General features: G+C 41.5%; 7 protein-coding genes across 12 annotated transcripts in view; 2 read left to right on the top strand and 5 right to left on the bottom strand.

Moving 5' to 3' along the window:
• Positions 1 to 56,051: 56,051 nt before the first annotated feature.
• Positions 56,052 to 62,499, top strand: fgf16 (fibroblast growth factor 16). The gene is made up of 3 exons (XM_036569380.1): positions 56,052 to 56,860; positions 59,786 to 59,889; positions 62,096 to 62,499. The coding sequence occupies exons 1-3, from the start codon at positions 56,590 to 56,592 to the stop codon at positions 62,339 to 62,341; spliced, it is 621 nt and encodes a 206-aa protein (XP_036425273.1). The 5' UTR covers positions 56,052 to 56,589; the 3' UTR covers positions 62,342 to 62,499.
• A 3,470-nt stretch (positions 62,500 to 65,969) lies between these two features.
• Positions 65,970 to 135,748, bottom strand: atrx (ATRX chromatin remodeler). 4 transcript variants are annotated; one of them, XM_036569375.1, is made up of 35 exons: positions 135,573 to 135,748; positions 130,441 to 130,541; positions 130,285 to 130,334; positions 128,780 to 128,826; positions 128,127 to 128,251; positions 127,183 to 127,326; positions 124,843 to 124,952; positions 124,684 to 124,751; positions 120,236 to 122,169; positions 118,298 to 118,364; positions 111,997 to 112,148; positions 110,907 to 111,071; positions 108,785 to 108,905; positions 108,533 to 108,629; positions 108,218 to 108,406; positions 107,990 to 108,131; positions 106,064 to 106,173; positions 103,495 to 103,641; positions 102,961 to 103,138; positions 102,624 to 102,761; positions 100,563 to 100,738; positions 98,910 to 99,027; positions 95,838 to 95,968; positions 92,453 to 92,547; positions 92,223 to 92,362; positions 90,286 to 90,436; positions 90,058 to 90,158; positions 87,845 to 87,953; positions 85,573 to 85,750; positions 84,769 to 84,960; positions 75,933 to 76,082; positions 70,601 to 70,717; positions 70,046 to 70,141; positions 68,764 to 68,892; positions 65,970 to 67,330 (listed from the first exon to the last, which is right to left on the bottom strand). In XM_036569375.1, exons 1-35 carry the CDS (start codon positions 135,590 to 135,592, stop codon positions 67,106 to 67,108), a joined length of 6,213 nt encoding a protein of 2,070 aa, XP_036425268.1. In that variant the 5' UTR covers positions 135,593 to 135,748; the 3' UTR covers positions 65,970 to 67,105. The 4 variants fall into 4 exon arrangements, with proteins under 4 accessions (XP_036425268.1, XP_036425269.1, XP_036425270.1 ...); XM_036569376.1 differs by having other exon boundaries at positions 67,106 to 67,330; positions 127,210 to 127,326; XM_036569377.1 differs by lacking the exon at positions 135,573 to 135,748 and adding an exon at positions 134,103 to 134,327 and having other exon boundaries at positions 67,106 to 67,330.
• A 151-nt stretch (positions 135,749 to 135,899) lies between these two features.
• On the bottom strand, positions 135,900 to 147,423 carry nup62l (nucleoporin 62 like). Of its 2 annotated transcripts, none has more exons than XM_036569373.1 (13): positions 147,122 to 147,423; positions 144,755 to 145,139; positions 143,459 to 143,715; positions 143,254 to 143,328; positions 143,031 to 143,132; positions 141,487 to 141,597; positions 141,231 to 141,339; positions 140,917 to 141,061; positions 137,963 to 138,012; positions 137,714 to 137,848; positions 137,410 to 137,521; positions 136,945 to 137,011; positions 135,900 to 136,078 (listed from the first exon to the last, which is right to left on the bottom strand). In XM_036569373.1, exons 2-13 carry the CDS (start codon positions 145,120 to 145,122, stop codon positions 135,987 to 135,989), a joined length of 1,623 nt encoding a protein of 540 aa, XP_036425266.1. In that variant the 5' UTR covers positions 145,123 to 145,139; positions 147,122 to 147,423; the 3' UTR covers positions 135,900 to 135,986. The 2 variants fall into 2 exon arrangements, with proteins under 2 accessions (XP_036425266.1, XP_036425267.1); XM_036569374.1 differs by lacking the exon at positions 147,122 to 147,423 and adding an exon at positions 146,858 to 147,047.
• Positions 147,424 to 154,108: 6,685 nt separating this feature from the next.
• Positions 154,109 to 159,626, bottom strand: cnga2a (cyclic nucleotide gated channel subunit alpha 2a). Its single transcript, XM_036567920.1, has 6 exons — positions 159,520 to 159,626; positions 157,795 to 157,905; positions 156,770 to 156,946; positions 156,264 to 156,371; positions 155,772 to 155,878; positions 154,109 to 155,637 (listed from the first exon to the last, which is right to left on the bottom strand). Exons 1-6 carry the CDS (start codon positions 159,624 to 159,626, stop codon positions 154,217 to 154,219), a joined length of 2,031 nt encoding a protein of 676 aa, XP_036423813.1. The 3' UTR covers positions 154,109 to 154,216.
• A 10,268-nt stretch (positions 159,627 to 169,894) lies between these two features.
• pls3 (plastin 3 (T isoform)) lies at positions 169,895 to 206,855 on the bottom strand. Of its 2 annotated transcripts, none has more exons than XM_036569372.1 (16): positions 206,761 to 206,855; positions 197,141 to 197,251; positions 191,882 to 192,045; positions 190,887 to 191,016; positions 188,633 to 188,765; positions 188,450 to 188,531; positions 187,536 to 187,701; positions 186,412 to 186,554; positions 183,715 to 183,810; positions 176,943 to 177,138; positions 176,233 to 176,311; positions 175,773 to 175,890; positions 173,683 to 173,816; positions 173,437 to 173,560; positions 173,216 to 173,340; positions 169,895 to 171,143 (listed from the first exon to the last, which is right to left on the bottom strand). In XM_036569372.1, the coding sequence occupies exons 2-16, from the start codon at positions 197,199 to 197,201 to the stop codon at positions 171,011 to 171,013; spliced, it is 1,884 nt and encodes a 627-aa protein (XP_036425265.1). In that variant the 5' UTR covers positions 197,202 to 197,251; positions 206,761 to 206,855; the 3' UTR covers positions 169,895 to 171,010. The 2 variants fall into 2 exon arrangements, with proteins under 2 accessions (XP_036425265.1, XP_036425264.1); XM_036569371.1 differs by lacking the exon at positions 206,761 to 206,855 and adding an exon at positions 200,695 to 200,859.
• Positions 206,856 to 235,022: 28,167 nt separating this feature from the next.
• Positions 235,023 to 258,032, bottom strand: magt1 (magnesium transporter 1). Its single transcript, XM_036569370.1, has 10 exons — positions 257,899 to 258,032; positions 252,315 to 252,484; positions 250,193 to 250,310; positions 248,104 to 248,244; positions 244,756 to 244,896; positions 242,048 to 242,137; positions 241,808 to 241,871; positions 239,694 to 239,768; positions 238,752 to 238,842; positions 235,023 to 235,831 (listed from the first exon to the last, which is right to left on the bottom strand). The coding sequence occupies exons 1-10, from the start codon at positions 257,977 to 257,979 to the stop codon at positions 235,816 to 235,818; spliced, it is 987 nt and encodes a 328-aa protein (XP_036425263.1). The 5' UTR covers positions 257,980 to 258,032; the 3' UTR covers positions 235,023 to 235,815.
• A 2,991-nt stretch (positions 258,033 to 261,023) lies between these two features.
• thoc2 (THO complex 2) overlaps positions 261,024 to 288,358 on the top strand; it is a 104,404-nt gene continuing 77,069 nt past the window's right edge. Inside the window, exons 1-11 of the mRNA XM_036569369.1 lie at positions 261,024 to 261,129; positions 262,498 to 262,553; positions 264,137 to 264,228; positions 270,783 to 270,834; positions 275,109 to 275,179; positions 276,613 to 276,734; positions 279,029 to 279,162; positions 280,451 to 280,611; positions 282,066 to 282,158; positions 283,236 to 283,391; positions 287,796 to 287,968. Coding sequence (XP_036425262.1) covers positions 261,065 to 261,129; positions 262,498 to 262,553; positions 264,137 to 264,228; positions 270,783 to 270,834; positions 275,109 to 275,179; positions 276,613 to 276,734; positions 279,029 to 279,162; positions 280,451 to 280,611; positions 282,066 to 282,158; positions 283,236 to 283,391; positions 287,796 to 287,968 — 1,175 coding nt within the window. The 5' untranslated portion in view covers positions 261,024 to 261,064. The remainder of the gene's footprint in view (positions 261,130 to 262,497; positions 262,554 to 264,136; positions 264,229 to 270,782; positions 270,835 to 275,108; positions 275,180 to 276,612; positions 276,735 to 279,028; positions 279,163 to 280,450; positions 280,612 to 282,065; positions 282,159 to 283,235; positions 283,392 to 287,795; positions 287,969 to 288,358) is intronic.

Raw genomic sequence — 288,358 nt, 5'->3', positions numbered from 1 at the left:
GTGTTGGGGCTACATGACCCTCCAAACGGAGGATTTTGAACAATGAGCTGATGACTGAACAAAAGACAAATGTGAGAATTTTCTCTGTTAAAAATTCCGATAACCATCATATTATCTTAGTTTAATGACGTTTCAGTGTATTATGGTCGTTTTCTTCGCTAATAGCATGCTAATGTCTCGGTAGCTAGCTAGCTGACTTTCCTGTTCCACCTTAAATAGTCCAGCAGTTCTGACGCCTGTAGCGCCAGTATGTAGCTGCTGCTCCATTTAAGGTGGAGCAGGAGAATTCGAATAAGAATGGTGAATATCTGACTTCAGCTTCGTATCACTGAAGAGTTAGGGGTGGGTGATAATAAATAATTGCCCCCCCTCTTTGAAGGCATATGATCCCTAAATGTAAATAAAGCCCAGCAGTGAGGAGCTGAACTTTACCCTCCTCTGCTGTCACTGCAGACTGGCAGGGTCGCCTACAGAGCAGCACTGGTAGCTGTTAATGAAGTGATGTTTTTTTATTTTTTTTTATTTGAGGGTCCCATTTCGTAGGGCAAGATTTCAACCACTACCCCTTGTAACTCAGTTCCAAGGGGTTAGGGTGACACTCGAAAACAAGGGGTAGGGGTAAAAATAAGAAATGGGATTGGGCCTTTGAGTTGGGGAACTACCACACTGTGCTGAAAGCAGCCTTTAGCAGTGACACTGAGGTGTTTAAAAACTCTGATCCACTCAGACCAGCGCAACACACACTAACACACCACCACCACGTCGGTGTTACTGCAGTTACTGCTGAGAGTGACCCACCACCCAAATAGTACCTGCTCTGTGAGGGTCCATGGGGGTCCTGACCACTGAAGAACAGGGTAACAAAGTATCAGAGAAACAGATGGACTACAGTCTGTAACTGTAGAACTACAAAGTGCACCTATATAGTAAGTGGAGCTGATAAAATGGACAATGAGCGCAGAAACAAGGAGGTGGTCATCATGTTACGCCTGATCAATGTATAACAGAATATGTTACTTAATCTGTTTAGGACAGTGTATTCAGTATTAAGTCAGCACTGCTTTTTCAAAGTGTTCTGCCCAACCCTGGTCATTACCGAATGGTTCCAGGATCATGACAGTGAGGCCTTGGCCTCAGTGGCATGTACAGTCCCCCAAATAACTCAGTTCCAAGGGGTTAGGGTGACACTCGAAAACAAGGGGTAGGGGTAAAAATAAGAAATGGGATTGGGCCTTTGAGTTGGGGAACTACCACACTGTGCTGAAAGCAGCCTTTAAGGACTAGACTCGTGCACCCCCAGTCTAGGCAGCTCTATTATCTCCCAAAACCAAAAACAGTGAGAAAAGCACACAAACTTCACATTGTGGATCAGCAGCTTCAATTGAGGATGCTGAGAATTGTGCCAGCAATCAAACTGGCTAGAACCAGAAAAATCACAAACATCTGGTGGTAGAACTCACTACTTTGTCTCGAATGGGGCAAAGATCATATCTGGCTGATGTCAGCAAACAACAAGACTTCCGGTGGGCTTAGGAGCACCAAAACTAGAAAAAAGTTTCCTCCAGGTTGAATCCAGGTTCCTTTTACATCATGCTGATGGAAAGATCAGAAAAGGATCAGCAACATGAGATCATGTAGTCATCCTGTGTATTCAGAATACAGTTACTTTTCATATTTTTAGGAGGATACTTTTAGAATATTTACCCAGTGAATAAAATCATTTAAATTGTATTACAGTCATCAAAAGAAACACCATCAATGCTTGTTTACTAACTATTTTAGAATAAGTGTACAGCATGCAGCAAAAATGCTTGTTAGACAAGCCATAAAGTGGAACTCAGTTAAACGTTTCTTTATGAACACTATTTCTTGCTAAAGCCTGAGTAGACTGATAAATCAAGGCGATGAACCAGTTATAATGGTTATTGTGAACCCTAAATTAGCATGAATTTCAAAAAACTTCATCAGCTTTTCACACAAGTTTTAAAAGTAGATAAAGAGAACAAAATTAAAGAAATGAGATAAACATATTAGACTTGGTTTATCAATCACTTCAGATCAGATAAGACTGTGATAGATCTCTGGGGCTGTTTTACAGAAACTTCTTAAGTCTAAAATGTTATCTTATCTGTTTAGTCACCATGACAACTTTAGTTAGGACTGAATTTAGGACAGAAGCTATTAAAGGTCAGGACCCCCATGGACCCTCACAGAGCAAGTGCTATTTGGGTGGTGGATCATTCTCAGCACTGCAGTAACACTGACGTGGTGGTGGTTTGTTAGTGTGTGTTGTGCTGGTATGAGTGGATCAGACACAGCAGTGCTGCTGGAGTTTTTAAACATTGTGTCCACTCACTGTCCACTCTATTAGACACTCCTACCTTGTCAGCCCACCTTGTAGATGTAAAGTCAGAGACGATAGCTCATCTGCTGCTGCACAGTTTGTGTCGGTCATCCTCTAGTCCTTCATCAGTGGTCACAGGACGCTGCCCACAGGACACTGTTGGCTGGATATTTTTGGTTGGTGGACTATTCTCAGTCCAGCAGTGACACTGAGGTGTTTAAAAACTCCAGCAGCACTGCTGTGTCTGATCCACTCAGACCAGCGCAACACACACTAACACACCACCACCATGTCAGTGTTACTGCAGTGCTGAGAATGATCCACCACCCAAACAGTACCTGCTCTGTGAGGGTCCATGGGGGTCCTGACCACTGAAGAACAGGGTAACAAAGTATCAGAGAAACAGATGGACTACAGTCTGTAACTGTAGAACTACAAAGTGACCTATATAGTAAGTGGAGCTGATAAAATGGATAATGAGCGCAGAAACAAGGAGGTGGTCATGATGTTACGCCTGATCGGTGTATATTGTAACAGAATATGTTACTTAATCTGTTTAGGACAGTGTATTCAGTATTAAGCCAACACTGATTTTTCAACGTGTTCTGCCCAACCCTGGTCATTACTGAATGGTTCCAGAATCATGACAGTGAGGCCTTGGCCTCAGTGGCATGTACAGCCCCCAAATTTCAACTGAATTCCTGCACAAAGCATCCAGCATCCAACAGACAATGTCCAAGCGAATTTGTCCTGTTCTGAAGGCCATAGGCCAAACGCAGCACACTACTGGTACCTAATGAGTACCTAATGAATGCACTAATGAATGCATCCAGCCCATACCAATTTCGTGAGTGAAAATAATTTGAAGACTGTAGAAGATATGAGAAATGGTTGCACTGTCAAGGACAGTCCTGTAGAGTGTGGCATTAAGGGGAACCCATGAGTCAAAAGAACTTTTGCACACCTCTTGATGGCTTGATTGGCCTCACGGTCCTAGTCTGTCCCCAGTTCTCACATTTTAACAACTTGGCAGGCGGGCAAATTCAGTGCATTTGCGTACGCTTCAAAGTTAATTTGGACTCCTGCGCTCAGAAGTACTCAGATTGCCTCATTGGTGCATTAGAGTCATGTGCAATACTAAAACAGGCCGTAAAATTAAAATGCTGCCGTAACGTTTAATACATTTCTTCGGTCTTTGCTGCTGAGCACTAAGGCTTAATATTTCCTTTGAGGGGCGCCAAGCCTTTAGTCCAGCGGCCAGCTGCTTTTGAAGGACCACTGTGCACTTAAAACACGTGGTGTTACCTTGACACATGTTTGAGGATTATTATGTTTGCTCGGCTCCTTGTCTGTGGCAATCGTGTCTATACAGATTAATGCTTTATGGCAGACTAAAGAAGAGAGGAAGGAGAAAACCATTGACTGGGAAACTTTGACAAGCTAGCTTGGTAAAGCTCCAGAGAAACAGCACCTGCCCTTTCTCCTCAGTTACCATGTGGCGGTGATTGCTTCGACACCACAACAAATAAAGTGTGGGGTCAGAGCAGCAGAGCACTTTGAGAAGCCTGTCGTAGCTGACCTCCACTCCCTCGCTCTGCAAATCTTTAACCATGCGTTCTCTCTCTCTCTCTCGGCTGTTCCTGTGCCCTGCATATGTCCCCTGTGTGATCCCTGTCTCGTGGTAGTTGAATCTAAGGCAAATTGAAGGCAGGGCTCTAGCTTGAATTTCACAGCAAACCCCCAACTGCTCCATTATAACAAGGTTTCCTATAAATTCATATTCTGAAAAAAGGGGGAGAGCAAAGGAATCCATTCTTAGCTCCTCTGACTGTAACTTTATGTCTCCCATAGAGGCTTCTGACCATGGAAAGTGCTGGACCACGGCGAATCAAAACGGTTAAGACCTCGGCTAACAATGAATCCGAGCCGCTAACCCACCTGTTTCCCATGCTTGCCAGAGATATTATAAAGATATTTTTTGCTCAGAGAACTGTTTAAGATATTAAACTGCATTATTTCCACCAATTTCTCTTCTTTTTCCCCCCATTTTTTTCTGATTTTTATAGCGGTGGTTGGGGATTCGCCACAAGTTCAGCCACCAGCTAATGCCTTTTGAAAACCCATTTACAATAAAGGGCAGCCGTGCTTTCAACACCGTGCTGGCTCACTAACCAACCAGTGCTTTTCCATTTGAAGAGTTACTGCCGCGGTCTTCGTTACAGATCTGCTCCCTTGAGGGTTCTTCTGGCAGTACTATCTAATGCACATAGAACACATGTTGTGATAAACCGTATACACGACACCATCTCTGTTTTATAGCTCAGAAGTGACCGAAGGGAGCCGTTGACCCGAATATTAATAACAAACATCAGGTTTGCGACTTATATGTTCTGTTCCTCTGTTTCACGGTGTGCTGGTAAAACACTCAAACACAAGGAAAATGTGTTATAAAGCTGTTGATGAGGCTAAACTGTATAATTTGAGGAAATCTGAACAGAAAGAAGGCTTGTTGTCGAAAAAGAATGAATTAATTAAGTGTTTCTTCATTTGTTCATACCTAAAATTTGTTTATTTTACTTTTCAAAATTATCTTATCATTTCCACTAAGGAGTTCTCAGGATATCATGGAAAACGGATCAATTTTTCAAACCTTTAAAAGCTGGACACATGGCTAAAAAACTGACTTATGATTTGCTTAGAATTTGGGCTCAAAGTTCATAAAAGAAAACACAAGCTTGTTCCTGGAGATGCTCCTACAGTGCCTAACCTCGGACAAGATACTGTCACCACTCAAGGACAATGGATCCGAAGCCTGTTGCCGTCCTCGCTGACTTGTAGGGCTCTTACCTCAGTGCAACACGCTTGTATTTGTTTTACGACGCTTGGCCCAGGCTGATACGCATCCGTGCTGACCATTAAAAGCACTGTGCAGTGGAAACTCAAGGTTGTTTGCTGTCCAATCAAACGAAGGACAGTGGAGATGGGAGAGGGAAGCATGAATCTATGGAAAAGACATACAAGTCTCATTAGAGAAGGGCTTGGCATCTCATGAAATGACAGATGGGAGGGAATAACTAAATTCTCTGATTCTCTTCCTCAGTGTTTGGGGATTTACAGCTGTACTGGATCACTGGATTGCTGCTCTCTTTTCCCTTTTCTGCGTTTTCTCTGTCCTCCTGGCAACACTTTGCCTCAATCACAATGAATATTTTGAAAAGCTGAATCTGTCGCATGGCAAATATCTGCACCGACCAAGTCAAAGTTCAAGCTAACAAAAGCTAAATCCATTCCAAACAAGATAGGGTCCATATGAGCAAACTTATCACTGACCAAACTGACTGAAACTGTCCCAGTCCTCGGACGCCCCTTTCAATGTTCCCCAGCTTGAATTTTGTTCTCAGCCCTTGCTTTGATTTGCTGGTTTCTATGGCCACAATTCATTAGGAATACTTTTCTTGTCAAAACGTTTACTGGTCTATCAATGGGGGCCGGGCCCGGCGAGTGAATCAGCTGTCAAGAAGCGGAGCGGGTGGAAAGAGAGCGTCGTCGCCGCAATTAAACGCTGCTGCTCTGTAGGGCCCCCAGCACGGGATGGCGTTGACATCAAGCAGCAAAAGGGGTTGGCCGTGCACCTCCAGAGCCTGGGCTGTGGGAGGACAGGGGTTCAGTCCTGCGCCGTTCCTCAACCAGTTTGTCAGTCCTGGCACAGGGTCCGCTGTGCGGTGCCGCTGTATTCGCGCTCCAAATTGCAGTCGAGCGTCAGATATAAAGAGCCCGCGAGACCCATTCCGCCTTAGCAGGCAAGGGCCTCACTTCGCCAATGCGTCACACGCTCCGTGCCGACACTTTCATGGCTGTTTTTTTTTTTTCGATTCTCTTTCTTTTCTTTCCTTCGTTTTTTTCTACTTGCTTTACCAGTGCTTTGACCTTTGGAGAACTTTCACAATTGTTCCTTTCCCCTCAGCTCATCATCATCATCTTTTTTTTTTTTTTGGGTCCACTTTTTTCCTGCCCTCCCCCCCTCCATTATTATTCTGCCTTTCTTGTTTTGTTTTGCTGTTTCTCGTCCACGATTTCTATGGTGACAGTGCACTTCCCAGGACCGATGAAAGCCTGGGGATTAAGAAGCGTGAACAGTGATGGCTTTTTCATAAATAGGTAGGAGACTCCTGGAATAAACTGGGGGGGATGTGTGTGTGTGTGTGCGTTGGATGGGATCAGCAGATGTGACGTGAGTGGGAGAATTTCGATCATTTGGAGACGGAGAGAGAAAAAGATATTAGGACAGAAGAACGGAATGGCAAGAGCATCTTGTCTCATCAGGACCTGCCATGAGATCATCTCCTGTGGCATCGGTTTGTTTGGTTGCTCACAAAAATGCTGTTTGCACATCACTGTCATTCGAGAATAACACTACCAACATTCTGATCTCTCCTTTCCCAAACCTGCTCGCTAGAACTCATCGTGATCTGGGTAACTCTGGGAAGTGAATCCCAGGCTTCTCTAATTGATTTACCACAATCCAGGCAGCAACAAGAGCCTATTATCCTCGGAATGTCTTCACATGAGCCCCAGTCTGACTGCTCATTAATAAACTCGAGGGTACACAGCACCTAGTATCAGTGGGCTGTCGGAAACCCAGTGAAGGTGCCTTTGACGTCACAGTGCAAGAGCGTGTAGGGTGGGTTAGCGTCAGCGTTAGCTGAAAACGCCGTGAAGCTGCGAGCTCCTTCGTCAGAGCGGGGCACCAGGGGAGCGGGAGGAGAGAGTGCTTTCCACTGCAAAAACATCCTGCACAGCCAGCTGAACACACACAGGCCGTCCCCAGCAGCACCGCACCGGCCGGCCCATGAGGCTTAGCACGGTTAGCGCAGTGCTCTCACAAGCACGCTCACATGCGCTCTCTCACTCAGCCTGGAAAAGCCAGCCACTTTCACACAGTGCGCCGGTCCCAGGGTACGCACACGGTAACGCATACTGCAGGTGTGTGGGATGAGACAAAGGCATCGATCCAGGAAATGAAAAAGCTAGTCTGTTATACTATTACACTGCTCTGTGAGAGCGTAGCCAGTGTGCATGGGCTTAAGATTAGAGAGGTTTCTTGAGAGCCCTCTTTTGTCGCTATTTCTAATTTACCGCAGGACATCTAAGCACTTAGGAAGTCCTTTGCAAGGAGACTGTGCTGCTTGTGCTGAAGCATTTCCATACCAAAGAGTTGAGTTACTTGTCCTCCGTTCCTTGGCGCTGTCAGTGAGGCAGGATATCAACACCCACATGATATTTGGGACTGTCTCACCGTGTAGGGATTATTGGTACTTAAGTTTAGAGCCTTGTCAGTCTTGAGGTGCATCTTCATGCTTTGCTCAATGTACTGACAACACAAGCGTCTCATGGTAACTGAGAGAAATATTTTGCCGCCCTTACAAGCGTCAACTGTCAGCGAAGACAAAGGAAGAGAAAGGCCTAGGAGAACCTTCTGCACGGGCAACAGACATCAGATTCTATTCTAAAAAGCTAAGGAGACAGAGTAAACACTGAGTAAGCAAAGGAGATCATAACAAACTGTATCCTAGAGGAAGTGGTAAACCCCAGTTTGCACACTTTCACCACCGATGCTGCAAATTGTGCTGGCAGGATTAAGTTTTGAATTGTTTGTTCATGTTCTATCCGCTTCAATAGGACGATGCACGTGAGCACAAGTGGTTAACTATGAGCGTTTATTTCCATAACAGAGTAACAGCGTTCAGCAGGGGTAGGAAAGAGTCTACAGACCTTCAGCTGTGCCAGATGCTCTGCCACGCCAAGCAAAGTCGCTGACAGTAGCAAAGGTGTTATAGATTATTTTGTGCAAATTGTGACAAAGATATTCCCAAATGGCCACTAGAGGTAGGTAGTAGGTCCCAAATGACAAGAAGTTCCTCTGCCCACCCTGGGACACAGTGGGCCTCGCTGAAGTAGCAGGTGTATGAGCAGATTTATTCTTAACCCTTTAATGCTTAGTATCATACGTGGGCATCTCCATAACTCTTTTAATATAAGTGATAGAAAATCTTTCATAAATTTCAGTTTTTATTATGAATTCATATGAACAATTTAAAAAAAACACATTCACAAGTGAATCAGATTATCTTTAGAATTTCCTCTTTGCAAAATTTGCTGTTGTGTGAAAGATTTAGAGTGCAATTAATTTGTCTCCTCCAAAGCTAGAAAACTTTGTTGGCTAATGGATAATAATGGATTTTTTAACACTGTTGCTTTGCATTCATTTTCAAATTTTGAGTTTAAATACTAAAATGTAACTTTCTGCAACCCCGTTTCTAAAAAAAAGCAAAATGTAAATAAAAACTGAATTCAGTGATGTGCAAATCATATAGACCCAATAATTATTTTAAATTTGTACAAAAACAATATATCAAATGTTGAAACTAAAAAATTGTATTGTTTTTTGAAAAATATAAGCCTGTTTTGAATTTAATGTTAGCAACTCGTTTCATAAAAGTTGCGACAGGGGCAACAAAAGACTGGTAAAGTTGTGTAATGCTAAAAAAACACCTGGTGAAACATCTCACAACTGATTAGGTTAATTGGCACGATGAGTGACATGATTGGGTATAAAAAGAGCATCTCAGAAAGGCTTTCAGAACTAAAGATGAGGAGGGTTCACCACTCTGTGAAAGACTGCACGATCAATTCGTGCAACAATTCAAGAATAACATGTCTCAGTGTAAAGAACTTGGGGACCATGAGCATCTGTGGTACATAATATCATTAATAGATTCAGAGGATACAGAGAAATCTCTGTATGTGAGGGACAAGGCCAAAAACTAATACTGGCCGTGATCTTTGGGCCCTCAGACAGCACTGCATTAAAAACAGACATGATTCTGTAGTGGAAATCACTGCATGAGCTCAGAAACACTTCTGAAAAGCACTGTCTGTGAAAACAGTTCATCACTGCATCCACAAATGCAAGTTAAAACTCTAAAATGCAAAGAAAAAACCATAAATAAACAGGATGCAGAAACGCTGCCACCTTCTCTGGGCCTGAGCTCATGGACTGAGGGGAAGTGGAAAAGTGTCCTGTGGTCTGACGAATCAACATTTGAAATTCTTTTTTGGAAATAATGGATATCACGTCTTCTGGGCTAAAGAGGAGAACACTCAGCTTGTTATCAGCGCACAGTTCAAAAGCTGGTATTCATGATGGTACAGGGGTGCATTAGTGCACATGGCATGGGGGCACCATTACAGCTATGAAGGCACCATTAATGCTGAACAATGTAGGCAGGCTTTGGAACAACATATGCTGCCATAGAGGTGATGTCTTTTCAGGTAAAGCCTTGATTATTTCAGCAAGACAATGACAAACCACAGGAGGTATTACAACAGCATGGCTCTGTAGTAAAAGAGTCCAGGTGCTAAACTGACCTGCCTGCAGTCCAGATCTGTCACCCACTGACAACATTTGGCACATTTTGAAATGAAAAATATGACAAAGGAGACCCTGAACTGATGAGCAGCTGAAATCCAATATCAAGCAACTACAGCAATTGGTCTCCTCAGTTCCCAACACAAAGTGTTCTTAATACAAGAGGTGACGCAACACAGCGGTAAACATTTTTGATTTACTTCAAATCGATGGGATCTAACTGCTCACCATGTGGCCATGAGGGAGAGGGATGCAGCCTCACTTCCTGCTCTAAAACAAAGGGATGTGGCTAAAATAAGGCTCAGCCTATGGACTAAAAACTCTGTTTCGATAGTGATGAAAACTTTCTCTGAGTAAAGCTTTTTTTTTTTTAAATTAACCTCATGATGAATTTCTATTCTTCAACTTTAAAAGAATCATAACATTTTCTTGCACACATCTAGATGACTTTTATTTTTATTTATTTATTTATTGATTGATTGATTGCTGTGGGACTGCAGCTTGAACTAATTCAGCAGAATGGTCCATACTCACAATAGTCAGCTAGTAGGCAACTACTGTCCACCCTTGATCTGTCTGTCTGATCTCTTCCCCTCCATTTGCATTGCTTGCTTGGTCTCACAGCAGCAGTCTTATCTCAGAGAGCACAGGAGGAACAGCAGTTGTGGGATGAGAGCTGATGGGATGACAGATTGCTCTCATGTGTCCGAGTCCCATCCATTGCATCGTCTTCCTGCTTTAGCCATCGTGTGTAACGTCTGCCTTCAGTGAGAGGGAGTCATATAGCCGCTAGCGTGACCTTAGCAAGAGCGCCGCCACCCTTCCTCCCTTCTGAAATGTGTGGGAATTCCTCAAGAACTCACCCAGGAGGAAATGAGGCCTGGACCTTTTGGAGCTTCCACTGAAAACAGGAGTGGAAGGCCAAGTCCCGGACATCTGGCAGCCCTGCCTAGTAGCAGTAGGCATGGCCTGACTTGGTTCCGTAAATCAGCGCAAGAGCATAATCAGTGGTTTGGGATCAGTAGCATCACCACTGGACAAGCCTAGTTTGATATGTATGACAATTAATAATGGGCCTCTAATCCACAATTAAATGCATTTGCTATATTCCTTTAATCTCAAAATGTCTGCATAATGCAATCATTAAGATGTAAACAACATCATTCAGACTGCTTTGATGTGAAAAGCTGTTCTCACAGTGGTGGTGATGGGAACCAGACGTGTAAAGCATTTAACGCCTCCAGACACTTTCACAAAGACAAAACATGAAATGATTAATATCATCAGTTGCCTGATGGCTGAGACTTTGTTTTATGATAGTTTTGAGAGAAACATTTGGCCTAAAATATATTTTTTTAATCCATCCATGATGGAACGGTACACGTAGGGGTTGTAAAGCAAATTAGTCCCAAAAGAAAACTTTTTTTTTTGATTTACCACTATTTTACCATCAGCAACATCACTGTACTGCGAAAAAACAAGCATCTCCGGAATGGTAGGTTTACAGGAGAGAGCATGTATGTAAGATAAAAATAAAGAGATTTTATTCCAAGCAGTTTCGGAGCACTTCTGTTGATCCATTCATCATTACATTTTCACACAATGTAAAAGGCAGCTACTGTACGGAAGTCCGGAGAGGCCTTGTGCTGTTACTATAATTTTCTGGATTGTTATCTTGAGATAACAAGATAAGTACCTCGTTATCTCAAGACGACAAGATAAGTAACTCATTACTTCAAGATAACAATTTTGTTGTCTTGAGATAAGATAACATGATCTCAAGATAATAACTCTATCTTGAGACCACAACATAATTAACTCATTATCTTAAGATAACAACTTTTATTATCTTGAGATAACAAGATAAGTAACTCATTTTTTTCAAGATAATTTTATTATCTTGAGATAACAAGGTTAGTAACTTGCTTTCTCAAGATAACAAAATTATATACAACTTTATCTTGAGATCACAAGATAATTAACTCCTTATCTTAAGATAACAACTTTTGTTATCTTGAAATAACAAGATAAGTAACTTGCTTTCTCAAGATAACAAAATTATAAACAACTTTATCTTGAGATCACAACATAATTAACTCCTCATCTTAAGATAACAACTTTTGTTATGTTGAGATAATAAGATAAGTAACTTGCTTTCTCAAGATAACAAAATTATAAACAACTTTACCTTGAGATCACAACATAATTAACTCCCTATCTTAGGATAACAACTTTTGTTATCTTGAGATAACAAGATAAGTAACTTTATTTCAAGATAACAATATTATCATCTCAAAATAACAATCCAAAAAATTATAACCTCATATGTACCTCATGGCCTCTTCCGTAGCTACTGAGACCAAATGATGTAAACAAAAACAAATTTGCCAAAATTGAGATACACGTTTGTTTGTTTTTTGGACCACAGCAACGTAAAAGCTCAGCCGTATGTTGGGTTACTGGGGGTTTTCTTATACTAAATAAAAGGCTATCATTGTGTTGTAGACGTAGGAACCAGGGGTCAGAATCAGCACCCCTGTAAAGAAATCCACATTTCTCTGGAATGAACCATTTTCACATCAAACCCCTCTGAACGACTTTGTTTACATCTCAACGACTGAATTGCCATTTAAAGTCTCCTAGCAGTGATTCTGTGACCAGCAGCACTAATTTACGGTGAAAACAAACACACATGCAAATATTTGAAGAATGACCTTCTCATGGAAATACTACAAATACCTAAAGTGAACAGCGCAGAAAATTCATGTTTAATTTGTTTTGCTTCTTCGGTGCTCTGCATGATTTAGGCGTTTTGGATACGGGGTGCGGTGCTTTTTTATTTTCTTTGACAAGCAAAAAGTCAACTTTCAAGTTAGACATAATTCATAGAAATAACAACAAATTCCCATGGCAACCTAACAATAACACTCCATATTTCTCCCAATTATCAGTGTGCGTATTCTACAGTGCTAGAGACAAAAGAGTAGTAGATTTCGGAGAAACCCTGACCCCCCTTATCATAAAAGCCTTTGATATCGCCGACTTAAAGACTCGAGTTTTCCCTGAGCTTATGAAAACAAACACGAGCATTCTTTCCAAGTCAAGTCTACTGTATATTCAGGGCTGATATTTATGCCACTTGCCATCAAAAGCCATTACAATGAATTCCTGATGGAATTATTGGATTATACCTTGGAAAAGTACCACTATTAATTTGTGTTTCGAACACATTAACATGTTGCCAAGAAACCCCAGATGATCACTGTTCATGATGTGATTTGATGGCGTGTTAAGCCAGTGACATATGTAGCAGACTGTTACATGGAAGAGGCCCCAGCAAGACCCTTTAGGAAACCCTGCTCTGATCATGCACTTATTCCACCAGCTGGATTGCATAAAGCTTGATAAGACAGGAGAAAAGGCCGTATCGTCGTCTGGTGTGAAGAGGGGGAAGATCCTGATGATGAAATGTATTTTCTTTTGGTCATAATATTTGCTTATTTTTTAGGGGTCATGACACACGGTGACTTTTATACTTACGATTTATCGCAGACGAAGAACGTTGCACCTCTCTTGCATCATGTTACAGCTGGTGTATGCACAACCTCCCTATGTAACAAGTGGGGGGGGGGCTTGAAGGGAAATTCCACCATATTTAAAAAAAAAATTCAGTGTAATTAAATAATTAGAATATAAGCAAAGGTGTTCTGAGTGGTTTGATGTGAAATACTTCATTCTTGAGAAACTTACAGAGTCAGAATTGTTTATAACGGTGGTCAAGGGAACCAGACATCCAAAGCGTTTAACCTCTTTAACTCGGTGGTTCCAAAACGCCCTTCGTCGTATTCTTTACTTCATAACTTTCATATTTCATAAGCTACATTCTAAAGGTGGGGGTCATATGAGAGCTGTAACTGTCTTCTTTCCAGTCAAATACATGAGGAACATAATTTTAAAACTTATTATAAAAGAAGCTGAACGCACACATTTTTCCACAAATCTGTACCTAAAGAAAACTTTTTTTACTACTACTTTATTTTGTTATACCTTTATCTACATCACATCTAAAACTCAGAAGAAGTAGGTTGACTGTCATCACAGCCATAGTAAAGAAATCAGAGCCTCTAAATTTCTCCTGAACGATGTATTTTACATCAAAACACTCAGAACGACTTTGTTTACATCTCAACAGTTTAATGTGAACTCAGTGTCCCAGTGTATCTGATGAGCCACTGTGTTGTATGAGGAGCTGAATTGATTGTGGATTAAGGCCAAAATGTGCACTATGATATCATCCCACTAGATCATTACCTACATGTCAGTATGAGGTGTCACTCACAGCGGGCACGCCAGGGCAAATCAACTCACTGCTTCTTCAGAATCTTCCCAATTTTGGCAGCCGGTCGTGTCTGACCCATCAAAAGCATTTCGCAATGTTGTGATCTCGTCTTTTGAACCTGGAACAGCAACAGTTCCTCTGTAGCTCATCTCACATTTTCAAAGTGCACTTTTTAACCACAAACAACTGACTCATCATAAGTGCTAGATGCCGAGAGAACGCGTCAATCACCAGCGACTTCCACACCGATGTCTGGATCTGGAAGCTTCACGGGACTGAGTCTGACTGCTTGTGTACTCCATGTACAAAGAAAGAAGGCCTGACTAAGAGCAGGAAATCCTGCCTCATCATGTCTCTTCTGGACAATCTGTTTGATGACTGACTTGCATTTCAAACAACCTCCCCATTCACCAAAATAGAGGAGCTGATTCCACTTCAGTGGTATAACATTCCACCTGGAAACTGATATTTAAGCAATTACATTTGTGAGGCAACTGGGTTCATGTCTTCAACTGGATTCTGTGGAATTCTATGGAAAGGTTTAACACTTGTAACTGTGAGGGAATAAGAATGTAATCACTTGTGATTGTGAGGGAATAGGTACCATCAGAAGTGCATGGTAACAAGTTACATTTACTCAGTTACATGTGCTCAAGTATCACTTTTATTCAGCTAAATTATATATTTTGAGGAAGCTAATCTCTTTTTCCTCTCAGTTACATTTTAGTCATGAACATTGATTTACTAATACCTTTATTGTATTTCATTATGTTAGTGGCAGCATCTGTACAGCTTTGTGGTCAGTCACACCTCTGACACCTGCAAAAATAAGTTAATTTTCTTAGTAAGTGACACTGCCACAATTTGAACTTGCAATCTCTCAATGATAGAGCACAGGTTGTATCCCTGGTCTAAAAGAGAATTCCATCAATTTTTAAAACCTCTGTATAATTCGATGGTTAGGACGTAATGATAAAGTCATTCAGAGTGGTTTGATGTGAAATAGTGCACTGAAGAGATATTTATTGAGTCAGAATTGGTCCTAGTGGTGGTGACAAGAACCAAATATCCATCTTAAATCTAGTCGATATATCTAACATTTCCTATTTTGAGATGGTTGTGCACTTATTGTAAGATTATTTAGCTTATTTCTAGACATTATTTACTTGTTTTAGGTAATTTTGTTGAGTAAAATTATTTCAGATATTTTTGCTGGTTTTGAGGTCATTTCTTAAAACAAGCAAAACTATCTGCGTATATAGTGATCATTTTACTTAATAAAATTTCTTAAAACAAATAAAAATGTCCAGAAATAAGTTAAATAATCTTAAATTAAGTTTACAACAATCTCAACAGGAGAAATATTAGATTTTCTTGCCTAGATTTGAGATAATTTTACTTGACACAAGACCATTTTTTGCAGTGTAAAAGCTCTCGCTCAGAAGATGAGACATTGTTTTATGATGGTTTTGGCCTAAAAATTGTTTTTTTTAAGTTATTCATGGAGGAGAGGTACATACAGTTTGTTGTAAGACCAAGTGGACCCCAAAGAAAACATATTTTGTTTTTTAGATTTCCAATATTTTACTATTATCAACATTAAATATTGCTTCTCTCGACACAAAACCTTGTATCTCAATTTTTGTCGATTTTCAGTTTTGTCATAATTTGAAAATACCTGTTGCCGTTTACATTGTGTGTAGATTTTATGATGAACGGACCAAAAAAAATTGGCCGAAAATGACTTGGAAAAAAGTCTGGTTCCATTGACTTACATTAAAAGTAAGGTATGTTTTTTCTTCTCCTGTAAAGTTACCATTTTGGAGAGGTTTAGTTCTGACAGCAGTGATATATAAACTCAGGACATGCGTTGGTTCATTGGTGGTTTTGGAAAGTAAATAAAATGGCTACATTTGCATTGTAAGCATTGCAACCTCTGGTTCCCATCACCACCACTGTAAAGAAATCCACGTCAAGTTTCTCTGCAATAAACCATTTTACATCAAAGCAGTCTGAACAACTCTAAATTATGTAGAACCTTTTAAAAATGAGTGAAATTCCCTTTTAAGTGTATCACAGCGATACAGGCTGAACTAGTGAATCTGAACACAAAACATAGTCATAGGTAGTATAACAAAAACATGGAGAACGTATCCAAATCTAACTTTTGTCATGAGGAGTCATGTTATAACAATAAAAAACATAAAAATAAAAAAAAATTTAAAATAAGAAAAAATTAACAGAAGCTGATTTGCTGATTTGTTGATTTTCAAAGTGAAAATAAGTGAACAGACAACACACTTTGCAATTATAATGCACATTTACTGCTTATTTTGAAATTAGAATTTGATAAATTTGAAAATAATACACATAAAATATGACGTGTGCAAAAGTTGTGGCACATTTTATGTTATGTTTTTTTTTCATATGTTAAACTGAAACTGTGCACTAAAACTGGCAAAAAAGTCAAAGTTTCTTTACAAATCACCAAAACATCATGTGACTGAGGTGTTTTTGGAAAGGCTGTTATGATTTTAGACATTAATCATGCTGGTATTTATTCATATTCAAAAGGCATTTTTACTCTTGAACAAAATCCACCTGATTTAGCTACACATCATTTCCATTTGGGTAACCGAATGCACCACTTATTATCATCTCCCTTAATGTACTATTGTATTATTTAGAGGCAGTGTGAGGTATTGGAGAGATTCATAGGACTTACACTACACCACCCATATTGGTGTAATGTGGTGGGACATATTGTGCTGGAGCTGAACTGCTGTACTTTAAGAGAAACTGTTGCAACATTAAAACCTGTCTGGGTGAAATCAATAGAAAAAAGGGGATTCTAGCTTTTTTAGTCATTCAGTCTGTAAAAATGATGGCTTTGTCTTGGGAAGACTATACAAGGGAGAGCATCGTCCAAAGAAAATACGACGGCTGCAAAATAAATGAGAAGCTTGACACGCCTCGGTATTTATAATGTGCACAGAGTAATATAATGTCACCCTACGAATTTTTATGGAGCACTGCAGGATGATTCCTCTTTACATCACTGCTTTATGCTCACCATGTGCACTTTTGGTTGGAAAATGTACATGCTTGAAATAATTTACATGTTTAAACAAATGAACACACTCAAAGTTAACCTAATTATATTTACAGTGTTTTTCTCCTAAATAAAGTGGTTACCAGCTTTGTTTTGAGGGCTTTAATACATCTTGGTTTTGGCAAGATAAAACAAGTTTAAAGTGCCGAGCTCTTCCCATGATCTGGCTCCCATTCCAGTGCAGCAGGTGTTTTGGAAAAAGAGAGACACGCCATAAATCCAATAAAGGATATGTTCAGAGGCAAACAAAATGTCGTCAACCCTACCGTCCACTGAAGGCCGATTTAAAACAGAAATGCTAAAAGAATCTCTCGGACATCTGTTTCCAGTGACTAGGGCAGACAAAAGTCATGAAATCACCAGAAAAGGAAACGGCCCGCGGTCTGCTGGTTCTAATTAGCAAGCTATAGATAACCTTTGATTCAGACTCGGCCTCAAAGACAAACATTAAATTCGCACCTCTGGCTAACAGAGCTGTTTTAATGAAAGAGGATACTCCTATCAGTCCTGGACATCATCGGTTATGGGCCGCTTTTAGTCTATCTGCACATTTCGACACGGGTAACCACAAACAGTGGGGAAACATGGAGGGAGAACTCACGCAAGGCATGAACCTTCAACGCCATGAACTGATGGGCTGCCATGAGAACCGTTCAGCGCTCGCAGGGAACAGCTCACAACATCTGCTCGACCTCCCTGAACATCTCTTCAGCTACATAAAACAGGCAAACAGTGCTCCTCCTGGCTCGCTTCCCTCGAAACATGAACAGTGTGTGTGTTTGTGGCTTTACATTTGTCTCCCCCTCACAGAAGAATTAAAACTGTGCATTTTGACATTAATGTGAAGGATTTTCTAAACGTTTTACTCCGTTTTCCCATTAACTGATATGTAGCCGAGACCAGGCAACACAATTTTACTATCTGAAGTTTGCTTCTGTAGTTTAACCATAGATATACATATCTAGATGCCGCGTTGGGTCCAGCCAGGCACGTCAACAACGCCGCCATTTTGGGGAGGTCAACAACGCTGCTGGACTGCATTCAGTACCATTACAGAGCAGCAGTTTAAGAAAGATACTGTCCAAAATTACACTATTTCAGGAATATCACACTCAGAAAGTGGGACAGGATTATATAACGGAGGGAACGCAGTGATCCACACTCATGTCTGTGTGATGTTTATGTGTAGATATGGCCGTGTGGTTGGTGAAGCACAGTGAACCTGTTGATGTGATGGTTTTTCATTTAATAGTCTATTCAGGGAATCTTAACTTATACGGTTAATGCTTTGTAGGTAAATTCTAGCATTCCTTGATCCGTGTAGATATTCATAATAGATTTATGTGTATTAAGATTAGAAGTGATTCCCACATTGATGGATTTGCTGATGTGTCTGATTGTGTTTCTGATTGTTTGCGTCAGGTGCAGACTGAATACTTTCCTCCTGGACGGCTAATTAGTTATTAATCGTTATTAAAGTAATAAAAGCTACCGAGAGCAGATCCGTGCAGCCTGGATTAATCTGTGTCTGAGGATTATAACAAAACAAATGTGGTGAAAATCGGTTGAGTAAAAGGAAGTTGTGGCCGTTTTAATCGTGACTTTTTTCAGTATTTAGTGTGTTTTTTTTCTACACATCCAAAGTTCAGTCTTAGAAGTTGGTTACATTTTCTGCTTCTTACAGTCCAAGTAATCCTAAACACATTCAGTGATGTTGGGGTCTGGACTCTGAACTCTAAATGTTCTTCTTTTTGTCTATTTCTTTTTTCTCAGTGAGGTTCTTCTTGACAGCTACACATCCTTTCAAACTCTTAGTGTTGAGTTGTCTTCTCACAGTAGAATGAAGGACAGAAACTCATGGACTTTTTCAGCACTGAAGTAAGAGTGGAGCTTTATTTTATCTCGCAAAGATGAAAGCTTTAAGTACAGTTTATCTGATGGTGACAGTTCTACCAGCTCTTGTACGTATCCTGTATGTAAGCTCCTCAGAAATATCTCCAGAAAAATGAATTACATACTTGATGGCTGTTTTGACTAGTAATGAAATAAATGAAATGCGGTCTTTGACTTTTGCAACTTTCTTTATGTTAGTCTCATAGCTGTAGTGCAGGGGTCGCAACCCAACTGTTAGGAAGAGACATTTTGTCCTTTCAACAAAAATCAATCCACCCTGGGAGCCACAACATTTTATGTCCATTTTATGGAACGTTTTATCATCTTGGCTGAAAATATGGTTTAATATGTGCTAATGTCCTAGTATAGACTATAAAATATAAACTTAATGAGAATCCAGACTTACTTCGCTCTGCTTTAAGCTTTATGTTAGCTCAGCTGCTTTTCTCGCATCTCCAGCAGGAAACTTTTCCACAATGGTACAACAGTTTCTTGTAAAATGTCTCTCACTGTTGAACATTTTATGAGGCTGAAGTTGCTTCTCATTCACCAGCTTCTTGTTTGAATTTTCACATTCCACCTTAAATGGTGACTGAGGTGTCAGAATGTAACTGGTGGAACGGGAAAATTCAAATGAGAAGCTGGCGAATGAGAAGCGACTTCAGCTTCGCGACTTTTCAGTGTTTGTCAGTTTCTCGTTGCAGATTAAACGTATCAGGAAACCAGCTGGAGTGATTATAAACGCAAATAAGTCCATTCACCTCCAAATTATCGATGTTCGTCTTAAATCTTTCTCTTTGCCATTTCGTTAGCTACTAGCTAGACATGATTGTTGTCTGTGTTGCTATGGTGACCAGCAGTCTGTGCTGATCTTCAGGGTTAAGAATTAGCAGTTCTACATTAACTCCAGAGTTTAAGACCATTTACTGTTAAAACTGTGTTAGAATGATCAGGATCTAATTCTGCCGTGGAGCCGCAACAGGGCAGTAAAAGAGCCGCATGCAGCTGCGGAGCTACTTGATGCTGACCCCTGATCTAGTGCAAAGTAACAGAGCAAACTTACTAAGTACATTTGAGTCAGTAATTGTGTCATTTTTGGAAAACAATTGTGTAATTTTGATCTTTGGCTGAGCATTCTCTTTAAAACATTTAGAAACCCTTTCTGAACCCACACAGCAATCTGTCTGAAGAAATTCCACAACACGCGACACGAGGCTACAACATCTACTGTCGAAGCAGAGAGACGTAGCTGTTTAATTGGCAAGTTCATCTGTTTTCTCAGCCTGTGTGGTTTGTTAGACTACATGACGGTGAAAGAGCACTTCACTGTAGATATTACCATAACCTTCGAGGTGGTGAGAGACAGCGCTTCATATCTGAGCCTCACCGATTGACAGTTCTTTATAAACACATTCCTTTTGGTCTGAACCGTCATTTTCCACAAGGGGAAAAGAGGTCATGTTCAAAGCACATGCTTGTCTGGGTCTTCAAGAGGAATCACCAGATTGTGAAACTTTATATGTTTGACCTCATGTCAGTAGGAAATGCCTACATGTTTTTTTATTTGGCTCTTTTATTTGAAAAGCTCCAACGAGACTGCACGCTGCTGGAAATATGATAGGTCTGGTGACCACATCTTCTGCATGGATCCTGTAGAAATGTTTCACGTTTGTGCTTTCGGAATTAGCCAGACAACCAATCATGCTGGAAACTGCTTACACACACTCAACACAATTTTTCTCAACATTCATTCAACATCCTTGCAACTAATATGATTAATTCAGAAAAGGGCCAGCCACAGGTTCTCTCAGACGTCATTGAGCTACTGAGAGAGGCCCTCATCACAATCCAGTTCGAGCTCTAAAACACAGAGAAAAAAGAAGAGAAACATCTGAAATCAAACCCAAAAACCAGTCCAGAGAATAGAGAAATGAGCTTAAGGCACGGAAAGGTAACTAATGATAGCCATTAACCTCACACTGTTGTTTTTGTCTATGCTATTTTAATGGAAGTGACATCATGCTGCTGCAGTACTCCAGATTCTTTTAAGTGAGCACTTCAAAGTAACCACTGACCTCAGGATAACCTCACCTATGCAGATGCTGGTTCCGTGGCCTGGACGTACATACCTGTCCGCTTGCTCTCTCCCACTGCAGTGAGCAGGAAGACAATGGAATGATAATGAGTCCAAACATTCCTCCTGAGAACAAAGCTGGCTTAATGGCATTCTTGTTTTACGGTGTTTGCATGTTTCATGTAACAGGAAGCTTCAAGTGAATTGATGACCTGGAACTTCTGGTTCTTTCCTGGCTTTGCTGATGGCATTAGTTGTGGTGGTCTGTTAGTCTGCTCAAGTACAAAGCTTGGATTGTGACCTTTAAAAAGTTGTGCACCAGGCATCCCGAGTGGCATAACAGTCCAACTGTGGGCCTTTTTGTCAGGAGGTTGAATTTGATCCCTGCGATCCCACAATTATCCATGGAGGGAGTTCAAGAAAGGATGGTGTCTGTTAGACGTAACAGAATTGGCAGTTAGTTTTGCTCTTGACATGCTGAGCTGTCCAATGACGTTACATCAGAGAAAGTATGTGCTAGCCTTTGTCCTAGCTAGGCTTGGTAGTATCCTAGGGTTACAGTCACGTGATTTTTCTGTTGTGGTCGCCATATTTGGGACCAGATTTCTGGCTTTGCTGCTCCGCACGAACATAACTAGAGGTGAAAGATGGCTAAAATTACTGTCCTTACAAAGTCAGTAAAACAGGCTGTGATCCTAATACGGTTTCCCCACTGAACTCCTGGTCCCACCTAAACTGGTGGAAAAGCTACCAAATTTGTTTTCCTGACATTCATATTGATCTCATACTCAGCCCCTCTCCCTATTCTGGAGAGTCTCTCACAGCATTTAACAGCACAGAAGCCCACTGGGATAAACAGCCGAGAGATAAACAGTCATCCCCCTAACGGAGCTGCAGACAGCCGGTATAACTTTACTCTCTGTTTCTGATTTAAATGACGTTTGAATGGAGAAACATAAGCGTTAAATATCAGACTGAATGTCGTGGGTCAGAAAACGACGTCGTGTTTCGACAGACGTGATTCTGTAAGTTTGCTAGTTCAGTTAGTTCAGAGTTCAGCTCCAGTCCTGAAACCCCTGCACTGCATAACTGTGGGTTCCTGGTTAAAATACCTGATATTATTAGCTGATTAATCCCTTCTTGAGCTGAACGAGGTGAACAGCAGAGAGGAACACTAAACCGTACAGTGCAGCGGCTCCAAACCTGGAGTGAAAACACTAAATTAAAGATCTCGTTATTTTCGTCTTCTGTCGCGTCTTGCAGGTGAATTATTCACAGAGCATATCGTGCAGTGCAGTCACTCCCTGATTCAGTCCTCAAAATGGCTGTGACTATACAGCGTGACGTCATGTGAAACACAAGAATAGTGCAATAGGGGGAGACCTATCGATGATAACAGGCCACAATTGAACTTGAAAAACTTGAAAGCATTAACAGAACTACAGATTGGGCAATAACATTAAACATGCTCATCTTGAAACCCCCATATTCTGTTTTAGATGCTGGTCAGCAGCAAAGTAATCTGTTACGCTGATCACCAAAACCATATCGCTGTTGCTGGAACAAAACCTTGTATCTCCAAAATGGTAACTTTACAGGAGAAGAAAAAAACCTACTTTACTTTTAATGTAAGTCAATGGAACCAGACATTTTTCCAAGTCATTTTAGCTCATTTATTTTAGTCCATTCATCATGAAATTTACACACAATGTAAAGGGCAACAGGTATTTTCAAATTATGTCACAAACTGAAAAACGTCAAAAATGGAGATACGAGGTTTTCTTCCAACAACAGCGATATGTTGTGTTTTGGAGGCTGGTATATCGGTCAACCAGCATGACAACGTTGGGTGACCAGACAAACCAGCACCAGAGCAGCATAAACCAGCTTGGAAATCCAAGGAATTCCTGCTGGTCCAAGCTGTTTTTTTCAGCAAGGAAGGCAATTTTCTTCCCTCTAATTTAGTCATGTCCAGTTCCTTCTCTACCAAGCTGGGAGGGTGAATGTTAGCATGAACCTCCTTCGAAATACACTGCACCACATCTTTTCAAACTGCTGCTAATGCAACATCATTGGGCAGCTCGATACGCTTGGTGGAGAGAGCTAACAAACAATTCTGTTATGTCAGCTTACAGACACCCACGTTGGCTAGTATTGCTAAGTGTTGGAAGCCAATCTGACCCACCCAGGCAGAGCAAGACCATTTATACCCTCCCTGGCCACGGATGGCTGTGGCATCACCAGGAGTCGAGCTTGCAACGTTCTGAAGATGAGGCCAACACTCAGACAGCTGCAGCTCTCTAGAGCCAGCATGCACTGTTGATTTAAAGTGATGCAATAACAAATACAACATTTGCCTTACTGCAGTCGCCTGCATAACAGCGTAAGAGATTTAAGAGTAATATAACTTGAAGCGCCTCTGCTATCAATAATAAAGTGGCCCATGGCGCCACACTTGCTGTCAGAGCTGTGATGAAGAAAAGAGCTGGAGCTGGGTAGCACTGCAACCGTTTCCACTGCCACCCTTGGCCGGCGCTGTCTGAAGACTACGGGCACTAAATCCAGTGAGCTTTCAATGGAAGATGAGGGCATCATTTATAACCTTTTACTTTTTTTGCGAAACACGCAAGCTGACAAGAGCGTGTTCTTTGTCAAAACAGCTCCGGAGCCACTGTAAACATTCCTCTTTTTCATCCATCAGGTCAGCAGCCCTCGATGTGCGGTTGGCAGCATCTAATGCATGCTTCGCTACCCGGGCTGACGAATTTACTGCACCTCTCTGAAACAGCTGTGAAGCCACAGCTATGAGCGAATGATTTAGCAGGACGCTGACAGGGCTGGAGAACTCGAGAAGGGTGGAGAGGACTTGGAGTATCCCATTAGCGACACGTTTGCTCGCTTAGGCCGCCGCTTCCCGTGGCATCGTGGGCCGAGCCCAACTGGAAGTCTTTTGAGGAGCTGCGAGTGCAGCCGTTCATCTTCGCTGACAAACCTTGAACGGCTGCCCTTCAGATGACACGAAGGCCGCAGGAATTAGGGATTTTTCTCTCCTCTGGAGAGGATTAAATAGGTGAGCAGAAGTTCAGTTAATGTGAAGAACGAGTCTCTGTTCGCACAGCTTTCAAGAACATGTCTGTCTGTTCGGAAAACGAATGGAAATGGAATACGCAGACGAAGCTAAAGCTCATTAACCCCCTGCTAAGCTGGCGGCCCGCTGAGAGCACTGGCTGTGCTTGGCTCCTCCACTACTTTCTCTCTGTAGCTTTAGTATTTCTTTAGAACGGCGTTTCTAGGTACAGCATATGCAAAGTCAATGCTGAACAGCGTCCCGACTGCCCAACGCTGCGGAATTTCCAAACACTTCAGCGCCCCAGACGTTTGCCACATTACTGGTAACAGGTGGAAAATGGTGAAAAGCCTGAAAAGGGGGATAAAAAAATCAACAAAACCGTGACTCATTTAAACAACCCACACCATCTGAAGATGTCAAGCAGAGCCACATGAAAGGCTGCTGCCGGCGCACTACAATACACAGAAACTGATGCGTGCTCCTCCTCTCACACATGGCAAATAACATTACCAGACAGCAGACTGGAATATCCCGCCTTCTTGTACTAACCAGCCGAGGCCGCACGGAGCATTTATTGTGTTATTGTAGGGTTTGCTCATTATCATGCATGGTCAATTAGTAATCCTAAGCCTGGAAAAAGAACTGGCTTCTGCACACCAGTTGACTCACTACCACAAGGTGTGCAGCGGCTTTAATCTGAAGACAGGAGAAAAAATACGTTTGATGCCATGGTTACCATTATGGTAGCAGACAAAAGAAGACTGAGTGCCTCAGAAGAGGGCAGGTTGTTGCACGGGAGGTCTGAGGATACCTTAAAACAAGACATTACAAGACAAACACACAGTGATGAAGAATAAAAAAGGCTTGCGTAATAAAACTTGGATTGCACCGTGAAACAAAATCGAGGTAGTTAGATGAAAAAGACTAATTTCTGTAGTGGGACTTCTGCAAAAATGAGGTAAACATCTCATTTTTCAAACTTTGAGAGAAACGGTATCAGACCTGTCCACCCAAAACACTGAACCAACATTCCACACGGTCCCATGGTGCACCTTTTGTTTATGAGTTCGAGATTGGGGAGCCACTCTTATCTTCGCCCACGTATTTCTCTAAATCTTCCATGCAGCAAACAAGGGAATGAAAATGTCTCTTGGTTTCTATAAATCCATTTGGGGGTTTAACAAAGCTCGTCGTCTGTTGTTTTCCAAACCGCCCATGGTAAGGGGAGGCGACTGCTTATCGTATTACCACAGCTCTTCATATCTATCTCTATTCTACTGGAAAGGCTTAGCCACAAGTCAATCCCATCTTTCCTCGACTGGCTTTAGGCACTCTTAATTGGGTATTACATAACCCCAGCCAGCACCCTAATAGAAGGACGGACGTCGAGTGACCAGAGTTAAATTGCTTTCAGAAGGACAGAACTGCTGCCCAGAGAATGTGAAAATGACACCACCATCTTTGTGTTATCAACAAGTTTGGGAATGCATGATTGCAAACTTTGGGTTACGAGGTACCGATTAACACATCAGGTCGGAAAAATGCAATGCAATTCTGGCATTTACACTGAATTTGAAGGAAATGTCCATGAACATGAAAATATTTCCAAACTCTCCAGCCAGAGGATTGCTAAGGACACTTTATTTCCCAACGGAATCTGCTTCTAATTTCTCAAGAGACAACAGGCAGCATTCCCTGAAATGCAGTGGGACCAGACCATGAACATAACCTCCAAAAGTTTTCAGAAGTGAGCACACAGCAGCTAAGCAGTGATTTCAGAAAAAAAAAAATCTTTTATCTTCTATTTATATATCGTCGTTTTCCTTTTTTTGACATAATTCCAGCTTATTTGAACCACTCTTCAATACGACGGCCTACGTTCTACCTGCTTCTCTGTCTCTTTTCCATTACAATAGATGTTTCCCTCATATCTATGGACACTGATCTCCCTTTCCATTGGGTCATGCTGTTTGAAGTCCTCCATAAAGAGTGGAAAATACATCAGGGCTGCTGGGAATTAACAGTTGGTTCCCAAATGGAAGCCTAGATCATACGCCTGCGTTTATGTGGGACACTTGAGTTGGAGTTTCACTCTGACAGAACTGTTAGATCGTCCTTACGAGAATATGTTCCAGTTCCATGTTCCCATGTCCATTCCTTGCACTCATCAGGGGGCAGTGCCAGGATTTCACAAGTCAGCCAACTCGATGTCACAACAATAACAGTAATACCACGTTGAGAATGTCATCATTCAAATGTGTTCATTCAGTCTAAATATGGTCCTTATGTTCGGCAGCCTGGCACAGTCTGCTGTACCTGATCAAACTGCTTCACGAGTGTTGAGAGGCATTCTGTGTACCTTTTAGTCAGAAGTCTCTTCCGCCGGTTTAGATTTATGGCTACTCTATGGGCGGTAAATGGCTCTCCTCTTCAGGATGCTGTCTGTCTCACTTACTTTGCATGCAGGAATCCATGAGCATTGGCATCAACCCACTGAGGCTTCTTGACAGCGCAATCCTGGAAACGCAAACTTAAGCACTCGGCTGCTGTGGTCACAAAGCAACAGATGTCTCTGTGGACCTTTTGAAAACTGGATGCACCACATGTCACCAGGGTAGCATCTCTATTGAAAACAGTTTGGGTCTGTTCAAGGAATATTTCATCCAGTGCACTACTAGGCTTAACAATGGATAAAAGGGCAACATAGGCAACAGTTATCATGATCTCATGCACTCCTACTAACTTCTATCCATTATGAGCATCATTTGTTTTTCTTCCAGTGAAGTATTCTGTCAAGGAGACGATATATGTGTGTTTGGACTGGGCGTTTCACATGAGTTAAAGCACATATGCTGTAAACAGTACTGCACTTTAATTTATAGGCTTAAAAATGGCACATAAGAGGACTATCTCACCTCAAGGAAAGCAGGGTAATACACAAGGGTGTCTGTGCTTTGCTTTTTTCCAGACATCACTGTCTACACAAGACCACCACAAGATGTCTGTTTGGAAAAGCATGGTACACTGAGACTTAACTTGCTTTACTATTTCATCCTAAAGTATAGTAGGTGTTTAATTTGGTTGTGCCACATGACTGATATGTCTTAGGGTTACTGAGTTGGGCACTTCTGAGTGGTTATCCATGACTATTAGAGTTAGGCCTTCAAATTAGGCCATAAATGTCAAAACACGGTCACAAAAACAGGTAAAAGCACCATAATAATCCTTGTTTCTGCCCCTGTAGGGTTTCCAACACTATGTTAGCATTAAGGTAATACTGGTGTGCATTAACTTTTTTAGTCCTTTTAGATTAAACATTGACAATTGAAGCATTTAAAAGAGATTCTATATGTTTTTTGAAGCGTATAAGAGACATTCATGTACAGCATGATTCAAAAAGTTTCATCCGATTCCAAAGCTCTATTTTTTACAACCGTGAGGCGCCTAGGAACCAATCACATACCAATTGAAAGAGGGGGTCATAGAGTTTCTGACTGGCTCCCTTCAGTCTGAGAGGAGATGAGACCCCTGAGCAGAAAGCGTTCTGCGTTCTCCACTTCAATAAGAGTGAATCCGTCATAACTGTGCAGTGTGATTTTCGTGGGCAGTGAAGCTCCAACAGCTCAGAGCGTTCGTCGCTGGTTCCACAACACTGGATGATCTCCGAAATCGCACTGAAAGAGCCGTGAGTGCAGCGACACCCGACACGCTCAATCCAGTATGGATGAGTTTGACTATGGCGTTGATGTTGTCTGTACAGCTGGAGGAGGTTCATACTGAGACCTTGTACAATTACATAATAAACTTTATGCTCATTTAAACCATTTACAGTTCACTGCATTGATCTGTAATGATTTACAAGAGAAATAAATCATTTTCAAATCAGATGAATCTTTTTGAATCACACTGTATATTTTACTTTGTGTATTGCAGTTTTCAGTGACAAGTCCTGGCATAGAGCTGCTGCTGCTGTTCCCTATTTGTGACAACTAACTAAAATATGGTTATACTGCTCATGCACATAGTCAGTGACGTATCCAGGCCTAGTGTGGCTTTAACTGTGAAAACTGTAAATCAAAGTGTTATTGGTTAATTTCTCTAAACCTTTAAAATTATGTTGGCGGTTAGGCCAGAATCATACTTCATGCACGCAGGCGCTTTAAGATATGTGAACACGGTTTTGTACTTCTTCGAATTTCCAAATGTCTCACGATGCAACTCGTAGCAGAACACAGATGTAAGCTACATCCTGAGTGTTGTAGAAAGCAGCACTATGATGACCGTCAAGCCAAGCCAGCTGACAATTCACTACTGACCACAGGTTTAATTGTTGTGGCTGTTGTTGAAAGACAGTAGCAGAGCCGGTTTATGAGGAGCCTCTTCTGATTTCCCCCATTACATCAAAAACAGAACTGCAAAACCCCAGAAGGCGCCCGCAAGTGAGTTCTCAAAGAATGGGGTGAAGAGAGCTAAACGGCTAAAAACGAATAAAATAGTCTCTAATCACTCGTCCAGAACTGTCCTTTAATTTTAGACAGTAGAAGGATGTGTTTCACTAAAAAAGCAAAGAAAACTCATCTGTATGTTTCCTTTTTTCTATACAGCAAACGTATTTTGGGCAGCAGGACGCTAACATTACTGCTACTGAGTGCTGATTGGTTAGCATTACAGCTACTGAGAGCTGATTGGTTAGCATTACAGCTACTGAGAGCTGATTGGTTAGTGTTACAGCTACTGAGAGCTGATTGGTTAGTGTTACAGCTACTGAGTGCTGATTGGTTAGCATTACAGCTACTGAGTGCTGATTGGTTAGCATTACAGCTACTGAGTGCTGACTGGTTAGCATTACAGCTACTGAGTGCTGACTGGTTAGCATTACAGCTACTGAGAGCTGATTGGTTAGCATTACAGCTACTGAGTGCTGACTGGTTAGCATTACAGCTACTGAGAGCTGATTGGTTAGCATTACAGCTACTGAGTGCTGATTGGTTAGCATTACAGCTACAGAGTGCTGACTGGTTAGTATTACAGCTACTGAGAGCTGATTGGTTAGTATTACAGCTACTGAGAGCTGATTGGTTAGCATTACAGCTACAGAGTGCTGACTGGTTAGCATTACAGCTACTGAGAGCTGATTGGTTAGCATTACAGCTTCTGAGTACTGATTGGTTAGTATTACAGCCACAGTGCTGATTGGTTGGCGAGCAGAGCAGCTCATTGGCTATTCGTGCTCACAGACGTCATGATACGTGAGGCGCTGTTTTAAACTCCTATATAAGTTTAAAAGCTCAAAAATTTAATGGCAGTGTTAAAATGTTTTATGCTGTTCTCTGTTTAGAAAATGAGTGTATTCTTTTATATTAAAATGTTTAAGCATTTATAAACTATGATTTTGCTCAAATGCTCCATCTTAACCGATACATTTTGGACTCGCTCAGGAGCGCCCTCTAGTGTTTGAAAAACCCGAAAGACATTACATATTCTCTGACAGTAGTTCCCATTCTATTTTGTCCTCTATTAAGTACGGAATGTTTTAACCGACAAAGTAACATAAAAACACAGTGAGTTTGTATATAAGTTTGTCTTTTTTGTGTTCATGTTGCGTAAAGTATGTTTCTGGTCTTAATCTAATGTGTAGTACAATCAGTCCTTTTTCTAAAGTCCTAACCAAGGGAAGAGCTGGCTTGGCTGTATCTACATAGATTCCATGGGGAAAAAATCTGATTGGACAATTATGTGTTGGATGTATAAATATTTTATCCCTTTTGTATCCAACCTAAAACTTAACAATGAAGTAAGAGTTGTCCTACAGTATTTTCAGGCCCTAAGAGTTCCACAGCACGTATTGTGGGGACAATACAAGTCGATGACAATTCAGTAGAATCAAAATCACAATAATAACCTGGTGTAAAATCTTCATCACCATTAAACTGTGTTTTAGATCGGGGATACTCAGTAAGTGTGCACAAAGCTCTGCAAAGAAACTGCAGGGTTTTCTTAAAACTGGACGATGCTCCAGTGCTGAGACAAGGCCTATTTGTTGGACACTAAACACAAACATGCACACAAATGACAGTTTTCCATTACACTGCTATCAAAAGCAAATGGAGAAAACACATCTGCCTTATTTCAAAACCATCTCCAAAACTGCACAGGCAGCCCCGAAGTCTAGTGCTTCGGTCATTAAATCAGAGTCTGTCTTATCAAGATTTGTTTCTGTTATTGAAGCAGAATTACAAAAAAATGAAATGTTTTTTTCTTCTGAACAGGCCACTCAATTCAGCACTCCTTCAAAATCAAACAACAGGTGCCTTTGTCAAACTTGAGGGACGAGAGAGGGGCTCTGGAGGGGGTGTTGGGGGGCTTAGATTTCACTCTTTGAAAGTGATACGGGGTGGACTGCGTTTCTCAGGCCTCCCCCCCTCCAAATGTGGTGCTGAAGGATAGACCACCCAACTCTCAGCACTTTGAGGGAAAGCTGTTCCCCACTACCTCCATCACTCTGCTCTGAGGAAGTCATTCATTTAAGAGCTACATGCTTCCCTCTCAAGCTAGGGATGAAAACCAAAACACATGTGGAGAGTGAAAAAAGGCAAATATGACGAGAACCACAAGGGAAAATTGTGAGTTTATTTAATGCTTGTTTCTTAAGTAAAAAGGTTGTTGCTTATACATACAGTAGCATATATAGGCAACGGTTAAAGCGCGCTACCCGCTGACACTGATGAATGTGAAGGCCCAGGATGAATTGAACTCACAGGAGAGAGGATCTAGCATGAGCAGGAAGGGCTTGGACCGAGCTGAAGGGCGTTGAGTCTATTGTCTCAGCCTGAGGCCGCAGCCGGCCAAGATGCTCTCAGCCGACCGGCCTGTAAAGCGAACCTTCGTCTGTGACAAATGGCTATGGCATTTTCAACTCTGGCACAGGAGGCTCCTCAGGGAACCTTTTACGGTACGAACCGTGAACCACGCTTAGGGCAGAAACTCATTATAAAACCCCACCAAATGCATTTGAAGGCAAAAGCTTCCATTTATGTCCCACTTTTTCCACATCTAATCACAAGGCAGTTTGTGCGGGTGTTGCATGTTCATCTTCCTCATAAGCCAGGATCGGAACGGGAATAAGTAATGGTCAGTAAGATGATTCGAAGAAGCTTTCATTGTGTTTACGTAATCAGCTTCGGCTTCAGTGCTAACCAGTGCTAGCTGTGACCAGTGGTGGACGAAGTAATGTACTTGAGTTAAAGTAGAGACGCCCAAGGTAAAATATTACTCCAGTAAAAGTAGAAGTTCCTCCCTTTAGACCTCCACTTGAGGAAAAGTACAAAAGTATTGGCCTTCAAATGTACTTAAGTATCAAAAGTAAAAGCACTAAAAGATTAATTATGGCTTTAATGTCCTATTATCATTTTTGTAAGAAGACTCTTACATTAACTCATTTTAGGTGAAAATACTCCAGTGTCTCTCTTGGTAAACCAGTCTTTTAATAGAAGGTCATTAATTAGTGACGCTGATGTCTATTAAAATTATCATAAGCACAAAACACTGAAGGCAAACAGTTTCCATCAGGTAGAACTGAGTGGCTCTGAAATCACTTTTTACAAACAAGCAAAGTTTCAGTTTAAGATTTATTTACAACTTTAGTTACAAGTTTAAGTTTAATAAAAACTTTAAACTCAGATTCACAAATGAGTTTCCTTTACTAAACTGCATCTGTAGGTCTCTGTTCATAAACATAAACTAGCCAAAACTAATTTACTATAAAATGAAATAGTGTTTGTATAAATTCAGAATAAAGACACGTCAGTCACAACTGCATATGTGTACATATTTCTATATTGTGGTCTATTTACCCACAAAGTCGAGAGCGATATGTTATATCTGTTCACTAATTCTTTGATGTGTGATTGTCAGTCAGTGTTTGCATTGACCCCATCCTGCTTTACCTGCTAAAGTGACCTAAGTATAGTGTGGATATGCTTGCAGTGGGTCGGTATGACCAACAGGTCAAAACAAGTTCAAAACTAAGTGCGCGCTGTGCCCTGATTGGTGTTCTTGCTTTGCGCTTCTTTCGTTTTGACATGTTACGTTTTTATGCGAACAAAAGCCAAAAGGAACGACAGATTTCTCATAATGTAGTGGAGTAAAAAGTAAGATATTTGGATTTGAAATGTGGTGGAGTGAAAGTAAAAAGTTGCCCAAAATGGAAAAACTTCAGTAAAGTACAGATACACGAAAAACTACTTAAGTACAGTAACGAATTACATTTACTTCATTACTGTCCACTGGCTGTGACCTAGCGCTTTGGTAACCCAGTGTTCTACAGGGTGGTTCAAAAGCTGATCAGAGTGTGTAGGACTGCTCTTATTTAGTCTCAAAGACTCAGCTTTTTCTATGCATCAGCCAACGTTCACAGATGATCTAAGTGTGCTCTATTACTTATACATTACTCTGCCTGTCTAGCCACGTTGCACGACAGCTCATGATGGATGATGTCTTCACCGAACGCTGCAAGCAAGGCATACAGTGTGTAGTTGCATGCTGTGATCAAGCGCGTTTATTTGGAGGGAGAATACGGGAAACCTCTCATACAACACGTCAAAAACCAAAAACGCCTGGACGTGAAAGGTGATGCCAATAAGGAGATCCCCGCTTTGCCAGAAAGACCTGCTTACAGTGTATGTTGGCATGGCTTTGCAGGAGATACACTATGGGCTTTTTTAGATTTGGACCGAGAGCCGTTCATTTATCAGGCATAAAAATCTCATCCTGTTGGACAACCTGCTGTAACACGGTGCAGTCAGGAGAGTCCGAGTCTGCTTCGCCCGGTGAAAGGAGCACAATTCCAAAATGCTAAACATATGTCCTGTGATCAGTGAGATCAGGAAGACTGATAAACACTTACATATTGCTTTCCAAAGGAATTTAAAGCAAGAACCCTTTGGAATTATGGTCAGAGGTGGGAAGCCATCACTCTCTTGAACAGTTAAAATATTACACACAAACAATATTCCAGCTTCTAAACTGCAGTCTAATTCTGAATATGCTGGTATACAGTATCACACTCAACTCCATCCTCTGAAACCACCGTCTCAGACCAGCGTTTATTCTAGCGTCTTACTTACCTGCCTTATTACCCCACTTATCTGACTGATACCTCACTGATCCCTTTCTCTGCCACTACACACCCTTTAACTGCTGCTGCACTCAGCACTTTAACTTAAGACACATACTCTACACAATGTAAGGTTTACAGGTATGACTGTGTGTGTATGTATGTAACTGGTTAATCATGTCTCATAAAAAATATACATCTGCAAAATATTAAAATTTTGTTTAAATAGAAAATATATTTTGAAGAATAAGCTTTTTACCTGTGTTGTGTTCAAGACATATAAATAAATAAATAAATACATACATACATACATACATACATACAACGTAATAGTAAACAAATGCTCCAAAAATGCCAGGCTGCTGCCAGCTCACCACCGTGTGGGCATGTAAGACTGCGAGGTCGGAAGTCGGTTGTCAGTGCGGTCCAGCCCTACATGTTTGAACAAGAGCCTCGGAGCAGAAAACAGACTACTTTGATCTTCTCATCCGGTTTCTGAACGATGAGTAAAGTGTAGAAAACGTGGTATAAGCTGTCTGACTCTCATCTTGGAGGTCTAATTACATATTGCAGCCAAGTTAATGTTGGTTTTCATCTTATGACGGGTAGATGACGGACATATCACGTCTGATATTTACACTCAACACTAATGTTATATCTGTAACCTGCAGCTAACTGTTGGGCCGTGCCTCTGAAACTGAGGCCACACAAGCTCCTATGGCTCTAATGAGTCAACATTTGTGGACACTTTAGAGGAATTGCTCATGTGCCTTATTGTGCGCCGTGCCTGTAAAGTGAAGGGAGATACTGTGAGCCTTGTTATTAGGGGCAGTAGGTAATGTAATGCTAAGCTAACGTATCATTTTTTCCTACAGTTAAGCAGCTATTGCGCTTTTATAAATGAAGCTTATTGATACAGCAACAGGTGCAACAGGTGGCTAACGCAGGTAGGAGGTGGCATCTAGCTATGCTACAAACAGCAGTGTAATAAACCTTCACAACAAGCACCGTTAACGAATTTAGAAAAGTTAAAATAAGCTAATTGCTCTGAGTTTTGACTGGGGAGATGAGCACAAGAAGCTGTATATTGCTATCTCTGATTGGTACAGATCTGATGTCATCTGCACCAAATTTAGGCCCAGTCCCATTTCACTCCTCGCCCCGACCACTTACCCCTCCATTTTGCACATTCACAACTAGCGGTAGGGAGTCCCAATTCTTGTTGAGATAGAGGGGTGGGGTGAAGTGTTGGGGCTACATGACCCCCCAAACGGAGGTTTTTCAGAGACTCCAAACAGAGAGATATGAGAGAAAAAGAAAAACGAGCAAGATGGCTGAGCGAGCGACCAAAGAAACCCACAAATGTGAGAATTTTCTCTGTTAAAAAATTACGATAATCACTGTATTATCTTAGTTTAATGTCGTTTCAGTGTATTTTGGTCCTTTTCTTTATAACAAGCATAATAAAGTGCTAATAGAAAAGCCCAGCAGTGAGGAGCTGAACTTTACCCTCCTCTGCTGTCACTGCAGACTGACAGGGTCGCCTACAGAGCAGCGCTGGTAGCTGTTAATGAAGTGATGCTCTTTTTATTTGAGGGTCCCATTTCAGAGGGAAGATTCCAACCACTACCCTGTAACTCAGTTTCAAGGAGCGAAGTGAAAACAAAGGGTAGGGGTAAAAATAAGAAAGGGGCCGGGCCTTTATCCCACCCAACTGAAGACAGCTATTTAAAGTTATTTAAACAGAAAAGACCAACATCATTCCTTCCCCCATAAGCAGGGGCTTTAAAGATAAGTTTGTTTTAAAGGTATGTTTTTTTTGTGGTGTTAACATTGTGCCTTTGTTTTGGCTTGTTAGACAAAAAAACAGTGGATCTGTGGTCTGTCTAACAAAGCAGTTCACAACAAAGATTATAAAGTTTATAAAACCTAACAAACACAGCTGTGGTTAACTTGTTTTACAACAGCGGGTAACAGCTTTCCCTGTTAATCCAGGTTTAGATACGCAGGCTGTGATTAATCCTTGTGTGCGTTCAAATGAAAAGGTGAGGTTTATGACAAACAGCCAATCACGTGAAACATGAGAAGGAGTCGCAACAGAAGGAAAAAGAAATCATACCGCCTAAATGCGTAGTAAGTAAAGCATTCATAACAGTATAAAAGCAATGCTGGTAACACTGCCACCACAGTTAGACCCACCTAAGCTTAGCTGGGAGAGTGAGCAGTACTGCATGGTGAGACAGAGCCCTGGATCCAGAGTGCTGAGAAGGTTATCTGGATTTTGAACTGTAACTTATTAGAACCCAAAATGAGCTTCCAATCATCCACAAGCTATTAGTCAGCACACAATTGTACAGTATACCAATTCTGCGGAGGGAGATCACATTTGGTCTTATATTTAAGATGTGTTTTCCTTACAAGCTGTCAAAACCATCAGTAACATCAGTGTTTGAATTACAGAGACTTGAGCTCCCTTGAAAACTCTCTTATTCAAAGTCTGCAAAAACTGAAAATGAGCCATTATCTTATTTATAACATTATGCTACAGTTTCAGTCGTATGAGTTCTCTGTCGTGGCCGCCATATTTGGGACTATATTTCTGGCTTTGCTGCTCCACACAAACGTAACTAGAGGTGAAAAATAGCTATTACTCACATTTGGAAGAGAAAGAATGTTACCTTGACAAAGCGATAAAATAGGCTGTGGTCCTTATACAGTTTCCCCTGAACTCCTGGTCCCACTTAAACTGGCGGAGAGCTACCAAATTTGTGTTTTTCATGTATATTGATCTCATACTCAGCCCCTCTCCCTATTCTGGAGAGTCTCTCACAGTATTTAACAGCACAGAAGCCCACCGGGATAAACAGCCGAGAGATAAACAGTCGCCCCCTAACGGAGCTGCAGACCGCCGGTATAACTTTACTTTCTGTTTCTGATTTAAATGACGTTTGAACGGAGAAACATAAGCGTTAAATATCAGACTGAATGTCGTGGGTCGGAAAACGACGTCGTGTTTCGACAGACGTGATTCTGTAAGTTTTCTAGTGCAGTTAGTTCAGAGTTCAGCTCCAGTCCTGAAACCCCTGCACTGCATAACTGTGGTTTCCTGGTTAAAATACCTGATATTATTAGCTGATTAATCTCTTATTGAGCTGAACGAGGTGAACAGCAGAGAGGAACACTAAACCGTACAGTGCAGCGGCTCCAAACCTGGAGTGAAAACACTGAGTTAAAGGTCTGTGTGTCTCTCGTCTCTCGGCTTCTGTCGCGTCTTACAGGTGAATCATTCACAAAGCACAGCTAATTGAAGGCGTCGCGCAGCGCAGTCACTCCCTGATTCGGTCCTCAAAACGGCGGCGCCTATACAGTGTGACGTCACAGGAAACATACACTGACTTAATTAAGTACACCCTCTAGTCTCTACACTCATTGTCCATTTCAGCTCCACTTACTATATAGGTGCACTTTGTAGTTCTACAGTTACAGACTGTAGTCCATCTGTTTCTCTGATACTTTGTTAGCCCCCTTTTACCCTGTTCTTCAGTGGTCAGGACCCCCATGGACCCTCACAGAGCAGGTACTATTTGGGTGGTGGATCATTCTCAGCACTGCAGTGACACTGATGTAGTGGTGGTGTGTTAGTGTGTGTTGTGCTGGTACGAGTGGATCAGACACAGCAGTGCTGCTCAGTGTCACTGCTGGACTGAGAATAGTCCACCAACCAAAAATGTCCAGACAACAGCGTCCGGTGGGCAGCGTCCTGTGACCACTGATGAAGGACTAGAGGATGACCAACACAAACTGTGCAGCAGCAGATGAGCTATCGTCTCTGACTCTACATCTACAAGGTGGGCTGACAAGATAGGTGTGTCTAACAGAGTGGACAATGAGTGGACACAGTGTTTAAAAACTCACAGTGCATCTATATGATAATTGGAGCTGATAAAATGGACACTGAGTGTAGATACAAAGAGGTGAATTTAAAGTGGCCGGTCAATGTATGTCTGCAAGTGTTGCTTGTTGAGTGTAAAATGAAGGTACATGCGATTGCACACGTCCTCCCATGCGAGCTCTCGTATTTTATCTGCACAAATTCAGAAATAAATTAGCTCTTCTCACACTGGTGTTTGTCTAGATCTGTTAGGTGGTACATCATACAGGGTGATTCAAAGAGATTCATCAGATTTCAAAGCACCATATTTTTACAACCATGAGGTGCCGAGGAACCAATCACAATCCAACTGAAAGAGGGGGTCGTAGAGTTTCTGACTGTCAGTGGAAGACGGCTCCCTTCAGTCTGAGAGGAGATGAGACCCCTGAGCAGAAAGCGTTCTGCGTTCTCCACTTCAATAAGAGTGAATCCGTCATAACTGTGCAGTGTGATTTTCGTGGGCAGTGAAGCTCCAACAGCTCAGAGCGTTCGTCGTTGGTTCCACAACACTGGATGATCTCCGAATTCGCACTGAAAGAGCCGTGAGTGCAGCGACACCCGACACGCTCAATCCAGTATGGGATGAATTTGACTATGGTGTTGATGTTGTCTGTACAGCTGGAGGAGGTTCAGACTGAGACCTTGTACAATTACATAATAAACTTTATGCTCATTTAAACCATTTACAGTTTACTGCACTGATCTGTAATGGTTTACAAGAGAAATAAATCATTTTGATATCGGATGAATCTTTTTGAATCACCCTGTATTATTAGTTATCAATGGTCAGTCACATTGTTAAGATTTGGTGATGGGCTTTAAATTTCATTTCAGTATTATTATTCCACGCTGGACTCTGTGTGTATGTGTCTGTCCTGTGAAGTAGCTCGCATCTTGAGTAGTCCTTTTACTAGATACTTTCATTCTCTTACTCAAGTAGTTATTACTTAGATCACTACTTTTACTTCTACTTGAATAATTATTATTTTAAAGGAACAATTCTTGTTCTTGAGTACAGTTTTAGCTACTCTACCAGCCCCTGATTATTAGAAAGGTTTTTTGTCCTCCAGCTTGTTGAAACCATGCTAGACATTAATGTTAAGGCTGTGTTTAAGAAGTGGATTCCTCTTGATTTGTGTGCACGAAAGTTTTCTAAGCACGGCTGAACATACGTCCTGGTATGGAAACGAGACATGACTCTGAATAAATATGAGCTGCTTAATTCAAGCCACAAATTAGCAGACATTAAGGAGTTTCATTAATAGAGTACCATCTCAGCTGTACAGAATAGACGTCACGTAAATCAACTGAGACATAAATCATTTGGCATATAAAACAATGGCTTTGGTCATGGAAAGTCATGTCCACGATTAATTTCTCTCTGAGAATTTCTTCGTCAAAACGCTTACTTCACCCTACACTTTGTTCATTACAGCAAAAACATCTGGCAGACAGGTTTTTCTGTCTTTTAAAAGAAAAAAAAGAGAGAAAAAAAACATGTGGAGTAGTTTCATTCCCCTAAACAGGGAGAGGAAGGCTTGGGATTTGCCAGAACAGGCTGCAATCTACAATTACATCATGATTTGAGCCCTGGTTAGTTAGACGAAAGGTCAGGAAAACAAGAGAGACACTAATCCAGCCCTGGTTGTCAGTGACATCTCAATACTCCAATTATGACATTTCCAAAAGTGAAATTTTCTGAAAACAATCGATTTTTCCTCTGCATTGTCTTTTAAACCGTTTATCTTTAGAAATTAAACCATTTACACCCAAAGCCCAAAAAGTACAATATGGAAATCGGCCATTGATTTTTTTCTGTTTTACAAAAAAAGTTTAGTTTCAGGCCACTTTTTGGCACAGCCTGTCCAACTGATATCTGAAAAGTCGAATAATCCTTATATTTCATATTTCTAATGTTATTCAAATTTGGAATTTTGGGAAAACAAGGGAAAATCAAAAAAAAATTACAATATTTTCTCTCATAAATCACATATCGTCGCTGTCCAAAGAAAACCATGTATCTCAATTTTTGTCGATTTTCAGTTTTCTACATCGTTTCAACACACCAGCCATCCTTTACGCTGTGTTTAAATTTCATGGTGCATCAACCAATAGAAATGCTCTAAAATCACTTGGAATTAAATCTCTTTACATTGACTTACATTGAAAGGTAAGAGAGTTTTTGCTCTCTCCTGTGAAGTTACTATTTTGGAGGCACTTGTTTTTCTTTGGACAGCATTGATATCCACTAGTTACCCATGTAATATTGTAGGTTGACGTGTTCTGAATCAGTCTGTCCCATTTTTTATTCCAGCTCCTTGTAGTTTTTGTGTGAGAGCAATTTTGTTAATGTACTTTATTAGTCTTTGGCCCAATAGGATTACTTTGTTTTGTAAATTTTGCTTAGAATGTATTTTCTGTTCATCACAATTTGATAATTTCTCATGAAGTGATAAAATAGGCCAATATCTCGGGAAATAACTATCAAAATTTTAATTACGGCCTCTCTCACACACACAACACCCAAAGAGTGCTGTCTATGAGAATACAGAACCGTTTGACCCATTTCGATTCCATTTTCAGATCTGTGCTCAGTGAAGCTCTAAAAACCGCTGGAGTGAATTTACAAAAATAAAGTATAGACATTCACCCCTGTGTGGTGTTCAGGTCTGTGGGACCCATTTTCAATGTTTACCAAAAGAAAAATGATGATATTTATTATTATTTCAACCTCAGATTCTCAGTCTTTGCTCATTTTCTATGAAGAACATATAAAATAACCCATTTTCAGTGTCTTCACTCTGTTCACCCCCCACACATTTATATTACACATGTGGTGTTGGGTGAACCTGCAGGGAGTAAAAGTGTGGAGGTGCTGTGTCCTTCACTCTGTTCTCCCCCTACATGGCCTGCTGTTAGTGTGTGTGTGTGTGTGTGTGTGTGTGTGTGTGTGTGTGTGTGTGTGTGTGTGAGAGTGGACAACATGGACAGGCTGCTGACTGGCTACAGCTGCTAAAGGAGAACCCTACGCTGGACACTCGTGATATTTTAAACATCTGGTATTTTTACATAAATTATTATGGCTGTATTGATTTTAAAAACAATGTGGTGGGTCCATCAGACCACTGAGTAACACACACATCAACACCACACAAGAGATAATCTGAAAATGGAATCTATATTGATTGGATTGGTGTCTGATTATCTCATTGCATTTTTTAGCTTTTGGCCCAATAGAGTCACTATTTTTTGGTAAAGCTTTACATACTTTGTTGAGAAATGTATGTTCTGTTTTCACAACTTGTGTGTGTGTGTGTGTGTGTGTATGTGTGTGTGTGTGTGTGTGGTCATGCATAACATCCCATCAAGGAAAAACAGCCATGCTGATAACAACTAGGGCTGTATGACCTTACAAAAGACATTAGCATCACTCAGACAAGATAAAAAATGAACCCGATTGTCCCAATTCATGAAAAATGAATCCCAACTGCAAATGTTGGCGTAACATTTTAATCTGTGGTCTGTGTGGTTCTCTTTTAGGACATCCTGAGAGAGGTTTTAGGAAGGTTTAGTACTGCCATAGCACAGATCACCATAAAACTGCTAATACAGACATTAATGCAGTTGTTTTAATCTGCCCACTGAAGAGTAAACCGCACACGGAGCCCACTTCTGTCCTGAGCAGTCCATGTACCCTCTGTGGATCCTGGGCTCATGCAAAATTCCAACTAACCGTGCTCACCTTGAGGTACAAGTGAAGCACAAGTGTGCTACTCTGGTGTTTCCATCATGTTTTTAATGCCTGTTGAAGATTTGTGAACCTTTGCCAGCACCGTGATTGTGATGTTCCTTAAAGCTCAGTGAAACAGCTCCTTAACAGAACCTTCCTCCATCTGTTTAGTGGAGCGATCGCTGTGTGCAGAACAACATGTAACGCGCAACAGGACACCTGCCACAAGTGTTTGTGTCTCTGGTATAAGGAGCTGCACTCACACCGCCCAAGTTTCCCCAACTTGACAGGTTGTTAAGGGTAATCGTAAAAAGCACACGCAATATTTCAGCGCTTCTCCTCAGTGGATCTCCGTCTGCAGAAACGTGGCACCAAACGTACAAAGACTAGAACCAGAGACCTGTTAGCTGAGTAAAGCACCTTTAACACCTGAAGCATTGCATAATACATTCATGCCAAACTACAGAGCTGCACTGTGGAAGAATCTTCATTCACTTCATTAAAACCACCTCCTTGTTTCTACACTCACTGTCCATTTTATCAGCTCCACTGACCGTATAGTTTCACTCTGTAGTTCTGCAGTTACAGACTGTAGTCCATCTGTTTCTCTGATACTTTGTTACCCTGTTCTTTGGTGGTCAGGACCCCCATGGACCCTCACAGAGCAGGTACTATTTGGGTGGTGGATCATTCTCAGCACTGCAGTAACACTGACGTGGTGGTGGTGTGTTAGTGTGTGTTGCGCTGGTACGAGTGGATCAGACACAGCAGTGCTGCTGGAGTTTTTAAACACTGTGTCCACTCACTGTCCACTCTATTAGACACTCCTGCCTTGTCAGTCCACCTTGTAGATGTAAAGTCAGAGACGATAGCTCATCTGCTGCTGCACAGTTTGCGTTGGTCATCCTCTAGTCCTTCATCAGTGGTCACAGGACGCTGCCCACAGGACGCTGTTGGCTGGATATTTTTGGTTGGTGGACTATTCTCAGTCCAGCAGTGAGGTGTTTAAAAACTCCAGCAGCACTGCTGTGTCTGATCCACTCATACCAGCGCAACACACACTAACACAACACACACTAACATATCAGTGTTAAAGCAGTGCTAAGAATGATCCACCACCCAAATAGTACCTGCTCTGTGAGGGTCCATGGCGGTCCTGACCACTGAAGAACAGGGTAACAAAGTATCAGAGAAACAGATGGACTACAGTCTGTAACTGTAGAACTACAAAGTGCACCTATAAAAAAAACAAACGTGGTAATTAAAAAATGATGCCATGTTTGTATGTAAGCATGTAAAAGAATACATTTTAGACCTAAACTATTGTGAAACAGCGTCTCAGGCATCATGTAAAACTTTCTGTGAGGTCACTTTTATTGACATAAAACCCTTTGGATGTCTGGTTCCTATCACCGGTGTAGAGAAGTCTGACTCATGTTTGCTTTTCACATCAATCCACTCTGGATTACTCTGTTTACACTTTAAAGGGTCATTCTGGCCAAAGTGAACAATTTAGCCATCGCTACATCTGTTGTAAACATGTTTACTCACTGCAGTTCTCACTCTCGAGAGTGAGATTTTCCGGTTTAAAGACTAGGAAAACCCCCTTCTGATGACACATCTTGAAAGTAGGAGTAACTTTTGAAGAATTATAACTGCGTTAGAGTGGATTTTTGGAGATGGATTGTTTTAATTTTTTTGTTTTGTTTTTTTTGCTAGCTGGTAAACGCAGAAGGAAGGCAGAGAGCTAATGTTGCTGCTAGGAAGCTGGATATCTTATTGCAATAATGCTGTTTTCAAATCATCTTTACAGTGGAGAGAATGGACTCAAACAACTCATCAGATGAGGAGGACACGCTAAAAGCTACCTGGCTAACTAGGTTCCTTACCTCAGTCTGACTTCTTTTCTCTGGCTGGATGATAAAAAGGTGTCTCTTCTATTCTAGCCATCTATTCTGGCTGAATAACTGATTATTGATTTTGTACAGTGGCTGAGGTTAGAGTTACACTAAGACTAGCTAGGTTGTATTTATTTCTGTTAGTCTACAGCTCAGCGGCTCTGCCAAGTCACAATTTTCACAGGGATTTTCAGAAGCTGCATCATGTGTTTGCATGATAATGCTGGGTATTGTACTGACAGAACATTGATGAACAAAAACATGTAAATGATATAAAATCAAACGATCAAAGAGGGACGTAAAATGAGTGAGGCTGAGGGATATAATGCCACACAGCATGACAAATAGTATATTAACCTTTAGGTTTTAGGCCTGATTGCTGATTTAACAGCTCAACTGAGCAAAAAAATGTTGGAAAAATAAGTGGAATTTCTGTTTAAAAGCCAAAAAACCTTTTAAACACCCCTGACGAGTCCAAAAGGACGAGTAACATTAGAGCAAAGAGAGAGAGAAAGGTTGTTTTGACATTGCTGCACTTTGGTACATTCGGACAAGTACAATGCAGCTCTAAATTCTCAGATTCCTGAAACGGTGCAGTAATTCTTGCCTGGAACTTTAAAAAAAGAATCTATATAGTCCATCTATCAAGGCCCAACACACACATTTTTGATGTTAATAAATCCAACAGAGCGAAAGCCGTGATGTACCACCCTGCAAGTTCAATAAACACATCCAAACACACCGCCACCACATTTGAGGTAAGCAGAAACCGAAAAGCATTCCAGCCAATTTTTCATGTTTACTAAATAAACTTCGACCCTAATTATTAGTTTTTTTGCGCTCGCGAGAGATGAGACCTATAAATCAGGAGGGCGCGTTGACGTCAGATAATGAGCCAGCCCTCAGGTGAGGCATTTGTATGTGTCAACAATGGAGGAGGAAAAAAGCCTTAGTCAGGCTGTGAAGCGAAAGATGATTAAAGATGCTGAGAGAAAAGTCATCCGAGCAGAGCCGGGAGGCTGCAAACTGGCCATGGTTCAGAGTCAGCACTGTGGTCCTGTGGAATGCCTAAAAATAACGGCGACGCGAAAAGATTACTTACATCACCCTCATCTGAACTTTCCACCATAATTAACTAATGTGTCTCTATTTATCATATTCTGACAGTTCATGGTTTTAGGGCAACCTGAGAGCCGAGATTTATTTATTTAAAAAAAGGAGAGCCGGTTTGCTCCCTCTAGTGGTCAAGACGTGATGGTTACACAGCTGTAGACTCATTTCAGTGTGACCTGACATGAAGTTGAGCATGAGCTAGGAGTGCTTGGTACCCAACGTCCTTCAAACAGCACCTAGAAGAAATTTAAATTAGGGCAGTATATCGTCGCTGTCGCAACAGAACCTCGCATCTCCATTTTTCATCGTCTTTCATTTTTTCACACTTTTTTAGCTGTCAGCAATATGTCATCATAGTTAGGACAGAACCTCGTATCTCTATTGCTGTCGTCTTTTTTTTCACATAATTTGGAAACACCAGTTGTGCTTTACATTATGCAAACATTTCGTAATAAAATTGACCAAAAGAAATTCTCTGAAATAACTTGAAATAAAGTATTTTTCCATTAACTTCCAGTGAAAGCTGAGAAAGTTTTCTCCTTCCACTGGATAGTTACCATTTTGGAGATTTTGCGATGAATTACTGAAATATGTAAAGTGAAAAGACTTCATTTTGGAATTGTTATCAGTAAATGAACGTTTCCTTTGTGGCTTTTTAACATTAAACGGAAAGCTTTTAAGATCTTCACACTGACAAAAGAAACAACTGACCCAGAAGTGCATAATGAATAATGCCATACATTCTATCTCCTAGTTAGGATGTCAGCAAACTTTGGGCCAAAATATCTTCATGATGTGCTTTTAAAGTCAACCTAACATGAACATTGACCTCTTTTTTTTACCTTATTAGTTCATATCTCTGATCATATTATGCACAATTTATCATATCATTTAAAAGACAACAATTATGCTATCTTTACAACATCGTCCGAGTTTTGATTACGTCACCATGCACCAGTAGGCAGGCAAGACAATATTAACCAATAATATCATGTTTCTCCTCCCCCTCCCGCCATCCCCCACCTATTTTTGGGCAAAATGCATGACCGAGCTCAGAGACCCTCCTTGATACCATGTTTCACTCATAACTGTGTCACAGCGCAGAAAGAAAATGTGCTGTGACTTCCACTTTATGTCAATAGTTTGGAAAAGAAAACAAAGTTCAAAATGTCAGATCAATCAATATCTAGGCATGACCTACTTTGATCATCAGAGTGAAAAGCAACAGAAATTCTGAAATATTGCAAGGTGTCCCCAAACTTTTGATTAGTAGTTAGTTTAGGACACTGTAGTTCAAAAACAGAGAAAATCACTGCAGCTAAAGAACGAACAAATGTAGACATCCAACACTAACTCCAGCCAAACATCATATTCCCAGCAGCAGTATCCTCAGGAATGCGTGTACCATACGATCTCCATAAATTACAGCCGCAGGCAGGAATGTTGACGACACCGTGAGCCCATAAGTGATCATAGTAACTGGTCATTATGTCAAAAAAAACATAGGTTGAGCTGATCAGTGGTCATCAAAAGCATGTTTACCCTTAAAGGTGGAAATGACAGTTGGAGGAGGGCAATCAATGCAAATGAGCATAGCGAGTGGCTTGGTGAGCAGGAACGAGAGAAAGAGACAGACAGAAACGGAGAGAGAGAAAAAGGTTGGGAGGGGGTGACCAGCTGGATTGCCATGTAAATAGTTGTGAAGATAGGTAGGGCCTGGACCGGAGCCAAGGGCTCTACAAAGGCCTTCTAACATCTGTTTGAGACTAGATTCCTGCTCTGTGTTGGAGAAAGAATAACACTCTCGCCTCAGATGGAGTCGTTTTCTCATGATCACGCAAGACACTTCTTTACACAAGCAGCGTCCGGGTTCGAAGTGACATGATTGAATATGTCAACACCCTGACCCACTGATTACGGAGGATGAGTTAAAGATTTCTAAGCAGCGGCCTGGAAAGGAACCTTTGGAGAAGATCCAACTGATTGTTTTCCACTCCTCAAAAAACTTCTCTCTTCCACCAGTCATTCCACGAATGTTGTGCATTCCCTGGTGCGAGGAGTCTGCACACGAATGAGTTAGCAGACATGTAAAAAGCTGCTGCTAAAAACGGATCCTAATCACAGTTTTAAAAAAAATCACAGGGAATTTAAAGGACTTGGTTCCTTGAATGTTTACGGAGGCTTTCTTGGCCCCGGGGCAGGATGGTTGCACGTTATCCTACAAATCACAGAGATGACAGTTCTAATGTCTGGTTTAGACTCAGAGCTTGACATTCCCCTAGATTTCTTCAGACACAGCAGGAAATGGGGCAAACCACAAGTTAGGAGTAGAAACATCAACTTGCAAACCAAACTCTCAAGCGGCCGAGAGTGAAACGCACATAAAACGTTCAAGTGGGTTGGAGGAAAGAGTAGCTGCGGCGTTACTGGTGCAGAACTTTGGGGGGTCGCATGACACAACCCGCTCTCTCTCCCTACACATAGAGCATGTGAAACTAATTTGTATAACAAATGTTGGTTTTAGACAGCGTTCTTCACCAACTGGTGGCTCCTCAAGAGCCGGAGCGCTCCATTCGTTAGGGGCTTAAAGCAAAGCAAACAAATTAATTAACGCTATCTACATGCGGGACGGCCAAGCCAAGCAGGCCCTTGAAACGCTATACCATTACCTAAATTCGCATGCATCTGTCCGTGTCTTCACTCAGCCCTGGGTGTGCATGCCGCCCGGCCTTGACTGAGGCCGGGAGGACCACCTGTGTGAAAGGGGAGACCCTGCATGTTATGTCTCTGCAACAGAATAAAATAACACAGAATCCAGCTCTGCAAATAACTCCGTGCGGCGGATCGTTTTTCCGGGCGCAGCCCCGATACAAAGGTAAAATAAGAACAGATGATATCATACTCTGGGATTCGGGGGTGGGGGGTGGATTTGCTTTCCAATACACAGAACACACCATGGTTAGTGCTAAGTCCTTTATGCGAGGGGCCCCGCAATGTGGCATCCCTTACCAAGGCCACCCTCACTGCAGACTAGTGGCAGGTAATAGCACTGAGACGGTCACGCTAAGGACAATCACGGCTTTTTAAACGGGATGGCAATGATACAACACTGCAAGAGGTGAATACGCTGCCATTTTGCTTGTGATTAAAATCTGCGCTAATTAAAAGACAATTCCCAAAGCAGCCCTCACTGCAGACTAGTGGCAGGTAAAGGCATTGAAGTGGTCACACTAGGAATAGCCTTGCTTTTTAAATGCGATGCAAACTGGTAACGATTAAGCACAAGAAATGAATACGCCGCCAATTTTGCTTGTGATTAAAATTAAAAGACAATTCCCAAGACAACCCTCACTGCAGACTAGTGGCAGGTAATGGCACTGCAGTGCTCACACTAAGGACTAATCACGGCTTAAATTGGATGCAAACTGGACTATAGTGCTTTGGAGGTCTGGAAAGAAAACAGAATTAAATCCCGCACTTACAAATCGGAATCATTTGTCCCGCTCCCGCCCACAACCTAAACATTTTGTCCCGCTCCCGCCCGTGCAGTTTCATCAATGCAAACTGACATCCAATATCTGACATAGTCTAATCACAAATATGTTATCCTCTGCTGAAATAACACGGCAGTCGTGGTCATCAGGCTCACTGTGAGTAACTTCACCAAATGCCATTTATTCCCAGCGAACACAAGGCAGCAATTAAACCATTGTGTTTGCTGGGCAGCTGTGGCTGTTGGACTGAAGGCTCCGCCGCCTCTGTAAGCTACGAGAGTTTGTGAGCTGTTTACGTGAACTTTTTAGAATTACTTCATTCAACTGTTTTACTGTTACCACTTTACATTGTTTATATATGATTTAGTCATCGTTCTACTTTATTTAGGCTATTCGTTCATTTGCGGGATTTCTATTCCTGCGTGTTTCAGCCCGGTCCCACCTGCAGTGGGCTGGTTTCCCACCCACTCCTGCACGCAATACTCAAAATTAGTCATATGCCGCAAGATATTGTGGTGGGTCCCGTGGATCCTGCAGGAACCTGCGGGAGTGCAGACCTCTACAGCGCTTGTGATGCAAACATACAAAAAGACAATTCCCAAAACAACTAGTGGCAGAAAGTGGCATTGCAGTAGTCACACTAAGGACGTGGACTACAACCATGAAAGCCTGTAACCTGTTAATTCTGACAAATTATTCTGGCCAAGACGTAATGGCTGTAACCCTGCGAGAGATGAAAGCACTTCGATTTTTGCATGTGGTACAAGTGTGTGTCAATTCAAAGACAACTCATCAATTTCACGTACAGCTGTTTTGCAGGAGGCTTGACATATGTTTCACATGAAAAGTAGAGACATTTCTTCATAGCCTGGGCACCTCAGTTCAACCTGGTCAAAAAACGGCTGAAATTCTTGAAAACCTAATAGGTGAATGAGATATTAGCCCCAATTTACACTAATAAACTGCCGCGTCCTACTGCGGGTCTCGTAAGGAAAGAGGTGTCCAAGCACCAGCCATGCATTGTGACCATTATCGCTGTCCTTTATCCTTTAGAAACTTTCAGCATATGGGAACATTTTCTACTCCTGAATTTTTTTCTTCTCAGCACTCATAAATCCAACATGTCAACTATAAAATATAGCTGACCAGTAACAGATGTCGTTACACAGGTTTCAGAAAAGAAAAGGCCGATGCCAAGAACACAGGCTATGGATGTCTTCATGCTATTCTCAATATCGGTAAAAATGCGTTTAGTCTTCGGCCTTCCAGAGTGCGAGTACACAAAGCACGGGCAGCATAAACATGAATCCATTCTAACTCCTTCACAGGCCTCAGCTTCATTGGGCTGATTGCCTGCTGGTGTCTCATTGATGATACTGGAACAGGTTGTTGATTTATTTGGAAAACTCAAAATGTTCTATGACAGCCTCCATTTATAAGTTCTGGCATGAAACAAAGGTGCCACAGCAGCTCCTCCTGTTCAGGCTGAACTTGTGAACTTGCCAGCTGCCGAAGGAAAACAATATTTCAGGTAATGAGCACTGTCTATCAGAGATGCACCAGCTTTAATATCTAAACCGGAATCAGCTTGTCTATTTAATGAAAAGGATCGAGTTTCTGCTGTCATTTTGGTGTGTTTGGTCTAACCAATCAAACGATCACTGAGACATGAATAAGGTGAGACTCACTGGCTTCTTTGTTCACATATCAGACTTGCTCCACAGAGAAACTGTCACTAATCCCAGATTAATTCTACACTAGTGATCCAAGGCCCTGAACACACCCTACTAACTATCAGGGGAGCCTTCAGGGTCTTCTAGACTTTCAGAGAAGGCCTAATGATTTCTGGGAACCAAAAAAAATAAAACTTTTATTTAATATAATCATCACGATTGTTGCATTTAAATTTTGCAAGTGCTGTAGTAAATAAAAGGCATTCTGGTTAAAGAAAAAAGCAGTAAGATCTTGAAATGTCCAATGGAAAACTGTCCAGTCAGGATCGGATGTCCAATTTTGTTTTCCTGTGGTATCTCCATAGATACAGCTTACCTCCCCCAATGGATCAGCCACAAGCTCCCAACCCTGCTCCTGGAGGACCCCAACCCTGCACAATTTTGGGTTTTTCTGCCTTGAAACACTCAGCTAAACTCAGGAAAGCCTTGCTAATTGACTGCTTAATTGGATCAGGTGTGTTGGGAGCAAGGACACAAAAATATGCAGGGCAGGGGTTCCCTGGGACCAAGGGCTGAGAACCACTGTGTTAGGCCTTCAGGAGCAGGACTATGATGCTATTTTGAGAGAACTCATTCATGTGGCAGTTAAAAACACAGAGGATGGGAAATGGTTGCTGTAGTTTATTAACCAGCAGATGTCTATCACATTTGATAGATGCCAGCTACATAATACAGCTAATAGGCAATGTACAGGGTGATTCAAAAATAGGATTCAAAATGATTTATTTCACTTGTAAATCATTACAGATCAATGCAGTAAACTGGAAATGGTTTAAATGAGCATAAAGTTTATTATGTAATTGTACAAGGTCTCAGTATGAACCTCCTCCAGCTGTACAGACAACATCAACGCCATAGTCAAACTCATCCCATACTGGATTGAGCATGTCGGGTGTCGCTGCACTCACGGCTCTTTCAGTGCGATTTCGGAGATCATCCAGTGTTGTGGAACCAACGACGAACGCTCTGAGCTGTTGGAGCTTCACTGCCCACGAAAATCACTCTGCACAGTTATGACGGATTCACTCTTATTGAAGTGGAGAACGCAGAATGCTTTCTGCTCAGGGGTCTCATCTCCTCTCAGACTGAAGGGAGCCATCTTCCACTGACCGTCAGAAACTCTATGACCCCCTCTTACAATTGGAATGTGATTGGTTCCTAGGCGCCTCACGGTTGTAAAAATATGGCGCTTTGAAATCGGATTAATCTTTTTGAATCATCCTGTAGTTTATTATCTCGCTGGCTTTTGCCCTATTACTGGCATCTTGAACATAAACCGAAATAAAATGTGGGTTAAGTGTACATGTGTAAATTTTACATTACCATTTATAATATTTGTACAGTGATGTTTAATTAGGCCTACTTTACTCAGACGGACTATCTGCTTCTTTCTTCTGGAAGAAAGCATGGCAAACTCAGCCAATTCGTGCCGCAGCGACTGACTTTTCGTGCCTGACTTTTATCATCCGACTATCAAGCGTGTTCATGTTGTGTTCGTTGTGGGAAACTAATTTCTCTGATGGAACTGAGACCACATGAAAGCAGCGTGATTAAACACCAGCATTAATAGGAAGTCACAGAGGAATCAACCAATCACAAAAGGTCACTCTGGGCTGTTTGAGACTTTAATACATCACTGACTGTGAACACGAGCCATAACCTAACCAGACTTCACTCAGTGGTTATAAATGGAAAACACAGTCAGTGTTATGCCATAGCTCTTTAAGTCTCTGTGAAACTGCTAGACAGGTAGAATATAAGTTTGCATGCACCGGCGTTAGCACTAACACACTATTAGAAATTCAGTGAGGGCACTAACAGGAACTGGTAATGTTCTAGCAGTGTCTTTGTTTGAGTGTTCACATTTATGGCTGAACTGAAGGCCACAGTTCTACATGTGGATACAGACAACATACACAGCATAAGCAGAATACACATATAACTGCATCGAACTGTGAATATAGCACATGTCTGAATACAGTTTGATCAAGGATGGGTGAACATTGCTCTTTTATCTTGCTGTGCTCTAAAAATTTCTACCAAATGGCCAAACCAGGTGTGCAACTTGAAACTAAAAGACTGCAGGAACAAGACGAGTTGTTCTTACTCATCCAGGCATCATTGGGCAAATAAGACACATTAATTCCACTCTATGGGATGTTCTTTTTTGCCAATCTCCCAGTGTACCTAGAGGCTGGGGATTTCCTGAAATGATAAACACCTGTAACTTTTAAAATGTGTTGCTGATTAAAGCCCTTATTTTGGACTCCCCAATCTGACACTGATATGTTTCCGTAGCTGATGGCAAATTAAGTCTGCCGCTGCCTTTGTTTACATTGCATCCACAGAAAGACATGTAAGAACTCATGGCCTTCGACAGCACACTCGCCTCGCGCACAAGTCAGCGCCTGTTAAACATGCTGTGTATCAGATTAAAAGCTCCAAATCAAATCATATCGTAAATCACGGCTTTCATTCCAGATGCTGTTATTATTTCCACTTTCACATGTTCTGTTCATGGTACCGCGGACAAACAGTGCATTCCCAGGTACGTCTCAAACAGCTGACAAAGCTGAATTTACACTCCGGACGTTCCACTGTCTGGCCACTCTGAGGTCCAGCTACCTCACGGGTCCACCGTATGGGTGTACGCACTTACAGATCACAGCCCTGTTGTAATGCAGTGTGTCAGCGCCATTAATCATTGGTTAGTTTCTCAACAAAAGGACTGATGTTGACCAGATATTATTTGGGTGGTGAACCATTCCCAGCAGTGAACACACTGCACTGATTTTTACCCCAGTTAGTGTCGCTGGCAGGTTGAGAGTGGTCCTTTCTCCACGCATATCCAGCTGGTTCTTGGTTCAGAAACTGACCACTAGAGTCTCGAGGATGGTTGCCACAAACTGTGTATATAAAGACAGGCTACAGTCTCTAATGGCAGTTTTACATTAGGGTAGAAAAACCAGCTTAGACAAGCATAGCTGGTCACCAGCAAAGCCAGCATGTGTTTTTTGACAGGGATAATATGTTGTTTTGGATGCTGGTCAGCAGCAATGGATAACTAAAACTAGCACATTGACGCTGATGGACGAAAAGCTTTAACATTCAACATAAGTTAAGGTAAAAAGACTTTATTCCAAACTATTTTGGACTATTTTCTGGGCCCACTCAATCATAAAACTTTTACACAATGTAAAGGGCAGCTGGTGTTTTCAAACTATGCTGAAAAATGAAAAGTTATATACTGATCACCGCCGGGCAGCACGGTGGCGCTGTCGCCTCACAGCAAGAAGGGCCTGGGTTCGATTCCCGGGCAGGCGACCAGGGTCCTCCCTGTGTCTGCATGCGTGTGAATGTGTGTGAGTGTATATGTCTGTCTGTCTGCCATATCCTGCCTTCTGCCCAATGACAGCTGGGATAGGCTCCAGCTCCCCCCCACGACCCAGAAGGATAAGCAGTTTAGAACGTGTGTGTGTGTGTTTTTTGTGATCTGTTGTGTTTTGGATGCTGGTCAACCAGCATACCAAATCCCTTATCATGCATTTTGTGGTCAATTGTGATTTAGTAAAATACACTTGAGTAATTGTGAATGTTAATGGTGCAAACCACTAATTGGCCAAATGCAATCATCACAGACAGAGTCAGATGACCAGCATTAAAAATTAACAACAGTACAAATTAAAAACAAAAGTAAAAGGCAAACAAATGAAAACACAACTAGCTAGTCAGTCTGTGACTCGCATACAAACAAACCTCGAGAAAAAGGTAAAGCAGAAGCCTTGAAGCTCCTGTGTTGTTGCTACTGTTAGTGTTCACTGTTAATGCTAGATTCACATGAGAAATCAAGTGACCACACTAAAGAGAACGCCTACTCGGCCATGGTATGGAGAATTGTGGGTTGGTATTTGTAATCATACTGTGCTGTACTTTACTGTTTATGGACAGTCATGTGTGGAAAAACACAACAGTACATCGACAAGAGAAAGGTTTCTAATAAAGTGGCCAGGGACTGTGTAGGGTCCTACAGATGAGGTGACCGAAGCCTCGCTGGATTGTTTTAGCTTGTTAGGATTCATATCATGGAAATCCAGTTTTTCCTCACAGAAGAGTCTGATAAAAGTTTCTGAATGTATTTTTGACCACAGTCAAATTGTGAAAACTAAACCGCAAAAAAGTCCATTTTAAATTCATGATTTTAAACAGTACATTTAGATTAATCAACCTACAGTTTAGCTTCACCCATTCACACTGAAGTTCTAAGGAACGTTGCAGCCTGGGCTCCTTTTTGAATGAGGCACAATACAAGACAGTCAATCAGAGAAGAGTTTATTTACATATATCAGTCTTAAAGGCACAGTAACAAAAACAGCCTGTTTAGTTTGAAAGGATAAAAGAGGTCATACAGGAGTGAATACTGCCTGTTTTTGGTACATAACCCCACACCAACAAAAAGTACAAGAAAAATGTGGATATTGGCCTTTTATAAGCTCTGCACTGTAAAATCCCCAGAGTTGTATTATCTCTTATAGTGTTTGTGTGTCCAACTGGACTTAAAGGGGACTTTGAATGAGTTTTCAAAAATATCTGCATAATTAAATCTATTAAGAGGTAAAGAGTCATTCAGAGTGTTTTGATGTCAAACGCTCTGTTCTAGAGAAACTTGCAGAGTCAGAATTGTTCACAGTGGTGGTGATGGGAACCAGACGTCTGAGGAGTTTAATGCCTCTAAAGGCCAACTTTCACACAAAGTTATTACATCCAGTGGTTATGAATGCCGTCTCTGATGCCTGGATGCCGAGATCAGCTCGAGGCCTAAAACATTTTTTATAAAAACCTGTTCATGGTGGTACATGCATGGCAAAAAAGCCCCAAAAAAAGCTAATTTCTTCAGATTTCCCACTATTTTACCAATATCTTACATATAAGAACTCAGAAGACACGTAAATTCACTGCTCATTCTTGAACGTAAGTAAAGTGTCTATATTTGTATTGTAGATTTCTCCCCTGGTTCCTTTCACCACGACTGTAATGAAATCTTGTGTTGTAAGTTTCTCTACAATGAACAATAAATTTCAATTTACATTTCAGTATTAAAAAGACTCGGTGGAGTTCCCCTTTAACCAACACTGGGTGTTGATTCAGCCTTACAGATGTTAATTCAGCACTGTAGGCCCACTGGAGACCCAGACACTTGCGTTTGTGGTAAAGCAATGCTGTCTCTTATTTCAGGTGAGGTTTTTTTTTTTCCACATTTTATGAAATTCCGTCTGCTCCCCTCCTCCAGACATTCCCTGTACCGGTCAACTTTAATCAAATACGCCATCAGCATTATTATTTTTCCTCTTCCCTGCTTTCTTCTAAGCCTGCAGTCTAGCAGCTGCTTTAAAGCTCCACTGCTACTGCAGACACGGAGCACCTGCTTCACTCTTCAGGCGGGAGGTGGGGATTTCAGGAAAAGTTCAACCCGAGCTGAGAGTGGAGCTAAAAGCAGACTCTGTTACAGAGCTGCTCACCTCTGCAGAGCTTCAGCCAAAGGTGTGATCTGGAGGAGGGAGCGGTGAAACGGTGGAGCAGCTTTTTAGCCTAGTTTTCAGTGTTTTTAGCCTTTGCATCATTTCATGATCTCGTTTTTTCCCTTTAGCCGTCTACTACGCTCTTGCGTTTTTATTTTCGTGGTCATTTTTGCTTCACATGTCCAAAAGTTTCTTTCCATCTCGCTTCATTTCAGACATCACAGTGTTTTTTTGTAGTGTTCAGATTTTTTTGTCTGCAGATTTTTCCCCATTTTCCAGCCAGTATTTTTTTTTTTAGTCTTCATATCGGCTGTTTGTGTTTGTTTTTTTTTGTGTTTTTACATATCTAACTCGAGTTACCCTCGTCATCATTTGGGTAGTCTTTATTTCAGATAAACAGACACCCATTTTTTCCCCTTTTTGTATTCAGAAATCATGTTTGTGTTCGTTTTTTGGTAGTTTTCACACGTCTACAACCGTTTAATTAATTACTTGTCATTTTTTTTGGTCTGCAGTTTTGGGTGGTCTTCACTTAAGATTCCCACTCATTTTTTCCCTCTTGTAGTTTGTGTTTTTGCCTTTTCTTCACTTTTGATATGTTTGGTACTCTTTTCTTTTTTGGTACCCCATATTAACGTTTTTTATGAATTTATTTATTTTGGTCTGCAGTTGTGGGCAGTCTTCACTTAGAGATCCCCACGTTTTTTTTTTTGTTGTTTTTTTTTTGCTACTTTTCACATTTGTACCCCAAATTAACGTTTTTATTTATTTATTTAGGGCTGCAGTTTTTTTTCTCTAGCCTTTCCTTCAGATTTCCACCAATTCCCCCCATTTGTACTCAGATATCGTCTGTTTGTGTTCGTTTTTTTCATTTCTTCACTTTAGATATCACGTTTCTTTGCTACTTTTCACATTTCCACGACCGTTTTTTATGAATTTATTTATTATTTATTTTGGTCTGCAGTTTGGGTTTGTCTTCACTTAGGGATCTTTTCACATATGTACCCCATATTCACACTTGGCTAGTCTTCACTTCAGATTTCCACCCATTTTTCCCTCTTGTAGTTCGTGTTTTTGCGTTTTCTTCACTTCAGATCTCGCGTTTCTGTGGTAGTTTCAACAAATCCACCAGGCGTTTCTTAGGAATTTATTGTTTGTTTGTTTGTTTTGGTCTGCAGTTGTGGGCGCTCTTCACTTCGAGATCCCCCCAGTTTTGTTTTGTTTTTTTTTTCCTTTGGTACTTTTCACGTTTGTACCCACTGCGGTAGTTCTCAGTTCAGAAATCCACGTTTTTTTTTCTCCACTTCACATATCCGCCCCGTGTTTTTTCCCCTTCTCCCTCTCCGCTCCATCACGCCTCCGTTCCTCCGGTCGCTCTGCACTCCCTCACTCTCTCTCTCCCTGCTCCTGCAGCCTGTGGTCAGCCCGCAGTGCGCGAGCGGGACAGCAGAGCTGCAGCTGAGACGCGCTTCGCCTCCACTCACACACACTGATGCGTGCAGCTGAGGGGGATGCCAGCCAGGCGGGGCCCGCCTTTCACTCTCCCATTAGATAATGCTCGACCGGCGGCTATATAAGCGGCGCAGTCAGCCTCCGAAGAGCCACATTAGCGAGTGATGAATAGCGCCGGACGGCTGGGGTGACCTGAGTTTCCTGAGGCGCGGGGGGCGGGCGCTGAAGCGAGCGCGTGTCCTCGGGATATTCTGCATGGGTCTGAGTGCGCGAGCGAAGAGTCCCGAGTCCTTCAGAGTCTCCGCACTTCTCCCGGTTCTGTGAGTGAGCGAGTCGCTCCGCGGCCATGGCGGAGGTCGGCGGCGTCCTGGGCTCCATTGATCTGGATTTACAGAGCTTCCCCGCCTTCGGGAATATCCCCCTGTCGGACTCCCCGGCCGGCCTGAACGAGCGCCTGGGGCTGATCGAGGGGCGCCTGCAGCGCGGCTCCCTGCCCGACTTCGACCACCTGAAGGGCATCCTGCGCCGCAGGCAGCTGTACTGCCGCACGGGCTTCCAGCTGGAGATCTTCCCCAACGGCACGGTGCACGGGACGAGGCAGGACCACAGCAGATTCGGTGAGGCGCGCCGCCGCTCGCGCACGTTCGGGCACTTTAGGAGCGCGTTCCGTTTCGGTCAGGAGGCTAACTTTCTTATTAACATCACTTCCCTTACAGCGCACACTCTCAAAGACGGGGTTCCTTAGCAAAGACGAGGGTTCTATACGGAACCATGAACACTCAGGGCTTAGTTGGTTCTGTGCATGGTGAAAAGTTCCGCAAACTGATGGAGAACGTGTCCTATATAGTCCTATATAGCACCAAAAAGGATTCTGCTGCTACAGTGTCAAGCTTTTTGGTGCTAAACAGAACGATTTTCAAAAAGGTTCCATATAGAACCATAAACAACAAACTCTCCATCAGTCTGAAGAACATTCACCATGCAAATGGCTTCTTTGAATGTTCATGGTTCTATATTGATCCACTGTCTTTGCTAAAGAACCCTTGGAGAACCTCCTTTTACTAAGTGCTCTGCCAAAAGGTGGAGATCTTTTATGGGTTTATGGGTTAGAAACTTCAGATTTACACAGCAGGTTCAGGTTTGTACATGAAGATCTGGTTTATTTAGCTTATGGATCAGAAGAGATTTAAATGCCAGGTTTGTATGTACGAATCAAGTTTATACGTCAGGATCAACAGGTTCATAATCAGATCTGTAGTTCAGAGTCTGATCAAGACTGTATATTAGGATCTCCCGGTTTATATCTTGTTTGTAGACCAGAATATTCAGCTTTATATGTTACACATACAACATGTAAATGAAGATCAAGTGCATATGTAGGTTTTTTGATCAGAATTGTTGGGTTTTGTAGATCAGAGTCTCTGGGTCGGTTTGCCAGGCAGGTATTGAGTCTAGGCTTGGACTCACCAACCCATGAAGTCTATATCACCATCTCATTTTGCTACACCGAAACCCTCAGGTTATAAAACAGGTGGTGATACGAAGCTCTTTGAACGTAGGTTTATCAGGATAGTTGGGTTTATGTAATCAGATTTGTAGTTCAGAGTCTGATCACGTCTGTATATTTGGATCTCCTGGTTTATAGACCAGAATAGACTTATCAGGTATACCAGAATATTCAGGTTTACATGTTACACAGATGTAAATTAAGATCAAGTGTATATGTAGGGTTTTTTATCCAAATTGTTGGGTTTGTATGGTTTATAGGTTTGTAGATCAGAGTATTGGGGTCAGTTTCCCCAGACAGGGATTAAGCCTAGGCTTGGACATGTAAATTCTTCATTTATAGGAAAGTGTAGTCCAGGACTTTGTGTTATCCTGTCTGGAAAACCAACCCATTAAGTTTATATCACCATCTCATTTTGCTACACCAAAACCTTCAGGTTTATAAAATACACGTGACAATTCAAAGCTCTTTGAACGTAGGTTTATCAGGATAGTTGGGTTTATTTAATCAGATTCGTAGTTCAGAGTCTGATCACGTCTGTAATATTAGGATCTCCTGGTTTATAGACCAGAATAGATTTATTTATCAGATATACCAGAATATTCAGGTTAACATGTTATACATACAAGTAAATTAAGATCAAATGTACATGTAGGATTTTTTAATCCAAATTGTTGGGTTTGTAGGTTTTATAGGTTTGTAGATCAGAGTCTTGGGGTCAGTTTCCCAGACAGGGATTAAGCCTAGGCTTGGACTCGGCCTTCTGCATGTAAATTCTTCATTGTGTAGTCCAGGACTTTGTTATCCTGTCTGAAAAACCAACCCATTCATTTTATTTTAGGTTTGTATGTCAGGTTTATGTCTTTCACAAAAGATCACTATCTCGTTTTGCTACACCAAAATCTTCAGGTTTATAAAATACATGCAGCAATTCAAAGCTCTTCCAATGTGGGCTTATCAGGATTGTGTTGGGTTTATATATCAGGTTTGTTAAGGATGCTTGGAAGATAAACGGAGAATCATAAATTCTCCATTTATGATGCCCCACTTCCATAATAGTGGTTATAAAGGCTGAGCTCGCATTGCAGGACTGAGCCCTACCCCACTGTAAACCAGGAATGAGGCTGTGAGGAGAAGCAGGTGTCTCTATCGCTGGTCCAAAGCAAGCAACGTCAGACTGTTTCTTCTGTTCAAACGTCTTCAAAGTACCCGAGCGCACACACGCTATACTAATTATACCATTAATATAAATCATTCATAGGGTGGTTAGCATTAGGAGCGGTAAACACATGAGGTCAGGGCGCAGCCATGCGAGGCTGAGCGTTTCTGTTATCCATAGTCATCCTGCAGGTGCAGTCTTGCTTGGGGAAAGGCTGGAATAACTCTAAATTAAAGCATGACCACTGTGGAATCCAAAGAAGTTTAATGCTCGTTTTTTCAGCCAAAAACAAGCGGTTTTACTGGATTGGGTGGTCCAAGCATGTTTCTGGCACCTCCCCCCTCCACACACGCGCAAATTCAAGGCAGACATTGGTCTGATGGCTTTCATTAAAACGAAGTGCAGTTCTTGCTGCAGCATCGAGAACTGCTGTGATGTCTTCTTACGTTGGTGCCACGACACCTGATCCAGGTGCATCTCCAACGCTTCATCATTGGCGTTGTGCAGTTTATGATTTGACCAGTGCAATTTCTGACCATGAGGTGCGAATACAGGTCAGACAAGTCTAGCAAGGAGCTCAGAAGTGATTAGTGGTTCCTAACGAGGGTTTTAGACTGAAAGAAAGCAAGAAACTTCTCTTCAACTCCAGGCAAGCAGCCTAGAGCAAAGGATTCAAGAGTTTTAGACAATGTACCACCCAACACAAACATTCAAAAGAGAGAACATGATGTGATCAGCATGTCATCCATATCTGCAAGATTTACAATTTACTGTTGACCATGTCCATTTCACACCCTGTCCACGTGGCCAAGATTGTAAATACATCTTCAGTGGCAAAAGTATCTGGTAAATGTCTCATCAGTTTTTCTATGGCAGGTATCCTGGAGTTCATCAGTCTGGCCGTGGGACTGGTCAGCATAAGAGGCGTGGATGCTGGCCTTTACCTGGGAATGAATGAAAAAGGAGAGCTCTATGGGTCGGTAAGTCAAACCCATGTTGTCGGATGTCCACATGCACATTGCACCCATTATCACTCCACATTAGAACCTGTACACCAGCCAGCTGTGCCACTGTAGTGTTAAAAGGATAGCAATCCTATCTCCAGACAAAACACCAGACCAATGTTTCCACTGCTGCATAGCTCAACCATCCGTTTGACCTCAGACCTGCTAAACAGCACAGGAACAGCAACAGTGGGGGCCCCTGAGAGCCGTCTGGGTTACCTTGTTTTTGTCTTCTGAGCTTGAGGAAGACACGAGGGGGGAAAAATCCTCTGAGAAAGCACCCTAAATCCTAAATTAGAAGGACTGCCTCTTCATTTTGCTCCATAGTCATCAAAATATTTACATATTTCTTAGATACACATGAAGCGTGTAGAGTACACACACATATTGGGGATATATGGCCCGTGAGTGCTCTTGGTTTCTTGTATACTCCTGCGCAGTCACACGGGGAGAGATGCTTTACTTTGGTTGAGTGCTCAAACAGTAACATAGACCAGGATGTGCGAGGAATTAACTTACTTTTTGTGTGAGCATGTGCACAGAGCACCGTTTATAGATAGTGTTCTCAGCCCCCCCCCCACACACTGCGGCCACGACTGGGGGAGATGCATGCTATCAGGTTTCGGCGGACAATAACCCGGGGCCCTCGCCAAGCGTCTGCGGATCTTAAGAGTCAGAATAAGCTTATTACAGGCAGGGAGGGGAAAAATGACTTCACATGTAACGTGATAACATCCTATTAAAATCACAGAGCACCGCAGGCTCGGGTCAACGTGCAATCACTCTGCAGAATCAGCTGACACGCTGGCTGGAGGTGTCTGGAGATTGATGCCTGTGTTCATCAACCAGGGGCCAGTGCAAGGCAAACGTCCAGCAACTGTAAAAGAACACAAAAATGCTAATGTGGCTACCAATGAATAAAAGCTGGCCAGGTCATGTTATATGAAAACGAGGTGGGGCCAGTTAGGATCTAGCTTTCATCTATTCTTCGCAATGGTAGCATTTTTGGGTCCAACCTTGAAGGAATTCATTGGGACCCTTTTCTAGCAGTCAGAATTAGCATCTCCTATGCCAAGTCATGTGCACTGAGCTGTATTTTACTGCAAAATAGTCCACAGTTGCACAGCAGGAGTCTAGATCCCCGCTACTTAATTGACAGAAGTGTTACTGAAATAAAATCCAAGATTTTATGTGTTTGGGCGGGGACTTTGGTTGGGGTTAGACTGCTCCTTGACAGGGCCATTCCAAGTCAGAAAACAAATGATCACAGAACACTGTTATTGGACAGTGTAATTAAAAAGTCATATATTAATTATTTGCACCTCTACTGTGTTTATCCTGGCCTACCTTTGACCAACTCGCTCGGCCAAGCATTTAAATCAGTTTTTCAAGGGACTTTTAAGGCAAGCTTTATCTTAAAACCTTCAGCCATCTTAGTCAGTCTAAATGAACTGCTTTGACACCAAGACTTGAGCCCGAGCCATCGCATGACTGCTCTTTGGCAGGAAATATGATGTAGCCCCAATGTCCTCTATTGTTCTTCGCAGCATAGTCAGCCAGCAAAGGTTCACCTGCTGAACCCAGAGTGATTGCTCATTGAGGCCTGTCAGTGGTGTGCTAGTAGCAGGCCACACAGGCGCTCGCTCTGGCTGCCGTGTGTGTGCGAACCGAGCTTGTTGCGTCACAGGGGAAACAGACTTCTCCACGCAGACAGAGAGGTTAACAGGTCCGAGGAGTGATTTTGGGTGTAAACTGAAAAGCCTGCTGTAATGGCTTTCCCCTTCTCTCTGGCGCAACAAGCACCTGTCGACTGGCCTAGAATAGTTTCCACTCAGTCGCGGTAGCGATACAAGGGCGAACTGCATGCTGTGAGAAAACGCTGCCACCACCTTTTTTCACCCTCATTCTTTCCCATGGAGTTTTAGGAAGGAAGGAAGTCACAAATTAGGTTGGGAACCTGTAATGATATACACAGAGATGCTCATTACTCCCCGTAGTGACCGTAGCACAGGGTAAAGAGTAAAGTGCCGAGTAAAGGTTCATTTCTGGCACAAAAACGTGGGTGCACCTGTTATTCCGAAAGGCAAGTTTGAGAAGACAGCAAGAATTCAGAGCATCCTACTTATCTGAGCACAGAAATGACTTATCATTTTCTCTCTACTCCTCTCTGGCTTTCTTGCAGAAGAAGCTGACAGCAGAGTGTGTTTTCCGTGAGCAGTTCGAGGAGAACTGGTACAACACGTACGCCTCGACGCTCTACAAGCACGCCGACACCGGGAGGTACTACTACGTGGCCCTGAACAAGGACGGGTCGCCTCGAGAAGGCGGGAGGACTAAAAAGCATCAGAAGTTGACTCACTTCCTACCCAGGCCTGTGGAGATCGATAAGATCCCCCAGGCTTACAGGGACTTGTTCCAGCACAGGTGACCAGAGCTCCAGCCAGTGCTGCTGGAGGAGCGTTTGCGGGGGAAGGAAGTGGGGATTGGTCGTAAGGGATGGACAGCGGGAGGGCTTATGGAGACCCTCCCCTTCTTCCCTTCGCAACTGTTTAGATTTGCCTTCTGGTCCAAAGTGAGGAGTCCCTCTCCAGCAGTGACTGAGATAAACAGTACGTGTGTGTTCCTGGATGGCTTCGTTTCCTCTCCTTAATGGGTTTTAAACCACAGAGCAGAGAGGACATTCCTCCCACCGCCGCCGGTGCCAAGAGGTGTCCAAGGGAGAGGTGTTGACTTCAGGGGCCCATGACTCCTTGGTGTCACGCAACTGCTTCATCCTAAGACAGTCATGAGCACGCATTTAGTACATCTGCTAAAATTCTCAAGGAACCACTCGTGATGGAAAGTGAACCACTTATGGGGCATGCACTTCTAGAAAAAAAACTCTGGCTTCAGTTTTTGTCTTTGCAACTTTAGTAGCACTTAAATGTCTTAAACATGAAGGTGAAAAGAGTCTGCTCACGTCCACAGAGCAGGTTGAAACTCGGACACTGATGCTTTCTATTTCTGTCAGCTTGGACACAACAATCAAGCGTAGTGGTTAACTTCAAGAAGTGTCTTTGCAAGCTTACACTCACCTTCTAAATAGGCATGCAGTCAGGACTGCAAAGGGACCAGAGTGCTGACCTTATGGAGAAAAGATTAAGGGAGTACAGTACTTACCAAGAGAGCTTTGAGACCTGGTGGACAAGGATGAACATACCGTAGCATCTCAATAAGAGAACCGTAGAAGTAAGAGCTTTTCAGACAAACGTACGTTTAAGGACACTTGAGGGGTGAGAGGTACTACTAAGTAATAAAACTAGCCAGCTTATACTGAAACAATAACAACCACTGATGAAAAAGCGAAACCATAGAGGACTGCAGGGTTTTAAGGGAAAGGCCTAAAAGACCACCTAAGATGAACACACATGAGGGCAGAGTGGAAGAGACCATCTTCAGTGTGAAACACTGGGAGATAAATGAGCACTTAGCACCACTCTGTGAATCCACTCCTTGTCTTTTGAAGGTTCTGGAAAAGTCTGCCTGTTGAAAAGAAAAACAAAAAGCACTCTCTGCGAAAAACCCAGTGATGTATCTATTAAAACCAGGGAAAAGCTATGGTATATGCAGAAAGGCTGAGCAGGAGTGTTGGTTGGTTGACGAAAGGAGTGACTTGTAATGTTCAGGCTGTCAGGAACATTATTAAAAATGCAAGTGACAGGTGTAAATATGGATGAACCTATTTATAAGATGTACAATATATTTATTTTCTACATATAAAGTATAATTCTAAATCTATATATATATATAAATATATTTATTTATTGCAAAGTCTTTATTTTGTAATGAACTTGAAATTGTAAGAACTGTAAATTCTACTGAAATTATACAAAAGGGCTAATAATTCGACCTGAAAGAACGGCAATAAAATTGTCCTGCTATTTAGCGTTCATTGTGAGTGACCTTTTTTTACTTGGAAAAAAAAAAAAAAGGATTCTCTGTAATAATTAAAATCTTATATGGAGAAACACTGAGTCGATTCATTGATTGCACCGCAAGCTTCCTCGAAAAGTTCCAGCGCTGCCAGAATTTGTGGTCAGGCTCACTCAGTATGTGGTCAGGCTCGCTTCAAACACAGCGCTAATTTGGCCAACCATGGATCAGGACACAAAAAGCTTAAGACTGAAATGCTTGTGAGAAAGCACTGACCACGAACCCTCAAACAAACCAGATCTGAGCCGCGCCATTTCAGAAAATACCTTAACGTTAAGGTGCGGCGCCCTACCAGGGATGAAAGTTAAACTGACAAACGCCCGCTGCTCCAAGAGGACGCAAATTCCAGAGCGAACTACAACACTGAGTAATCAATCTCTCCGGAGATGTGGCTGATGATGTAAAGAGACTGCTCTTGGCTTAGGGAGCCTATGAGAAAGTTCTCCCCAAACAGCCTGCGGAGACATAAATCAAACCTCTGCAGCAAGTGAAACAATAAAAAGGGACTAGGTGGGTCACTGGGTGACAAAGTTGTTGAAAAGTAGACTCCTAAGACGTTTTGCTCCACGAAAACAAGAGGGAACAGTAACAAATGGGGGGAAAAGCCCCCCAAATGGACTCTGCGCATTGTTTGTCTGCACAACACAAGACTCCCATAGCGACTAGCTGGGGCCAGTCTGACGTTGTCCTAAACATGAGGTTTCAGTCCACTTACATCAGCAGCCATGGACAATCTGGATTCATAGCACAATCCAGATTTATAAACGTATTCACAGCCATACCCTAAGCCAATACTTGACAACATATTGGGCTTGGCTGTAGACAGATGATTGGTTGTTCTCGTTGTTGCCAACAGGCTTGGATAGTTTCAGCGCTAATGCATATTCATGAAGCTTGTGAACAGCGCTGGAATTGAAGGGGAAAGCAGATGAGGGGAACAGCTGCCTGGTGGCCAGAAGGGATGCAGCAAATGTAGACTAGTGACGATCTGGACAAAGTTGGGAGCAACATTTCGACAACTGCAATGTGGTTGTAACGCTTCACTCCTGGCACAAGGTTTGAACACAAGTTCATCTGTGTGGGTGAGGGAGAGAGGCTATGGTGGTTGGGGGGAAGGGGGGGGGATTCTGGCAAGGAGAAGAAATTAATGTACAGAAAAATGTCTCAAATAAAAGTCTACAGAGTGCATCTGGATATTAATCCTTCTTTATGAGGCATGACGAGCTGCTTCTCTTCTGAATTGCTGGCATTCTATAGAGAAATAGGGAATACAAAGAAGGGTAGATGGTGTACAAAACTTCCTCCAACAGAGTTAAACTACAGGGTGATTCAAAAAGATTAGTCTGATTTCAAAGTGCCATATTTTTACAACCGTGAGGCGCCTAGGAACCAATCACATTCCAATTGAAAGAGGGGGGTCATAGAGTTTCTGACTGTCAGTGGAAGATGGCTCCCTTCAGTCTGAGAGGAGATGAGACCCCTGAGCAGAAAGCGTTCTGCGTTCTCCACTTCAATAAGAGTGAATCCGTCATAACTGTGCAGAGTGATTTTCGTGGGCAGTGAAGCTCCAGCAGCTCAGAGTGTTCGTCGTTGGTTCCACAACACTGGATGATCTCCGAAATCGCACTGAAAGAGCCGTGAGTGCAGCGACACCGACATGCTCAATCCAGTATGGGGTGAGCTTGACTATGGTGTTGATGTTGTCTGTACAGCTGGAGGAGGTTCATACTGAGACCTTGTTCAATCACATAATAAACTTTATACTCATTTAAACCATTTACAGTTCACTGCATTGATCTGTAACGATTTACAAGAGAAATAAATCATTTTCAAATCAGATGAATCTTTTCGAATCACCCTGTATTTTCACCATAACCCATGGGTTAATCTGGTGACCACAGGGGCTAACTGATCTGATGACTTCTAGTGACATCAACTTACTGTCATCTGGACTGAAGCATCATGCATTAGGTGCGGTCACAAGACGAGTCTCATCACTGACTCTCTGGTGGGCCAGATGTACAAACGCTTGGAAAAACACGCTCAAAGACAAGCACACATCTAAACACAATAATGCTACTAAATGCAAATCACCCTTTTGGTCACTTTATTTAAATGTAATATTAAATACTTATTCTAGTAAATAGCAGATCAGATTAATGGCAAAACAAGTTGGTGTATTTGCTCACATGAGAACATTCTTGGGAGGGAGAAAAGTTCCTCTACATTTCTGAAATACACCCTGTGCAAACGAGGGAGCTTAGTCTCCAATTAGAAACATCTATACCGTTTTAGCATCCGAAGCAGAAATGTGCCAAAGTAGAATACATGTAGCCTGAGGGCCAGCCTAATGTGGTTAGTTAGCATTACCAGATACCTGCAGCCTAACCATTTGCAATTGTCTTTAAATTACAGAAAACACACAATCTCAGTAAGGCGAGAGCCCGGGCTAAAACGTGGAACGAAACAGATGAACAGTACTTACAACACTATGCTAAGCAACACTTTTACGACGAGAAATCGGAGGTTACAAAAGTCCAGGGGAGTCCGGCAAGCAGTTTTAACAACACAGGCATTCCATTATATGATAAGCAACAACAAGTGTAAAAGCCTAAAAGCATAATAGAAAAAGGGGGGAGGGGGTTCTGCTCAGTGTGTTTGAAAACAAATTTAGCTGATGTAAGGCCATCACTGCATCTTTTTTTTTCTCCTTTAAGGTGTTAACAGTGCCTCTGGAGCACCGGGATTCACAGCACCACTGATCATCCACTAGTAGATAGATATTAACGCTGTATCTATTAAGATAGATTCTTCTAGATCTTTTATAACATACAAATCTGTAATGAGCAACACTATGGTCCCACAGAGGTTCAGTTATTTTTTTTCTTGTCCTGTATAAAAGAAAAGAAAAAAAAAAATCAAAATAATGCACAGCCCTTATTTAAGGGGAAAAGAACAATGCAATGCTTAAAAGCATTTGGGGAAGAATATCTTAAATATGTGGAAAAAAAAAAGAAGAAAACTTGAATAACATTAAGGCTATATATACACAATTACAAACTAAACCGCCGAGACCCTTGGTAACGTCCTCCACATTTTTATTCCGACTTTTACATTAGTGCTGGACGAGGGGCAGGAGAGGGTCCAAGCAGGTTCTCATGATGTCGGCCCGTCCCGCGCTGGACAAAAAAAAAAGGTGGGCCGATGCGGAGCTGGTCGTCTACAGGCCCTTCGAGGGCCCTGGGTTCTTGCCCAGCTGGGGGGTTGGCAGGCCCTGGAGGGCACCCAGCTGCTGGTACAACCCCAACAGCTCCATCTGACTCATGCCCCCGGCGATACCGTTCTGCAAGGCCAGCTGGTTCATCAGCAGACCCTGTCTGGCCATGGCCAGCTGCTGCTCCTGGACCTTGCGGTTGGCAATCACCTTCTGCACATACATCATTAGCTGTGGACGAGACCAGAGAAAGGTGTAAAATTATTTTCTTTATCGCCATGAACTCCCCAGACAGCGACACGAAGCCAGGGTCGCCACCACCGCCGGCAGGAATAAAAGCATTTTAGTTGTAGAAAGAGGTTGTGTTGACTTAACCAGACCAGGTCCATGTGCAAAACACAGAGGCACATGGAACATTTTTGCAAAATAAGGAGTTAAACCTGAAAACTGCTGCCTTCTAGACGACTCTCCACTATTTAGATGGTTTGGTGTAGATCGTTTGTAGATACTTCACTAATTTTCAAGCAGCATTCAAATCAACAATTACTTTAATTACTTTAATCTAAAAACAATAAATCTAACAACTTTAAATCTATCTCTTAGCAAATTATAAGGCCTAGATTTTTGACTAGATTATGCATTATGATTTCTAGAAAATAGTGCTGGATGATATGACCTCAAATCAATATCACAAATAATTGAATGTTTTACATCAATTACGATTAATGAACGATTATTTTGTTGCACTGTAAATATGTTCCGCATATCTTAATGTAAATTGTCTCAACAGCCAGATCGGAATCCAAGCGGCTTTTACGTCAATCAAACTCAAATTCGTCATAATTTCGCTCTGCTGAGACTCAAACATTTGGGGTGATATTTCTGTACAAAAATTAGAAGAGACTCATCCCAAACCCTCCGTGTTTGAAGAGATTTTGAAAGAGATGTCCGAACGCAGCCGCAGGAGAACGAGGCTGCAGCGTATAGAACAGTTAAAAGTCTGAGATCGAACACATTCTGGGTGATGAGCCCAGCTGTCAGTCAATGAAGCTTCATGATGGCTCATGTGATGCTGGTGAAGATGAAGCTGATTCTCCGAGAGCGAACGGCATTCTTTAGCGGTCGTGATTGTTTACTTCTGGATGAGCCGCATGAAGCGGCGTGAAGCTCTGTTCTTTTGCGCATGCGGGTCAGTTTAGGAGCTGATCTGTTCAGACTGACATTTAAAAGATAATCTGAACAGACAAAATCAGATTTGGGCCACTTTTACTGGCTGTGTGAACGTAGCCTTAGCTTCCCTGTCACGGACTGGACATGGTGGAGTCACGTGATACATGCACGGTATTAAGTTTTAGGGGGACAGAACATGAACACAGTGGGGAAACGATTAAAAAAAAAAAACGAAATAACCAACACTGGCGTCGGTTAGAGGTTCTGAATGTCGGTTTCGATCACTTTTCGATTAATCGCTCAGCCTTACTAAAAAAAAAAAATCCATCATATAATAAAACAATTTCAAATAGTCTTTTAACCTCAAATTCACACACCAACTGGCACCAAAGCCCTTCTAAATCGAGTGAAAAGTGTAAATATAGTGGAGTGCATTTACATAATGAACAGGTGAAGACAGACACACAAAAAGAGAGAACAAGAGAGGGCTGTACCGTTTGCTGCTTGTTGAGAACGTCTCGGTACACAGACTCTCTGTGTTTAAGCTCGATCTCGAAGCTGGCCTGTCTGCCCAGAGCCATGCTCTGCACCTGGGACTCCGTCAGGTTGGGGTTCTCCTTCCACTGCCAAAGAGAAATGCACCTGTTACTCTGGGCACACCTGCAGCATGCACAACTACACTAGTCATCGCACACTATGCTTCTGGCGTATCTAAACATATAAACCATATGTACAATACGGCAGCCACATTCCCTTTGCTAGACTTATCCTTAAAAACACAGCCACACAGATGGCAGAGACACAACACACCATTTTCCACTTCTTTTAACTGATCCCAAACATTCTGAGAACAGATGATGGAGCGTATCGTAAACTGGCTGTAAAACAAGCGTTTGTTCTTCGATAAGGACGTGTTTCAAAAGGAACAACCATAGTTCTTACTATTGCTGATGTTGCATTTTCCCTGTTACATACTCCCAGGAAACACTAGCCACGTTTACATGCAGCCTAATAATCCGTTAATAATCAGACTAATAGCTGAATCGAAACAGAATACGTTCCTGTATACACCTCAGTCGGAATAGACTAGTCAGATTGAGGCCATTCGGAATACAGTTTCTATCTGACTGATCGAGGTGGGTAATCCTGTAAATAATCTGTTAAATAGAAGAATAATATCCGTGTAAACGCCTGTATCTGATTACATTCCCTATCGGAAAGTTTAAGTCCGTTCTGATCATGTTCGTCGCGTCATAGTGAAAGTTTATACCGTTCAACATGCCGGAGCAGAAACTGGTCTGCAGAGGAGACGAAGTTTCTGCTCTGGTCTTTAAAAGACGGCGGTGGGACGGACGTCCAGCTTATGTGTCTCAGAACACGACGTCTTCCTCTCGGCCTTCTTTAATAAGGACATGTGAAGGACGTTTTCCTGAGTCTGACATCATTTTAAAGCAGTTAAAAACACAAGCACTGCTCACTGCTGCTCATCTCACTCTGACTGGACTCACGTGATGCTGGTTGTCATGGTAACGTCCAGACTAATTTTGGATCGGATTACTTGTAGTGTGCATGTAATTTTCCATCAGACTGTTGAATAGAGTGAGCTAAATCTATAATCGGAACGTATTCAATCAGATTGGAGAAAATCTTTGCATGTAAACACAGCCAGTGTAGCAGTAAGTGTCCTTTGCCACTGTTTCAAGGTTTGGCTCTCCTGGCTAACTTGTTCCCTGCAGGGATGCAGTGTGCCCCCCTGTTCCCTCCCCCATCACTCACCACTTGCCCAATGATGTCCTCCAGGGACTCCCTGGGCAAAGACTTTAGAGCATTGGTGGCCTCTACCACCTTCTGTCGACCCTGGTTAATCAGCTCCTTCAACACAGAAGAGGATGAGAGAGAAAATGAGAGGAAAACAAGAAATAATGAGAAAACACAACCAGTCACTAACTCCTGATTATACACAACACTTTCCTCTATTTAAAGGAATAGTTTGGCAAAAACTCAAAATTTCCCCTTACACCAAGTGTAGTTGATCAGAAAGATAAAAAGAAAAGACAAAGTAAACAAACAAACCAAAAAAAATCTAATACCAAACACATCTTGGCTACTTAAATATGTTTAAGTGGAAAAGTGTGCAATTTTTTTTTCGCTCTACTACTTCATTAAATGTCTGCACGAACCACGTTTTCAACAAGATAACGGCAAAGGCAGCCATACGTCAACAGCAGTTGGCATATAGCTGCGCCAACTGTCACATTCCTGAAAACACGTGTCGCAATTAGCTGTGGAATTGTGGAATGCAGAAAAGTTCATGTGGCGCTTGTTACTGACCTCCAGCTGTTGGTTGCTCATGGAGGCCAAGGCGGCCACGTTGAAGGGGAAGTAGGCGTTCTGTGCTCCTATGCCCATGTGCGAGTATGCCGGCTGGTTGAAGCGCATGGAGAGACCCTGTAACATATACAAACCCCACACTATTAGGACAAGAGAAGGAGGGGGGTGTCCAGACAGGCAGTAGCAGTATCTTCATATGTGAGCATTTTCTGCAATCTGAACAGCAGGGATTCAATTCACATTTGTACAGACCTGTGGACATGCAACTTCAACTGACCAGTGCTATGTGGTTCAATCAGTTCCATGACAACCAAAGTGGATATCTGAGCAAACGTGACTACAATCTGACCATAAAAATCTGACTTGGTCAGTTGTAACATACACATAAATGCATGCTCTGTCTAAAAACTGGATTCAAGAAACATATCTGATTTGCCCCACTGAGTGAACAGAGTCCAAAATCTTTCTATCATTTGAGAAATATTGCTAAAGTTTGCCCTTTTCTATCTCTCAGCGATGCAGAGAAACTTGTTCATGCGTTTGTTACAGCAGAGTTGATCACTGTAATGATCTTCTTACTGAACTTCCTAAGAAAACAAAACATCCTTTACAACTCGTACAAAATTCATCAGCATCCTAACAAAAACAACACAGAGAGATCAGATCAGTCCCGTTTTAAAAGAGCTGCACTGCCTGGCTGTAAAGTTCTGATACTAGTTTTTAAGGCTCTAAATGACCTTAAAGCTCCACTTACATCACAGAACATCTGTCTTTATGTTCCAGCAGGTGATCTTAGGCTACGTTTACACAGCAGGTGAAAGTGGCCCAAATCCCATCTTTTTCTTGATGTGTGACACAGATTGTCTGTGTTTCAGTGTGAACAGATACACACACTGAATCTGACATTCAATTCAGATTTGAGACGCTTTTATATGTGGTACCGAAATCCGATGTATCCGATATGCAGCAATGCAACTCAGTCTGAACAGCCAGATCAGAATTCGACTTTTACGCATGACATTCATAATAATTTCATGCTGCTGAGACTCAAACATTTAGGCTGATGTTTCTGTACCAAAAAATTAGAAGAGACTTGTCGCAACCGCTCCGTGTTCGAAGAGGTTTCGAACGAAACAGCCGAACGCGGCCGGAGGAGACCGAGGTTTAAAGAGCCTTAGATCTGCAGAAACTGACGTTTTGCAAACACCTTCTGTAAAATACAGAAAACGTGGAGAGACTCTTTGTTATTCTGCTTCTAAACTGTGGAGCTCAGTTCACTTTTTATCAGACAGTCAAGCTCAGAGCTCACTTTGAAGAAGCATCTAAAAACGCAGCTCTTTAACTCAGCATTAAATTAAAACCCTACGTCTCATAGTATTTATCTTTTAATTTGATGTGTTTTTTGATCATTTTCTTATACGATTCTAAATGAATACTTATCATTTCTTGTATAACTGTTTTTATCACCTTTCTGTAAAGTACTTTGAGCTGCCATCGGCATGAACAGTGCTATATAAATAAAAACAACTTACAAAAGGGAATTAATTGAAAGTGAGTCATTCTTTTCTCTGATTTGTAACTTATGCTGAACCCTCAAAGCGCCCCTCGTTCTGACCTCATGTTCCACTTGCCTGATGTGTCTGCCCTGGACTGTGAGAAGCTGTGGCTAACAATAGCTCTCATGCCTTCCGCTGTAGCCAGCAGACGGCAATCACCGGCTTAGAATGTGCGCTGGAAAACGCAGGCGTGCGAACCTCTCACCTGCCCAGCTCCTGCTCAAGCTGTGTTTGCGTGATCGCTCTAAACAGCGCTCTCGCTCGCCAAAAGGTCAGCGGGACGGCTGTGTTTGTGCGTAAATGAGCTCCTGCAGCAGATGCGCGCCGCCGCTGCCCTGTAATCGGCCCTTTGGTGTGCGCCTCTCGTAAACACACTCCTCGACTGAGTGTCCGGTGTAGCAGACCTGGTCAGAGCAGGTGTGCTGCAGCAGCGATGGTGCTGGAGAGGTCAGCGTGGAACACAGCTGGCCCTCAGAACGAACCGTGGGACAATCTAAACCGCCTCCTTCAGTTTACCCCACGATATATATACACAGCACTGAGGGCTTTTCCCCCCTCCATTTTTCTCTTGATAGTGATGTCAAAATATGGCATTACTCATTACTTGAAAATCTCATTGCTAATTGAACTAAAACACACAAAAGGCCTGAAGCTCATCGATCAAACATAAAAGAAGATTCCCTCGTCCTTCCATGACTTCAGTCTCAGCAGAGACCAATTCTGAACTTCAAATAGTTGACAATATTAAGAACAGTGACCAATTCGCCGGATCCACCCACAGGCGCTGTGAAAAACCACTTCTGAACCAACACTAACAAACATGAATGTTTGTGTGGTGTGATATGTAGTCATGTTACCATCTCTTCATGTTTGGAGTCATTTAAACCGTTTAGCAAACATACTGTGGTTGTGGGAAGAAAACCTCGTATCCCCAAAACGGTAACTTTACAGGAGAAGGAAAAAATCTACTTTAGTTTTAATGTAAGTCAATGGAACCAGACTTTTTTCAAAGTCAGTTTGGGTTGTTTCTTTTAGGCTGTTCATTGTGAAATTCGCATACAATCTAAAGGGTAACAGGTATTTTCAAATTATGTCAAAAACTTAAAAACGTCAAAAATGGAGATGCGAGGTTTCCTTCCGACAAACAGCAATATAAAAGAAAGTAAACCATCCATTATACTCCACTAGCAAGAATCTGAGACGATAGCTCATCTGCTGCTGCACAGTTTGTGTTGGTCATCCTCTAGTCCTTCATCAGTGGTCACAGGACGCTGCCCACATGACGCTATTCTCAGTCCAGCAGTGACACTGAGGTGTTTAAAAACTCCAGCAGCACTGCTGTGTCTGATCCACTCAGACCAGCGCAACACACACTAACACACCACCACCACGTCAGTGTTACTGCAGTGCTGAGAATGATCCACCACCCAAATAGTACCTGCTCTGTGAGGGTCCATGGGGGTCCCGACCACTGAAGAACAGGGTAAAAGGGGGCTAACAAAGTATCAGAGAAACAGATGGACTACAGTCTGTAACTGTAGAACTACAAAGTGCACCTATATAGTAAGTGGAGCTGATAAAATGGACAATGAGCTTAGAAACAAGGAGGTGGTCATAATGTTACGATGATTATTACACTGACCAGGATGACTTGGCTGTAACTACAGGACGAAAGGGACATGAGTATGCAGGATCATGAGAGGGCCGGGACAGAGTGAGTGGAAAAACAGTCATTAACATGAATGACAACAGCAAGCAGGTTCCAGGATTACAATACCACTGCAAGGCCGGAGTCCAATGCAGCAACCGGTAATTCCTCTCCGAATAAACTCCATTAATTAGTCCCTGACATGTCCCTTTTGGGGAGGGCAGCACTGGCACCACCAGCCCCCACCCCTCCTCAATCTGGAGACAATGGTGAAGACAGACAGGACTGTACAACACAGTAAGACTGGAATTCATTTCACATTAAATCTCACTTGAATAAGATTTGTGAGCTGAAGGCAGAAGATGCCATTTACAGTAATGTTTAATACTGTTCAACCAACGTTTGCACCAGTGTGGAATGCGGGACGACTGGCTGAACGGACCAAATTCTGCTCTGGACGACACACTTGCCGCTCTCTCTCCCTCTATCTACGAGCCTAAGAGCGCCCCCTGCTGCTGCAGCGCCTCTCGCCAACATTTACAGTCAGGTTTCAATGATGTGGACCTGAAGATACACAAACATGGACCGCCGGTTAAACCGTAAATCTACATCATCTGAAGTGGAACCCGCTCAGAAAAAAACACCGGAACCCGAAAGGGCGCAAACAGCAGTGCCAGCGAGGTCAGCGTTAACATCATCAATCCCCAGGATCCTTAGTCAGGTAACAGTAACGTTAGCCAGGTGAAGCAGCAGCACAAAGACAAGTTTCAGACTAACTGGCTCAGAATATTTTCGTGGCTCGAAACTGTAAAATGTACAGTGCTGCGCCTTTTACCAGCCGATCTTACAATACGTCAACTTTAAGGCGCCACTCAGATGGAGTTTCTCACACAGCAGCCTTGAAAAGAAAGGTTGAGGCAGATTCGGCAAAGAATGTGATGCTAATGCTGTTGAAGTTGCGCAGTTGCAGTGTGAGGAGGAAACGAAGGGGCTTCTCAAAACGGCCTACTTTATAGCAGAAAACAAACTGGCTAATTCAAAATTTGGTTCATTCTGAAAAATGAATGAAAAATTCAGGCCCTGTTTAATATTACACATTTGGATTCTTCATGCTAGGAGATCCTTCTGTAATATCTATAACATTTTGATATTTCAAAACTAAAATTATTTACTTATCTATGATGTGTACACATTTTTTTAAATGAAACACTATTAGAGCTATGCGACAGCCATGGGGGTGTGAGAGAAGTTTTGTCTCTGATACTCAGCCAATACTTCGCCCATCAGTACACTACAGCAGTCGATTTGAAAGATACTACACACAGGATCAATAAGCTACTTTTACTGCTTTTAAAAAGTGTTTAATAAATAAAATAAATTCTATGGAAGAAAATTGTTAGATTTTGATATCAGGTCACTTCACAAATGTACTACTCAGTTTGGGAAAAAATTTAGTAAGAAAAAATTTGCAGTGATACTGTAGACCCAAAACGTTACTGAGACGTTCATGTTTAGCTCAAACTTTAACCTTTTTGGGATTTTGCATAGCATTACTTTGAAAAATAACTACTTAGCTCTTGTGTGGTGTTAATGTGTGTGTTACTCAGTGGTCTGCTGGACCCACCACATTATTGTTTTTTAAATCAATACAGCCACAACAATTTATGTAAAAATACCAGATGTTTAAAATATCACGAGTGGCCAGTGTAGGGTTCTTCTTTAGCAGCTGTAGCCAGTCAGCAGCCCGTCCATGTTGTCCACCCTCACACACACACAAACACACACACCAAAGGCAGGCCATGTAGAAGGAGAACAGAGTGAAGGACACAGCACCTCCACACTTTTACTCCCCGCAGGTTCAGCCCAACACCACGTGTGTAATATAAATGTGTGGGGGGTGAACAGAGTGAAGACACTGAAATTGGGTTATTTTATATGTTCTTCACAGAAAATGAGCAAAGACCAAGAATCTGAGGTTGAAATAATAATAAATCACATGTTTTCTTTTGGTAAACGTTGAAAAAGGGTCCCACAGACCTGAACACCACACAAAGGGTTAAAGATGCATTAGTGACGAGCATATACTTGTTAAACAGTGCTATGTAATGGGCACAAGTTAAAGAAATACCTTTTTCTCGGCTTCATATTCAGCCCAGGCAGCCTTACGTTCCTCCTCGCTCAAAGCCTCCTCCTCTTTGTGGTCCAGCAGAGAATCGTGCTCGTGGTAACACACAATCTGGTCTTTAAAGCTGTGAAGCAGCTCAGCCAGAACAGGGTCCTGTTGAGAAAAAGCAGATGGGTCAGCACTTAGATCAGGGGTCACTCCAATAAACACATACGTACATGTGCACACACCTAGATCGAGATGATCTAACGTGTTCCTCAGACAAAAATCGCTTCCCACTATTACTCTTGATTAGGTTAAGGCCCAATCCCATTTCACCGCTCGCCCCTACCACTTAGCCCTACCCCGTTGTTTTGTGTGCTCTCGTTTAGGGGTAGGGAGTCCCAGTTCTTGTTGAGATAGAGGGGTAGGGTGAAGTGTTAGAGCTACATGACCCCCCAAACGGAGGTTTTTCAGAGACTCCAAACAGTGTTATAAGAAAAAAAGAGAAACTGACAAGATGGAGCACAAGAGACCAAAGAAACCCACAAACGTGAATATTTTCTCCATTAAAAATTACAATAACGATTGTATTATCGTAGCTTAATGTTGTTTCAGTGTATTATGGTCCTTTTCTTCTAAACAACAGTGCCCGAACACTATGTCTCAGTAGCCAGCTAGCTACATTTCCCGTTCCACCTTGAATGGTGGTGCCACAACTTAACTGCTGCGCCATTTAAGGTGGAATGAGAAAATTTGAAAGAGAAGCTGGTGAATATCTGACTTCAGCTTCATATCACTGAAGAATTAGGGGTGGGTGATAATAAATAATTGCCCCCCTCTTTGAAGGCATATGATGCCCTAAATGTAACTAAAGCCCAGCAGTGAGGAGCTGAACTTTACCCTCCTCTGCTGTCACTGCAGACTGGCAGGGTCGCCTACAGAGCAGCGCTGGTAGCTGTTAATGAAGTGATGCTCTTTTTATTTGAGGGTCCCATTTCAGAGGGAAGATTTCAACCACTATCCCTTATAACTTAGTTTCAAGGGGTTAGGGTGACACTCGAAAACAAGGGGTAGGGGTAAAAATAAGAAGCAGGATTGGGCCTAAGTCCACCCAGGTTAATCAGGGGTAAACAAGTCCTCTTCAGAACTAGTTTACTAATAATAATAATAATAATAATAATAATGAACTCGAATACAAGGCTGGTTTATTTGAAAAGAGTCAAAAACTCCAATCGGGTGGAGGGGCGGCGGCGGCGGCGGGGTTGGGGGGGGCAAAACCTTAATCCGATGAGAAATGACAAATAGCAATTTAGCAGCTGGTTTGCGGCACAGAGCTCGAACACTACACAGCCGACAGACGAACACTCAGAAGTGGACATGTTTAAAATGAATTCTGAGCCTTTCACGCAACTCGGGTTTCCAAGACAACACTGTTATTGAAAACAATACCTGAGTAAAACTGAATTCTCAGCCAGCCCTTTCACACAAACATGGTTTAAATTACTCTCTGCCGCAAATGTTTGCTTTTCTTTGTCTTGCCTTTGCTTTGCATTAAATGGACCCTTGCTATCTGGAAACAGCACCGCCGCACTGTCTTACTCTCACTCACACGGTCTGTGCAGCAACTGTCCGATCATTCAGCCTCTGATTGAGGAGTGACAATGATTTGACTGCTACCAAATTGATCACGCATGTCACCAAAGTTAGAAAAGAAAACAGTGTTTGAAAATTACAGATTGATTGCAAGATTTCTATGGAAAAGGCTCAAATAAACAGAAAATCAACCAGTGAAACGAGATCCTCGGCCGAAAAGGGAATCGAGAATAAACCAGATCTGCGTCTATTTATAGAAATATAAAACATAAGAGATAACGTGGCACAGACAGGTAAGAATAACACTGCCATGCTTTCCGCATTACGCCAGAGGAGAGTAATGGACTGCAGGGCTACAGATCCCTCCGCATCAAGAAATTTGGCTAAGTGGGCTTGATAGCTGGAAAATAAAAACATGTGGCAAAAGCAAGTACAATCACGGCAGGCCCGGCCCATCTCCTCCACGGCCAAAAAGTCATGGCTGCGCATGCAGTCGAGCCCAAGCTGCTAATTAAAACATGGCCCAACACTGCCGTCTGAGGCAGCCCCATCCTCGCTGCACCACCAAGGCTAAGAGAGATATTGCTCAGATGTCCTGAAGAAACAGAGAGTCTGTTATTTACATTATTCAGTGTTCACAGAAAAGGAAGATTTTCCCCTTTGAAAAAGTAAAAGGATGGGGGGATTTGGTGGAGGGGGTGGGTCAGAGAGCAAAGGCAATTTGATGATTAAGCTGTTGCTTACATCTCCACTGAACACATTTCAAACACTGCCTGCTATAATTTCTATCCCACAGGCGGAGCAGAAACCCTGGGCGCTGGCTTAACTGAACACTGTCCAATGCAACGCTGAGCCGGTAAATGGGTCACAGAGCCAGGGGGTGGTCGAATGACAGCAGCGCTGTCCGGGGGAGCAGAGAATGCTGGGATTCCTGATTAATCTCTAGGTTGGAGCTCCCCGGGTGGTCCAGTCTGTCTTTGCAACCTGCCCGACATGTGCACCTCAGGCAGAGCCACTAATGATCGCAACAAGAACGCCTGTATTGTCACGCTGCTCGAACCGTGAGCTCTCGCATTGTATAATGATGGCTTAAGAGAAATGCAATCATTTTAGAAAAAAGTGGGGGGAGGCAGAGTGGGCAAAAACTTAAAAGAAAGTTGTTTTTTTTCCTGGACAGGGGGGTCTGAGGGAAATGAAGGAGGTCCCACAGGAACTCCAAAAAGGGGGAAGGGAGAATTTTTGGCTTTTGATCATGGTTTCGAGGTACTTAAGGCAGCGAGATCCAGGGCTGAGGATGGTCCCAGGTGAATGGTCTCCCTGATGATAATGCAGCACACTGAGTTTAAACACTGAGCTCTTTGAGTCAGCCTGATATTCCTTGGCAAATTTCAGGCCGTCTTAAACGCTTCGGTGAAGGCAAAGCTTCCTGAAATATCTGATGGCTCCTTCCAGACATGGTCTTCCTACATGTTCCATGCCAAAAGCTGTAGATGGCAACCTATTCGAGCCAGAGAACACTCAATCCTCCAAAACTCAAAAAAAGAAACGTAAGTCTGGCTATTACTGAGTTGTGCTGCCCTTTTCTTCACACTGCAATAAGCCTGTATTCTCTTTCAATTAGACAGTTTTATTGAACAAAGGAAAGCTAAAGGAATTATGGGGCACCACTCATGGTTTAGAACCAGAGCTTACAAGGAACACACTGGGCAGTTTCGTTCATGTGTTTGCATTCATTCATGGGATGTCCTTCGCACAGATATTGTGACCAGCCTCTTAGGTTTGTGCTAAAAGTCACCAGCCCAGAACTGCATCTATTCACCATTACAGAACGTTATAGACATTATTTAATAACATGGTTTAAAAGAGCGACTTATTACAGAACCAAAAAATGGCTCATCAGTTCTGCAAATTTCAGATTCACTCTTTGAACTACTGGTGATTTTTCTTTATTTTTGACTGTTTCTTCATATTAAACAGTGTTTTAAATGGTTTTAATTTGGCAGCATAGAATAGACAGCATAGAATGTTATCGCATATTTGGCTCGTGCCTGCAACCAAATCACAGCCGTGATGTTATTGGCGATAACACACGACCTTGAGTGTTCTATTGCTTTAATACAACAGTTAAATAAATAAAGTAAAGAATAAATAAACTGGGCCGTGAACGCAGCGTTTAATATGTTAGCAATTCCTTCCACCAAATTTTAGTTCCTTAACGAGCAGTTTGTTGCTACGTCAGAGTAACGAACTCCGCCCACTCGCTGCACAGCCGGCAGTTCGTCCGCCAGCTCCTTACACTAAATTCCCAAACTGTCGTCACCACTGAGCAGCTTTTCAGTCGGCAGCTGAGACAGAAGAACAGCTGAACAACCTGGAATCAGCCAGAAATGAACCCAACACCATTCGCCAAACGTGTAGTCTGATCTTCAGAGTCTGACCAAATCAGACTGAGCCATAAAACTGCCGCAATATCAAGTTTAGCTCAGTTTTGTCAGTTTTTGCCAGATCAGTATTAATGTTGTTTTGTTCCAGCCAGTCTGTAAAGCATCTTACAGCCCATTTAGTTTGGCGAATGGTATTGGGTTCATTTCTGACTGATTCCAGGTTGTTCAGCTGTTCTTCTGTCACAGCTGCCGACTGAAAAGCTGCTCAGTGGTGATGACAGTGGTTTGGAAATTTAGTGTCGTCTCATCTTCAGAGTCTGACCAAATCGGCTGTCGGTCAAATGTGATCTTAAAAGTGTCCATTTTCTGCAAAGTAAGAAGTAAAAACGTTCAAATGGCTTGAGCGTCTCCTACAGCTGTCACAGTCGTTGCTTAGCTCAGCGGAGTGATACGGTTAGACGGTTAGAAGGCTTCTCAACCAATCAGCTTGCGTGGCTGGAACTAATTGTTGTATAATAGACAGCATTGAACAGACAGCAGAGCCAGGGCTCTTAAATTAAACAGAATGATGTGGCCCCTCATCATTGCTGAAACAAGAAGAACTGGAATAAATCAGCCAGAAAGACTTGTTCAGGCTGCATATATTTATGACTTGGCAAGCAAAGCAATCACACTTAAGATGAGATCACAAATGAACTCTGACGGTGCTTAAAATGCGAACTCAGCAAAACTTCAAAGTACCAGCACTGTAGCAACACTTGGCTCTCAAGCATATTGCTTAATATTTACTTCAAATAAGTACATTTACAGGTATTTCAGCCCATTTCCTGCCTCCTGAGGTTTCTGATCACACCACTCTGCATCAAAAAGCACAGCCATGTTCACTCACTCGGTTTCATTTCTTTCATTACAGGCACTATAAACTTCTGTAGTTTGCTCTTTAGCAGGATGGAGTAATGAAATAAAGTGGAAGCATGAAGGAGCAAGAGAGGCAGTGAAACAGTAGGACTGAGGTGATTACGGCAAAGGCAGGTTTGCCTTTGCATATGAAACATCAGGGAGTCCGAGTTCCATTAATAAATAAAACACACACACATGAAAAAGCCCACAATCTTTTTGGTGGCTTATATGAACATCAATCCTAATAGAGAGATAATTATATAAGCAAAAAACCAAAAATTCTCAGCTGAAAGATTTAAAAGACGACACTGAAGAGTTTCAAGAAAAACTACTCAACATGAGAACTTGAAACGATGTGCAAGTCTACATTGATATGTGAGCCCGCCCCTAAAGAGGCAGATTTCACCAGGTCTGCTTTTGACATGCAGGTGCACAAACCATAGCAACCAAGGGGTCCAGGGCAGGAGCACCGGTGGTGGAATGCGAGGGCTTGAGATATTTGTAATACCTAACCTTAGCCAGTCAAAACTGACTCTACAGCTGCATGCAAATTATACACATGACCTTACTGCCCTATTATAAACAGTCTCCTTCAAACAGAGCACTTCACAGCCGGCACAGCGCCGGATGTCAGCCTGCCATCAGAGCAACCTTCACCATCATCAAGCCCATGAAACTGCTCTTGCCCAGGGAAGGACCAGGGGCCGTCTTAAGAAAAACCTGCGAGGGTTCTCAAGACAAACACTAAGAACTTCATAAGAATTTTCTCAAGTTCAATTCTTGAAAAAAAAATTAAGAAGATCTCAAATATTCTTTTAAGATTTAATTAAGATTTAATAAGCATTTAATCATAAAATTGCATTTTACCATGTACCAGATATACAGTGGGAGATACATCAGAAAGTGCATTAACTGTTTTGTCCTTTATTTAATGTTCACATTACCAGGCTGAAGTAACACAAATCTGATTTTTTGCCCTAATGTGACTCAGATCTGATGTTTTTAAGGCTGTGTAGACACAAATCTGATCTTTTCAAATCCGACCTGAGCCACTTTCATATGTGCTCCGGAATTCATGTGTTTTTCTTCCACTGCGCCATCATTCAGCGTTACCATGGCAGCAGCGCCGAACAGAAGTTAAAGCCTGTAACTGATGGAAAAGCAGCTCATCTCACCTTTTTCTCCTTCGTCTCGCTCTAATAATGAAGCTGAGAGCTGATCAGAGTTAATTATCTTCTCAGCGAAGCTCGTTCTGCTCGTTAGTTTGATGAACGTGATTCATTCATGTGACGTTACTGAGTTACTCATGAGGGTCATTTCAGGACGCCGGTTCGTTCACATTGATGACAGATTTTAATCGCTTACCCAAACGAGTGTGAACCATCATGTCAGAGAGATCAGATTTGAGCAAAACATCGGTTTTGAGCGTAGCTTAAAAGAAAAACATCAAACCAAGCATTCAAAAAAAAAAAAGCAAATAAAAACTGGAGGTGATGGAGGAAGAAACAGCCACCAGAAAAAAAAAATCATTGGAAAATATGCTAACTGTGGGAGAACGGATCTCCGTGATAATTTCAGACGTTGACCTTGTCAACTTGTCAAGACGAGTGTGAATCGGTCAAAGTTTTTTTTCTTAAGAATGATGTTAAAAAAACATGTAAGAAGATTTTCCTTCTTAAGACACTTTCGTGAATCCGGCCCCTGGTCCTCTATGGCATCATCTGGCAAACCTTTGAGGTGAGAAGCTCTAACAAGCACTGTGGGTCACACACTATTTGCCTTTCATCCAGGCTGGAACTAAAATTGAAAATAAAAATAGGGGGTAGGGGGTGGACCTTAGTTAAGACACATCTGGGGAGGCTTATTAAGGTGGGTTCCTGCACCTAATTATCTTCAGCGAAACCTGTTCCTTTGCTCAATGAGGCCCTAGTCGCCCGGGAATTTAGAACAGTAGCAAATTACTACTTTCCCACCAATGAAGCACCGGGAGGACGGGCAAAGCCCCACCCTACCCTGTCACTCAGCTCAGCCCTGGAGCCCTTGTCCATATAGGGCCTCCGCACGGCCTGAGGCTGGTCTGGACCCCAAGCTGGGTGGCTCTCGTCTGGGCCTCGGCGCTCTTCTTTGTCATTAAGGTGGAAGTTCGCTAGCTTCCTTTGTCTCCAATTAGTTTCTCTGAAGAGTGCAAGGACATCCTAAAGGGGTTCTGAATAATGACCATTCATCAGGTTGAAAAAAGAGAAGAGGGGAAGAGAAGTTTTACAGCGCTCCTTTGAAAACTTCAGAGACAAAGCGGTGAATCAGCTTTAACAGATGGCCTTCATGATGGTAGGCTTGTTTGGGTGAGGGGAAGGGAGGCCAGAGCTGCTTCAGGCCACAAATTCAGAGGTAGAGGGCTGGCTGGGGAGGATGTGTGTACTAGAAGGAGGGGGTGACAAGACTTCCCAGAAATACCAAGGGCAGTGAAGGGGGGGGGAGTAAAGGTATCAACCTGTACCCCACAATCTACTCAAATCAATGCCCAATATGAGCGTCCACCTCCACAAAATTTAACCAGTTAAAGAGGCTCTTTCTTTAGCTCATGAAGTTGTAGAATGCAGACACCCACAAGCCCATATTACCCAGGGTAAGGAGAAGAAAGACGAGTCTGCCAAGTTTAAAAATATTTCCTCTGTTCCATAAACTTGGCTGGGGCACAGTGAGAAATAGAGATATGACTAAAGGCTTTGAGGGATGACTGACTCATCTTCATACTATTGCAGACGGCAGATTCCATCCATAACAGCTGACTTGGTGCATTCTGGCACACATATGGCCAAATGTGGTAATCTCTGGAGAGGCTGGGTTCCAGTTTATTTTATTTATTTAATAAAATGGTTGTTCAAAATCACCAGTCGCAGAACTGAGACATCAAAGGTAACAGCAACTGAGAGCTCTAGAAACTTTTTCATAACTGCAACAACTGGGCAGTGGTTTCAGTGGGCGGCTGCATTAACTCTGTGGAACCACCAGTTGTTCCAAAACGCACTTCATCATATTGTTTACCTCGTAACTTTCATATTTCATAAGCTTCATTCAAAAGGTGGGTGTCATATGAAAGCTGTAACTGTCTTCTTTTCAGTCAAATAGATGGGTAATGTAATTTTAAAACTTTATAGCAAAAGAAGCTGAACTATTTTTTTTCGACTGAAAGTTGACCAAGTTTTCCACAAATCTGAGCTATAAACTGTGTCTTCAGTGATATGTCTTTCAGCAGTAACTTGTAAGCATATGGTATGTTTATGATCATAAAACACATTTTCTGTTAAATTGAGGGGAGCATTTACATTTATTTCATGCAGTTATTGAATAATTTGGGCATGTAAATTCAGATGGAAAAACTGAAATACACCTAGGAGCATAAGATTGAATATAAACCCTCTGAACTAAAAAGTAAACAGATTTCTGTAAAGCTGTGTGCATTTTGGACACATTTTGGTGGATCTGCACTGGATTCCTTTGCCTCCAATTAGAGTCTCCACCACAGTCAGTTCTGCAATATAAACGCTTTTGGGTAAATAAGAGTAAACAGAGGCATCTCTGTGCAGCTGCTTGCTGTTGTGTGCGGCTGGACACCCCATCTAAGGCCAGTAAAAACTCCAGGGGCTCTCTCCTGTGACAGCGCACCTGTGCCAAGCACTAGCAGGGAAAAAAATAAAAGATGGAGCTGCTTCGTGTCGCCCCTCCCCGTTACCCCCACCCCTCAAAGCACAATAAATGCTCTGGAACCAAGCCACATGAGTAAACAGAGTTTATCAGCCCCTGTAAAGTTCAAAGGAAGCATGTACCCACAACACGGGTTATGGAGCATTCAACTTATGTGACTTGATAATAAGAAAAAGATACATGTTCAAATGATTGCAGGTGCTAGTTCTCCAGCATCCTGAGCACACAATGTTGTTGGCAGTGCGCATAGGAAATTCCTAAATCTTGCGACTTACCTTGGGCAACATGGGTGTGGCCCTCTTGCTTTTCTTCTCCGAGGGGTCATCCAGCTGGTCTGGCTCAAAGGTGTAGAGTTCAGTCAGTTCATTCATGGTGAAGTGGCGCTCGATCTGCTGTTGGTCCACTACTCGGAAAGACAAGGACTGTTTGGTCACCTGCCGGTCGTAAATCTTCTCCTCCATGGTTCCCTACGGAAAAAAACAGACACCGTTAAGGCATGAAGATCCAGAAAAATGCAGCAAGGGTTCTCAAACAGTGCTGCACCTCAGAGAAAGCATCTGTAAATCAACTTCACTGACTAATTACGAAAAACCAGCACAGTTAATGCAGAGAGAATGCCTTGCTGATATCTTGCTGCTATGTTCTAAAGCATACTACAGTAGTTTGGCATTCCTCACCTGAGCCAAAACCCAGTAGACAAACACAGTCTTCACCTGGCCAAAGCGGTACACCCTGAAAACGCTCTGAATGTTGCTCTGTGCCCAGCAGTCTAAGCGCCAATCCTCAGGGTCAACGGGTGAATTAGCAGTTCTACATTAACTCCAGTGTTTAAGACCATTTATTCGGTGTTAGAACGATCAGCAGAGCTTTACTTTACTGCAGAGGAGGATTTTATTCATACCTACAAATCTAATTCTGCCGTGGAGCCGCAACAGGGCAGTAATGCCTTGCTGATATCTTGCTGCGATCTTTTCAAGCATGTCACTTTGAAGAGATTAAGGACAAGGCATCCAAAAATGTGTCCATAGATCATTTACAACTGAAGAACAACAAGGAAACTGTAGTGCCGCATTCCTCACCTGAGCCAAAAACCTGTAGACAAACACCGTCTTCACCTGGCCAAAGCGGTACACCCTGAAAATGCTCTGAATGTCATAGGATGGGTTCCACGAGGCATCGAAGATAATGACCCTGTTTGCTGCCACCAGGTTGATCCCCAGAGATCCAGCTCTTGTGGAGATGAGGAACAGACGACCCCTGCAGGGAACAGGAAGGGTTGTGATTATGGCGCACGGGGCAAGGAAATGACTTTCACTGTGTCAGTATGGCTCCTCTCTCAAAGATCTATCGCACTGGTTATCAGTAACCGCACCGCACCCAACCCCACATTTTTAAACAACTGATCAAAGACTTTAGTTGATGAAGTCCTTCATGATTTCAGTTGGCTATAGGAACTGATATACCACTATAACAAACTCGTAGCTCATTTGGATAAAAATGAGTTGATCATCATTCAAAAGATTCATGGGTTAGGTCAGGGGTCGCATCCCAAATGTAAAGAACAGCCATTTTGTCCTTTCAACAAATGTCAAACCACCTTGGGAGCCACAACATTTTACATCTACTTTACCATCTTGGCTGTAAATATGTCTTAGTATGTGCTGATGTGCCAGTGTAGACTAAAAAATATAAACAAAAACGTTGCCCTGCTTCACTTTTCTCGCATCTCCAGCAGGAAACCTTTCCGCAAAAGTAACAGTTTCTTGTAAAATGTCTCTCAACGTTAGACTTTTTATGAGGATGAAGTCAGCTTCTCATTCAACTTTTCACGTTCCTCCTTAAACGGTGATTAAGGCGCCAGAATGTAACTGCTGCACCATTTAAGGTGGAACGGGACAATTCGAACAAGAAGCTGGCGAATGAAAAACTGACTTCAGCCTCGTGACGTTTTAGTGTTTGTCAGCTTCTCGCTGCAGATTAAACGTATCAGGAAACCAGCTGGAGTGATTATAAACGCAAATAAGTTCATTCATCTCCAAATTATCAATGTTCATTTTAAATCACTCTTTTTGCTGTTTCGTTAGCTACTAGCTAGGTGAGACTGTTTTCTATGTTGCTCTGTGCCAGGCAGACTAAGCGTCAATCCTCACGGTCAAAGGGTGATTTAGCAGTTCTACATTAACTCCAGCGTTTAAGACCATTTAACTGTGTTGAACGATCAGCAGAGCTTTATTTTAGTGTAATGGAGGATTTTATTTTTTTTTTACCTACAAAGCTAATTCTGCCATAGAGCCACAACAGGGCAGTAAATGAGCCCTAAGCTCACGTAGTAGGACTGTTCCTGGAAAATGTTTTTGCTGTAAGAATAAAACCTTCAGATAAAATCTCCTCACGTTAACTTACATGGAAAGTTAAGAATGTTTTTTTTCTCCTCTCCTTTGAAAGTTAAGATTGTGGAGATACAAGGTTTTGTTCCAACAGTGACATTGTCTGTGTTTACAGGCAAAGATTTTTGCCAATCTGACTGAATACATTCTGATTACAGATTAAGACTGAGGTGTTTATTCTCACACTACTCAACAATCTGGAAAATTGCTGTTTACATGAACACCTCAAGTAATCCAATCCAAATTACGCTCGTGTGCATCACGTGAGTCCAGTCAGAGTGAGATGAGCAGCAGTGAGCAGCGCTTGTGTTTGTAATTACTTTAAAATGATGTCAGACTCAGGAAAACGTCCTTCACATGTCCTTATTAAAGGAGGCCGAGAGGAAGACGTCGTGTTCTGAGACACATAAGCTGGACGTCCGTCCCACCGCCGTCTTTTAAAGATCAGAGCAGAAACTTCGTCTCCTCTGCAGACCAGTTTCTGCTCCGCCATGTTGAACGGTATAAACTTTCACTATGACGCGACGAACATGATCAGAACGGACTTAAACTTTCCGATAGGGAATGTAATCAGATACAGGCGTTTACACGGATATTATTCTTCTATTTAACGGTTATTTACAGGATTACCCACCTCGTTTAATTGGATAGAAACTGTATTCTGAATGGCGTCAATCTGACTAGTCTGTTCTGACTGAGTTGTATACATGGACGTATTCTATTCCGATTGAGCTGTTATTAACGGATTATTAGGCTGCATGTAAACATGGCTAACATGTTTCTTTGGCAACTGCATCATCTAAATGGCTAACGCAGTGACTAAATACATTGATCCTGACATAAATCATTGCTCTCACGGCTTGGGACGATCACACTGATTGGCATTCCTATGATGCACTGGCAATAAGACGACTGATTTTTTAGCTAAAGAGCAAATGAGACGTGTAGATGAAACACTGTTTACCGAACGTTGCTGGTGTCATTGAACTCTTCAGCCCACTTCTTCCTGGTCATGGCATTAGTGGAGCCATCCAGGCGGTAGTAGTCGATGTTTCTGAACCACTTGCCTTCGCCTTCAAGAAAGAAGAATATTACTGCCGGTCAGAATCACTGCTTTATATAAGCATCACATAAAACAACAACGCAGCCACTCGGGCTGTTTATTTCGTAGAGTTTCTCACAGAAAACACGCTCCAGTCATAACACGACCAGTTGTGTTGGGAGGAGCGTGATAATCCCAGTTGGGCCAGCTGTGTTCATGTGCTTAGGGAAAGTATGCACATAGATAGGTGGCTGAGTGGAGGGTACTTGTGTTCAGCTTAATATTGTTGCCTCCTTCCACCCCTGTGTGTGTGTGTGTGTTCATAACTAACATTTCAGTATGTTTCCAATTACTCCTCTGTGATCTTTTCATTACAAATTGCAAAGCCTTAAGCAAACATTTTTCATGGAATAAAAAAAGCAAGTCAAGGTCTAATCATTTTCAAAATGAAAGCAAAAACAGCTGCTGAAGTTTAATTAGGAACATGACCTTATGCCAGAGGCTCTGTGTCTATGTGTGTAGGGGTGTGTGTGAGAGAGCTTTTAACTTAGATCTGTGTCAGATGTGCATGTAAGTATAAGATGTGCTTCTAAATTTCACCAGGCTCCTTTTAACTCATGGCCATCAAACGTAAGAGGCTATGAGGTACGAGAGATAATGTTCATTTGACCAGCGTTCCGGGACATGACCAAACAGGGTCTGGGGAAAAAACCCAGGATGTTTTTCTACTGTGAATGTTTCATTCAGGGCACATTTAAGTACTAATCTAACCAGATATTTCCCATAAACACACAATGGGATACACATAGCACACAGCTCACTGCCAAGCAGCTTGGCAAGGGAGCAGCGTGCCAATGAGAATATGTCCCATTAAAGACACGGCAGGTTTAACCGGACACCTTTTGTGCGACGTAAGGCTAGGAAACTGCATAAGCAGCAGTTCTAGCACAGTGACGACTGCATAAACAGTAATTTGTACGAGGAGTTCATGGTTCTTGCTACTGAAAGACCCACAGAGAGGTTTACGGAGCATAAAAATACATGCTGCGCAATGATTCTTCAGTATATCCCACTTCACATAAAAATGAAATCATAGACACCCAGCAGCTCTGCTATGTTTCTGTGGCGGAGAAACCAGCCAAGTCATAAATATGCAGCATGACTTCAGCATGAAATTTATAGTTATCTGAGATAAAGGAGAAGTCATTATATACACTGATCAGGCATAACATTATGACCACCTCCTTGTTTCTTTGCTCATCGTCCATTTTATCAGCTCCACTTACTATATAGGTGCACTTTGTAGTTCTACAGTTACAGACTGTAGTCCATCTGTTTCTCTGACACTTTGTTAGCCCCCTTTTACCCTGTTCTTCAGTGGTCAGGACCCCCATGGACCCTCACAGAGCAGGTACTGTTTGGGTGGTGGATCATTCTCAGCACTGAGCTAACACTGACATGGTGGTGGTGTGTTAGTGTGTGTTGCGCTGGTCTGAGTGGATCAGACACAGCAGTGCTGCTGGAGTTTTTAAAACACCTCAGTGTCACTGCTGGACTGAGAATAGTCCACCAACCAAAAATATCCAGCCAACAGCGTCCTGTGGGCAGCGTCCTGTGACCACTGATGAAGGGCTAGAGGATGACCAACACAAACTGTGCAGCAGCAGATGAGCTATCGTCTCTGACTTTACATCTACAAGGCGGACTGACAAGGTAGGAGTGTCTAATAGAGTGGACAGTGAGTGGACACAGTGTTTAAAAACTCCAGCAGCACTGCTGTGTCTGATCCACTCAGACCAGCGCAACACACACTAACACACCACCACCATGTCAGTGTTAGCTCAGTGCTGAGAATGATCCACCACCCAAATAGTACCTGCTCTGTGAGGGTCCATGGGGGTCCTGACCACTGAAGAACAGGGTAAAAGGGGGCTAACAAAGTATCAGAGAAACAGATGGACTACAGTCTGTAACTGTAGAACTACAAAGTGCACCTATATAGTAAGTGGAGCTGATAAAATGGACAATGAGCGTAGAAACAAGGAAGTGGTCATGATGTTATGCCTGATGGGTGTAAACTTCGACAAAACAAAGGGGAAGCTATGGACCCTACCTGAGCAGAACCAATGGCCTACCTTTGTATGGAGATGTTTTCCCCTCTTCTTTGGCTCTGCCTGCTAACTCTAGGAAATCCTCGATGAGGTCCAGCGAAATCAGCGACTGACTGAACACCAAACTGAAAATACAACGCCCAACAGTGAAGTTTCATATAACGATCATGACTACATTGAAGTCAAGTTGAAGAGGATAATTACTTTTCTTGGACTAGTTGGCTTAAAGTCCTTAAACTAAGGTGAACTTACACTTTATCTTCCACTTCTTCAGCCATGCGCAAGATTTCAAACAGGAGAACCATCTTTCCAGAGTGTTCCAGGACCTCAGAGTCCGCTTCGCTCACAAACTCCTTGTACCAGTCAGGAGATGGGCTGCCAGGGCCTGAGTTGCTGGGACGAACTACCGGAAAGATACAAGAACACAGAGTGTGAGGTAAAGTGTGACTGGATAAAAGGGAACATTTACAATAACACTTTATTAATCATCTAGAAAGGACCACTCTAAATAAAGTCTTGACAGATTATCAGTAACATCAACATCATCAGTGAAGTAACAGTAGTGAAGCATCTGAATACACTGAAGTAAATATCTTGTAGATGTTCTGTTCATACATTACTTACATTTATTAGATGTATTGTAAATACGGTACTTCCATTACACAAAACCTACCTAACCCTGGCCTTCATCCTAACCCAAAACCTAATCCTAATATCTTCGCTGTCCTAAGAAATCCATGTATCTTCATTTTTGTCGATTTTTTTCTACATCATTTCAACACACCAGCCGTCCTTTACATTGTGTGAAAAATTCATGATGAATGGACCAATAGAAATGCTCTAAAACCACTTGGAATAAAATCTCTTTACATTAACTTCCATTAAAAGGTAAGAGTGTTTTTGCCTTCTCCTGTAAAGTTATTATTTTGGAGATACTTGTTTTTCTTTGGACAGAGACTGTATGTTTTTGACATGTTACTGAGAGTCCAGAGTGTTTCATGTAAAAGGACCACGCAAAGTAAAGTGTCACCACATTTTCCCACTTTGCCTGAACGCTTGAGCTTGAACAGGATTGATTTTGGGCTCGTTTGAGGAAGGAGCTCATTTCAGCAGACTTGTTTTCACATTTACCTATTTTTTCTTGTAAATGTTCCTTTGGTACAAAGGATTGGTTACTGCTGAGTGTGTGAAAGGCCCTCTTGCAGGAGAACTAGGGATGTAACGACACACATTTTCAGGTTCAATATGATTTTGATTTGGAGGTCAAGATTTGAGTTCTGACTATTTTACGTTAATGTCTTACAATTTACAAGCAACATCCGAAAAAAGCCCTGCAATATGAGCATGGGTGTATGTGTGCCATAAAGCCCTCCTCTCCTCCAGCCACCCAAAATCACTAAAGCTGAAAACGGCCTTTATTTTTGACCAAATGTACAAAAATTTATGAAGCATTTTTTATATTTATTAAGTATGAAAATGCTCTAAAACAAAAACTTAAACACTAAAACCCAGAGGTGGGAACAAGTCACTACGTTGCAAGTAAGTCTCAAGTCTAGACACTCAAGTCCCAAGTCAAGAGAGTCGAGTCAGTACAGGCGAGTCTTAAGCCAAGTCCCAAGTCAATAGTCCTAATCTTCGAGTCCTAAACAAGTCAATATGCAGTTTTCAGCTAAATTAAAGCCATAACACTGAACAAAGGTAACGGTAATACGGCCTTTTAACGACGGTAGGAATAGGCTTGAAGTGATAGCCCAACTACAAGCTAGAAAACTGCAAAGGGTGAACAAATGTATGAGCTTATAACACCATCTTTATCATTCGCGCAGCAAACCTAGAGAGACGAACTCAGTAGCGTCTGTAGATCTTTGTTGTGACCGGAGAGAATTCCCAGTATGTAGGTCTGATGAACAGCTCCACAACACAAACGCTGTATGAATGGCTGTGGTGTGGGGGCTGTAGCAGTCACTGCCACCAGCACTCAGAGAGAGGCACAGAGGACTATCTGGCTTACACGATGGAGCGATACTGGACTGACTTTGGAGCGAGCGAAAACATTGATGCTCTGACTTCGTCACTCTGCTCTCATTCCGCACCGCTCGCATGCTCTGGCTCCAATTAATAAAGGTTTAAAGCAAAAAAAATAAACCCACTGTAAGACCCCCAGACGCTGCAGGTAAAATCAAACCCACCCTCTTCCACGGGCTCAGCCCTATTCCGTCCTTCTGGGTTTCCTCCCCGGGAGCTGGTGTTCCACTCCTTAATCACCTCCACGTCGTCACTGTCAGACTTGTCCGAACTCTGACTTTTGCCTCGTCCCCTTTTCTTCTTCCTGCAAGGGATTTGAGGAACATCACAATGGTCAGAATGCAGTGGACAAAGTGTTCACGCAAAGAGAGGTGAAAATATGAGACTTGCTGACTTTTTGGGCTTCTCATCCTCGGAAGTCAGGCTCATAGACGACTCCTCCGTTTCGGATGCAATGAATTCCTCCATACTGTCTTCATCAAAGTAACCCTGTTGGCAACAAACAATACTTCAGAGTATTAGAAATATTAAATTAATTCACCAGAAAAATCACATTACAGTAACAAAAAAACACAACTGTGATGTTACTGAAAGTTATTTACTTAGAAAACACTGTTTTATGACTAGTGCATTTAATCATATGATGACAGACTTGCAGTTCTTGAGAAAAGGTGAACATAATGTAATAATAACGTAATAAGTTCAATTTAAATAGCGCCTTTCTCAAACCCAAGAACGCTTTATAAAAGATCAGAAAATAACAAAACACATGATCAACAATAAATAAAACAACACACACACACACACCTCTACATTTCCAACAGCTAGCAAGGGGGATAACAGTGTACAATGTAAAGGACTTTTATTTTATTTTTATGTTTTATTTGGTTGAATACTGTGGTAGTATGTTTACTTAATAGTGTCCAATAGCCTTTAAAGGAATCATCAAAACACATTTTCAGGCACAATATAATTTTTGATTTTAATAGATTGAAGTCAATTTTGGATATTTTGGGTACTAAAACGTCCTGATTCTGCAGAGCTCTAATTATCTACCAAACAACAACAACAACAACAACAACAACAACAACAACAACACTTATTTCTATAGCGCTTTTTACAATTAGTGTTGTCTCAAAGCAGCTTTACAGAAAAGCAGTTTATGGAAGGAAAGCAGTTTATAGCAGGAAGTGTTATCAAAAGAATAAAAAGAAAATAAAAGAAAAATAAAAAGGAGTCCATGTACAGATGTAAGGAACTAAATCCAGGTCCAAGCCCCCCATGAGCGAGCCAGAGGCGACAGTGGTGAGGAGAAACTCCCTAGGAGTAAGAGGAAGAACCCTCGAGAGGAACCCAGGCTCGAGGGAGGAACCCATCCTCCTCTGGTCGACCCCGGATGAAGAGAGAATGACAGAGCTAACAAGATTTTATGATTTTATGACAAGATACAACAAAGAAGCTTAGAGCTTGAACATCTTTCAGAAATATGCTGATTAATCCAGGAGGAAATAATGTAAAGTTAGACTCACAGGGTCTCTTTCTAATATTATTATGTCTAATATTAATCCAAAGGGCTGGTGTGTTTAATTGCTTTGTCTCAGTCTTCAGCAACTGATCATGTGAGCTTCTGCTTTAATGGAATCAAAACCCACAGCCCTGTCGGATAAGACTGGACACCCCTGTACTACACAGACTGGTGCGGCTCGGACAGAACATTCTCAATGCCTGCTGCGCCAACCGCAGCCCCTAAAACTTAAGGGTGTTCAGGAACAAAAGTCCAGTCATTCGAGACGGGGTGCGTGCCATCTTGCCAGCTTTAGTTTGACGGGACGCACACAGATGCCTAGGTTTGATCACTGACCGTGATCTTTCCATGAAAGAAACCAAATGAGACCCTCAGCAGAGATCAAGGAGCATACTGAAGACAGTCTTTAAACTTCAATACACTATTTCAAATGTTTTTTCTTTTTTAATGAAACAGTTGTGCCTTTAAATCAAAGATTCACGAATGTGAAGTAGAAATGGCATGTCAATGGGTCCCGTTATCAGGCTATCATTAGAAAATGCTGGACTGGACATCTGAGTGAAACAAAGAATTAATCTGATCCAATCCTGTAACCAGTCTAGCATGAAATAGCACACATTTAGTCATGTTGGCTGTTGTTAGTGGTTATTTTTTGGTGTGGGGTGGTAAAATGTTGTGTAGCTTGAGCAGGAAAAATACTGGATATGTTACGGCCAAAACTCAAAACTCATCAGTACTGAAGAAAAAAAAACAAAAAACACACTGTACCACTTCAAAATTGGGTCGTTCTCCGTTTGGAGTGAGAATTCAGGTGGACATATTTTTGATTTCATCCCAAAACTAAAAATCATATATGGAAAAAGCGGAGCTTCATTCCAAACACTGGTGTTGTATGAATATGGTGTAACACCAGTGACTGTTACTCCAGTGACATTCTGGTTAAAACTTAGGATTCTGTAAATTGGCTGACTCACTGGTGGTCAGGTGAGCTTGTGCAACTATTTAAAATCAGTAAATCAGTAAAATTTTAATTACGCAGGCATTAAAGCACATAACTTCGTATCACTGGTGTTTTGTGCTGCCTGATAAACAAAATTATTATTAACTAAAGGAATACAGTGAAAGAGTGTGGACCCATCTTGCGTCTTGAGATGCTTCCTCTCTGATGAGCCTCGACCCAAAGAAGCAGTTTAATAGAGCTGAAAATACGGTATTAAAATGTAAAATAAGAGTCCTGATAACAGCAGTGACCAAAATCTCTGTGACAAATGAATTTTTTTTTAATAAAATGCATATTTCTTAATGTGGTATAACACTAATGATATAAACAGTAAACATGAATCTGTTTTATTCAAATTCCTAAGTTAAAAATATTGTTTTATATAAAAAACTGTTTCTCAAAAGTTGAAAATTGGTTTTGTGATGAGCTGTTTTACAGATGCAGAGCGACTACAAAACAGGATAAAACAGAAAAATAAGAGAAATCCTAAAGGAAAAGTATTCATTATTGTATTTATTCTTACATTAACTGTGTAAATGTATATACTGACTTTTGGAGCTGTGCCTAATATTTTATGCATCTTTTTTAACCCCTGCAACCTTTGTGGCATCGTTTTCCACTCTAAATTGTGAACGACCCAACTGAAGGAATATAAGGTTGCTGTCGGAAGAAAACCTCGTATCTCCATTTTTGTCGTTTTTCAGTTTTTGACAATTTGAAAATGCCTGTTGCCATTTACTTTGTGTGTAAATTTTATGATGAATGGACCAGAATGAATGACCCAAAATGACTTGGAAAAAGGTCTGGCTCCATTGACTTACATTAAAAGTAAAGTAGGTTTTCTCTTTCCCCTGTAACGTTACCCTTTTGGAGATATGAGGTTTTCTTCTGACAACAGCGACATGCTTATAACATACAACAAGAGATAAAAGGCTGTTTCTATTGATTTTTAATAAAAAAATGCAACTAAACTATTTTTTCCTGAATTGAATGAACATTTGTGATTTCATTATTGAGCAAAATGATCATGAGTCATGATCATGCAGCAGCAGCCGAAAATACAAGGTAGCTCTGAATCAAACTTGCCCTGTAGTTACATCATTCGTCTGTACTTTCCCGTTACCAGTCTGTGTGCAGAATGACTGGATATGCGCAGAAAGTGATGACTGCGGGAGAAACTCCGGCGTTTGTTTTAAGTGTGGTTGAACGGAAAGAGGTCTGTAGCTCACCAGTTGCATGTCTTTATGCCTTTACCTTGTTTTCCTTACTGATATAGTCCAGCTGGAGACACCAAGGATGGGTCCAGATTCTGCTGAGCATCTGGAAATCCTGGAAGAGTTTCGTCCCTGCGCGGCTTCTTCCCCCCTCCAAGGCAGAACCGACACCTGCTCGGAAAGAACCGGTTTAGTGCCTGCGAAGCCTCTCCCACACCATGCCACAGTTATGACCGCACACCACAGGCCTGAACAAACTAACAAGAGCCTCGAGAGCAACTTAACTGCGAATGGAGCAATTTTAATCAAACGCAAGGCCGACTTCTAAAGACGACCGAATGATTATGGGCTGTGAGGCTGTCAACCTGTATTAGGGTTGGGAGGCCATTCACTAAATTATGTCTCAGTGTAAATTATGTACGGTAGAGACCCCACGGACACCCGTCATTACACATTTTACTAGAACTTGGGTTTTAATTATCATACAGACAATTACAAAGCAAGCTTGAAATTAGCTCTGGTTTCTTCCCAGCACAGCAACAGAAAAACAAGCCTTTCATCCAAGTAACATTTTGCTAGATAACAAATACCTTCTCGTCAAAGAAATCCAAGATTGTTTTGATTTGACCAATATTTGAAGTGTTTAGTGTTTTCTAAATGGGCAGAACATTTAGGAGAAACTGGGCTACTGAGCTAAAACATCTTTATTTGATTCAGCTGTAGGAGACGCTCAAGCCGTTTGAACGTTGGACACTTAAGATCATATCTGACCGACAGCCGATTTGGTCAGACTCTGAAGATGAGATGACACTAAATTCCCAAACTGTCATCACCACTGAGCAGCTTTTCAGTCGGCAGCTGTGACAGAAGAACAGCTAAACAACCTGGAATCAGCCAGAAATGAACCCAACACCATTCGCCAAACTAAATGGGCTGTAAGATGCTTTACAGACTGGCTGGAACAAAACAACATTAATACTGATCTGGCAGAAACTGACAAAACTGAGCTGAACTTGATATTGCGGCAGTTTTATGGCTCAGTCTGATTTGGTCAGACTCTGAAGATCAGACTACACGTTTGGCGAATGGTGTTGGGTTCATTTCTGGCTGATTCCAGGTTGTTTAGCTGTTCTTCTGTCACAGCTGCCGACTGAAAAGCTGCCCAGTGGTGATGACAGTTTGGGAATTTAGTGTAGGGAGCTGGAGAACGAACTGCCGGCTGTGCATTGAGTGGGCGGAGCTTAAAAATATTAAACGCCACGTTCACGGCCCAGTTTATTAATTTATTACTTTATTTATTAAACTGTTGTATAAAAGCAATAGAACACTCGAGGAGCGTGTTATCACCAATAGATCATCACAGCCGTGATGTTATTTCAAGATAACACACTGCCTCTGTGTTCTATTGCTTAAAATAAAATTACATACATATCTGTACTTTAGTGACAGAGAACAATTTTCTTTAATCAAATCACAACAAACATTACAGAAATTTACAACACAACAACCTGAGCTAAAGCAAAGACAGCAGACTTGACTTAGTTCTAACAATTCGATAGCAGTGGATTAGTTTAACATAAAAAGCTCCTTAATAATTCAAAGGTTATACAAGCTAGATTTGGCTTCTATTCTGGATCTTATTTAACCACAATTTTACCAACATGTCTGCTGCATTTTAGAAAGCTCTCATACTTATGATTACAAATCCACAGAGCACCAAAAATTAGCCAGCAGATTTTTTGTTTATAGTACCACAGAACAGAAATTCCAAGTTTTATTACTCAAACTAGACAAACGCAACTACTGCTGAACAAAAAGACCAAAGGAATTTAATAAAAACAGTAGTTAACATTATTCCCAGTTCCTTTGTTCCTTCTCGCAGACCTGCATTCACCCAGCCACACCAGCTAATAAATTCCATGGAACTAGCTTCCTAAACGACTGCTAAAGGTCTGAATGCACAAATTTTACATCTCCACAAAGCTAACATCTCCAGGCCATCTTCCATACACGGTAAACCACTTCTGTTAAATAACAGCCCTCATGAGTCGCAGGTTCACCTCAGAAATGGTTTACGACCCTTATGAGTACACAGGTCAGGTTAAGAGTCAAGGCTTTTACGGAAATGTGACTTTTCTGTGGTTTTGGGCCTCACCTCATCATAAAAAAATGTTTTGACTAAGGTTTCTGCCTGTTCTACCACCGTTCCTTGACTACGCACACAAATCCTCCCCCACGGGTTGCGTGCCTACCTTGCATACCTACCTTTAACTGAGCAAGTAATAATTTGTTTGTGTACAAGCGTCTACCTCCCTCAAACTGAACATTTTCGGAATATTTATACAAATACCGAGATAATACCCTGAAGAGAGATGGTCTTGGCCAAAGTTACGGAGCCATAAAAGACTCAAAATGACACTCGGCTAATCCATACTGACATGAAGATATTTCAAGTTTTTCTCTCTACTGAAAAAGGAAATCTAGTCAAAGCATGGATCTCCAGTCAAAGCAAGCTTTTCCATAAAACTCCAGGTCAAACTTTCTGGGAGTCGGCTAAGCACTGGGGACAAAGAGCTGGGGGTGGGGAGGCAGAGCCTGACCAGTGGTCTTTTCCTGAGTGTGGACAGCAACCTGTGGGCCGGCACCCAGCCTCAGTAGCATAGCAGGCTCAGTGGAAAGCTGGCCTAATGAGCCTCCGACTGGAAAAATCTCCCAAAGCTCTTCATTAGAAAAAGGACGTGGGAATTTGCTCAGATAGGCCTGCGGCTCTACGCCAGCTGCCACTCAATCTCCCAGCTGCAGATCCGCTTTAGAACAAGCGCCATCTAAGCCATAACATGACTAAACCACTTATTTCAACAGTATGCCAGGGTGAAAGGGGGGGGGGTGCTTCTCTTTAGTGGCTGAAAACTTCAGCCTGTCATCTCCAAAATCCTAATTTGGGCTTTAAGCTTTGGGTATCAGTGTCTCTTAAAAAAAGCCCTTGGGCAAAGCTACTATACAACCTTATAAGCTGCTGAGGTTTGCTTGACAACGTAAAACGTGAGGTAATGTTTGGGGAATGACAACGGAAACACATCCCACTGTAATCCAGTATGAAAAAGACCTTCACCTGTAAAGTGCTCCAGATAGTATCTGTAGAGTTTGCACTGCACAGGAGTCATCCGTACCGCTAAGACGTACTCGTGTTTAGGGGGCAGGAATTTGGTCAAGGCAGTGTAGTCTCTCCTCTGTAAGGGAACACAAAAATAAGTAAGCATCGAAAATAAGGAGATGGGGGGTGGGTGTAGGTGGGGGGGTGCACACAAGGCCTCAGTGCAGAAGAGAGTAACAGTATTCAATCTGAAGCAAATGTGGAATTTGGCTGCAATCATGCAATCGCAAGACAAACTTACATTATTTGGAATAAACAACAGGGAAAGGCACAGATGCACATTTAGCAGGGTCAACAAATCAGAGACACAAACAACCAGCTGTTGGGTCCGACACCATTACTCACACTCAATTACTGAAAAGAGTATGCATGAATAAATTAATGTTGTTGTTGTTACTATTATCATTAAAGCGAACCTTTAATACACAGCAGTAACAGACCCTTTTCACAAGAAACGGAAGTGTGTAAATGCTGGTAAAACAAGTTCTGCTATTGCCTTACAGACATTTATCAACCTCAGACATACAGGCGCTCGTATCACTTCAGCCACCACAGAAAGGTGTGTCACTTTGTCTTTGTCATAGCTGCCAAGATTGAAATTAGAGGATGAGTCCAGAACTGTTGGAGAACCAAACACGCAACAATGCGGGAGTCCAAACTAAATAAAGGATATAAATGATTCGTGGAAAAACTATAAACTATAGTTACAAATAACTATAACTAAAACGGCAGATTAGCCATGTTAGCTGGGGAAACAGCTCATTAATGATAAGCTAGTTAAAGTGGCAAAAAGCTAAACACGCGCACATTCCAGCAGGGGGAGCACGGGGTCATCAGGGTCCGTAACGCCACTGTAGACGGTTCCTTGTTTGCATTTATGATCACTCAGCTGGTTTCCAGATACGTTTAATCTGAAACGAGAAACTGACAAACACTAAAAAGTCGCGAGGCTGTAGTAGCTTCTTATTCGAATTTTCCCGTTCCACCTTAAATGGTGCAGCTGTTACATTCTGGCAGCTCAGGCACCATTTAAGGTGGAACCTCCGGCACCAGTAAACGAACATCTACTCTCCGCTGAGCACTCGCTCTCTCAGATACTGGTTATTTTTGAGGGAGAAAATGAAAACTGTTCCTCTGAAAGCGGCTGCAGCAGCAACTTTAAAGCACAAACTGCACTCAGTGTAACGTTAACTTGTTAGTCAGCAGCGCTGAAATAAAGACACAGGGGTTCTTTTACTCCGAATGACAGTTTATTCCTTTATTAACTGCACAAACTCGTTTTCCTCTGCTCATCGTCAGCTGACTGACCACTGAAACTGAGATGAGGCTGTTTTCGCTTCAAGCTCTGAGCTGTACACACTCAACTCATGATTGTTGCTATTGTAATTGCTTTAGCGGAAGCGGCGTCACCTGCAACGAGAACTTCCAGCAGAAAAAATGCGAAATTTGAAACAGGCCTATTAACTAAGTAAATTGAATTAAAATGTTTAAAGACTACACGTGGCTTGTTAAGTCTAGACCCACACAACTCTGATTACTTAATTAAATCTTCAAAATAATGGTTAGGTTGCTTCATTACTACTGCAATCACAAGAAGAGACGCAGACTTACTTGGACGCATCCAGCTAACATCTCATAAAGGATGTGGGCACGTTTCTTCATGATGCGCACGTCGACCAGCGTGGAGTCCGCGCACTGGCCGTTCTGGATGGGGTTGATGAAGCGATTCCTGAACTCCTTCACTGAGCCCAGCAAGTTCTCCTTGATGAAGTTTACCATGCAGTGGTCTGATTAAGGAAACAAGGTCAGAAGAGATTTGAGCAACATCAGTTGAACTCCAGCCCAAAAGGTCCAAAATACCAGATGGTCTAGTGCTTTTAATACTTCTGTTACACCTCTATATAGGGGTTGACCAAATATGCTTTCAGAGCCAATACCAATACCGATTATTAGCAATTAGGGATAGTGATAACCGATATCTGGGGCCAATATTCATTTACCATAAATTTGATGATTGTAGTGTGAAAATTTACAAGAATGCAACTCTTACTCACAACTTGCATGAAACAAAATTCAGAATATTATGCCAAATAAAGTGCTTTGAGCTTTAGACAGTACAAGCTGCAAAAAATCTAACTTAAAACATTTTTAATTTATCTTTAAATAGATAAAAATAAATGCACAGCCTTCAACGATGTATGTTAGTGACTTTTGTAAGAAACATGAAGCTCAAAAACTTTCAATTCAAAACATTACAAATACATTATATTTACTTTACTTATCTTTTTCACATAAAAAAAATACGAAGTATGAGTCACTGACAGTGTTGAAAGGGGCGGAGTTTGCTTTTTCAGTGTATGGGCTCAAGCGACAAAGTCTAGATACAGCCTAAAAACTGTAACTAACCAACACTGAGGGTATATGAATGATAATGTTTATTTCACTTTGTTGTTCAACCAAAAGCTGCATGCACTGCTTCATTCCCACCCGTATCTCTCACATAAACGAAAAGCATGTCTGATTGGATTTACTTGACAGGGGCGGGACATAGGCTACGTTCACATTACCAGGCTGAAGTGGCACAAATCCGATTTTTTGCCCTAATGTGACTCAGATCTGACGTTTTCAGGGCTGTGTGGACACAAATCTGATCTTTTCAAATCAGGCCTGAGCCACTTTCATATGTGGTCCTAGATCGGATACGTATCCGATTCGTGGCCGTGCGACCTTAATGCGATGCTCAGATCTGAATTTTTCTCCACTGCGCCATCATTCAGCGTTACCATGGCAGCAGCGCCGAACAGAAGTTAAAGCCTGTAAACGGTGGAAAAGCAGCTCATCTCACCTTTTTCTCCTTCGTCTCGCTCTAATAATGAAGCTGAGAGCTGATCAGAGTTAATTATCTTCTCAGCGAAGCTCGTTCTGCTCGTTAGTTTGTGCTGATGATGAACGTGATTCATTCACGTGACGTTACTGAGTAGGATGAGCTCATGAGGGTCATTTCAGGACACCAGTTGGTCACATTAATGACAGACTTGAGTCACTTACCCAAACGAGTGTGAACCATCATGCCAGAGAGATCGGATCTGAGCAAAAAATCGGATTTGAGCAATGAGGCTTGTAATGTGAACGTAGCCATAGAGACAGAAGTGCTGGTTGGTTGAACTCAGTGCATTATTCACATTTCAAGCAATCCAATAATGCTGTGGGTGGGTCATCGGGCCAAACTACAAAAGAGTTTTTTTTGTTTTTTTTTTTAAATAAATATAGATAATGGTTCAAATGCATTGCTTTCGATGATGCCAAATAATCATAAATTATGATAACATTCATTACGCAAGCAAAAAACTGTTTTGTGTATTGTTTTTGTTTGTATACATCCACTGTGTAAACAGTCCCTCTAATCACATTTATGTATTCAATGATTTTACGGTTTTTGTTGTTTTGTTTGTATGTTTTTAAATCAAGGCCAAATATTCAAATCATGGTAAAATTTGACATCCTGAGGCACTGTAACAAACAAACTGTTATCAGGACCTTGAAGACACATTAAGGCTACTATTCTACAAGACATCAGTTGTTCATTTCAACCAAAGCAAATATTTACAGACATTCAGGACAGAACGATGTTTCTAACGAGCACAACAGCCGTGAGAAAAGGCCGCCACTCACACTCGATCAGGTTGTTCTGAAGCGGCGTCCCCGTCAGCACCACTCTTCGTCGAGTCTTAATGGAGTTCATGGCTTTAGACACGGCCGAGGCTTCGTTCTTCAATACGTGACCCTCGTCACAAATAACAAAGTCTGGACCTGCAATGATGCGTTGCAAAAAAACAGGGGGAAAGTCTGGATCATGTTACAAAAACCCATGAAACTCATTTTGGAACATCAACACAATCTTTGCAGTGGTGTTCCTGCACAGAATTAGCAACCATAAAAAACTACAGTCTGGTTTGTCTCCAGGAAACATGGCTGCTTCCAGCACTTTTCCTCAGAGATCATACTTTACCTGGATCAACGAGCGTTTTCTGGAATGCTTCTTTCAGCTTTTTGCTCTTGATGTTGCGGCCCTGCGTGAGATTACGGTACATTTCGTAGCCGATGATCATGACGCCGCCGTCCTCCTGCCATCGCTGCAGCGCGTAGGCTCGTTCCTGAGGCCTCTTCACTGTGGCTAATTCGGTCACCTGACATGCAAAACGCACTGTGAGCACAAAGCAACAGCGTCCTCATCCTGAGTCTGCTAACATAATGAAGGAATGCCACGGTTGTTACTTTAGCAAATCCTATTTTCTGAGGAAAAGCCCAATTTGGCTGTCCACAATGCTACGACATTGACAAATGCAGAGATCAGTTAAAATGGAAGACAGACACACTTAATTGAACAGTGAAGCGCTTAATAAAAAGGTCTTGGAGGGGAAGGGTTTCCCATATTAAGCACCTCATGTATACACACTTCATCTTGAGATACAGAGGGAACCCACTGTGCAGGTAATGAGAAATAAAGAGAAGGTCTATGCATGATACAATACCAAATCTCTACCTCTAATCTCTCTTCGTCCTTCAAGCCCTCCTGCCACTTCTCAAACTCATTGAGCCAGTTGAGGACCGTGTTGAGGGGGCACACCACCAGAGCTGTGCAGAAGTTGAGTCTCTCACAGAGAAGCATGGTGTGGAGGAATGTCACCACCTGCAGGACAAGAGAAGAACAGCAGCATGGTGGTCAAAAGGGCTGGCCCACTGGTCCACATCAGAACAGCCCATCAGCACCACTGTTTAATGAGCTGACAACCGAGGCAGAGCTCAGCCATCATTTACAGCTAAAACGAAAATAATCCACCTTTACAGTAAAATAAAGCTCTGCTGATCGTTCAACACAGTTTAACAATAAATGGTCTTAAACTCTGGAGTTAATGTAGAACTGCTAATTCACCCTTTAACCCTGAAGATCAGCGCAGCCTAGCTAGTAGCTAACGAAACGGCAAAGAGAGAGATTTAACTTGGAGACGAATGGACTTATTTGCATTTATAGCCACTCCAGCTGGTTTTCTGATACGTTTAATCTGCAATGAGAAACTGACAAACACTAAAAAGTCATGAAGCTAACATCAGCTTCTCATTCACCAGCTTCTTGTTCGAATTTCCACGTTCCCCCATTTAAGGTGGAACTGGAAAAATCAAACAAGAAGCTGGTGAATGAGAAGCGACTTCAGCCTTGTAAAAAGTCAAACCTTAAGAGACATTTTACAAGAAACTGTTCTACTTTTGTGGTTTCCTGCTGGAGATGCGAGAAAAGCAGCTATAGCTGAGCTAAAGCTTAAAGCAAAGCCAGTCTGTGTTTTTGCTTGTATTATATTTTTTAGCCTACACTAGTACATTAACACATACTGGGACAGATTTACAGCCAAGATGGTGAAACGTTACTTCAATAAAATGGACATGAAATGTCGTGGCTCCCAAGGTGGTTAGATTTCTGCTGAAACTTGACAAAATGGCTCTTCTTAACATTTGCGTTGACGACCCCTGCGCTAGACTAACTACATTATATGCTATTAGTAAACCAGAAACAATGAAAAGACAAAATAAAATGCTGGGACTAGGGGTGGGGAAAAATGATCAATTATTCTTCCCTATGAAAGACTGTATATCTATACACAGCATATCAAACAGACTTTACACAGGCTCAGTGTTACTATTTTCACAGCTATCACTAAATAAAGTCACCCGCAAACCAGCTGGCAAGAGGAAAACAAATGCAGAATCTCATAATGCACCTACGTTTAAAATCAAATTTAATGTGTAGGAAGTCAAAGGCCCTAATCTGATTAATACAATGGTTCTAGGTCTAGATACCCAACAGACTTCAAGTTAAATACTTAAAGTATTCACTATAAAACAATCTACAGAGTAAAGAATGACGTCTGAATGTCTGTTACAATCTTCAAATGTTCTTATTTGGCTAGAGCTGACATAAGTAGAATTAACACCAGTGCAGCATGTAAGTGAACATACACTACTGTTAGCCTGTCACTGACATACCGCAGGGCAGAGGCAGGAAATAGCAAAAGTATAGCAGTGCTACTTAAAAATGCAACTTACAAAAGTATAAAAAGGCAACTTATAAAAAGTAAAGGTTTCAACATTAAACACTGACATATATGCAAGTGTTCCTGCATATCGCTGTTGTCAGAAGAAAAACCTCATATCTCCAAAATGGTAAAATCTTTACTTTTATTGTATGTCAATGAGATTCGAATATCTTCTAAGTCATTTCGGGCCGTTTCTTTTGGTCCATTCTTGATGAAATTTACACACAATGTAAAGGCCAACAGGCATCAAATTATGTCAAAAACTGAAAAAACAACAAAAATGGAGATAGTTTTTCAAACAACTCTGAAATAATGTAACCTGTTTTGAGTTACTAGTTTAAACCTGTTAAATAGTGAAACAAAGGCATAATCATGCTGTGTGTGATTTACATTCGAATTCAACTAAGCTAATGCTTGTTAAGAAGATGGATAAACAGAGGAAAAAAATAGGCTACAGAGAGACGCATCAAGATGCATGAAGAATTGCTTTAAAATGACATCTTGGCACACTTAAACAAAGTCTAATGGACCTGTGAAGCGCCTACAGATTCCAACCCCTAGCTGGCACATCATTCACTGAGGAGAAAAAACTTCATCACACCCTCCACTACTAAACCACTTAGCTCTAATGAAAACTAATCAGCTAATCTGAGAGGCACCTCCGTTACTTAAGCTGAATTCAAAATCCGTCTAATGTAGTGACCGAGTCTTGTTTGCCGCAAATTTCCCTTCATGCCACTTTTTTTGCTGCTTTTTTGTCTCCTTTCTCCTGCAGCTAACAAAATACCTGTTCATTACCCTTTATGGCTACTCGAATATCACAATTAATCCCCAATAAAGAGTGAACAAAGAAAATCACGGTTGCACTGTTCCCATATGGTGGTAAAGGTCTACAGTATAAAATCAATAACAGTATAATAACAAAGAAAAACACCAGTATATTTTGTAGGAGAAGCACTAGTTTGAACAGCTTTACAACACAGTAATTAATATCCTCCACAACAGAACAACATGCAGCTTTACCTGAAGGGTTTTGCCCAGACCCATGCAGTGGGCAAGGATGCAGCCAGAGCCAGAGGACTTCTGAACCTTTTTCACAGATTCACAGCAGCAATCCCATATGAACTGTACACCTGTAGAGCAACACAAAAACAGCACATTGAGACATTTTCTATATCTATCTATCTATCTATATATATATATATGCAGACACATACGCACACACACATACATATATACACACACACACACACACACACACACACACACACACACACACACGTGTGTGTAAAAAGAACATAGGCCTAATATTCACATTTTAGAATTGTTCCTAACTAATAACTAGCCTTGGGCTACATTTACATCACAAGCCTCATTGCTCAAATCCGATTTTTGCTCAAATCCGATCTCTCTGACATGATGGTTCACACTCGTTTGGGTAAGTGACTCAAATCTGTCATTATTGTGACGAACCGGCGTCCTGAAATGACCCTCATGAACACATCCTACTCAGTAACGTCACGTGAATGAATCACGTTCATCATCAGCACAAACTAACGAGCAGAACGAGCTTCGCTGAAGATAATTAACTCTGATCAGCTCTCAGCTTCATTATTAGAGCGAGACGAAGGAGAAAAAGGTGAGATGAGCTGCTTTTCCACCATTTACAGGCTTTACATGAATTCCGATCTGAGCGTCACATTAAGCTTGAATAGCCGCGAATCGGATACGTATCCGATCTAGGAGCACATATGAAAGTGGCTCAGGTTGGATTTGAAAAGATCAGATCTGAGTCACATTAGGGCAAAAAAATCTGATTTGTGACACTTCAACCTGGTTTTATATATATATATATATATATATATATATATATATATATATAGAGAGAGAGAGAGAGAGAGAGAGAGAGAGAGAGCCAGTGACTAGTTAGGAACAGACCTAATATTCACATTTTAGTATTATGTTCTCTTCCATCTTACATTTTACTCAAATAAACGAAGAACTATGGAATAGTGAGATCAACATTAGCCTGTTACATAAAGGCTTAACACGGAAAAAAAAAATAAAAATCTGTGTCTTTCGATTTGATCATTCACTTCATTTTTTCTTTCTTCTTTCTTTTTAACACAACTTTCCAGTTTCTGAATGTAATTTAGAAATCCTGAACTGCGACACATGCCCACAGAATCTGGTCAAAAGTTCATTAAAAGACATCTACTCATTACCATTTGTTTACCATGGAACATCCTAATTAAAAATAAAGGAATTTAATCCATTTATATACACTGCTGCTGAGAGCATCAAGACTGAAGTTTTATCACAGGTAGAAAACAGTCAAAAAGACCTTAAAAACTATAATAAATGAATAAAAAATATTCAGTAATTGAGCCTTAATTAAGCAGAGAGGTTCTTCAACATCCCAAAAGAAAAAGACTTGCTGGACTGTATAGCTCTTGATAACGAGTGGCTGATTTGCAAAAATTACACCAATATTCTATCGTCTGCAAATCCCTCCTAAAGAGAACCAATTATGCTGCAAACTAAGCACCCACATCAAATTTGAACACGTTTCAACTCATTTTCGAACAACTGAACTAACAATCGCAGAAAACTGCAAAAATACTGATGAACAGTGTGAAAGAGAGCCTGATGGCAGGAACTGAATGACAGACAATGGGGGTTATCACCAGGTAGCATGTCACTCTTAAACAGAGCAAATGTATCCCCATCAAAACTGAATATATCCTACTTTTCGCACTTGCTGAGTGACATACGAGCCTGTTAGAGATCTGCATGGTCTCAAACTGATGCCAAACATTTAGCCGCACTGCCAAGCTTGACAGCAGTGCAGCCAGCAGCTCATAAAGATGTACAAGCACGATTTGTTTCCATGCCCACTGATTTTCAGGCAACAGGACAGAAAAGACACTATACTGCATCTTGACTTACCATCGACTTGGTGAGGCTTCAGCTTGGTTACTAGGTTCCTGTGGACCTGGACAAGTGGCTCCTTGGTCTCCTCATCTTCATCAAGCACCAGCTTTGTAGTAATGGGGCAAGTGACCTGCGATGACTCCTCCACCACGATGGTCTAAAGGAGTGAGAACCCATCAGTCTGAAACACGGTCTACAACACAACCCAAACAAACTTCGCTAGCTCATCGTGTGCCTACGCACCTCCCGGAGCTTTTCTCTCAGTTGCTCCCTCTCAGCAATGCGCTTCCTCCTCTCCTCTTCCTCTTTCAAGGCGTTCTGGGTCTCCGAGCGCAGCTTGTCATCCTTGAGGATCTTGCGGATCTTCTTGCGCCCCTTGGGAGTGCCCTTATCATCTCCCTCACCGTCTTCTTCCTCTCCTTCGCCTCCGCTCTGCAGAGAAAACCCGAGACGACACACTGAAACAACACTAGACAAACCCAAGATCGAACCACGCTGAACCATGACTGAACTGACCAACTGTAGAGCCCTGCATGCCGGCAACCACATGAACAGTACCTTGTCACTGGAGGAAGAGTCCTGAACCTTAATGCGTCGTCGCTTTTTTTTCTTTTCCTTCTGGTAACTCCTGTCTTTGTCAGCTTTTTTGGAAGACCTACAAGATGGGCCAGAGTGCATTCATCATTCTTTCATTACATCAAATAAATAAATAAATCTGACTGTGGGAACTTCCAATTAAACAACTCAAACTAAGGACTGCCAAAGTGGGTTCATGTGGAACTTCATGCACTACAGTTCTAAAGTTCTCACCGCGTTCTCCGCTTGTTTTTGCTGTCATCTTCATCTTCACTCACTGCGGCACTCAGCGCTGATTCGCTATCAGAATTTGAGCCCGACTGTTTGAAGTCCGAATCAGAGTCATCGCTGCCCACTGCACAAAGCAAAGTACAGACTGACCAATACGAACTACATAAAGCAGCATCAGCTCAAATTTTTGCACAAGTCAACTATAAATTAACCCCTGTGTGGTGTTCAGGTCTGTGGGACCCTTTTTCAATGTTTACCAAAAGAAAAAAAATGTGATTTATTATTATTTCAGCCTCAGATTCTTGGTCTTTGCTCATTTTCTGTGAAGAACATATAAAATAACCCATTTTCAGTGTCTTCACTCTGTTCACCCCCCACATATTTATATTACATGTGGTGTTGGGCTGAACCCACGGGGAGTAAAAGTGTGGAGGTGCTGTGTCCTTCACTCTGTTCTCCTCCTACATGGCCTGCTGTTAGTGTGTGTGTGTGTGTGTGAGGGTGGACAACATGGTCAGGCTGCTGACTGGCTACAGCTGCCAAAGGAGAACCCTACGCTGGACACTTGTGATATTTTAAACATCTAGTATTTTTACATAAATTATTATGGCTGCATCGATTTAAAAAACAATAATGGTGGATCCACCAGACCACTGAGTAACACATCAACACCACGCAAGGATTAAGTATACATGCATAAACTGTCATTATACAATGGCTGGCTTACCATATAGATTAGCAGGCAGCCTGTCCAGTAATTTATATGGTAGAAACCTAGCCCACTGATGACATCAACAATTCTTCGTATTTTCCCCAGCAAACAGAAATGGAGCAGTACAACCACAACAGCACCTTTTATTTTTATTAATTATGTCATCTTGCAGCTAAAATGTGCACCATCAATTCACATCTAGTTTTTTAAAAACATCAGATATGTACAAACATATGTTACAACTGGTAAAATGAAATTAATGAAATTAAGTTTTTGCAGCATTTCAGCATCGCTACTTAGGCTACGTTTACAGAGCAGGTAAAAGTGGCCCAAATCTGATTTTCTCACCAAATCCGATTCTTTATGTTTCGCTGTTCACATTATCTTTTAAATGTGATCTGTATGAGACATCAGTCTGAACAGATCAGCTCCTAAACTGACCCACATGCACTAAAGAACAGAGCGTCACGCTGCTTCACGGCTCATCCAGAGGTGAACAATCACGACTGCCAACGAACGCCAGTCGCTCCCGGAGGATCAGCTTCATCTTCACCAGCCTCACAGGAGCCATCATGAAGCTGCACTGACTGACAGCTGGGCTCATCACCCAGAATGTGTTCGAGCCGTAAAAAGGGCGCGGTCACTTCTTTGGTTCGCGTCCTCGGATTCTTTAAACTTTGCTTTCTGACTTTTAACTGTTCTTTGACGCTGCAGCCTCGTTCTCCTGCGGCCGCGCTCGGACATTTCTTTCAAAATCTCTTCAAACATGGAGTGGTGATACTGCGATAAGTCTTCTAATTTTTTTTTGGTACAGAAACATCAGGCTGAATGTTTATGAGCCTCAGCAGCACAAAATTATACCGAATGTCGAGTTGGATTGACGTAAAAGTCACATGAATTCCGATCTGGCTATTCAGACTGAGTTGCAGTGCTGCACATCAGATACGCATCAGATTTCAGTACCACATATGAAAGCGTCTCAAACTGGAACTGAAAATGTCAGATTCAGTCTGTTTTTGCTGTTCACGCTGACACACGGATAACACATCTGTGTCACACACGAAGAAAACGATTGGATTTGGACCACTTTTACCTGCTGTGTGAACAAAGCTTTTGTGTCTGCCCAGATTCTACCACTAGTCAGGCCTACATAAGCCTCCTGCAGCTGCTGTTGTGGTAGAACAAGTTGAAATACAGTAAGCCTGTGGCATGTGGAGCACAATATAGTATGAATGTTTTATTTTGCAGTGTTTATAGCTAGAATCCATTAGCACGCTGCTCGTGAATAGACTCAAAGGCTCAAAAACAGACTCAAAGTGTAAAATTGGTGTCTGTCTTCATGTGAAACTATTAATTTCGTGCCTTTTTAAAAAAATTAACGCAAGGGCAGCCTTTGACTTCGTAAACACTGACCTTTCCGTCTTCCTTTCCTTTTCACTTCTTTCTTACTCTTGGCTGGTTTTTCATCATCAGACTCGCCCTCGCTGAGCGTCAGCTTCTTGCGAAGCAAACTGTGCCTCCGTCCACCTTTCTTCACATCCACGTCTGAACCAGAGTCTGAGGTTTCCTCCTCTTCCTCTGTATGGAGAGATAAAAAAAACAGACGTTATCAACACGCAATCACCACATCTGTACATGAAGTCATAATCACGTTGAAAAAGCACACGTTCAAACAATATGTGTAAGGTGTGGACACCGCCGACACAGATGTTCTACTGTAGTCTATGTAACCTCTCTAGAAAAGCACTGAAGATAGAATGGGCTTCCTATTACTGCACTTGAGTTCAGAAGAAATGCTGGATGAGCAAGTGTCTAAACACCTTTGGACACAGTGTATATAAAATATCATGACTGCTCAGATTGGATTAAGATGTTCACATTACCAGGTTGAAGTAACACAAATCCGATTTTTTGCCCTAATGTGACTCAGATCTGATGTTTTCAGAGCTGTGTGGACACAAATCTCATCTTTTCAAATCTGACCTGAGCCACTTTCATATGTGGTCCTAGATCAGATACGTATCCGATTTGTGGCCGTGCGACCTTAATGTGACGCTCAGATCGGAATTCATGTGCTTTTTTCCACTGCGCCATCATTCAGCGTTACCATGGCAGCAGCGCCGAACAGAAGTTAAAGCCTGTAAACGGAAAAGCAGCTCATCTCACCTTTTTCTCCTTTGTCTCGCTCTAATAATGAAGCTGAGAGCTTCTCAGCGAAGCTCGTTCTGCTCGTTAGTTTGAGCTGATGATTCACGTGATACATTCTCGTGACGTTACTGAGTAGGATGAGCTCATGAGGGTCATTTCAGGACGCCGGTTCGTCACATTAATGACAGATTTGAATCACTTACCTAAACGAGTGTGAACCATCGTGTCAGAGATCGGATTTGAGCAAAAATCGGATTTGAGCAACGAGGCTTGTAATGTGAACGTAGCCTTAGAGAACCAGCCATTGAGATGACAGTTTGAAGGGCATAGAGATTTACAAATTGAGGTTCCTGACCTTTCTCTTCATCCTCCTGATCTTCATCATCATCCTTTACTTTCGATGAAGACTTTTCATCCTCTTTTTTGCCATCTTCATCTTCGGAGGAGGTGGCATCGCCAGATGAGTAATTTGCTTTGATCTGGGCTAACAGCATCTTCTTTGCAATTCTTTGGGGGCAAAGAGAGAGAGAACGGGATTAGACTAGACGAGCAAACTGTGTTTCAGTGCAGTAAACATTCAGATAACAACTTGACTGCTGCTGTTAATGAGACGGGGGGGGGAGAGAACACTGGTAATATTCCATATTCATCAATCACTCAAGCACATTGTTTAGTTATGAATGCCTCTTAATGGCAATCAATTCATCCATATATAAACTAAACCCTTGGGTTCACTACATGACTTTTAAAGTCTGAACAGGTTATAACAGACTGGGCGTCTCACACTGTCGGACTGGTTTTTTGGGCAACTGAAATATTGGGGATCCACAATAAACGATCAGACACTACTCAACTTTTAAGCTGTTACTGAACCAAACAGAACTCGCTGAATCACGAACTCTCATTACTAGGAGACGCAAATAAACAAACGTGGAGCTGCTGCTGTTTTCTCTGTCGTTTGTGCTGACAGAGCAAAGAAGCAGCAGATAAACATGTTTAAGTGGACCATGGATTTTAAAAATGTGATCAGTTGGTATTTTTAGAGTTTTTAATGTGCATAAACTCGATTGTGACTTAAACTCAGCTCATTAAAAAGCTTCGCTCCACACGTGAGAGACTTTTCTCCATTTTTCTTTGTTTATTTCCTGTATTTTCTTCTTTCGCACTCACAGTTTTCAATGGCTGTTGCAGGAGTCTGTTCAGATTGAGTCGTTGACCAGTTTACACTTGATTTCACTCAGAGTCGAGTTCAGAAATCAAACGTTTGATAAACTGACTGGTCTGAAATGCGATCGGGAGGCCAAAAATCTGAGTCCGCGCCTCTCAAACACGACTCGACTCTCTCTCCAACTGTCGACTGACCTAAAAATCTAGACTAGAGCTGACCAGGTCAAACTCAGAGAATCAGGGCTAAAATCGGGGTAAAAGTCACGTAGTGTAACCCCGGCTTAAAAATAGCTTTTTCCTCAGTAAACAAATAAACTCAAGCAGAACAGTTTTGCAAATAACCGATTCAATATTTTCACAATCTGGCAGTTTAATGTGTTTAACTGCTTAAAAGAACACGCCCACTACAAGTTGCCTACAAAAGATGCTTTGTTTTTAATCTACACTACATGGCGCTGCTGTGCACGGCACAGAAAAGCATGTCTACTGATTATAGATTATGCAAGCATTCTATCAAGATTTAACGCTTTAATCAATATTAACACAAACAAAAAACAACAGATTGAATGCCCAATGTTTCTTAACCACTTCTTAATTCTGGAGATTAAAATTTCAGCAATTCTGAACGCCACTGACAAAATTACTAATAATTAACAAACATGTGAGAAGTGGACTAACTTGTCAAAGCACAGTTATCCAAATATTACGCTACAAGCTTCAAAGAAAAATAATGCGTTTACTTATGAAACCTGTGAAGTCTGAATAACGTTGCACTCCTTGAAAAAGTCAAGGACAATCCTTGATGCAGCAGCGTGAAATACAAAAGCCTGATTACAATCTGACATCTAGAATAAAAGCTTTCCACATTCTGTCCTTCAGTTCTTCAAAGGCTCACTCAAATTTCTTTTCAACCTGTTACTCCCGGAGACATTCGTAACATGGATCAGAACTGCAGTAAGGTTGGAATGAACGTCAGAGTCACTACCATCCCACTACACCAGGAGTCGCACCCAAATGTTAAGACGAGCCAATTTTTTTTCCCCTTCAACAAAAATCAAACCACCTTGAGAGCCACAACGTTTTGTCCATTTTAATATCTTGGCGGTAAATACGTCATAGTATGTGTTCAAGTAATAGTATAGGCTAAAAATATAATATAAACAAAAACTCAGACTTTGCTCTGCTTTAAGCTTTAGCTCAGCTACAGCCGCTTTTCTCGCATCTCCAGCAGGAAACTTTTCCTCAAAGGTAGAATAGATTCTTGTAAAATATCTCAACATTCAACTTCTTGCGAGGCTGAAGTCGCTTCTCATTCACCAGCTTCTTTGTTAGTTCGATTCCGTTCCACCTTAAATGTTGCCTGAGGCGCCAGAATGTAACTGCTGCACCATTTAAGGTGGAACGGGAGAATTTGAAAGAGAAACTGACTTCAGCTTCACAGCTTCAGTTTCTCGCTGCAGAATAAATGTATCAGGAAACCAGCTGAAGTGCTTATAAATGCAAATAAGTCAGCTGAGCTCCAAATTAATGTTCGTCTTAAATTTTTCTCTTTGCCTTTTCATTAGCTAATAAGTCAGCTAGCGAGATTCTTGTCTGCGTTGCTGTGGTGATCAGTCTGTGCGCCAACCTTCAGGATTAAAGGGTGAACTAGCAGTTATAAGCTACATTAACTCCAGTGTTTAACACCATTTATTGTTAGAACGATAAGCAGATCTTCATTTTACTGCAAAGGAGGATTATTTTATCTTTACCTAATCCAATTCTGCTGTGGAGCCGCAACGGGGCAGTACGAGAGCCACATGTTGCCGACCCCTGCACTAATGCCATAAAGGATATCGTTTAACTCAGGGGTGCACCACTCAGGTCCTGGAGGGCCGGTGTCCAGCACAGTTTGGTGATTTACCTGCTCCAACACACCTGATTACATTTATCTGTTAATTGCCAGGTTAAGTGGGTATGTTTGAGCTGGGAAACCTCCAAACTGTGCCCTCCAGGACCGGAGTTGTGCACCTCTGGTTTATTTCTTTGAGGTTGGTGCAGTGCAAGAATAAATGGATTCCACCTTCCTAACCTATGGTCCAATTTGTCCACCGTCCAACACGTACCCCAGACATTAGGCTAGAGTCTTTTTCTAGGCACAGATCATTAAGCCAGTCTTCTGTTCGGTTCCTCATTCTCGTTTGCTCCATTAGCCATTGGAATGTCGATAGTATCCCATGTAACCTAAACAGCATCCCACTGAAAGAGAACAGCGCAAACACAAGACGGCCATCTAAGCTTTGAACTCTGGAACCAACAGAACTTCCAGTGCCCTCTACTTAAATCAAAGATTCCGACGTGCCTTTTTCCATGGCTCACATCTTTCAGCAGCATACGGTTCCAATAAAACCAGCTGAGCCTTCAGCTCCTCTGCTAGTGGATGGAATATGGCTCAGGTCCAGAGTCAGGCCTGATGGTACAAACTACTTTTCCCTTGTTTTACTAATGACTCACTTGCTCTGTGGTTTGTGCACGATCTCTCATCTCATATCATTAATGCAACATGAAGTGACAGGCGAGTCTTGGTGTCTTGGACTGCCTCAAGTAGTTTGAGTGATGTGTGGCTTTACCATTCTTAATAATGCTCAAGTATCTACAGGATTGGGAATTATTAATCTTTTGTAAATATGCTGATAAACATGACCGAAAGGTGTTACTTTATAGTTTTATGCAGCACCAACAGTTAAACATGTTGAGCTTAAAGTACTACTACAGCCAACCTGTAAAACATGTTTGTTACATCTGCTGTAAACATGCCTACACATGTCTGATGGTGGTGAAATAATAGTCTTGAGAGTGACATTTTCCGATTTTTGGTTTAAAGACTAAGAAAACTCCCTTCTGATGCATCTTGAAGGTGGGAGGAACCAGTTTGAGGACAGGTTGTTTGAAATGTTTGAGAACATTTTGAAACATTATGAATATCCAAAATATGATATCTGTACTTATTAGTGTCTGCATGAGCAGCGCATCTGTGGGAGTATTTGCATAACGCATGCTGGCTATTGTGGTGAGAGAACACTGGCTGTGTTTACTGGCAAAGATTTTCTCCAATCCGATTGAATCCATTCCGATTATAGATTAAGACTGAGGTGTTTTTATGCTCACTCTACTCAACAATCTGATGAAAATCTTCATTTACATGCTCACTACAAATAATCCGATCCAAAATGACGCGCATGCGCAAAGAACCGCTTAGAGTAAACGTTACCATGACAGCAAACATCACGTTTAGTCAGAGTGAGATGAGCAGCAGTGAGCAGTGCTTGTGTTTTTAACTGCTTTAAAATGATGTCAGACTCAGGAAAACGTCCTTCACATGTCCTTATTAAAGAAGGCCGAGAGGAAGACGTCGTGTTCTGAGACACATAAGCTGGACGTCCGTCCCACCGCCGTCTTTTAAAGATCAGAGCATAAACTTCGTCTCCTCTGCAGACCAGTTTCTGCTCCGCCATGTTGAACGGTATAAACTCTCACTATGACGCGACAAACATGATCAGAACGGACTTAAACTTTCTGATGGGGAATATAATCAGATACAGGCGTTTACACGGATATTATTCTTCTATTTAACGGATTATTTACAGGATTACCCACCTCGATCAGTCGGACAGAAACTGTATTGCGAATGGCCTCAATTGGACTAGTCTATTCCCATTCAGCTATAAGTTGGATTATTAGGCTGCATGTAAACGTGGCTACTAATAGACAAAAAACAAAAAAAGATAGGAAAACGAATTCTGTAAAACCAATATAGTCCAACATGACAATATATTAACAGCCAGGGTTTAGGTTGGAGTGCCCCTCTATTAGTGCCTTTGATAGAAACTCTCCAGTGTGCAAAACCAAAATTTCCGTTGCAATGAAAGAGAGCTGGATAGCGTGAACCTACGCATCTTGTAAATACTCACAGGAGAAAAGGTACTAATAATGTCATGCAAACCTGTTTTACTTCTAGGGGTGTAACAATTAACAAATTTTATAATATGGTAAGTATTGTCTTTTTTGCATCAGAATATAATATGTTCTCAGTACAGAATTAAAAAAGAGGCTTATATAACTCGTATTTTTTGTATGTATGTATTTTTTGGTAATCCCCAAATGTTATCAATTTCCACTGTTTCTAAAAGACAACAGTGCTTGTTGAAGGAATAATTGCACAAGTCATTTTCTTAGTAAACATAAACAGAAGTGCAATATCTACATAAAAGTAAACAAAACATGTAAGATGAAAGTGCTGATCCATTTAGATGGAACAGAAAATTCAAACAGGAAGGTGGCCAGCTTTCGCATCTTCATCACTACTATAACTGACATTTGGGTGATGTCTTCACAAAAGAGTCAGCATATCTGAGGCGCTAACAAGAGAATTTGATCCTCGCATTAAGCAATAGACACATTGATCTACCACTCTTTGGCCAACATTATTGTACTTGATTGAGAAACCTCACTGCGGATAATTATTTATGTTCATGATTATCACTTTTAGGAATATAATGAACTGTGTTAAACAGAACTACGGGTCATTCTACAGAAACGTCCACTTTTCTATCTCTCCATAGGAGTCACTGGTGTTACTGATCCTCATTGGTGTTCCACATAATAAAGGAACACCAGAGACAATTTAATGAAAAATGCATTTTCCCAAATGGCTGCTACAGAGCATCAAACCACATGTTGTCAGTCATGGAATACCCACTAAAATTAGCTCATCTCATGACATGAACATTGTCGTGTATTGTGACAATACAACCCTAATAACTCTCGATAACTTGTGGTCTATGTGAACATCAGCAATTTGTTTTATCCCATCATGCTTTACAATACATAAAGTCAAAGCTGATTTAAGAACAGATACAGTAACATTTATTTACTCATAAAACAGAAATCAGAGGTGGTCTATTATTGGTCTAATCCCAATATTTCACTCATCTTATTCATGGCGTGGACAGAATTCTGAGTCACAGTCATGTGTTTATAAACAATGCTATAAAATGAGAAATTTAATTATTTGCGGCACAGCATGCTTTTACATCTAACCTCTTTCTTGTGACTGATTAAAGAAGAAGAAAACACAAAAAAAACAAAAACAATAGTCCAGAAAGGCAACAGCTCAGTTACAGTGCACACAAACAATAATACTCCAAGCAGCGTCAGAGAACATAAAACACAAACAAAGAGGTTTAATCTGGACCAAGTTTAAGGAAACGTGTAAAGACAACAAGATCTGTATTTGTACAGAGCAAATTTAATAGTTTTTATAATAAACGTTACTTGTTCTGTATGTTTGTGTTTTTCATATTTTTAATACTGAGGATTTAAAACCATTTATGAATAATATTTTGGCGAAGAATGACCGGCCCTCGGGTATTCTGATAAGGTCCATTCTGCCCCCCCTTGAAAAAAGTTTGGGCACCTCTGCAATAGGATGACTAGAGAAGACTTCATACCTATTCTCAGGGTCATCGTCATCATCAACCATCGAAGAGGGCTCCTCTTTGGTTTCAGCTTCATCTCCTGGTCAAGGAATAATGACAAAGATTATCACTGTAATTTCCTTAAGGCAGACTATTAGAATAACTCTTTAAATACTGCGCAAATTGCAGCAAAGGCGCTACTGGCATCAGAAATCCGAAAGCCCAGTACAGACAGACCAACCCTTGACTGACTCAAGGAAGGAACAACTTTACTTAAATACTGTACTTAAATAACTACGAAGAATTTTACTCTCAATTTTGGACAACAGTCGTTCTATACACAACATGCTGGACTATCAGGACCATATTTTTAAAGAAAAATACTACAAAGACAACATATCAAATGTTGAAATTGAAAAAATCGTATTTTTCATTTCATAATGTGCCAAATGTTATCAGTAGTGACAGGTCTGGACTGCAGACAGGTCAGTTTAGCACCTGGACTCTTAATATGGAGCAATGCTGTTGTAATACATGCAGAATGTGGTTTGGCATCGTCTTACTGAAATAATCAAGGCCTTCCCTGAAAAAGACGTCGTCTGGATGGCAGCATATGTTGCCAAAACATGTATATATCGTTCAGCATTAATGGTGCCTTCACAGATCATGTCACCCATGCCATGTGCACTAATGCCCCCCTATACCATCATGAATACTGGCTTTTGAACTGTGCACTGATAACAAGCTGAGTGGTCTTTAGCCCAGAGGACACAGTGTCCATGATTTCCAAAAAGAATTTTTAAATGTTGATACGTCGGACCACAGGGCACTTTTCCACTTCCCCTCAGTCCATTTTAAATGAGCTCGGGCCCAGAGAAGGTGGCAGCGTTTCTGGATCCTGTTTATGTACAGTTTCTTCTTTGCATTTTAGAGTTTTAACTTGCATTTGTGGATGCAGTGATGAACTGTGTTCACAGACAGTGTTTTTCAGAAGTGTTTCTGAGCCCATGCAGTGATTTCCTCTACAGAATCATGTCTGTTTTTAATGCAGTGCCGCCTGAGGGCCCAAAGATCACGGCCAGAAAATACTGTTTTTTGGCCTTGTCCCTAACATACAGAGATTTCTCCAGATTCTCTGAATCTCTTAATGATATTATGCACCGTAGATGATGAAAAACAAAAGTTCTTTGCTGTTTTACATTGAAAAATTTGTTGCACTATTTGATGGTGCAGTCTTTCACAGAGTGGTGAACCCCTCCTCATCTTTACTTCTGAAAGACTCCGCCTCTCTGAGATACTCTTTCTATAACCAGTGAACCCAATCAACTACCAGGTGTTTTTTTTAAGCAGTTTCAACATTTAATATGTTGTCTTTGTACTATTTTCAATGAAATATACGGTTTAAATGATTAACACATCATTGCATTTTGTTTTTAATTACATTTTGCACAGCGTCCCAATGTTTTTGGAAATAGGGTTGTGTATACATTAGTATTCCCCCCCATATGTATGGTTTTATGTATGTATATGCTATCTAGTATGTCTCTGTGCAGTTTCCTTTATAATATATTTATGTAAATTTTGCATGTCGGAGTTAGAGAAACGCAGTCTTGTTCAGCTGTGCACTCCTTGATGTATAGTGTGAACAACAAAGTTCACTTTGACTCAAATCAGTTCTTAGACCCCGTTGGACCACATCTTTTTGCTTGATTTCAACTCCCAACACGAAGTACTACAGAAAAATATGGACTGTCTCAGGGTCCTGCAGGACCAGTTTGAGGCTGGTTTACTGGACAATTTAGGGATAGTAATCAGAGTTCCATCAACCCCGAAAACATAAATCCCAGCCTTTTTTGCAATTTCTCAGCTTATTCTCTGCACAGAAAATGCAGCACCTGTCCACAGTTAGACATTTACAGCAGCGAGACAATCTAAATAAATCTACATCTTTAAGATTTTTAGTCCACTCACCTGATGACTGGTGGAAAGCATCAATCCCAGCCACAACAGACTCAAGAATAGGTTTCATCTTTTGCTGATCTCCACTTTCCTCTCCAGAGTCTGCAGCCTGCCCCTCCTCTTCATCATCTTCATCATCATCATCAGAGGACGAATCTTTGGTGGTATTCCCTTTAGCTCTCTGAGAGCGCCTTACTCGCTCAAATGACCTCTTAGGGCCTTTCTTTACCACCTTCTTGCTCTCGTCCTCCTGCTTTTTGGCTCCTTTGGACGGTTTCTTATTAGTGTAAAGCTTGCTCAGACGCTTGATCTCCTTCTCAAGGTCCGAGTCGTGATTTGAGGAGTCCGATTCTTTACCTTTCTTTTTTTTAGTGACTTTTTTCTTGGCTTTGGAGGACTTTGCTCCTTGATCGGAATCTGAAGAGCTTACGTTGAGCTTGCGCTTTGCTGTCGTCCTCGCAGGAAACCGGGAAGATGACCTTTTGTTTTCGTCAGCACCGCCAACCGAAGGCTTCCCGTTGTGCTCTGCCTCCTGTTCGTCTGAACTGGCCCCCATGCCTTCAGTCCGGCGAAGGACCTCAGGGATTTCGTCAGAGTCTGAGTCAAGAGGACTGGAGGCCGGAAGCTCTAGACCGTTATCGTTTTTATCTTTTTTACCTTTTGATTCATCAGACTTACTCTTGTCCTTTCCCTCAGATGACTTGCGCAGCGGAGTAGTCTTCATTCTAGGCGATCGTCTGCTGTCTGGACCTTCGTCCGGGGACACAGCACCATCTCTCTCCTTGGACTTCGTTGCGTCTTCTCTTTCATCTCTCTTGATGGTAATTTTAAGCGGAACAGGCGTCAGCTTTACAAACAGTTTCTTACCCAAACTTTCAGAACGTTTACCAGGTTCTTCTGACTCCTCATTTGACAAGGACGCATTATCTACCTTACCGTCGTCGGCATCAGCGGTACTGCTCTCGCCCTCTTGTTTCACGCAATCTGCCAGACTCTCAACCATCTCAAAGAGCTCTTCGGGGACGGACGGTGGAATAGACACAATGTCTTTGTCAAGAGAGGTTTCACCAGCTGATGTAGAGCCATCATCACAGTCAGGTTCAACGTCACATTTGACAACCGATTCTTTGGCTTCACTTTCTTTTGACTTGTCCGCTGTATTCCCTACTGAGGGATCTGGACCTTCCTTCATTTTTACATCTGCTGAGACAGCGTCTTCACCACCCACATGATCCCCCGGAACCACTGGACTGTAGTCCATAGTGCTATCTAGTACCTCCTCCTTTTCACTAACCTGGTCAGCATGTTGCGAGTCGGGGACTGCATTATCTAGAGTCTGGCTGTCAGCAGACCCATGTGCCTCTCCATTCTGGACCTCCAGGTCTCGGAATTCTACCTCCAACGACTCTTCCAAAGCTCCGTGGACCTTTTTCAGGTCAGCCAGAACAGATTTGAATGCTTTCAAGTGCCGGTACCTGACAACACTGTCCCCACACTGGACTGACCCCTGCTGAATGAACTGTACAAACGTGGTGTTCAAGCCATTCGTCGTCTCAATCAGTTTTTTTGTCTTTTTGACAAGTTCCTTAGGAACCGCCAACATTTTGTAGGAAAAAGTAAGAGTCCCTGCTCCATCGGAATTAACATCCTTTCCGTTTACAGCCGTAGTTTGACTTTTCCCGTGCTTGTGCTTTGAATTATCGCGTTTTGCTTTGTCATTGTCTCCCTTGGGCTTTTTCTTGCTTTCTAGATTTTGCAGAACCTTCTCGCACGCTGCAACAATGTCCCGAAGAGGCTCTGGATGGCACACGTAGCAATACCACTTGCTATCTTCGTTCATGATTCCAGATAGCTCCTTTCTCCCAAGATTACGCTGAATGCATTTTTTGCAAAAGGCATTGCTGCAGTAGTCACAACAAATGAGGTTGCCTCCCTCTGCACACCACCTGAAGGATGAATTTACACACATGATGTTACACAAAATTGCCTGCGATCATCAATATCATCATAGTTACTCAGCAAAGTTGCAAAGACTATAATTACACAGAATTAAGAAGTTCTTTTCCAAATTGCACTTAGGCAAATATGCTTTTTAAATTTTCAAAAATAAAGTATTTCAGTACCACTACAGTTTTCTACATCAATCTGTCTGAAAGAGGACACAGGGCTGCAATTCATTTTCATCGTTATACATCCAGCAGAGGGCAGCATTAATCTGTACTGCCTTTTGGAGCAGGTTAAAGTGGCCCAAACCTGATTTTCTCACCAAATCTGATTTTTTTGTTTGGCTGTTCACATTATCCCTTAAAATGTGATCTGTATGCGACATCAGTCTGAACAGATGACACTCCCAAACTGACCCGCATGCGTGAAAGAAGAATGCTTCACAATCTTCCCAGTTCTTTGCCAATTCTTCACATAAGATGACTTCACTGATACTCGTGAACATTAGCAGGTTTGCTCACTGAAATTACATCCATGGCTGGTCACTGTGCTACACTGGCTACGTTCATACAGCAGGACTTTCTCACCAAATCTTTTTGTTTGGCTGTTCACAGTATCTTTTAAATGCGATCTGTGTGCGAAATCAGTCTGAACAGATCAGCTCCTAAACTGACCCACATGAGCAAAAGATCAGAGCGTCACGCTGCTTCACGGCTCATCCAGAGGTAAACAATCACAACTGCCAACGAACGCCAGTCGCTCCCGGAGGATCAGCTTCATCTTCACCAGCATCACAGGAGCCATCATGAAGCTGCACTGACTGACAGCTGGGTTCATCTCCCAGAATGTGTTCGAGCTCACTGTAAAAAGGGCGCGGTCACTTCTTTGGTTCGCGTCCTCGGATTCTTTAAACTCTGCTTTCAGACTTTTAACTGTTCTTTGACGCTGCAGCCTCGTTCTCCTGCGGCCGCGCTCGGACATTTCTTTCAAAATCTCTTCAAACACGGAGGGTTCTGGATGAGTCTCTTCTATTTTTTTAGTACAGAAAAATCAGAAAAGTAGCATTAATTCCGATCTGGCTGTTCAGAATGAATCGCACTGCCACGGATCGGACACATATTAGATTTCAGTGCCACATATGAAAGTGTCTTTAAATATGAACTGAAAATGTCAGATTCAGTGTGTTTATCTGTTCACACAGACACACATCTGTGTCACATATGAGGAAAATGATCGGACTTGGGCCACTTTTACCTGCTGTGTAAACGTAGCCTAGAATAAAAAAAAACAAAAAAAAAACTCCTATATAACCCTGATCTAGTGAGCAAGTGATATGCTTAAAGCAGCGGTTCTCCACCCCAGTCTCAGGGTCTCGCTGCCTTGTACTGTTCTTTTTTTTAATTTGGAAATGTATTCCTTGCCACAGTGCATCTTCAGCTCATGAAGGTGTTGATCAGAAGCTGATGAGGTGGCTCAGATGTGCTTTAAAAGGAGGATTTTAAGCACTGCAGGGCAGTGGTGCCTAAAGTTGACTGGACTATGAAGATCTGAGGCCTAAACTAATGTATTTTCAAATTTCAGAAAAGCAAAAGGTCCCACGCACACGCCTTGGCAAAGATGTTGCTCTACAATCATGCACTGATTCATGAACTACTCAAGCTGTGTTCCAATTCAGGGGCTGCATCTTTTGGAGGCTGCATTTGAAGACCGATTGAGTCACTAGGCTGTCTCATTTCAAAGACTCCTTCATATGAGGCGGAAAAATGTGTGCTTCTTTTTCATGGCAACGAAGGACCCAATGTGTTGATCCTCCCCCAGCCAATATATCCCGAAGTTCACTGCAAGCTGGCAAGGATTCGAGAACGGGCGGCATCAGTAGAGGCGCGAACAACGGCTGAAGAGACACTTTTAAATATAAGTACTGGGTTTAAACTGAGATGAAGACCTAGCGACAATCAATCAATCAATAAATAAATAAATAAATAAATATAGTCATCAGTAGCTGGTAGTGAAGCATTTCCTGCTCCAATAAATGAAAAAAATAAAACAAAAAATCAAAGTTTCTGGCTCCGTCTTTAAAGAACTTCAAAAGAACTCGACAGGTGCGTTTCGTGACACACCGGTGAGGGCGGGAACAGCGGTGCTGTGACGCTAAAAGAAAATCCGCCGTAGAGGAGAGCGTCTCATGTTGGTTCAGCATTTGCGGGTCTAATCAGCCTTCGTAGACCGCGTCCTCTGAAGGATGCAGCCCCTGAATTGGGACACACTCGCAGTGTTGTGGCGTCATCTTCAAAACAGCCCTTTCCATAGTCATTTAACCAAAAGGACTGAGGCTTTATTAATAAGTAAAAGCCATTGGTAATAATGTAACAAAGCATTTGCTTTTTAATAAAGTATATGTTTGACCGGCTGAGGTATATTAAGGTATTTAACTAAACCAAAAACAAAAAAAAGTCTGCGCAACCCCTTAACGTGGGATAAACAAAAAAATAAAAATAAAACATCACACTACCAACCTGCACTGTTCATCCATTCCATCATCATCCTTACTGATGTCATCACTCATGTAATACTTAAAACATGACTGGAAGGAAAAAAGAAAATGCAATGGTCACTTTACACTAAACGGGAAGAGTGATGATACATGTCTGCTTGAAATAAGCTCTTTGATCTACCTTGCAGATAAGAACTTTGAGAGCAGGATGTTGAAAGACAGAATCCCTCTGAAAATGATTGACCTGCTTTCCACACGCAGTGCAGTTCACAATCTCCTGAAGGTGTTCATCTGGACAAAGGACAAAAACAAAAATCTCACAATGCTACGTTGTGGGCCAGGAAAGCAAAACGCTAAAATGATCAAAAATAATCTTTTTATATAAATAATGTTCATTTGAAATATATTATTCTGTTCTTCAGCTCAGTATTGGGCATTAGCTTTGAGCAGTTTCTACTTCGGCACGGTAAGTAGGAACCTTTTCTTTGCCAAAAGGTCAGGAAGAAGGAGTCTGTCATTCAGAAGTAATTGCACAAATCACCATGATGGAAAAGCAGCAGTCTATTTTCAGTGCTGAAATTATGAATAGAAAAAAAGGCCTTTAAAGCAGATTATGATTCAGATTTTTACGTATACTTATTTTTCAGGTGACCCTTGTGTTTCAGGATTATAGCTGGAATATCTGGTTAGCAAAGTGCCATTCGATTCGTCTTCTTTTTTTTTTAAGCTAAGTCAAAGAATGTGTGCTCACTTTTTAAGTTACTGTTTTGTCCCACTAAATGTCTCTTAGGCATTCTGGTAAAATGTGCTGTTTGCAGCTGTCAGTACAGCCAAGTGAAGACAAAATCATGGTAAGAACAGCAATGTTACAATCATAAATAGCACAGAGCTTCAGCAGACAGGAGAATGTGGCTTCATAATGACTCCTTGAAAAAGCCCAGTTGGTATAGTTGAAATCTGCACCCATAAAATGCAGCCAAATGATGAACTGCTAGACGAACATCACTGTTCGCTCCTCACAGACTCGCTTTAACTGGTTACACCGATCAGGCATCACATTATGACCACCTCCTTGTTTCTATGCTCACTGTCCATTTTATCAGCTCCACTTACTGTATAGGTGCACTTTGTAGTTCTACAGTTACAGACTGTAGTCCATCTGTTTCTCTGATACTTTGTTAGCCCCCTTTTACCCTGTTCTTCAGTGGTCAGGACCCCCATGGACCCCCACAGAGCAGGTACTATTTGGGTGGTGGATCATTCTCAGCACTGCAGTAACACTGACGTGGTGGTGGTGTGTTAGTGTGTGTTGTGCTGGTACAAGTGGATCAGACACAGCAGTGCTGCTGGAGTTTTTAAACACTCTGTCCATTCACTGTCCACTCTATCTCCTACCTTGTCAGTCCACCTTGTAGCCGTAAAGTCAGAGACGATAGCTCATCTGCTGCTGCACAGTTTGTGTTGGTCATCCTCTAGTCCTTCATCAGTGGTCACAGGACGCCGTTGGCTGGATATTTTTGGTTGGTGGACTATTCTCAGTCCAGCAGTGACACTGAGGTGTTTAAAAACTCCAGCAGCACTGCTGTGTCTGATCCACTCGTACCAGCACAACACACACTAACACACCACCACCACGTCAGTGTTACTGCAGTGCTGAGAATGATCCACCCAAACAGAACCTGCTCTGTGAGGGTCCATGGGGGTCCTGACCACTGAAGAACAGGGTAAAAGGGGGCTAACAAAGTATCAGAGAAACAGATGGACTACAGTCTGTAACTGTAGAACTACAAAGTGCACCTATATAGTAAGTGGAGCTGATAAAATGGACAATGAGCGTAGAAACAAGGACATAATGTTATGCCTGATCGTTGTATACATTACATTCTATTTATAACTGAATTCTGCCCTCACTAGTGGGTTGAGCAGGTAGCAGAAAGTTAACCAACAGACTTCAAGCCTTTAACTAAAGCGTTATTTAAAAATTGAGACATAAAGTAAACAACGTCATTTAAATACCTGTCTAACAACCTAAAAATGCCTGTATACTAACATTGCTAGATACCATGGTGATACAAGACGCATTATCGAAGCGCTGTACATCAAATCACTTATCATGAATAATTAGCGTGGATTTAAATAGGATCAGGTTGACAAATCAATTACAAGCATCGGCACACGAGTACTCAAGCATTCCGACATTAAAGATTATTTACATTTTTATTTATTCCCACATATCTATCATGTTAGGATGTAAGGATTCAAAGTATTGTCTGTTTACGTTTCCATAAGTAACTCAAAGCATCATGGGGTGCAAGAACAAGGTGGATACCTACTTATTTTATTTTACTTAAATAAATAATTTAGTACATCACACCAGAATAACCCTTATGTTGTCTTCATGTTTGAAAACGCTGCTTAACCCTCAGTCAAAAAATGTTTCTGTGCATTTACCCCAGCGCTGGGTTCTTTGTAGGACAATGAAAATAAAAAAATAAATAAATAAACATAACATATACACAACCTGTGATTTTCCTCCTTGCGGACTCACCAGGATGCCTCCGTGGGGTCTCATCTTTAACTTTACCCCCTCTGTTACGGAACTCTGGGCCTCTGAAGTCATCTTTCCCTTCGTTATTGACAGGTTCTGGCTTCACTACCACTGTGTCTGCACAAATGAAGCAAAGCAGTGAAGGCCACACGGGCCAGAACACACTGGCTACGTATACATGCAACGATTTTTGCCAATCTGATTGAATACATTCCGCTTATAGATTAAGACTGAGGTGTTTTATCTCACTCTACTCAACAATCTGATGAAAATTCGTTTACATGCTCACTACAATAAATCCGATCTTAAATGACGCACATGTAGAGAACTGCTTAGTGTAGACGTTACCATGACAACCAGCATCACGTGAGTCCAGTCAGAGTGAGATGAGCAGCAGTGAGCAGCGCTTGTGTTTTTAACTGCTTTAAAATGATGTCAGACTCAGGAAAACGTCCTTCACATGTCCTTATTAAAGAAGGCCGAGAGGAAGACGTCGTGTTCTGAGACACATAAGCTGGACGTCCGTCCCACCGCCGTCTTTTAAAGACCAGAGCAGAAACTTCGTCTCCTCTGCAGACCAGTTTCTGCTCCGCCATGTTGAACGGTATAAACTCTCACTATGACGTGACGAACATGATCAGAACGGACTTAAACTTTCTGATGGGGAATGTAATCAGATACAGGCGTTTACATGGATATTATTCTTCTATTAAACTGATTATTTACAGGATTACCCACCTCGATCAGTCAGACAGAAACTGTATTCTGAATGGCCTCAATCGGACTAGACTACTCCGACTGAGGTGTTTACATGAACGTATTCTATTCCGATTGAGCTGTTAGTCAGACTATTAACGGATTATCAGGCTGCATGTAAACGTGGTTGATGTAAAAGCAACCAATGCAAGAGGACTTACCTTCTGGTAACCCATCCATGTCAAAGGTGCTGTCATTATTGTCATCTGCAGGGCAAGCCTGTTCACCCTCACTTGCAGATTCTGGCTCATGTACCTCCACATGCTTAGTCACAACAGCAGGTTTCCTAAAATTTCCAGTGAAAGAAGGAGGAGCAGGGCACTTAAAGTACAATAAGGAAAAATGTCTGGACAACAAACAAGCACCCACATGATCTCACATTTCATATGGACTGCAGACTGGCCATGCAAAATTAAATAGGCGAGAGGCCCAAAATAGCTGTTTTGTTACCTATGAATTAAACATTTGTTTCGTTCTCCAGGCCTAAATTGTGGTTCCTAAAGCGCAGCAAATGTAATAATCACCTTACTTTTGAGATGTCAAGAGAAATGACAAATAAATAAATACTAGTATCTGAAAACAGAGGTTCTAAGAGACTTCGCACCTATTTAAAACAATGTCTAGCAGACTTAATTACACTTTGTTACAATAGCATATAACACTTGTCATAAACAGATAATATAATAAAACAACTTTCATCACTTTGTGTCCTTAAAACCTGCAAAATGACATTACAAAGCCTTTAATTCCATCTAGGCACAGTGTAATTCATTAGAGATACAGCTGTCCTATATCTAGCTCAAATAAAACTCACCTCTTTGAGCGAGAAGTGGCCTTCATAACTTCAGTGGAGCAGCCCGGCTGCGGACATACACAAAAATATCCTGTAAGACTAGGGCTATATAATCAGTACGAATACTAAAGAACAGTAGAAAAGTAGTCCTTTACTAGTTTAGCCTCCCATAGAGCTTCAAGTCTAGAGTAGCACAGTATTTCATTAGAGGAACAGTGTAAATATGAGTGGACGGTCCTCCTACACTGTTAGAAATAAAGGTTCTGTTCAGGTACATTTGTCGTTCATCAAGGTACAAACAGTGTAAATGTTCCCTCAAAGCTCCAACAGTGGTTTTAAGGTCTGATTGTGAACCTTAAATAAGTTTCTCCAGGTGAAAAGTTCGTATTTGTACCTTTTCATAACCGAATGTTTTAAACAGAACAGTAAAATAAAAGCCTGGAGGCGAGACGGGGTGTGTGGAGTCAGTACAGCTTAGAACATATCATTTCAGTGGATTATGGTTCAGTTATGTTCCCTGACTAAAGGGACTGAGATGGAGCCTTGAGGGTTCCACCCCAGTGACAGTTTAGTACCTTTATTTTTATTACAGCATCAATGCAAAACCAAAAATGTGGGAAACGGCACTGAGGACACATTTACAATAGAAGGTCAATGTTTCTCTCTTACTGCAAAACAGCTGAAGCAATGTTTTTTGCATTAAATTAACTAGTTTTATTTGAACTAAATACTTTTAATTAACAATCTTTTATTTTAAACAATTTGAGTTGAATAAAACTAGTTCAATTGCTTGTTACCACATGAAGTAATCCTTTTAGGCTGAACCAACGAACCATTTTTTACAGTGTGGGGCATCTTAAATATTTAACAGAAGCTCTCTATTAATACTCATTCATTTCAGGTTGTCTGATTAAAAAAATAGCTACTTATGAACTATTTTCCAAACTGTTTTGCCCCTTGCTCCCTGCTAAAGGTGATCTAAATATTACAGCCAATAATATATGATAAAATAAAAAACTAAAATGAAAGAGACGAAGCTTCTTCTATGAAATAAAAATGAAGTGCAACCAAAAATAAACTGCTTTTTAAAAAAAGACAGGCTTATTACAGTCTGTCGTTAGTGTCATGTTTCAGTTTAGAAGCTTATTAGATCTCATCTTATTTATTTTACACGCGTAAAACGATGGTTTACTTGGTCACAGTGCAGCCATATGATGCACCAAAACTGAGCCGCTGAATTTCTTACCTTAAATCTGCTGCCCTGTAAAGCGAAGTGGGCGAAACTACAACAAACACTGATTTTTCTTCACCTTGATACTAATTTTGCATTATATCTACTACAAAAAGATCAAGGCTTATTCACTCCCAGTTAGCAGCACACAAGAAGCCCATCCCTAATAAACCATATTAAAATACTGGTGTCGTTTTGCCCCAGTATTATTCACAATCTACGGCTGGGGAGACTCATTATGCCTCACACTGTAACAGAACAGCCTACAGAATAAAGCAGTCAGCTAAATAAGTACCTTGTCCATTATTTGATCATTGATGTTTGAGTCACTGGATGCCATTTTACCTGTAAGTGAAGACAGAATAAATCTAAAACTAACATCTACAGGAATGTCGAATTTCACAAAAAACTAAGTGACACAATATGAACGGTGAAATTAAGGAGCTCTTACCACTGGAGATTTCATTAACTTGGGATGTAGCACTTTCTTCCTCTGGAGAATAATCCAGGAACTCATGAAGTTTAGTCACAAGTGTGTTCAACTTGCTGGATCTGGGAAGATTTGCAAGGTTTAAATTATAAAATGTAAACTTCCACATGTCAGAAATGCCCAAAAGATGCCAGAATTAATCCAAGAAGACTGCATATCTAAAGCAGCATAACAGTCAAGATACACCCCCCGCCATGGACCCTCACAGAGCAGGTACTATTTGGGTGGTGGATCATTCTCAGCACTGCAGTAACACTGATGTGGTGGTGGTGTGTTAGTGTGTGTTGTGCTGGTATGAGTGGATCAGACACAGCAGTGCTGCTGGAGGTTTTAAACGCCTCAGTGTCACTGCTGGACTGAGAATAGTCCACCAACCAAAAATATCCAGCCAACAGCGTCCTGTGGGCAGCGTCCTGTGACCACTGGTGAAGGACTAGAGGATGACCAACACAAACTGTGCAGCAGCAGATGAGCTATCGTCTCTGACTTTACATCTACAAGGTGGACTGACAAGGTACGAGCGGACAGTGAGTGGACAGTGTTTAAAAACTCCAGCAGCACTGCTGTGGCTGATCCACTCAGACCAGCGCAACACACACTAACACACCACCACCACGTCAGTGTTACTGCAGTGCTGAGAATGATCCACCACCCAAATAGTACCTGCTCTGTGAGGGTCCATGGGGGTCCTGACCACTGAAGAACAGGGTAAAAGGGGGCTACAAAGTATCAGAGAAACAGATGGACTACAGTCTGTAACTGTAGAACTACAAAGTGCACCTATATAGTAAGTGGAGCTGATAAAATGGACAATGGGTGTAGAAACAAGGAGGTGGTCATGATGTTATGCCTGTTCGGTGTATTTCCCACGCAGTGAAAGATCACCTCGCTCAACAACATCAGCATCAGCCAAAGCAGATTCAACATAGCTTAAATTATGTAAACGTCTCCAGCGTCTCCATTATTTGACAGGCGGCTGCTGTTAATTTGCATCCCTACAGATTTACGCTGAACGTTCCTTTGCACAAAAATTAATTAATCTGAACTAAAGGCAGGTTTGTGTTTGCCAACTCAAGTCCCGGGGTCCACATGCACCTCACTATGTCATCACATAACAATCAGATTATCAATCAAATACAAAACCGTGTAATACAGGTGGACTACTGGACTGGAGTTTGAAAACACCGCCATAGGCTAAATTAACCACTTATGCTCGTAGGTATGTTTCAGTGTTTCCATCTGAATTTACATGCCCGAATCTTAAGGCAAATTATTCGGTAACTGCATGAAATAAATGTAAATTTATTTATCTTTTGTAAAAGTTCCCCTCAAATGAACAGAAAATGTGTTTTATGATCATAAACATATTGCTATATGCTTACCATTTACTGCTGAAAGCCAAAAATCTTAGACGCTCTTCGTATTTTTTCATAAAAATAATGTTTACAGAGCAGATCACTGAAGAGACGCCATCTGTTTATAGTTTATAGCCCAGATCTGTGGAAAAATGGGTCGACTTTCAGCAGAAAAAAAAAAGTTCAGCTTCTTTTATTATAAGGGTTTAAAATTACATCACCCATCTATTTGACTGGAAAGAAGGCAGTTACAGCCTCATACGACCCCCACCTTTAGAATGTAGCTTATAAAATATGAAAGTTATGAAGAACATGAAGTGCGTTTTGGAACCACCGGTGGTCTCAAGGAGTTAAAAAGGTTAAACGACATGTATTTAGATGCTCCCAAAAATGTGCACTGTTCAGACTCACCTTTAAGCACATTCACTACAATAACACTGGCACTGGACCAAAATCTTATTATATTGGAAATGCAATATTATTTGCATTATTAAAAAGTTCACTGCAAAATTACAATCAACACCGACAGCCAGGACTCTGGGTTAAACATGAGCTATTTCAACCGAAGTATAAATAAAAAGCATATTTAAATTAAATGTATCTAGCTAGAGATGCCGACATGCGATATTTTTCATGTACATATCTGATGCTTCATTTGAATACATTCTACAAATTCAGCATGCAGAAACTGGGACTACAACTACCTGGATTAGCAGGTAGAGAATAATCTGCATATCAATAAGAGTCTGATATTGTTGAACCACACGACAATCCTTAAAGCCATCTAATCTCTGGCGATTAGACAAAATTTAAGCATGCTGCTGAACAGCATTGCCTAAAATATTTTTATTGGACTTCTGAAATATTAGAATAAATAAATAAATAAATAAATAAATAAATAAATATTACAGCTTTAGCTACTGCTTTTACACCAGCATTTCAGCACTTGAGTAGGTAGGCACACTTTAGTATTTCAAATTATTTTTTTTTATTTATTTTTTTTTTTTTACTTACTCCACCTTATGGGTGTGCGATATGGCAAAAATATATCGCAATACTTTGACATTTTCATAATACACGATATGCATCATATTTCGTTTAGAAACAGAACCTGTAGTGCCACATATTCAAAATATTACAACAATGACAGTCATTATTTGTACTATTATAGCATTTTCTACATTATACTACAGAATCTCTTTTAATAATAATTATAAAAAAATAAACCTACAACTATAATTCTCTTCCCTGCTTTACAAACTGCACTAAATCCATTTAAACAGGCCTAATTTTGCTCACCTCGTAATGACACACTTGGTCAGTGTGCTTTAAGCACTGACGACCCACACGATATACTCAGCAAAGTGTATCGTGTCGATTTATCACGACATCGGTACAGTATCGTCACGCTGCCGACCCCTACGGCTCCTTTCACTCACCTGACTCCACTCAGCAGTTCATTTCCAGACCATTAGTGAGATTAAAGCTGGTTTACAACAGCAGGAAGGCATTCATAAAACGGCAGAGAGGAACAGAGCTGTACTGATATGAGTAGCCGGGACGCCGCAGGTCGTCCTTGTTTGTTTATTGACATTTTGCGTCATCACGAGGTAACTTAGCGAGCAAACTAATGACTGAGCGCGTCTCCAATGACAGCTCTAACTATCAGCCTGCCGGTCAGCTCGCATGCGGACCAAAACAAGGGCTTTATCTGGCACCTTTTGAGCCTGCACGGCCTGGTACACCGGGCTACACTGACCTTCTGGTAAAAGGTGCAAAAACCACCATCCCGCACGGCCGCGGCGCGCGGAGGAACGCTGTGAGGAGGGCTAAGCTAATGCAGCTAACCGATTCTCGGCCAGAACCGTCATAAAGGCTCGTTCAAACAAAAACAACGTTTCCTCGTCAGTTTAAAAAACAAACAGGGCTGATGAAAGTCGAGCTTTTGTAGCTGTAAAGCCTGAGGTACCGTTACATCCTCAGGGCTGCGCAGAGAAAAAGGCCTTTGTGTTGTTTTTTTTCTGTTTCTTTCCCGCGAAAATGTCGCGGTCAGGTCAGTTCATGACGAATTAATCCGCGTTAATTCTGCTCATAACAGAGACACGAGCTGCCGCGACGGCGAGCGGTGCTGCGGAGCCGGAGCCGGTAAACTCTGCCGTTCATACCGGCAGTTACTGTTAGCGCACTTTGCTAACGCTGCGCGGAGTGATGGAGGGGCTGTGGAGTCTCGAGCCCCGCGCGCGCGCACACTCTCACTCACACACCTACCTGCAAACATCCGCGGTTACTCATTACGTGCGAAAACGGCTTAATTCTCCGTCCGTCAGCCGCAGGAAAGGTCGCTGTCGGGTTTATAACCCCGCGGCTCGGCTCGTCCTAACCGGGCTCATGCTGATTAATCTCGAGCAGCGAAGACAAAGCAAGAGCGCCATCTTGCCGGATGGCTCGAGTCGGCGTTAAAATGGCGCATCCTGCCCAAATCCGAGCGACAGCCTCGCTGGGTGGTACTAGAGCGCCCGGCGGCTATGAATGGGCATATTTCAGATTCGGAGAAGAGGAGGAGGAGGAGGAAGAGGCAGGGTGGCTGTGGTGGTGGGGGGGCACGATGAAATGCATGGATGCGTTTGTTAACCTGTGCGAGAATAACTCGCATATTCGCTGTGGTAATGAAACCAGGCGGCCCGGAGTTTAAGGGGAATTCCAGCGAATTTTTAAAAATTCTGCATTGTTTACATTTTTAAATACTTAACTCAGCCGTTCAGAGCGGTTGGAGGTGAAACGCACCGTTCTACATGAACTTATAAGTCAGAGTTGTTCAGTGGTGGTGATAGGAACCAGACGTCTGTGCAGTTTTATTCCTCTAAAAATAAAGGTTTTGCATGAATATGGTTATGAATACGTTGCCTGAAGTCTGAGACATTTTTTGTAGTTTTTGGGAGAAGGATTTGGCTTAAAATATTTTTGTCAATTCAGGGCTACCTGCAGGGTCTTGTAAGGCAAAACAGGCCCCAAAGAAGACTTATTTTTCCACTATTTTACTATAAAGTTTTTATTTATTTTTTTACATACAAACACTCAGAAAACACGTGTAAGTGTTCACTGATGGCTTCAGGTACTAAATAAAATGCCTATATTTGTGTGGTGCACAAGGGGACCCCTGGTTCCTATCACCACCACTGCAAAGAAATGTGAGCCGGTAAGTTTCTCCACAATGAGCCATTCGCATAAAACAGCTCAATGACTGTTTACATCTCAACGAAATTACTAAGAAGTGTTAAAGTTGGTGGAATTCCCTTCAGATTTCCAGGTTTCTGAAGGCTGGCGTTGCCACGGTGGAGTCCTTTACGGCCTTCCCACATTACATGCGGTGCAACTTTATATGCATTTCAGAAGCACAGCGAGGTCTAAAAGGTAGCAGCTTTGCATTTTAGGGACATAAAAAGTTCAGTCTTCGTACCAAACCGACACGGGGACACAAATAAGAAGGGAGTGAGTCTGAAGAGGCAGACAGACGGACAGTGCTGGCGGTAATGATCCAATGCAGCTGCGTAGAGGCTTCATAAAGGGCTCATAACACTATTCTCGTCACGTTTCACCAAATTACAACACGAATTCACATCTAAACAGGTATGAAATGAATACCTGTGCACAGACACATCGTGCCGGTTACTGTGTCGTGTTAAGGTAACGGTGGTCTTATAAACAAACAATCGGAACACCTCCCTGCTGGACACCTACCTGTAGTTCTTGCTGGTCATTTCTTTAACGTCTGGACCACGCAGGACGTCGGCATACTCGGAGTAAAGTTAATACTTTAATGTTTTGTCGCTGAAGGTAGGAGAGAAAAAGTGAAATGCCCACTTAAATCAGACAAAGCGAGGCGCCATCTTTCCCCGCAGCAACAGAGGCGCTGATTGGCGTATCTTGTTCGACCCGGGAGCGCGAGCTGATTGGCTGAGACGGATCAAAGAGGAAAGGCATTCCTCACTTCATCCTTCTGCTCCTTTCCTTCTTTTTGGACCCGTTTAGTTGATGATTAGGTGAAGCAAAGGTACACCCATATGGTGGGTAGGTGTAAAAAGTAAACCTCTTTATTGCAACAAAAACAATATTCATTTACACGACATGAGCACTTTTAACTTTTCTGTGGGATCACTGGAAGTTCAGGCGAAAGCTCTTCTCCTGCTCTTTGCTGCGGCTCTCGCACAACTTGGACACCTCTTCCACACGCCTTTGGAGTAGAACTGTACATTGAAAATAGTCATTAGGAACAGAAGGTTTGATAACAAACAACGCAAATGCATGGATGAAGGCCCAGTCCCATTTATTTTCACCCCTACACCTTGTTTTCGGGTGTCTCCCTCCCCTTTGGAACTGAGTTACAAGACAGTGGTTGAAATCTTCCCTCTGAAATGGGACCCTCAAATAAAAAGAGCATCACTTCATTAACAGCTACCAGCGCTGCTCTGTAGGAGACCCTGCCAGTCTGCAGTGACAGCAGAGGAGGGTAAAGTTCAGCTCCTCACTGCTGGGCTTTAGTTACATTTAGGGAATCATATGATCTTCAAAGAGGGGGGCAATTATTTATTATCACCCACCCCTAATTCTTCAGTGATATGAAGCTGAAGTCAGATATTCACCAGATTCTTATTCAAATTCTCCTGTTCCACCTTAAATGGCGCAACAGTTACATTCTGGCGCTTAAGGCGTCAGAACTGCTGGACTATTCAAGGTTGAACGGGAAATTTACTACTATTTACTACTATTACTATTAACTACTATTATTTTTTATGCTTGTTATGAAGAAAACGACCATAATACACTGAAATGACATTAAATTAAGATAATACAGTGGTTATTGTAACTTTTTAACGGAGAAAACTCACATTTATGGTTTTGTTTGGTCACTTGTGCAGCCATTGTGCTGGTTTTCCCCTCGTAACTCTCTGTTTGGAGGGTCATGTAGCCCTAACACTTCGACCTCCCCCTCTATCTCAACAAGAATCAGGACACCCTACCCCTAGACATGAACGTGCAAAACGGGATATGGCTGGGTGGTAGGGGCGAGGGGTGAAACGGGATTGGGTCGAAGTCATAAAGAGATACTAACCAGAGTTTTGCTCAACCCACTGGAGGGAGTCCATGTGCGCATTGAGGATCTTGCAGATCTGCTGGAGCTGAAATGGAAACATTTCAGAGTGAGATTTGTGTGTATTTAAGAAGGATGCATGATGATCTCAGTATCTGGCTCATCATTGGTATCGGCACATATTTGCTCAAAAATTAGACATCGGACAGATGTTTAGATTTGAGCAATATTTCAAATCTATATTTGACGTATTTATTGCACTCCGGAGGAGCAGAATGTTTAGGCCACACTGTTATTAGGACATCAAAGTGTGAAAACTGTGTGTGGGGTTATACAGGATATATGGTCTGCATAATAAAAGGTTTCCTTCACCAAATGTCTTCTACAAAATTCCAGCAGACATAAAATAATGCCTACATGTATATATTAACTGAAACATGAAGTTTGTTGACAGCACTGTGGTCCTCAGGATGAAGATTTACATACCGGGTCACTTGTGTCTGCCGGCCCATTGGATGTATTAAGGTGCTCGATGATCTCCTTTAGATCTTGGGACATTCTCTTCAGCTGAGCATCAACATTTTCTGCCAACTTATACCTTTAGAGAGACAATTATTAAAAAAAGTAGCACAAACACCACATAGAAAAGACAAAAACGTTCAAAATAGAGTGGAGGAAAGATACGTTACACATATCCAACACAAACAACAAACATGTACACAACATAGTTCTTTATATTTGCTTTCAAATGCACTTTGATAAAGCATCTGCAGGTGAACTAATCACTTACGTTCTCTCTCGCTCCTCATCAGCATTCTGCATATAAATGGTTCCACTCTGCTCCTTCACAGATTCCTCCAAAGGAGCCAGAAGATCCTCCAGCTCTTTCTGCTGGGACAGGATAAAGTCCAACTCCTGATCCAGCCTGAGGTAAAGACAGATTAAGTACAGGAGATAATCAGACAAATCTCTAATGAGTCATTGTAACTTTTATATGCATTAAAATGATCAAATTTGCAACCCAGCTCCCAAATCTCACCTTCTTTGGTCCAGCTTAACTTTCTCCATGTCCTTGTGAAGAGCTGTAATCTAAGAAAAATGGGTGAATTAACCTTAAACATATGCCGAAAAACAACACATCAGCCATGTAATGGTCATCGGTAAACCTCAAACATAACGTTGTACAGATTTGTTAAATGGTGTACTGCTAAAGGGGAACTCCACCCCAATTTTCTGAGTTTCTGCATAATTAAATCAGTAAGATGTAAACAAAGTCGTTCAGAGTGGTTTGGTGTGAAATGTGCCATTCTAGAAAAACATGCAGTGTAGGGTTGTGTATTCTGACAAATTTTGACATTCAAGTGTCTGCAAGAGTTAATAAAAGACCGTTAACCACAAGGAAGAGGAAAATACAAAACAAAACAAAAAGATCACAATAAACTGTACATTGGCTGGAATAATCTACATATTTATGTAATTTACTTATTTCTGTACTGCACATTATTTTTATTGTTTTATTATTTATCTTTATTTTCTGTTTATGCATCTGTAAACAGTGCACAGCAATACTTCTCTCCTGTTCATTTTGGTCTTGTTTTGCTCTTTACTGTGCACTTACTGTGTATTTTCCCTTTGGGATTAATAAAGTGATCTAATAATCTATCTAAACGAGCAAAACCATAACATTGTACAGTCCTGTTAAAACATAAAAGCGAAGTGTCGCTGAACTATTAGTGGGTATATTTTCTCCATCTTCTTGTGCTGAAATGGAACAAGTACCCAAACCGTGACTTCATTATTCAATTATTGTCTCCTCATACAGTGAACCAAGTACTCGAGTACCCACACACACACACACACACACACACACACACAGTCCTATTAGAGTCAGAACTGTTCACAGCAGTGGTCATGTTTAAAATGTTTAATATCTCTAAAATGCTACCTCACAGAGTTATTAAATGAAATGGTAACGAATGTGCTACCTGGAGCCTGGGCCACTGTTTTATGATAGCTTCGCAACAAGGTTTTGGTCTAAAGTAAGGGTGCAACAATTATTCGACTTAGTCGATTAAATCAACAATCAAATTAGTTGGCAACTAATTTAATAGCTGATTAGTTGATGACGTCATTACGCGTCTTTCTGGCGCGCACTAGGAATGTTTTGACACGATAGATTACTGGAGAGTTGACAAAAGCGCGATGGCAGCCTCAGGAACAAAATCCTCAGAGATGTGGGAGCTAAACTCAGAAAAAAGGTGGTCAGATGTGCTATTTGGAAAGCCGAGCTTAGCTGGCACAGGAGCACATCCTCCAGGTTGGAGCATCTGAAGAGGAAACTCATCGGCTCACTGGGTGAAGATTCATCTCAGTAAAATACGCCCTGTCCCAAACTGGGTAGCAGCTCACTATAAAGTGTGTTAACATAGCGCATATACCATTAGAAGTGCACTCATTAGTGTAGTATGTGAAGTTCAGAAGTGTGTGGTTTGGGATGCGGCGATAGCTGTGCTAGCGAGCTGGTTCACTAATGTTAATGTTAAATTCTGCACTACTTCATGTTCTGAGCTGAGCTGCAACATTTACTATTTCCAAATGCTGCTCTCTGGTATCGTTAATGGAGTTGGAACAGAGAAGCAAGTAACTATTATTCACAGTGACGCTGTTCACTTTCCAGACGTTTACAGTTTTAAACACTGCGTCGTCTTAATGTCGAGGCCACCAGTGCGTTCAAATTTGGCACCACTCGCAAGCAGTTTTACAGGGTAGTTCTCAGCGGATTTACAGGGCAGCTGGACGAAGGGTTACCATTGAAATGAAATGCTAACACAAAATCATTCATTTAACTGTTCATAGAGAACAAGTTTGCAAACATTCGCCACTTTCCCATCCGCTCCATCGGAGTGCATCTTCCCTGCAGTGGGGAGTATCTGCTCTCAGAGGAGAGCGAGACTCTCACAGGAGCATAGAGAGATGCTGACTTTTCTCCCTTTCAAAACATGTGATTGTGGAATTTAATTGCAACAGAGTGTAGACAGACAGATTTACTTGATTAAAGGAAAAATGATTCACTTTTGTTATTTTATTGCTGCTACTTTGCACATCCTAGGTTTTAAATTTTGACAGGAAAAAGATTTAGGAGTCTTGCTTTATATTTTGTATTAGAAGAAAAGTTCATTAAAACAATGAATTTTTATCTTTACTGTCTTTATTGTTAGTTAGCAAATGCATAAAACAAAAAAAAGTTACATTTCAAAGCTGCCAGCTACATAAGTGTTATTTGGAAATGTAGCAATTCACAATCTGAATAATCGACTATTCGTTTCAGTAATCGAACGATTATTCGACTATCAAATTAGTTGTTTGTTGCAGCCCTAGTCTAAAGCATATTTTTTTAAAACACACTCATGGCAGAAAGATACATTTATGGTGTCATGGCAAAATAGTACTTAAAAAAAACTTTTTTCCAAAGATTTACCACTGCGATACCATCAACAACACATAAAAACTCAGACAAGTATAGTTTCATTGGTCATTTGTATATTTTTAGCTGTTTATATGCCTGTAGATAGTTTTTTTTAAATATATTCTTCTTTAATATTGTATCACCCTTATTATTATTATTATTATTATAACTGTGCTGTGTGACTGATACTGGCTGCTAAGTTTCCTTCGGGATCAATAAAGTACCCGTCCACCTACCCGTCTACTTACCTATTTATTTTGAATGGTTAACAAAATGGCTAAATTTGGGTTCCCATCACCATCACTGCAAAGAAATCTCTACTGGTACATTTCTCTGAAATGCACCATTTCATATCAAACCACTGTGAATGACCTTCGACCGTTTTCATATAACCAACTGAATTATGTCGAAATTTTGAAAAATCACTGGAATTCTCCTCTTAGTTTAGCACTTTCTTTTGCTAAATTAATGTGACGATTATTTTAGCAAAAACACTTTTCCAGGTGTATGACAAATGTTTCAGCTACCTTTTCTCCATTCTCCACCAACATCCGGTCCCAGGCATTGACCTGAGTGGCCTGCTGAAGGAAGTGTCTCTCCTGGTCCTCCAACTCAGAGCTCCACTTATTGATCAGGGCCTCTAGCTGGGCATATGACATCACTGGTGCAGCACTGAATATAATATTAAAATGCAATTAGTTTAAGAGTAAACAGCAAATGCAATTATCAGGTTGTTGGCTATGCAAAATTAAACTCTCTACAAATTAAACTGTTAAAATGACGGCTGCATCACTCATCACATATTTCATGATGTTCCTCAAGCACTAGCATTACACAATACCTGGCTGTGACGACAGCAGTGGAGGTGGCTGTAGAGGTGGCTGGTGCAGCAGAGGCAGCAGGTTTCAGGCCCAGTGAAAAGCCTGTAGTAGCTGCTGTGGTGGCGGCAACTATGGAGAAAAGACGTTTCAAAAAATAAAGGATTCATCATTTCTTGCTAAACCAGTACATAAGCTTATTACTTTCTTTGGCCTTTCTTGCAGACTAAATACCCTGCACCGATCAAAGAGGTGCTGCCATTTCACCAAAAATGTTACCTGTTGTCGCCACACTGGTGGGGGCTGTTCCTAATGGTTTGAGGGTCAAGCCTGTGGGGGCACTAGCTGCAGAAGTTGCTGCTGGGGCTGCTGCTGCTGTCGATGCGCCCACTGGTGGACGAGAACACAACAAATCGTAATGCATCTTCACTCCATTCTTCGAAAACATTCAAGATGTTTGCAGATGTATTATACAGGTGCAACGATTATTCGACTTAGTCGACTAAAACCGACAACCAAATTAGCTGGCAACTAATTTAATAGTCGATTGGTTGGTGATGTCACTACGTGTCTTTCTTGCGCTTATTAGGAATATTTTAACATTACTAATAGCGCAATGTCAGTTTCAAGAACAAAATCCTTAAAAGTGTGGGAGCTAAACTCAGAAAAAAAGTCCTGACGTCTGAAGAAGAAACTATTCGGCTCACTGGATTAAGAAGATTCAGCTTGGTAAGATACGCCTCGTCCCAAACCTCATACTAGCTCACTAAATAATGTGTAAGAATGGCACATATACCATTAGAAGTGCACTACCTAGTGTATGTGAAGTACAGAAGTGTGTGGTTTGGGACGCGGCAATAGCTGTGCTAGAGAGGTAGTTAGCTAATGTTATTGTTAAAAGCCATCCAACTTGGCTAATGTTCTGAGCTGAGCTGTAACATTTTCTATTTCAAAATGCTGCTCTCTGGAATCGTTAATGGAGTTGGAACAGAGAAGCAAGTAACTATTATTCACAGCGACTCTGTTCACTTTTCATAAACCATTTACAATTTTAAACACTGCATCGTTGCGTTCAAATTCGGTGAACACAGAACAGCGTTTCCAGTTTTCTGTTCTCCGTGAACACACAGGGCAGCTGGACGAAGGGTTACCGTCGAAATGAAACTTCACACAAAATCATTCATTTAATTGTTCATAGAGAACTTTGCCACAAACATTCACAACTTTTCCATCTGCTCCATCAGAGCAAATCCTCCCTGCAATGCTCTCAGAGGAGAGCGAGACTCTCACAGCAGCACACAGAGATACTGACTTTCCTCCGTTTCAATAAAGACCTGTGACTGTAGAATTTAGTTGCAGCAGAGTGTAGACAGAGCACAGAGCACAGTTTAAATTTAGAATTTAAATTTAGACTGATGTTTTTATTTACTTGATTGAAGGAAAACTGATTTGGTTTTGTTATATTTTACTGCTGCTACTTTACACATCCTTGGTTCTAAATTTTGACAGGAAAAAAAAAAATTAACTCTGTATTTATCTTTTGTATTTGTCATGAAAACAGTGATTTTTAAGGTATTAATAAGGTATTCATCTTTATTATCTTCATTGTTAGTTAGCAAATGCATAAAACAAAAAAAGCTCAATTTAAAAGCTGCCAGCTTTGAAAAGTGATTCATAATCCGAATAATCGATTATTCGTTTCAGTAATTGATAGATTATTCGACTATCAAATTAGTCGTTTGTTGCAGCCCTATTGTATTATGAAAACATAAACCATTGCTATAAACTGGGGCAAATAAATGTCATCCAGAATACGAGCTTACAGGTGAAGCCTATGGCTGGTGCTGAGGCTATGGGGGTGGCAAACAGTGAGGATCCTGCAGGGGCCAGACTAGCAGCCGCGGGAGCAGCAGGAGCCGGGGTGGCTGGAGAAACAAGAAAGTAAACAAGAAAATTAACACAACCACTCCTAAGCCTCTTCCTTGCTCCCCAACTTAGTGCTATTATAACAGTGAATAGAACTTAAAATTTAGTTTTTACACATACCTGCAGGTTTGATCCCAAAGCTGATGCCCGCCGCAGAGCCAGTGGAGGCTGGTACAGCACTTCCCAGTGTGAGACCTTTCCAGCATAAAACCAACAATTCAAATAGCCGGCATCACCATGAATGTATATAATTTACAAAATAAGCTAATTACACTATTAAAAAATCATAGATGTATGGTCCAGAGCTGTAACCGGACATACTCACTTGTAGTTTGCCCACCCAGTGACAGGGCAGGAGTGGTCTGCACTGTGGTAGCTGCAGTGGGCTGAACTTTGGCCATCCCAAAGCTGAAGCCACCCGTAGACTGCTGGGTTGCAGCCGGGGTCTGGGTAGGGAGAGTACCGAGCGCGAAGCCGCCTGTGCCACTAGAAGAGGACGGCGCTAGACTCCCCAGGGCCACTCCAGCAGTGGCAGGCTGAGAGGCCGCAGGCAGGCTGAAGCCTAGTTTTGGCGCGGACGCTCTGGAAAGAAAAACAGATTGAAAACTCCTTTAAACCACAAGAATACACCGATCAGGCATAACATTATGACCACCTCCTTGTTTCTACGCTCATTGTCCATTTTATCAGCTCCACTTACTATATAGGTGCACTTTGTAGTTCTACAGTTACAGACTGTAGTCCATCTGTTTCTCTGATACTTTGTTAGCCCCCTTTTACCCTGTTCTTCAGTGGTCAGGACCCTCATGGACCCTCACAGAGCAGGTACTATTTGGGTTGTGGATCATTCTCAGCACTGCAGTAACACTGACGTGGTGGTGGTGTGTTAGTGTGTGTTGCGCTGGTCTGAGTGGATCAGACACAGCAGTGCTGCTGGAGTGTTTAAACACCTCAGTGTCACTGCTGGACTGAGAATAGTCCACCAACCAAAAATATCCAGCCAACAGCGTCCTGTGGGCAGCGTCCTGTGACCACTGATGAAGCACTAGAGGATGACCAACACAAACTGTGCAGCAGCAGATGAGCTATCGTCTCTGACTTTACATCTACAAGGTGGACTGACAAAGTAGGAGTGTCTAATAGAGTGGACAGTGAGTGGACACTAAGGTGTTTAAAAACTCCAGCAGCACTGCTGTGTCTGATCCACTCAGACCAGCACAACACACACTAACACACCACCACCACCTCAGTGTTACTGCAGTGCTGAAAATGATCCACCACCCAAATAGTACCTGCTCTGTGAGGGTCCATGGGGGTCCTGACCACTGAAGAACAGGGTAAAAGGGGGCTAACAAAGTATCAGAGAAACAGATGGACTACAGTCTGTAACTGTAGAACTACAAAGTGCACCTATATAGTAAGTGGAGTTGATAAACTGGACAATGAGTGTAGAAACAAGGAGGTGCTCATAATGTCATGCCTGACCGGTGTACGATAATTATGTCTCAAAATTTGCCACTACAAAGAACCTCAGTCTTAGTTATGGTCTTAATTATTAGGGGATAAGCAACAACTGCCAGTTCTGTTATCTGTTCACTAATATCTATCAGAAAAGAATTACCCAAAAGAAAATCCTCCACCACCAGTGCTGCTTTGTGGTGTGGTGCCAAAGGTAAATCCACCTTGCGAGCCTCCATTATTTGTAGTGGGCTGTGCGAGCAGTCCTGCTATTTGGGACGTGCCAGCTGGGGCCTGAGGCTGCAACTGAGGCTGCAACTGAGGCTGCAACTGAGGCTGCAACTGAGGCTGCAACTGAGGCTGAGTTTGAGGTTGAGGTTGAGGTTGACTAGGGGTTCCAAAGGTGAAGCCCCCTCCAGCAGGCGTACTGGTCTGCAGTCCAAAACCTGCAGCAGCAGGAGCTGAGGCGGTAGTTTTAGGGGCTCCGAAGGTAAAACCACCACCGCTTGGTTGTCCAAAGCTGAATGACATCTTCCTCGGTTAGGACACTGAAATATGAGGTAAAAAACAGAAGAGTCAGTTTATCAGAGCCAGATTAAATCTACAGATTTTTCTAAATCTCTCTGCTTAATCAAATGGTTAACATGTACATGAAGTCGTTCAGAGTGATTTGAGTTGAAATGCTCCTCTATAAAGAAACTTCCTAAATCAGAATTGTTCACAGTTGTAGTGATAGGAACCAGACATCTGAGTGTTTAATGCCTCTAAAAGGTGGTTATGAACACCTGGTCCATGGGTTCTGTAGTAGGGATTTGGCCTAAAACATAATTTAAAAAGCCACTTATGGTGGAGGGATGTAGGTATGGTGTTGTGAGGCAAAATAGGCCCTAAAGACAACTTATTTTTTTACAGCTTCACCACTATGTTGCCATTATCAATAAAACATACAATGATCAGAGCACACATGTTGGCTCACCGGTGCTTTTATACAGTAAATAAAACAGCACTTTCTGCATTGACCCCTGGTTCCTATCACTAACACTGTAGAAAATAAATAAATAAATAAATAATCCAAGTTGGCAAGTTTCTCTACATTGAATCATTTCACATCAAACCACTATGAATGAACTGAATTATACAGAAATAATAATAAATCGGTGGAATTCCCCTTTATGTCTAAATCCAGACTAAATGGATTTTTTAATATATTGAAACACCATTGACACTGCAGTTTAGGCTACACTAGGCTTAATCCATGTCTATGAAACCTGACTAGCACCTGACCTTATCTGGGCAGTTCTCTCTCTTTATTTTCATTCTAGAAAGCCAATTAGCCCAGCCCAGCACTGGGCGATATGGCAAAGATAGCATCAAGAACTCCGCATGATACATAATATGCCATAAAATTTATTTTTTCCTGACATCTGATAATTTACAACAGAAAAAAAAGAACCAGAAGTGCCACATTTAGAAAAAACATAATCAAAAACAAATCAATACAGCGATTTGTATGCAACATTTAACATACTGCACTGCAGTAATTCAAATTAAGAGCACTTATTATGGTCTCTTTGTAATGAAATATGCAGCTGTTCAGTATTATTTAAGTACTGACGATGACCACGATATACACAAAGAAGCATATTGAGACGTAACGTATCACGATAACTATAAATATCGTCATATTGCCCAGCCCTGTGTGACTGTTTTTGGCTTAGCGTTACAGACCATATATATCATAGGTTTTGTAAAATAACGCTAACGTTAAATATTGTGGTGACGTTGCCTGCTGTAAGCATGAAAACTTGCTAAATTTGCAAGCTAACTATACATTATACTTTTAAATAGCGTGTGTAGGTTAAACTACCGAACTGCACCACCAATGTAGACAAACCCTTAACTTATATCTGAGCTTATTACAGCTTATAACAACATCAGAACCTCACGGCAAAACATAATCATTCAGGGCGCTCCAACAGTTTGTCCTACTGAGCATGCGCACATCATTACCACAGCGTAGCATCTTCAAGTTTTAAACGTTTTATTGTATTTTTAATGTAAATTCAGTACAGACTCGGCTCAATATTACTACTCACACCTTGATTAGGTGATTTAGGCGATCAAAATATCTAAATTATTCGTTTAACGCTGGTAACGATTTCTGATAAGGAGATTTAAGGCTATCAAATTATGCTACCTGTACATTTCAGTGCTGTTAGCTTAGCATTTTCTGATGGGGGAATTTTAGGACATCAAAATATCCTACCTAGTTTTATGTGGAGCCTAAAAATACGTGGTTCGGTAAGACATTTCGAGAAGGTAGCACGATCAAAACACCGGCTTCCCAGCCAAGACTTCGCTACGCTGCCTAACTCATGCGTGCTAACGTTGTCATGCTAGCTACCGAGGCTAACGTTAACATTCCCGCTAATCCGAAGCGCCCCGCCTGATCCTAAACAAGCCTGTATATGAATTACGCTACAAGAACAAAGTCCACTATGTTGGGAAAAACCTCAGTAAATGAAATTACCTCAAAACAAACAGAGAAAATCTGTTTCCATTCCTTAAAGAAGCTGGGCGCGGAAAAACAAGCCCGTCACCGCGGCGTCGGCTTTCGGCTGAGGACCTCGAGGCCGCGTCTCAAATGCGTACTCACTCCCTACTGAGTGCACTAGACACACTGACCGCGCAATGGTGGCTCGTCACTTAAATAGTCCACTTAGTATCCAAAACAGAGTCGTTGGGGACCCAGCCGGAGATAGTACTGCTATCAGGCCCGCTTAAAAGTAAAGCATGGCTCTGCGGGGAAGCCGCCTTGTGATGCAGTGAGCGGTTATACAGGCTGTCCCAAACAAATTGACATCATTTGAGATGTGAATATCTACGGAGCCCCGGAGGGGACGGAGGTAAAAAAAATTCGAGCGAACGTTTTGCAGTTCGTACGCACGTTTTCTTTTATTCGTGGTCACGATTTCCTTACTTCGTGGGGTTTTTTTTCAATTCGTGATCACGATTTTCTAATTCGTTCTCTCGTTTTCTTTTAATCTTTGTCATGTTTCGTTTTTAACTGAACGCACGTTGTTTATTTTTTTTTATTCGTGAGCAAAATCAATGTAGTAGCTACAGGTCGTGTTATCTGTCCTGTGCTGGAGTAACTGACAGCTCCCCGAGACTGTCTGACGGGTACTGATGAGTTAGATTGATGAGATGATGGACAGAGATGCTCATCAGGTCATCATGATGCACTGTTTCTGCTCCTCGACAAGCTGCGGTGTTAGGGACCATCACACAATTACAGGAAGAAATGATCGGCGTTAGAGACCATCACACAATCACAGGAAGAAATGATCAGCGTTAGAGACCATCACACAATCAGAGGAAGAAATGATTAGCGTTAGAGACCATCACACAATTACAGGAAGAAATGATCAGCGTCAATTTGTGTCAATAAACTCAAATTGAACACACAGAAACATTCATGTGGGATGAGGTTAAATGGCGAGAGAGCTTAATAGATCTATGGATCAGATGTAGATATATTAATGTGAGGATGTTGAAACGCTGATCATTTCGTCTTGTAATTGTGTGATGGACCCTAACACCGCAATTTGACTGGGAGCAGAAACACCGTGGGCCGTTCGCTGTGAAGAGGAGCTGCAGTTTCCTCATAACCTCCCAAATCAAAATCAGACCTGATAAGCATCTCTGTCCATCATCTCATCAGTCTAACTCATCAAAACCCATCAGACGGTCTCAGGGAGCTGTTATCAGAACACAAACAACAAGCGTTCAGTTAAAAATAAAACATGACCACGGTTAAAAGAAAACGAGAGAACGAATTAGAAAATCGTGATCACGAATAAAAGAAAACGTTTGCTCGATTTAATTTTTTTTTTTACCTCCATCCCCTCTGGGGCTCCGTAAATATCTGAGTAACTACATGTTGTAGACAAACAAAATGAAATATATTCATGTTGAACAATACAAGATTTATTTATCAAAATTCGAACAAGAAATTCAGAAGGATGTAGATTTTATAACTGATTTCACAGCTTCACAAATGTAGTATCTTCCGATACTGGTGGTCATCCAGATCCCTCTGTCCTGCACAGACAGCCTTCCTCTTTTTTGTGCCATGTCCAAATCTGCTTTCCAGTTGGTGCAATTTTATTGAATTTTCTGGAAAATGCTGCTGCACACTCTTGTTTGACTGCGAGCTGAGGGAGAATTGGTTATTAGACTATGAAATGATGTCATTTTTTGGGGACACCCTGTGTTACTCCATCAGAAAACTGGTTGGACACAACATATATTACCAAAAATGTTGATTTTGACTGCGCACAGGGGAAAACATGTATATCGCCCTCAGAGCAGCATTTGACCCTTAAATAAGAAGAGACAACATAGAAGAAAACGTGGGCTATTAAATTGATCTATACACTAAAGGGGAAGTCCACCGAAGTTTGCATAATACTCGCTGAGATGTAAAGTTAAAAACAGAATCACTCAGGAAGCAGGAGTGTCGAAAATAGCCGTTTTATTTACTGTCCAAAACGACAACTGACCCTATAATCCTTTCTCCTATATTTTCCAGTAATTTGCACTAGGAGGAGGTAATAACTCGATTTTTGGGACTTTTAGTTTTGAGGTTTATGGAGAAATGCCTTTTAAACAATATAAGACTGGCTATTTAAGATCGGTACAAATTTGTTTGGGGGCTAAAAAGTTACGTCCCAGCTAGCAAATAAGTTCTGGCCCAGATCTGGCGTGATTCCGCCAGTTTTCCCGGCCCAGATCTGTCTTGCTATGTGGGGTAGATGTAAAGTAATGACAATTGTTAGATTACTTTTCCCTAGAAGTAATAAATGATCCCATTACAGTTTAAGAGAAGGAGTAAATTTGAAGAGAATATGTTTTGAGTAACCCCCCCACCCACTGGTCAGTGATGGGTCAGCTTCTTTTTTTAGAGCATAACCATAGTTTTGTGTTCTTGGAGTAGATTGTGTGTCTAGCTAAACACGTTGGCAGGCTAATGTGATGTACTGACAACTGTGTCCCCCTCACTTTTGAAACGGCTGCTTCTCCCCAGGTGTTATTTACCAAAGGTTGCAGAGGAGAGTTGCGTGCGGCCTGGCGGTCTTGCCTTGTCTTGTTTGTTTACCTTCGCTGGACTACATTTTTTCCCACCCACATTCTGCGAACACCCACACCTACTCTGCCTCCGATGACATTGGCTCTGACTCTGATCCTGCAAGAGAAACAAGCAAACAGGTCTATGGAAACAAGCCCAAAAGAAGCGACTTGACTCTAAAAAGGGCCCAAAACCTCATACACACACACATATATATGATTTTTTGGGCCCTTTTTAATGCCAAGTTGCTTCTGAATGCCAAAGGGAAAGGCCTCGGTATCTATTTCTTCAATCTCCTGAGCTGAGGAGGCGAAAAAGACGAGGAGTCTGCCAAACCTGAGGTCACTTTCGCTTATTCTACTAACCCTAGCACAGCAAAATGATTATTAATAACAGTCAGAGCCAATCGGCCTTGTACTCTCACTGCTGTGTAGGGCTCCACAAGTTATGTGAGGGCCCCGTCTCCTCCTCATGTCAAAGATGACAGGATAAACCGAAACTATCCATCTGGTCATGAAAAAAACACAGATAGAATTGTGGTGTTTACGAACTGCAACTCGGAAAGATAACCATGTCGCGTGTAAACATCTTCATATGCACAAGAAACTCGCGCTTTGCAGCAGCGGCCTCTGTGGAGTCCAGTCCAGGCAGTTATATGGACGTGACGGCTCACTCCTCACAGACACACATCATTTTAAAACAAGACAGTGATTATCTAGCCACTCAGTCAAGGTTCAGTTATGACTGATGGAAAATGGAAAGCAATGGATTGACTATTGATAGAATATTGAGACTGAAATGTTGGTTAGCTGGGCATACTGGGAAACATGGATGCACGTTGTGGAGGAGGGGGCGTGGCCGAGCGTCACATGCAGGACGGAGAGCCAGTCATGTCGAACCAGCAGGCTGAGCAGAGCTGAGCTAAGCTGAGCTGAGCGCAAAACAATCAGAAAACACTGCAAAGTCCCAGCGAGTGTGTTCTTTTATTTTGCATGTGGGCTGAAAAGCAGATTGTGTGTATATGTGTCTATCTGTCTGCCCTGTGATGGACTGGCGGCCATCCTCCCTTCCACCCAATGACTGCTGGGATAGGCTCCAGCTCCCCCCACGACCCAGAAGGATAAGCGGCTTAGGAGGTGTGAGTGTGCATGTACCTCATTCAGGTCTGTATAGGTCTGCTTATATTTAGAGCGACAGATAAAGCAAACTGCTTAAGGAGGGGGGATGTCAGGTGTGACTGTGTGACAGTTGCTAATGGTTTACATGGCTCAGGTCAGGTAGGAGGGCCCCCTTGCAGAATTTTGCTTAGGACCCCAGGGAGGTCAGGACCACAGTTGTTCTAAAGTGTCGTGGTAGAGAAATATGAAAATGTCGACTCCTGATATGTTGGGCTTTGTGACAAATAACACAGACCAGTTCCTCAGTTATAAAAAATCACACTTATGGTTTGTTAACCTGGCATTGGGCTGACGCAGAGTGGCCCGTCCTCATTTTCTGATGTTTCTTTATCTATACAATGTTCTCATTGTATTCGGAAACAGTGACACCAGTATTGGCCATATGTTTTTGCTGTTTACAAAAATTAATGTCAGTGAAAAGATCATGTAGTGTTGATCATAATACAATTTTATATCCCTCAATTCCTCAACCTGTAGTTGGAAATTAAGAGGATCCATCGAAGGCCAGTCAGATGAGAAGATTTTTACAGCTTAAAACAAAACAAATTGATTCATCTCTCATTATTTCCTTGAGTCCTTGTAAATCTGAGTTTACTAAAAAGTGATGTATCACTAAAAATAGATGAGGGCTGAAGGAGCAGATCTGATAGAGGTTAGTGATCAAGAAGAAAGTGAGGCAGAGTTGTTTCAGCTTTCAGTTAAAATAATACTGAATTTAATTGAACTCAACTTGTCACTATGACCATGAAACTATGTCACCTAGCTCATAAACATGCCTGCAGAGCAAAGTCACACTCTTTCTGATTGCAGCAACAGAGAACTGATGTGTGTTTGAATAATAAAGCGTGATTCAAATTATTGATCTGATTTTAAAGCAACATATTTTTACGACCGTGAGGCGCCTAGGAACCAATCACATACCAATTAAAAGAGGGGGTCATAGAGTTTCTGACTGTCAGTGGAAGATGGCTCCTTCAGTCTGAGGGGAGATGAGACCCCTGAGCAGAAAGCGTTCTGCGTTCTCCACTTCAATAAGAGTGAATCCGTCATAACTGTGCAGTGTGATTTTCGTGGGCAGTGAAGCTCCAACAGCTCAGAGCGTTTGGCGTTGGTTCCACAACACTGGATGATCTCCGAAATCGCACTGAAAGAGCCGTGAGTGCAGCGACACCCGACACGCTCAATCCAGTATGGGATGAGTTTGACTATGGCGTTGATGTTGTCTGTACAGCTGGAGGAGGTTCATACTGAGACCTTGTACAATTACATAATAAACTTTATGCTCATTTAAGCCATTTACAGTTTACTGCATTGATCTGTAACGATTTACAAGTGAAATAAATCATTTTGAAATCGGATGAATCTTTTTGAATCACCCTGTAGATTTAGGACCTTTCAGCCTATGTAAGAGAGCAGAGAGCACTGCTTGACTTCAGTACCTTTTCTTGATCTGTGTCTGTTGTAAGTGGATGCGTACAAACTATGAACAATCAGGTCTGCTGTGTGCCAGTTTGACTAAATAGCCGTGTTTTGGTACTTTTTTTGGCTGTTACTTCTCAAAAAGTTCATGATGAACAGATATTTTGGGGCCATTAATATAGACCAGATCCCCAGACCCCCTAGTACAGGCTTAACCCCCCCATCCATAAACCTTTTTAGAGATATGAATGCTTCAGATTTCTGGTTCTTATCAGAACCACTGGGAACAATTCTGGCAAGTTTCTCTAAAATGGCTTTTCACATCAAACCACACTTTATATAACCTTTTAATTATACAGAAATTTAGAAAATTCTTCCTTTAAAGATTATGTAATAGCCAGTACTTAGTCATTAACGTGCCAGTCCAGCAGGTGGTGCTGCTGTTGAAATGATGATATGATGATGATGATAAATAATTAAGTCCGTGTGATATTTACCCTGTTTAATAAAAACACAAAGACAGTTTTAGAGTTTTGTCTGCTTGTCAGACTGACCTTTTATCGTTCCTAAAAAAATAATAATGCTTTGCAGGAACCCTGATAGCAAGAGGATAGTGGACCACTGTCGACCCGCTGATGGCAAAGCTGGTGGTCCACTGGCATTTTGCTCAGCGTTTTCGTGGCGGCCCACCGGTAGTTAAGCAGAGTAATAGACAAAATTCCACTTATCATCACTCATTTTCTGCTCACAGTCCAGTTTACTGATTTTTCCTTCCTTTTTTCAGTTATACTTTGTAAATTAGTTTAGTAAACAATGTCAATCTAACACAGCGTCATCAACAACATTGTCTATAAAAAGTTTTATATTAGTACTAGTCATTATTTTTTCTCTCCCTGTTGTTTGTGATATTTGTCTTAGATTATTTTCTAAAATAAAAGTCTCTGTGCATTTAAAATCTGTTTGAGGAGATTAAAAGCTTGTTGCTTGTATACAGGACAGTAATCTGGGGGGTCCAAGGGTGAACCAGCAATGACATGTAGTCGACCTTATCAAGCCAGCGGACCGATATGTGCTCACTATCTGGGAATACACTGCAGTGTTTATATGAAATAAATTGACAGCTCATATTATGTCCTGCATCTCGCCTGCAGTAAAGTCTGCAGAAATACGATCTCATGACGGCTACACAAAAAATTCAAAGAACATTCGAGCCCCAGTGCTATTATGTTCAACCACAAAAACAAACTAGTATGTTAGAGCGTACTCAGGGTCAAATTTATACCGTTCGAAAGCTACAAACCTTATATGCAAATATATACAGTCTTTCAATGCTTTAAAGGGCCCAAATTCTACACTTTTTTGTACTTTATCGTGTCCTTTAAGGTCCAAAGATAACATTTTTGTCTTTTTATGTTCCAAACACAGTCAGAATTCATTTTACATGACTGTTTTCCAATCTCTGTTTATCTCTCGGAATTAAACTGTTCTTGTTTACTGTGCCTTTAAGACTGTTTTATGTAAATGATCTCTGTTCTGATAGGCGGTCCTGCATAAGGGCCTCAGAAAGGCAGTTGACACAGAAACTGGGTGGGGCTAGGCTGAATAGGAAGATATTTGTAAGCCTGCTGGTTTCTGTGATCTTACAAATGCAATTCAGAATGTTTTTTACAGCTTAATGTCCATGTATGGACTGTATAGACTGGAGACTGAATGATACATTTAGAAACTATATTTACATCCTATAACTAAGCTCTCTATATAAACTCATTTAAAAAAGCAAGGAAATGTGTTTTTTTTTCGAAGATATGGGCCCTTGCATCTTAACCTAAAACAAATATTGCATCTTCATTATTGTCCACAATGATCATTAAGACCCTGGGGTAAGAATCAGTTCCGTTCACAGCTGAATGTTGACCTCACTGTGAGTGCCATCACCATCGATAGTGCTCTCATTGCCATCGGACAGAAATCCGCTTCCAGAGCGCTGCATCCTGCTCTCCAGCGAGGTCAGCCTCTGCTTGAGCCGCTGTTGCGTGGCCGAGTATTCTCCCATCAGCCGGGCGAAGCGGGTCTGCAGCGTATCCAGGGACGCCTCCAGACGTTCCACTTTCTCCTCCATCTGTTCCCCCGTAAGCCCTCCTGCCCTCAGATCTTCAAGCAGGCCCTCCTTCCTGAGGATCTCCCGTCCCCTCTCCTCCAGCACCTTCTTGGCGTCAGGGTATTCCATCACAGCTTCCATCAAGTCGTCCTTGGACAGGCAGAAGAGGTCCGAGTAGCCGATGCTTCGGATGTTGGCTGTGCGGCGGTTGCCCATTTTGCTGCCCTTGATGTTGAGGATGCTGATCTCACCGAAGCAGCTGCCAGACGTCAAGAGGGCAAACTGCGTCACCCCGTCATCAGCCACCACGGCCAACCGACCCTCCTTGATGATGTACATCTCCTTACCGATGTCACCTTTCCGACAAATGTAGTCACCAGGGCTGAAGACCTGAGGCCGCAGCTTGAGAACGAGCTCCACCAAGAGGCCGGCTTCACAGTCCTGGAAGATCCGCACCTTCTTCAGAGTCTCCAGGTGCACGTTGATCGCGATTTCCGCCCGCAGCTTGTTGGGAAGGTTCTTGAGCACCTCTTGCTCGTCAATGGCTTTCTTGTTGGTCCACAGGTAGTCGAACCATTTAATGACCCGAGCCTCCAGCTCTTTGCTGACCTTGCGGAACTGCATGTAGTGCTTGATGGCATCAATGCGGGCCTGGAACTCGGCACGTGTGGCGTTCATGTTGGATATCATGGATCCTACATTGCCAACGATGGTGGCAAAGATAAGCACGCCAACTAGGAAGTCAAAGATCACAAAGAGGTACTCCTCGTCACGCACCGGCGCGGGCATTTCCCCTATCGTGGTGAGCGTGAGGGTGGACCAGTAGAGACAGTAGACGTATTCTCTTGTCAGGGTGCCAAACTCCGGGTCAGACATGTTGGGGTAGACCCACTGGTCCGAGCCGAAGCCGAGAGACTTTGAGATGGCGAAGTAGATGCAGGCATTCCAGTGGATGATGACCAGGATGTAGAGCACCAGGTTGCTGATGCGAAATGTGTTGGGGTAGCTTGTGCGAGTTTCTGTGCGGTCGAAGAATTCGAACATTCGGGAGAAACGCATCAGGCGATTGAAGCGCAGCTCCGGCACATGGATGCCAGTAGCAATGTAGGCCAAGTCTGTGGGGAGGATGGACAGGAGGTCTAACTTAAACTGGAGGGTACGGATGTAAGTATCTCTTAACTTTTTGAGGTCCTTCACCAGAAGACCCTGCTCCAGGAAACCTGCATTGTGGAAATCAGACATGTAAGTTGGTAGGAATTAAAACCTTTCCAAACGCAGTGGTGTACTCTGCAAAATGATATTTCAACCTGCACAATTTTTCCCAGATGTATGATTGTTGACCAAGGCTTCTGACCTGTTCTCAGTCTCACACAGGTGTCCAGTATGTAGACGAGATCAGAGAGGTAATCCAGAACCAGCCACACAATGTAGTTGTTGGTTTGAAGCTCATCAAAGCAGGCCCTGTTTTTGAAATATGAATGGCTAGATTGTGAGCCTGCAGCAGGAAATGCCCCCTTGCGCTTGGCACAGTCTCAGATATTTACATAAATCATCATTAAAATGAGAGTCCCAAATTAGACCTGCTTGCTTTATTAGGTTTGAAGCTCTTAAATCGGTTGTTTTTAATGAAGCAAACAGCTCATCCAGACCAGGCCCACCTGCCTCATCAGCTAGTTTTGGTCTGGATAAGAAACTCGAATGGTTTTAAACGGTTGAATGGTTCAAAGTTCTTATAATTTTACCAAAACCGATGTAATCAGCTTTCTGTAAGGAAAAAGTCTGTCTTTTTTAAAGCAGTAGAATAGACTTCTGCCAAAAATGTAAGAAAGAGAATGGGGCTCTTTACCTGGCCACCAGGAGGCACCAGTTGTACAGTACAGCTGTGGCAATGACAAGCAGCCAGTGGTAGTACAAGTCATCTGCTGGCGCAAGGATGAACGCATCTGACTTCTTCCTATTGATGAATTCGCAAAGATCTTTGAATGTTTTGCATAGTAAAAGTTCTTCACAGCAAGTCTGAACTCTTAAGTTAAGCCAACTCTGATTTATTGATAACAGTAATAATAGGGAGTCAAGTGCTGCACTCAAAAATGACCAGGGAACCAACATGTGTCTTTGTTGATGAACGAAATGTTAATAATGGTAAAACAGCAGTTTGGATTTGGCCACTATTTTGCAGTACAACACCCTGCATACCTTTTTACTATTAATGGATTAAAAAAAAATACACTTGGAGCCGAAACCTCATCTGAAAACTACTGTGAAACAGACGTTACAGATAGATAGATAGATAGATAGATAGATAGATCCCTCTTTATTTCATAGGTGATGGAAGAGGACAGAGGGCCTTACTTTGTTTTGTTGCCGCTGTCCGAGTTGTGCTGGTCCGGCCTGTTGCTGCTGATGCGGCTAGGAGCCATGCGAAGCTCGGGCCCACGGAAACGCTCCAGGAAAGAGTCTGGCCTCTCCTCCTCTTCCTGGAGACTCTTATGGGCCCATTCCCGGAGTGTCACCACCATACTCACCAACCTGGAGTACACGAGAGCTTCACTCTAAACACATTTTATTATGGTGTATTTTATTCTGCACTGTGTTTTTACAGGTAGGTTTGTTCCCACATCAGTTTTTTTTCAGTTCACATATTAACACATTAAATACTGCTTCAGTACCAAGCTGAGCTACACCAAGCTGCTACTGTTAAAGGGGAATTCCACAAAATCCAAAATCGCTCCATGGTTAAGTGGTTAAAATATAAACAAAGAAATTCAGGTTTGACATGAAATCCTATGCTCTAGAGAAATTGTCAGATTTGTTTAGAGTGGTGGTGATAGGAACCAGACGTCTGAAGCACTTAATATCTTTAAAAGCTACCACACAATCACATGATATGGTTACAGATGTGTTGCCGGATGCCTGAGGCATTGTTTCACAATAGTTTTGAGATAAAGGTTTGGACTAAAACTTGAAAAATGTCCAAAAATCCATTCATGACAAAAAGATTCATGCTTTGTATGGCAAAATATTACCCCAAAACAACTTTATTTTCAGATTTACTAGTATTTTATCATTATCAACATTACATATAAAAACTCGGAGGATACATGTAGGTTCACTGCTGATTGTGGACAGTAATTAGAATGGATATACTGGTGTTGTAGACATTTAACCCTCTGGTTCCTATCACCACCAGTGTGAAGATGTCTGTCAGTTTCTCTACGATTAACGATTTCATATCAGACCACTCTGATGTGATTTCATCTCAACAACTGAAGTATGAAGAGATTCTGATAAATCAGTAGAAATTCCCTTTAAATAGGTTCCACTCAGACACTGAAGGTAACTGAATGAATAGCCATCCCTTTGAGAACAGCGCTTACCGTGATAGGGCTCCTCTTCCACGGAAGGAGTTCCGGGAGTTCAGGCCACGAGGCTCAAGCGTGGCGACCCGCTGCAGTTCCGAAGATGTGTCGTCACATATAGACGGCCCACTTCGGCACACACAAGCCACGGTTAGTACACAACAGCATGATGTTCAATAGTTTCAGAACATGCAGCATACAGGGAGCTTAAATTCTACTCCGGAATGGGGAACTGTTTGGTCTAATCTTAGCAGAACGTCAAAAAATCTAGCACTTCAACTTATTCATTTCAAGGTTATTCATAGAGCATAAATCACACCATACAGAAGATTTAAAATGAAGCTCCAAACTACCCATTATTGTCATTTATACAACAGTCAGTTCCGGCCACACAAGCTGATTGGTTGAGAGGCGTTCTAACTGTGCTGTTATTTCACCATAACACAGTTTTTTTCACAAACACTGTATCACTCCGCTGAGACACCGTTGCTAAGCAACGATTTTTAGGAGACGCTCAAAACATTTGAACATTTTTACTTCATACTTTGCCACAAACAGAAAATGGATCACATTTGACCGGCAGCCGATTTGGTCAGACTCTGAAGATGAGACGACACTAAATTCCCAATGAACCCAACACCATTCGCCAAACTAAATGGGCTGTAAGATGCTTTACAGACTGGCTGGAGCAAAACAACATTAATATTGATCTGGCAAAAAATGACAAAACTGAGCTGAACTTGATATTGCAGCAGTTTTATGGCTCAGTCTGATTTGGTCAGACTCTAAAGATCAGACTACACGTTTGGCGAATGGTGTTGGGTTCATTTCTGGCTGATTCCAGGTTGTTTAGCTGTTCTTCTGTCACAGCTGCCAACTGAAAAGCTGCTCAGTGGTGATGACAGTTTGGGAATTTAGTGTGAGGAGCTGGAGAACGAACTGCCGGCTGTGCAGCGAGTGGGCGGAGCTCGTTACTCTGACGTAGCAACAAGCTGCTCGTTAAGGAACTATAATTTGGTGAAGGATCTGCGAACATTAAAACATATTAAACGCCGCGTTCACGGCCCAGTTTATTAATTTATTACTTTATTTATTTAACTGTCGTATTAAAGCAGTAGAACACTCGAGGAGTGTGTTATCACCAATAACATCACGGCTGTGATGATCTACGGCGACCAAATCACAGCCGTGATGTTATTTCAACACACTCCCTCTCGGGTTCTATTGCTTAAATATGTACTAACACTGCCCCTGGTACATTTTTACATATGTTCTGGGAATGTCCCTTTTTTGAAAAAGTCTGGAAATATGTAAATTCAGTGATGTCTGATTTCCTGGAAATTGAATATAATTGTGACCCATGTTTGTGTCTCCTGAATGACAACTCCAATATGGGGTCAAAGGTCTGTTGTTTTCTGGATTTACTGCTGCTAAAAAGACAATCCTACAAAACCGAGTCACACCTGGAATCATTTTGGGCTGTTAATTTACTTAACATGGCAAAACTCGAATGTACTGCTGTGCGACCTGACCATGCTGAGCCCATGACCGCTGAAACGTTACGTATTTTGGATTTTCTGCAAGGTTTGCATTGAACTCAGACACTTCCTCCTCTATTTAATTTTGCCTGTGAGGATGATTGTACCTATGATCTCTCTCACTGTATTTTTTATTACTGCTCCCCTTGTTGTTTATTATCTTGTGAAACAATAAAAATTCTTGCAGCAGAGGTGTCAGTCTTACCGGCTCAGCGTGCTGTCTGCTCTCTCAGAGTCCTCCTCCATTGAGGTCTTGACTGAGAGCCTGTGGGCTGTGAGATCTGTGCTCTCCTCCAGCACCTGGCCTGTCATGCTGTAACACAGTTTGTAGTTTAACACTCTCAAAAATCAAGGCGATAAAAAGGATTCTTTTCATGATACCATAGAAGAACCACCTTTAATGGAAGATTCTTTAGAAACAAACCACACCTTTGTGGGTCAAGTCCCTCCAATGGGAGAGGAATCCTCAAATTGGTATAGAACCTTTACATCAGTAGTCGCCAACCTTCCTCCTGGAGATCGGCTGCCCTCTAGAGTTTAGTTGCAACCTGCATGTACAACCCTAATTCCAAAAAAGTTGGGACGCTGTGTAAAATGTAAATAAATGTAAATAAAAACAGAATGCAATGATTTGCAAATCTCATAGACCCATATTTTATTCACAGTAGAACATAGAACACATATCAGATGGAGAAAGTGAGACATTTTACCATTTCATGAAAAACATTAACTCATTTAGAACTTAATGGCAACAACGCATCTCAAAAAAGTTGAGGGGCAACAAAAGGCTGGAAAAGTAAGTGGTACTAAAACCACCAAAAGAGCTGGAGGAGCAATTGGCAACTAACTCACATGACTGGGTATAAAAGGGCATTTTAGAGAGGCAGAGTCTCTCAGAAGCAAAGATGGGCAGAGGTTCACCAATCTGCAAAAAACTGGGTCTAAAAATTGTGGAACACTTTCAGAAAAATGTTCCTCAACATAAAATTGCAAAGACTTTGGACATTCCACCATCTACAGTACATAATATCATCAAAAGATTCAGAGAATCTGGAGAAATCCCTGCACGCAAGGCACAAGGCCGACGGTCAATTTTGGATGCTCATGATCTTCGGGCCCTCAGGCGGCACTGCATTAAAATCAGGCATGATTCTGTACTGGAAATCACTGCAGGGGCTCAGAAACACTTCCAGAAATCACTGTCTGTGAACACAGTTTGCTGTGCAATCCACAAATGCAAGTTAAAGCTTTATCATGCAAAGAAGAAGCCGTATGTCAACACGATCCAGAAACACTGCCGTCTTCTCTGGGCCAAAGCTCATTTAAGATGGACTGAGGCAAAATGGAAAACTGTACTGTGGTCAGATGAATCAAAATTTGAAATTCTTATTGGAAACCACAGACAGGGATGCTACACAAATGTCCCAACTTTTTTGAGATGTGTTGCTGCCATCAAGTTCTAAGTGAGTTAATATTTTTCATGAAATGGTAAAATGTCTCACTTTCTCCATCTGATACGTGTTCTACGTTCTGTTGTGAATAAAATATGGGTCTATCAGATTTGCATTTGTTTATTTAGATTTTACACAGCATCCCAACTTTTTTGGAATTGGGGTTGTAATATGTTGCCCCTTCCCCTGCCTAACACTAATGCATCTGATACATCCAATCAAGGATTTCTAAAGAAGGTATTTAGCTGGACTGTGGTTGGAAAGAAATCTCCTGCCCTGAAGGGCAAAACTAGGGTTGGTGATTTTTTAGTTTTTTGCCTTACATTATATGAATGATCTTTAAACTTTTTAAAAAGTTCTTCACACTCACAAAAGTGTGGTTCTTCTGTAGTATTGCTCAAAGTACCTGCAAAGAGTAGTAATACTTTTCAAAGCCTAAAATATTGGTGCTAAAATCTAAAGCCTTTGTATTGGTTTGAAGAACCAGATGAGGAGTTCAAGATGTTGCCCTGGCCTACAAATTCCCCAGATCTCAATCCGATAGAGCATCTGTGGAATCTGCTGGAACAAGAAGTCTGACCTCGCAACTTACAGGAGTTTAAAGGATCTGCTGCTAACATACCACAAGGCACCTTCAGAGGTCTTATAGAGTCCCAGCCTCGGTGGGTCGGAGCTGTTTTGGCTGCATGTAGAGGATCAACAGCATATTAAGCGTAATGGTCATAATGTTTTGGCTCATTCGTTTGTGTTCCTCATCCTCAAGCCCTTCATTAGTGGTCAGTTTCTGACCTCAGAGTGCCTCTTGGCTGGACCTTTTTGGGTGGTGGACCACTCTCAACCTAGCAGTGACACTGATGTGAGTGAAAACCCCTGCAATCCGACTGTGCCATCCCTAAGGTTGTTGATGCTGCTTCATCATTTGAGAATGCAGTTCTGCTGCTCCTCAGCCCAATGCAGGGGGGCTTATACCCCTCTAGCCGACACTTGGCAGTCAACAAAACAGGTGATTTAACCAGGTGTGCCCTAACTTCTGCAAACATATGAACATAATCTTCAACAAAACATCTGTATTCCTTACAATTCCATATAAAATGTGCAAACTTCATGGTCTACATTCAATAGAGGCAGTCATAGTCAAAGCTTTGTGTCTGAAATACTCGTCTTTGCTCCACCAGACCAAATTCACAACTTCTACCATCTCAAAACTACGGAAATGAAGCGTTCCATTCAGTGTTTTACATTTATATGATGAAACTCATTGTAAATTCAGCCAATAAACAGTAATTGTGCATTATAATGTGCAGAATTGTGGTCTCTGTACAGGATGTGTGTTTTTATTTCAACAAAATAAGTAATATAACATTTTATGTTCATAATCTTCTCCTCAGCCCAATGCAGGGGGGCTTACACCCTTCTAGCCGACACTTGGCATTGGGCATGGTGACGTTAAGCTCATGTGCAGCTACTCCAGACCATCCTATTCTGTTGCCAATGCTTCAATGAAGATTGTACCAGCTGTGACAGCATCGGGTGCCCCTTAATGTAACTGAAATTACTAGATAATATTAGTATTAATAATACTAAAGGGGTGCCTGGATACTTCGGATATAGTATAGATTATGATGTAGTGTATGGTAACCGCATATGCACATTGTGCTGTTAACATATATGTGGTTGTCCCAAACGCTGCAGTTGTGACTACAGGACATCATGTGTATGAGGTCAAGAAGGGCGACCAGTCCAGAGCAAATCCTTCAGAGAAGTTGCTGTCACCGTGGAGATATCCTTGGCGCCCATAGCAACAACATGTAACATAGTAGTGATTAATTCCCCACTATTTGAGTCGATAAGTGCCGGAGGCAGTGAAGTGGCTCATGACAGCTTCTTCTGTAAGCTCTTATACAACCATAGAACATGAGAAGAGACACAGGCTGACCAGAGGAGACGCACCAAACCCAAAGGACTGGGTTTTTACCTCATTTGAAGCTGATTTACCTGCTCGCCAGCAGCCCTGAGCTGATTAGTGTATTTGTCGTAGTAATCCAGTTAGTTTTACACTGAGCTTCACACGAGGTTTGCACCAAATACATTCAGATTAAAGGATTGAAATGGAAAGTAATCATTTGCCTGATTTTAAAGACGATTACAGGGACCAATCCAGCTTAAAACATCACATTTTACATGAAATATGTGACTACCGTATGATAAGATTAGAGCACGCTCTACGTACACTGTGAAGCAAAGTGGAGCAGCAGCAAGACAGAAGGAACATCAACTGATATGTTGCTGCCGGAATAAACCCTCATGTCCATTTTTGCCTTTTTTAATATTATTTGCCAGCTGCCCTTTACATGGTGTGAAAATATGATGAATGGACCAACAGAAATGGTGCAAAATGACTTGGAATAATTTCTTTATGCATTAACTTTCTTCTTTGCCCTGTGAAGTTACCACTTCAGTCCTGGTAGTGAAGTTAGATTGTCAAATGCAAAAGTTTGAAAAGCATCTCGAATGACATTTTGTTGATTTTCTGGATATAAAATACGCATTTTATGTCTATTTTTTCCCAATATGTTCAATTCAATATGTTAAATTTGTATGGAGAAGCTCATTTTAAATTCAGCCAATAAACAGTAAATGTGTATTAAAATGTGCAGTCAACAAAACAGGTGATTTAACCAGGTGTGCCCTAACTTCTGCAAACATATGTACATAATCTTCAAGAAAACATCTGTATTCCTTATAATACCATATAAAATGTGCAAACTTCATAGTCTACATTCAATAGAGGCAGTCATAGTCAAACCTTTGTGTCTGAAATACTCGTCTTTGCTCCACCAGCTTCAATTCACAATTTCTGCCATCTCAAAACTACAGAAATGAAGCGTTCCATTCAGTGTTTTATATTTATATGATGAAACTCATCGTAAATTCAGCCAATAAACAGTAATTGTGCATTAAAATGTGCAGAATTGTGGTCTCTGTACAGGATGTGTACTTATTTCTACATCAACAAAACAAGTAATTTAACATTTTATGTACATAAACTTCAGATACATGAAGAAAACTTTTATATTCCTTATAAAACCAAACCATAAAATGGGCAAACACTGTAGTCTACATTCTGCAATAGAGGCAGTCGTGGTTAAAAACTTTGTACTGAGTTACTCACTTGTCTTTGCTCCACTGGAGGTTTGTCTTCTTCCCAAAACTATTCTTCTTTCATGGAAATGAAGCGTTCCATGTTTATAGCATCCAAGTATCTTCTCTGCTAAGGGAACTCTCCCTGAAAGCTTTCAAAGTGTCTGCTGTGCTCTTTCACCTCTGAGCGCATCACACTTCTACGAGGCAGAGGCAGAGGCAGAGGTACGCCAGTCACGACCGGAATGAATACGCATCAAATCAGGACACCGGAGAGCGAGAGAGGCGCTGAGAGAGGCAGAGTGGGGAGGGGAGGTGGAGAATGGAGGGATGAGAGGAGAGATGGTACCATATGGCACTTCAGGCATCACACACTCCTCTCCGTCCTCTCTGCACATCACACTCCGGGAACCAGAGCGAAGCTAAATGACATTTTGTCCACCTTCTGTTGGTATCAGCTCACAGAGCAGAGCATGGAGGAAAAGGGATCACGCTGGACGGACGGCTGTCCTTTTGTTTGGTGAAGCTCATTGTAATTCAGACAGGCCCTCGTCTCTTTGAAGTGTGCTGATTGCACAGAGTGTCACGCTTTTCCATGTGGATGATGCTTGATTGCGTGAGGATTATAGGACCTCCACTTGCTGCAGGATCTCTAAATCATAACGTTTTTGATGCAGAATTGAAAAAATGCAAAATGAACGTGCAAAACAAATCATATTTAGGTAATAGACAGTTCATGGTTTCAACTGAAAATCATTCATCAAAAAGATTTTCTTGTGGAGTCCCTCAAGGTTCAGTTTTAGGGCCTTCGCTTTTCTCTTTGTTCATGCTACCTCTAGGTGATGCCATTAGGAAACACAATAAAAATTTTCATAGCTATGCTGACGACACCCAGTTATGCATTTCCATTCCTTCTGATGATCAAGACTCTGTAGACAGACTGACCAGCTGTGTGTCAGATATTTCTCAGTCGATGTCACAAAATTTTCTACTATTAAATCATGAAAAAACTCAAATACTGATCGTTGGTACAGAAACTCAGAGAAAAATGCTTTATGAGTAACTTGGTTTTTTAGCTTCATAGACCAAACCTGCAGTACAAAACCTGGGTGTGATCTTAGACTCTGAGCTCTGTTTGATCTGCATGTAAACAGAGTCACTAAAGTAGCTTTGATCATTTGAGAAAATCACTAAAGTTCAGCCTTTTCTCTCTCAGAGCGACGCAGAGAAACTTGTTCATGCATTTGTTACAGCAGAGTTGATCACTGTAATGGTCTTCTTACTGGACTTCCTAAGAAAACTATACATCCTTTACAACTCGTACAAAATACAGCAGCATCCTAACAAAAACAACACAGAGAGATCAGATCAGTCCCATTTTAAAAGAGCTGCACTGCCTGTATTGTTCAGGATAGATTTTAAAGCTCTGCTACTAGTTTTTAAGGCTCTAAATGACCTTAAAGCACCACTTACATCACAGAGTGTCTGTTTATGATCTTAGATCTGCAGATACTGACCTACAAACACCTTCAGTAAAACACAGAAAACAGAGAGACTCTTTCAGTTATTCTGCTTCTAAACTGTGGAGCTCAGTTCAGCTTTTATTAGACAGTCGAGCTCAGAGCTCACTTTTAATAAACATCTGAAAACGCAGCTCTTTAACTCAGCGCTTCATTAAAACTCTACGTCTCGTGGTTTTTATCTTCTAATCTGACCTGTGTCATTTTCTTATGAATCTAAATTAATACTTATAATTTCTTTTTTTATCACCTGTCTGTAAAGCACTTTGAACTGCCACCGGCATGAAAAGTGCTACAGAAATAAAAATTATTATTATTGTTATTACGAATTATTAAAAAAAGTATAAATAAGGGCCGGTGGGCCACACAATATCTTCCAAGGGTCTCTCTTTTGTTGAAAACAGTGTGGTTAAATCTGATAAATCTAAAAATCTATTTTTTGTTCTTCGTAGTTCAGGTGTTCTGTTTTATAACGTCACTATTTTGGGTAAGACTTTACTGAAGGGCAGCATTCAGACGGCATTCAAACTCCTGCATAAGCCTTTCATCCTTTCATGATAACTGACAAAAACCCCTATAGACACGTACAGTCATGTGAAGAAGTAAGTGCACCTCATCAAGTGTTTTTTTTAACATATGTGGCCAGTTAAACAGCATGTATAGATAAATGTTATGTAATAAATCAAAAAACGATGGAAATTTGACTTTGCAGTTGGTCATTTACCAAAAAAATGAACTGAGATGTAAATACATACCTGGCTTCACTAACTGCTCCTGCCCCCTTTTCTTATAGCATGATGTCATAACTTTATGTTATAGTTACAGTTATATGAACTGTATGTTCATTTAACTCTATGTCTGCCAGTTTCTGAGCTCTACTGGGTGAAATCTTTGCCGCTCCTCCATGTAGAACTCTTTCAACTTCTCTTTTTGCCGGTATTCTTTGGCCACACCACCACCACCCTTTAACATGGACATCAATTTCTCTTTTTCATTTCACTATTAACATCACAACTCATCGTTTATTAATATTAATACAGATAGATAGTGACGTGGTACCACAACCACCCAACCCACCACCCACCACACCTGAAGAAAAGACAGAGATAAAGGCTGAGAGACAAGACGGAAAAAAAAATTCAACAATAGACAAACTGGACAAGACGGGACACACAAACAAGAACATTTAACAAAACAATAAACAAGTTTTTCACACTATAAATATGATGTGGGTAGTTATCAAATACTACGTAATAATTTTTCTTGAAGAGTTTGGAACGATAAACCAGCTCTCAATATACCGTAAAAATTGTGAGCAGGTTTCCTTGAATGGTTTTGCATTATTTTAAAAATTTGCTGTAAGTCTTTCCAAGTTGCAGTGATCCATAAGCAGGTTAGGCCAATACTTTATTAAAATTTTGGTTCTGTCCTTCCAAGTCAGCAGCATAGCTTTTTTGAAAGTGGTAAGTTATATTAATTTTAAGGATTTTTCTCAACTGTTCAGTGCTTGAGGTTTTTCTTGCACGTACAGCCTGTTTCAGATCCCCCCACAGCATTTCATGGGGACTCGGATCTGAGCTTTGACGAGGCCCTTCCGCAAAACCTCCTTTTCCTGCTTTTAAAATGTTCCATGGTAGATTTACTTGTATGTTTGGGATCATTATCCTCTGGCCTCTCCACACTCTCTGGTATGAAAGAGCGCTCGCAAGCACCGAAAGAGAATTCAGAGTTGATTGTCATCCTTCATATAATTGAAATAAAACAAAGATGTGTCTTATTAAATTACATCACCTTTAACTATCAACACTGTTTGAATGAAGACTGGATGTCCAAACTTTCAATAAGGTGCTCTTATTTCTTCACATGACTGAATAAAGACACATGACGTGTTATTCCACTTGCTGAGCTCTGTATCAGACATTTCTGACACATAAAATGTCAAAAATAAGATACTGAATCATATTGAAACTGAAAATCGTTAAACCTCTAGTAAATCATCCTTTCACTGCAGGCCCAGTCATTAACTCAGGCCCTTGTGTGATTATGGAGGATTATAAACCCCTTTGGGTAGAGCTGCAATGCAAACCCTCTTGTTCTCTACTCATCAAGCTCTTTGTTAAGGCCTGGCATGACAGAGTGGTGAGAGCTCTTTCTCAAGTGGGTAGAAGAAGATGACGATCAATATCAGTGCAACAGCGGCAGGCTTGCTCCTCTGAATCCTTCTCAATCCTGCATACTCTGTGATGGTTATGATTGGGAAAGCGGACGGAGAGGCATCCATCCACTGAAAGTGTCTGACCAGAAGCTTTGATGTTGAAATGCTGCCGATAACAGGAGCAGAAAGAAGTTGAAGGAAGCACAAGATTTTCAGAGTAGCAGAGAAAGAAAGGTCTAAGGAGGAGAACCAGTAAGCAAAAAGAGAGCATGTAGCTAATGTCTCCTTGATCGGGTGCCCACTGCTCGCCAGCCTTCTGGACCGTTTTGACCACCATGGAGCTTCACGCTGTACAAAGCTGTGCAAACCTCACCTGCATGAACTGACCCTCCTGCTGCTGCTGTATAAACTCAGACTATCTAATTAACCATTGCTCCGCCTTTTGTATTCTAATATTTTATACTAATGCTGTTTGCTATCCGGTGTCGACCAGAGGAGGATGGGTTCCTCTTTTGAGTCTTGGTTCCTCTCAGTGTTTCTTCCTCTTTGCTCTTAGGGAGTTTTTCCTTGCCACTGTCGCCATTGGCGACGCTCATGGGGGTTTGGACCCGGATTTTTCTGTAAAGCTGCTTTGTGACAGCACCTGTTATAAAAAGCTCTGTATAAATAAACTTTGACTTGACTTGACCATGCATTTCTAGGTGAATTCCTTTTTTTTATGCCGAGTTGTCAAATCACAAACCTCAAAACTCTCTTATCCCAAGATTTCTTACATTATTGTCACCATCTGAAGTATAAATTGTTTTAGTCTACTTTAACACTTCCTTTTACTTTCAAAACAGATGCATTAGAAACAATAGTTTACTTTTGTGTGCCCAGTTAAGAACAACCCTTGTGTTATGTAACTCCAAAGAACCATGAGCAGTTCTACACCTAAGATCATCATGCTTATGACTACAAAATACAGGGTGATTCGAAAAAATTCATCCTATTTCAAAATGATTTATTTCACTTGTAAATCATTACAGATCAATGCAGTAAACTGTAAATGGTTTAAATGAGCATAAAGTTTATTATGTAATTGTACAAGGTCTCAGTATGAACCTCCTCCAGCTGTACAGACAACATCAACACCATAGTCAAACTCATCCATACTGGATTGAGCATGTCGGGTGTCGCTGCACTCACGGCTCTTTCAGTGCGATTTCGGAGATCATCCAGTGTTGTGGAACCAACGACGAACGCTCTGAGCTGTTGGAGCTTCACTGCCCACGAAAATCACACTGCACAGTTATGACGGATTCACTCTTATTGAAGTGGAGAACGCAGAACGCTTTCTGATCAGGGGTCTCATCTCCTCTCAGACTGAAGGGAGCCATCTTCCACTGACGGTCAGAAACTCTATGACCCTCTCTTTCAATTGGATTGTGATTGGTTCCTCGATGCCTCACAGTTGTAAAAATGTGGCGCTTTGAAATCTGATCAATCTTTTTGATTCACCCTGTACTTTAAATTGTGAGTAAACCTTTAGTTTATGTTTTAATATCTAGTTTATAAAGTTTCAACAATCAGTCAACAATATATAAGTCATTATTAAACAACAGTTAACCAGTGTGTCCCAGTGGACAGAGAGCATCAGAAGAGCCCGACACTGGACACTTTAAATCAGCCTAAAAACGTTCCAGTTTGAGCAGCTTTCAGCTCAGCTTAAACACTGTTAGTGTTTCTAGCCCCCTTTTCCTCTGTAATAAAACTTTATCCTAATCTAGCTTTTTATTTGATTCTTTAACTATATTTAACCAATTTAATTTATTTAATTTAAAATTTTAATGATTTTCTCTTTTAAATCTATTGTTTTAACCATGTTTTAATTTCTATTCTCTTTTACCTTAGTGTTTTTTTTAAACAGCTGTTTTCTCATTTGTAAAGCACTTTGAATGACAGCAGCGTATGAAATGTGTGTGTGTGTATGTGTGTGTGTGTATATTATATATATATTTGTATATATATTTATATATATATATATATATATATATATATATATATATGTACACATATCCTATCCCCACGTCCTATACAGTCTTGGAAAAAAGTCTGGTTCCATTGACTTACATTAAAGTATGTTTTTTTCCTTCTCCTGTAAAGTTACCATTTTGGAGATACGAGGTTTCCTCCGACATCTATAAAATAGATGAATAATAGATTAATAGATTTATCTGCAACCTAATTTCTGAAAAGAGTGATTCCAAACCTCTGCCTGGTAGCGCACGTTCACTGAAACACTGCTACTACAAAGAAGAGAGGAGATAAAGGTGGAATACTATGAACAGGTTTATTTGCAGAATGCAGCTCTGTTACAGACACGTTCATGATCTTTTGGTCTCTGTCTTCTGTCCACAGTCAACATGCTCCATTAAGGCTAGGCAGTTCCAGTTTTATTTCCCCCACAATAACAACATTTTTGGTCATCGTCCCCCAACAGAAACAAGTATGACTCTGAAAATGTGACGGCGCTCCACACAAAGCTCCTTTTGTTTTTAATATTCCCGTTTTTCTCCGTCCTTTTTACCGACTACACGGCATGAATTAATTAAAGCTTTTGTCATCTTCCCAGGAGTGTATTGTTTTAAATAACAATAAAAAAAGAACTTGTTCATGCATAGTTCGTTTTGTCTGGTTCATCCTTTTTTTTTCTGTAAAAAGCAAGTTCGAGTATACATGTACATAAGACACATAGTAAAATGAGTTCGTAGCTACGGAATGTATTAAAGCTTCTACCTGCGAAAGGATGTGTACGTGTTTCTTGTTGTTTTTGGTAAACTCTACTTACGTATAAAACGCTAAGAAAATAAGCATCCGATTCAACAGCGTTATAAAGAGGCCACAGAGTTTTCGGTACTGCATTATAGGCAATACTGCGCCGAGTAAGGCCCGTCTCCACGATCGCACACAACTCTCAGAGCAGACAAGTTGAGATGTACACTTTAACACTCAGTCACTCGCGCACATTCCTCCACGATCAAATATGCAAATAAAAATATACACTGCACAGTCTGACATGGCTTGGGTCCAACGCGGATATGTTTTAGTCGCCTTGCATCAATAAGATAGGAAGTGGTTTGGGTTTGTACCTTTGCAGAATCTGTGGGAATCTTTATTTATTTTTTTACCTAGTCTGGTCTACAAAAAACAATCCAACCCCCCTGCTTTGCTAAACCTCCCTCTCCCCCTTACCTCACTGTCCCAGTCCTGCCAAACAAAACATGATTCTTTAGCATCTGTTGTTTCTTTGCGTTTCTTTTTTTCCTATTTTTTTTTACTATTATGGCCAATTCATTCAACCAGAAGCCTTTCAACCAGCAAAACGGCTTGTAGGTCAGACGTCGGCTTTTGATTGGCTACGGGGGTCCCGTTTGTTTGTTTTGTCTTTTACGCCCTCTTCATGCCTCGGCCCATCAGGCAGGCGAACACAGTCATGACCATTTTGGGCTTGACCTCTACCAGGTCGTCGGGCAGGGCGTACACGCGGGCACCGATCTTCCTGGCCATGGATACAGCATATCTGGAAAACAGAGGACAAAGCGTGAGCAGATTATACCTTCTTTCATTTGTTTTGGGTACCTTCAGTTTATTTCCACACTGTTTTAACAGCCCTCGCCAGCTTAGCTTAGAAAGGTGAAGCACCTACAGTTCAGCTCAAAATTATTCACGCCCATGCCAAATTATGATTTATAGTGACTGCTGACCCGTTATAGAAGTTATGGAGAATAAACTAAACGGACTCCCACAGGAAAGCAGGAGCACACACCAACTGTACAGTGTGTTATCACCCTCAACCGGCCCAAACAACCCCCCCCTTTATGTACCTGTGATGGAGAGGGACAGAAAAGTACAGGATATTCTAAAGATGACCTAAAAGGATCAGGCATTAGAGACAGATACACACCACAATCCCAACTACACCACCCCACCCTGATTATAAATGCAATAAAACGATCAGAAGCCATATAAATACTGATTAAATGCTGTTTAATTAAACAAAACTACTATACTAACCTTTTTTATTCATCTATTTCATTTTGTTCTGTTGTCTGTCACACGTACGAGCAAAATGCTCTATAAACAGTTTATTATTACTGTCATTATTATTAAAAAAACACAAGAGGTCATTTGCAGATCAAGATAAGGATAAGATGACAAAAAGTGGACTTGTCAACAGAAACAAGTTTGCCATCACAAAATTCTGGCTTATGAGTTTATAAAAGCAGGTCCACTTCTAAACACAAAACCTACAGATTTAATATATTATATATATTATATATATTATACCTTTTACTGTACATTGGGGTTGTTTGTAATTTTTGAGCCGGTTTCGATTCCGATTCCAGGTTATGAAAAATCGATTCCAAGACTTGATTATACACAATCTCAATTCCAGGAACCAAGACATAGAGAAGGATATCTATATTAATTATATTTGAAAGTGGTAAGAAATTTGTAGAGGCTTGCAAGTTAAATGAACTCTGCTGACTAGGCTGCCCTAATTATCCCAGGGTTTCAGTCCTTCAGTGTGATTTTTCTGTTGTGGCTGCCATATTTGGGACCGAATTTCTGGCTTCGCTGCTCCGCATGAACATAACTAGAGGTGAAAGGTGGCTAAAATTACTCTCCTTACTTTGGAAGAGAAAAAAACGTTGCCTCAACAAAGTCGATAAAACAGGCTGTGATCCTTATACAGTTTACCCCTGAACTCCTGATCCCACTGAAACTGGTGGAAAAGCTACCAAATTTGTTTTCCTGACATTCATATTGATCTCATACTCAGCCCCTCTCCCTATTCTGGAGAGTCTCTCACAGCATTTAAAGCAAAGAAGCCCACCGGCTCTTCACGTCAGGGTGGGTAAAGGATCCCATGGTGTTGCATAAAGAGGAGAAAACACTCTGATCATAGGAGGGTAACGACACCAGCTAATTAACACAGATGTGATCAATGCTGGCCTTTAGATAACTTCAGCTGATGTTAACAGAGAGAGATAAACAGTCGCCCCCTAACGGAGCTGCAGACCGCCGGTATAACTTCACTTTCTGTTTCTGATTTAAATGACGTTTGAATGGAGAAACATAAGCGTTAAATATCAGACTGAATGTCGTGGGTCGGAAAACGACGTCGTGTTTCGACAGACGTGATTCTGTAAGTTTGCTGGTGCAGTTAGTTCAGAGTTCAGCTCCAGTCCTGAAACCCCTGCACTGCATAACTGTGGTTTCCTGGTTAAAATACCTGATATTATTAGCTGATTAATCCCTTCTTGAGCTGAACGAGGTGAACAGCAGAGAGAAACACTAAACTATACAGTGCAGCGGCTCCAAACCTGGAGTGAAAACACTGAATTAAAGCTCTGTGTGTCTCTCGGCTTCTGTCGCGTCTTACAGGTGAATCATTCACAAAGCACAGCTAATTGAAGGCGTCGTCCAGCGCAGTCACTCCCTGATTCGGTCCTGAAAGTGGCAGCGACTATACAGTGTGACATCATGCAAAACACATTTATTTAAAGCAAAAAGGGTGACTATCTAGACAGAGCAGAAAATCTCATACTGTGTGCACACGGGTGCAGGCAAACTTCTCAGTGGACTTACTTGGCATTCTCCAGCTTGTCCTGCTCGGACAGACTTCCGGTCTTTACTAGATCATAGTGGATGCTGCCTGGCTGGATGGCATCGATGAGGTCCAGCACTGGCAAACTGGAACTGATCTCTTTGTCCTATAAGCCCAAGATCACAACCACATTCAGTCACTGTGCTACAAAGCTTTCAGCATTTAGAACCAAGCTGGAATACCGGCTGAAGAGATCCCGTACCTTGAAGCTTGAAATTTTGGTCGATTTTCCTGCCCCTGACAACGTTTTATTGACCCAGTTGACGATGATGTCATCGTTCACCTTCTGTCCATCTCCCAGGTCCTCAAGTACATTCAGAGTATATCTAGAATATGCAAATAAACACAAGATGAGCCCAAGAGTACAACAACATTCAAGATTCAACAACAAACAAGGCAATATCTAAGAACGATGCTCTTAAAACCTCAATGCAAATCATCCACATACCTCCTCATCAGCTGCCAAACCAGAGCCAGGGTCAGTGTAGGGTTGCCGTCATTAAGGTCCTGACCTCCAATACCCACCAGTGAGAATTTGGCAGTTGTCTTTCCAAGTTCCACAGCATAGTTACAGTTCTCCAGCTGCACTCAGAGGCACAAACACAGATGTTATCTTAAAAAGACCATTGAGCCAGTTTTAGTCTAAAACCTAGATTTTACAGTTTCAAAAATCTGCAATCTTTTTTCCCCTCAAAGCATTTTTGATTAAGGAATTATACCAGAAATTCCCAGTGGGGGCTTGAACAGAACAGTAAAGTAGACTGGGCTTGGGGCCTCAAGTATGGAAGGCAAATCCAGCCAAAAAAGGAATTAAAAAACAATAAGATGTAAATGCAAATCTCTTTTTGCCATTTCCTAAAATATAACCTGTAGCCCCAACCAGGGTTAATTAACATATATTTGCATGTTGGACAACTTGAAAACGAAAAATCAAAGTGGGAAATGAAAAGTAAAATCACCAGCAGGTGGCGCCAATGGTCATTTACATTTGCCTTTTTATTCTGACACTTACAGCATGTCTACGCCGGAGACTGAATCACAAACTGTCACTTTGCTGTTGATTTATCGATTTTGCATTTTGTCAAATAAGCAGCCAATTGCTATGAAAAATAAATAAAACTGCATTGTGATTCTAGTTTTGACATGTATTACGCATTTCATGAAGAAAAGGAAAAGCCAAAGTGAAGCTCGGATTTTCTTTTCTGTACTAGCTTTTCCATTTTAGATACAGCCATGAATACCAGAATAATGACTAAAATGAAAAGACAAACAGCTGTTTTACATTTATATTTAGTTTTGTCATAGATGCCTCGTGCTTATGTGAAAATGAAATTGCAAATGTAGGGATTTCATTTAATTTTGGCAGGATATCTGCGCAGATGTTTGGAAAAAGAAATGGCAAAAAGAGGTTTGCAGTTACATTTTATTGTTTTAATTTTATTTTCTTTGTTTGCCAGATTTGCCTCCCAAAGATCTGGGTCACAGATATTCTGTGCTCTTTTGGCCTCACAAAATGTGTTAAACGGTAATGATAACACACAAAATGTGACTTCTATACTGTTGACTGATTGTTGGAACTTTATCAAGTAGATATTTCAACATAAACCAAAGGTTTACTAACAATTTAAAGCATTTTGGGAACAACAAGAAGTTATGAGATTGTAAAAAAGAACTATTAATTAACAAATTATTATTATCCATTCATAGCAATTTCTTGTCACTATTACTACGGATATATACAAAGGTTTGGGCACCCCTGTTCAAATTATGTTTTGTTGATGTGCAACAAATGTGCAGAAGTATGTTATTAGTAGGGGATTTATTTTGACAATTACTGTTTATTTGCCGAATTTCACATAATGGGAAAAAACCAACATAAATGTTGTTATATTGATTATTTTTGTCAAAAAAGACTCGTGCTTATGTGAAAAAAAATTAAAGTCCAAATGTAGGTATTTCATTTCATCTCATTTTCAATTTTGGCGGGATATTTGCACAGATGTTCGGAAAAAGAAACGGCAAAAAGAGGTTTGCATTTACATCTTATTGTTTTAATTTTAATTTCTTTTTTGGCTGGATGCGCCTCCCACACTGAAGTGCTGCGTTTTGGATTCTCTGGTATAAACAGTGTGTGGATTATTATATATAACTGTATAAGAGACATAAACTACCCAGACGGCACAGACGTTTGGGTGACTTCCTGCTGTTTTAGTACGATGCCCTCTGTGACTCAAATGACCCCTCGCACATCAGGGTGAGGAGACAACAAGGATCAGATTTTCGATAGGAAATACAGGCTGACCTCACTGAGCTAATTAGCCAACTAAGCAAACTTTGTAAAGTAAAACGTTTTCTCAAAAACTCCAAGTAAAATTTAATGCACACCCATTTTATAAATAACTTTTAAATAAATTTTGTCTGGCTTAAGCTTCAGGTTTGGGATGGGAACCTTGGTGCATGACCCTGTTTTTTTGTTATTGTTAGCTATGTAGTCCATGTGCTGTGTAGATGAGTGACATTACAAATATAATAAGGTACCTTTTTCATGTTGGCTCCAATTTTTGGGTAAGGGGGCTTATTGACTTTGTTGTTCCAGTCAACCGGAACCTTGATCCGCTCATAGAGCTGCAGGATGACCAGGGCATCTTGGAGATCACTGTGAGGGAAACACAGGAGTGAGCATGTGCACTGAAACTTGTATACTGTATATTATATGATATATAGCTGTTGTCGGAGCAAAACCTCGTATCTCCAGAATGGTAACTTTACAGGAGAAGGAAAAAACCCACACTACTTTTAATGTAAGTCAATGGAACCAGACTTTTTTTTCCCACCAGTCGTTTTGGGCCGTTTCTTTTAGTCCATTCGTCATGAAATTTATATACAATGTAAAGGGTAAAAATGGAAATACGAGGTTTTCTTCCAACAACGCCAATATAATGCAGAACATAAGAGGCATCTGCAAACATACAGGGATAAGGAATGAACAGTGTTTTACCCGTATAGGTGGTTCACGTGAGGATTAACACCCAGCGAATTCATCCAGTTCCGGAATGTTCTCTCCTCTCTGGTTTCTCCTAAAAAGAGCAGGAAAAAAATTAAAGCACAGCTGAACTGACAGCTTAATTTACAACAGTGTTTGAACTCCATGATGCAAAACACATGAATTTTCGCCATGTATAAGTGAACTGAGTTTGTATAGCTGTGCCTAAATAAAAGAAGTGAAGGACTGAATAATAAACATACATTCAACACTGAAATTTCCATAGACAAAGTTTCCAAGCCAAATACATTTGAATAAGAGACGACAGAAGAGGCTTTTTTGAGAACATCACTGTTCAACCACTAGAGGGCACCAAGACACACCCGAGTACAACAGTGCTCTGTTTTTGCCAGGAAATGACCCAACAGGTACCTCCCTTTACTTCTAAGAGTTTTGAAGCATACCAGTACAAAAGAGAAACCCACCCTCCCGCCCACCACGTCTACTAAGGTCTATATTTAGATGGCTTTGAAATGTGTATTTTCATGCACCTTTCAGTCTTGTTTAAAGTTTAAAGTACTATACATAGACAGACTAGACTCTGCTCAGCTGGGAAAATATCCATGCACCCCTACAGGATGGTATTTTCATAGAACTGGCAGTGGAGAAGGGGAAGCGAGGGAGGGGCTGGTTTTGCTGGACTGGAATGGGGTCAGTGTACCCACCCTCCAGCAGGCCCCAGTCGATGTCCTGGTTCTCAGGTTTGGTCAGTGCTGGGTACTTGTTGAAAAGGTTGGCCACGAACGCCAGGTTGAGCTTGGGGTTGCCGGACACCACATCGGCCGAAGTGACGAACTGTCTGCAGCCCAGCCTGTCGGCCTGCACCAGCATCGCCTCGGCTCTTTTCAGATCATCTTTCTCCTGCGAAACACATGAAAACTGGTCAAAGGATGCCGAAGAGTCCTGGCTATAATTACAGCGTCTAAATCTTACTAATCTGTTCCCCTTATACAAAACCCAAATTTGACTAAGCCTCAGTTAAAAGAGCTTTGTGAGGGCTGTAGCTCACTATCATTCAACCCTGATCTATTGCTCTGTTGTCATATCGCGGTTAACCTTTTTAACTATGTGGAATCACCGGTGGATCCAAAACGCACTTCGTCATATACTTTACTTTATAACTTTCGCATTTCATAAGCTTCATTCTAAAGGTGGGGGTCGTATGAGAGCTGTAACTGTCTTCTATCCAGTCAAATAGATGGGTGATGTAATTTTAAAACTTTATAATAAAAGAAGCTGAACTCAATTTTTTTTCTACTGAAATTCGACCCATTTTTCCACAAATCTGAGCTACAAACTGGATCTCAGATGGCGTCTCTTCAGTGATCTGCTCTGTAAAAATAACTTTTTATAAAAAAACAAAGAGCCACAGTAAATTGTAAGCATAGAGCATTATGTTTATGATCATAAAACACATTTTCTGTTAATTAAAGGGGAATTTTTACCAATTTATTTCATGCAGTTACTGAATAATTTGCCTTACGGTTTGGGCAAATATACCAACGAGCGCAAGAGGTTAAAGACAATTACAAAGAGGAAGAGGGGGGTAAACATTTGAGTGAAAAATGTAAACAGTGAGTGGAACTGCATTACAGATACTTCATCAGGGAGCTTTGCCGTACACATCATAACATGGTGATTATGATTATTTACGATAACTGCAGTGTCCAACACATTGCTTCTCCTCCCCCATTTGAAATGGTTCAAGCATTCAACACAGTTTAACAAATCTAAGCTAAAACCGGGATAAAACTGAATAAAACAAGCAAAATAAAAAGCGAACAGAACTAGGAGGGGGGCTGTGAATGTGTCTGCAACGAGGAAAAGCGACAGTATGATATAATCAGCTTCAGATAACAGTGTACACAGGATGAAACGGAAGTGCACGCTTTCAAAAGGGACTATTCATAACACACATGCACAAACAAAGCGCGCGTGAGGAAAAGGCCTTGCCTTTCAGGCATGTTGATTGCAGAGTGACCCTGAAAGTGACCCGAGAACAACGGCAGCTTAAATTCAGCCTGAAAAGACTACTTTCTCCCCTCGGCTGTCCGGCCACAGCCGTTTCCCCCAGCGTGACCCAGTCCCCCACTGGCTTCTCCTGGCTTCACGAGGGGTTAAGTGCATGCACATGGCAGTGTGGATATCTGAGTCACTCAATTTGTCTCCATAAATCACCACAGCGTCTGCTCGAGCCCTGCTGGGAATTCTGCGACGTTACACCAAATAGAACGATAAACGGTTCAGGCTGAGGCCGTGTGGACGAAACTTGCACAACCGACCTCTCCTGAGACAGGAAGACGGGGGAGGAGGAGGAGTGGCTCCATGATAGGGAGTTAGGCATAGGCAGTGTTAACAGATGTGGTGACTGTCAGCCAGTCTTTTATAGAAATGGACGCAAGTGTCAGTTTGTCTCAACGTGGACGCGATGAATGGAAAATCAAATGTGCTAATTTTTCTTCCCACCACAAATAGTCAATCGGCCAAGACAAGTTTGGCCCCAGATGTTTCTTTCTTTAGTTTTACATCTGTGAAATTTCTGTATAATTCAACTGGTGGGATGTAAACAGAGTCACTGACTTAGATTTCAAAAGTCAGAGTTACTAAATAAAGCTGCAAAGTTACTGTCTCAGATTTGTTTACAGCGGTGGTGATAGGAACTGAAGATGTCTACAACACAAACGCAGCCATTTATTTACTACGCAAACCCACCAGAGAGCCAACACGTGTTTTTACATTGTAAAAATAGTGATAATAGTTTTCTTTGGGAACTATTTTGCTTTACAACGCCCTGTGTGTGCCTCTCTGTCATGATCAGAGTGAACAATACATTTTTCAACCTAAAACTCTCTCGCAAAACAACGCATCCAGCATCAGGCAGTGTATTAGTGACCACTTTATGTAATAACTTTTTGTGACTTCAGACTAGGGCTGGGCGATTAATCGAAAAGTAATCAAAACCGACATTCAGAACCTCTAACCAACGCAATCCTGCCCATGTCGGTTATTTAGATTTTTTAAATTCTGTTAATCCTCTCCACTCTGTGTGTTCATGTACTGTCCCCTTAAAAACTTACTACCACGCGTGTGTCGTCACGTGACTCCGCCACGTCCAGTCTGTGACATGGAAGCTAAGGCTACGTTCACACAGCAGGTAAAAGTGGCCCAAATCTGATTTTCTCACCAAACCCGATTTTTTGTTTGGCTGTTTACATTATCTATTAAATGTGATCTGTATGAGACATCAGTCTGAACAGATCAGCTCCTAAACTGACCCACATGAGCAAAAGAACAGAGCGTCACGCTGCTTCACGGCTCATCCAGAGGTAAACAATCACGACTGCTAACGAACACCAGTCGCTCCCGGAGGATCAGCTTCATCTTCAACAGCATCACAGGAGCCATCATGAAGCTTCACTGACTGACAGCTGGGCTCATCACCCAGAATGTGTTCAGCTCGCCGTAAAAAGGGCGCGGTCACTTCTTTGGTTCGCGTCCTCGGATTCTTTAAACTTTGCTTTCAGACTTTTTAACTGTTCTTTGATGCTGCAGCCTCGTTCGGCCACTTTAGAAATCTCTGAGGTGTTTTTGATGAGTCTCTTCTAATTTTTGTACAGAAATATTACCCCGAATGTTTATGAGTCTCAGCAGCGCGAAATTATGACGAATGTCAAATTAGATTGACGTAAAAGTGAATTGCAATGTGGCTGTTGAGACGATTTATATTAAGATATGCAGAACATATTTACAGTACAGACCTTGTCGGTGAACTATAAGGGGAAAAAAACAAAAAACCAAAAAAAAAAAACAAAAACAATTGTTCATTAATTGTAATTGAGGAAAAACATTCAATTAATGGTGATATAGATTTGACGCCATATTGCCCAGCACTACTTCAGACATCGGTTCTTACCACCACCACCACTGTGAGCAATTCTGACTGCAAGTTTCTCTAGAAAAGAGTTTATCAAACCACTCTGCATGACTTTGTCCACATCTTAACCATTTAATCATGCAGCAATGAAAAAAATGAATGGAATTCCCCTTTTAAGTAATCTCAAAAAGACATGCTTATGTAGTGTCTGACACCGTATGACATACAGTGTCTATATAAATAAACAAGTTTAGGAATGCAGTTTGCACAATGATAATTGGTGAGGCACAGGCTTTCATTACTTGCTTAATATATCAGCCTTGGAGCTCGAGTATGAAACTAAAGCAGCACACTTCATACAGCAAACACGTCTTGGCTGATTAATTCCATTTGAAATTCCATTTTAAATTAATTAATGTCATTAAAGGGAATTCTGTGCAAATCTGATTATTTCTGACCTATTCTTTTAGTGGGGATGTGGATGGCGAGCCTGCAGTACACTAAAGTCTTGCCATTCTGTCTCCATTCTGTGGTTTGCTTGCCACTTTATTGGATTGTTTTACATGCAGTGTAGAGTCTGGCTGCAGACATGCACTCTCCGCTGGACGTGCACCGCCAGCCTATTGATGATGTCAGTGCTGCTCTGCCACCACAGTGTTTTTGTCAGTTTTATGAGGAAAAACAGCGAAACACGAACTGCTGGGCAACAAGAGCTACACTGAATGTATATTAACGTTGTCATACTGATAATAAGGTTATTAAATATGGAAACTTTCAAAATAAAACCTACCATGACGATCAGACATGAATGTCGGGTTTATTCGCAGAAAAAAAAAAAACAAAAGGCTACTGAAACTCATGAAATCCAAGCTGAAGACGATTAGAAAGTTGTCAGACAACGTTATCATAATTCTGAAGAATTACGTTTCAGCGCCGCGCCAATGTAGAGAGCACCAAGCAGACGACGCTGTGGGCACCATAGTATGTTGTCACAACATAACTGTGTTTGCAGGGCCGTTAGGAATAAAACCTGATGGTTTTGCTGAATTGGCTTGATGGTTGCCGCCGTTACAGGCCATTAGGAAACGATCAAATGTATGTGGAATCAGCCCCAAAACACCTGATTAAACAATCAGAATACTTTCAACTGTGATATCAACCCATCAGGAAAACACAGAGTACCATTAGCGACTACTGGAAACCTCCAGTTTCACATTATTCACTTTATTGTGCCAAGTTTAGTCTCGCACATCACTCCAGCAGCACTTTTAAAGGAGTTAAAGAGACGTTAGGTTTAACAGTAAAAGTAAAAGAATACAAGTAAGGAAAATTACTCAGAGCGGTTTGATGCGAAAACCTTCGTTCAAAGGAAACTTGTTGTGTCAGAAATGTTCTCAGTGTTGGTGATAGGAACCAGACGTCTGAGGAGTTTAATATCTCTAAAAAATTCTTCCTAACTCAAAGCCCTTGCATAAATTATAAATAAATACTCTTCCTGAAACCGATACGTTGTTGTTCAACAGTTTTGAGATTAGGTTTCGGTCTAAAGCGTAGTTTTGAAAGAGACACAGTGTGGAGTGGTACATGCAGAGCGTTGAAAGGCAAAATAGAAAAGATTTTTTTTTCCCCAGATTTACCACCTTTTTGTCATTCATCATATCAACATCACATTTAAAATCACAATATACGAGTAAAATAGTTATATTTGAGCTGTATGCACCACAAACCCTTGTTCCTATAATCACCATTGTGTAGAAAGTTTCTCTACAAATGCACTTTTTCACTCTTAAATTACTTGATTTACATCTCAGAAATGTAAGTATGCAAACATTTTCAAAAATGGGTGGAATTCTCCTTTAAGGACATATCCATTCAGTAAACAGAGTGATTCAAAAAGATTCATCCGATTTCAAAGCGCCATATATTTTTACAACCGTGAGGCGCTGAGGAACCAATCACATACCAATTGAAAGAGGGGGTCATAGAGTTTCTGACTGGGTTCCTTCAGTCTGAGAGGAGATGAGACCCCTGAGCAGAAAGCGTTCTGCGTTCTCCACTTCAATAAGAGTGAATCAGTCATAACTGTGCAGTGTGATTTTCGTGGGCAGTGAAGCTCCAACAGCTCAGAGCGTTCGGCGTTGGGTCCACAACACTGGATGATCTCCGAAATCGCACTGAAAGAGCCGTGAGTGCAGCGACACCCGACATGCTCAATCCAGTATGGATGAGTTTGACTATGGTGTTGATGTTGTCTGTACAGCTGGAGGAGGTTCATACTGAGACCTTGTACAATCACATAATAAACTTTATGCTCATTTAAACCATTTACAGTTTACTGCATTGATCTGTAACGATTTACAAGTGAAATAAAAAAAACATTTTGAAATAGGATGAATCTTTTTGAATCACCCTGTATTAAGAAAGTGCATCCAGCAGGTGTGTAATTTTGTCAATAAATGCCTCCATGATTGCCGTTTGTGTTGTGTGTAGGCGTAAGCATTTCCAGGCACATACCTGAGCGTCTGAGAGTCTTTCTTACGCTAAGCTACAGTGCCATTAACTCCCCTCTCCGCTTACTGCTGAGCTAAGACTCAACGTAAACACTTGTGCTGAAGCTGGAGCGGCATGCCAAGCGCTCCCGATAACGTCTTGAGCATCTGCCAGAGCCTTACAGGAAACCCTGACGAAGTCTTACACATCTGACAGGAGGGATATCACTCCACTTTGGGACCACACACACCACTGACTCAGCTAAAACTGTTAGTAGGAGTTATGAACAACAAAAAGTGGGCATTTTGACATGTTCTCTGGATGAGTGGTGGCATCGATCAAACTTAGAAGTGAAGAGGATGTGATCTAGGAGCAGTTTTTTGTGTTTTATGCTATGTGCTATGGATCAACCCCAGTGAACTACTTTTTAAAGCCTTGGTGTGTCGCAAATCTGTCTGGTAGCAAATCTGCTTTCTGGTAGTTTTTTTTATTTTGTTTGTTTGTTTTTATGGTTTCGTCGGCTGTTTTTATGGTTATGTTAAATAAAAAGTAACTGCACATTTTATAGGTTAATTAACAAAAAGATGATCTGCCCAAATAAACAGTTCTACAGTGAATGCCCAGCCAATGTATCTGCCCATTAGGACCACCACAGAGGGGAGAAGGAAAAGGATTTCTCTGCTTATAAACTTCTACCAGGTCATGATGGGAAATAATCCCAAAAATCTAGTTGCAGTCTTGCAAATAGTGACCCTGCAAAATCCCAGGCTTTGCAAAACAGTCTGTGACTGAAAACTCAGTGACCTTGTCTTTAGATGTGAGAGGGTGTCAGACTTCAGTCCTTTCAAAGTCTTCTAGTGCACGGCTATCATTACTCTTTGAATTAGGTCTGTAAGGAACAGACACATCAGGCAGCCCAACGGGATGAAACCAGGTGTTTCTGGAAAGTCCATTACAACCCCCACATGCGTAAAGGAATTTTGAGGCAAAACATTTTTCACTTCCGTTTCTCTCCCTCGTGCAAATACACGATCTAATCTGCCCCAGCGAAACACAAGAACTCAAGGACTCACGTTGAAGCCTGCCATGTTGATGTCAATGCGCTCCTCGTTCTCTTTAAGGCCTTTGGGTGCAATTTGGTTCAGGAGGTGGAAATAAGCTCTGGAGTCCTGCAAGAATCCAACAGAATGGGGGAAAAACATGAAGCGAACATGAAACATGAAGTTGCAACTTTTCACATATACAAGGCATTAAGATTAATGAACGAAAATTAATGATGAGAGAACACAAAGAAAAATGAGAAAACCATGATAAACTCATGAGAACGCTTGGAACTCCTGAGCAAGTTCATATTCAGTGATAATAGAGATGCAGAAAGAAAAATGATGAGTCACGCTAAAGTGAAAAACTTGGCTGAACATTTGGAAAAAAGTACCTTCACAGAGTTTGAGAAGTCTGAAAGCTAAAGCACAGGGAAAGACAGACAGTTGGTAAGAGAGAGAGAGAGTGAGAGCACCACACAAGAACACAGTTCATTTCTTCTATGGCGTAGAAAACAAAATCTAAAAATATATAATTGATTTTAGGGATAGATACACCAATCAGGCATAACATGATGACCACCTCCTTGTTTCTACGCTCATTGTCCATTTTATCAGCTCCACTTACTATATAGGTGCACTTTGTAGTTCTACAGTTACAGACTGTAGTCCATCTGTTTCTCTGATACTTTGTTAGCCCCCTTTTACCCTGTTCTTCAGTGGTCAGGACCCCCATGGACCCTCACAGAGCAGGTACTATTTATACTACTTTCTCAGCACTGCAGTAACACTGATGTGGTGGTGGTGTGTTAGTGTGTGTTGCGCTGGTCTGAGTGGATCAGACACAGCAGTGCTGCTGGAGTTTTTAAACACCTCAGTGTCACTGCTGGACTGAGAATAGTCCACCAACCAAAAATATCCAGCCAACAGCGTCCTGTGGGCAGCGTCCTGTGACCACTGATGAAGGACTAGAGGATGACCAACACAAACTGTGCAGCAGCAGATGAGCTATCGTCTCTGACTTTACATCTACAAGGTGGACTGACAAGGCAGGAGTGTCGAATAGAGTGGACAGTGAGTGGACACAGTGTTTAAAAACTCCAGCAGCACTGCTGTGTCTGATCCACTCAGACCAGCGCAACACACACTAACACACCACCACCACGTCAGTGTTAGCTCAGCGCTGAGAATGACCCACCACCCAAACAGTACCTGCTCTGTGAGGGTCCATGGGGGTCCTGACCACTGAAGAACAGGGTAAAAGGGGGCTAACAAAGTATCAGAGAAACAGATGGACTACAGTCTGTAACTGTAGAACTACAAAGTGCACCTATATAGTAAGTGGAGCTGATAAAATGGACAATGAGCGTAGAAACAAGGAGGTGGTCATAATGTTATGCCTGATCAGTGCATCTTGCATAGTAGTCTACTCGCAATTAAAAAAAAAGGACTATGACTGTATTTTGCACTGGGATAATTATCGCCCACACTACTCTTTCAAGACAACACATCATTTGGTGATCAGACTGTCTATTATTACATCTGGCAATTTCCATACCAGCAAAAAGCACCGAGGAAGTGCCAAAGACTAGAGAAAATCACTGACATCTCTGCAGATACAAGCTGTAATGCACCTATTTAAAATGTATGACAGCTGTTTTCTTTCAGGCACATTAGACTATACATTAGTAAGTCTCCCATTAAGAACTTCTCCATCTCATAATTTCAGCCACCACAGGAGATCGTTAGATGAGACACAGAGCTATAAATATCAGTGGATAGTTATTGGAGAAAAAAAAAAGAGAAAGGAGAAAGGGAGAAGGAAAGATGGAGAAAGAGAAAGAGGAAGAGACAAAGTGAGAGCACTAAATCTCATCTCTGGCACTGTGTGTGTTGAGGGCTGCCTGAAAACCGAACACTGCTCGACCTCTTTGGCCTCATTAAGACCAATCTTAAGATTGGTCCATAGTTCACACTGCTGTCACAGCACGTGAGGTCAAGCCAAGAGGCTGTTCATCAGGCATCAGTATGAGACGGTACTTTACATTTTCCTCAGGAAGATCTGACGAAGCAAATCAGGAAAATGTGAGTATATAGGGAGATTTAACGAAACACTTCGCTGTTGTCGGAAGAAAACCTCATACCTCCCAAATAACTTAACAGAAAAAAGAAAAAACCTACTTTACTTTTAATGCAAGTCAATGCAACCAGACATTTTTCAAAGTCATTTTAGGTCGTTTCTTTTAGTCCATTCATCATGAAATTTACAAACAATGTAAAGAGCAACTGGCATTTTCAAATTATGTCAAAAACTGAAAAACGACAAAAATGGAGATACAGGGTTTTCTTCCAAAAACAGCGACTTCTTAAACAAAAATACACAAATGAGTGGAGCATCTAAATAGTAACAAATACAGACAACAGATAAACATCTAAGTTATAAATTACATGTTTGAAAATAGCCCAAGAATATTACTTTGGACCAAAATAAAGTGTATACTTAACTGAGTATTATAAATTAGTAATAATATCACCATTCCAAAGCAGCTGAATGGCCACTAGACTTTATATACCTTTATGCATGAAATATATAAACCTATTTCTTCTATTTCTATTCATTTCAAGCTCATTTGAGCCAATGGAGGCTGAGTATGGATGGAGAATCATTAGGACAGCAGTGCAGATCAGTGGTACAGCGTAAGAACAACTCAGTCACTCAACCCTCCTCACCTTGATGTCGGAGCTGAAGTTGTTTATCTTGTGCCAGCCGGCGTTTTCCAGGTGGTAGTTGGCCCAGCGTAGGAGCAGCTCCTCTGGGGACAGCTTCATCAGATCCTCCAGGGTCTCACCCTCCCGCAGCAATGCCGCCAGCGCTGAGAAAACACACACCGAAGTGTCAGCACACATCTCTATACTCACATCACAAAGGGCAAACAAACACCTACAGACACACAAACACCTACAAATGTACACATTTCAGCTAGCCGAACTGTGTAAAAACAAAACTGGGGATGTTTTCTGCAACACTGAACACCTGGATAACCTTTAGCTGTACAGAATACAGTTTTAAAGCCCACACTCTCTGAAAAACTGTCACTGGGGCAGTTCCCCTCCTGTCACTGGGGTGGAACCCTCAAGGCTCCATCTCAGTACCTTTAGTCAGGGAACATAACTGAACCATAATCCACTGAAATGATATGTTCTAAGCTGTACTGACTCCACACACCCCGTCTCGTCTCCAGGCTTTTATTTTACTGTTCTGTTTAAAACATTCGGTTATGAAAAGGTACAAATACGAACTTTTCACCTGGAAAAACTTATTTAAGGTTCACAATCAGACCTTAAAACCACTGTTGTTGTTTTTTTTTTCATAATACCTGAAATGTAATCTAACAGACAGTATTGTGTCAGCTATTCTGGAAATTATAAAACTGAAGATGATTTTGTACGCGATTTCGTACCTAATCTTTATCTATTCTCTCTGCTTCGAATCTTGCCATATCCCTGGCGAGTTCACCGCAGGACTGCACACAGCACGCATTACTGCACATGCATCACTCAACTGACAGTAAAGCAACGCAAGCGCAAAGCCCTGCAAATTCCTACGCTGCAAATTAGAGAGTGAGCAAACTCGTTAGTCCGCTCCTGAGTCCAGCCCTCAGGGCTCTCACAGCCTGCCCTGCTGATCAAATTCTTCCCAACATTTATTAAATCACCAGCAAGGAGAGGCACTATCTGTATGTGTGAATTCCTGGCCGATGCCATCAGCCTCGGGCCTCTGAATAGTGCCAGTGTTGAGACCGAGCGCCTGACAGTGAGCGGGTCGCCGAGGGAAGAGATGGGGGGAGACTTACCCTCGTTTCTACTCAGCTCAATGTCGGCAAACAGGCCGATCTTGATGATCTGCCACAGCAGGCCCAGCACCAGGTGAGGTTTGCCTTCCCGCAGGTCCATAGCGCCGATGTTGACCACATGACAACCAATGGCTGATGCAGAGTTCAGGGCCAGATTGAGGTTTTCCTGCAGTGAGGGGGGGGGGTTAGGATATGAAGGGTTTCATTGCAAAATGCATAATAAGAACATTTTGGACTTTTTCTTATGATGTATGTGGTGGGGAGAGCGCGTTTATTAATGCTTCATAATGATTATAATTACCACTTTTTTCAAGAATTAAAAACGTTTTCCATTGACCTGATTTCCCCCAAAACTCTTTATATCCAACATGGTTACAAATGGATATACAGGTTTTTGGAATAAAACTCCTCACATACTGCCAAAAATCTTCTAATCTACTTTCAGATGATAAACTGGAAGGAAACCTTTGGATAAATGTAGGTATAAGTATATGTAGGTTTATTTTTTTCCCAGGTATTTTAGATATTTCACTGAATACTTAGTCCCAGAATACTCCAAGTACTTTGGTCAGTGCAAGAAGGTATTAAATGTTAATATACTCTAATTTATTTGCAACAACTTCTTGTCATGTTGTTGGGTTAGAAATAATCACCTTTCTATCCAGCTTCCACATTTTAGAATCATCTTTAGCAGCTTTTACTATCCTGGATTTTATACCTTCCTACTAATTCTCTGAAACCTGTAACTAGCATAAAAAGTTATATTTGTACCTGCAAGACCAAGATTTTAAAAGAGGTACTTCCTAATTTTATTGTTAAACAAAAGGAATAAAAAATAAATGAATAAAATAAAAATAAATAAATGAAATTAAAAAACAGTCACTCTTAAAAACACTGAGTGGAGGAAAGCAAACCTGTGTTGTGAACGGCGTGAGCTTCTTCTTGTTTATTGTCCTCTCATCGATCGTATCAGGCACTGACAGGTTGATCATTTTACTGGTGGCAGAAAAGACACCCAAGTTTAGAAGTGTACTTCCATAAAGAGAGACTTCGTGAGAATCAAACTGAACGATACTCCGTGGTCTAACAGGACTCACCACAGCACAATTCCATCGCCTACAGCTTTGAAGAGGTCATCCGTGTTGGGGTTCATGGGCAGAACATGTTTGCAGTCGGGGTCTTTTTCCAGCGCTGTGTTGATCCAGTTCACAAAGGCAAACCTCTCCTCCTCTGGATCGCAGAAGAAATAAGAAGACACACAAGAGGGCATTTGCATGAGCTGAGCGCACTCGATTCCTCTCCTCCATCTCAGCCAACCTCATATGCTGCTTAGATGTTTTGAGACGCCAGATAAGAGAGAGTCTTATGTGCTGATGATGACAGCTAATCTAAATTTGGCTTTCATGGTCACCCAATACCAGAACATTGTGTCATACTGAGTAGGAACGAACGGTTTGGAGGACAAAAAATGGCTGCTTGGTTTAGTGAAAGGTGTAAGAAATTACAGCGTTATTCTGCCCCAAAATGTGAACCATGGCGCTCAACAGATTAATAATAATAATAATAATAATAAAGAAAGTAAAGGGTGAAAAAGGGTGAGCTATATGTGGCAAAAATATCACTCAAACCACCAATGGAGGTGTTCACACTCTCAGTGATAAAGGTACTAAACCGTCACTGGGGCAGTTCCCCTCTTGTCACTGGGGTGGAACCCTCGAGGGTCCATCTCAGTACCTTTAGTCAGGGAACATAACTGAACCATAATCCACTGAAATGATATGTTCTAAGCTGTACTGACTCCACACACCCCGTCTCGTCTCCAGGCTTTTATTTTACTGTTCTGTTTAAAACATTCAGTTATGAAAAGGTACAAATACGAACTTTTCACCTGGGAAAACTTATTTAAGGATCACAATCAGACCTTAAAACCACTGTTGTACCTTTGAGGGAACATTTACACTGAACCTTTATTTCTAACAGGGTAGGGACACATGACCAATCTGTAGTGTGAACTAGAGGTGGGCAGTATGACAATATTTTAAATGTTATTGTGATAAAAGACCTCACGATACACTTTTCTGAGCATATTGTGGATATTTTCGGTACTTAAAGAACAGCGGACAACTGCAGGTTTCATTACAAACAGAACATAATTAGTCTTGTTTAATAGGATTTAGCTCAGCTCAGTGTGTGAAATGATTGTCCTCAGTTTTTAAAAGTGGCACAACTGACAGTGTGTATGCTCCAACTTACCAACCCTCAGCTAACGTAAATATCATGATGCAAATTGTGTGTCAGGAAAATTTCTTGAAGTACGGTATTTGTGCTATATCGCCCACCCCTAGTCTGCACGTTAAAGTGCCTTGATGCACCCCTGACAGCAAGAGAGAACGACCTAATCAACTGTGACACTTAAGCAAAGATGAAATCAGCTGCACGGCTTCTTGCCTCGCCTCCTCTACCATTTAATTAGTTGTGTTAGCATATTGTCTGGATGCTTCTAACAGTCGTCACATGTACACAAACAAGGACTCACAGCACGTTTTTATCTGAAAACAAAGACAAGAGCCTGACCTAGTAGCTACATTTGCACAGCAGCCTTCCTCCAGTCACGAAATCCAATACTAAATGGTCACTGGAGATGCCACTTACCCCTCTACTGCTCGCATTATGAGAGCAATTAAAAAAAAATACTCAATTCACTTTTCTTGCATAAAATCAACCTGATTATTAAATCCAAAAACATTTTTAAATAATAACGTGTGCACGGGTCCTTTTGGGGTATGTTGCCCTGAGCCAACATCGTGCGACAATGGGAAGAAATGATCTAGAGCCGTGTTCCTTGAAGTGGCAAGAATCTGGCTTGTGGCTGGTCAAATCCATTCCACTGCCCTACAATGTTGCTTCTAGGCAACAAACACACTCCTGCAAATTCTCATAACAGATCAATGATACTGAATGTTAAAAAAGAGGTTTAAAAGTGTCCACTAAGAGAGAGTATGACCAAAAACATGCTTTTTATTGACTTGCTCGAACTCTTCCCTTTATTATTAACCTTGTTATTGTCGTTAAATATATGTAATGTTAGTGTTAAGTGAGGAAAATGGGTTTGTTGCTTAGAGGCAACGTCGTGCAATAGAGGGTTAATCAGATTACTTGAAATACTAGGTATGAACAGGGCTTTCCACATCTCTTTTAATGAAAAATGGGGTCGGTGGTGCTCAGAAAAGTTTATTATGACAATCTATTTAGACGTTTGAGGTTCAGTCTGACTGAAAGCAAATGCTATCAATTCTGTTTTATTGCAATAAAAGCTCTTCCATTGATTTTGGGGATCATTTTTCTTGGTACCTGAGTAGGAGTGCTGTGTGCCTGCACTGGACAGCTCAGACGTGCCCCCAATAGCCAGGATGCCCTCTTTCCTGTTGATGGCTTTGCGGAAGCTCTTGGCAATGTCGCTGCTTTTGAGCTCCTGGAAGATCTACACAGACGCAGAGGGGAGGGTTAGGATGTCACACGACAACACTGAAGAGCCTGTAACAGTGAGCATGTCAAACATGCCATGAAAGCAGATGCACATGTTCCATTTGCCACACCCAAGCAATCAGACAGGGCTCGTTCAGTTCCAAGTGGAACAAGCGGTGAAACCAAGCTGCCAGCAGCTGCGTTACAGTGCCCCCTCCCCACCCTGTGGACCGCCGCAGAAGCCAAACAAATACCGGTCCATTGACAGAGGAGAGTCTGCATTTAGTTAGGAGTGTTGACAGTGACCGGGGAAGGGCATTGTCCCCAACACAAGCTGGACAGGCACAGTGAGACACATTCATTTGTCCTTGGGAATTTTGCACCATGCTAACAATGACTCAGAGGAGAGCTACGCTTTTTCCATCTTTAGTCATGGCAGGCAAGGAAGCCCTTCCTATAATACTGAACTAATGATTAGGAGGAAATAAATGGGGGAAAAAATCCTGAATATGTAAGCCAAGAGCACTGCTTTCACTCCCTACTGCTGGTGGCTATTTACGGTTGAATCAGATAGATCTGGTTTTGGCTTAAAGCATCTGCTGAATCTGCTAATCTAGGATTTAGCGCAATAAATCTCCGTCGCCCTCTCTCGCTCTCTCTCTCTCTGTGTGTGGGACCATATGCTCACATCCAGAAAAAAACAGAACAACATCATTAAACAAATTTACTAGAAATAACTAACAGCATTAAGCAAACTCAACAGAAACAACATTCGTGCTCCACAGAGACGATCGTTATTAATGCAGACAGCAGGAAAATTTCTCCAAATCAATCACAAAAGAAAAACCACAAAAAAAAAGAAGTCTGTTGAAATGACTTACTGAGAGAAACTCATCAAAGCTGATCCTATTGTCCTTGTCTTTATCACCCTCCGTCATCAACTTCTGGATGATTTCGCGGACTTTGTATCCCGGCAGAGGCAGATTGGCCTCCTTGAACAGGTCGTGGAGCTCATAGTCACTGATGTAGCCATTGTTGTCTAGATCTGCAAACAGAGAGAGACAGAAAACACAATGTTTTACTGCACCATTTAGCATGTCACATGGCCTGGCATATCCAGCGTCATCTGAAGTACAGCCATGGCTATGACTCTGCCCAGCTGAGTCTGTTTATTATATTTATTATATTATTATAAAAGCAGTAACAAAAGGTGGGAACAGCTACTTAGATTTAAATTCTTTTTAACAATGAAGGACGCTTGTGCATAATCCGAATGAGTTTATTCACCAGGAGCACCCAATAAGGACATGGAGGAGTAAGAAGTGGGGAGCTTATCTGACCCAGAGGTGCACTTCACATAAGCTTTAATTAAGCATGAGACCCTGGATGATTTAAAAGGTTTCTTTCCACCTACTGTGCCCACTCAGTGCTCCTTGAATACTAATGTCCTACAGCAAGGTGACCTAAGGAGCACATACATGAGCCACGTGGCAAACAGCAATACAGCACCTTGAGTTTAACGCCCAGAACGTTTATAGAAGATTAGTGTGACGTAGCCAAAAGTGTGGTAGTCCTCGGTAGGACTGTCCTATGAAGACAAAGGAGATGTTCTTATGTAGTACGATAAACTACATATACAAATACACAGATCAGGCATAACATGATGACCACCTCCTTGTTTCTACACTCATTGTCCATTTTATCAGCTCCACTTACTATATAGGTGCACTTTGTAGTTCTACAGTTACAGACTGTAGTCCATCTGTTTCTCTGATACTTTGTTAGCCCCCTTTTACCCTGTTCTTCAGTGGGCAGGACCCCCATGGACCCTCACAGAGCAGGTACTGTTTGGGTGGTGGATCATTCTCAGCACTGCGGTAACACTGACGTGGTGGTGGTGTGTTAGTGTGTGTTGTGCTGGTACGAGTGGATCAAACACAGCAGTGCTGTCATTGGACAGCTGAACGCGCTCGGAGGAAAGCGCCAACCGCCAGATCTGTTACGTCAGCTAACAGACGCCTGCTCTGACTAGCATGGCGCTGAGTGATGGGGGGATAAGGGGGCCATCCTACCCACCCAGAGAGAGAGGCCAATTGTGCTCTCTTGGACTCCCAGACAGGGACGGCTGTAGCATCACCAGGGATCGAACTCGCAGCGCTTAGACGGTTCCGCCACTCAGGAGCCCCGCCTATTTCTTTTTGTTGTTACCTCTCGATTAAATAAGTCCAAAGCTCTTTCGGTCTAAAACTTTTCTTCTTTTAGCACGACAACTAAACGGCGCAAACACTGGGTACATCCCATTCTACAAAAAGACAACATGGGGAGTCCCACCGCCTCTAATAAGAGCAGAAGCTGCATAACAAGCAATTTTGCAAGTCAGTGGGGGAATTTGAGGCTCTGCTTCTGTTTGTGGCTCCTCTCATCAAAAAGGAGTGAATGAACTGAATACAGGTTCTGAAATTAAGTAAGAGAAATATTGGCTGATCGCCAATCGCATATTTGGGCTGAAAAATCGGCCGATACCAATACACAGTCAATCGATCGTTCCATCTCAGCAACCACTTGGGATACCATAACAATGGCCTAGTCCAGGGGTCGGCAACAAGAGTCTCTTTTAAAATAAAATAATCCTCCTTTACAGTAAAATAAAGCTCTGCTGATCGTTCAACACAGTTTAACAATAAATGGTCTTAAACGCTGGAGTTAATGTAGAACTGCTAATTCACCCTTTAACCCTGAAGATCAGCACAGACTGCTGGTCACCATAGCAACACAGTAGCTAGTAGCTAACGAAACGGCAAAGAGAGAGATTTAAGACTAACATCAATAATTTGGAGACAAATGGACTTATTTGCATTTATAATCACTCCAGCTGGTTTCCTGATACGTTGAATCTGCAACGAGAAACTGACAAACACTAAAACGTTGTGAAGATGAAGTCAGTTTCTCGTTCAAATTTTCCCGTTCCACCTTAAAGGCGGCAAAATTTAACTGCAGCACCATTTAAGGTGGAATGGGAAGATTTGAACAACAAGCTGGCGAATAAGAAGCTGACTTCAGCCTTGTAAAAAAAAAATAATAATAATAATAATAATAACATCGAGAGACATTTTACAAGAGACTATTCTACTTTTGAGGAAAAGTTTCCTGCCAGAGATGAGAGAAAAGCAATAAAAGCTGAGCTAAAGCTTAAAGCAGAGCAAATTAAGTCTGCATTTTTGCTGAAATTCTTTAGCTTGTACTAGTACATCAGCACATACTGAGACACATTTACAGCCAAGCTGGTAAAACGGACATAAAATGTGGTTTGATTTTTGTTGAAAGGACAAAATGTCTAACATTTGGGTTGCGACCCCTGGCCTAGTAACACCTTAGCAACTACCTGGGTCTTCACAGCAGTGGCTTTGTCAAGCAAATTAAAGTGTGTTCATAAACTTTCCCCATTCTAGTATTAATTTGCAACATGTCCATCAGTTATTTATATACAGTTACGTTCAAAGAAGTTTATTCTATAAACTTGGTTGAGACTGTTCCAGTAAGGTCAGGCGCACTTCACTGCTGAAATCTTTCCGTTCTTCAGACGTTTCCATTTGTGTCCAAAATTAGCCTTCGACCTCAATCAAACTGCTCCATTCAGACTGAACGACTGAGACACAATGAGAGGAAAGGAGAAGAAAACAATCTGAAATAATCAAGGTCATCAAGGTCTTATCATGCGCGAGATTTCATCACATTCCATGAGAACCCATGCGCAAGATTTCACCCCCCCCCTCCCCCAGCACTTTGACTGAATGACATCATCGTGGTGAGGGAGAGACTCTAAAGCAAATATCATGGTGACAGGTGACTTGGCTTAAGGCTAGATGACATGTGAAAGAATTATCTCTTGGCATTAACAGCAGAAACAAGACGGTTTGTGTACGGTCCACAGCGGAAGGCTGGCCAAGAGCTAATAAAATTGTAGTAGCATTAATCGATTGAGCTGGAAACGGCGCACCAGCCTGCTGGAAGGCCATTCTGAGCTTGAGCTGAAACACAACACCACAGTCATAGAGATCAAACATCACTGTTGATCTATAATCATCTTCTACCTTTCATGTCCTGAATAAGACATAATGCTTTGTAAAAACTGTGTGAAATGTGCTGACTTACAAGACCATCACACTGCAGCAGCAATGATTAATCAAAGCCACATAACAGCTAATAAACATAATCGCTTTCACTGTTCGGATTTTTTATGATCTATTGGCATTAATATGGAGTTGGTTCCCCTTTGCAGCTCTGACAGCTTCCACTCTTCTGGGAAGCTTCTACAAGATGTTGGAGAGTGTTTGTGGGAATTTCTGCTCGTTCATCCAGAACATTTGTGAGGTCAAACACTGATGTTGGACGAGAGGGCCTGGCTCACAATCTCCATTCTAGTTCATCCCAAAGATGTTGGATGGGGTTGAGGTCAGGGCTCTGTGAGGGCCAGTCAAGTTCTTCCACACCAAACTCGCCCAGTCAGGCCTTTATGGAGCTGCTTTGTACACTGGGGCTCAGTCATGCTGGAACAGGAAAGGTTCTTCCCCAAACTGTTCCCACAAAGTTGGAAGTGTACAATTGTCCAAAATGTCTTGGTGCTGAGTCATTAAGATTCCCCTTCACTGGAACTAAGGGTTCTAGACCAACCCCTGAAAAACAGCCCCATATCATCATCCCTCCTCCACCAAACTGTACAGCTGGCACAGTGCAGTCAGGCAGGTAACGTTCTCCTGGCATTCGCCAAACCCAGACTCATGTTTCCACTGCTCCAGAGTCCAGTGGCGTCGCTTTATACCACTCCATCGATTGGCATCGTGCTTGGTGATGTAAGCCACTAGCTTCCACTAACACATACAACCCACCCTTTTTTGACTCTCTTCGACACTTCTTTAAAATGAGTAAACAGAAATTTTGCTGTGTCTGATCCACTCGTACCAGCACAACACACACTAACACACCACCACCACGTCAGTGTTACTGCAGTGCTGAGAATGATCCACCACCCAAATAGTACCTGCTCTGTGAGGGTCCATGGGGGTCCTGGTCCTGACTGTAACTGTAGAACTACAAAGTGCACCTATATAGTAAGTGGAGCTGATAAAATGGACAATGAGCGCAGAAACAAGGAGGTGGTCATCATGTTATGCCTGATCGGTGCAACTGCCATTACTGGAGCTAGCTTTGGCACAGTGTTCCTCAGCAGCTCTCAAAAGCCATCACTCTCTCCTGGAGAAAGTAAACAAAGTAGTTGTTTTCTCCAAACAATTGTTCATTAGCTGGTTAGTTATTAGCTAATTACTTGCATCCCTAATTTGAATGACTACTGTGTTTCTTTAGACTCTTTAGCTCTCAGTCAACAGAAAGTATTTGACATAATAATTGCCAAGTAAATATTATTCAAGCAGACAGTAAAAACCTTTACCCACAACCAAAACCAGTCATTGCTGCCAAGTGAACAGAGGCATAACAAAGCAGGATGTATAGCTGCTGTCTAAGCCTTTTCTTTTGACCAATCAGAATCACTCTATTGTGTGGGGTAGCATCTGAACAGGATACATGAGACTACCAGGCTACGAAGCTTTGGAAGCTATAATGCTGCTGTCTGTTGCTGGATTCTGCATTTGCTCTCAACACTCAGTACAGGCTGTGCAGCTCAGAATGTAATGGCAACTGACCCATTATCTGGCCCATATATGCAGCTAGCTAGGGCTAACAGCTGCTCTGCAAGCTGCATGCAGAAACGCAAGCCCAGGCCCATAAACATAGACGCTGCTGACACACCCACCAAGATAATCACAACTGTCTGTCTGAGTCTCAAAACGAAACCTCATTTTATTATGCTTATTAACTTTCGGCCTCAACCTTAGTGGATGGATAATATAACACAAAAGAGAGATAAGGCTTTATAAAATATTAAAATGACTCTATATCACACTTTAAATGATTTTATAAGCATTTAAACAAACCTTATTCTGTGAACTGTTTAACAGAAAAACATTTCACACTATAATTATCAATGCGGTGTTTTGGAAACATAAACGAAAGTAAAGTCTTGTGCTGCTTCCTTCACAGTGAAGCTCGACTGCCCAAACTAGTAAAACAGGAGGACGACTTACCGACTTTCCCAAAGGCTTCACGCAGCTCTTCAAGCTCCTCCTTAGATATCTTAGCCGCCATCTCCCTGGAGAACAACCTGTACCTTTCTCAGTCCAACAGTGTGCCTTTATCTGTAACAGAGAGGAAAGCCAGGAGAGTAAAGATGCTGTTTACATGCATGATAATAGTAGTTTTCCTGTATTTGTCTACAAATCGGACACTTTCTGCGTCTTTAAAGACCCGTGCTGGGGTCAGGTGCGAAGTAACGCACATCACCATACAATAGATCAGGGATCTGCCAGAGAATACAGTAAGGTCAATTTGCATGGCATGCAAAGGAATGTCAAGCATGCAAAACAGATCACTGCATGTGTCCTGACTACAAGACAAGGGGAGGAAAAAAAACACCATAAGCCCTTTTTTACGTGTCTCGGAAGTCATAAATTTTTGTTACGTACTATTAATTCAAATGACTCATTCACCCGGTTTAAAACGCCTGCGGCACAGAACGTTTGCTTTCTTTCATCCTGACGTCCTTTACTCGCTACTTAGGATCTATGAACGATGAAATGACTCAGAGGTTAATTTTAACAAGCACAACAGTTAAGTAAACACAAATGATCACGAACGTAAATATTATGAAAGACTTCTCAATGGTTATCTGATAAATTCAGAGCCGAAGCCAAAGTCTATTCAGGTCGCAGGGCTGCAGTTTGCATACTTTGGTCACGCCAGGTTGGCGCTAAACCAAGGTCTGTCCACCAGATGAGCCCTGTACTGATTAGGGAGTCCATCAGTTGTTGCTGTGTGAATTTCTGCAGGACTACTGATGGTTCAAACACTAAGTACCTCCTCCACATCTTGTGCAAGTGCAAAAAAGGCCTTGCACAATAGCAGCAACAACATTTGGGCATCAATCTTAATTACAGCGTCCAGTTCTTTTGGCTACGTTCACACAGCAGGTAAAAGTGGCCCAAATCTGATTTTCTCATCAAAGCCGATTTTTTTGTTTGGCTGTTCACAATGTATTTTAAATGTGGTCTGTATGCAACGTCGGTCTGAACAGATCAGCTCGACCCGCATGTGCAAAAGAACCAGCTTCACATGGTGCGCCTATCTAGAGATGAACAATCATGACTTCCATCGAACGTCAGCCGATCCCGGAGGGTTCAGTTTCACCTTCGCCAGCTTCACAGGAGCCATCATGAAGCTTCACTGACTGACAGCTGGGCTCATCGACCCGAATGTGTTCGAGCTCGCCGTTAAAAGTGCACGTTATTCGGACACGGTCACTTCTTTGGTTCGCGTCCTCGGATTCTTTAAACTTTGCTTTCGGACTTTTAACTGTTCTATACGCTGCAGCCTCGTTCTCCTGCGGCCGCGTTCGTCCATTCCTTTCAAAATCTCTTCAAACACGGAGGGTTTCGGATGAATCTCTTCTAATTTTTTGGAACAGAAACATCAGCCTAAATGTTCATCCTCTTTAACTTCTTGGAACCACCGGTGGTTCCAAAACGCACTTCATCATATTCTTCACTTCACAACTTTCATATTTTATAAGCTTCATTCTAAAGGTTGGGGTCGTATGAGAGCTGTAACTGTCTTCTTTCCGGTCCAATAGATGGGTGATGCAATTTTAAAACTTTATTATAAAAGAAGCTGAAATTACAACCTTTTTTCTACTGAAAGTCGACCCATTTTTCCACAAATCTGCGCTATAAACTGGATCTCAGATGGCGTCTCTTCAGTGATCTGCTCTGTAAAAATAACTTTTATAAAAAAAAGGCAAACAGCTTCTAACATTTTTGGCTTTCAGCAGTAAATTGTAAGCAGATAGCGTTATGTTTATGATCTTAAAACACAATTTTTTACAAAAAAAATAAACAAATAAATAAAAAAGACATTTCTTTAATGGGCATGTAAATTCAGATGGAAAAACCGAAATATACCTACAAGCATAAGTGGTTATGAGGTCAAACAGCGCGAAATAATGATGAAGGTTGAGTTGGATTGACGTAAAAGTTGCATGAGTTCCGATCTGGCTGTTCAGACTGAGTCGAATTGCCGCAGGTCGGATGTGGATCGGATTTAAGTACCACATATGGAAGCATCTCAAATCGGAACTGAAAATGTCTGATTCTGTGTGTTTGCTGTTCACATTGACACACATCTGTGTCAGACATGAAGAAAAAGATCAGAATTGGGCCACTTTGACCTGCTGAGTGAACAAAGCCTTAGATACCACAATTATGCAGGCTTTTCAAACGCAACGCCAGATAATCTACTTTATTAGGCTACTTCAATTATCTCTTGGCAGTGATTTTGCTGTTACATTCCATCCAAGACTGAACTGGAATTAGATTTAAACTAGAGACCAGAACGACTGATCCCAGATCTGCGGTTAGAGCCTAAATGTGGTCGAGCCAAGCAGTTTCAGACTGTGGATCAAAGTCTAACTTGTCTAGCATCCCTGGGATGACTAATGATATGGCAATGGTGGAACGCCAGAGATGGGCTGGGTTGGAGTCACTCCTCACCGGTTTATGTCAACACCCATGCAAACGTCCATGCTCTCCTCGCTAGGTAAAACTGGACAGTGCCTGGAATAAAAACTTTCCATTAGGTAGGACAGTTTTGTCTTGTATTCTCCATCTCAAGGTCCGCATTTGATCTCACCACTCAACTATTTAGAAGGCCAACATCTTAGAAGCTCCACATGTGATAATGGGGAGGAGGGAGCTCCACCCAAAGCCCTGCTGCCGTCCCACAACATCAACAGCCACATCCTAGAGCTGCAGAGACCTTCTGCTACCGCTCCAGACTGCTACGATCAAGCCATCAAACCGGATTACCCGCAAAAGAGAGCTCAATCCTCAAAACCAGCCAGCTACAAGTCCAATTTGACCGAGGTTTGTTTAAGAGGCAGAACCTGCATCGCCCTACTGTCTTATTCACATAACACACACCTTGGAGCACAAAACACAATTTACCTGGACTACTGGAGCCATTAAACACCATGCATTATTGAACAGACAGCAAAAGCGCTCTTCCCCGAGAGCGAAGCTGGCAGTTTATGCTGTGCTCGCTCAACATTAAGCAGGTCTACCAACCTAAAAGCTGCAAAAACAGAGTGTGTGTGTGTGTGTGTGTGTGTGTGTGTGTGTGTGTGTGTGTGTGTGTGTGTGTGTGTGTGTGTGTGTGTTCGGGGGGGGAGCAATGAAAAAGTCTCAGTCGTGTATGGAATTCAATCCCTTCCTCTTCTCTCTACTTCAGAACGTCTCCCTTCCCTTCCGACTGCATCCAAAGGCCGACAAATCCAAAAAAGAAAACAACTCGACGTTCTACAGGCTCTACTGTGGTCAGCAAGCTGACTAGCTGGCAGTCGCGAGCAGGAGAGAGAGACGGACAGACAGACGGGGAGAGCTAGAGAGACAGAGACTACGCTTTCCTTCCCCCGGCTTGACGCCGAAACACGAGAGCAGAAGGGCTGGAGGCAGAAAGGAGCGAGAGGGCGCAAAAGAAGATGAAAGAAAGACGGAAAGGGAGCAAAGAAAGAGAAAGAGAGGGGCCTGACCTGTGCTGAGAGTCGGCTTCTCAGCGGCAAGAAGCAGAGGCAGTGCTCTCTCCACACCCTTCAAGCCTAATGTGGAGCGCCAGCATTCCTGTCTGCCTCACAAAGACTTCAGGCAGCAAGTCACTACACTTCCTGCCAGGCTGTGGGAGCTGCCTCCTGTGACTGGAGCACTGCGTATGCGTGCTGGGGAGGGGTGGGGATGGGGAGGGTGTGTTAAAGCAAAGGCTGAGAGCAGGAGAGACAGAGAGAGAGAGAGAGAGAGAGAGTAAGTGAGAAAAGGGCATCTGTTTTTTTGTTTTTCTTCTTTTTTTTTTGCCCCTTTCTCTCTTCCAGATGTTTTGGGCGACGAGCACCAGGAATAACGAGCGAGGGAGCGAGACTGACTGCATACCTCACAATATAAACTAGCCTAAATCTGGGTTTGGACTGAAATGTGTGTTTATCTGTTGGGATGGTAAGCAGTATGAACTAAAAAGGACTGCTGACTTAATTTAAAATGCAAATAAACTTGGAAAGGAAAGTTAGGAATGGGGATGTGGTTGTTGTTGCAGGCCACAATGAACCAGCATACCAACTAAACATCCAAACCTCTTTGGATCAAAAGAACATGCTCCTCTTTTAGATCTTCAGAACCTCGCGCAGCGAATTCCACAGGCATTACACGAACACAGAACATATGCCATCGTCATCATCTCTGCTATTTCACCAACGGTAAACCCATTTCCAAAAACAGGGGGAGACGGGGAGGGGGGGGCTGTGTACTGGTGCCGAACAATGACCCTGCTTTGTTCAGGAAACGTTCAACGTGAGAAACCTAACGCAGCGCTAAAGGAACCGAGTGGGGGCTCACTGATGCGGAGATAAGCCCTCCCACTAGCACTTATTTTAAATACACCTTAATTATTATGATTTAAAGTGCTGCCAGCACCCCAAGCAGAATGTTACGAGACTGACATTCCTTAAGCTCAGGTTACAACACGAGACTGATCACTTGTTCGACAAGCCCCATCTTGCGGATCAGGAACAAAGCCCATCGCGCACCGGAGCGGAACAACGCTTTGCGAAAGATATGGAAGCTTCGGGCCGAGCGCTGCGTCAGTGTGGAATCCCAGGGCTGCGAGAACACAAGTCAGATTCAGCAGGCCAGGCCACGCTCCCTGCACCGCTGCCATTCAGGACTTGCAAGCACTTGCTGCCTGCGGAACAGTTGTGGGGATCGCATGTGATCACGCTTTAGAGCAAACACCACGACAGGTGTTCACTTTCACCCCCAGCCCCATAAACTCAGCATGGAGGAGCCCAGAGGGCCAAGAGACAACTGTTTAGGCCCTGCACATGCCTCATTACCAGGAGAAGCCACCGGGCCTTTGCTGGCAAGGCACCAGAGGACATCAGCGGCCTTGTTATTGTGTTATTAGGAGAGATAAGATTTTGATGCAAAGGAAAACAAACAATGCCGAAATGCGAAACACTTGAGAGACAGTCTAAATAAAATGGTGTCTCAGCGACTCAGAGACTTTGGCCCACGTATCCAGATATTTCTGAAAACAGGTTTTTCTCCATTTTCAAAAAATAAATAAATAAGATAAAATCTTTGTCCAACCCAAGAGCGTTTCTCAAAACACCTCTCCTTCCATATGGCAACACAGAAGAGACCTGAAGGGGTGAATAATTTCTCACAAATTTGATTTCTTTCCAATTCCATTTCTTATTTTTACCCCTACCCCTTGTTTTCGAGTGTCGCCCTAACCCCTCGGAACTGAGCAGTCATTGAAATCTTCCCTCTGAAATGGGACCCTCAAATAAAAAGAGCATCACTTCATTAACAGCTACCAGCGCTGCTCTGTAGGCGACCCTGCCAGTCTGCAGTGACAGCAGAGGAGGGTAAAGTTCAGCTCCTCACTGCTGGGCTTTAGATACATTTAGGGCATCATATGATCTTCAAAGAGGGGGGCAATTATTTATTATCACCCACCCCTAATTCTTCAGTGATATGAAGCTGAAGTCAGATATTCACCAGCTTCTTGTTCAAATCTTCCCATTCCACCTTAAATGGTGCAGCAGTTACATTCTGGCGCTTCAGGCATCAGAACTGCTGGACTATTTAAGGTGGAACGGGAAAGTTAGCTAGCTAGCTACTGAAACATCAGCATGCTATTAACGATTCTTTTGCTTGTTATGAAGAAAACGACCAAAATACACTGAAACGACATTAAACTAAGTTAATATAGTGGTTATTGTAATTTTTTAAAAGGAGAAAATTCTCACATTTGTGGGTTTCTTTGCTCTCTTGTTCTCCATCGTGCCGGTTTTTCTTTTTCTCTCATAACTCTCTGTTTGGAGTCTCTGAAAAACCTCCATTTGGAGGGTCATGTAGCCCCAACACTTCACCCCACCCCTCTATCTCAACAAGAATCGGGACACCCTACCCCTAGACGTGAACACGCAAAACAGAGGGCTAAGGGCTCAGTGGTCGGGGCGAGGGGTGAAATCCGACTGGGCCTTGATATCACAAGCATCAAGAAGAACGTTGGGAGTGTATGGTGTAAATATGTTGAGCACAAAGCTGAAGAAGAAATTTTTTTGCTGTTTTTGTGCGAACAGGAGGCCAAAATGCAGAGAAAAAACCCTCTGTTTTCAAAAATATCACGTTTACGTTTGGACAGGCCTTCATACGCCTGTGCAGCTTCTAAAGTACCAGCAATAAATCGGGGTCAGATGTAGTTCAGTTTTTATGGCCAAAATCCAGCACTACACAGAAAGCCTAGACATCAGGCCACATATAAAGAGCAAGATAGAGATTGGAGTCATCAAAACAAGCTCAAAAACTATTACAACAAAGGAGAAAATTCTTTGGGCTGACACACAGTCACACCTAGCTTTCCCAATCCACTGGAATACATTCCCTCGAGCAGACACAACTCAAAAGGCCTCATTTGCTGTGGAATGCTTGAGCAGGAAGGCCAAAGCAGGAACTTGTTTGGTCTTGCGTCTCCACTAGCGCATCATAGATCATACGATTATGAAATAAACCAGCAAAGTATTTTAAAAACCACATAAACACACTCTTAATATATAACGTGAGAGCAGGGTAGATGTGATTTAGTGAAAGAGATACAGAAACACAAGTAGGGCATTTAAAGTGAATCTCAGCAGCAGGCAGACTGTGCTGTCTTGTGAAATGGCCAAGTTTCACCACCACTCAGCCTCAGGAGTTAACACAGAGGGGGGCTACAAGGTCATTAATACCAATTTTATATACACCGGTCAGGCGTAACATTATGAGCACCTCCTTGTTTCTACGCTCATTGTCCATTTTATCAGCTCCACTTACTATATAGGTGCACTTTGTAGTTCTACAGTTACAGACTGTAGTCCATCTGTTTCTCTGACACTTTGTTAGCCCCCTTTTACCCTGTTCTTCAGTGGTCAGGACCCCCATGGACCCTCACAGAGCAGGTACTGTTTGGGTAGTGGGTCATTCTCAGCACTGCAGTAACACTGACGTGGTGGTGGTGTGTTAGTGTGTGTTGCGCTGGTCTGAGTGGATCAGACACAGCAGTGCTGCTGGAGTTTTTAAACACCTCAGTGTCACTGCTGGACTGAGAATAGTCCACCAACCAAAAATATCCAGACAACAGCGTCCTGTGGGCAGCGTCCTATGACCACTGATGAAGGACTAGAGGATGACCAACACAAACTGTGCAGCAGCAGATGAGCTATCGTCTCTGACTTTACATCTACAAGGTGGACTGACAAGGTAGGAGTGTCTAATAGAGTGGACAGTGAGTGGACACAGTGTTTAAAAACTCCAGCAGCACTGCTGTGTCTGATCCACTCAGACCAGCACAACACACACTAACACACCACCACCACGTCAGTGTTACTGCAGTGCTGAGAATGATCCACCACCCAAATAGTACCTGCTCTGTGAGGGTCCATGGGGTCCTGACCACTGAAGAACAGGGTAAAAGGGGGCTACAAAGTATCAGAGAAACAGATGGACTACAGTCTGTAACTGTAGAACTACAAAGTGCACCTATACAGTAAGTGGAGCTGATAAAATGGACAATGAGCATAGAAACAAGGAGGTGGTCATAATGATATGCCTGATCTGTGTAAAGCAATAAAAAAAATAAGTAAAATTAAGTTAAAAGTAAATAAAATAGCCATCTTTAACGAACAGAGGTCACGAATGTGTCACGAATACTTGAACTGGAAAAGGAATTCATTCCTAACGTGTCATCTTCCTGGTGAAATAATACAGGTGTGCAATCTATTCAAAGCACATATTCCTCATGTGGTCAAACCATAAGAGATAGTTTCCAAGTTAAAAAATCCGGGTTTCAAGGTGAGATGAACATTTTTGCTTTGAGTCCTACATTTTTGTGCCAGTACTAGACAACTGAATATTTCTGGAACGTTTGCATCCTGAGTTTCATATTTGAAAACATAATCATATCCAGGTGATAAGATGTTGGAACTGTTTAGGAAGAAACGGTCAACAGCTGTGAGAAATCATAGACTAGCAATTTATTAACACTCAAAAAGCAGGTCAAAACATTGCAGGCGTCCAGATCCTTTACTCGCTGTAGTGGGCAGGGCACAAACGGGCAGGTATACAAAGGGTTTGGCGCTTGCTATTGAAGAGACTTCGCTGTTGTAGGTGGTGACTCAAGGCGGACTGGATGAGTAACTGCCTCAGACCAGTGGCTTTTATGAGGGGAAAATGTGGCACAGTTGGTTCTGGGGTGGCTGAGCCAGCGACAGTCTTTGCGACTTCCCAAATCTGAGCCGACAAGGCTCAGGCTAGACTGTATCAGACACGCCAGTGGTGGAAAATAACACTTAACTGTCTAACCACGAGGAATACAAAGGGCACAGTGTGCACAAAGCGCACACACACACACACACACACACACACACACACACACACACACACACAACTATAAAATAACACCAGTAAAACTAGCGCCTAAAATGATTGCCGTCAACTGCTACAAACACAAGGCTAAGGAAACTACAGTGACTGACCAGGCATAACATTATAGTCCATCTGTTTCTCTGCATACTTTGTTAGCCCCCTTTTACCCTGTTCTTCAGTGGTCAGGACCCCCATGGACCCTCACAGAGCAGGTACTATTTGGGTGGTGGATCATTCTCAGCACTGCAGTAACACTGCTGGAGTTTTTAAACACTGCGTCCACTCACTGTCCACTCTATTAGATACTCCTACCTTGTCAGTCCACCTTGTAGATGTAAAGTCAGAGACGATAGCTCATCTGCTGCTGCACAGTTTGTGTTGGTCATCCTCTAGTCCTTCATCAGTAGTCACAGGACGCTGCCCACAGGACGCTGTTGTCTGGATATTTTTGGTTGGTGGACTATTCTCAGTCCAGCAGTGACACTGAGGTGTTTAAAAACTCCAGCAGCACTGCTGTGTCTGATCCACTCAGACCAGCGCAACACACACTAACACACCACCACCGCGTCAGTGTTACCGCAGTGTAGCTTAGTGACATCAAATTGATGCGCAGTAGCTTTAGCTCGCATGTAGCAATATTAGTATTATAGCTCTTTAACGACCTCGTAATTCGGAGGATCCACTGATATTCGGGAGAAAAATGTACAAACAACAAAACGTATCAGGTTCTGAACATTTTTATTGAACACAGGGGGCGATAGAGGTACGTTTTTGAAAACCCTATTCATTCTGGCCATACAGAAATGGAGCTCAGACCCAGAGTTCCTAATATGGGCATAACGAGGACTACACAATGACGCACGACTACAGTGGACTATAACAGAAGCAGCTTCGTTCAATGCTTTATAAATTCCTACACAACTAGCTAATTTTGGCCTCAAACACTATCAGCATTCCTGAAGGACACCTTTTTTTTTTTTTTAGAACAGCCTCCCACACATATTGTTTACTTTGTTTACCACACATACGTTCACCACCCCCAATATGAGCCCAGAACATAAAACATGAACCCACAGAAGCCAAAAGAACAGCAGCTTAACTGAGTAGAACCCGTTATTGTGATTTTATTGGAGCTAACTTACTCGTTCTGCCCTGCTGTCCGTTGCCCTGCTGGCGTCCCCGCTCCCTCACTCACACCCCTGCACCTCCTCCAGCGGGAAAAATCAGCGCCCAGGCCCCGCCCACTCGCACTCTCATTGGTCCAAATGTGCGAACGCCTCGACGGAGTCTTCCATATGATTGGTTCGAGTTTCTGTCGTTCATCTCACAAATCTTCCAGCGCCTCTACGCCCACTTTACATAATGTTTACATGGGCAGTTAAAGGTGACCATAGATATACATCCCTAGATGCAGCGTTGGGTCCAGCCAGGCACGTCAACGGCGCTGCCATTTTAGGGAGGTCAACATCGCTGCTGGACTGCATTCAGTACCGTTACAGAGCGGCAGTTTAAGAAAGATACTGTCCAAAATTACACTATTTCAGGAATATCACACTCAGAAAGTGGGACAGGATTATATAACGCAGGGAACGCAGTGATCCACACTCATGTCTGTGTGATGTTTATGTGTAGATATGGTCGTGTGGTTGGTGAAGCACAGAGAACCTGTTGATGTGACTGTTTTTATATTACGCTTATTTCATGTAATAGTCTATTCAGGATCTTAACTTTATGTAGCAGCTATTTATTTACAATGTTGGTTAAAGCTGTGTATATAGCATTCCTTAATCCGCGTAGATATTCATATTATTATTAGATATTCATTTTTACTGAACACAGGGGGCGATAGAGGCGATTTTTCAAAAACCCTATTAATTCTGGCCATAGAGAAATGGAGCTCAGACCCAGAGTTCCTAATATGGGCATAACGAGGACTACACAATGGCGCACGACTACAGTGGACTATAACAGAAGCAGCTTCGTTCAATGCTTTATAAATTCCTACACAGCTGACAAAAACAGCAGCAACGCAGCTTTTTCTGCTGATGGATCAAGGTTGTAATTTTGCACCATCACAATAAGCCTGTCTTAAAAAAAAGAAATCAAAAAGCTAATTTTGGCCTCAAACACTATCAGCATTCCTGAAGGACACCTTTTTTGTTTTTTTTTTAGAACAGCCTCCCACACATATTGTTTTCTTTCCTCCTAGCGCAATGTGCAATCTGGCCAAACAACATCCTGACCACATGGTCCTCCACAACGACAGTGATAACTACAACCCAGTTCTGGCAGCGCGATAACATTTCTGCTGCTCACCAAGGACGAGGTTCTTTGTGAGAACACAAGATTGATACTTAGAAAGCTAAAAGGACAGATGGCTGCGGAACCACAGTGCTGGTAAACAAGACAATAGGCACAGGCCGGTTGCTCAGAGCCCAAACCTTGACACCACTTACACATGCAAGAAGTGTTATGACCACACAGCAATTACAGTCGCGAGCACTTCCAAGCAGAGCAGTCGTGCTAAAAAACTTGCTGAAGCAACACGGTGGAACATCTCCAGGATGACCGCAGCAGTAGTGCTTCAGTGGTGGTCGAAGTCCACTGGACTTTGGCCCAGTCCCATTCCACCCTTTGCCCCTACCACTAAGTCCATTTCACACGTTAATGTTTAGGGGTAGGGTGTCCCAATTTTTATTGAGATGGAGGGGTCGGGGCGTTAGGGCTGCATGGCCCTCCAAACGGAAGGTTTACAGAGTCACAGAGTTTTATGAGAAAGGAGAAAAACAAAAATGGCTGCACAAACGACCAAAAAAAACACAAATGTGAGTATTTTTTCCATTAAAATTACAATAATCATTGTTTTATCTTAGTTTATTGTCGTTTCAGTGTATTTTGGTCGTTTTCTTCATAACAAGCATAAAAATCTCTAATAGTATGCTAATGTCTCGGTAGCTAGCTAGCTAACTTTCCCGTTCCACCTTAAATAGTCCAGCAGTTCTGACGCCTGAAGCGCTAGAATCTAACTGCTGCTCCATTTAAGGTGGAACTGGGAAAGTTGAACAAGAAGCTGGTGAATATCTGACTTCAGCTTCATATCACTGAAGAATTAGGGGTGGGTGATAATAAATAATTGCCCCCCTCTTTGAAGGCATATGATGCCCTAAATGTATCTAAAGCCCAGCAGTGAGGAGCTGAACTTTACCCTCCTCTGCTGTCACTACAGACTGGCAGGGTCGCCTACAGAGCAGCGCTGGTAGCTGTTAATGAAGTGATGCTCTTTTTATTTGTGGTTTGTCTCATTTCGCAGGGAAGATTTCAAGCACTACTCCCTTGTAACTCAGTTCTAAGGGGCAAGGAGACAACAAAGGGTAGGGGCAAAAATAAGAAATGGGACTGGGCCTTTGCCTGAAGGTACTGCAGGGTTAAACCTTAGTGACGTCACCCTACACGGTGTCTGGTCGCTTTGTCTTCTTCTTAGATCCGCCTTTAAAAACAGCCTGTTCATCATACTGCTGTGGGTTGCAGTCCAAAGAAAAGCCAAAACCAGACATTCCTATCTAGCCGAGGAATCCGAGAGGGGAACAGCCTTGCTTTTAGGGGCCATGTCTAAAGCGTTGAGCAACTTATGAGCCCAACACAGAGGCCTGCTTCTTTTCTGTACGAGGCTAGTTTCCCCAGTGGAAGCACGAACATAATCCAACATTTTTACCCAAGCAGAAGGGAAGTAGGTCTTTAGGCTCACAGCCAAAGAATTTCAGAGCTGACTATTATCTCATACCATTGAAGGTGCATGACTAACATCTACAACAGGGGGGTAAGTGAGTAACTGCTTCAGACACAATAGACAGACAAATATAGTAACTTAGGCGAGAACAAGAAGCGCTTCCCCTTGATTCATAGCTGAAGCACTTGAGTTTACATCTGCTCATCAATGGAGCAAACGCCTTGAAATGACAACTTCACATAACAAGAGACACTAAATCTACTTCTCAGTGATGTCACCTGCAAAGACAGGACGTCATCGTGTAGCAATTCGGGATTCATTACGCTGTATTAGACAAGGCCATCAGAGAACCGACTGCAGCCCGGCTTTATTACTAAGCCCTTATTGGTGTCTGTGAGTATAAACGTCCAGCTTCACTGAAAATGAACTGAACATAAAAGTGCCTCAGGAGCCACGACTGAAAACATCAGCTACACCAATCAGGCATAACATTATGACCACCTCCTTGTTTCTTCGCTCATTGTCCATTTTATCAGCTCCACTTACTATATAGGTGCACTTTGTAGTTCTACAGTTACAGACTGTAGTCCATCTGTTTCTCTGATACTTTGTTTACCCTGTTCTTCAGTGGTCAGGACCCCCACGGACCCTCACAGAGCAGGTACTATTTGGGTGGTGGATCATTCTCAGCACTGCAGTAACACTGACGTGGTGGTGGTGTGTTAGTGTGTGTTGCACTGGTCTGAGTGGATCAGACACAGCAGTGCTGCAGGAGTTTTTAAACACCTCAGTGTCACTGCTGGACGGAGAATAGTCCACCAACCAAAAATATCCAGCCAACAGCGTCCTGTGGGCAGCGTCCTGTGACCACTGATGAAGGACTAGAGGATGACCAACACAAACTGTGCAGCAGCAGATGAGCTATCGTCTCTGACTTTACATCTACAAGGTGGACTGACAAGGTAGGAGTGTCTAATAGAGTGGACAGTGAGTGGACACAGTGTTTAAAACTCCAGCAGCACTGCTGTCTGATCCACTCAGACCAGCACAACACACACTAACACACCACCACCACGTCAGTGTTACTGCAGTGCTGAGAATGATCCACCACACAAATAGTACCTGCTCTGTGAGGGTCCATGGGGGTCCTGACCACTGAAGAACAGGGTAAAAGGGGGCTAACAAAGTATCAGAGAAACAGATGGACTACAGTCTGTAACTGTAGAACTACAAAGTGCACCTATAGAAACAACACCGGCATAATGTTTATGTATAATTAATACAAAACAATTAATTGCGATAAAAACTCTACAAGTTACGAAAAAATCCGAAAGTTTTCCAGCGAAAATCCGAACTGAGTGAAAACTGGGAAATCTGGGAAATGTTGTTGCTAACAACTTTAGCACCACAGCGCGTACTTTAATCAGTCTGCCGTCCCAAATACGCCAAAAATGATGTTCACCACCCCCAATATGAGCCCAGAACGTAAAACACGAACCCACAGAACCCAAAAGAACAGCAGCTTAACTGAGTAGAACCCGTTATTGTGATTTTATTGGAGCTAACTTACTCGTTCTGCCCTGCTGTCCGTTGCCCTGCTGGCGTCCCCGCTCCCTCACTCACACCCCTGCACCTCCTCCAGCGGGAAAAATCAGCGCCCAGGCCACGCCCACTCGCACTCTCATTGGTCCAAATGTGCGAACGCTTCGGCGGAGTCTTCCATATGATTGGTTCGAGTTTCTGTCGTTCATCTCACAAATCTTCCAGCGCCTCTACGCCCACTTTACATAATGTTTACATGGGCAGTTACAGGTGACCATAGATATACACGCCTAGATGCAGCGTTGGGTCCAGCCAGGCACGTCAACGGCGCTGCCATTTTAGGGCGGTCAGCATCGCTGCTGGACTGCATTCAGTACCGTTACAGAGCGGCAGTTTAAGAAAGATACTGTCCAAAATTACACTATTTCAGGAATATCACACTCAGAAAGTGGGATAGGATTATATAACGCAGGGAACGCAGTGATCCACACTCATGTCTGTGTGATGTTTATGTGTAGATATGGTCGTGTGGTTGGTGAAGCACTGAGAACCTGTTGATGTGATTGTTTTATATTACGCTTATTTCATGTAATAATCTATTCAGGATCTTAACTTTATGTAGTAGCTATTTATTTACAATGTTGGTTAAAGCTTTGTGTATAGCATTCCTTAATCCGTGTAGATATTCATAATAGATTAACGTTAGCACCTTCTTACACGAGGCTGAAGTTAGATTCTTATTTGCCAGCTTCTTGTTTGAATTTTCCCGTTCCACCTTAAATGGTGCATCAACCAGCACCTTGTTCGAAGTTTCCCGTCCCACCTTAAATACAGCATCAACCAGCATCTTGTTCGAATTTTCCCGTTCCACCTTAAATGGTGCAGCTTCAAGCACCAGAAAGTGACTGCTGTGCCATTTAAGGTGGAACGGCAAGACTCTAATAAGAAGCTGGCGAACAGGAAGCTGATTTTAGCTTTGTTCCTCTGTGTATTAAGATTAGAAGTGATTCACACATTGATGAATTTGCTGATGTGTCTGACTGTGTTTCTCGCGTTAAACCGGTTTTACGGCTAATTATCACGATCAGTTATTAAAGTAATAAAAGCTACCGAGAGCAGATCCGAGCAGCCTGGATTAATTTGTGTCTGAGGATTATAACTAAGCAGATTTGGTGAAAATCGGTTGAGTAATAAGGAAGTTGTGGCTGATTTATTCCTGAGACTCTTCGTCTCTCAATACAGGTGAGTTTGTTCACAAGCGGATCTTGACCTCTCCAACATGGCGGACGCGCAGACGTATCGCCTTACCTAGAGAATAACAGGCAACGCGGCATCCAGGTATGGTTATCTATGCAGGTGACTCACAAAATCGTTTACCTCAGAAATAGCTCCATTGTTTTTACGTGCTACTGAAGAATTAAACGTGTTGTACAGTATAGTATTTTAGATATTATTCGTAACCTAGAGGGACATAAAATTGTGATTTTATGAAACGTAAGTTCACTTTTACACCCAAATTTAACTTCTACATTCTTCTAGTGATTCACTTCCATAGACGTACTCTTGCAGCAAGCTGCTTATCTAAATATAGGCCTGGGGTTCCTAGTTATTCCACTAATATGCACCAGCCATGTTCTTTTTCTGACCGTGGTGCTGTGCTGGCTTGTAATTAAGGGTTCATTTCCCAAGACTGGAAGAAACAGCTATCAAGGTGTGGGACGAGGGCTGTCCTCAAAGCTCTAATCAGGACTTGCCCAAGCAGAGATGCAGGCTGTCTCTGGGTTCCTAAACAGACACGATGAGCGTGGTTGTGGTTGTCGTAGTGCTGTTGTGCCTGTGTTATGATTATAATATGAAAACCCAGACTGTGGAGTGTCTATGAAGGTTTTTTAGTCATCCCTGTTAAGAAATTGTCTTGGAATAGTGAGTTGTTGTGACAGGACTGGATAATCTGAACTGTGTTTTTAAGACTGTATGACAAATCCAGTTGCCCTGAATAGTATTATTATAAAACCAGCCAATTTGCCACACAGTTTTCATCAGATTGTGTTTGATTACATTAGATTTTTCTGCAAATATAGTTTCCAGTACCCTTAGATTTGTTTAGACAGTGTGTTCAGCTACTTTAGTTTTTTCCTGATAAGCTGTTCAGTTACATTAGAGTTTTTTCCTGATATTGTGTCCAGTTATGTTAGTTTTTTCCTGACATTGTGTCCAGTTAGAAGGTTGTAGTGAGTGTTGAAAAGCAGGACAGTGCTCTGGTTATGTGTTGCTGTACTTTGCGAATAATTTACGAATTATAAAATGATGTTTTTCAGCCAAAGCATTTCAAACACACTTTTATTTGTTGTTCAATGTTAAAGGGACCACACGTCTACTCAGTGTCCTGCTCTTACCTTCCTTGCTTTTAACAGGTAAGCCAAGGCTACACTTAGCGAAGCGCTGTGGTAAACGCTTCCTCTCAACCCATCAATCCTCCCCTTCCAACATTCATTATCTCACTGACTTGAGTTTTGGGAAAGCAACTGTTTGGATTAAAAAATCCAGCCCTGAACAAAAGGCAGTATTTCATATGGTCAACTTCCCTTTTCACCTACTGCTTCTGTAGCAGGATGGCATGTTTGCTTAGTCTGAGCTGGTCGTTGAGCCTGACAGACTGAACCGTTCCCAGGAACTACGGTTTAAAACAAACTGTGCTGTTTTTGGTTCGTTCTCATGAGTCCTTTATTACCCAAAATTGCATCATATTTGGTGCTCCTTAATTAAATTATGGGTGGTCCCTCCACTCTGCTGTGTAAATGACATCAGTTGCTATTCAGGGACAGCAGCAGATGAACGATAAGGTTTGTTGGTCCGTGAGTCATTTAGATGTATGCTAAGAGTCAAAGGTTTGGACCTACTAATAAAGAATAATAATAATAGTTAAGTCAAAACCATGAAATTACACAGGGAAATATGCAGTAATCAAAAAAGGGTTAAATAAATTGAACTATTTTCTATTTTAGATTATTATTATTGCTGCCCCTCCCAAAACAAATGAAATCTGCTTTCTTATATACGTACATATATATATATATATGTATATGACAGCTGGGATAGGCTCCAGCACCCCACCGCGACCCAGAAGAATAAGCAGTTTAGATGATGTATGTATGTATGTATGTATGTATATATATGTACATGTACATGTACTGTGGGCAGTATGCATGAATAATTCGTTGTTGTTGGATCAAAACCTCGTATCTCCAAAATGGTAACTTTACAGGAGAAGGAAAAAACCTACTTTACTTTTAATGTAAGTCAATGGAACCAGAAGTCATTTTGGGTCATTTCTTTTAGTCCATTCATCATGAAATTTACATACAGTGGACATATGGGGTTTTCTACCGACAACCACGATATATATGTATATGTATAGAGAGAGAGAGAGAGAGAGAATCAGTGTTGGTCTAAGAAACATATTTTGTTTGTATTTCAGCATAAGCCTTTAGTACTGTTTTCATTCCCTAATCATATATTATATATTATTTCAGCTTTCTCTTCTCTTGGCAGTACACCAGATCACGGTGCTTCATTTCAAGGCTTATATGTGTTAAGCATGTCACGATAAGAATGCTGAAGTAGGAGCTACTCCTACTGCCTGGTTTCGCACACACATTTATCCCAGGTATTAGGACAAAAAAGGGAGAAAATGATTCCAGGCTGGCATGTCTAACATTCCTCTGCAAATCTGTAGATATTATGGGAGAGATGTACACATTACACCATTATTCCATTATCAATCAGATGAAATTCCAAATAAGTCGATTTTGTCTGCAAAATAGTTAGGTGAAAAGAAAACAACGTCGACGGCCTTCCCCTTACTCCCCGCCTTAAAAGACCTCTGAAACTGTGTCATCATTCTGTAGTCGGCATTATGTCCGTATTTGGTCTCAGTTGATTTTCTCGATGACAAACATGAATGCCGTCATTGCTACAGTTGTTCCAAGTCCAATACGTTTCGCCGTGTGGACACTTTTGTGCTGAACGTTGCCAAATCCTCTGAATTATGAGGTCATTAAGGAGCTGAAATGTGAATATTGCGATATACAAGCTAACACTGCTAAACACTGAACTGACACAATAAGACTGGCAACCTCACCAAAATACCCCACACAAACCAGCAGGCTTGTGTTAATGTGTAGGTAAGAGGCTTTAGGCTACATCTTAAGCAGCTGCTGTTCGTATACAATAGAGTTTTAGTTTAATAGTAGATTTACTTTTATGGGACAACAGCATTCGCTTGCTTACAGCACACACCGATCAGGCATAGCATTCTGACCACCTCCTTGTTTCTGCGCTCATTGTCCATTTTATCAGCTCCACTTACTATATAGGTGCACTTTGTAGTTCTACAGTTACAGACTGTAGTCCATCTGTTTCTCTGATACTTTGTTAGCCCCCTTTTACCCTGTTCTTCAGTGGTCAGGACCCCCATGGACCCCCACGGACCCCCACAGAGCAGGTACTATTTGGGTGGTGGATCATTCGCAGCACTCAGTAACACTGACATGGTGGTGGTGTGTTAGTGTGTGTTGTGCTGGTACGAGTGGATCAGACACAGCAGTGCTGCTGGAGTGTCCACTCACTGTCTACTCTATTAGACACTCCTACCTTGTCAGTCCACCTTGTAGATGTAAAGTCAGAGACGATAGCTCATCTGCTGCTGCACAGTTTGTGTTGGTCATCCTCTAGTCCTTCATCAGTGGTCACAGGACGCTGCCCACAGGACGCTGTTGGCTGGATATTTTTGGTTGGTGGACTATTCTCAGTCCAGCAGTGACACTGAGGTGTTTAAAACTCCAGCAGCACTGCTGTGTCTGATCCACTCAGACCAGCGCAACACACACTAACACACCAGCACCACGTCAGTGTTACTGCAGTGCTGAGAATGACCCACCACCCAAATAGTACGTGCTCTGTGGGGGTCCATGGGGGTCCTGACCACTGAAGAACAGGGTAAAAGGGGGCTAACAAAGTATCAGAGAAACAGATGGACTACAGTCTGTATAATGTTATTATATTATCAGGCATAACATTATATCATAATGTTATGCCTGATCGGTGTATATGTAGCATTATTTGTATTGTGATTGCTAAATGGCCTATTTCAGTGGATCTAGTGGGGAATCAAACCCCGGTCTGCTGTGTGGAGTGTGACAGTGTTTCTGACACTGTATGACATCCTGTTATCTATAAAAACAGGCTAAAGTACAGATCCAGGACATGCTAGATAGCAGTATGTCATACAATGTCAGTGTTTTTCAAGAGCTCTTTAGTAAAGATAATAGTTCTATTTAGAACATGAACACTTTCGCAGGCGTAAAGGGTTCTTTGCATGGTGAAATGGTTCTTCAGATTGATGGAGAATGTTGTATATGTTTCTATATAGAACCTTTTTGAAAAGGCTTCTACACTGTTAGAAATAAAGGTTCTGTTCAGGTACATTTTCCGTTCATCAAGGTACAAACAGTGTAAATGTTCCCTCAAAGCTCCAACAGTGGTTTTAAGGTCTGATTGTGAACCTTAAATAAGTGTTTCCAGGTGAAAAGTTCGTATTTGTACCTTTTCATAACCGAATGTTTTAAACAGCACAGTAAAATAAAAGCCTGGAGACGAGACGGGGTGTGTGGAGTCAGTACAGCTTAGAACATCATTTCAGTGGATTATGGTTCAGTTATGTTCCCTGACTAAAGGTACTGAGATGGAGCCTTGAGGGTTCCACCCCAGTGACAGGAGGGGAACTGCCCCAGAGACAGTTTAGTACCTTTATTTCTGAGAGTGTATACAGCACCAGAAAGGGTGCTGTATACACTGCTACTGTTATGTCAAGCTTGTTATTATTTTGCAATAATCATTCAACATCTTGAGACAATAAGCCATTATTCTGACGTAATAAAATTCTTGAGAAGTCATTGTTTTGGGTTGAAAAGTCATGCTGCTGTCAGAAACAGAGAATAGAAGAAACAGGTGATATTCTTCTGCTCTGGCTGGAAGGAATGGGCTTCTTAATTGATAAACTCTTCTGGGTTGTTTTATGAGAGGCTAAAAAAATACATTCAAGATATAAGCTTACAAGTTAAACTTATAAACTCAGGCTCACGCATAGGGGTGGAGGGAAAAATCGATTCTTAGATACATCGCGATGCGGACATGAACGATTCTGAATCGATGTCAAAAATGTCAAAAATCTATTTTCTACATTTTAATCTATAACGTAATGTTGACGGAACGCAAAAGGCGGAACTGGAAGTGGGTAAGTGCAGCGCCCGGGCAGTCTGTGGCAGCACATAACAAAAACACCACTGGATGAGCGAGAAATCCGACCGGCTCCCTCTGCATTAAAGCCAGGTTAGGTCAGGAGTCACAACACAAATGAGAAGAAGAGCCATTTTGTCCTTTCAACAAAAATCAAACCACTTTGGGAGCCGCAACGTTTAATGTCCAGTATGCCTCAGTGTGTATTAATGTCCTAGTATAGGATAAGAAATATAAATGAAAACGCAGACTTTACGTTTAAGCTTTAGCTATAGCCGTTTTCCTCCCATCTCCACCAGAAAACTCTTCCTCAAAAGTTGAATAGTTTCTTGTAAAATGTCTCTCAACGGTCGACTGTTTTATGAGGCTGAAGTCGCTTCTTATTCTACAGCTTCTTGTTCTAATTTTCCTGTTCTGTCTTAAATTCTGACTGAGGTGCTGAACGTAAATGCGGCACCATTTAAGGTGGAACAGTCAAATTGTCTTTTAAGCCTGTGTTTGTTTGCCCATCTAATCAAAGTTGCTTCATCGTTCAGGCACCTATGCTTGTATCTAGGGATGCACCATATGGGAATTATGGGCTGATGCCAATATCCAATATTTTTAAGGTACATATCTGCAGATAACATCAACAGTTCTGAAGTGTAGAACTTGGGGGTACATCTAGATGGACTAGCATTACAGGGAAGTGTAACTTAGAAGGTAAAAATGAGATAAAAATTAATAAAATGCAGATATTTTAGCACAGTATCTCACCATGGACTGGACATTCTGCTCTTCTGGAGTAAAATAAATACGTCATCAAATATCAGTTTGAAATATCTGCCCTGTCAAATCTTCACAGTTCCAATATTTATTTTAAGTAAATTTGCTCCCATATGATACCATATGATTCCAATGTCATCCTGCATCTCTACACACTTAAAAAAGATGGTTCTTCAATGGTTCTTTAGTTAAGAAAATGGTTCTATATAGAACCATGAACACTCAAAGAACCATTTGCATAATTAAAGGGTTCTTTGCATTGCGAAAGCATTCTTCAGATTGATGGAGAATGGTTCTGTATAGAACACTTGTGAAAAGGGTTCTATATAGCACCATAAAGGGTTCTTCTATTGTTACACTTTTGAAAACGGATGGTTCTTCAAGGGTTCTTTAGTAAAGAAAATGGTTCTACACAGAACCATGAACACTCAAAGAACCCACTGCACGATTAAAGGGTTCTTTGCATTGTGAAAGTGTTCTTCAGATTGATAAAGAATGGTTCTATTTAGAGCTGAAAACGGTTCTTCTATTGTTACAATGTCATGCCTGTAACAGTAGAAGAACGCTTTTTGTAAGTGTTCTATATAGAACCATATAAAACCAACTCTCCACCAATTTGAAGAACACTTTCACAAGGCAAAGAACCCTTTAATCATGCAACGGGTTCGGAAAGAGTTCATGATTCTACGTGGAACCTTTTTCTTTACTAAAGAACCCTTGAAGAACCATCTTTTCTAAGTGTGTACAGTTATATAGAACCATCCACAACACATTTTCCATCACTCTGAAGAACGCTTTCACCATGCAAAGCATCCTTTAAGCATGCAAGAGGTTCTCCGGGTGTTCATGGTTCTAAATAGAGCCATTTTCTTTACTACAGAGCCCTTGAGGAACCATCTTTTTAAAGAGTGTACTTGTATTGTAACTCCGGTACAGTATGTCTGAGAGGAGGGTTTGACTGGTTCTTTAGGTTCCTCTCAGTGTTTCTTCTTCATGTTTTTGGGGAGTTTTTCCTGCCACCGTTGATCTCGTTTGGCTCACTGAGCATCTGGATCTGGATTTCTGTAAAGCTACGTTGGGACAATGTAGAAAGGATTACATAAATGCAGTTGACCTGAACACACAGTGTGCTGTGAATGTTGTCCTTCCTGAATAATTGTGCTTTGCCAGCTGCAGGCATTTCCTACTTGATAGGTGACAAAAGCTGGCAGTTGCTGAGCGAGAACAATGGAAAAACTCTTACACTAAACACCTGCTGTGTCTGTTAATTGTGCGAAATGAAAGTTAGTGTCATGGTGCACCACAACTGTGTTTTCTGTGTTTCTGTTGACCACAAGATTTTAATCCAGCGTCTTGAATGCTGGGTCGGCCTCTCAGGCACAGTTTTAGAATGGCTTAAATCATATTTAGGTAATAGTTAGTTCATGGTTTCACTTGGAAATCATTCATCAAAAAGACTTGGCATTTCTTGTGGAGTCCCTCAAGGTTCAGTCATGGGGCCTTCGCTTTTTTCTTTGTACATGCTACCTCTAGGTGATGTCATTAGGAAGCATAGTATGCATTTTCATAGCTATGCTGACGACACCCAGTTATGCATTTCCATTCCCTCTGATGATCAAGACTCTGTAGACAGACTGACCAGCTGTGTGTCAGATATTTCTCAGTGGATGTCGCAAAATTTTCTACAGTTAAATCAGGAAAAAACTCAAATTCTGCAAAACTCAATTACGCAGAGAAACTTGTTCATGTGTTTGTTACAGCAGAGTTGATCACTGTAATGGTCTTCTTCCTGGACTTCCTAAGAAAACTATACATCCTTTACAACTCGTACAAAACGCAGCAGCATCCTAACAAAAACAACACAGAGAGATCAGATCAGTCCTGTTTTAAAAGAGCTGCACTGCCTGTATCGTTCAGGATAGAGTTTAAAGCTCTGCTACTAGTTTTTAAGGCTCTAAATGACCTTAAATCACCACTTACATCACAGAATGTCTGTTTATGATCTTCGATCTGCAGATACTGACCTACAAACACCTTCTGTAAAACACAGAAAACGTGGAGAGACTCTTTCAGTTATTCTGCTTCTAAACTGTGGAGCTCAGTTCAGCTTTTATTAGACAGTCGAGCTCAGAGCTCACTTTTAATAAACATCTGAAAACACAGCTCTTTAACTCAGCGCTTCATTAAAACTCTACGTCTCATGGTTTTTATCTTTTAATTTGATCTGTCATTTTCTATTATGATTCTAAATTAATACTCATGCAACTGTGCAGACATCAGAGACCACCCTTCATATATTTAACTTCCAGTCACAATGGCCATTAAGTGCAAGTTATTCATTTTTCAGGAGATATTTTGGAAGAGATTAGATATAAAATAATCCAACTGCAGAAGGAAGAGGAAAGTCAAAGGAAAAACAAGAAGTTTCCAAAACTTTCCAAAAAGTTTGAAAGATATAGAGAAAATGGGACTCCTAACAACTGTGTCTGAGATCTGGTAGACCACGAAAACTGCCCCCATCAGATAAACAGCACTTAAGTCTTTCATCTCTGAGAGAGAGGAGAAAATCAAGCTGCTTCAGATCTGAAAACATCCACAGGTGTTTCTGTCCATCCTTCCACTGTGAGAAGACGACTCAGCGCTGTGGGTCTGAAAGGATGTGTAGCTGATCAAGAAGAACCTCACTGAGAAAAGGAGACGGACACATCAAACAAAGAAGCTGAACAATGGACTGACCACCCCAGAGTCCAGACGTCAACACTACTGAATGTGTCTGGTATTACTTAGATTGTGAGAAGCTGAAAATGCAACTAACTAAGACAGAACTTTGGAGGTGTGAAGCTGAGTCTTTGGCTCATTTCTTATTTTTACTCCTACCGCTTGTTTTCGAGCGTCTCCTTAGCCCTTGGAACTGAGTAATGGGGTAGTGGTTGAAATCTTCCTCTACAAAATTGGATCCTCAAATAAAAAGAGCATCACTTCATTAACAGCTACCAGCACTGCTCTGTAGGCGACCCTGCCAGTCTGCAGTGACAGCAGAGGAGGGTAAAGTTCAGCTCCTCCCTGCTGGGCTTTAGTTACATTTAGGGAATCATATGATCTTCAAAGAACAGTAGAACTGACTTCTTGTTTGATTTTCCTGTTACGCTTTAAATGGTCCATTTAAGGTGGAATGGGAAATTTAGCTAGCTAGCTACCAAAAGACCAAAATACACTGAAACAACATTAAACTGAGTATCTCCGCCATCTTGCCGGTTTTTCAGGTTGTTCTCATAACTCTGAGCGCGTTTTCATGCACTTAATAATCCAGTAACTGCAGAAAATCAATTTTGTCAGTAATCCGATCAACATGTTTACATGCTCTTGAGTAATCAGATAAGGGGGAAACTCTGGGTGTACATGAGTCAGACAGTGATCAGATTTTTGCTGCGCTACCAGCCAATAAACTCACAGGAGAAGACACGACGCAAACGTAACATTAAATTTGAACTTCATGCTGCAGCTTTTTATAAAATATCGCGATGCTTTACCTGAAAATATGAACTTACATCATCTAGAAGATGAAGAATATTTAAATCCTTTATTTCATGTTTGGTTTCAGCATCGCTCCAACAGTGTTTTGTTGCATCTCGCAACATCCACCGTCTGATCTCACGCATTCACAGACTGAGAAATCCGAAAGAAATCAGAGTAAGAGTTTACAGGCACTGAGAAATCTGATTACTGAGCTAAAATCCAGCTCTCTTTATTGGATTTCTTAATCGGATTTCTAGATCGGAGTATGGTGTTTACATGACCATTTGAATAATCAGACAACTGCAGAAATCTGATTATGATTAGATTATTGAGTGCATGTATACACATTCATTGTGTTTGGAGTCTCTGAAAAACCTCCATTAGGAGGGCCATGTAGCCCTAACACTCCACCCTACCCCTCTATCTCAACAAGAACCGGGACACCCTACCCCTGGGGGTGAACTCTCAAAAAGGAGGGGTAGGGCTAAGTGGTAGGGGCGAGGGGCGAAATGGGATTGGGCCTTCGTCTGGGTGCTGAACAAAGGATAACTTGTACTAGAACAGAACTGAAATGTAGTTACTGATAATACTTCCTAATGAAAATGGGATATTAATGTTAGTTGACCTTTATTTTATTAGATTAGCAAATTCCCCAAATCCAGCTGTCAAGCTACAACTCATTGAACTACTTGTAGTGTCTTCAAAAAGTACATTTAAGGTCTCTAATTACATTTATCTCAGCGTTTTCTGTTAAAGCTTAACCACTTCTGCTGATCGGCATTGTTAAAGTAGCCTCTGTAACACCGCGAGAGGCCCACGTTCTTCCTTTTCCTCAACGCTCATGCTGACCAAACCATAAGAGGTTGGTTGATGTGGGCTTGTGATGACATAATGCCTCATAAAACTATAAACATCTCATCCGCAGGGAGCGAAATCAAATAAACGGCTTTAACAGTCCGTCAGCTCACACAGAGGCTGGAGATATATATCTGTTTTGCAGTGGAGAAGCTGTAGGTACAGTATGTTCAAACTGAGGTCATTTGCAGTTCATTGAGGTCAAACACCTGTAGTGCATTTGCATTTGAGGAAAAATCCACCTCCACATTTTCCTTACCATGTTATAAAAAACCGTCAGTGGTTATTACTGTAATGTAATTGTGCATCATAAGTATATTCATCTTGTTTATTCCAAATACACGTCAGTGAAAAGACTAATCTGGACGTTTCTTTGGCTCATAACTGCAGAGCAATCAATACATGTGTGTTAATAGGCTTTAATAGGTGTGCAAACTGACTCACCACAGAAATCACTGTTTAATACTACACCAGGCTGTTAATATGGAGATAAGAAAAGTCCGATTCAGATTTTACTGCAGCAAATCGTTCGCTGATCACTTTGCTCCTTGCCCCAGCGCTCTAGATTGCGTATCATTCGCAAGATTCCTGTGCGGGGTGGAGGATTCCTCTGGCCGTGTTCTATCTGTTCAGTCAATGTCATTGACATGGCATTGTTGTAAAGCCGCTGCAGCACCTCTGATAACAGACACTGACTCAAAGCAGCGTTAAAGGAATCCCGGTGCAGAGTCATAATGATCCAAGAGCTTTAGAGAGAGGAACCGAGACTCAGCGGTGAAGCCCATCCTCCTGATAGGGCAGTTATGCTACAAGTAGGACAGGTTTAAAGGTTTAAAGTGGCTTTTAGGCCCAGTACAATCTCAGAAATAAAGGTACTAAACCGTCACTGGGTCAGTTCCCCTCTTGTCTCTGGGGTGGAACCCTCAAGGGTTCGTCTCAGTACCTTTAGTCAGGGAACATAACTGAACCATAATCCACTGAAATGATATGTTCTAAGCTGTACTGACTCCACACACCCCGTCTCGTCTCCAGGCTTTTATTTTACTGTTCTGTTTAAAACATTCGGTTATGAAAAGGTACAAATACGAACTTCTCTTTTTTCTTTTTTCTTTTTTTTTGACAGTGACACAATCTCAAGGTAATTGTAAGGGATTATACAGTTGCTTGCAAAATTTCGAACCCCTGGTCAAATGACATTTTGTTAAAGTGAGGGAGCAAACTTAAACATGCAAGTTTTAGTGTGCAATTTTTACTTATTTTGGGGAAAAATATGAGATACAACATAAAAAATGTGCCATAACTTTTTCACAGGCCACATTTAATGTTTTATTTTTATCCCCAAAATGTTAAATTCAGCAAATAAACAGTAATTGTGCATTAAACAGTGTGAAAGTGTGTTCTCTGTACAGGATTTGTGCTCCTTTTGACCTATTTCACTTATTTTCACAAGGGCGCCCAAACATTTGCATAATTTGCATCAAGAAACAGGCTAGGAGTTCATGGAGTAGCTGGCAGCCATGAAGCTCATTCATCATAGTAGAAGCTGCAGAGAGGTATAAAGGTGGACAGTTCACTGAAACCTCTGGAGCACTCAGGTTCTGTAAGATCTGTACGGCTGTGGTTCTCCAGTGTATCTGGAACAGTGAAGTCAAAGCCACAAAATTACAGGCATCCCATCTTTTACAGTGAACACACTGCATTCTGTGCCATTTCGCTCCATTGAGCTTTTGGATAAACTGAGCAGCATGTAGGCCCTGAAAGCAGCGGATACTACTTTGCATGCAGTAATGATACAAATAGATGACCATGCGATATCTGGTCCTTTCACACGCAGGTCCACGAATGCAAGAGACTGCTGTAAACCTAATACCTCTGAAAAGAAAACTCTATAAGATAATAAAGATGTAAACAAAGCCATTCAGAGTGGTTTGATGTGAAATGCTCCATTGTAGAAAAACTTACAGTCAGAATTGTCCACAGTGGTGGTGATAGGAACCAGACGTCCACCTCTAAAAGCTCCGTCACAGACAGTTATTACATTACATGGTTATGAATTCGCTGCCTGATGCCGGAGACACTGTTTCACAATAGCTTTGAGATTAAATTTTGGCCTCTTTTTCCAATTACAATCAGGTTGGAAAAGGACTTACAAGGCAAAATAGTCCCCTAAGAAAACATATTTTTACAGATTTACCACTATTTAATTCTCATCAACATGATTATGATGAAATAGTGGCTGATTGAATGGCAGTAAAAGGTCGGACAACACATGAAGGTTCAGTGCTCATTTGGGATTTTAAATAAAATGGTTATATTTGTGCTGTAGGCACAAAAACATGGGTTTTGATTTTTGTTTTGTTTTTTACATCATGTGAATCATCCAATCACATTCTAATTTATAATATGTGGGAGCAATTTTTTGGCAAAAAAACGTCATTCTGGTCCTTCTGGAAGTCCTGAATACGTCACTGACTGTGAATAGGAGTGAAAGCCTAACCAGTGCGTTTCAGTCAGATGTTAAAAATGGAAAACAGTTGCGGCTCTATGCCAGGACGCTTTACTAAAAATACAGGTAAAATGTGGGTAAATATATGTTGATACATTTTTTACAAGCTTCTAATACCTGCATGTAATCTAGAATAGCCAAGAAAGGTTCATGGGAATAGTCAAAATGCCATACACTCTCAGAAATAAAGGTGCTAAACTGTCACTGCGGCAGTTCCCCTCCTGTCACTGGGGTGGAACCCTCAAGGGTCCATCTCAGTACCTTCAGTCAGGGAACATAACTGAACCATAATCCACTGAAATGATATGTTCTAAGCTGTACTGACTCCACACACCCCGTCTCGTCTCCAGGCTTTTATTTTACTGTTCTGTTTAAAACATTCGGTTATGAAAAGGTACAAATACGAACTTTTCACCTGGAAAAACTTATTTAAGGTTCACAATCAGACCTTAAAACCACTGTTGTACCTTTGAGGGAACATTTACACTGTTTGTTCCTTGATGAACGAAAAATGTACCTGAACAGAACCTTTATTTCTAACAGTGCAGGGTTGGTGATCAGTGATGTAAAGGGTTTGTAGAGAACATACAAGATCCAAAAAGATTGTTGTATAACTTCATACCACATATTTTTGCATGATCTTTACTACTTTGCTAGGAGAAAAATGGTAAGAATGCGGTTACGTAAAGCGTCGGTATGCTCCAGTGATCGTCTTATCGAAAGATGCGCCAAAGTGCCTCTACTTAAAAATCTGATAAACCTGGACTAACGTGTCAACTACATTCACCTCATATACAGCACATTCTTCCTGGTCTGGTCTTATAACAGTGACTTGGTTAGCGCTACAGGAGGAAACACACAAAAGCCCAGCGCAAACCACCAAGCGCATGTTGCAGGATAGTTTTCCCAGCAACTAAATGCCAGGTGCTGAGGGCAGTCAGGTGAAGACGCAGGCTGAAATGTTATCCTTCCACATAGCGAGGTGAACCTGAGGGGCAACTTCACCACATTCACTACAGCTGCATGTTTAGTTGGGGTGGTGCTCATTTGTTTTTTTAATAGTTCAGAGTCTATTCAGAGAGAAGAAACGAACCACCTAGTGACATTCAGACCGGAGTGAGGAATTCTGAGTCACCAGACAGCGTGTCGTTTTTTCGGCTTTGGGCAAAAAGGGGAATACCACAGATTTTTTAAGCATTCTGCATAATTAAACCATCAAGATGTAAGCAAAGACATTCCAAGTGGTTTGATGTAAAATGCTCCATGCTAGAGAAGCTTACTGAGTCAGAACTGGTTCCAGTGGTGGTGATAGGAACCAGACGTCCAAAGTGTTTAATGCCTCCTCAAGCTACCTCACAGAAAGTTATGATTAAGTTATATGTTATATTATGCGATCAGGCGTAACATTCTGACCACCTCCTTGTTTCTATGCTCATTGTCCATTTTATCAGCTCCACTTACTATATAGGTGTACTTTGTAGTTCTACAGTTACAGACTGTAGTCCATCTGTTTCTCTGATACTTTGTTAGCCCCCTTTTACCCTGTTCTTCAGTGGTCAGGACCCCCATGGACCCTCACAGAGCAGGTACTATTTGGGTGGTGGGTCATTCTCAGCACTGCAGTAACACTGACATGGTGGTGGTGTGTTAGCGTGTGTTGTGCTGGTATGAGTGGATCAGACACAGCAGTGCTGCTGGAGTTTTTAAACACTGTGTCCACTCACTGTCCACTCTATTAGACACTCCTACCTTGCCAGTCCACCTTGTAGATGTAAAGTCAGAGACGATAGCTCATCTGCTGCTGCACAGTTTGTGTTGGTCATCCTCTAGTCCTTCATCAGTGGTCACAGGACGCTGCCCACAGGACGCTGCCCACAGGACGCTGTTGTCTGGATATTTTTGGTTGGTGGACTATTCTCAGTCCAGCAGTGACACTGAGGTGTTTAAAAACTCCAGCAGCACTGCTGTGTCTGATCCACTCAGACCAGCACAACACACACTAACATACCACCACCACATCAGTGATACTGCAGTGCTGAGAATGACCCACCACCCAAACAGTACCTGCTCTGTGGGGGTCCATGGGGGTCTGACTGAAGCAGTATTTAATGTGTTAATATGTAGCCTTTCAATGCGTCATAAAATGCACCATAATACAACCCAGTTCCAACAAAGTTGGGACGCTGTGTAAAATGTAAATAAATGTAAATAAAAACAGAATGCAATGATTTTCAAATCTCACAGACCCATATTTTATTCACAGTAGAACAAAGAACACATATCAGATGTTTAAAGTGAGACATTTTACCATTTCATGAAAAACATTAACTCATTTAGAACTTGACGGCAGCAACACGTCTCAGAAAAGCTGGGACAGTGCCGTGTCTACCATTGTGTAGCATCCCCTCTTCTTTAACAACAGTCTGTAAACATCTGGGAAGTGAGGAGACCGACTGCTGGAGTTTTGGGAGAGGAATGTTGTCCCATTCTTGTCTGATGTAGGATTCTAGCTGCTCACCAGTTCTGGGGCTTCTTTGCCGGATTTTTCCTTTCATCATCGCCCGATTGTTTGATATTGATGAAAGGTCTGGACTGCAGGCAGTCAGTTCAGCACCTGGACTCTTCTTCTGTGAAGTCATGCTGTTGTGATGGATGCAGTGTGTGGTTTAGCATCGTCTTGCTGAAATATGCAAGGCCTTCCCTGAAAGAGACGCTGTCTGGATGGGAGGATATCTTGTTCTAAAACATCTATATACTGTTCAGCATTTCCAGATGTGAGATGTGTATCCACCATATATTTGTATATTGTTTATGCTGGGGACTATAAGGCTAAATAGTCCAGAAAGACAACTTTTTACCACTATTTTATCATTACGAGCTTCTGAAAACTCAGAGGACGCTTGTATCTAAGTATGCACTGTTTCACATCAAACCAGCTTCATGACAAGTCCATCCAAAAATCCTAAGCTTCAGGAGCTGTGCGGTTTGATGTGCTGTTTCAATCCGAAACTCGTGAATCTTCCTTGGATTGAGTTTCAAAACACAACAACCGTGAGATATCGCTGCCGTCTGAAGAAAACCTTGTATCTCCATTTTTGTCATTTTTCAGTTTTTGACATAATTTGAAAATGCCTGTTTCTCTTTACATTGTTTCTTGATGAATGGACCAAAAGAAACGACCCAAAATGACTTGGAAAAAAGTCTGGTTCCATTGACTTACATTAAAAGTAAAGTAGGTTTTTTCCTTCTCCTGTAAAGTTACCATTTTGGAGATACGAGGTTTTGATATGTCCGTGTTCCTCACCAAAATAAAACAGACTGTAAATAAACAGACTGTCATACATTCTCAGAGCAACAGTCTAGTTTTGGTTTCAGAAGTGGGCGGGATGCGATGGAGCTGCTGACAGAATGGATTACGCTCTCAACAAATCTTCCTCGGCTCGATGGTTTTGAATGTTTCAAACAAAGTTCTGTGCTTCTTCATCTTCAACATGATGGTATGTATTTAGTGTTTTGTCAGAACTCCTAGCACAACCACGGAAATGGGTGTTGCATCACCAAAGAAGTGGGTGAAGCTTATCCATGGACTACAGTGGAAATGTAGGACAAAAGCTCCATTTTAAAGTGTACCTATGCGTAGAACCTCAGGCAGACAATGCAAATGTCAGCGGCCAGCTAGTAAGCAGGGTGTGAGGCCGTCCTTAATCCAAAGTAAATGGACCTGCTTTTATTTTTATCGTCCCAGCCTTATATCCACGGCCCAGCATGTTTCCACCCTCCTATTACGGATGGCTGAGAGTGGGGCGTGTGTTCGGCGTGCGTTCTGTGTCACGTTTGGGTGCGTCTTTGGAGTGAGGGAGTGACATCACTGGCTGATCTTCAAGTGTGCACAAAGGCCTGTGACCGCCTTCTCAACAGGAAGAACAGGTACTGTGTGAAAGCTGACTGCACTTCACTTACAGTCAGTCTGATTGCTTTTGCTGCACATAGAAAAAGGAAAAACACTGATCTGAACTATGAAGTTTTAAGATTCCAAAGTTTGACTGGAACCACTATATTTTTATGATAATTAATGCTTTACTATGTCAATAAGGAAAAAGCAGACAATAGTGTCAACGGAATCACATATGAGCGCGCTTTGTAGTGTATATAGAAAATAATCGTGTTTGATAGAAATAAAATTAAAGTGATCTTGTGTAAGGAACTTTTTCCTTGTTCGGACAGCGACGGTGGAGAAGCTTACGCATAGAAAAAGCTGGCTGTTTTAAGCAATATATCGATGTTGTCAGAAGAAAACCTCATATCTCCAAAATGGTAACTTTACAGGAGAAGGAAAAAACCTGCTTTACTTTTAATGTAAGTCAATGGAACCAGAATTTTTTCCAAGTCATTTTGGGCCGTTTCTTTTGGTCCATTCTTCATGAAATTTACACACAATGTAAAGAGCAACAGGCATTTTCAAATTATGTCAAAAACTGAAAAACAACAAAAATGGAGAGGTTTTCCTCTGACAACAGCGATACACTTTTTGGCTGCTGTTTAATTTCATATGTGTTAATTCATATAAATGATGCTTTCACAGAGTTGATGTCATCATTGTAAAACGTGGAAAATAGTATAAATTAGGGAAAAATCTTTTAGATGTGTCAAAACTTGAAAATCTGCTTAAAGAACCTGAACATCAGGTGGACTGATTTGCAGCTGGAGAAAGTGTCGGATGTCGGTTAAGAGCATGTTTTTGTTCATAAAAAAAACAAACGAACTGGATTCTAATGAGCACCACTGGTCTGACCACAGCATGCAGTTTCACCAAAGGCCCCTTTGGCTGTTTTTCTTCCTCTCGAAAGCCGCCGGCACGTCTCTTGCGGGCATGAAAACAAGCGCCTATCAGGAGGTTTCAGCCCTACCTAAGGGAAAAGTGGATGATTATGTCATGCAGGAAAATAGCTGGCTGTGAACACTACCATAAAAAGCGCTTTGCCTCAAATCTCAACAGCGGAAAAGCCCTGACCGCCTTGAGGGAGGAGCTTAGAGTGAGCTCCCTTGACAGGTAGCGGGTGGGGGGTGGGGGGGGGGATGAGGATGTGGTAGACAAGGGACTTCTATCTGAAATCAGGGAGCCTTTCAGATCAGCCCTTTCATACGTGAAACTAAGGTGAAGCCTGTTTTCCTTCCTTTCTGTCCGAGTCCCGTCCACGACCATGTAGGTTACAGCTCAGCATTAACATGAGAACAAACACAAACAACATCTGGGCGGGACATCTGGCCTCGAGTTACTCTTTTTGATGAGGCTACCATATTTTGGTAAGAAATTGGGACCTAAATTTAGCCGTGTGGTTGGCATCTGGAGAGAGAGAGAGAGAGAGAGAGAGAGAGAGAGAGAGAGAGAGAGAGAGAGAGACAGAGAGAGAGAGACAGAGAGAGAGAGAGAGAGAGAAAGAGAGAGGGAGAGAGAGAAAGAGAGAGAGAGAGAGAAGGAGAGAGAGAGAGAGAAAGAGAGAGAGAGGAAGAGAGAGAAAGAGAGAGAGAGACAGAGAGAGATAGAGAGAAAGAAAGAGAGAGAGAGAGACAGAGAGAGACAGAGAGAGAGAGAGAGAGACAGAGAGAGAGAGAGAGACAGAGAGAGAGAGAGAGAAAGAGAGAGGGAGAGAGAGAAAGAGAGAGAGAGAGAGAAGGAGAGAGAGAGAGAGAAAGAGAGAGAGAGGAAGAGAGAGAGAGAGAGAGAGAGAGAGAGAGAGCTGCACATCCCCTGTGCCGCCCTGCAAGGAACAATGCGAGCCTTCTGCAGGGGGAACACCCGCTACCGCCTGCTACTCAGCCTTTTGCCTTATATGGTCGCAAAGGCAGCTTCTGGTGTGATTGGCCCGTGGACATCCCAAAGATTTACAGCAGCAAATAACCTCACAGCACCTGTTCCAGCATGTAAATGAAGGGAACAGGCAGGACAATGCAGCGCTAAGAAGGCTGTCGCCCTGAGTGTAATCCCATTCTTTTGCCATCACTGAGCAAATCCAATATACATGGAAGAAACACCAGAGATGAGAGTTTAAAGTGACTTAAATATATTAAATCTAAAATTTTACAACACTTATCCAACGCTGTGCTACCCTGTAACCTGTAGAACACACTGTGAACTTATTCGGGTTACTATGTGAATCATCATCACTGAGCAATTTTAGAGGGAAATTCCACTTATTCGTCAAAACGTCTGCACAATTAAATGGTTCAGACGTAAACAGAGTCATTCAGAGTGGTTAAATGTGAAACTGACTGAATTAGAACTGTTCACAGTGGTGGTGATAGGAACCAGATGTGATAACGTCTCTAAAAGCAACCTCAGGGATTACGATTTACCAGCATTTTATCATCATCAACATTACATAATAAAATTAGAAGACATTGTGAGTTCACTGATTGTTTTGGATAGCAAATAAAATAGCTGTAACTTCAGGCTAGCAAATCTATGCCTGCACACATAGATGGTCATCTTGTACATCTTCTATCGATACCTTGCATAATCTGGAATATGTACATATCAGTATTCTCCCCCCTGTGTGCCTGCATCTCACTGATCTACCTCAGACTGACTAATTGCACATAGGGAAATGTGTAAAACTGTACATTGGAAATGCAATAGTGGTGGATATTTATGTGTATGTGGCGTATATGTGTATATATTCAGCCTAACATGTCACTGGACAGTGAGTGGACACAGTGTTTAAAAGCTCCAGCTGCACTGCTGTGTCTGATCCACTCGTACCAGCACAACACACACTAACACACCACCACCACGTCAGTGTTACTGCAGTGCTGAGAATGATCCACCACCCAAATAGTACCTGCTCTGTGAGGGTCCATGGGGGTCCTGACCACTGAAGAACAGGGTAAACAAAGTATCGGAGAAACAGATGGACTACAGTCTGTAACTGTAGAACTACAAAGTGCACCTATATAGTAAGTGGAGCTGATAAAATGGACAATGAGCATAGAAACGAGGAGGTGGTCATAATGTTAGGCCTGATCGGTGTACATCTATATATATATATAGATATAACAGTCTTACTTGTAATAACACCCCAATTTTTTAACCCTTCAGGCCATTAAGAAGGATTATCGTTAAACAATTTACAAAAAGCTTTTATTAAGATGTCAGCTGTCTACTAAGGAGGTCACAGGTACTCAGTTACACAGCAACTTGATTAATTGATTGACTGATTAATTAATTCATTGATTTCCTCTTTAACTCCTTGGAACCATCGATGGATCCAAAACGCACTTTGTCATATTCTTTACTTCATAACTTTCATATTTCATAAGTTTCATTCTAAAGGTGGGGGTCGTATGAGAGCTGTAACTGTCTTCTTTCCAGTCACAAAGCTGGGTTAATATAGTTTTAAACCCTTATAATAAAAGAAGCTGAACTCTCAATTTTTTTTTTCTACTGAAAGTCGACCCATTTTTCCACAAATCTGGGCTATAAACTATAAACAGACGGCGTCTCTTCAGTGATCTGCTCTGTAAACATTATTTTTATAAAAAAATACAAAGAGCGTCTTATGATCTACAATATGTGTTGATCATAAAACACATGTTCTGTTAATTTGAGGGGAGCTTTTACAAAGAGAGATTTGACAGTTATTTCATGCAGTTACTGAATAATTTGCCTTATGATTTGGGCCTGTAAATTCAAATGGAATAACCAAAATATACCTACGAGCATAACAGGTTAAAACAGCTTCTTAATTAAAGGGATGCTGATTATCGCCTTTTATTAAACTTAAATCTTGTTAATGTGGAATTTGTTTCTAGGTTTGTGACACGTTCCTTGAGTAGGACGCTATGATATAATGCCCATTTCCAGTCTATCCCACCAGACATGGCGACAGGCTGTGGTTCAGGAACTGGAACTGGTATTTTTATCACAGTATAACTGGGTGAAAGGTGACTATTCAGGAACCTTCAAGGTCTCGGCCTGACTGAGAGCCGCTCTCGCTGACGTCATTAAGATGCACATGATTGAATCTCACCAACAACACTGTGTTCAGTTTGGTTTCTGAGCCCATCCAAGTCTGCATTATAACAGTTTTGACTTATAACGAACCAGAAATTGCACTAATTTACTAATAATTCGCTTAACGGTTTAGCTGTTTGGACCAAGTCTGTGTTGGACTGGGAAGACCCTTGCAGGTGACCTCACCCCGACCACACCCTCTCTCAAAGCTTAGAGGTGTAGATGCTCTTCTGTCTTAGTTGAGCTGTTGCATGTTAGGCTGTGCGTTGGTGTGAATGTGTTGAGGTCATTCTTCTCTATTTTTATCCATTATTTTAACCACGTTTCCTTTTAAGGTTCCTGCAACCCTGAAACATATCTTACTTATTAAATTTTAGAATCTATTCTACTTTTGGAATTTATCGTCTTCTGTTTTCAGCGTTTGGGGCAGATCAGGGTGTTTCCTGCCTTCTGGATAGCCTCCAGCAACCCCGCAACCCATGTGTTTTAGTTATGCTGCGGTAAATTACCCAACACTAATGATCAGTAATTCTGTTTTTGAGCGCTTCCTTGGTTCCTCATTATTCGGTCCAACTTTATTGTTTGGCTTAAAAATAAGAATTCAAACATATTGCTAATAAAATGAATAGGAGCAGCCCTACAGTGAACCATTTCCTCTTAAATTTCTAATTTGTGTGTTTGAATAAAAGTTTCCACATGTATTAAATAAAAAATATCAGCTGGCTATAAATGCTGAATCATAAGTTCCAATATCCAGACGTTTCTGGGCAATGGAGAATGGCTTTATACGAGGCCACTTCTGCCCCCTAGTGTCCAAAACTTGCTTTAGCATTCCTCATCTATGAAGGACCACATTTGCCAAAACGAAAAATAAAATTAAAATGACTCAGTAAATTAATGTATGAATTAGAATTTCAAAGAATAATAAAATAAATAAAATAATAAAATAAATAATAATAATAAAAAATATAAAAAATAAAATAAAATCATAAAAAATCATTTATTAATAAATAAAACTTTACATAAATTTACTTGTCTATTTAGTAATTTCCCCTTCTCACTGATTTTTGTATTTTTTGTTTTTTTATTAACTTTTTTCTTTTTTTATTCATTTATTTCCATAACTATTCACTTCTATATTTATTTCAATATTTATTTTGTTTTTGTATTTCCTTGTCCTTATGATAATAAAGGGGCTGTCAATTAATGATGTCATGGTGTCTTAATATTCCTATTGGTTAACCAATATCAGATTCTGTAGATCGATTGTTCATGTTTTGCTCTATCAGCGGTAACTAAGGACCAGACAGTACAGTAACGGCTGCTTACAGACAGCAGACAGTCAGAGATCTGAGAGTCTCGGCTGATCTGGCTGAAAATGCAGGTCTGGATTATTGACTCTTCGTTGGAGGCTGTGGGGACAGTTTGGTGCATTTAGCTGATCTGCTGATTCAGAGGTCGACCCTGTAGTGTTCAGAGCTTTGGAGGAGGCGGTTCATCGTCTTTTACAGCAAAACTCAGATCACTCAGACATTCGGACGCCCGTCTCACAGACGGCCTGTGGAGCCATCGAGAGTTATTTATCGGCAGGTTTGTCTGTTCGTGACACTGCAGCTCTTTATGGAGTGAACGAGCAGTTTAATCAGCTCTTCTCCTCCTGGGCTTGATTACTAAGCCTGAACGTGAAAAACACGCCCCCTCATTATCATATGAAGGAAGAAATACAGAATTAAATAAATTAATTATTGGAAAAAAGTAAATAAATCAATTAATGAAAAAAATAAATAAATGAATGAACACACGAATCAATAAATAAAGCGAACAATTGTTAAAAAATAGACACAGAAAAAAAGGCATTAATAAAAAAATTTATAATATAAAAAAAAAAAATCAATTGAGAAATATATAACTACCGCGACCCAGAAGGATAAGCGGTTTAGATGATGGATGGATGGAGAAATATATAACTGCAGAAAAGGAAATGTGCACACTTACAATCAAAATAAGTCATATGTACTATATTTAGTTATTTTTGTTTATTGATTAATTTACTGAGCCATTTATTTTTTTTAGATTTCTGTAATCATCAGTTCTAGAAATCAAACCAAAGGGCCGTCAGGCAAAACGATCCCAGCTACTGACTGACCGAAAACATTTAGAAAAGCAACCACGCAAAAACGAGCCCAACAGGCAATTAAGGCACTTTTAATGGAAAAAAGCATCACCTGAGGCATTAACACAGAGCAGCACCTGGAGTTTCAGCATAGTCGTAAGTCACTTCGTGTCACACTGACCACAAGCAAGTTTACCACAAGCACTGCAGCCCAAAGATCATCATAAAATCATAAACGCCACTTTAAAGACTGTCCAACGGTTAAGATGATCTTAACACTGATACTTTAGGTAAACTTGAGCCTGGGCCAGTCTGTTCATCTCCCCCCAGTCTTTACCTCAGAGAAACGCATCTGCACTGATCAATGTGGACTGCATCGTTTGGACTTTGGAACACTCAGTATGTACATCTGTCTGGAGGTAGAATGGAAAACACTCTGCTTGCCCTCACGCGTCTTCCAAACTGGAGCCAATCAGCCAAACGCAAAAACTGTACTGCATATCGTACCTTTAACTGTAACAGTGCATTCACCAGCAAGCAATGCAACACGGGACGCGTTCCATTTACCCTGTCAGTTAACAGAACTTTGTCTCGAGCCTTCGGAGGAACAGAATCAGTTCTCACAATGTCTTGTTAAAAACTTTAAAAAGTAAATGAACATCTGTTGGAAATATTTTCACAAATTTAAATAAAAAAACAAAACAAAAAAACAAAAACAACAAAGAAAAAACAAGAAATCAAAAGGTTCCTACACCAATCATTACTGTGAACCCTTAAGGCACTTTGAACTGTAGAAGCTTCGGCTTAAAATTTGGTTCTTGATAAGTTAATCTTCAAAGGACTGCAGTGTTCTCCAGGTGGGCGTTTAACTCATCAAGAAGCTGCAAAAGAAGAAGGCAGTTAATCGAATGAGCACCACTAAATTCAACTCCTCTTCCTCACTGCAAAATACACCGTATGACCAAAGTATGTGGACACCTGACCATCACATCCCATTCAAAAACAATGGCCATTAATACGGAGCTGCCCCCCCCCTTAATTGTGGCCTCTACTCCTCTGGGAAGGCTTTCCACAAGATGTTGGTGTGTTTTTGGTCCATCGATTCAAAAGATCATTTATGAGGTCAGGCACTGATGCTGGACGAGAAGGCCTGGCTTTTCTTAAATCTAGCCAATATATATAAGGCTTTGTTCTCTCAGCAGGTAAAAGTGGCTCAAATCTGATCTTTTTCTTCATGTGTGACACAGATGTGTGTCTGTGTGTCAGCGTGAACAGATAAACACACTGACTCTGACATTCTCAATTCCGATTTGAGACGCTTTCATACGTGGTACTGAAATCCGATACATATCCAATTTGCAGCAATGCGAATAAGTTTGAACAGCCAGATCGGAATTCATGCGACTTTTATGTCAGTCCAGCTCCACATGCGTCATCATTTCACGCTGCTGAGACTATAAAAATCTAGGCTGATGTTTCTGTACCAAAAAATTAGCAGAGACTTATTGCAGCTGCTCTGTGTTCAAAGAGATTTAGAAAGAATCGGCTGAAGGAGAGCGAGGCTGCAGCGTCAAGAAAAAGTCTGGAATGAAAGGTTAAAGAATCTGAGGACACGAACCAAAGAAGTGGCCGAATAACGTGCTTTTTTTACAGCTCATCTGTTCAGACTGATGTCGCATACAGATCACATTTAAAAGACAATCTGAACAGCCAAAAAAAAAGATTTGGTGAGAAAATCAGATCAACATCGCTGCTGGACTGCATTCAGTACCATTACAGAGTGGCAGGTCAAGAAAGATGCTGTCCAAAATTACACTATTTCAAGATTATTACTCTCAGAACGCTTTCTGAGTGCAATGTTACTGAAATAGGATAGGATTATATAAATAGGATAAAATTTAAGAACCTGTTGATGTGATTGTTTTTCCTCTGGTTTTATATTAAGCTTATTTTATTTAATAGTTTATTCAGAGGATCTGAACTTTATGTAGTAGTTATTTATTTACAGTGATGGTTAAAGCTTTGTAGGTAAGTTATAGCATTAATTAATCCGTGTAGATATTCATAATAGACTAATGTTAGCACCTTCTTACATGAAGCTGAAGTCAGATTCATATTCGCCAGCTTCTTGTTCGAGTTTTCCCGTTCCACCTTAAATGGTGCAGCACTTACTTTCTGGTGTCTGAAGCTGCACCATTTAAGGTGGAACGGGAAAACTCGAACAAGAAGCTGGCGAATAGGAAGCCAACTTCAGCTTCATCCCTCTTACTGTGTTTTGGGGGTTTATTTTATGTTTATGTGTATTAAGATTAGAAGTGATTCCCTCATTGATGGATTTGCTGATGTGTCTGATTGTTTTTCTCACGCTAAACTCAGTTTTTAATGTCAGGTACAGACTGAATAGTTTCCTGCTGGTCCGGACGGATAATTATCACGATCAGTTATTAAAGTAATAAAAGCTACCGAGAGCAGATCCGAGCAGCCCAGATTAATCTGTGTCTGAGGATTATAACTAAACCAATGTGGTGAAAATGACGGAAGATTTTTGAGGGAGGCTGAACACTAACCACCCTCCATTGCTGCTCTGGGAAACTGCGCTGGCGTTAATTTGATAACACTACTATTTACAGTCAGATGCAATGATGCAGTGACTGTGAGAGAGGTCTATATTGCTTGTTTCAAGCATATTTCTCACAACAAGCAAAATTATTTGGCAATATAGTGAAATCACTCGACTTACTAAAATCACTTAAATAAAATATGTCTAGAAATAAGTTACATAATCTTATTATAAGCTACCAACTCTCTCAATATTAGATATAAATATATTAGATATGTTGACTAGATTTAGGATAATTTATAATTTCGCTTGAGAAGATACCATTTTTTGCAGTGTAGATGCTTCCATTTCACAACAATAGCACTTACAGATCTAGCATTTCAGGAACTGACCTGTGGCAAAGGTGGCATCCTATGACAGTGTCACAGTTAAGGTCAGTGAGCTCTTCAGAATGACCCTCTGTACTACCAATGTTTGTCTATGGAGGCTGCACGGCTATGTGCTTGAGTTTATGCACCTGTTAGCAATGGGTGTGGGTTTCATTATTTTATTATTTATTTGTTTATTTATTTATTATTCATATTCTTGTTGTTATTTTAATTATGCTTATATATTTATTATTATTTGTCATTTTAATTAATTTTTAGTTTCCTTTTTCATCTTATTCTACTTTTATTTTATTTTGATCTGATTTTATTAACTATTACATTTTAGCTAGGTTTTAATTAGTTTTATATTATGTATTGTATTTTTATGTATTTTATTATTAATGTTTAATTTTTTTATACTTACCAGATATGAATATTTTTTTTATTAAATGTACTTTTATTACTTGATATGTTCTTACACATTATCAATCCCTTGTTCTGTATCAACTCAGCAACACTGTAAATGAGGGTCACCCTCAATGTTCTCCGAGACTAAATAAAGGTTGATTGATTGATTGATTGAAACACATGAACTCAAAATAGCAGGTGTCCACATACTTTTGGCCATTTGGTAAGCATTAGACACTTGCATTCAAAGTCAATCAAGTCTTTCAAACCTAAGAAAGGTCAGGTTTTAAAATGATTTTTTAAAATGCCTAGGAAAATGTGCTGCTGTCTAGATCCACTAGTATCTGAACTAGGTGGCTGAAAATGATCACTGGAAAAAGGTAGTGAGGCATACTGGTTTGGGTAAAACGGGGCTCTGCACTGAAAAAAGATCTTTCATAAGACATATTATTATTTATTCTCTACCTGTAAGGGTATCCGTGGTATTTGGCCCTGAAGATGGACAACAACCAGCTGAAGAAGAGCATCACCAGTCCGATTCCAGCGACACACATGACTAGAATGAGACACAGTCACAATAAAGCAGTTATTTAAATGAATGGAAGTCAAAACGGCATGAGAGCTAGTTAGCATGGTATCGGGTTGAATAATGGTATCTAGGAAATGCAGGAAATGACTGTAATAACACGGTTGATAAATGCTAACATGCTAAAATGATAACACGATAGGTACCTGTTAGTTTTAAAGGAACCAATTAAAGGAACAGTTCAGCTAAATGTGCTAATGTGCTAACAAACGGAAGCTTTCTTGGCCAAACGCTTCCTTAGAACCACTTTCTATCTTGGTAATAAAATGTTTTTAACCTCTTTAACTCCTTGAGACCACCGGTGGGTCCAAAATGCACTTTGTCATATTCTTCATAACTTTCATATTTCATAAGCTACATTCTAAAGGTGGGGGTCGTATGAGAGCTGTAACTGTCTTCTTTCCAGTCAAATAGATGGGTGATGTAATTTTAAACCCTTATAATAAAAGAAGCTGAACTCTCAGTTTTTTTTCTACTGAAAGTCGACCCATTTTTCCACAAATCTGGGCTATAAACTATAAACAGATGGCGTCTCTTCAGTGATCTGCTCTGTAAAAATTATTTTTATAAAATAATACAAAGAGCGTCTCAGATTTTTGGCTTTCAGCAGTAAATTGTAAGCATATAGCAATATGTGTGATGATAAAACATGTTCTGTTTATTTGAGGGGAGCTTTCACAAAAAAAACAAATAAATTTATTTCATGCAGTTACTGAATAATTTGCCTTACGATTTGGTCATGTAAATTCAGATGGACAAACCAAAATATACCCTGGTCAATAAGAGGTTAATTACTAAATGACAATAATACGACGACATACTTTTCCTTTTCCCAATGTCCATGTCAGAAGTTGCCGCCTCATGTAGAAGCACCATTCCTAAAGTAACGGCTGCATCTGAATCATAAGGTTAAGGCACTGGATATTATTATATAGTATTAACAACTTCAAAATACTGGATGCGATATGCTCCCTCAGAGAACGCCCTTTAACCCAAGTTTGAGTTCCAAAAATGCTTTCCTGCTTAACCAATCAGTGTTTGCTTCACATGCAGCACTGAAGAGTCGCACAGCGATTTTGGAGATGTCTGTATCTGCTCCTCTGTGAGCTACGGTTAAGCAACAGAACCCGAGAGGGAGTGTTGTCGCGAAATGACATCACAGCTGTGATTTGGTCGCCATAGATCATCACAGCCGTGATGTTATTGGCGATAACACACTCCTCGAGTGTTCTATTGCTTTTAAACAACAGTTAAATAAATAAAGTAATAAATTAATAAACTGGGCCGTGAACGCGGCGTTTAATATGTTTTAATGTTCGCAGTTCCTTCACCAAATTATAGTTCCTTAACAAGCAGCTTGTTGCTACGTCAGAGTAATGAACTCCGCCCACTCGCTGCTCAGTCTGCTGTAAGCCTCGCCTTCTGAAGTACAGACTGAGCCTTAAAACTGCCGCAATATCAGGTTCAGCTCAGTTTTGTCAGTTTTCGCCAGATCAGTGTTAATGTTGTTTTGTTCCAGCCAGTCTGTAAAGCATCTTACAGCCCATTTAGTTTGGCGAATGGTGTTGGGTTCATTTCTGGCTGATTCCAGGTTGTTTAGCTGTTCTTCTGTCACAGCTGCCGACTGAAAAGCTGCTCAGTGGTGATGACAGTTTGGGAATTTAGTGTCGTCTCATCTTCAGAGTGTGACCAAATCGGCTGTCGGTCAAATGTGATCTTAAAAGTGTCCATTTTCTGTTTGTGCAAAGTAAGTAAAAACGTTCAAATGTCTCCTACAGCTGTCAAAGTCGTTGCTTAGCAACGGCGTCTCAGCGGAGTGATGGTGTTTGTGAAAAAAACGTGATGTTATGGTGAAATAACAGCACAGTTAGAACGCTTCTCAACCAATCAGCTTCGTGTCCGGAACTCAGTGTTGTATAATTACCTATAATTGCCTTCTCTGCACCGATACACAAACATAAATCACCCTTAAAGGGTCATTCCAGCCTAAAACTACAGTTTAATGTGTTCTGTTATGTAATATTCTAATATTCCGTAGTGCTGTGGCCCCTCAGCTTCACCGGTTTGACAGAATATCTATATGTTCCTCAGTGTTTTCTCAGTAGAAACCCCAGCAGGCATTATGCAAAAACATCTTAAAACCATTGGAAACAACTGTGATGTCAACCAATTCTGACTGTTAGCTTATAGCCCAGTGGCTTGGCTAACAAATACAACCAAGCTAGTATTAAAGTAACTCTTCACACCGAACGTGTTTCTCCAGGAATTTGTGCAGATGTGATTCTATTCAGCACAAAATGGACACCAGAGACAAGTTTTTATATCCTTTCATCCAGAGAAAAGAAGCCAAACTGAGGCAAAGTACCTAGTTAGTCAGGTAGCTACCTTGCTAAGTTTAGCTGTTAGCTTGTTGTCCTCCTCATCTGACAAGCCAATTCTGTTTTTTTGAGTAATATATTCTACACCACGTAATGATGTTTTGAAAACAGCGACTACATTTATACAGCTGTAACAAGAAATCTGGGTTCCTAGCATTAAAGTTAGCCATCAGCCTTATTTCCGTATTCACCAGCTTATGGGGGGGGTATTCAAGACAGCCCACCCCCAAAAAACGTGTGGAGGTGCTGTGTCCTTCACTCTGTTCTCCTCCTACATGGCCTGCTGTTAGTGTGTGTCTGTGTGTGTGTGAGGTTGGACAACATGGACAGGCTGCTGACTGGCTACAGCTGCTAAAGGAGAACCCTACACTGACCACCTGTGATATTTTAAACATCTGGTATTTTTACATAAATTGTTATGACTGTATTGATTTAAAAAACAATGGATCCACCAGACCACTGAGTAACACACATCAACACCACACAAGAGTTAAATCATAGTGGTTCAAGAGATGCAAATGATTCGTGGTGGTCAGCTGTCTTAATGTGAAGGATACTGAACAGGAGAACGATGTGCGTCTCTGCCACAAACTGAGCTTGGCTGCTGCCATGGATGTAGCTCTGAAACACAGAACAAGGAAAATGAACAAGTTGCTAATGAAGTGCATGTTAGTTAAATGTGTAAATAAGTAAATTAAACGTGATATTTTATCACCAGAATGCTAACAATGTTGGTCCCTACTAGTTACCCAATGTTACTGATCGTGGCATGTTAGGTGTAAGTAATGGGAACTAACCACTTGGCCAGTGTTGGGGTTCTTGTGAGCATATGGGGGTCCTCGAATATGGTTCCACATCTGGCCTGACGTCATGATCAAAACAAAACACTGAAGAAAAAGAAAGAAACAAGAAAAAAGTGTAACAGTTTAATCAACTTAATGTCAAGAACATCAAAATATAATGTCTGTGTTGCATTATAACGACACGAAAAAGTCTCACTGAACCTTTTAGGCTCTGTTCACACAGCAGGTAAAAGTGGCCCAAATCTGATTTTCTTACCAAATCTGATTATTTCTTTGGCTGTTCACATTATCTTTTAAATGTGATCTGTATGGGTCATCAGTCTGAACAGATCAGCTCCTAAACTGACCCACATGTGCCGAAGATCAGAGCATCACGCTGCTTCATGGCTCATCCAGAGGTAAACAATCACGACTGCTAACGAACGCCAGTCGCTCCCGAAGGATCAGCTTCATCTTCACCAGCATCACAGGAGCCATCATGAAGCTTCACTGACTGACAGCTGGGCTCATCACCCAGAATGTGTTCGAGCCGTAAAAAGGGCGCGGTCACTTCTTTGGTTTGCGTCCTCGGATTCTTTAAACTCTGCTTTCAGACTTTTAACTGTTCTTTGACGCTGCAGCCTCGTTCTCCTGCAGCCGCATTCAGACATTTCTTTCAAAATCTCTTCGAATACAGAGCAGCTGCGATAAGTCTCTTCTAATTTTTTGGTACAGAAACATCAGCCTAAATGTTTACGAGTCTCAGCAGCGCGAAATTATGACGAATGTTGAGTTGGATTGACGTAAAAGTCACACAAATTCCGATCTGGTTGTTCAGACTGAATCGCACTGCAGCAGATCGGATACGTATCGGATTTAAGTACCACATATGAAAGCATCTCAAATCAGAATTGAAAATGTCAGATTCAGTGTTTTTGCCGTTCACACTGACACACCGACACACATCTGTGTCACACATGAAGAAGAAGATCAGATTTGGGCCACTTTTACCTGCTGAGAGAACAAAGCCTAAGTGTATTTTCAATCCTACGTTACTGACCACTTTGTATTATTTGTATTTCATTACAGGCCAAAAACTGTACATCCACACAATAACCTGGACACCCGCCCAGATTACTGCTTTTTAAAAACTCATTAGATCGATCATACCTCATGTTTAGAAATGGATTATAAATCATACCTCACTATTCAAAGTACCCCTGTTTGTTTATCACGCCGAGTGATCTGTTGACACATTCCGTGAGGATCACCAAACTGAACATTTAAATGCATGGCTGGCTCACCTTCTTCATGCAAATCGATTTGCATACTAGAAACAAATGCCTTTTGGCCTTTGCTACTTTTAATATGTATGTTTGGTTGATATCAAGTTTCTCGTTTTATTCAATGCTTAGAAGAGTCAGAAATAACTGTGTACGCATGAAGTGTCCAGACTTCTAAGAGCCGAAACGCTACGACCACTCACAGACAAATAACGTTGATTATCTCTTAATGACGGTGCCTGTCAAGGTCTGGATTATATTAGATAGTAAGTGAATAGTGATTATATATTTTTGTATTTAAGTACTATTAAGATTTTCACTCACCTTCGCACCTGTGTAAATATGATGCGACGATAAACGTGATTTGATGTGACAACCGCCAAATCGTTATGGCCATAACAGAAAATGGGTAGTCATTGGCTGGAGGTTAGGGAACCAGCCTTGTGACCGGAAGGTCGCTGGTTCGATCCCCTGAGCCGACAGTACGTGACTGAAGCGCCCTTGAGTAAGACACCTAACCCCCAACTGCTCCCCGGGTGCTGTGGATAGGGCTGCCCACCGCTCCGGGCAAGTGAGCTCAACGCCCCCTAGTGTGTGTGTTCACTAGTGTGTATGTGGTGTTTCACTGCACAGATGGGTTAAATGCGGAGGTGAATTTCCCCGTTGTGGGACTAATAAAGGATAACTTATTTATGAACTTAGAAAATGGCAAGGCTTGTGGGGTGCTACTGGTCAGCAGGGGTGAGTACCTAGTGACAGAGGTCCAAGGATGGAGGGGCCAAGAACAAGTGACAAGGTGTCGGGTCTGAAGGTTCATCTATGTGCTAGGGCAACAAAGACTATCCTATGTTTATGTGTATTAAGATTAGAAGTGATTCACTCATTGATGGATTTGCTGATGTGTCTGATTGTGTTTCTCGCGCTAAACTTGGTTTTTATCGTCAGGTGCAGACTGAATACTTTCCTGCTGGTCCGGACGGCTAATTATCACGATCAGTTATTAGAGTAATAAAAGCCACCGAGAGCAGATCCGAGCAGTCTGGATTAATCTGTGTCTGAGGATTATAACTAAACAAATGTGGTGAAAATTGGTTGAGTAATAAGGAAGTTGTGGCCGATTTAATCCTGAGACTCTTCGTCTCTCAACACAAGTGAATCTGTTCACAAGCGGATCTCGACCTCTCCAACATGGCGGATGAGCAGACGTATTGCCTCAGAAAGAGAACAACAGACAACGCGGCATCCAGGTATGGATATCTATGGCGACATACCTATCCATTATAAGCTCAAGTGAATAGAACAAATTGTTTTACAGGTCATTTCTGTATTTCTGTTTCGTGTGAAAAGGGCCTGTTTAATCAAACTAATCAAATCAAACCTTGAGATCCATTTTCACCCCAACTGAAACTTCATTTACTCATAAACACAGTGAGTACTGACCAGAGCAGAGAAAGCCCAGACGTTCTTGTTGTAGAGGAACTCCAGATTATTGCGGCGGAGGTAGGCCAAACTTCCAATCAGGGCGAGAAGCAAGCCCAGCATCAACGGTCCAGCATAGTTAGGTGGTCTTATCACTCGGATCTGTTTGGGACAAACACAAAAAACAGTTTCCTTCTAAGCCTCCATGTATATAAAGATGACAGAAGCAAATGTTTCCAGAGAAGATAACGTCCACACCAAAAAGCCTCCTCTCTATCATTTAAAAGGCCCATATCTATGGCAGGCCGTTTTAGCCTTAATCCTTTTTTTCTTTTTTCTCAGTAAATTCAATTTACACATGTGAAAATTCGATTCTTACTAGTAAAAACTAGTTTTCACATGTAGAAATTTAATTCTAGATATGAAAAATTTAATTTTTACTAGTGAAAATGTATTTTTTGATAACAAGAATTTAATTCCTACTAATAAAAATACTAGTTTTTATATCAAGATTTTAATTCTGACTAGCAAAAATTGAATTTTACATGTGAAATTTAAGTTATTACTAGTAAATATCAGATTTTCACACGCAAAAAATTACTAGTAAAAATTGAATTCTTGATATCAAGAATTATATTTCTACACACGAAAATTCTTAGTAGTAAAAATTTTTCCCCCATTAAAATGAATGGGGGAACGCATGAAACATCACTAGTAAAAACACAATTTTGACCAGTAAGAATTAAATTTTTACTAGTGGAAATTACATTTTCACCTGTGTCAATTGAATTCCTGACATCAAGAAAAAAAAAAATTAAAGGCTAAAATGATTGCCATACATATCCTATCCCATAATCCCCCCCCCTTACCGTCATAACATTTTTGAGGTTTGTACCAGCAACGTAATTCATTTTCCAGTCCAGGCTTATAACATTACAGTGAATAAGTAAGGCTAAACTGCTGTAGGCTAAACAGGTGGATATATGTAAATGTGATGTAAATGTGATGATTTCCATGACACCACAAAACAAAAAAACCTATGAATTCAAAAGGTTCCCATATATAGGCATATAGGAGTAAACAGCATCAACAATGTTTATATACACTACATCAAACTCTTATTTAAAAAAAAAAGCAAGGAAAACTGTTTTTCCTTGATAAGGGCACTAAATCTCTCCGAAAGACTCATTTGTTCTCCCTTTAATCCCTGTTGCTCTCGTCACTGAATGTAAATATGTATCTAACTGTCATTTGTTGTTAAACGTGTTGCATCTTGTTTAGTAGAGGCAACACATATAAACACATTATGTTTAGTATGTTTATGTTATGATTATCATTGCCCATAGGCAAGACGCTACATAAACGAAAGTGACAATGATGAAGGCACTATTGCCCGAACAATACAGTCATATATAAAAGTTTGGGCACCCCTGGTGACATGTCTGGTCATAAAGTATTACACATGCTCTACAGAGAACACACTTCTATATATTTTAATGCATAATTACTGCTTCTTAGCTGAATTTAACTTCAAACGTTTTGGCCTGTACATATATGTACGTGTCTATGTATATATATATATATATGTATGTGTATATGTATATATATATATATATATATACACGTATGTGTATATGTATATACATATATACACACACACATATATATATATATATATATATATATATATATATATATATATATATATATATATATGTGTGTGTGTGTGTATGCACATATACATATATATATACACATTTATATATATATACATATATATATATATATACATACATACACACACTTATATGTATCTCTCTAATATGTTAAACCAGAGACATTATTAAGGAGTAAACAGGTTACTTGTTGAAATATGAATGGGAAAGCTTGTAATGCTTAACATGGCATCTGTTTGCAGAGAAAGTCCCATCCTTGTATAAAAAGATCCAATCAGCGTGCTCGTTAAGGCCGGGTTACACTACATGACTTTTACCCTGATTTTAGCCCTGATTCTCTAAGTCTGAGCTGGTCAGCTCTAGTCTGCAGATTTTTGGGTCAGTCAGAGTCGACAGCTGGAGAGAGAGTCGAGTCGTGTGTGAGCGGCGCAGATATTTGGCCTCCTGATCGCGTTTCAGAACAGTCGGAGTTTATCAAACGTTTGATTTCTAAATCCAACTGCAATGAAATCTAGTGTAAACTGGTCAACGACTCAATCTGAATGGATTCCTGCAACAGCCAATGAAAACTGAGAGCACGAAAGAAGAAAACCAAGGAAATAGACAAAGAAAAATGGAGAAAAGTCTCTCACAAGTGGAGCGAAGCTTTTTAATGAGCAGAGTTTGGGGCACAAACGAGTTTATGTACACTACAAACTCTAAAAATACCAACTGATCACATTTTTTAAATCCATGATCCACTTAAACATGTTTATCTGCTGCTTCTTCACTGTTTCAGCGCCAACGGCAGAGAAAACAGCAGCAGCACCACGTTTGTTTATTTGCGTCTCCTAGTAACAGGAGAATGCGAGAGTTCGCAAGAGTTTGCGAGAGTTCGTGTGAGTTCAGTGAGCTCCGTTCGGTTCAGCAACAGCTGAAAAGTTGAGTAGTGTTTGATCCCTAATCATTTAGTGTGGATCCCTAATATTTCAGTCACCCAAATAAATCTGCAAAAACCAGTCGGACAGTGGGAGACGCCCAGTCTGTTATAATCTGTTCAGACTTTAAAAGTCGTGTAGTGAACCCAAGGCTTCAGCTGCTACGGGGAAAAGCCCCGCTTGTTTTTGAGATCTGCACAAGTGGAGTAGCATGTTTATTGTGAATTATTTGAGCCAAATGCTACAAACCATTTATGAAGTTTTTGTCACATTTTACCAGCGATTTCAAACACGTGTTTGAAACAGTGATGTGGCCTTCAGTTTCCGTTTTTTGGTCTCTTCCCATTCAAAGAGATAGGAACCTGATCTTACGGCTGGAAATAACTGCCCGGCGGTGTTGCCAAGACAGCCAGAGTGAACAGACTTTCCTACAAGGACTCTGATTGAACTCAACAAATATCTAAAAATTGTGCACTAAACTTTACAGAAAATGCCATATTTTTAGTTCTCTGTAGACAATGTTTTAACTCACATCGACAAAACATTTAATTTGACTGACGCGTTCAAACTTTGACATAAGACTGAACATTTAAGCTAATGCTAATAATAACAGAAATAACAATAACAATAATAATATGTTTCGTAGTTATGTTATAATGCTGAAATGTGAATTTCCTAATTTGACGCCACTGAATTATGATTACACCTTTAATTAAAAATGCTGTATTTTCATATTTTTGAGAACAAAAGGACTGAGTTGTTGCATGGAGCCTTACATGGACGTCAGTTCTGTCGGCCACCCATCGAGCGATCTGCTCAGCTGCGAAGCCTCGGACTTGCAGCTCGTAGGTGTCCGCCCGCTTTGGCTTCCCTTTGGGTGGGAAGTTGATGAACGTAGGGGCCGAGTTCATGTTGAGCTGTGGAAGAGATTTCAATAAGCCAAGACCTAGAACTGATTCTCTCATCCTTACTTAAACTATGGGCTGCTGACAATATTTCCCAAGAATAAACCAATAGGTTGTTTGTAATATGATTTTGGCCAAAAACAGAGGTAAATGCAGGGTATTAAAAGGCAAAATATTCACAGTTTAACCTACCATTACCGACCAATTACATATAAACTCAAAAGACACGTATAGGTGGTCAATTAAAAAAGTAAATGAAATTGTGATGATGACCCCAGCACTCGCAGGTTTCTCTACAATAAACCATCAAACAACTCTGAATGAATTTGCTAACATCTTAACGACTTTATTATGCAGAAAGTTGGAAAAATTGGTGGAACTGCTTTTAAACAACAAATGTATTTCAGCGTTACTAAAAATGTACACGTAACATGTAACTGAAGCAATGTACAAAGTATTAAAAGTAGTGGGGTCAAAGTTAATGCGTTAATAACACATTAACAAGATCAATTATTAACTCATTTCCCTAGGTCAGGGGTCGGCAACACACGGCTCCAGAGCCACACGTGGCTCTTTTACTGCCCTGTTTCATCTCCACAGCTGAATCAGATTAGTAGGTAAAAATAAAATAATCCTCCTTTACAGTAAAATAAAGCTCTGCTGATCGTTCAACACAGTTTAACAATAAATGGTCTTAAACTCTGGAGTTAATGTAGAACTGCTAATTCACCCTTTAACCCTGAAGATCAGCGCAGACTGCTGGTCACCATAGCAACACAGACAACAATCTCACCTAGCTAGTAGCTAACGAAACGGCAAAGAGAGAGATTTAAGATGAACATTGATAATTTAGAGATGAATGGACTTATTTGCATTTATTATCACTTCTGCTGGTTTCCTGATACGTTTAATCTGCAACGAGAAACTGAAACACTAAAAAGTTGCGAAGCTGAAGTCAGTTTCTCTTTCGCCAGCTTCTCGTTCGAATTTTACGTTCCACCTTAAATGATGCACCAGTTAGCTACATAGTAAGCAACATTCTTGCACCTCAGGCACCATTTAAGGTGGAACAGGAAAATTCTAACAAGAACCTGGCGAATGAGAACTTCAGCCTCGTAAAAAGTCCAACATTGAGAGACACTTTAAAAGAAACTGTTCTACTTTTATGGAAAAGTTTCCTGCTGGAGATGCGAGAAAAGCGGCTATAGCTGAGCTAAAGCTTAAAGTAGAGCAAAGTAAGTCTGTGTTTTCGTTTCTATTATATTTTTAGCCTGTACTAGTAAATTAGCACATACTGAGGCAGATTTACAGCCAAGATGGTGAAACGTTACTTCAACAAAATGGACACGCAATGTTGTGGCTCCCAAGATGGTCAGATTTTTGTTGAAACTTGACAAAATGGCTCTTCTTAACATTTGGGTTGCCGACCCCTGCCCTAAGTTGATCCTTCGAACTATCCATAGTTCCAACCTGAAGTCCAGCTGCTTGTGTGCTGTGGCTATAACTCTGTGACTGTAACTCCCTCTTTAAATACAGCTTTTAAATGGCAGGTTCCACTGATAGCACTCTTGATAAAACTAGCTAATCTCATACTGTGAATTTGTTTATCACTGAGGTGCACTGAGTCTGAACTATTATTCACAACAAAACACAGCACTAATGCAGCAATTTCGGCAATATTAGTAATTCACCCTCTTTTCATGGTCACCCCACATTCACGATCAAGTTGAATTATTCAATAATAATAAACACATTTTGATGTTTTGTCCATGCATATAACTGTAAAAAAATGTGCTGCTTTTAAAACAGAAAAAAATCTTTCAAGATCAAATTAGAGCAAATAAGAGAAACTCGATTAACCACACAAACTAATGTGATTAATCCCGATTAATTAATTTTGTGGTTTAGCAGCCCTAATTAAGGGTAACCTAAAACGGCATAGAATAAAAAGTATGCTTACCATTTGAAAAACGTCAGAACCCTCGTCGAAATCCACCATTGCAAAGAAAACCTTGTTGGTAAATGCGCTGGAATACCGCCATGAATTGGCGAGGATCTGGTACTCTTCATCCGCCTGTCTGAATGGACAGTCAAGCGAAAACCATGAAGGGACACGGCCAGTCGAAGCGCCCTGTCATACATTTTTCTAGTTTTTTACGTTTTCCTTGAAGTTCTCTTACGACACTTGTGCTCGTTCATGTACCAAAAAACAGTGATGCCATGATTTTTACACAAACACTCTGCTGTGACTCGTTCACTGCTAGCTTGAGTCGTTTGTTAATTAGCACGGCGGCAAACACCAGGCTTACGTCGCAAGGTATCAGGTGGGATCGGATGTTGGTATTGGTGCTTTTTTATAAGTACAGGAGTAAATGAGGCGCAGTATTGGGCTGATACCCAATCAGTATCGATGTATCCTTACATAAAAGAAAAATAAACATTTCCATTGAAGGGATGAAGATCCAATTTAATTATTTTTTTTAAATATAGAATATTCTTCTTAAGATTAGATTCTTTACGCATAGGAATAATAGGTCATTGGCCTGGTCTCTCTGTGAGGCTTTTCTTTTCTGAGGTATTTCTTGAGAAGGACGCTGTGACATGACAGAAGGACCGCCCACCTTCAATCTATCCCACCAGACGTGGGATAGATTGGAGAAACTGGCTTTTGAACTGTGCACTGATAACAAGCTGAGTGGTCTTTAGTCTGGAGGACACAGTGTCCATGATTTCCAAAAAGAATTTCAAATGTTAATTCGGACCACAGGACACTTTTCCACTTCCTCTCAGTCCATTTTAAATGAGCTCAGGCCCAGAGAAGGTGGCAGCGTTTCTGGATCCTGTTTATATTTGGTTTCTTCTTTGCATTTTAGAGTTTTAACTTGCATTTGTGGATGCAGTGATGAACTGTTTTCACAGACAGTGGTTTTCAGAAGTGTTTCTGAGCCCCTGCAGTGATTTCCTCTACAGAATCATGTCTGTTTTATTTCTCGTGCAGTCTTTCACAGAGTGGTGAACCCTCCTCACCTTTACTTCTGAAAGACTCCGCCTCTCTGAGATGCTTTTTTATACCCAATCATGTTACTGACCTGTTGCCAATTAACCAGCAGGTGTTTTTAGCATTACACAATTTTACCAGCCTATTGTTGCCCCCGTCCCAACTTTTTTGGAATGTGTTGTTGGCATCAAATTCAAAATGGGCAAATTTTTTTTTAAAAACAATGAAATTTCTCTGTTTCAACTCTTGATTTGTTGTCTTTGTACTACTGTCAATTAAATAGGGGGTTTAAATGATTTGCACATCAATGTATTTTGTTTTTATTTACATTTTGCACAGCATCCCAACTTTTTTGGAAATGGGGTTGTATTTTCATGCTTTATTAGCATGTATAGGACAAATATATACTATACATCCAAACGTTTTTAGACACCTGCTCATCCAACACTTCTATCTCCAATCTATCCCACCAGACGTGGTGGTGGGCTGTGGTTCTGGAGCTGGAACTGGGTTTTTCCATCCCCTTCGAGGTCTCAGGCCTGACTGAGAGCGACTCTTGCTGACGTCATTAAGATGCACACGAGGGACACTACATGCATTGACTGAATCTCACCAATGACACTGTGTTTAGTTTGTTTCTGAGCCCATCCAAGTCTGACGAATCAGCAACTGTATAGGTAGGATGTCTAATTTACATATACTTTTCATAAAGCTAAAAATGTTTTAACCTCGTCTCTTAGTGTGGGCTGACACCTGCAGGTGACTTTCTTTAAGCTTTTGTCTCAGTTTTGAGGTTGTGTGTTTGTGTGAACGTGATAATCTGCTAAGATTATTCTTCTTTGTTTTTATCTTTTAAATATGACTTCTTTTTTGAGCTTCTATAATCCTGGGAAACATTTTTCTTATTAAATTTTATAACCTATTTGACGGTGAAATCTAACGTGGTCTTCTCTTTTTAGTTTTTGGGGTATGTCGCATCACAGAAATTCTAAAAGAGTGTTTTTATGCATTTTTGGGTAAATTACCCAACACCATAATATGGGCCCTTTAACTATAACGTACAACAGCTTCTGTAGCAACTTACCTGCACACAGCACACTGCCTCTGAGGCTGCAGGGCGGTGAACATGACGATCACGGAGTAGTTGCGTGGGGGCGCTCGAACAAAGCGCCTGAACTTCTCACCGTTCAGTCTGATCACGGCTCGCTTGCCTGCCCACTCCATCATCTGCCCAACCTTTTCAGAGAGGAGCGTCTGGGGAGAAACGCAGCAAAACCTGAATCACAACTTCTCTTTCTTCATGTTTTGGGTGGACGGACACTACACAGTACAAATATAGGTTGCTGCCATATGTACAACCCCATTTCCAAAAAAGTTGGGATGCTGTTCAGAATGTAAATAGAAATAGAATGCAATTATATGCAAATCATGTGAACCATATTTTTAAAGGAAAATACTACAAAGACAACAAATCAAATGTTGAAACTTTATGTTTAAAATTGAAATTTTATTGTTTATTGAAAAAAATGTATGCTCATTTTGAATTTGATGCCAACAACACGTTCCAAAAAAGTTGGGACGGGGGCCTGTTTACCACTGAGTTTCATCACCTCTTCTTTTAACAACACTCTGTAAGCGTTTGGGAACTGAGGAGACACTGCTGTAGTTTAGAAAGTGAAATGTTTTCCTGTTCTTGTTTGATACAGGATTTCAGCTGATCACCAGTTCAGGGTCTCATTTGTTGTATTTTTCATTTCATACTGCAGCAAATGTTTCCAGTGGTGACCGGTCTGGACTGCAGGCAGGCCAGTTTAGCATCCGGACTCTTTTAATACAGAGCAATGCTGCTGCAATACATGCAGAATGTGGTTTGACACTGTCTTGCTGAAATAATCAAGGCATTCCCTGAAAAAGACGTCGTCTGGATGGCAGCATATGTTGCCAAAACCTGTATATATCATTCAGCATTAATGGTGCCTTCACAGATGTGCACGTCACTATACCATCATGAATATTGGCTTTTGAACTGTGCACTGATAAGAAGCTGAGAGGTCTTTAGTCTGGAGGACACAGCGTCCATGATTTCCAAAAAGAATATCAAATGTTAATTCGGACCACAGGACACTTTTCCACTTCCTCTCAGTCCATTTTAAATGAGCTCAAGCCCAGAGAAGGTGGCAGCGTTTCTGGATCCTGTTTATATTTGGTTTCTTCTTTGCATTTTAGAGTTTTAACTTGTATTTGTGGATGCAGTGATGAACTGTTTTCACAGACAGTGGTTTTCAGAAGTGTTTCTGAGCCCCTGCAGTGATTTCCTCTACAGAATCATGTCTGTTTTTTTTTCTCGTGCAGTCTTTCACAGAGTGGTGAACCCCTCCTCATCTTTACTTCTGAAAGACTCCGCCTCTCTGAGATGCTTTCTTATACCCAATCATGTTACTGACCTGTTGCCAATTAACCAGCAGGTGTTTTTAGCATTACACAATTTTACCAGCCTTGTTGCCCCTGTCCCAACTTTTTTGGAATGTGTTGTTGGCATCAAATTCAAAATGGGCAAATTTTTTTTTAAAAACAATGAAATTTCTCTGTTTCAACTCTTGATTTGCTGTCTTTGTACTACTGTCAATTAAATAGGGGGTTTAAATGATTTGCACATCAATGCATTTTGTTTTTATTTACATTTTGCACAGCGTCCCAACTTTTTTGGAAATGGGGTTGTACTTTCATGCTTTATTAGCACGTATAGGACAAATATATACTATACATCCAAAAGTTTTTAGACACCTGCTCATCCAACATTTCAAGGATATTAACAGGGAGTTTTTCCCCACTTTGCAGCAGTAATAGCTTCTACTTCTGGGAAAGCTTTACACTAAATGTTGGAACACTGCTGTGAGGATTTGATTGCATTTAGGTACTAGAACATTAGTGAGGTCAAATACTGATACTTGACAATTAGTTCTGGATCATAAAAAGCACATCAACTCATCCCAATGTGATCTATGCTGGGGAACTTTATACTCCTCAAGCCAAAGCTTGGCACTGGACATGGTGACCACTGGTGACCACTGGTGACTACAGGCTCATGTGCGCTTCTCCAAAGCATCCCAAACTACTGCAAATGCTTTTCTATGGAGATTATCCAAGCTGTTCATGTGTAATTGCAATGGTGCACCTAAAAGCTTAATTCGCTTATTAGAAGGCATGTCTAAACATTTTTGGAAGGGTGTATCTACCTATGATATCAAATATAGGAACATGTAGGGGGCGCAATATCTAATGGGTCTGGAATTGAGCTAAAAAAAAAGGCAGTTAATTAGACTACTGTTATTATGGCATTATTTAGAGCAGATAACACACTAATACTGCTGTTTATCCTACGTTTCTCTCTCAGTCTAGATCAGGTGAGTCAAACTTAACTACTAAAAGAGCCAAATTAAAAATTCTCAACAAATCTGTGGGTCAGAGAACGATCTTTTCTCATCGCTGCCACTTTCTGTTGTCTCTGATGTTTATCCAACTCTCCATATTAGTTGCAGTGTTTCGTCTTGTATTGGCGCCTAACGTTGTATTCTTCTATTACAGCCACACTGCCTCCGGAAAGAGACGGGCAAGTCTATCCTTATTGAAAGCAAAAAGGAATTCGAGTTCCTACCAGTCTTGAAATCACCTTTGTTCACTGTCTGCTTTTCTTTGGGTTTATTTTCAGCCAACTAGCTGATTTTTTTAGTTAGTTAGATGTTTATACTGGTTGGATTGCTATAATGCAGCTAGATTAATTGGTGATATTATTGGTGTGGTGGAATTTTGGTGTAACTGCTGTCCCATAGACTGTTGCTGGGGGGGTAGCCCACACATCATGTTCTAAAAAACGGGTTAATATTAATAGAAAATTAAAATAATTATATAATAAACAGGCTGGATAGGATTGGCCTTGTGTTTGACACATGGGGTCAAGATGACCACAGAAACCAAACCCATGTCTTTACCCAGATGTTCTCAAACTGGTCCACAGGGCAGTGTGTTGTCAGTTGGGATACAGCACAAGCATGGACCACCTGGGGGTACCTGCGGACTGGTTTGAGAACCCGTTCTACAAGCTTTACAGCAGGGGTGCCCAATCCTGGCCCTGGAAATCAAGCACTCTGCAGTTTTTGGCTCCAGCCCTAATCTAACACACGTGATCCAGGTAATGAAGGCCTTCAGGGGCACCTGAACCTTAGAGCCAGGTGTCCAAATATTCTAGGGTGGTAGTTCTCCAGGACTAGAACTGGGCACCTCTGCTTTACAGGCTCCAGTAAAAGGAGCCCAAGCAGCTCTGTCTGATGGGATCATGGCTGAAGAGACCCATCCACTCCACTAACTGAACAAAACAATGAACACTGACCTAAGACTTTAATCTGTTATCCAGTATTTGTCATATTTAGATTCATGGTTGGGTTGGCAACATTTATTTGTTTATTTTTTATTGTATTTTTTTCCAGGAGAGACATTCAAAAGCATGCAATGACAACATTCCATGCACGTGTTAATTTCCAATTATATGTTCTTTCACACACCTTGTGACCTATACCTCTCCGTCTTTTTTATTCTTTAAATGCCCTCCCCCCCTTCGTTCTGACATTCTATAAAAGATAACAAATAACTATATACATTAAAACCTGAGAAGACGCCTGGGCGTAAAAAATAAAAGGGTCAGGTAAGAAGAAGAAGGGAAAGGAGGGAGTACTTACTCTCTACAAACTCTGGTCTTACATTCTTACTTCATATAATTGACCCATTTTAGCCATAATTTTACAAATTTTGTCATCTTCAGTCTAATAGAAAAGGTCATTTTTTCCTTTAGATATATTTCATTGACCAGGTTTATCCAGTCATCCAGTGGGGGGGTGGGGTGTTCAGGACACAGCCGCTTCCTTGTTACAACTTTTTTACTTGCAATTAATAGAATATCCCATAAATATTCGTCAAAAAGTTCATCAAATTTACAGGGAAATTCTAAACTAAATATATTTTTCAGTACTTTGTGCAACTTCTGTCCAAAAATGTCCTAATATTGAGCATTCCCAAATCACATGCCAGTGCCTGGCTTCCTACACATCCTCCAACATCCCTGATTTTCCACAGGTTTTGGCTTCGGGGTAGTAAAAAATCGAGTAACACACTTCCACACAAATTCTCTCCAAACATGGGGTTGGCAGCATTTAATATTATTTCATTTTTCAGTTAGATGCTGAATATGAAGTGTCCATAGTAATTTCCAGTGGTGGACAGTAATGAAGTAAATGTAATTCGTTACTGTACTTAAGTAGTTTTTCGTGTATCTGTACTTTACTGAAGCATCTCCATTTTGGACCAGTTTTTACTTTCACTCCACTACAATTCAACTTCAAATATCTTAATTTTCTCTCCCCTCATTATGAGAAATCTGTCGTTCCTTTTGGTTTATGTGTGTATAAAAACGTAACATGTCAAAACAAAAGAAGCACAAAGCAAGAACACCAATCAGGGCACAGCGGTCACTTTGTTCTGAGCTTGTTTTGACCTGTTGGTCATACCGACCCAGTGCAGCACACGGTTCAACATCAGTGCAGCAGCGTAAAACTTTGGGATGAACTAACCTAACTTTGTGTAAATAGACCACAATATAGAAATATGTACACATATGCAGTTGTGACTGACGTGTCTTTTTTCTGAATTTATACAAACAATATTTCATTTTATAGTAAATTAGTTTAGGCTGGTTTATGTTTATGAACAGAGACCTACAGATGCAGTTTAGTAAAGGAAACTCATTTGTGAATCTGAGTTTAAAGTTTTTATTAAACTTAAACTTGTAACTAAAGTTGCAAATAAGTCTTAAACTGAAACTTTGCTTGTTTGTAAAAGTGATTTCAGAGCCACTCAGTTCTACCTGATGGAAACTGTTTGCCTTCAGTGTTTTGTGCTGATGATAATTTTAATAGACATCAGCATCACTAATTAATGACTCTATTAAAAGACTGGTTTACCAAGAGAGACACTGGAGTATTTTCACCTAAAATGAGTTAATGAAGTGAGTCTCGTTATAAAAATGATAATAGGACATTAAAGCCATAATTAATCTATTAGTACTTTTACTTTTGATACTTAAGTACATTTGAAGCTGAATACTTTAGTACTTTTACTCAAGTGGAGGTCTAAAGGGAGGAACTTCTACTTTTACTGGAGTAATATTTTACCTTGGGTGTCTCTACTTTAACTCAAGTACATGGTTTGTGTTCTTCGTCCACCTCTGCTAATTTTGTTGTCGGTTTCCAGGCTGTCAGAATGAAAACCAGGAAAACTAAACATGCCTTATTTTCCATTGACGGTCTGCTGATTAACTAACCTACCTACCTCAAACCCAGGCTAGGCTACATTAGCCTACCAGCTTAAAAACAGCCGGATTTAAAGGATTTAAATCCCTCATATTTGTCTGATATTTATGAGCGACGTTATTAGGAATATGACGCTGTATATCCGAATATTATCTTAGACCGAACAGCAGCATCTCCGACTACCTGGGCTGGGTTACATTAGCTTAGCTTAGCATAGCTGCCCCTCTCCGGCTCGGCCAGGTAACTAGATTAACAGCAGGTCTGCGCGCACGCGGACAGGACTCGGACAGGACTCGAAAACTCACTGACCTCCTTCTTCTTCTGCGCGTCTGATGGCGCTCCATAAAACAACGCGGCCAGAGAAACGGCTACTAAAAGTTTAGGAAGCATTTCTGAGCAGAGGCGACTGAGCGGCGACTGCGGGGCAGGAAACTCTCTGTAACTTTCCTATTGGCTGTCTGGGCTTCTGCTGATGGTTGGGGATACATTTCAAAATAAAAGTCCTGTGTGTCTTCACTCTGATTTTTCCAACCAATGATAGAGGTCATTCGGTGAGAGTGGCCTGATGTGAAATGGTGCGCCTACACTTCTCTCCTGAATGTTTATTTGTAATGCTAACAATGACCAAAATGGTGCTAAATCTGGGAAAAAATACACACAAACACACACACCGCTTATCCTTCTGGGTCGCGGTGGGGTGATGGAGCCTATCCCAGCTGTCATTGGGCTGAAAGCTGGATACACCCTGGACAGGTCGCCAGTCCATGTGTGTGTCCGTGATCTATATATGTATATATATATATATGTATGTGTATATATATACATATATATGTATATATACACACTATATTGCCAAAAGTATTCGCTCGTCTGCCTTCACACGCATATGAACTTGAGTGACATCCCATTCTTAATCCATAGGGTTTAATATGATGTCGGCCCACCCTTTGCAGCTATAACAGCTTCAACTCTTCTGGGAAGGCTTTCCACAACGTTTATATATATAAATATATATACATACATACATCATCTACACCGCTTATCCTTCTGGGTCGCGGTGGGGTGCTGGAGCCTAGCCCAGCTGTCATTGGGCAGAAGGCAGGATACACCCTGGACAGATCGCCAGTCCATGTGTGTATATACATATATGTATACATTACATTGCCAAAAGTATTCACTCGTCTGCCTTCACACTCATATGAACTTGAGTGACATCCCATTCTTAGTCCATAGGGTTTAATATGACTGGTGCACAGTCATGTTGGAACAGGAAGGGGCCGTCCCCAAACTGTTCCCACAAAGTTGGGAGCAGTAAATTGTAAGCATATAGCAATATGTGTATGATCATAAAATACATGTTCTGCTAATTTGAGGGGAGCTTTTACAAAAAATAAATAAATAAATAAAATAAAAAAATGTACAGTTATTTCATGCAGTTACTGAATAATTTGCCTTATAATTTGGTCATGTAAATTCAGATGGACTAACCAAAATATACAGGTTCAAATATATTTCCAGTCAGGATTTTTTACAAGAGAATTCCAATATGTAACTGCATAAGAAATGGAAGTGACATCTCTTTGAAACAGCCGGCAAATATCCCTGTTGTGTTTTTTTCAGTAGCTTTTTCGTGTATCTGTACTTTACTGAAGTTTTTCCATTTTGGACCACTTTTCACTTTCACTCCACTACATTTCAAAGTCAAATATCTCACTTTTTACTCCACTACATTATGAGAAATCTGTCGTTCCTTTTGGTTTATGTGTGTATAAAAATGTAACACGTCAAAACGAAAGAAGTGCAAAGCAAAACACCAATCAGGGCACAGCGGTCACTTTGTTTTGAGCTTGTTTTGACCTGTTGGTCATACCGACCCAGTGCAGCACACGGTTCAACATCAGTGCAGCACCGTAAAATTTTGGGAGAGTATATTCAACATAAATGATGATCTAACCTAACTTTGTGTAAATAGACCACAATATAGAAATATGTACTCATATGCAGTTGAGACTGACGTGTCTTTATTCTGAATTTATACAAACACTTTCATTTTATAGTAAATTAGTTTTGGCTAGTTTATGTTTATGAACAGAGACCTACAGATGCAGTTTAGTAAAGGAAACTCATTTGTGAATCTGAGTTTAAAGTTTTTATTAAACTTAAACTTGTAACTAAAGTTGTAAATAAATCTTAAACTGAAACTTTGCTTGTTTGTAAAAGTGATTTCAGAGCCACTCAGTTCTACCTGATGGAAACTGTTCGCCTTCAGTGTTTTGTGCTTATGATAATTTTAATAGACATCAGCGTCACTAATTAATGACTCTATTAAAAGACTGGTTTACCAAGAGCGACACTGGAGTATTTTCACCTAAACTGAGTTAATGAAGAGAGTCTTGTTACAAAAACGATAATAGGACATTAAAGTCATAATTAATCTTTTAGTACTTTCACTTTTGATCTTAAGTACATTTGAGGGCAAATACTTTTGTACTTTTACTCAAGTGGAGGTCTAAAGGGAGGAACTTCTACTTTTACTGGAGTAATATTTTACCTTGGGTGTCTCTACTTTAACTCAAGTACATGGTTTGTGTACTTCGTCCACCACTGGAGCCTCGCTGGTGACATCGTAAATAAAAATGTGTGTAAATAAAAATAATGTGTGGCCACGACTTAGTAAAGCGTGGGAACGAGATCCTAATGCATGGCCACGACTTGGTAAGCCGTGATTTCGTTCCCACGCCTTACTACGTCATGGCCACAACTTAATCATCTCATTCCCACGCCTTACTAAGTCATGGCCACGCATTAGGATCTTGTTCCCACGCATTAATAAGGTGTAGCCACACATAATTTTTATTTATACGGGATGTCACCAGCGGGGCTCCGTAGGATATGTTTCCCCCGCTGGTGACATCCTGTATAAATAAAAATAATGTGTGGGAATGAGATGATTAAGTCATGGCCACGACTTACCAAAGCATGGGAATGAGATCCTAATGCGTGGCCACGACTTAATCATCTCATTCCCACGCCTTACTAAGTCGTGGCCATGCATTAGGATCTCGTTCCCACGCGTTAATAAGGCGTGTAAAATAATAACCACATTATTTTTATTTATAGAGGATGTCACCAACGGGGCTCCGTATTAACACGTGGGAACGAGATCCTAATCCGTGGCTACGACTTAGTAAGGCGTGGAAATGAGATCACGGCTTACTAAGTCGTGGCCACGACATAATCATTTCATTCCCACGCCTTACTAAGTCGTGGCCACGCATTATTATTATTTACACAGGATGTCACCAGCGGGGCTCCGTACATATCTGACCAATAAAAGCATCTTTTGGATTTAGGAGAGCTGTTTAGCCTAACCGCCCCATCCTCCGGCATCCCGGCATGCCCGCTCTTATACTGCTCCGCTGACCCGGCTCTGTGCCGCTCAACATCCGGGCGGAGCGCGGTTGTGGTGGGGAAGATGGCGGCGTCGGTCCTCCCTACTGACTGGATCAAAAACTGGGAAAAATCCGGCAAAAATGATTTGTGAGTCTGATTTTTTTAACCAGCCAGGCCGAAACAGGTTTCGTCCCGCGTTTGTTCTCTTTTCAGAGATTATCAGGCGTCGCTGCTCAGTCGATCTCGGGGCAGCGGTGCTTTCTTCATTGTCACCCCGGGGTTTTTCTCCGGTTCGCCCGCTGCCGAGTCCGTTAGCATTAGCCAGCAGGCTAACTGGCGCTACATTAACCACACTACATGTAAACGGCCGGCTCGTTAGCTGGAGCCAGCTCTACGGTGTGTACGAGGTTATAGACGCTGTAATTAACGAGCACAACTCGAATTAGTGCCACAGCGGTGACGTTAGCGGCGCCGGCGGCGGTCGGCGGCTACCTAACCTTAGCCGTGTTAGCCGAACGGAGTTGCCGCTAACGGCGGCTAAGCTGCGGCAGTTCTCGGACAGAGAGAGCAGGTTGTGGTGGTAACGTTACGTTGTGGTCTTCAGCCGCTTCTAAAACCCGTAAATCCATCGACTTCAGTGTTTATTCGCAGCTTGGCTGGCTGGTTGTGTGAGATCGCTGTGTTTACTGATGACCGACGGTCCCTAATGAAACTAACCCACCTCAGAAACACAAACAGCCGATCAAACTTAGAAAGAGTTCGTCGACAATAAAGCAGAGTGCTAACCTAAGCCGGGTGATAAGACGGAGTAGCAAAAATACATTTTCATCAGCAGAATCCATTGATTTTAAAGATTTATTTTTCTATATCTTTTTAAACGTCGAACTGTTTTTTGCCATTTCATAACGCGGTTAGCGCCAAGCTAAGCTAACCAGCTAACCCAGCTCTGTGTTCTAGTTCGGAAGATGGCAGTTTGTTCCCCGCCAACAGGTTCAGCAGGGCGCGTTAATTAGCCGCTGATAGCCAGTCTTAGTCCTATTTCACTGGCTGATCCTGGATCTGTAATGTTTTGTGGATTGTTAGTTGCTCTGAATTCAGATATCCGTCCTGTACAGAAAATGGCAACAACTCTTCGGCCTTTGGGTGTTGGTGGAACGCGTGGAAGATCGCTTGCCAGCGCCTTTTCTCAACGAAAATGATCAATAAACTAAGTTTGAAGATGGTGAAGGAAGTGTGGCTCGAACCCAGGACTAGTTGTTGGGCTCCTCTAAGTTTTAAGTCACTCAGAAACATCTAACCTGTTATACAGGCATTAAATAGCACCACCACAGCACGTTTTGGCGGCACTGACAATGTGGGAACTCTATTTCACGTTCCACAAGCATATGAAGGAGTTATTATTTCCTGTAAATATTGGTGTTGACTAACATCTGTATGCATACAGTGCTTTGAAATCATGTGTTTTTAATGATACAAGTCCTGCTTATATATGTATGTCCTGTGTTTGGCTTCTAGCTTGCAGCTGTGTCAGGATCTGGCAGGGAAGCCCAGCAGTGAAGTGTTCCTTAAAGGTGAGTTTGAGATTGAGACTGAGTTTAATATGAGATCTGGGCTCTTATTCGTGAAGCTTCTCAGAACAGGAGGATCAGATTCTCCTCTTATTTGCTGACAGGGACAGATCCTAGATCAGCGCATCTGCTCTGAGAAGCTTTATGAATATGAGCCCTGACAACTGCTGACACTTTAATTTTAGGCGTTTATTATATGAGTGTATTAAAACTAATTTTAGTTTCAGTTGAGTTGTAAAATGTGTTAATGTGAATTTGATGGCATTAGAGGTCTGGGGAGCAGCCTCTCCACGTCTACAGCGTGTCTTAAATTACATAATAGTATTGCCTTAAGTTACTCGAAGGAGTGATATGGGCTGATGCTGATATCCGATGCTTTTTCAAGTACATATCTTCCAGTGCTGATACAAAAACATTCATATGAAGTTTTAGATATAAAGATTGGGTATATGAGATGCAGAGAAATGACATGTATTTCTTGGGGGAATAAGACCACACATTTTAGCGTAAATACATCTTCAGTTTGAAAAGCGCTGTTACTGATCAGCCTGTTAGGTCTGCTCTTTAGCTGTAGTAGACTGTACTGTTAAAATTTAGATTTGGTAGGGTGATCATTTTTCCTGTTCTTTAGCTCTGTGCGTTTGTTTTCATCAACGCACAGGCATAACATTCTGACCACCTCCTTGTTTCTATGCTCATTGTCCATTTTATCAGCTCCACTTACTATATAGGTGCACTTTGTAGTTCTACAGTTACAGAATGTAGTCCATCTGTTTCTCTGATACTTTGTTAGCCCCCTTTTACCCTGTTCTTCGGTGGTCAGGACCCCCATGGACCCTCACAGAGCAGGTACTATTTGGGTGGTGGATCAGTAACACTGACGTGGTGGTGGTGTGTTAGTGTGTGTTGTGCTGGTACGAGTGGATCAGACACAGCAGTGCTGCTGGAGTTTTAAACACTGTGTCCACTCACTGTCCACTCTATTAGACACTCCTGACTTGTCAGTCCACCTTGTAGATGTAAAGTCAGAGACGATAGCTCATCTGCTGCTGCACAGTTTGTGTTGGTCATCCTCTAGTCCTACATCAGTGCCCACAGGACGCTGTTGGCTGGATATTTTTGGTTGGTGGACTATTCTCAGTCCAGCAGCGACACTGAGGTGCTTAAAAACTCCAGGAGCACTGCTGTGTCTGATCCACTCAGACCAGCACAACACACACTAACACACCACCACCACGTCAGTGTTACTGATCCACCACCCAAATAGTACCTGCTCTGTGAGGGTCCATGGGGGTCCTGACCACTGAAGAACAGGGTAAAAGGGGGCTAACAAAGTATCAGAGAAACAGATGGACTACAGTCTGTAACTGTAGAACTACAAAGTGCACCTATATAGTAAGTGGAGCTGATAAAATGGACAATGAGCGCAGAAACAAGGAGGTGGTCAGAATGTTACGCCTGATCGGTGTATCTAGAGAACTTTTAGTGGTATAAACAGTGTCAAAAGTAGTTTAAAATTAGGGATGATGCACATTGTCGTCTTATGATCTTTTTTTGAGGGTAATCTTGTCTTTTTCATTCCGTAGATCTCCAGTCAGCCTTGTACGAGCTTTGCTGGCATGTCGTCCAGGGCAGTCTCAAGGTTGACGTGGCTGCCAGCCTCCTGGCTGATGTTATGGTGAGTGGCAGCGCTGCCCAGCTCTCCACAGCTCAGTGCTGTAATCTCTGATTGCATTATTAAAGTTTGAGTGGAGGATGACTCGCACACCTGGGACCAGGGTTGGTTCAGAAATGAAAACGGTGCTGATTGTGACAAAGTATAGATGGCAACCTTGGCGAAGCTGATTAAGTGGATAAATGTTTGCATTAAGGAAGGTTATGTGGTTTTTCAGGGGAAGTGCTGTTATCACAGGCAAAAATCACAAACCGTGAGTTCTTTGTGTTGAGTGTCTAGTGTGATGTACTTCAAGGTGGCCAATTTAGTACTCTTGTCACTAAAGACAGCCTTCAGCAGAGTTCTAGCCATGATAGAAAGCTTGGTCCAACATCGCGCAGCACGATTGTTCCTGCATTCCATGACCAGTGTTGTGCCAGTTCACATGCAAAATGAACCAGTTCAAAGTTCAGTTCATACTGACGAAGATGAACTCGTTCATGTTCATAGTTCATTTTTAAAATTCAGAGTTCCAGAAATGAACTAGTTCATGTTCATTTGTTTTTTTTCCTGTTATCTTTTTCAATAGAACCTCTTTCTACCCATCCATCACCAGCCCAAAGTCATTGCTACTCATAATCTAAATGAATTATTCTCTACCACAGCCTTTAAGTCAGTAATGCTCTGATTAAATGCACTGTTCAACATTTTCCGCAAGCTACTTGCTTTCTTGACGTCTGATTGGCTGCAAGCCAGTCACCAATGTGATGAAAGATGGCTTTTCGACCTTAGCGTTACTCAGAGGCTGCAGATCTCCCACAGTGTAGCTAGTCCAGTACAATCTTGTCCACTTGTTGGGAAACGAGGACAGCAGGTCCTTTACGAAATGCTGCGAGCTTCAATCGGGTGGGCAAACTTTGTGGTTGTTGCATCGTAGTCATTAATGATTTATTGTGCTCATTATTAAGTCGCATGTCTTCCACACGACTGCTTCGATGTTTCAACTCGATGTAGATGTGGCTGATGTCCGAACTTGTTTTTTCAGACCAGGTGGGCACATGTGGGCTCAAACAAACCGACATCTGCAGTTACGTCTCTACCACTAACACCAGACATGCTTGGCTGTGTTTATTGAAGCGTCATGCGGCGTACCGTAAAACGTTCTCGTTTGTGTTCACGTTCATTATTTGTGAAGTGATTCGTTCACTGAAACTGTCCATGACCATTCAGGGTTCAACAGTAACTATTGCCTGAATGCCCGGGGCGAGTAAAACGTGATGTTGGGACAGCAGCACGAAAAATCTCTTGCTCGATGAGGCAAGTTCACGTTGGGGTCGGGGCCGCAGTCTGTTAACAGAACAACGTAACTGGCTCCAAACTTAATTCACCTGAATATTTAACCCCTCGCCACAAAAAATTGGTCTTATCCGTTCGTGCGTCCAGTTAAAACCAAAGATTTTATTTGTTGACAAATGACGTCAGAGTGAAGCGCGAATACGAAGCAAAGCGAGTCTGCAGCGTCACTCACTCATGGAAAACTCAGTTCTCATGGGTCGATTCTGACCCCTCTGTTCCTGAGATGTTCTGTAAAGTTTGTAGGGAAAATCCTAACAAGGCAGATAAAGGTGGTTCTTTTTTGTCGGAACTACAACTTTTGGAAAACAGTCGCTTGAGTGTCACAAGACTCTGTCACACTGCGTGATAGCAGCGGAAAAACGACGGATGAGCAGTGAAGCAGATTCCAGGTTGACCTGGAAGTTGGTCACAGCAACATATCATACGGTTAAAAGAGAGACTCTTGACCGACTACCCACATGAGAACTTGGTAGCCAGTATTGAACCGACCCGGCTTGCAGAAGGTAATATTTGCTAACTTGCGCGTGCAAATTCTAACGTTAAGATCATTGATAACTTTAATTTGAATTTATTTATAATAAAATAGAAATACGAATCAGTGGTAGGAATTTGAGCAGTTTTGTTTCAAGAATAAATAACCTTAACGAAGTATACTAGTTCATGTGTGCATATTTATAACACCTTTAAATACAAAGATTTGTTTGGGACAGTAGGAATTTGGTTGGGACAGTGAATTTTCAGGTCACTTGCCCGAGAAAAGTTAACATTTTCCATCTGAATTTTACATGCCCAAACCGTAAGGCCAGTTATTCAGTAACTGCATGAAATAAATGTAAATTGTTGGGTTTTTTTTTTTGTAAAAGTTCCCCTCAAATTAGCAGAACATGTTTTATGATCATACACAACACTATGCTTACAATTTACTGCTGAAAGCCAAAAATCTTAGATGCTCTTTGTATTTTTTTAATTATTTTTTTTTTTACAGTGCAGATCACTGAAGAGACGCCGTCTGAGATCCTGTTTACGGCTCAGATTTGTGGAAAAATGGGTCGACTTTCAGTAGAAAAAAAATTGAGAGTTCAGCTTCCTTTATTATATGGGTTTAAAATTACATCACCCATCTATTAGACTGGAAAGAAGACAGTTACAGCTCCCATATGACCCCCACCTTCTGAATGAAGCTTGTGAAATATGGAAGTTATGAAGTAAAGAATATGAAGAAAAAAAAAAACATACGTACAGTGGCTCCAAAAACTGTTCTGACATTTTTGCTGTACAAATTGTAGTTTAAACAGACCATTTCAACGTTGTGCTTTACTTTTTTTGAGCAGAGTTTTTGTTCAAAATGCAGCTGTTCTGATTCAGATTCGGTCTCTTTGCCGGCTTCTGCAGGTTTCCCTCCAGAAAGCCTTTGTGCACTACTGAGTTCTTGATCCCATCAGTGAATACAAGCTCACCGCCACCATTGTAAGAAAAACAGCCCCAGACGTAAAAGTTTCCACCCCTGTGCTTTACTGTAGCCTTACAGGGGTTTGTTTGAGTTCTTTTCTGGGTTTTTGCCACACAAAGAGTCCCATCAGTTTGATGTTGTGCTTCAGGTGTTTTTCTCTGAGCAAGTTATTCAAATAACTTTTTTGAAGTGTTGAAAAACTGTTGTAGGAATAACCCCGACAGGATGTCGTTTTCTTGCATTGCAGGTCTTTCGCCAGAAAATCTTTATCGTATAATCTGACTTTCAGCACAGTGAGCGTAACTGATTTTGCAGCAGGCTTTAGTCTGAGGCGTTGTGGTGTGTTTATGTTGGAGAGCTGCATGTCTATGATAAAAATAAGGGCTGTGTTGAGTTTTTTGCAGGAAATGTTTTAAACTTGGGTAAAAGCATATATTACAATTTAATTTTGTTTTTTTTTACTTGTACAGGTACAATATAGAACATAACATTGCTTTTAGGGCTGAACGATTTGGGGGAAATATTGCGATTTCTCTGATTCATATTGTTACTGTGATTTAAATTGTGATTATTTTCTATAAATCAAGGTGCAGGCCTGTTTTCTTGGCCAGAACGACCAGGATATTCACTTTTTTTCTGGCCTGGGGCTTGAACCCTGAGTATAGTGTGCCAGACTGCCAGTACATTGTGGTTGTGATGTCACAACACATCATTTTGAAAATTGCCCTCTCTTAAATTCCCATTTTGAATGAGCAATGGTTAATCTTTCAGCCCTAATTGCTATGTATGCAACAATAGAGTAATAATTCCAAAGCATCTAAAGTAAAATATAAAATATTCACAAGATCGCTGTTCCATCACTGTGTGAGGCGAAGCTGGAAGAAAAGACAACTTTTACTATGCAGTTTGTAACTTGTTCTTAAGGATGCTATGGGTTGATATGCTGAGCAGTTCTCTCAAACCACAGTAATTTGTATGTGTGAGTTTAATATTTTGATCTAATCGGTCGACGTCTGTAACTTTGGAAACGATGGAAGCGGCCTCACTTAGGCTGCACCTGTGTACACAATCTTGTACATTCATGACTAATTGTGTGTCCATTGAGAATAAACCTATTTCTCATAGTCCCAGTGACAAAGGCTGCGTTCTCACAGCAGGTAAAAGTGGCCCAAATCTGATTTTCTCACCAAGTCTGAATCTTTTTATGTTTGGCTGTTCACATTATCTTTTAAATGTGATCTGCAACATCAGTCTGAACAGATCAGCTCCTAAACTGACCCACATGCGCAAAAGAACAGCGTCACGCTGCTTCACGGCTCATCCAGAGGTAAACAATCACGACCGCCAACGATCAGCTTCATCTTTACCAGCATCACAGGAGCCATCATGAAGGGAGACTGACAGCTGGGCTCATCACCCAGGATGTGTCCAAGCCGTAAAAAGGGCGCGGCCACTTCTTTGGTTTGCGTCCTCGGATTCTTTAAACTTTGCTTTCAGACTTTTAACTGTTCTTTGACGCTGCAGCCTCGTTCTCCTGCGGCCGCGTTCAGACTTTTATTTTAAAATCTCTTCAAACACTGAAGGTTGTGATGAGTCTCTTCTAGTTTTTGGAACAGAAACATCAGCCTAAATGTTTTTGAGCCTCAGCAGCACAAATCATAACGAATGTTGAGTTGGATTGACGTAAAAGCTGCATGAATTCCGATCTGGCTGTTCAGACTGAATCGCACTGCTGCGTATCGGATACGTATCAGATTTCAGTACCACACATGAAAGTGTGTTTATCTGTTCACGCTGACACACAGACACACATCTGTGTCACACATGAAGAAGAAGATCAGATTTGGGCCACTTTTACCTGCTGAGTGAACAAAGCCAAAGAGACATGTCTGTGTATTTGTTCACCTGTGGAGGTAAAGCCTTTTTTCATTCAGTGATACAAAGAAATTCCCCTGCGCTCGAGTAGCAAAAGACATTTTTCAACAAGTGAAACCCTTCAGTGAAGTAAATTGGGTTCTTTTTCAACTATTTGTTTTGAACGCGCTGCAGAAAGCTGTCAAACTGAGGGGAAGATGTGAAATCAGATGTCTTGTAGGTGTTGCGCTCACTTTTTAAACTTTCAGATCAGACCTTGACTGTGTGTTCCTTCAGTACCAGCTTCTTTCATCTGTGGTGCGTGGAGGCAAAAGTACTCTGCAGATTGGTTTTGCTGCTGTTGTGACACTTTATCAGGAATGATGAAACTACTGTTCTAAGCACACCTGAAGCCTGCAACTGATGGATTACCCCTTCACTCTGCTTTGGGAGAGTGCAGTCCTTTTGGACTCTTGTATTAGTCTAAAGTCTGCCAACCATTAGAAATGCACCTCTATTTGAACTATTATCCTGCCACTATTTAAAACGAGCAGGTGGCCTGGGGGGACTCCCAGCTGGATTTCTCAGTTAGCTGGATAGGTTAAACCAGGGTGGAATTTCACAGTAAGCAGTTAGCCAGATAATTAAGCCCAAAGTTGATGAGTACACTGCAGCAGATGACGGCAGACGACATATTCCGCAAAAATTCGCGTCTGAACTGTGAGGAATTTGCCTGAGACAGGTTTTGCGAAGCGGAGAAGGAGCCGAGTGGATCTCTATGTTCAACACCACATCACACATCCCTAAACAGATCTGCACTCACTGCGCTTTATTTTGGAGAAAAAGTACACCAGGTTTAGCTTGTCCTACTCAGTTCATGTAAACATTAGCGAGTGGCCTGAACACCATAACCACCTCAGAGACACAGCATCGTATTTTTACGTTACAGTTACTGATCACTGAGCTACAGTGGAGAGGAGAGTTTCTCAAGGTTTTTAACCTCTTATGCTTGAAGGTATATTTCGGATTTTCCTTCTGAATTTAAAGGCCCAAATCATAAGGCAAATTATTCAGTAACTGCATGAAATAAATGTAATTTTGTAAAAGCTCCATTAAAATTAACAGAAAATGTGTTTTATGATCATAAATGTATTGCTCTATGCTAACAATTTACTGCTGACAGCCAAAAATCTTAGATGCTCTTTGTATTTTTTTTATAAAATTATTACAGAGCAGATCACTGAAGAGACGCCGTCTGAGATCCAGTTTATAGCTCAGATTTGTGGAAAAATGGGTCGACTTTCAGTTTTAAAAAAATTGAGTTCAGCTTGTTTTATTATAAAGTTTAAAACTACATCACCCATCTATTTAACTGTAAAGAAGACAGTTATAGCTCTCATATGACCCCCACCTTTTGAATGAAGCTTATAAAATATGGAAGTTATGAAGTGAAGTGCGTTTTGGAACCACCGGTGGTTCCAAGGAGTTAAAAATGTTAGTCAAACCTCTCTGACGACCATCTCCAGTATTGTAAACACACCAGTGAATGAATATTTGTCTTGGAGCATTTTTAGTCACAAGTCTGAGTAAATGTGTCCTGTACAGGCCGTTTTCGCTCTACAGCTCAGTTTTACTCTCTCTTTTTTGATTGGTTACCTCGTTAAAAGTGACACATGACGAGCGGAGCTTTTCAGCTGAAGTTGAACATTTTTAAACTTAGTTGAGTGGAAACTCAGGTGAGGCTGTTCAGTTGAATTATTGGTGTATTAGAAACACAGCAGTGATTTCGGGCAGTATCAGCCGTTGTTTACAGTGCGGCCGGAAGCCGGTTAAAGCTACTATTTGCTCATCTGCATTAAAGAACACGGAAGTGTGAAAATGGTCCATTAATGTACCAATTATTATGTTTGTGTTTCAGGAGCTGCGAGAAGATATGCCATCCATTTTAGCTGATGTTTTCTGTGTACTAGGTAAGTGGTGACCAAAATATGTTGATAATCATTTAAAGTTAACCTAAAATCAAATCTGACCTTTTTTTTACCTCATTAATTCATGTGGTCATATTAAGTTTGATTCATCATATCATTTAAAAGCGTTGGCCCTACTATCAGGAGACTGAGTGCTTGATCCCCAGTGATGCTGCAGCCACTAGCTGCTATGACTACATGGCACAATTGGCCTCGCTCTCCCTGGGTGGATAGGATGGCCCTCTCATCATGCAGCTCAGAGCTGGCCTTCACCCTCCTGGTGCTGGTAGATGTAGCTAGTGGGTGGAATTAGACAAAAATTGGGGAAAAGCCCAAGAAAACTTACTTCACCGTGCACCAGTGGGAGCAGAACTGATAATGTTTTACCATTGTTTTATATGAAACAACATATATTTTCGTTAGTATATTTGCACAATGCAGGCATATTACGAGTACTTCTATATGTAAACATTCACTGTCATTCACACGTCTGTGGTGTTTGTAAGCATATTGTAAATTCCATATCTCATAACTTACCCTAATATCTCTCATACCATTTAAGAGTTCAGAATCCTTGTTTCCAATAACATTTAAATCAATTTTGTTGAATGTACTTGTATAAAAATTGATAATTTTATGATCTTTATTTCTCAAGTACCAAATGTACAAGGAATTTCTCTTGAAGATGTCAACCTAAAAAAAAAATCTAAAAGGGGTGCAACCATTATTCAACTTAGTCGATTAAAATCGACATCCAGATTAGTTGGCAGCTAATTTAATAGTCGATTAGTTGGTGACGTCATTACGCATCTTTCTTGCGCTCATTAGGAACATTTTGACATTATCGATCACTGGAGGGTTACAGAAGTGCGATGGCAGCCTCAGGAACAAAATCCTCAGAGGTGTGGGAGCTAAACTCAGAAAAAAGGTGGTCAGTTGTGCTATTTGGAAAGCCGAGTTTAGCTGGCGTGGGAGCTCATCCTCCAGGTTGAAGCATCTGAAGAGGAAACTCGTCAGCTCACTGGGTGAAGATTCATCTCAGTAAAATACGCCCTGTCCCAAACTGGGTAGCAGCTCACTAAAAAGTGTGTAAAAATAGCTCAGATACCATTAGAAGTGCACTCATTAGTGTAGTATGTGAAGTGTGTGGTTTGGGACGCAGCAATAGCTGTGTTAACGAGTTGGTTAGATAATGTTGAAAGCCGTCCTACTTCATGTTATGAGCTGTAACATTTTCTGTTTTGAAAATACCAATTATTCGTTTCGGTAATCGATAGATTATTTGACTATCAAATTAGTTGTTTGTTGCAGCCCTAAAATCTAATAAAAATATAGATCGAAAACGTTGTATAGATATACAGAACTCAAACAGTCAGAGTGATATAAAAGACGTCAAATGGGAATTGAGTAGAGTTACAATCAAGAACTGAGGTACATAAAGAACAGAAGAAGATGGGCAATGAATATATATGTATGTATATGTGTATATTTGCAATAATATTCTGCTACTCTAATAAGATGCTGCTGCTCTACAACAGTTTCAGCTGATTTGTAGACGTCTGTTAAAAATAAATGCATTGCAGTGTCCAGAATGAACAGAGCTCTAAATAACTAATACATAACTGTAATAATGTAATAACTGCTGTATAACATCAACAGTGAAGTTATAATGAGATTAACATAACATTTGAAAAGTGGTAATTAGCTTTTGAGGAGGATAACCTGTCAAGGATTTATTGTAAATAGGAAATTATAGTTTATCATGCATTTAATGTTCATTAAATTTTCTGATGTTACCAAAAAAAAAAAAAATAATTCTAAACTATAAAATTAACTTCAAATATTGAATTGAACATCTTTGGCTACGTTCACATTACCAGGTTGAAGTGGCACAAATCCGATTTTTGCCAAACAGCCAAGCAAAAAAATTGGATTTGGTGAGAAAATCAGATTTGGGCCACTTTTACCTGCTGTGGGAATGCAGCCTTAGCTTCCATGTCACGGACTGGATGTGGCGGAGTCATGTGATACACGTGCGGTAGTAAGTTTTTAAGGGGACAGTGCATGAACACACAGAGTGGGGAAAGGATTAGCAGAATTTTTAAAAAATGTTCATTACTTTCCGATTAATTGTCCAGCCCCACGTGGCAGGCGGCCTCAGGGTGGTAAATATTCCTTATTCGCAGTCTGAGTCAGGACTCAAGTGCAGCACTCACTGTAAGCATGTATGCTTTGTGTCTGCAAATCTCCTGGCTTACGTTCATCATTCCTGGTCTGGTTTCTGTCAAAACATAAACGAGCCCTTGGGCTGCTTTGATCTCAGAGGATCTTCCGCTGAATGTAAATACGTGTTCTGTGATTTGCTTTGTTTTGGTGAGCTGTGTAGATAATAGCTTGACTGAAACATCTTTGAGGATTAAGGTTCGTCTTATGAGGGCCTTGTGTTGATGAGATTGCTGCCAATAAAGCACAGATAATTAGTGGCTTGTCTTATGATATAGCAGACCTCTGACATGAAGAAAACTGTGGTGTATTTGTTCTTGGTCGCATGCCAGACTCTGTAGGAGGCGTACAGGCTGAAGTGGCGGAGTTTAATTTGAGCACCAAATGCCACCATGGATAAAATAACAAACTTGTAAAAATTTATCCAGACCAAATCTTGAGCATGCGGAAAGCATTATAGCACCTTTTTTCTAGAAAGAGATCTGATGGAAAAATACAGAGTAAGAGGTAATTACAGGGCCTGAAATTCGCTTTTCAGAATGGAGGAATTCCTTCCTTAAATAGGCATGTTCACATGCAGCCTAATAATCCGTTAATAATCCGACTAACAGCTCAATCGGAATAGAATACGTCCACGTAAACACCTCAGTCGGAATAGACTAGTCAGATTGACGCCTTTTGGAATATAGTTCCTATCCGACTGATCGAGGTGGGTAATCCTGTAAATAATCTGTCAAATAGAAGAATAATATCCGAGTAAACGCCTGTATCTGATTACATTCCCGATCAGAAAGTTTAAGTCCGTTCTGATCATGTTCGTCGCGTCATAGTGAGAGTTTATACCGTTCAACATGGCGGAGCAGAAACTGGTCTGCAGAGGAGACGAAGTTTATGCTCTGATCTTTAAAAGACGGCGGTGGGACGGATGTCCAGCTTACGTGTCTCAGAACACGACGTCTTCCTCTCGGCCTTCTCTCGGTCCATGTTTGCCTGCCTGTAAATGTTAGCGAGAGGTGCTGCCGCAGCAGAGGGCTCTCATAGGCTCGTAGATGGAGGGAGATAGAGCGCCAAGTGTGTCGTCCAGAGCGGACATCAGTCTGTTCAGCCAGTCATTCTGCATTCCACACTGGTGCAATGCTGGAGAGTTCCACTCCTGAAGCTGCAGTGTTTAATTTTGACTTTAGGAGCTTCTGCTGTTTGAGGTTTAGAAATGTCAATTTAGATCTGGCGGTTTTATTTAACATTTCAGTTTTCAGCTGAAAATCATACCAGTCTGTAAAGCACTTGTAATCTAAAACTCAAAACATCAGTTCCTATTTGAGGTGAGGTTATCATTCAAGTGGTGGAGCATTTTTAATAGGCCCAATAGGGCAAATTATTCCTGTAGATTGATTTTATTTATTTATTTATTTTGGTTTCTGGCCTTTCCACTCCCCCCTCCCCAAACTCATGTTAAACTTATGTTAAACTTGGCTAATAAATAGAAATTGTGCACTAAAATTGTTGTTGCCTGTAGAGAATGTGTTGGCATATTTTCAGAAAATCAACAAAACATGTAATTTGACTGAGACTGTTCAAATCTTACAGCTGTAGACCTACTAAAAAAGTGTTCTGCTAAAAATGGTGTTCAGGACCGCTTTTCAAGAGGATGATTGCACAGCAGTGATGTATCACATCGAAATCGTGCATCTCCAAGCGATAAGACACGCATGGGCATGAAAAGTGGTAGATGGTGCCGATTTCTGAGAGCTACTAAGCTACATTGAGCCAGAACTAGTCCTTATGGCATTTTGTATATCACTGTAGTCTGAAGAAAACCTCGTATCTCCAAAATGATAACTTTTTACAGGAGAAGGAAAAAACATACTTTACTTTTAATGTAAGTCAATGGAACCAGAATTTTTTCCCCAAGTCATTTTGGGTCATTTCTTTTAGTCCATTCATCAGAGAATGTACACACAATGGGTAACAGGTATTTTCAAATTATGTCAAAACTGAAAAACGTCAAAAATGGAGATACTTGATCCGCTGTCATTTTCCTCTTATATCTACAGATATTGAGACTGGATGTTTGGAGGAAAAACACAAGCGTGACCACTTCACCCAGCTGGTGGGAGCGTGTTTGGTAAGTACGGCTCATGCTGTCGCTGCCTTCACTGCAGTGCAGTACTGAATGCATTGCTGCGTGCACATCACCAGCCGTCGCCACTGAGTGGCAGTGTTGCCCTATCAAATAATGACACCCTCTGCATCTTTTCACCCTCGCCAAGCCCTGCAAAATGCAACAGCAGCTGGGAGCTGGCCCTTTCTGGTAAATAATTTTCTTTGCGGCGCATACGTAAGCTTGCGGCACAATTCCCCCTACTCTGAAGATTAGCTGCATTAGGGTATTGAGTGACCTAAATTCTGTCCTCCAGTGGAGAATTAAACTCTGCTCACAAAGGCCATTTTCCTCCCCAGAAAATACCGGCTCCTCCTGGGAGCTCAGACCATTGCATTATAATTAGATGTGAAATAGTTGAGCGAAGGAAAGTTGCACATTCAGGCTGGGCTTGGAGAGGCTTTTGAGCGAAGCCCTGAGCCGGAGCTCGTTTTCCGTCTTCGTTCTGCTGCAGAGCACAATGGGTTTGAGAGGTAGACAGTTTGTAGTGGAGGGCTGGGTAATTTCTGCTCTTAGGTGAATGAGTCATAAATCCGTCACTCTTTAAAAAGGTCCGCAAATCTCTGTGGGCTTTATATGCAAACAGAACCTGTAATATTATTGGTGCTTTAGTCATATTTCTTACGTCTTTAGCGAGTACAGATCGCAGCAGTGTTAAATGAAACGCTGCTCTAAGGCCCCTTTTTAAGTTAAGTGCACTGTTTTAGTGGCGTCTGTGCAAAATTCTCCACTTCAATAAGAGTGAATCCGTCATAACTGTCCAGTGTGATTTTCGTGGGCAGTGAAGCTCCAACAGCTCAGAGCGTTCGTCGTTGGTTCCACAACACTGGATGATCTCCGAGAGTGCAGCGACACCCGACATGCTCAATCCAGTATGGGATGAGTTTGACTATGGTGTTGATGTTGTCTGTACAGCTGGAGGAGGTTCATACTGAGACCTTGTACAATTACATAATAAACTTTATGCTCATTTAAACCATTTACAGTTCACTGCATTGATCTGTAATGATTTACAAGAGAAATAAATCATTTTGAAATCAGATGAATCTTTTTGAATCACCCTGTAGATTAAGACTGAGGTGTTTATTCTCACTCTACTCAACAATTTGATGGAAAATCTCTGTTTACATTCTCACTAAAAGTAATCAGATCCAAAATGATGCACATGTTTAGAGAACTGCTTAGTGTAGACGTTACCATGACAACCAACATCACGTAAGTCCAGTCAGAGTGAGATGAGCAGCAGTGAGCAGCGCTTGTGTTTTTAATGACTTTAAAATGATGTCAGACTCAGGGAAACGTACTTCACATGTGCTTATTAAAGAAGGGTACCAAGCATGCCAAGCCCGGTTGTATAGCCCACCTATAAGGCTATTATTTGTCTGCTTTTGCTGCAGTTCTGTGTTCCTGATGCTGTGCTGAAAGAGAGGCTCGACCCGGAGACCTTGGAGTCCCTTGGCCTGATCAAACAAGCCCTGCAGTTCAACCAGAAGATCGTCAAAATTAAGACCAAGCTATTGTGAGTTCCTTTTTTCTGACAAGTGTTATCTAAACATGACGTTCAGTCAAACGTTGAACTTGTTGCACTTCTCACTAGAGCTGGGCGATATGGCCCAAAATATCACGATAAACAGAAATTCATATCAGTCAATATCGATATGTATCGCGATAAATGTCGAATCATTATTTCATGTAAGTTTGAAGGCTGATTTTTGCTCCTGAGTGGTTAATTGTGGTCTTAACCTATACTTTATGGTCAGAGCATGAGAAACGCTCACCAAACAGTGGAACACTTCACAAATCTGTCATGGGACAGTGGGAGAAAGTTTCTGATTAGCTGTTTTTACCAGCTGGAAAAACACAGCCGCGGTTTTTATAATGTTTATATTTTAAGAAAGAAAACCGCTTATTTTAGCTGTCTGGTGACGAGTGCTCGGCTATCTGGTTATAATTTTTAATCTGTTTAGTTTCTCAGCAACGTCAGCTTAGTACAAACAGCAAACATTAGCTGGTTCGGTAGGTCAGTGATGGATCACACCGCCTTACTGCCATCATCCCACCACATCCATGTCAGAGCATATCACAGTATTCCAACGCCAGCTAGCCAGCGACTGGGATTCTCTATAGTAGTCTGAGTAGTGACTATAGTAGTTATAATAGTTTGTCCTCCTTTTTAGGTACGTTTAAACTGAAATCTGTGTTTTTGTCGTGTTTGATCTACAGTAACGTCAGTTCGCTGTGTTGTGTGAGTGACGGAGCTGCTTCAGGTTAGCCAGCTGCTAAAAACAGCTAGCCTGGGAAGCTAGCATTCTCCCACCCTCCAATGACACACATAGGGCATCCTCAGTTTACTGTTGTTTAAATCAGGACTGTAATTTACATGAACCACTCCTTTCTTTCACTTTCGTTGCTTGGGAATGCACTAATACTAAAATATGACTGAGCGCTGTAACAGTGCTGTAGCTGTGAGGAGCAGAAGTGATTTAACGCTGCTAAAGCTGTTAGGATGTTAGTAAAGAGGTGAGTTCACTGTAGAACAGTACAGTTACGCCACTGACCTCGTCACTCACACTCGGTCACAGGAGAGCAGATCACCAGTCGCTCCAGATTCAGACAGTGGACATGGTGAGTTTTAGAAAATTAAAGCATGATACTGATGCTGTAGGCCTCGTGCCAAACAAATATTTTAATCTTCAATTAATATTAGCCTGTTTCACAGTGTGCTGCACTACAGTCCCCAGCATGCACTGCAACGTAAAGCGCTGCGACTCTCCTACCCCAACGGCAGCCTATGGGACAGAAGTTACACCTCAATTCTACACAATTCTGCGCAATTCCACACCAGGTCATATCACCAAAATGCATTTCAGCTGCAGTTCAACCAACATAAACACTTCACATTAGTTCAACAGCTCGGAAACTGAGCCCAAGTCTTAATGAACTTGCAGCAAAGAAAGGATGTCAGGTGTCTAGTTCAAGCAAATAGGTAGGTTTACATTTAAACCCATGTGATATTTCAAGGTCTGCTACAAATGTCTGTATTTTACAGTTGAAGCTTTTGCATATTTTGAATAAACAGTGACCAGTTTGGGTTACAGCACAACATTAACTAAAAATGAAATAAAAACGTTTTTCTCCGGCCCACAGATTTAAAGAGGTTTTGTAATACGGCCCTCTTACTGGTTGAGTTTGACGCCCCTGCTGTAGGCCGTTGTCCTGACCCCTCTACCTTTTTGAGTTACCTTCGAGTTTGCCAGGCATTTTAACTTTCCTCTTTATTGTGCTCACTTCGTCTACCGCGTTTGTCTTGTTTCATTTTCCAAAGTGCTGCCTCCCGCATGAGCGTCAAGAAACCGCCGCAACTCTGTAATTTGTCTGCCACCTCATTTTCTTTTAAATGGAAAGCACTGCACTGGGCTCCCCTGACAATGATTAATTTCGTGTCTTTGTGCGGGTCTGTCTTTAAGAGTTCTTAGCAAGTTTGGAGAGCCCTGCTTACCTCTCTTCTGGGGCTGTGCTCGTCACCCCCTCCTCACCCACTCAAACCGTTAACTGCGCAGAAGTGCGTCGGGGGAGGATTAATTTGTTTTATGTCCTCTGTGACTTGGCTATGTTGACAAATCCTCCAGAACACCGTTAGCTTTTGCCCCTGCCTTCTCCATTCCTACCCACAGACATGCTGACAGTTCCTTTACAATGCAGGCCTGTCTAAGAGGAGCCGGCAGAGCTGTGTGATTTGAGCTTATTGCTTTTGTCGCCTGCTGAAGCACCTCAGCACTGAACAGTGTAATCTTTTCATCTTCCCTCTTGCAGTTACAAACAGCAGAAGTTCAACTTGTTACGGGAGGAGAACGAAGGTTACGCCAAGCTGGTGACTGAGCTGGGCCAGGACCTCACAGGCAACGTCACCAGCCATCTCGTCCTGGAGAGCATCAAATCTTTAATAGGTACGCCGTGCTCTGCGGACCCTCATTATATCCCACTCGACCCATATGCTCTACTTCATTTTCATTGCCTTGTAATATCTTGAGGAGCCCATGTATATTCTGTGACACTGATTGGTAATAACTTCTTCACTTGACTATAATGGGGGCCTGACCTTGAGTAATTACAAAATCATAATCGCAAGCAATCTGACTAGATGAGCATTGATCACTACGGTAATTACTCTTTCAGAACGTGGTAATAAAATTACTTCCGCTTTATTTAATTAATGCTAAAGTTTTGAAATCTTAAGTCTGTCAGAAACAGATTTGGTTGATTTTGGAAAAACTTCCATGAAAACTTTGTGGTGAAAAGAGTATTATATCAAAACTGATCATTTTAATGGCCTCATGTAATGGCAAATTTATATGTAATTATTCCTTTTTTTGGTGTTTAACAAGGTCTGTATACTACATCAATGTGCAGTTTGCTCCACAGTCTGAACAGTCCTTATATGAAAACACACTGAATCTGACAATTCCAATTTGAGACGCTTTCATATGTGGTACTGAAATCTGATACGTATCTGATCTGCGGCAGTGCGACTCAGTCTGAACAGCCAGATAGGAATTCGTCAATCCAGCTCCACATTCGTCATACTTTTGAGCTGCTGAGACTCGTAAACATTTAGGCTGATGTTTCTGTACCAAAAAATTAGAGACTCATCCAGACCCTCCGTGTTTTGAAGAGATTTTGAAAGAAATGTCCGAACGCGGCCGCAGGAGAACGAGGCTGCAGCGTCAAAGAACAGTTAAATCCGAGGACACGAACCAAAGAAGTGACCGCGCCCTTTTTACGGCTCGAACACATTCTGGGTGATGAGCCCAGCTGTCAGTCAGTGAAGCTTCATGATGGCTCCTGTGATGCTGGTGAAGATGAAGCTGATCCTCCGGGAGTGACTGGTGTTCGTTGGCGGTCGTGATTGTTTACCTCTGGATGAGCCGTGAAGCAGCGTGACGCTCTGTTCTTCTGCACATGTGGGTCAGTTTAGGAGCTGATCTGTTCAGACTGATGATGCATGCAGATCACATTTAAAAGACATTGAGAACAGCCAAACAAATAATCAGATTTGGTGAGAAAATCAGATTTGGACCACTTTTACTTGCTGTGTTGACATGGGGCCAAATTGTTATGGTATACCAGGGACACGCTGGTGTCTTCACCGTTAGCCATCTCAGGATTCTGGTTTGAAATTGTCCTTATTGATGTACATGGCCTGCCCGCACAAAAGTAAACTGTCCCATTGTGCAGGATGCTTCAACTTGGACCCAAACCGGGTGCTGGACATCATCCTGGAGGTGTACGAATGCCGTTCAGACCAGGACGAGTTCTTCATACCTCTGATCAAGTCCTACATGTGCGAGCACCAGACCCTGTGCCACATCCTGGGCTTCAAGTTCAAGTTCCATCAGGTGAGTTTCACTTTTTACAGGGCCGGGTTTACCATAACTGCCGCCTCTAGTCCTACACGCTTATCCATGCCTCCTTTGCCCCTTACAGTCAGAATGATTGTATTGAAGTGTTGTAATAACAATCTAAGTGCCCCCTTTCAGACAGACAGGCAATTTGTATACGTCTGTATGCTGGCAGAGCCTGTCAGACCCATGGTGCTTTAAACACAAATGAAGGGTTCGTTTGCCAGGCTGCAATAACCATGACAGCGTCAGAAAGTTGACATGCCTCGTCCATATGTTTCATCTGTCAACCTTTTTGTTGATTTGCTTTTTTCCTGCAAATATTGACACAATCAGCAGTGATTCAGGAAGATTCGGTTTAGTGAAAGCTCTACTTTAAGTGGCAGGAAATATTATGATTAAGGTCAGCATCAGACGCAGCTTTTAAAAATGATTTGCAGCCTTTCTGAACGAATGTCGCGCATCGCTTTGCCTGCAAGATGTGGTTGGTTTGTCATTCCACTCTGAAGTATTGAGCTCTGCTTCCTATTTGTCAGAGTTTCTTTGCTTTCCTTATGAAGTTATAGCTGTACGAGGAAACAGTCAAGTATCTTGTCGCTCTGCTGACTTGTACAGTCTTGTGATTCATATCAAGTTCAATCATATTAATCAAAGATGAAAGAGTGCTTTAGTCAGAGCTGATGTGAAGCCTATTCATCAGTTTTGTCCCTCGGCTTCTAGAGCTGAAAATTTTCATATTTTACAGAGGCCTTCATCGTAATCAATTTGCTGGAAGTTTTGAATATTCAGTAAATTTGATACTTTCCAACGTTTGGGGCGAAAACTAGTGTTTAATGGGCTTATTTGTTGTTTTATGTAATATCCTGTAGCGCAGCATTATGTCCCTCAGCGTCGTTGGATTGAAAGAATTCGTGATTTATAGTATGTTTATGTTTATGTTCATCAGTGACAGGGTGTCCAGGCCTGGGCGTCTTATGCCGGCTGTACGCCAAACGAGTTTTAAGGAGATTTCACTGTCGCAGACAAAATTCCAATATCGGAATAAAATCAAGGGTCTTGCTGGACTCGTGTCATCTCGATCGTTTAGTGTGAGGAGGTCAGGATGGCCATCTTAAGTCTTGACTCATCCAAATTGTGACAGGGAGAGAGAGAGAGAGAGAGAGAGACTGCACAAGAGCCTGAAATTTCTGTCAAAAAAGGCAAATCTGCTCCACTTTAAAACAGTCATATTAACTTACAAGGTAAACTTTCTTTCAAAAGCATAAATAAAGGGAATAATAATAAATAAAATAAATTAATATAATTTGATATTATTTATGCAATTAAAATGTTTGGTAGTTGAGATCCCAAAACATGTATACCTGTGTTTGGATGTATGCGTATGTATTTTGTGTTGTGGAGTTCAGTTGCGTGTTTATTTATTTATTAATAAATTTTTTTTTGTCCCCCAGGAACCTAATGGAGAAACGCCATCGTCTTTGTACCACATTGCCGCAGCCCTCCTCCAGCACAATCTCATTGCTCTGGAAGACCTCTATGTACATGTGAGTACTGCTCTGTTTTCAGTTGGTTAAAAAGAACAGCGAAGCCTGATCCACTCGCACCAGCGCAGCACAGACTAACACACCACCACCACGTCAGTGTTACTGCAGTGCTGAATGACCCACCACCCAAATAGTACCTGCTCTGTGAGGGTCCATGGGGGTCCTGACCACTGAAGAACAGGGTAAAAGGGGGCTAACAAAGTATCAGAGAAACAGATGGACTACAGTCTGTAACTGTAGAACTACAAAGTGCACCTATATAGTAAGTGGAGCTGATAAAATGGACAGTGAGCGTAGAAACAAGGAGGTGGTCAGAATGTTATGACTGATCTGTGTATATCTTATTACTGTACATCTGTACTTTGGAAATAGTGCAGTTTTTTGTATTTAACTTGCTCTACGCACCTAAGATTTTCACTCACCTTTGCACCTGTGTAAATGTGACGTGGCGAATATCATTTGATTTGAGTTCGCTTCAAGAAAACTAGTTATATTGAGGGTTTTTTTTTTTTTATATTGAATATTAATACTAATAATAACTAATACTCTGTGAAAGTTATGAACTAGTGTCCATCTTCTGGTACGGTAGGAAAACCAGTAAACCAGCAAGCACAATATTTGAGGAGAACTTTCTGTACTTAATTTTTCATTGTATTTCAGGGATTCTGAGGAAAGTAGGATGTGTATAGATCAGTGTTGCCCAAACGTTTTGTATATTGGTGGGCGGAATGTAATGTCTGGGGTGGGCTAAAGGCCAGAAAGGTAGATCAGTATACAAGTAAAGGAGGTAGGTGGGATTCAAGTTATGAGTGGATTTATGTTTATTCATTTTTCTATAATTAATGTTAGGCTTGTTTTCCCTACAGTGACAGTGCAGTCAGCATCGATTGTGTAAAGACACATTTTTGTCATTATATTTACTTTAACTTTAGATTGTGTGCTTTATTACTTAAAGTATTATAGTATATAGTGGTATAAAATATGTTCTCTCATTGGGTGAGGGGTTGGGGGGTTAAAGCTGCTGTGGGCACCTCTTTTATAGACTGTCAATTGACTTTTCCATCTCTGCTTTCCCAGCTGCTTCCCGTAGACTCTACCATCGTGGAGGAGCACAAGAGGGAGATCCTGGAGGCCAAGCAGATCGCCCGCAAGCTCACTATGGTGGTGGTGCCCTCGGAGAAGACCGACGACAAGGAGAAGGACAAAGAGAAGGAGGAGGAAAAGAGCGAAAAGGTATGAACTCAAACTGTCACTTAATTTTAGCCAGGACTGACCCGATTACGCAAGTATAATGTGTTCTTTACATTGGTATAATTTCTCTGATTGATTAGTATTTGTCTTTTCTTAAGCCACAAAAACTGCAGCCTTAAACTTCAATACAATTCATTGGCAAATGTGATTAGATAAAACAGATGTTGCTATATGATGAAAATGTTTAAATAAATAACAATTAAATAGCCTCAAACTGCATCGCTTTCCGCATGGCCGTTAGTGCTAGAAGAGCAAAGGCTACGTTCCTCGTAGCTTAGATCTTTTTTCTTTTCTTTTTTTCTGCTCAAATCCGATTTCTCTGACATGGTTTACACTCATTTAAGTAAGTGATTTAAATCTGTCGTTAATGTGAACCAACCGGCGTCCTGAAATGACCCGTATGAGCACATCCTACTCAGTAACGTCACGTGAATGAATCACAGGCATCATCAGCACAAACTAACGAGCAGAACGAGCTTCGCTGAGAAGATAATTAACTCTGATCAGCTCTCAGCTTCATTATTAGAGCGAGACGAAGGTGAAAAGGGTCAAATGTGTTGCTTTTCCACCGTTTACAGGCTTTAACTTCTGTTTGGCGCTGCTGCCATAGTAACACTGTATGATGGCGCACGCTCACTCGCTGCTCAGTCTGCTGTAACCCTCGCCTTCTGAAGTACAGACTGAGCCATAAAACTGCCGCAATATCAAGTTCAGCTCAGTTTTGTCAGTTTTTCCAGATCAGTATTAACGTTGTTTTGTTCCAGCCAGTCTGTAAAGCATCTTACAGCCCGTTTAGTTTGGCGAATGGTGTTGGGTTCATTTCTGGCTGATTCCAGGTTGTTTAGCTGTTCTTCTGTCACAGCTGCCGACTGAAAAGCTGCTCAGTGGTGACGACAGTTTGGGAATTTAGTGTCGTCTCATCTTCAGAGTCTGACCAAATCGGCTGTCGGTCAAATGTGATCTTAAAAGTGTCCATTTTCTGTTTGTGGCAAAGTAAGAAGTAAAAACGTTCAAATGTCTTGAGCGTCTCCTACAGCTGTCAAAGTCGTTGCTTAGCAACAGCGTCTCAGCGGAGTGATGCAGCGTTTTTCAGCTCGCGTAGCCGGAACTAACTGTTGTATAATACCCCATATGAGTTTGTGTGACCAGTGTGATCCCCTGTATGGGAGGTTTTAGTGGTAACAAATCTACCACATGTCCTGAAGACACCAGTCAGGGGATCACATACTACTACTACTACTACTACTATTAATATTGGTAGTATAATAATTTTGTAGGTAGTTTGACCAGAGGAGGATGGGTCCCCCCTTGTGATCCTTGGTTCCTCCTAAGGTTTCTTCCTCAGCTCTGAGGGAGTTTTTCCTTGCCACTGTCGCCCCTGGCTTGCTCACCTGGAGGATTTACATTTCATGTTAAAACTTTGTCCTTAATGGATTTCTGTGAAGCTGCTTTGTGACATCAGTTGTAAAAAGCACTATACAAATAAATTTGACTTGACTTGACCAGTCCAGCTTCGCGATTTTGAGTGCCTAACTACTCCCTTAATTAAATGGCACTTCAGGCAGGTAGTCTGAAGGCACCGGTTACTCTGCTCTTCACATTCCTCTGCTTGAGCTTCATCAGTCAAACCTGCACAGCTCCGACTGATGGCAGGACGGTGCATGCAGATTTTTGAGCAGTCCCATCGGTGCTGCCCGGTACCTTGTCACACAGCAGAGACAAGGCCGACATGTGCTTAAACTCCCATTAACACATGCGCGGTCTCGGAGCGCCTGAAGGGCCCACGCAGTGTGTAGCGTGAGCATTATGTTTAATAAGCAGTGAAGGAACGGGCCCGAGTCGTGTAATCAGTGTCTGCGGCAAATTTGAACCGGCTCTTTGCTGAAGCTAATTGGTGTTCTGTGGTGGGTCGAGGCCATTTCCACTCTTGTCCCCGCGCCCCGGGGCTGTGTAGTGTGTTTAGAATAGATTGGCCTTTTGCCTCACAGGAATTGATGAATAATGGCTTCGATCGAGTTTATTTAGCTGCGATTCCCTCGTGCCGAAGTAGGCTCGCTACTGTATGAGAGTGTGGGTGCATGTACTATGTGTTTGAGCTTGGGAGAGTAAGAGGATCCTGTTTAGGCTTAGTATTAAAATGCGTCCCGTATCTGGATGTTGCCTGTATATGTGTTTAAAAGACAGGTGTAATCCTGTGTGTGATTTGGAGTGTGTTTGGATCTAGTTTTCCCAGGGTAGTCAAGCATTGTGATTAAATCCGTGTTTAATCTAAAACGATGGAGCCAGCTCTGCTCATAACTTACGTATTCTAAGCGGTGCTGTACGATGCACCAATATTGCTGCACTGAGAATTTAACCCTGTATGAACACAACGATCAGTCACGTTATCGATAGACCTTTAGGTCCATTCAGATATTTAAATGCTCAAAAGTTGTACTCAGATATATTCATATTATTTGTGAGCTGTTCTAACTGTGGTGTGCAATATCTAAAGTTTCCCCACTGCCTAAGCAGTCGCAAGTGTAAATCTAGGGTAATTAAGTTCTAGTGTCCATATTAGTTATAGTCCAGGTATTTCCACCAGAGAGCAAATCTGATGTTGTTGAATTACTTTGGAGAAAATGATCTGCATATTTCACAAAATTAACTTTAAAAAGTTAAACCTTTGCGCAAGAGCAACATGTTATGACACAATTTTTTCTACGAAGAAAACTGTTAGAAAAAAAGAAAAATCAGAGATAGTTAACAAAAAACACAAGCGCAGTGAATTCTGGGTAGTCCTGCGCCCAGTGCTGCGATAGCTGTGTTCCAAAGCTGAGGGAAGCTGCATTTCTTGGCCTCTCTGTCATAGCAGCTCGTTCCAAAGTGAAGAACCCTTCGTATACAGCCTGGAAATGCAGCCTACGGTCCGAGTGATTTCAAGGACACATCAGATGTCTCCTTCCAGGCCTCTGGTTACCCACTGTTCTCTGAGCACGACCGACGCTAAGGGAAAAAAAAAAATTTATTCACGTCCTTGGATTCATCTTCGTTACCTTATAAAGGGTAAAATCACTTATTAATTAAAGCATTCGTCAGTAGGTCGTATATTGTCCGTATGTCGTATTGTATTTAGAAGTATTTGTATATGTAGTTTATTGTACTACATAAGATAATCTCCATTTCTATGAAATGAAAAAGCAACAAATTCAATGCAGTGGCTCCGTTTTCTCTCGCCAGTTCCCTCACGAGTTTGGCGCCGCTCTGGTGGCGTCACCACGTGGCCTCGTTAGGACTGATCCATTTGTGTGACCAATAGACTACTAGGGAGGTGTCTTCATATGACAATCCTACCGAGGACCCTCTCTACTTAGACTGCAGCCTCAGCTTTGGACGCAGTTAATGTTTGTATTTAACCGTATTTAACCTTTTTAACTCTGCGGAACCACCGGTGGTTCCAAAAATGAAGTTCTTTATATTCTTTACTTAATAACTTTGATATTTCATAAGCTGCATTCAAAAGGTGGGGGTCGTATGAGAGCTGTAACTGTCTTCTTTCCAGGAAATAGATGAGTAATGTAATTTTAAAACTTATAATAAAAGAAGCTGAACTCACATTACATTTACATTTTTTTCTACCATTTTTCCACAAATCTGAGCTATAAACTGGATCTCAGATGGTGTCTCTTCACTGAAAAATTATTTTTATAAAAAAATACAAAGAGCATCTAAGATTTTTGGCTTTCAGCAGTAAATTGTAATCATATGGTATTATGTTTATGATCATTAAACGCATTTTCTGTTAATTTGAGGAGACCTTTTACAAAAAAAATAACTTTTTATATTTATTTCATGCACAAATAATTTGCCTTAAGATGTGGGAATGTAAATTCAGATGGAAAAAAACAAAATATGCTCTGGAGAATAAGAGGCTTAACAACCAGTCATATTTAACTAAAACCCTTGGACTATATGATATAAATAAAATATATATTGGCAGATATTCTCAGCTATCGTAATTTTTAATCATTAATTTTAACCCTGGTCACAAAATGTTCATGTTTGTTGGACCCTAATCTGGATGCAGTAGCCTCCTTTGCAAATGTAGACCTACAAAGTATGCAGGTGATGACTGGATCACTGGTGTTGATGCCAAGTTTGTTACTGAACGTTAATGCCAAGTTTAAACGAGGTCTGAGTTGACTTGTGCAGATCTGTGCCGAAGGATGCTCACAGCCTGCTGCTCTGTTTTAGCCAAAGTAAATAATGACTGGAAAAGCATCTAATGATTAAATAAATGATTAGGCCCTCCATATGTTCCGGGCTCTGCTGTAGCCCAGTGTACCATATGTGAAGGTGTATCGCCCCTCCCCTCACCTCTGTCTTCATTCATCCCCTTCTTTCCAGCCTCCCGATAACCAGAAGCTAGGCCTGCTGGAGGCGCTGCTGAGGATCGGCGACTGGCAGCATGCTCAGAGCATCATGGAGCAGATGCCAGCCTACTATGCCACCTCCCACAAGGCCATAGCCATAGCACTGTGCCAACTGCTGCATCTCATCGTGGAGCCTCTCTACCGCAGGTACAAATGCACAGAACTGCACACTTGCAGATGTAATACGTTATCATGGCTTTAGTGCTGGAACCGCAACACAGGTGTGTTACGAAGACGGAAAGTTTGGCATTTGTTTGTGTGAAGGTAACATAACAGGTGATTCATGTTTCAGTGGTGCATGTTTCAGTGTTCAGGACGACCACAGAGCAGGTATTATTTGGGTGGTGGATCATTCTCAGCGCTGCAGTAACGCTGACGTGGTGGTGTGTTATTGTGTGTTGTGCTGGTGCGAGTGGATCAGACACAGTCGTGCTGCTGGCAGTTTAAACCCCCCTTTGTCACTGCTGGTCTGAATAGTCTTCCAAACAAAAATATTTAAAAATTTAATAAATATAGCAGCAGCAGGTGAGCTGTTGT

The sequence above is a fragment of the Colossoma macropomum genome, unplaced genomic scaffold (assembly GCF_904425465.1).
Source record: "Colossoma macropomum unplaced genomic scaffold, Colossoma_macropomum, whole genome shotgun sequence".
Taxonomy (NCBI): Eukaryota; Metazoa; Chordata; class Actinopteri; order Characiformes; family Serrasalmidae; genus Colossoma; species Colossoma macropomum.
Note: the sequence above shows the minus strand (reverse complement) of the source record. Positions and strands in the feature narration are given on the sequence as shown.

What these genes read in the sequence shown, in the direction of transcription:
- cnga2a (XM_036567920.1), bottom strand. Translation starts at nt 159,626, where the DNA reads ATGACAGGCCAGGTGCTGGAGGAGAGCACAGATCTCACAGCCCACAGG. An exon ending in GGAAGAGGAGCCCTATCACG is followed by an intron (nt 156,947 to 157,794) that starts GTAAGCGCTGTT and finishes CGTGTACTCCAG; the next exon opens with GTTGGTGAGTATGGTGGTGA. An exon ending in CTGTGTGAGACTGAGAACAG is followed by an intron (nt 155,638 to 155,771) that starts GTCAGAAGCCTT and finishes TCCACAATGCAG; the next exon opens with GTTTCCTGGAGCAGGGTCTT.
- atrx (XM_036569375.1), bottom strand. Translation starts at nt 135,592, where the DNA reads ATGACCAGCAAGAACTACAG. An exon ending in TGAGAGAAAAGCTCCGGGAG is followed by an intron (nt 108,132 to 108,217) that starts GTGCGTAGGCAC and finishes TCACTCCTTTAG; the next exon opens with ACCATCGTGGTGGAGGAGTC. An exon ending in AATGACACCAGCAACGTTCG is followed by an intron (nt 85,751 to 87,844) that starts GTAAACAGTGTT and finishes TGTTCCCTGCAG; the next exon opens with GGGTCGTCTGTTCCTCATCT.
- magt1 (XM_036569370.1), bottom strand. Translation starts at nt 257,979, where the DNA reads ATGCTTCCTAAACTTTTAGTAGCCGTTTCTCTGGCCGCGTTGTTTTAT. An exon ending in CCGACAGAACTGACGTCCAT is followed by an intron (nt 244,897 to 248,103) that starts GTAAGGCTCCAT and finishes TGTCCCAAACAG; the next exon opens with ATCCGAGTGATAAGACCACC. An exon ending in TCTGGGCTTTCTCTGCTCTG is followed by an intron (nt 242,138 to 244,755) that starts GTCAGTACTCAC and finishes CTTTTTCTTCAG; the next exon opens with TGTTTTGTTTTGATCATGAC.
- pls3 (XM_036569372.1), bottom strand. Translation starts at nt 197,201, where the DNA reads ATGGCGGCTAAGATATCTAAGGAGGAGCTTGAAGAGCTGCGTGAAGCC. An exon ending in TGAAGCCTTTGGGAAAGTCG is followed by an intron (nt 192,046 to 197,140) that starts GTAAGTCGTCCT and finishes CTCTGTTTGCAG; the next exon opens with ATCTAGACAACAATGGCTAC. An exon ending in TGAGCTGAGTAGAAACGAGG is followed by an intron (nt 186,555 to 187,535) that starts GTAAGTCTCCCC and finishes GTGTTTTCTCAG; the next exon opens with CGCTGGCGGCATTGCTGCGG.
- fgf16 (XM_036569380.1), top strand. Translation starts at nt 56,590, where the DNA reads ATGGCGGAGGTCGGCGGCGTCCTGGGCTCCATTGATCTGGATTTACAG. An exon ending in GCAGGACCACAGCAGATTCG is followed by an intron (nt 56,861 to 59,785) that starts GTGAGGCGCGCC and finishes TTTCTATGGCAG; the next exon opens with GTATCCTGGAGTTCATCAGT. An exon ending in AAGGAGAGCTCTATGGGTCG is followed by an intron (nt 59,890 to 62,095) that starts GTAAGTCAAACC and finishes GCTTTCTTGCAG; the next exon opens with AAGAAGCTGACAGCAGAGTG.
- nup62l (XM_036569373.1), bottom strand. Translation starts at nt 145,122, where the DNA reads ATGTCATTCAGCTTTGGACAACCAAGCGGTGGTGGTTTTACCTTCGGA. An exon ending in ACTGGGTGGGCAAACTACAA is followed by an intron (nt 143,329 to 143,458) that starts GTGAGTATGTCC and finishes TATGCTGGAAAG; the next exon opens with GTCTCACACTGGGAAGTGCT. An exon ending in TGGTGGAGAATGGAGAAAAG is followed by an intron (nt 138,013 to 140,916) that starts GTAGCTGAAACA and finishes CATTTTTCTTAG; the next exon opens with ATTACAGCTCTTCACAAGGA.